Consider the following 288,358-nt stretch of genomic DNA (forward strand, 5'->3'; position numbering starts at 1 on the left):
GGGCATAAATATTCTGGCCGGGAGGTTTGCTAGTGTCACAAGGGAGGATTTAAACTAGTTTGGCAGGGGGCTAGGAACCAAAGCAAAGGTGAATTAGCTGAAGGGGAAACAGAGTATGGCCAGTAAGACTCAAACAACAGGCAGGGTGGGGTTGCTAAAGAAAGAGGGTCTGGTGGACTGAAGTGCATTTGTTTCAATACAAGTGTAACAGCTAAGGCAGATGAACTTAGAGCTTGGATTAGTACAAGGAATGATGTTCTTACCATTCAGAGACTTGGTTAAGGGAAGGACAGGATTGACAGCGTAACATTCCAGGATGCAGATGTTTCAGATGGGATAGATGGGGATGTAAAAGGGGCGGGGAAGTTGCATTGCTGATTAAGGAGAATATCACAGCTGTACTGTGGGAGGACACCTCAGAGGGCTCATACAGTGAGGCAATGTGGGCAGTGTTCAGGAAAAGGAAGGGTGTAGTCAAAATGTTGGGGATTTACTATAGGCCACCCAATTGCCAGCAGGAGATAGAGGAACAGATAAGTAGGCAGATTTTGGCAAGGTGTAAAAGTAACAGGGTTGTTGTGGTAGGAGATTTAACTTCCCCTATATTGACTGGGACTCACTTAGTACTAGGGGGCATGGATGGGGCAGAGTTTGTAAGAAGCATCTAGGAGGGCTTCTTGAAACAGTATGTAGATAGTCCAACTAGGGAAGGGAATCATACTGGGCCTGGTATTGGGGAATGAGCCCAGCCAGGTGGTTGACGTTTCAGTAGGGGAGAAGTTCGGGAACAGTGATCACAGTTCAGTAAGCTGTAAGGTACTGATGGATAAAGATGTGTAGTCCTCAAGTTAAGGTGCTAAACTGGGGAAAGGCTAATTATAATAATATTGAGCAGGAACTGAAGAATGTAGATTGGGGGCAGATGTTTGAGGGCAAATCAACATCTAGCATGTGGGAGGCTTTCAAGTACAAGTTGATAAGGATTCAGGACTAGCACATTCCTGTAAAGATGAAGGATAAGTATGGCAAGTTTTGGAAGCCTTGGATAACAAGAGGTATTGTGAACCTAGTCAAAGATAAAAAGGATGTATTTGCCAAGGCTAGGAGGCTGGGAACACACAAGGCAAGTGTGAAATACAAGGAAAGTAGAAAGCAACATAAGCAAGGAGTAAGGATGGTTAAAAGGAGTCATGAAAAAGCATTGGCCAGTAGGATAAAGGAAAATCCCAAGGCTTTATACATATATAAAGAGCAAGAGGGTAGCCAGGGAGAGGGTTGGCCCATTCAAGGACAAGGGAGGGAATCTATGCGTGGAGCCAGAGGAAATGCATGAGGTATTAAATGAGTACTTTGCGTCAGTATTCACCAAAGAGAAGGACTTGGTGGATGATGAGTCTGAAAAACGGTGTGTAGATAGAGGAAGTGAACTAGATGATTGATGAGGGTAGGGACTTCAGTAAGGCCTTTGACAAGGTCCATCATGGCAGACTGATGCAGAAGGTGAAGTTGCATGGGATCAGTACAAAACTGGCTTGGTCAAAAAAGTAAGAAGTCTCACAACATCAGGTTGAAGTCCAATAGGTAGCACAATCCACTAGCTTTTGGAGCACTGTGGCTACCAAATAAACCTGTTGGACTTTAACCTGGTGTTTCAAGACTTCTTACTGTATTTACCCCATTCCAACATCAGCATCTCCATATCTTGGTCAAAAAAGAGAGGGTAGCAGTGGAAGGGTGCGTTCCTGAATGGAGGGCTGTGACAAGTGGTGTTGATATGGAGATGCCGTCGTTGGACTGGGGTAAACACAATAAAAAGTCTCACAACACCAAGTTAAAGTCCAACCAGTTTATTTGATAGTAAACCCACAAGCTTTCGGAAACACTGTTCCTTAGGGATCAGTGCTGGGACCTTCGCTGTTTGTAATATACACAAATAATTTGGAGGAAAATATAATTGGTTTGATTAGTAAGTTTGCGGACAACACCAAGGTTGGTGGATTTGCGGATAGCAATGAGGACCATCAAAGGATACAGCGGGACATAGATCAGTTGGAGAGTTGGGCAGAGAGATGGCAGATAGAGTTTAATCCAGACAAATGTAAAGTCATGCATTTTGAATTTTAAGGGTCATCTTGACAAATACATGAATAGGCTGGAATAGAGGGGTATGGTCCCCGGAAGGGTAGAGGATTTTAGTTAAGTCGGGCAACATGGTCAGTGCAGGCTTGGAGCACCAAAGGGCCTTTCCTGTAATTTTCTTTGTTATTTGTTTAAATATAAGGTAATGCATTTTGGGAGGTCTAATTCAGATGGGAAATATACATTAAATGGCAGAACCCCCTAATAATGTTGACAGGCAGATGGATCTGGGTGTCAGGTAGACAGGTCACTGAAAGTGGCAAAGCAGGTGGAGAAGGTAGTGGAGAAAGTAGTCAAGAAGGCATACTGCATGTTTGCTTTCATTGCCCAGGGCACTGAGTTTAAAAATCGGCAAGTCTTGTTGCAGATTTATAGAACCTTAGTTAGGCGCATTTGGAATATAGTGTTCAATTCTGGTCACCACATTACCAGAAGGATGTGGAGGCTTTGGTGAGGGTACAGAAAAGATTTACCAAGATGTTACCTGATATGGAGGGCATCAGCTATGAGGAGAGATTGGAAAAACTTGGTTTGTTTTCACTGGAATGACGGTGGTTGAGGGGTGACCTAATAGAAGTCTACAAGATTATGAGGGGCATGGACAGAGTGGATAGTCAGAAGCTTTTTCCCATGGTAGAAGAGTCAATTACTAAGGGGCATAGGTTAAAAGGAGATGTATGAGACAAGTTTTTTTACACAGAGGGTGGTGAATGCCTAGAACTCGCTGTCGAGGGAGGTAATGGAAGCAGATATGGTAGTGACTTTTAAGGGGTGCCTTGACAAATACATGAATAGGATGAGAATAGAGGGATATGGTCCCTGGAAGGGTAGGAGGTTTTATTTCAGTCAGGCAGCATGGTTGGTGCAGGTCTGAAGGGCCAAAGGGGCCTGTTCCTATTGTAGAGTCGGAATTAATGGATGTTTTTCAACTTGGCAGGCAGTAACTAGTGGGGTGTCACAGGGATCAGTGCTGGGACCCAACTATTCACAATATATGAAGATAATTTGAATGAGCGAACAAAATGTAACTTCTTAAAGTTTGCAGTTGATACCAAGTTGAGTGGGAGGGTGAACTATGATGAGGATGCAGAGATCTTTCAGGATGATCTGGGCAGGTTGGGTGAGTGGACAAATCAATGGCAATGCAGTATAATTTGGATAAATGTGAGGTTATTCACTTCAGAAGCAAAAACAAGAAGGCAGATTACGACCTGAATGGCTGTAAGCTGGGAGATGAGAGTGTGCAGTGGCACCTGGGTGTCCTTGTGCACCAGTTACTGAAGATAAGCATGCAGATGCAGCAGGCAGTAAAGAAGGCAAATAGCATTTTTACCTTCATTACAAGAGGTTTCGAGTATAGGCGCAGGGATGTATTGTTGCAATTATACAGGGTCTTGGTGAGGCCACACCTAGAATATTGTGTGCAGTTTTGGTCTTCTTTTGAGGAAGGATGTTCTTCCTCTTGAGGGAGTGTAGCAAAGATTTACCAGGCTGATTCCAGGGATGGTGGGACTCACATACGAGGAGAGATTGACTAGGTTAGGCTTGTTTTCGCTGGAGTTCAGATGAATGAGGGGGCAATCTCATGTAGACTTATAAAATTCTAACAGATACAGAGTAGATGCAGGGAGAATATTCCTAATGGTGGGGAGTCCAGAACCAAGGGTCACGGTCTGAGGATTCAGGGTAGACAATTTAGGACAGAGGTGAGGAGACATTTATTCACCTAAAGGGTGGTGAGTGTATGATGGAATTCATTACCACAGGAAGTAGTTGATGCCAAAACATTGAATGTATTCGAGGGGTGGCTGGATATAGCACTTGGGGCAAATGGGATCAAAGGTTATGGGGAAAAATCAGGATTAGGTTATTGAGTTGGATGATCAGCCACGGTAGTAATGAATGGTGGAGCAGGCTTGAAGGGCCAAATGGCCACATCCTGCTCCTATCTTCTATGTTTCTATGTTTGTTGAACACGGTACCGTTGTTTAAAAAGGGTAGTAGGGATAACCCTGGTAACTATAGGCCGGTGAGTTTGACGTCAGTGGTAGGCAAGTTGATGGAGAGGATTCTTAGGGATAGGATATATGAGCATTTAGAGCATTGCAATCTGATTAGGGATACGCAGCATGGCTTTGTTAAGGGGAAGTCTTGCCTTACGAATCTGGTAGAATTTTTTGAGGAGGTGACAAAAACGGGCGACGAAGGACGAGCCGTTGATGTCGTCTATATGGATTTCAGAAAGGCGTTTGACAAAGTCCCTCATGGTCGGTTGGTTGCAAAGATTAAGGCTCATGGGATATAAGGCCAGGTATCTAGATGGATTGATAACTGGCTTGGTAAGAGGAGACAGAGAGTAGTAGTGGAGTCCTTTTCTAGCTGGAGGTCTGTCACTAGTGGTGTGCCGCAGGGCTCAGTAATATACATAAATGACTTGGAAGAGGGAGTAAGTGGTGTGATCAGCAAATTTGCAGATGACACTAAGATGGCTGGATTGGCGGGCAGTGAGGAGCAGTGTCAGGCAAAATAACGGGATATAGATAGGCTGGTATATTGGGCAGATAAATGGCAAATGGAGTTTAATCCTGATAAATGTGAAGTGATGCATTTTGGCAGAAATAATGTAGGGGGGAGTTATATGATAAAGGGTAGACCTATAAAGAGTATAAAAACGCAGAGGGACCTGAGGGTGCAAGTGCACAAGTCTTTGAAGGTGGCAGTACAAGTGGGGAAAGTTGTGAAGAAAGCTTATGGTATGTTAGCCTTTATAGGAAGGGGTATAGAGTATAAGAACTGGAGTCTAATGTTGCAGTTGTATAGGACGTTGGTTAGGCCGCATTTGGAGTACTGCGTCCAGTTCTGGTCACCTTACTACCGGAAAGACGTGGAGACCCCGGAGAGAGTGCAGAGGAGATTTACCAGGATGTTGCCTGGTATGGAAGGACTGGGTCATGAGGAAAGATTGAGCAAATTGGGGCTCTTTTCCCTTGAAAGAAGGCGACTGAGGGGAGATGTAACAGAGGTGTATAAGATTATGAAGGGTATAGATAAACAGTGGTAAGCTTTTTCCTAGGTTGGAAATGCACATTACGAGGGGCCACGGGCTTAGGGTGAGGGGGGCGAGGTATAATTCGGATGTTAGAGGGAGGTCTTTCACACAGAGGGTAGTGGGGGTATGGAATGCTCTGCCAAGCAAGGTGGTGGAGGCAGGCACACTGGAGTTGTTTAAGAGTTACTTAGACAGGCACATGAACGGGATGGAGATAGAGGGATACAGGAGACTGTTTTAAATAAGGTTCAGGAGCCTTGGGACATCCCTGGTAACGTATAAGGATGTGGATGATACTGATGTTTTTCTCTTTTAATCCACAGGTGCTTCGGTCCACTTTGTTGTCCAACAAGGGGCATACACACGATGGGTCGTACGAGGGCTGCTCTTGGTTGTTTCGAGAATAGCCTAGTACTTCACGTCTTTAGTGTACGCTTAAACTGGACCAGATGCTGGGCAACACGACAGCTCAGTGACTATCACTGTTTGCTGTGCAGACACATGGATTTGGGCCGGTGTCTGTGGGAGTTTGCGCATTCTCCCCGTGCTTACGTGGGTTTTCTCCGGGTGTTCCAGTTTCCTCCCACACCCCAAAGATGTGCTATTAGGCTGATTGGTGTAACAAATTGTCCCTAAGTTAGTCTTCCCTCAATGTGGAAGGCCATAAGCATAGACAAGGGTCATGGTGGAGGGGGGTCTCATAATGTTAAAATGGCGGCGAGAGCTTGTTGGGCCGAAGGGCCTGTTTCCCAGGCTGTTTTGTTCTTTGTTCTATGGAACCAACCGGAGCTGGCTGTTTTTGATTTGATATTGTGTAATGAGCAGGGATTAACTAATGATCTCATAATTCAGGACTCTCTAGGGAAATGTGATCGTAATATGTCAGAATTTCAAATTTAGTTTAAGGATGAGAAACTACAGTCTTACACTAGCATTCTGGAGTTAAACAAAGGAAGTCACGTAGGCATGAGGACAGGCTTGGCTCTAATGAACAGGGCAGAAAAACTAAAAGGTTGATCAGCAGTGATGGAGATATTCCATTTTTCCCAACTAAAATGTATTCTACAGATTAAGAAAGATTGTAAGAGGGACTAAGCATGGAAGATAAAGATAACATAAAGACAAAAATAAGGCACAACATATTGTAAAAATCAGTGGCGGGCTGCAAGATTGGGAAACTATTAAAGATCAACAAAGGGTTACCAAAAAAAGCAATAAAAAGAACAAAGGTAAATTACAAAAGTAAACTACGGCAAAATATAAAAAAGGATAGCAAAAGTTTTTATAAGTATATAAAGGGAAGAGCGTAGATAAAGTGAATGTTGGTCCCTTGGAGGATGAATCTGGGGATTTAATAGTGGGGAACACAGAAGTGGAGGGTGCGCTAAATCAATATTTTACCTGGGCTTTCATGGTGGAGGACACTAGTACTACCCCAATAGTAACAGGTAATGCAAAGGTAATAGAAAGGGGGAGATGTACAAAAAGTGTCAATAGGGAAAAAGTACTGAGTAAACTATCGGGATTGAAGGCAGACAAGTTCCAGGGCCTGATGGCCTATATCTTAGATTCTGCATTGGTGATAATGAATCCACAACATGTTGCTCCAAAAAAAAAGTCTGTAATACATTCAATGAACTCTTCCTCAAGGCTACCCTTGCCAATTTGATTAATCCAGCCTATATGCATATTAAAGTCACCCATGATTATTGTTGTGTCTTCCTTACAAGTCCACGCTATTTCCTGGTTTATACTGAGACCCAATGCAGAACTACTGTTTAGGAGCCTATAGATTAGGCTCAGCAGGCATTTCTTCTCCTAATATTTTTTATTTCTGATTCTACATCTTGATCTGCAGTGTATAATTTCTCACTACAGCACTGATCTCTTTCTTTGCTAACAAAGCTATATCACATAGTTTGGAGCTGTAGTGGCCTAGTGATATATTGTCAGACTATTAATCCAGAAATGTATCTAATGTTCTGGGGAACCTGGGTTTGAATCCCACCACAGCAGATGGTTGAGTTTGAATTTAGTTTTAAAAATCTGGAATCTGATGACTACAAAACCATTTCTTTCCTTTGGGGAAAGAAATCTGCTGTCCTTACCCTGGCCTACATGTGACTCCAGAGTCACAGCAATGTGGTTGACTCCAAAGGCAAATAGGAATGGGCAACGATTGCTGACCAGCCAGTGATGCCCATGTCCCATGAATGAATTTAAAAAATCCTCCTTTTCCTTTTTGTCTATCCTTCCCACACCTGGTTTCCTTGTAACCATATCTCAGTAATTACCATCAAATTATACCTAATTGTCTATATTTGCAGAGTTAACTCATTAATTTTGTTCTGAATGGTTTGTGCATTCAGATTTGAAGTTTGTTCTATTCTCACATTTTCTTAATATTGCCTGACTTGTTGGTGCAGTATGATGTTTGCGTGTTCTGTCCCTTCCTTTAATTTCATAACAATCAGCCTCATCACTAAACTTTAACTTCAATTTTCTAAATATCCATGAAACCACCACCACCCCCCCCGCCCCCTGTACCACCCCCGCCACTACTAAGTTTAAAGCACTGTCTATAGCCTTAGTTATATGACTTCCAGCATGATTCAGGTAAAGACCATGCCATCAGAACAGCTCTCTCTTTCCCCAACACTGATGCCAATGTCCGACGAACACAAACCCATTTTCCCCCACATCACCATTTCAGCCAGGCATTTAACTCATTAAACTTATTGACCCTGTGCCAATGAGCTCGTGGGTCAGGTAGTAATCTGGAGATTATCACTTTTTTTGGTTCTGTTTTTCAATTTAGCCCCTGGCTGCTCATATTTCTTTAGCAGAACCCCTCTCCTCATTCTACCTATGTCATTAGTATTTACGTGGATCAGTTGGCTCTTTCCCCTCCCACTCTAAATTCCTCTGTAACCCAGTTGGGATATCCCAAATGCTGGTACCAGGTAGGCAACACAACCTTCAGGACTCTCTATCCTGATCACAGAGAACAGTGTCTATGCCCCTAATTATACTCTTCTTGATTACAATTACATTTCTATTCTTTCCTTCCCCCCCCGACTTGAATGACACCTTGTTTCTTGGTGCTGGTCAGTTTTGCTCATCCTCCCTACAGCCCCCACTCTTATCCACACAAACAGCAAGAATCTTGAACCTGTTAGACATGGATGAGGGCTGAGTCTCCTGCAACTCTAAGTCCTGAATCCCTTTGTCTGCCTCACACATAGTCACACCTCCTGTCCCTGACCACTGGCTGAATTAAAGGTAGTTAATCTAAGGGGTGTGGCTGCCTCCTAAAACAGTGTCCAGGTATCTCTCCCCCTCCCTGGTGTGTTGCAACTCTGGACTTCAGACTCTCCTAATTCATCAACTTTGAACTGCAGTTCCACGAGCAACCAACGCTGGGTACTCATGTGGTCACTGGGAATCACAATGGGATACACCAGCTCCCACATCAGGCAGCTACAATAACCTCGTCCTGCATATCTATTTTATTTAATTAGTTTTTAATTTTTTTTTCATTTCTAACTGGTCTTAAGTTTTTAAAGCTACAACATAGTTGAAGGAGTTATAAGATTGCAATTCAATACAGGTAGGTTATTGGAGTGTTAAATCTGTCACTGCCAGTTATATACAGATGAGCGGTGCGTTCTTTTACTTCTGACTGTAAGAGTGTTTACTTTGATCATTATTGATGCAACTTCAATAAGTTACCAGTGAAACACAGTTCTGCTCATCTTCAGTATCCCCTTTCCCCCCTGTCTCCCCATTCCCCTCACCACCTTCTCTCCTCATCTCCTCCTCCCCATCTATCCCACCATCTCCAATTGACCATCTCCCTGTTTACCCTTCCCTCTCTCTCCATCCCCACCCCCATCTCCCCCTCCCTATCTATCTCTTCCCATCTCCCCATCCTTCCTCCCCATCACCCCTTCCCCATCCCCTTCACCAATGCCCCTCCCCATCTCCCCCAAAACCATCTTCCTCTCCATCTGTCTTCCCATTCCCCTTACCACCCTCTCCCCATCTCCCCCACCCTATCATCCCCACACCATTCTCCCTCCCCTCACCCTCAACTTCTCCCCCTGCTCCCACCAGCACCTCCCTCACACCCAATGCCTCCTCTCTTACCCCTCCCACCCTTAGTCCTTCCCACCTCCCTTTTCTCTCACTATTTTCCACTACCCCATCACAGGCTCTGACTATTGTCCCTCCCTTCAGCATCTCACTCTCTTCCCCTCACCACCCATTACTGTCCTGCCCCACACCCCCCCACCCCCGCCTCACCCATCCCATAATGGTTCTGTAATTTAAGCCCCAGTGTGGTGCTGCTAAATCTATATGACTACAAGATGACAATGAGCAGGAATCTTGGAAGATTCCTGTTGGGAATGACAGCTAATCTTTTCGTGGATGGTGAAATCTCTGTCATTTGCTCAGTGTATTGGACAAGTTTGTGAGAACGAGGAGTTGAACAGGATAGGTCTGTGCATATGGCTGAGAGAATCACTGGCGTTGGGGTATGCAGTGTGCCCAGGGAGCTGATTCAGTAAAGGTGGGGGAGGTGAATGAGGGGTCTTTGTTATGGAATATAGAATCAGTCATTCTGACAAGATCTGAATGAAGAAGTAAGGATGAGGATTGTATATGAGTCTTGACTGGACTTTGGGCTTCCCAGTTTTATTGGTTATTGAGAAAGATGTGTCTATTTAATGAGGAGTGGCGGTAAGGCTTCCTGGTCCACAGTGAGAGTTCATTGAATATTCCTTGTAAATGTATTTACGATGTGTCTCTGTATGGAACACTGCTGCTCCTCCAATCTATCAATGAACAATCCAAAGGGGCAAATCTTGATCCATTTTTATTGTCCAGACCCACAATTCAGAATAATTATCTATCAGCTGTTTTTGTTTTTATTTTTCACTGAACCATACATCACCCCCCCAGTGATTCTTCACATCCTTACAAACTCTATCCAGTGCTTTATCTCAACCATGCTTTGTAATTAAGGAGGGCTCAGCCATTCAAAATGATAGATTGTAACTGGATGCAGCAGTCTATTTAAGCTGTCTACAATATAGTTAGTGATCTGTACAGGCTTCAAATGAGAATCATGCAACATTACATCAGGAGGTCAGTAAAGACATATTTGGATTTTGGGGGAAACAAAAGATCTGGAAATAGAAAGCTTAGCGAACATCCCCAGTGAATGTGAAGACATTTCCTATTGTCTTTTTTTTACATGTGTACAAAGTCCTGGTCACGTGAAGAATGGCAGTTGGTTTAACATGACCATGCGATCTGTCCATCTGTCCCCCTCACTCTCTCTCTCTCTTTCTGTCAGTGCACATAGTACAGCCAGTAGATGACATTGAAAAAGCCAAAGGTTATGGGGAACACAACTCTTGACCATTTGTCAATTGCACTAACATCTGTCAACTTTGGGATCTTCAGCTTGAGTTTAGAGGATCGGCGACGCAAGCGGCTTTTGGCGAGGTCACGGTCTACATTGCGCTCTCTGGTGCTGAGTCCTAAACCATCCCTGGATCCGACCCGACGGAACTGGATTCCAGAGCTGTCAAAGGACATGACGGAATTGCGGGAATCACTCACACTGCTGGCAACCTCTGACGGCAGCACTTCATCATTCAGATCCAAGGTGCTCAGGAGGATGTTTCCATGCGCATCAACCTACATGAAGAATCATAACACGAGTGTTACTCATGTCACACTGCATACTCAAAGTCAAGATTAAAACTGATCCTCAGTTCCACAGGCAAAGTTCACAATAAAACAGTTTGCCATCATAGTGATATCATAGTGGGAATGCTATTTGACTAGTAATAATCTGGTGTTGTGATCCAAATATGAAAGCAATATCATACAAATTCAGTTCATTAAATCTAGAATAAAAGACTGGCTTCAGTAATAGAATCATTGAAATAGGAGCAGGAGTAGGCCGTTTGGTCCTTCAAGCCTGTTCCACCATTCATTATGGTCATTTCTATTCATTCGTCAGACGTGGGCATCGCTGGCTGTGCTAGCATTTATTGCCCATCCCTAGTTGCCCAAGGGCAGTTGACAGTCAACCACATTGCTGTGGCTCTGGAGTCACATGTAGGCCAGACCAGGTAAGGACAGCAGATTTCCTTCCCTAAAGTACATTAGTGAACCAGGTGGATTTTTTTTGACAATTGACAATGGTTTCATGGTCATAAATAGATTCTAAATTCCAGATGGTTTTTATTGAATTTAAATTCCACCATTTGCCATAGTGGGATTGAACCTGGGTCCCCAGAACATTAGCGGAGCTTCTGGCTTAATAGTCCAGTGATAATGCCACCAGGTCATTGCCTCCCCCATGGCTGATCATCTAACTCCATACCCTGATCGCCCTGTTCCCCCCAAATCCTTTTATCCACTTCACCTCAAAAGCTATACCTAACTCCATGAAAACATTCAATGTTTTGAATCATAAGATCATACAATGAAGAAGCGGTCCATTGAGTCTGCACTGACAGAGGGGAAATACCTGACTTTCCATCTAATCCCATTTACCAGCACTTGCCCATAGCCCTGAATGTTATGACATAACAACTGCTCATCCAGGTACTTTTTAAAGGATCTCAGGCAACCCAACTCCACCACCCTCCCAGGCAACGCACCCCAGACTGTCACCACCCTCTGGGTAAAAACATTTTTCCTCATATTCCCCCTCAACCTCCTGCCCCTCACCTTGAACTTATGTCCCCTCATGACTGACCCTTAAACTAAAGGGAACAGCTGCTCCTGATCCACTCTGTCCATGCCCCTCATATTCACACCCCAATCAGGTCGCCCCACAGTCTTCTCCGCTGGGAAATGTTCATTGACCTCAGGCAGTATCTTACGGTTGTGGAATGAACAAGGCCATAAAATCTCATCCCATGTCTTCTTGTAGCCCAAAGCACTCAGCCTCACTGTTAACCACCTGGTCAATCTTTGTGTTGTCCACAAACTTACAAATCCTGGCCCCCACATAATAATATGTTATTTATGCAAATAATAAATAATAGGACACTGGTTTCCAGTCACTAATCAGCCTTCTACCATCACCCCGTCTCCAACAACTGATCCAATTTTGAATCCACTTTATCAAATTAGCTTGTATCCCGTGTGCATTTGCCTTCTTTATAATGAACTGTTTTATGATCAGGTATTGAAAAAAATATATTTTAAGCTCACATGAACTGTGCCAATATATTACAATGAGAGATGGTAAAATTCTCTACGTTTACCGCAAGGCATTCTTAGACTGAGGTATAGTGAGTTAATCTCAGTCTTCAAGTGGCTGCGCATGGCACTGAGTGTGGGTTTCAGGATGTGGTGAGAACAGCAGTTCAAAGAATGTTGTATATCTAAGAGGTACCTGTAATCCTGGAGGTTACATGCAGAGTGGCATTTGAGTTAAAATCCACTTGGGATAAATCAGAGACGGAGACAGTCACAGAGGGAGGAAATTCCCTGGAGAGTTTTTTCCCCCCCGAGTCATTGTGTATGGGATATGTATCCGTGTGACAGTCAATGTGTGGGCACCTTTACCACATTGAGAGTCAGTATGTGGAACCCATACGCCAGTGAGAATCAGCATGTAGACACCCATACCCAGTGCGTATAGTGCATGTGGGCCTGGAATCCAGTCAGAGTCAGCATGTGTGGAATCCAGAGAGAATCATGTCTGTGAATCCCATACCCTAGTGAGAGTCAGTGTGTGTGGAACCCTCGCACCCCAGTGAGAGTCATTGTGTATGGGACATGTAGTCCAGTGACAGTCAGTGTGTGCGGCACCTTTACCTCATTGAGAGTCAGTGAGTGTCAGTGAGAATCAGCACATAGACTCCCATACCTCAGTGACAGTAAGTGTGTGGGGAACCCATTCAATCAGTCCCATTTCCTTGCTCAGTGCCAAAGGCTTATTCCCTTCAAGTGCCCATCCAATTTCCTTTTGAAATCATTGATTATCCCCAGTTCCATCACCCTTATCAGCAGAGTTTTGGGTCATTATCATTTGATATTTATACAAGTTCTTACTCACATTCCCCTAAATTTTTTGGCTTCTTTGACAGCATTTTCCAAACTCATGAATACTTTTATCTAGAAGGACAAGAGCACCAGATACCTGGGAACACCATCCTCCCCAAGTCACTCACCATCCTAATTGGAAATGTATTGCGGTTCCTACACAATCATTGGGTCATTATGATGGAACTCTCTCCCTAAAAGCATTCTGCATGGACCTACACACCAGAAGAATGGCGGGGGTTCAAGGAAACAGCTCATCAATTATGGATGGGCAATAAATGTTGGCCTTGCCAGTGATGCCCTCAGCCTCTGAACAAATTAATAAAAATTAGGCCAAGCAATCAGCTCAAAACTGCAATTTTATGCAATCTGAATGTATAATCAGATTTAATTCACAGGAAGGTGAAATTAGAAGCAGTCAACAATCCACTGATACCAATCAGAGTCCAGATTCCATACTGTGCAGTGCATCATCAGATGAAGTCCATAGACAGTAGCAAAGCACAATCCATAATGAAACACAGTCAATTTCTATGTACAGATGTGTGCCATTAAACCATATCAGCAATCAAGTGCTGTGACTTGACACAGCTCCAGTGTCAGAATTGTTTCTCAGCACAGTAAGAGACATGGCCACTGGTCATTTTGGATCCCTTATAAGAAAAGGGTTGAATTGAGTCCGTGAGCCCAGGATTGACTCTGTGGGATTACAAAGAACAAAGGACAACACGGCATGGGAAACAGGCCCTTTGGCCCAATGAGCCCACGCCGCCATCTTAACAATGTGTTTTTCATCCTCCACCCTTGACCCATGTCTATGCTTATGGTATCCCCATTGGAAACCAGATTAAGGGGAGAATAATTTAGGGACAATTTGTTACACCAATCAGCCTAAGAGCACATCTTTGGGGTGTGGGAGGAAACCGGAGCACCCGGAGGAAATCCATGCAACCACAGGGAGAATGCGCAAATTCCCACAGACGCTGGCCCAAATCCATGTATCTGCACAGCAAGCAGTGATAGTCACTGAGCTGTTGTGGTGCCCATCTGCTGGTCCAGTTTTAAGCATACACAAACGACGTGAAGTACTAGGCTACTCTCGAACTTTCAAGAGCAGCCCACGCACGACCCACCGTGTGCATGCCCCTCGTTAGACAACAAGGTGGACCGACGCACCTGCGGAGTAAAAGAGAAAAACATCAACACATGTAACAGTTGATTTCCAGGAACGTCCCGAGGCTCTGATCCTTATTTAAAACAGTCTCCTACAACCCTCCATCCCTATTTTGCTCATGTGTCTATCAAGTAAACCCTAAACAAGTCCAATGTGCCTGCCTCCACCACCTTACTTGGCAGTGCATTCCATACCCCCACGACCCTCTGTGTGAAAAACCTCCCTTTAGCATCCAAATTATACCTCTCCCCCCTCACCTTAAGCCCGTGGCCCTTGTGATATTTGTCTCCAATCTAGGAAAAAGCCTGCCACTGTTTACTCTATCTATACCCTTCATTATTTTATACACCTCTGTTAGATCCTCAATCTCCATCTTTCTAAGGATTATGTCAGGTTGTTATTACACCAGGTAATGCAAAGAACAACACAGTCATTGGTTTCATAGAATCATAGCTTCCTTACAGTGCAGAAGGAGGCCATTTGGCCCATTGGGTCTGTAGCGACTCTGACAGAATATCTTACCCAAGCCCTCTTCCCCCCATCTCTGTCACCCCACACATTTACCATGGTTAATCCACCTAACCTACACATCGTGAGACATAAAGGAGCAACTTAGCACAGCCAAATGACCTAACCTACACATCTTTGGAGTGTGGGAGGGAACTGGAGCACCCAGAAGAAATCTACACAGACACGAGGAGAATGTACAAACTCTACACAGGCAGTCACCCAAGGCTGGAATCAAACCTTCGTCCCTGGTGCTGAGGCCCAATTCTAACCACTGTACCGCCTGGTATGTAAATCAGTACAGGTCAGTTTAATAATTTAGACAATTTCTGTGTTTGAATTGTTTCATTTGAAGAGCTGCTGTTGTCTCCAGTGCCTTGTTGATGGGCTCTGCTTGAAGAATATGGATGTTACACAGATGCTGTCACCCAGAGTTCAATTGCAGCACTGATGCCATGATCTCACAAAACAATGCCTTACTCACCCGTGCAGTCCCGAGTCTGCTCCTCTCTGCATTGTTCTTATTGGCTTTCCCCGTTGGTTTCTTCTGCTGTGATGGTACTTTGCCAAAGAAGATGTAATTGACGAAAGCATACTCCAACAAAGCCAGGAACACAAAAACGAAACAGCCCATCAGGTAGATGTCAATGGCTTTAACATAAGGGATCTTCGGAAGGGTTTCCCGTAGGTGGGTATTGATTGTTGTCATAGTGAGTACAGTGGTCACGCCTGGAACAATGACAGCAAAAAGAATGGTGAGGGGTATGACATTCAGATTTACATTACAAAAGCATGAGGTTTTACAGCTAGATATTATGTGCTAAAGAGCTGGATATTTCAGGGTGATAGTTTTATAGAGTTTTGTATTACTGTGTAATACAGAGCTAGGTATCGCTGTGTGATACAGAGTTGCATATTGCTGTGTCACTGTGATACAAAGCTGGATGTTACTTGTGATACAGAGTTGAATGTGCCTGTTTGATACTGAGCTTCAGGGGAGATCCTGAATGAATACTTTGCGTCGGTATCCACGAAGGAGAGGGGCTTGATGTCTGGTACGGTCTTCGAGGGAGCTGTAGACCAATTGAAGGAACTATTCATTATGAGGGAAGAAGTGTTAGGGCTTTTAGGTAGCATTAAAACTGATAAATCTCCGGGGCCCGATGGCATTTATCCTAGGCTGCTTAGGGAGGCGAGAGATGAAATTGCTGGGCCTCTGACGCAAATCTTTGTCTCTTCTTTGGACACAGGTGAAGTCCCAGAGGATTGGAGGATAGCGAACGTGGTACCGTTGTTTAAAAAGGGTAGGAGGGATAACCAGGGTAACTATAGGCCGGTGAGTTTGACGTCAGTGGTAGGCAAGTTGATGGAGAGGATTCTTAGGGATAGGATGTATGAGCACTTAGAGCGTTGCGATCTAGGGATATGCAGCATGACTTTGTTAAGGGGAAGTCTTGTCTTACGAATCTGGTAGAATTTTTTGAGGATGTGACGAAAACGGTTGATGAAGGATGAGCCGTTGATGTCGTCTATATGGATTTCAGTAAGGCATTTGACAAAGTCCCTCATGGTAGGTTGATTGCAAAGATTAAGGCTCATGGGATACAAGGCCAGGTACCTAGGTGGGTGGAGAACTGGTTTGCTAAGAGGAGACAGAGAGTAGTAGTGGAAGGGTCCCTTTCTAGCTGGAGGTCTGTCACTAGTGGTGTTCCACAGGGCTCAGTACTGGGATCTCTTCTTTTTGTAGTGTATATAAATGACTTGGAAGAGGGAGTAAGTGGTGTGATCGGCAAATTTGCAGATGACACCAAGATGGCTGGATTGGCGGGCAGTAAGGAGCAGTGTCTGGCAATACAACGGAATAAAGATAGGCTGGTATATTGGGCAGATAAATGGCAAATGGAGTTTAATCCTGATTAATGTAAGGTGATGCATTTTGGCAGGAATAATGTAGGGGGGAGTTCTCTGATAAAGGGTAAGCCCATAAAGAGTATAGAAACGCAGCGGGACCTGGGGGTGCAAGTACACAAGCCTTTGAAGGTGGCAGTACAAGTGGAGAAGGTTGTGAAGAAAGCTTATGGTATGTTAGCCTTTATAGGAAGGGGTATAGAGTATAAGAGCTGGAGTCTAATGTTGCAGTTGTATAGAACGTTGGTTAGGCCGCATTTGGAGAACTGCGTCCAGTTCTGGTCACCTTACTACCGGAAGGACGTAGAGACTCTGGAGAGAGTGAAGAGGAGGTTCACCAGGATGTTGCCTGGTATGGAAGGACTGGGTTAAGAGGAAAGATTGAGCAAATTGGGGCTGTTTTCCCTTGAAAGACGGCGACTGAGGGGGGATCTAATAGAGGTATACAAGATTATGAAGGGCATAGATAAACAGTGGTAAGCTATTTCCTATGTTAGCGACACACAGTACGAGGGCCCATGGGCTTAGGGTGAGGGGGGAGAGGTATAACACGGATATTAGAGGGAGGTTTTTCACACAGAGGGTAGTGGGGGTATGGAATGCTCTGCCAAGCAAGATGGTGGAGACAGGCACGCTGGATTTGTTTAAGAGTTACTTAGTCAGGCACATGAGTGGGTTGGAGATGGGAGGATATAGGAGATTGTTTTAAATAAGGTTCATTAGCATTGGGACATCCCTGGTAATGTATAAGGATGAGGACTGATACTAATGTTTTTCTCTTTTAATTCACAGGTTTTAATTTGGTCCGCCTTGTTGTCCAACGAGGGGCATACACGTGATGGGTCATACTAGGGCTGCTTTTGGATGTTTGAACGTAGCCTAGTGCTTCATGTTGTTAGTGTGCACTTAAACTAGACCAAATGCTGGGCAATACAACTGCTCAGTGACTATCACTGTTTGCTGTGCAGACACATGGATTTGGACCAGTGTCTGTGGGAGTTTGCGCATTCTCCCAGTGCTTGCATGGGTTTTCTCCGGGTGCTCCGGTTTCCTCCCACACCCCCAAGATGTGCTATTAGGCTGATTGGAGGTAATAAATTGTCCCTAAATTAGTTTCCCTCAATATGGAATGCCATAATCATAGATACGGGTCATGGGTGGAGGGGGGACTGGTGGTGTTGAAATGGCGGCACGGGCTCGTTGGGTCGAAGGGCCTGTTTCCCGGGCTGTTTTTGTTCTTTGATATCACTGTGTAATACAGAGCTGGGTATCACTGTGTAATACAGAACTGGAGATATTCTGTTTACAAACAGAGCATATAAAGGCACAAACTCAATTTACAAAATAACGCATCTTTGTAGAAATTTGATATCTGTGTCAATATGAGCGATCTTCTTGGAGATCCTCTCCATTTGGAGCCGGCAGTTTGCGGTGTCGATCGTGGTCATGAAGTGGAAATGCCGGCATTGGACTGGAGTAAACACAGTAAGAAGTCTCACAGAAGTCTCCAGTGACGAAGGAGCAGTGCTCCAAAAGCCAGTGGGTTTGTCTACCAAATAAACCTGTTGGACTTTAACCTGATGTTGTGAGACTTCTTACAGCACTCTGTGACACAGAGGTATGATAAACTGTGTGATACAGAATTGAACACTCCTGTGTGATAAAAAGCTGGGTATCGCGGTGCGATACAGAGCAGGATATTGTTGTGTGACATAGAACTGGATGTTGCTGTGTGATAGAGAGTTGAATATTGCTGTGCAATAGAGAGTTGAGTTTGCTGTGTGATAAAATAACTGGATGTCACTTTGTGATGCAGAGCTGGATGTCACTGTGATACTGAGTTGAATGTCATAGTGTGATCATCTGTTCCTATGCTGTGATTTTCTTTGTTCTTTGGGGTTTTAGTTTGTCAGGCAACATGGTTGATGCAGGTTGGAGGGTGGAAGGGCCTGTTCCTGTGCTATAATTTTCTTGTTCTTTGATATAGAACTGGATATCGCCAGATAGATGTTTATAAAATTATGAGTAGTATAGAACAAAGAACAATACAGCGCAGGAACAGGCCCTTCAGCCCTTCAAGCCTGCACTGATCATACGTTGCAAACTAGACCATCCGTTTGTATCCCTCTATTCCCAGTCTGTTCATGTGGCTGTCTAAATAAGTTTTATAAGATAAAGGTATAGGTAGGGTGAACAATTGGAAACTATTTCAGGGCAGAAATGACAATTACAAGGGGGCACTAGTTCAATATAAGGGAGGAAGCGTTCAGTGGAGATGTGTGGGGGAAGTTTTTTTAACACAAAGGGTGCTGGGAGCCTGGAATGCACTGCCAATTGAGGTGGTTGAGGCAGTTACCTTAGCCACATTTGAGACTTATCTTGATAGACATAGGAACAACAGGGAATAGAGAGATACAAGTGGTTGGTATGTAGGTAAATCTGATCGGGACTGGCTTGGAGGGCTGAAAGGCCTGTTCCTGTGCTTTACTGTTCTTTGTTTGTTCTTTCATTGTGATGCAGCTGTGTGATACAGGGCTGTGTATGTTGCAGAGCTGGGGATATCACTGTGCAATACACAGCGGGGGCTATACCACTATGTGATACAGGGCTGAATATCACTGATTGGTACAGAGCTGTATATCATACAGTGATGTGGAGCTGGATGTCACTGTTATACAGAGTTAAATACTACTGTCTGATTAAAAAACTGGATATTGTTGTGTGACATAGGGCCTGATTTTACCAATGGAGGCTAAGGGCCAGATCCAGGCATAAAACGGATCCGTGCCTGGAATCCCCGTTCCAGTGCACCCATATGCTTTTTGCCACTCCAATCGGGTCTGTGCTGTGGGTGGGGATTAGCACTGCCGGAACTCTGAACTGTGCGCACGCAGTTCGAAAAAATCTGAAACAGCACGCCTGGGCGTGAAAGACAAAAACAGCAGAGAGAACAGGGGCGGGGTGGGGATGGGGAGAGGACGAGCCATGATCAGACCTCTCTGGGAGGCAGGCCCCCCCCGGCAGACCCTCCCCCCCCCCTCGACCCCGATCAGACGCCCCTTGCAATCGGACCCGCCCCCACCCCTCCAATCCCCCCGCGATCTTATCTGCCGGAGGAGGGGACAGGCTTAGATGGGTCTTGGTTGGCTGGGGGGGCAGGTGGTGGAGGATGGGGGGAGTATGGACTTGGGAGAATCTCCACCACCACTCCCCGCAACCAGAGGCTCATCTGAGCGCCCCCCCCTCCTCCGGCAGACGCCAGCAGAAGGCAAGGAAGGTGCTGCAGGCTCTCCAATGAGTGCAGTAAGAAGTCTCACAATACCAGGTTAAACTCCAACAGGACTTTCCAACAGGACTTTAACCTGCTGTGGTGAGACTTCTTACTGTGTTTACCCCAGTCCAACGCCGACATCTCCACATCAACGAGTGCAGGTCAGAAGGATGGTGGCGAGACAGCAGCAATCCAGGTAGGTTGGGGGTGTGCTCTGCTGGGGGGGCCTGCCTCCCGGGGTGGTCTGATCACGGGGGGAGGGGCAGCCTTGCGGGGGTGGGGGGTCTGACCACACTGGGGGGATGGTCTGCCGGGGTGGCTTTCCTCCCAGTGGGTTCGGATAATGGTGGAGTGGGTCTGCCGGGGGGTTAGCAGGGGGTCTGCGAAGGGTGTTCGAGGAGGATGGGCTTCAGAGGTTCCCCTACAGAATTGGAATCCGCTTCGGATTTTTATTCTGCAGGTTGGTAACAGGGCGGACCCGGAATGGACCCGAAGACGATAAAGTGGGATTTGGGGGTAGAGTTGGGTGCGCGGTTCATTAAATTGATTTAAGTACATTTAAATCGTCAGGCCACCTGATTGGGGTGCTGACCGGATCTGCACCCAAATCAGCTGTTGGTAAAGGCGCGATCTTCTCGGATTCAGGTGCAGATCGCGTTACAGGCCCGACGCCCGAATTTACCGTGATTTCGTGCCCGAAAACGGGCGTGAATTTTTGGTAAAATCAGGCCCTGAGCTGGATATCACTATATGATTCAGAGCTGGATGTCACAGCGTGATACAGAATTGGGTATCATTTGTGATACAAAGTTGGCTATCACTATGCTATTCAAAGCTGGGTATCACTGTAGGATATCACTGTGTGATAGAAAGGTTTGTATAACTGTAGCTGGATATTGCTGCCTGATACAGAGCTGCACATCACCGTGCGACGCAGAGCTGACCATCACCGTGCGAAAGGGGCTGTCTATCACTTTGTGAACAGGGCTGGCTATCACTCTGTTAGAAGTCTCACGACACCAGTTTAAAGTCCAACAGGTTTACTTGGTAGCAAACACCACTGGCTTTCAGGGCTCTGTCCTTCGTCAGGTGAGTGGTGAGTTCTGATCACAAACAGGGCATATAAAGGCACACACTCAGTTTATGGAATACTAATTAGAATGTGAGTCTTTACAGGTAATCAAGTCTTAAAGATGCAGACAGTGTGTGGAGATAGCATTAAGCATAGGTTAAAAAGATGTGTATTGTCTCCAGACAGGACAGTATGTGAGATGTTGCAAGCCCAGGCATGTCATGGGAGTTACAAATAGTGTGGCATGAACCCAAGACCCCAGTTGAGGCCGTCCTCATGTGTGCGGAACTTGGCTACTTGACGAAGGCGCAGCGCTCCAAAAGCTAGTGGCGTTTGCTACCAAATAAACCTGTTGGACTTTAACCTGATGCTGTGAGACTTCTTACTGTGTATCGCTCTGTGAACAGTGCTGGCTATCGTTCTGTGTACACAGTAAAAAGTCTCACAACACCAGGTTAAAGTCCAACCAGTTTATTTGACAGTGGGTTTACTATCAAATAAACTGGTTGGATTTTAATCTGGTGTTGTGAGACCTTTTACTGTGTTTACCCCAGTCCAACGCCGGCATCTCCACATCATATCATTCTGTGCACAGTGCTGGCTATTATTCTTTTGTGAACAGACAACTGATGAAGGAGCAGCGCTCTGAAAGGGAGTGGCTTGTGCTACCAAATAAACCTGTTGGATTTTAACCTGGTGTTGCGAGATTTTTTACTGTGTTTACCCCAGTCCAATGCCGGATCTCCACATTACCACTCTGTACACAGGGCTGGCCATCACTGCCTGGTGCAGGGCTGGCCATTACCGCATGATGCAGGGCTGCACATCACTGCGCAACGTAGGGCTGCAAACACTGTGCAACGCAGGGCCGGCAGTCACTGAGTGATGCAGGGCTGGCCATTACCACACGATGCAGGGCTGCACGTCACTGCGCGGCGCAGGGCTGCACGTCACAGGGCTGCACGTCACTGCGCGGTGCAGGGCTGCACGTCACTGGATGGCACAGGGCTGCATGTCACGCAGACAAGATAGATCTGTAACCCCCACAACTTGCCTGCACTTGTAAAATCTCACTAATTGTCCTGTCTGGAGATAATACACATCTCTTTAACCTGTGCTTAACGCTCTCTCCACTCACATTGTCAGTACCTTTAAGAACTGATTACCTGTAAAGACTCACAATCCAATCATTATTTTGCAAATTGAGTTTGTGTCTTTATATGCCCTGTTTGTGAATAAAACTTCCACAAGGAGTTCCACCTGACGCGAGGGCAGTACTCCAAAAGCTAGTGGCTTTTGTTACCAAATAAACCTTTTGGACTTTAACCGGGTGTTGTGAGACTTCTTACTGTGTTATCACTATTTAATACAAAGCTTCTGTTAAGCTACCAGTTTCTGTTTCAGGTTGGCACTGACCCCGTTCCTGCTCTTGCACCAGACAACAGACCACAAAAGACTGGGCCAAAAAAGTAATTTAAAAGGTCTGAGGGAACTTGTGATGGTAGCAAAGGCGAGCTTCAGAGCTCAGAAGGAGATATACTGGGGAAAGACTTTCAGGACACAAGCTGTGTATTCTGAAGTGTCCCTAAGCTTCAAGAGTGTGGTAGAGGTTGCTTCAATCAAAGCATTCAATAAACATTGGGATTATCATCTGAACTGGAACATTTATTGAGTTACGGGCTTTGGTGAAGGTGAGGTGGTGGCCCTTCAGAGGGCTAGCACAGACATAACATGCTAAACGGCCTCCTTCTGTCTTATAACCATTGTATTGTTATGGGATGTACCTAAACAATGGGGCATGGTTGTTTTGGGGTATTTGCAATCAGAATCTATCACTCTCGTCATTGTGGGTTTTATGGGATGTGAGGATTTGTGTTTGGTGGTAACTCACCAAGAGCCACACGTGCAGCTGAAGCATCATAATTAATCCAGAAGGATACCCAGGACAGGATAGTGATGAGGATTGACGGCATGTAGGTCTGCAGAATGAAATATCCAATATTCCTCTTGATTCGAAAACTGAGCGATAGACGAGGATATGAACCTGGAAGGAAATGAATATAAAGAAAGGAGTGAAGTTAAACGCATATGCAGTGCACAGGCAAGACATTCAATCAATTAATGTCATAAACTTCCAGTGAAATTACAATAATTTCTAGTATAGATTCGAGAGAGAGTAAAGCAGCCTGCACATTGTCCTCATCAAAGCCTCCTAGGACAGGTAGAACACAGGGTTAGATACAGAGTAAAGCTCCCTCTACACTGTCTCCATCAAACACTCCCAGGACAGATCCAGCACGGGGTTAGATACAGAGTAAAGCTCCTTCTACACTGTCTCCATCAAACACTCCCAAGATAGATTCAGCACGAGGTTAGATACAAAGTGAAACTCATTCTACTATGTCCAATCAAACACTCCCAGGATAGGGACAGCACGGGGTTAGATACAGAGTAAAGCTCCCGCTGCACTGAACCCATCAAAGAAATAATATAGTGAAATGCTGCTTTTCTTAAATGTCAATTTGTAAGAGTGGGTATAGGACCAAATTGTGGGGGAGGGGAAGTGAATTTTCCACATCAATGGGACACATGGAAGTGGAATTGGAACAAGTGGTATTACAGTGAAGAGTGGATATTGGAGCTGTCAGGGTGAAGAAAGCTGGATGATGAATTGAAAATTATACGCGGAGGTGAACAGGATGCCAATGGTGATTCAGGCCTGGACGGAAATGAAAGTGGATAGCAGTGAGTGACATGGATGTTGAGGGACAGGTCATGGTGTTGGCTATCAACTCTCATTGTGAATGGGGTAGGGACAAAGTTTAATGGTGGAGAGAGACATGAATTCTGGTATCTTCAGTACTCCAGCTGCCCTGGAGCCCTCTGTTTGTGTTTGATTTGTGATTCTGAGAGAATGCAGATCTATTAATTGGGATGTAACAGGAGTCCAACAGCAGTTGTGGACTTGCCAACTTTAAGGGCGTTCAAATGGTCAGTGGATAGGCATATGGATAACATTGGAATAGTTTAGGTTAGAGGGTCATTAAATTGGTTCCACTGGCCGGCGCAACATCGATGGCCGAAGGGCCTGTACTGCGCTGTAATGTTCTATGTTCTATGTGTGATGAAGACACATCACTGTCCAAAAATCTGCAAAAATCTCACCTGTTGCAAAAACTACTTCCTTTGACACCAAGCTAAGTTCAACGATTGTGAACTGAGGCAGTTCTAGATTGTCCACTCCAGTCACTGCTGCATCTCCACCTTCCCAGTGAAAGACAATGTCATCTGTTGTGTAGCCATCTGCATGGGTCATGTGAAGAGACAAAGTAATGTGTTAGTTAACACTAACAGGTTATGTACAATGAATATTAAACAATGAATTTAGGCTGGGGCACTCTTTTATTGTCATTATCAGGAACTCTCAATTTCTGGTCACCATTCCATCACACACTGACAAGGATAAGGGAGCTGGATCAGGTTTCTAAAAGAACATAGAATCTATGAGGGTGATCCTGAGGCCACTCTCCATCCACCATTTCTGATTTTCACCTCCCCTCACGGTGACGTCAGGTTCATGCCCACAATAGGTGTGAATCTGATTTGAATATATTTACATACATTTACACTCTATTAAAGAAACTCCTTGGCATATATTGAGCTCGAGACTTATTTTCAAACCATGCAGACGTGACAGCACATTGGTGTGCTTCACGAGGGGTTCATCCAGATGTGAACCTGTCATGGGGACATAAAGGCTACTATAGCCCTCTGAGGAGAGAGACATAGCCAGGTAATGTCCTAGTAATTCCACATGGCACTGTCCCTTGGCACTGTTAGGTTGGTACCATGCCATGCTAACCAGGCAATGCCAAACTGTGCCAGGGGGACATTGGCAGTGGCATTCCCTAGTGGGAACCACATGGGGGAAAGGGTGTTTATTTATATGTGGTGGTGGCAAGGAGTGGATATGGGAATTGGGGGTGCCAGCAATGGCTGTTTGGTGGGTGCAGGGGGTGGGGGCAATGGGTACCAGCGTTGACCGTGCAAGTTATTTATTTATTAGTGCCACAAGTAGGCTTACATCAACACTGCAATGAAGTGGCTGTGAAAATCCCCTAGTCGCCACACTGTTCAGGTACACTGAGGGACAATTTAGCACGGCCAATGCATGTAACCAGCACAGAAGCATAGAGTGCAGAAGGAGGCCATTTGGCCCATCAAGTCTGCACCAATCACAATCCCACCCAGCCCCTATCCCCATAACCGCACACATTTATCTTAGCCAGTCCCCCAAAAACTGAGGGACAATTCAGCATGGCCAATCAACCTAACCCATGTATCTTTGGAGTGTAGACGCAAACCTACGTAGATATAGGGAGAATGTGCAAACTCCACACACACAGTGACCCAAGCTGGGAATCGAACCTGGATCCCTGGCACTGTGAGGCAGCAGTGCTAACCACTGTGCCACTATGTGCATGTCTTTTGGACTGTGGGAGGAAACTGGAGCACCCGGAGGAAACCCATGCAGAGATGAGAAGAAAGTGTAGACTCTGTGCAAACAGTGACCCAAGCTGGGAAATGAACCCGAGTCCCTGGCGCTGTGAGGCAGCAGTGCCACTGTGCCACACCAGTTTGGGGTTTGGAAGGAAGGTGTTTGGGGGGAGGGGTACTGGCACTGACTGTTTGGGGGTTATAATGGGGTGAATGCCAGCTCTAATAGGAGGGTGGGAGTTGTGGGGGGAGAAACAAGGTGTTGTGGGAAGCCCTGGAGATCTCAGTTATGGTTTGGGTGGGAGGTTTGATCTGATTGGGGTGTCATATAAACATGGTGCCTTGATCTCAGTGCAGCCTGTCTTTGCTGGCATATTGAGATCCTGCTCCCGTTACAAAGAACAAAGAACAACACAGCACAGGAAATAGGCCCTTCGGCCCTACAAGCCCGCACCACCCATTTTAACACTCAGTGAGTGCCTCATTCCAATCCTTCTTCTACCTATGACTTTTGTCTACATCTCATGGACTCCACAATAAAGGGGTGCAATTCAGAGAATTATACATGCGCCAGATTAAGGGAGGTCCAATTTAGGGATAATTTATTAACACCAATCAGCCTAAAAGCACGTTTTTGGGGTGTGGGGGGAAACTGGAGCACCCGGAGAAAACCCACGCAAACACGGGGAGAAAATGCAAACTCCCACAGTCACCGACCCAAGCTGGAGATCCGGCCCGGGTCCCTGTAACTGCACAGCAAACAGTGATAGTCACTGAGCTGTCGTGTTGCCCATCAATTGGTCCAGTTTAAGTGTACACTAATGACATGAAGCACTAGGCAACTCTCGAAGCAACATCCAAGAGCAGCCCTTGCACGACCCACCGTGTGTATGCCCCTTGTTGGCCAACAAGGCAGACCGAATCGCCTTACACGTTGATTTGAAACGTGCCCAGATATTCCTTTGTGGCAGAGGAGGAATTTTATCAAAAATGTTGGTTCTGGCAAGAAAAAGGGATGCTTCTCTCCAGATCTTGCCACACTCAATGTATGCGGCCACTGTGCGTGTATGCAGGTATGTCATAGAGTCATAGAGGTTTACACTTGGAAACAGGCCCTTCGGCCCAACTTGTCCATGCTGCCCAGTTTTTACCATTAAGTTAGTTCCAATTGCCCATGTTTAGTCCATATCTTACCCATATAACTGTCAAATGCTTTTCAAAAGAGAAAATTGTACCCGCTATACTACTGCCTCTAGCAGTTCATTCCAGATACTCACCATCCTCTGTGTGAAAAAATTGCCACTCTGGGCCCTTTTGTATCTCTCCCTTCAAATCTATGTCGTCTACTTTTAGACTCCCCTACCTTTGGGAAAAATGATATTGACCCTCTTTCTTATCTATGCTCCTCATTATTTTATAGACCTTTATAAGATCATCCCTAAGCCTCCTACGCTCCACGGAGAAAAGTCTATCCAGCCTCTCCATATAACTCAAACCAGGAAGTCCCAGTAGCATCCTAGTAAACCTTTTCTGCACTTTTTCTAGTTTAATAATATCCTTTCTATAATAAGGTGACCAGAACTGTGTACATTATTCCAAGTGTGACCTTATCAATGTCTTGTACAACTTCAACAAGACATCCCAACTCCTGTATTCAAAGTTCTGACCAATGAAACAAAGCATGCCGAATGTCTTCTTCAACGCTCTATCCACATGTGACTCCACCTTCAAGGAGCTATGAACCTGTAGCCCAGATCTCTTTGTTCTATAACTCTGACCAAAACCCTATCATCAATTGAGGTCCTTCCCTGACCTACCAAAATCTACCAAAATGCATCATTTCACACTTATCTAAATTAAACTCCATCTGCTATTTGTCAGCCCAACTGATCAAGATCCCATTGCAAACCTCGATGACCAATCTTGGTGTCATCTGCCAACTTACTAACCCATAAATTCTCATCCAAATCATTAATATAAATGACAATTAACAGTGGACCCAGAACAGATCCCTGAAGCACACCACTGGTCACAGGCCTCCAGTTTGTAAAACAACTCTCTACAATCGCTCTCTGTCTTCAGTCATCATAGAACATAAAACATAACAGCGCAGAACAGGCCCTTCGGCCCACGATGTTGCGCCGACCAGTTAAAAAACAATGACCCACTAATCTAAACCAATCAAGCCAATTTTGTACCCAATCTACCTCATCCTGGATCATGTGAGATTTAACCTTATGGAGTAAGCTACCATGCAGTACCTTGTTAAAGACTTGCTAAAGTCCATGTAGACAACACCAACTGCACTACCCTCATCTACCTTCTTGGTTGCCCCTTCAGAAAATTCAATCAAATTTAGAAACATAGAAACATTGAACAGCACAGCATAGTACAGGCCCTTCGGCCCTCAATGTTGTGCCGAGCTACATCCAAACCCAAGATCAAGCTATCCCGCTCCCTACCATTCTGATGTGCTCCATGTGCCTATCCAATAAACGCTTAAAAGTTCCTAAAGTTTCCAACTCCACTATCACAGCAGGCAGTGCATTCCACACCCCAACCACTCTCTGAGTGAAAAATCTACCTCGGACATCCCTCCTATATCTCCCACTATGAACCTTATAATTATGCCCCCTAGTAACAGCTACATCTACCTGCGGAAACAGTCTCTGCATGTTCACTCTATCTATCCCCCTCATCATCTTATAAACCTCTATTAAGTCGCCTCTTATCCTCTTTCGCTCTAAAGAGGAAAGTCCCTTTAAAAGCAACTTCATCATTACCCCTCTTTTCTTTGTTTGCGACATCCTCAGTGACATTCAGAATTTCGGAGACAAAGGTAAATTTTTGAAAGGACTTTATCAGGCAGGACAACTTGGAACTTCCTTCATGTTTTGTTCAACAGAACAAATCTCCTCTGCACTCTCTCCAATGCTTTCACATCCTTCTTATGGTGAGGTGACCAGAACTGAACACAATATTCCAAATGTGGTTCACCAAGGTCCGGTATAGTTGCAGCATAACCCCACAGCTCTTAAACTCAAACCCTGTTAATAAACATAATATTATAAGCCTTCTTCACGGCTCTATCTACTTCAGTGGCAACCTTCAGAGATCTGTGGATATGAACCCCAAGATCTCTCTGTTCCTCCACATTCCTCAGAACCCTGCTGCTGACCCTGTAATCCGCAATCAAGTTTGTCCTACTAAAATTAATCATCTCGCACTTATCAGGGTTAAACACCATCTGCCACTTTTCGGCCCAGCTCTGCATCCTATCAGTGTCTGTTTGCAGCCTACAAGAGCCCCCCACCTCATCCACTACTCCACCAATCTTGGTTTCATCAGCAAATTTACTGACCCACCCTTCAGCCTCCTCTTCCAAGTCATTGATAAAAATCACAAATAGCAGACAACCCAACACTGATTCCTGTGGTACGCCGCTGGTAACTGGCCTCCAATCTGAAAATTTTCCTTCCACTACCACCCTCTGTCTTCAATGAGACAGCCAGTTACTTATCCAATCGGCCAAATTTCCTTCTATCCCACACCTCCTTACCTTCTTCATGAGCCTACCATGGGAAACTTTATCAAACGCCTTATTAAAATCCATGTATGCAACATCAGCTGCTCTACCGTCGTCTACACACTTAGTTACCTCCTCAAAGAATTCAATCAAATTTGTGAGGCAGGACTTACCCCTCACGAAACTGTGCTGACTTTCCCGATTAAACTGCATCTTTCCAAATGGTCAAAAATCCTATCTCTCAGAGCTCTTTCCGTTAGCTTACCAACCACTGAAGTCAATTAACTGGCCTATAATTACCAGGGTCATTCCTATTTCCTTTCTTGAAGAGAGGAACAACATTCGCCACTCTTCAGTCCTCTGATACAATCCCCATGGACAGTGAGGACCCAAAGATCAAAGCTAAAGCCTGCGCAATCTCATCCCTTGCCTCCCAAAGTATCCTAGGATGTATGCCATTTGGGCCAGAGGACTTATTGACCCTCAGGTTTTTCAAAATTGCTAATACATCTTCCCGCAAAACATCTACCTCCTCCATCCTATCAGCCTGTTCACGCACTCATCCTCAAAAACATGGCCCCTCTCCTTAGTGAACTTTGGAGAAAGTATTCATTCAACGCCTCACCTATCTCTTCTGACTCCAGGCACAAGTTTCCACTACTATCCTGGACTGGCCCTAACCACATCCTGGTCATTCTTTTATTTCTCACGTAAGAGTAAAAAGCCTTGAGGTTTTCCTTTATCCAACCTGCCAAGAACTTCTCATGCCCCCTCCTAGCTCTCCTAAGCCCTTTTTTCTAAACTCATTCCTAGCTACCTTGTAACCCTCAAGCGACCCAACTGAACCTTGTTTTTTCATTCTTACATACACTTCCTTTTTCCTCTTAACAAGACATTCAACCTCCTTTGTGAACCATGGTTCCCTCACTCGGCCATTTTCTCACTGCCTGGCAGGGACATTCCTATCAAGGACATGCAGTGTTTGTTCCTTGAAAAAGCTCCACTTTTTGTTTGTGCCCGTACCTGACAGTTTCTGTTCCCATGTTATGCTCCCTAATTCTTGCCTAATAGCATCATAATTACTCCTGCCCCAATTATAAACCTTGCCCTGCCGTGTGGCCACCGAATTGTGGTCGCTATCTCCAAAGTGGTCTCCAAACCCTCCTGCGCACACTGTACAAAAAGTGCCCTATCCAAACAATTCGACCTATAAAGGTTCCAACCCTGTGACCTCCACACCTATCCATAATCTGCTTTGCCATTTCCTCCTCCACATCTCTATTACTATTTGGAGGCCTAACAACGTGACCGTTGTGACACATGATTTTTCACTCAGAAAGCCATGCAGACTGTCCCCGATCAGTCCTTGCCTCTATAAATGCATGCTGATCCTGACTCTGAGAATACCTCTAATAACTTATTCACCACAGACATTAGGCTTGCTGGTCTGTAGTTCCCAGGCTTTTCCCCGCAGTCCTTCTTAAACAAAGGCACAACATTTGCTAACCTCCAATCTTCAGGCATCTCACTTGTGGCTGTCAATGATTCAAATATTGCTCCTAGGGGAGAGATTTCCTCCCACAGATTCCTGGGATATATTTCATCAGGCCTGGGGATTTATTTACTTTGATGCGCCTTAAGACTTCCAGAACGTACTTCTCTGTAATATGTACACTCCTCAAGACATCACTATTTATTTCCCAAGTTCTCGGACATCCATGCCTTTTCCAACAGTAAATAATGACGAGAAACATTCATTTCGGATCTCACCAATTTCTTGTGGATCCGCACACAGATGGCCTTGTTGATCCTTAACAGACCCAGTCATAGAATTATAGAATTCTTACAGTACAGCCTATCAAGTCTGCACCGATAACAAATACACCCAATCCCCGTAATCCCACATATTTACACAGCTAATCCTCCGAAACTAGGGTCAGTTTAGCATGGCCAATCAACCTAACCTGCACATCTTTAAACTGTGAAAGGGAACAGGTCACAGAAAGTGGCAAAGTGGATGGAGAATGTCAAGAAGGCATGCCCTTTTGGCCTGGGCATTGAGTTTAAAAATTGTCAAGTCATATTGCAGCTTCATAGAACCTTAGTTAGGCTGCACTTGGAATACAGTGTTCAATTCTAGTTGCCACACTACCAGAAGGATGTGAAGGCTTTGGAGAGGTTACAGAAAGATTTACCAAGAAGGCATTAGTTATGAGGAGGCTGGAGAAACTTGGTTTGTTCTTACTGGAATGATGGAGGTTGAGGGGGTGACCTGATAGAAGTTAACAAGATTATGAGAGATATGGACAGAGTGAACAGTCTGAAGCTTTTTCCCGGGGTGGAAGAGTCAATTACTAGGGAGCAAAGGTTTAAGGTGAAAGGGGCAAAGTTTAAAGGAGATGTATGAGGCAAGTTTTTTGACACGAGGGTGGTGGGTGCTTAGGGGGAGATAGTAGAAGCAGATACGACAGTGACTTTTAAGAGGCGTATTGACAAATACATGAATAGGATAGGAATAGAGGAATATGGTCCTGGGAAAGTTAGGAGGTTTAAGTTGAGTCAGGCAGCATGGTCAATGCAGACTTGAAGGGCCTGTAATTTCTTTGTTCTTTGTTACTGGAGCACTCAGAGGTAACCTACGCTGACATGGGGAGAATATGCAAACTCCACATAGACAGTGGCCCAAGCCGGGAATTAAACCTGGGTCGTTGGCAGTGTGAGACAGCAGCGCAAACCATTGTGCCACCATGCCGCCTCGACTGTCTCTCTAGTTACTCTCTTCCTAGTTACGCATGCCCTTTAAGTATTTGTAAAGCTCTTTGGATTCTCACTTACCTTATCTGCCAAAGCAATCTAATGTCCCCTTTTTGCTCTCCTGATTTCTCTCTTAACTCTACTCCTGCAATCTCTTTTCTCTTCAAGTGACCCAGTTGCCTATGCATATCATATGCCTCCTTCTTCTTTTTGGCCAGGGCCTCAATATCCTGAATCATCCAGGGTTCCCTACTTCTATCAGCCTTGCCCTTCACTCTAAAAGGAATGTGCTTATCTTGAACCCTTGTTAACACACTTTTGAAAGCCTCCCACTTACCAGACATCCCTTTGCCGGCCAACAGACTTTCCCCAATCAATTTTTGAAAGTTCCTGTCTAATACCATCAAAATTGTGCTTACCTCAGTTTAGAATTTTAACTTTTGAGCTAGATCTATCATACTCCATAGCTATCTTAAAACTAAAAGAATTATGGTCACTAGTCCCAAAGTGATCCCTCAGTAACACTTCTGTCATCTGCCCTTCCTTATTTCGCAAGAGGAGTTTTATTCCCTCTCTAGTTGGGCCAACCACGTACTAAATGAGAAGTTCTTTCTGAATACACTCAACAAGTTTCTCTCTTTCCAGGCCCTTAATACAATGGCTGTTCCAGTCAATGTTGGGAAAATTAAAGTTCCCTACTAATACCACCCTATTTTTCTTGGAATTATCTATAATCTCCTTACATATTTGTTCCTCAATTTCCCCTTGACTATTTGGGGCCTGGAATACAATTCTATAAAAGTGATCTCTCTCTTCTTATTTCTACCCATATGGACCCAGTGGGCAAACCCTTAGATATATCCTCTCTTAGTATGGCTGTGATGTTCTCCTTAATCAAAAACACAACTCCTCCTCCTCTTACCTCCTGTTCTATCTTTCCTATGGCATCTGTACTCTGGAATATTGAGCTGCAAGTCTGGGTCCTCCCTTAGCTATATTTCAGTAATAGCTATAATATCCCAGTTCCATATACAAAACCATGCACTGAGTCCATCTGCCTTGCCCGTTAGGCCTCTTTCATTGAAATAAATGCAGTTTAATCTAGACCCCTTGCTCTCTGCCCTGCTTTCTCAGACTGTCTATCCTGTCATGTCTTGTACACTCTTCCTGTGTTTTATTTCTCTTAGCCTTACGGGACCCATTCACTGAGTTCTCCACAGCCTTTCTACTCTGTACTGTGGCTCTTTTGATTTTTGTCATTGGTTTCTCTGCCTTTCATTTTTCCCTTGACTGCCTTTGTTTCTATCTCCACTTCCCTCTGATTTACTGCATTGGCTCCCATTCCCCTGCCCATCCCCTCCTCAAAAGCACTAGCAAACACTCCCTCTAGAACCACTGATTGGAGTCCTGTACATGTGAAGACTGTCCACTTTGTACTGGTCCCACCTTCCCAGAACCTGTTCCAATGTCCCAGGAATTTGAATTGCTCTCTCTTGCACCATCTCTTAATGTGTGTGTATGTGTGCTGGTTGTGCATATACAGGTGTGTGTATGTATGTGTGCCTGTCTGCCTGTGTGGGGGATGGGTCTTTGTATTGTGTGTGCATTTTTGTGCATAAATGTATGTATGTGTGCGTGCGCATGTGTGTACGTGTGTGTGTCTGTATCTATGTGCATGCACATGTGTGTCTATGTGGGTTTGTGCGTGTATATGCTTCTGTCTGTGTACATGGGTTTATTTGTTGGTATTGGTCTGTGAAGTGGGTGGGTATTTGTGCATCTCTGAATATATGGTTCTGCCTGTTTGGGTGTCTGTGTGAGAATATGTGTCTGTATGTGTGTGAAGGTCTGAGCATGCATGTGTGCTGGATGTCTTTCAATGTGTTTGAGTGTGCTTGTGTCTCTGTGTATTTGTGTATAGGTCTATGTGTGTCTAGGTATCCATCTATGTATTGATCTGTGTATCAGTCTATGTGTAGAACTGCATGTAGGCCTCTGTGTATGGGTCTGTGTATGAGAGTTTGTTTGTAGGTCAGTACATACATTTGTTTGGAGGACTATGTGTTTGTGTGGGGGGATCCGTTGGTATATTAGCGTTTGTGTGTTCGTGTGGGTGCATATGTGTGTCAATGTGCATGTCTGTGTCTGCAAGTAGGGCTCAGTATGTGGTTCTGTGTGTAAGTCTCTGTGTTGTTCTGTGTGTGACTCTGTATATGTGCGTGGGCCTGTGTGAGTATCTGTGTGTCTGCATCTATGTGTCAGTCTGTGTGTGTGAGCCTGTGTGTGGGTGTACGTCTGTGTATCTCTTTGCATGTGGGTCTGTGTGTAGGTTTGCATATGTGGGTCTGCATGTGTGTCTATGGGTCTGTGTGTGCAGGTCTTTGTGTGCATCTGTGTGTGTGTGCATATCTGTGTGTGCATCCATGTGTTTGTATGTCTGTGGGTTTGTGCAGGTAGGTCTGTGTGAGTGTAGTTGTGTAAAAGGTCCATGTGCCTGAGTCCGTGTGTCAATGTGTGGAACTCTGTGTGTGTGGATGGGCATGTGCATGTAGGTCTCTGTGGGATCTGTATATGTACATCTGTGTGTATAAGTCTGTGTGTGGTTTTGTGTGAATATAAGTTTGTCTGTGTGGGTCTGTCTGTGTGGGGTAATGTGTGTGGGCCTGTGTGTGGGTATGTGTGTGGGTCTGTATGTGGATTTGCATTTGTAGGCCTGTGTGTGTGTTTGTGTGTGTGGAGCAGCATGTGTGAGTTTGTGTGGGGTTGTGTGTCTCTAGATCTATGTATGTCTTGATCTGTGTGTGTAGATCTCTGTGTCTGGATCTGTGCAGAAATGTGTTTGTCTGGTTCTGTGTGTGGGTCTTTGTGACCGTGTGTGGGTGGGTCTCTGTATGGGTCCATGTATTATTGTCTGCCTGTGGGTCTGTGTGTATGACTGTGTGCATGAGTCTGTGTGACTGTGTGTGTGTGTTTGGGTCCCCTTGTGTAGGTCTGTGTATGTGGGGTTTTTTTGTATGTGTGGGTGTGTGTGGGCCTACATGTATGGACATGTGCATACTGGTCTCCGTGTGTGGAGATGTGTGTGGGAGTCTATTATGTGGGTCTATGTGTGGGGGATGTGGGGGATGGGAGATCTATGTTTGTGAGGGTCTGTGTGCATGTGTATCTGTCTGTGTTTATGTGTCATTCGTGTGAGTCTGTGTGTGTGGATCTGTGACTGTGTGGGTTTGTGTATTTTTGTCTTTAATGGGTGGCTGTACCTGGAGATTTGTGTGCGTGGATCTGTGCATGGGTGTTCGTGTTTGGGTCTTTGTATGGGGCCAGTGTTTGGGTTTTTCTGCAGGGGACAGTGTGTGGAGTCTATGTGTGGTTTTTTTGTGTGAGGGTCTGTGAGTCAGTTTCTGTGTGGGGGTCTGTGTGTGAGTATTTGTGTGGAAGTCTGTGTGTGGGTTTGTGTGTGGGAGTCTTTCTATGTAATTATCCTGCTGATATTTACCGTGCTCTTCTCCTGTCTGAGCTGTGCCTGATGATCAAGTGTCCTTGAGAAGAAAGGAATTAACAGGAGAAATGGTGCATTGTGTCTCAGAGCAGTTGCATTCTCCACTCTATAACTCTTAAAAGAGGTTTTATTTATTGGAATTTTACTTACAGCTCTCTATTTCCAATGTACAATTCTGCTCATCCAGGGGGTATCTTCGCAGGTCCATCATACATGCTGCTGTGGTGGTGATCCTGAAAACAAGACAGCCGTAAAGAACCATCATGGTGGGCTTTCCTTCATTCATAGAAACATACAATCATAGAATCCCTACAGTGCAGAAGGAGGCCATTCGGCTCATTAAGTTTGCACCGACCACAATCCCACCCAGGCCCTACCCCCATATCCCTACATGTTTACCCGCTAATCCCTCTAACCTGCGCATCTCAGGACTCTAAGGGACAATTTTTAGCATGGCCAATCAACATAACCCACAATCTTTGGACTGTGGGAGGAAACCGGAGCATCCGGAGGAAACCCACACAGACACGAGGCAACAGAACAGTACAGCACAGTACAGGGCCTTTGGCCCTCAATGTTATGCTGCGCCATGTCCAAGCCCAAGATCAAGCTATCCCATTCCCTATCATTCTGATGCGCTCCATGTGCTTATCCAATAACCACTTGAAAGTTCCTAAAGTGTCCGACTCCACTATCACAGCAGGCAGTGTATTCCACACCCCAACCACTCTCTGAGTAAAGAACCTACCTCAGACATCCCTCCTATATCTCCCACCATGAACCTTATAGTTATGCTCCCTCGTAACAGCTACATGCACCCGAGGAAATAGTCTCTGCACACCCACTCTATCTATCCCCCTCATCATCTTATAAACCTCTATTGAGTCGCCTCTCATCTTCCTCCACTCGAAAGAGAGAAGCCCCAGCTCCCTCAACCTTTCCTCATAAGACCTACCCTCCAAACCAGGCAGCATCTTGGTAAATCTCCTCTGCGCTCTCTCCAATGCTTCCACATCCTTCTTAAAATGAGGTGACCAGAACTACACACGATATTCCAAATGTGATCTCACCAAGGTCCTGTACTGTTGCAGCATAACCCCACGACTCTTAAATTCAAACCCCGTGTTAATAAACGCTAACACACTTTAGGCCTTTTTCACAGCTCCACTTGAGTGGCAACCTTCAGAGATCTAAGGATATGTTCCTCTCCCTGACACCCCATACGTGCCCAACAAGTCCAGAGCCACCAGTGCAACAACTACAGTGTCTACACAAGACTGTCCAATATGTGCCCGGACATTCCGTGCCTAAATTGGCCTGATCAGTCATCTTCGGGCACACCGCAACCAGCCTCAAAATGACTAATGGTGTCGAAGTCCTCATCGATGACGATGGACGAACAACAACTATATCTTGTGGCCCAAGGCACTCAACCTCACGATTAACCATCCAGCCAATCTTTCTGCGATCCGCAAACTTACTAATCCTATCCCCCATATCGTCATCTATGTTGTTTATATAAGTGACAAATAATAGGTATCCCAGCGGATCCCTATGGCACACCACTGGACACTGGCTTCCAGTAACTAAAATAGTCTTCTAACATCTTCCTCTGTCACCTACAACTGAACCAATTTTGAATCCACTTTATCAAATTACCCTGAAGCCCATGTGCATTGCCTTCTTTGTAAGTCTCCCAACTGGCGCCATGTCAAAAGCTTTGCTGAAATCCACATAAACTACATCAACTGCACGACCCTTATCTACTAACCTATCACCTGTTGAAAAAATTCAATCAAATTTATTAGACAGGACCTCCCTCTGATGAAGCCAGATCAAACCATACCTCTCCAAGTGGAGATGAATGCTCTCCTTCAGAATCTTTTCCAGTAGTTTCACTATCACTGATCTGTAGATCCCTGGCTTATCTCAACAACGTTTTTTAAAATGGTAAAACCACATGTTATCTAGTCCTCTGGCTTTTTCCCTGTGGCCAGAGAGGATTTAAAAATGTGTCAGAGCCCCTGCAATTTCCTGCCTTGACTTCCAAGCAGTCTTGGGTGCAGTTCATTTGGGTCTGGGTTTTGTTCATTTTTAAACTTGTCAGAACCCCAAGTAGCTTCCCATTTCTTGTGTCAAATAGTGCAAATTTCACATAGTCCCTTTAACTGAACCTATGTTTTCTTTTTCCTGAGTGAGGACTAAAATTTAGATTTTTGATTTGATTTGTTTTATTATTGTCACATATATTAACATAGTGAAAAGTATTGTTTCTTGTGCTATACAGACAAAACATACCATTCATAGAGAAAGAAATGACAGCATGCAGAATGTAGTGTTATAGTCATAGCTAAGGTGTAGAGAAAGATCAACTTAATGCAACGTAAGTCCACTCAAAATTCTGACAGCAGCAGGGAAGAAGCTGTTCTTGAGTCGGTTGGTATGTGACCTCAGACTTTTGTACCTTTATCCCAAAGGAAGAAGGTGGAAGAGAGAATGTCCGGGGTGCGTGGAGTCCTTAATTATGCTGGTTGCTTTGCCAAGATAGCGGGAAGTGTAGACAGAGTCAATGGACAGGAGACTGGTTTGTATAATGGATTGGGCTACATTCATGACCTTTTGCAATTCCTTGCGGTCTTGAGCAGGGAGGAGCAATACCAAGCTGTGATATAACCAGAAAAAATGCTTTCTATGGTACATCTGTAAAAGTTGGTGAGAGTCATAGCTGACATGTCGAATTTCCTTAGTCTTGTGAGAAAGTAGAGGCATGGGTGGGTTTTCTTAACTATAGTGTCAGTACGGGGGGGCCAAGGCAGATAGTTGGTGAGCGAGACACCTAAAAACTTGAAACTCTTGACCCTCACGACCAGTGTGGCATGGTTAGCAGGTTAGCACTGCTAATTCACAGTGCCTGGCACCTGCGTTTGATTCTGGCCTCGGGTAACTGTGTGGAGTTTGCACATTCTGTGTCTCCGTGGGTTTTCACTGGAAGCTCCGGTTTCCTCCCACAATCCAAAGGTGTGCAGCTTAAGTTGATTGGCTATGCTATTTGTCAGGGAACTAGCAGGATAAATATGTAGGGTTACATATTAGGGCCTCAATGGGATTGTTGTCAGTGCAGGCTTGCGGGACAGAATGGCCGACTCCTACTTCGAGTTTCTATGTCTTTTATGAACTGTAGTGGTTCAAGAAGGCTGCTCACTATAACCTTCTCAAAGGCAATAGGGATGGGCAATGAATGTTAGCCTAGCCATGAATAAACTTGTAAAAATGGGTTTTTTCAAGTTGTCAGGCAGTGGATAGTAAAGTGTGCAGGGATCTGTTCTAGCCCCTCAACTATTCAGATGAAGTGGCTGAAAGTGAAGTGTCAACGTCTGCTGATGATACCAAGCTAAAGATGAATGTAAGCTGTGGGTAGGACACAGAGAGACTGCAAAGAAATATGGACAATTTAGTGAGTGAGCAACAAGATGGCAGATGGAGAAAACTGTGGGGAAGTGTGAAGTTATTCACTTTGGCCATAAGAATAGAAAAGCTGAATATTTTAAAAAACTATTAGACTTGCAAATGTTGATGCTGAGAGAGGCTTGTGTATGCTGATACATCATACAGGTATAGCAAACAATTAGGAAGACAAATAATATGTTGGCTTTTATTGTGTAGGGATTGGACTGCAGGAGTAAATAAGTATTGTTACATTTGTACAGGGTTTTGGTGAGACCACATCTGGAATACATTTAAAGGAGGATATATTTGTATTGGAGGCGGGTTCACTAGATTAGTCCCTGTGATGGGGGGGAGGGGGTTGTTGTACTGAGTAAACTGGGTCTATATTCCCTGAATTTTAAAAGAATGAGAGATGATTACATCGAAACTTACAAAATTCTGAGAGGATTTGATAGGTTAGATGCTGAGATTGTTTCCACCGGTCAAGTAATCTAACACATGGGGGCACAGTCTCAGGATTAGGCATTGATCATTTAGGACTGAGATAATGAGAAATGTCCACACACTCACATTATGAATCATTGGAATTCTTGACCCCAGATGGCTGTGTCTATTGCATTGTAGACTAAGGCTCAGATAGACAGATTTTTGGTCTCTCAGGAAATAGGAATTTAGATGTGGTTGCAGTGACAGAGACGTGGTTAAAAGAAGGGCAGGACTGGCAGCTAAATATTCCTGGGTATAAGTGTTTCAGGCGTTGTTTGCTGGAGCTGAGAGAGAGCTAAGATTTTACCTGTTAAAAACCTGTTTAAAATAAGTTTAAAGCACTTTACTCTTTGTAGAACTGTTTAAAGCATTTATTTATTGTATTTACTGCTTTAAGAATTCTGAGGGTGTGGTGAAAAGGCATTTGTGGACCAGCCTGCTTTAATTATCAAGGGGCCACACGGTGAAGCCTTCCATTGTTTGCTGGAGCTGAGAGAGAGCTAAGATTTTACCTGTTAAAAACCTGTTTAAAATAAGTTTAAAGCACTTTACTCTTTGTAGAACTGTTTAAAGCATTTATTTATTGTATTTACTGCTTTAAGAATTCTGAGGGTGTGGTGAAAAGGCATTTGTGGACCAGCCTGCTTTAAATCAGCGCCAGGTTTAAAAGGAGGCCTGGTGTAGACAGCGGGCAGCGTCTGAGCGGGCAGCGGAGTGAGGGGGAAGCAGAGTGAGTTAATAGGGCTTAATATCAAAAAGGGCTGGAAGGAAAAAAGGCCAGGTGAGTTTGTTTGAAAAAAACACGGAAAAAAAAATTTTTTCAAAACTACTACAGCAAGAAACAAGGAAAAAAATTTTTTCCCCATAAAAAATTACAGTGAATAATGGAGGGGCATGTGATGTGTGGTTTCTGTATGATGTGGGAACTGGCGGACCCCAGGGTCCTTCCCAGTGACCATGTCTGCAGTAAGTGCAGGTTGCTGGAGGAGCTCCAGCTCAAGGTGGATGAGCTGGCCTCTGAGCTACAGACACTGAGGCTCATCAAGGGGAGAGAGGGTGCCCCTAGACTGGCTAAATCTAAGGGTCAGGGACAAAAGGGGGCTGCTGGGAGGAGGAGGAAGGGGGGTGAGGAGCGGAGGCCTCAGCCTCTTAATCTGCATAACAGGTTTGAGGTTCTTGCTTCCACTCTGGAAGAGGACGAGGCAGGTGAGGTTGGTGAGCAAACTGCACACGGTACAGTGATGCAGCAGGACATAGGCAAAGAGAAGGGGAAAAGGAACGTAGTAGTGATTGGAGATAGTGGGGTGAAGAGTATTGACACTGTCCTTTGTCACAATGACAAAGTGCACAGAAGGGTGTGTTGTCTGCCTGGTGCTCGGGTACAGGATGTCGCAGCTGGGCTGCAGAGGAACCTGGAGTGGGAGGGTGAGAACCCGGTCGTTGTAGTACATGTGGGTGCCGGCGACGTAGGCAAAGTGCGGACTGAGGATCTGGGGAGGGAGTATGAGAAGCTGGGAATGGAATTAAAAAGTAGAACCGACAAGGTGGTCGTCTCTGGGCTACTGCCTGAACTGAGTGCAGACGGGCGTAGGTTGACAGGATAAAGGAAGTGAATGGGTGGCTCAGGGATTGGTGTGGGAGGAATGGGTTCGAATTTATGGGGCATTGGCACCAGTATTGGGGTAGGTGGGACTTGTTCGGGCGGGATGGGGTTGGTCTGAATCGTGCTGGGACCAGAGTGTTGGCGAATCGAGTAAAGAGGACTGTAGACAGGGCTTTAAACTAATTAGGGGGGGGGAGGGTGCGAGGGTAGGTGACGCTACGAGGTCTAAAGTTAAGGATAGGGTACAGGTAAGGGAAGAGGCCGAGGATGTCCCAATTGGTGGCGTTACGGCAAATAGGGTCCAGGTGAAGGCTGGGATGAAAGCACTTTATCTGAATGCACGAAGCATTCGGAATAAAGTGGATGAGCTGATGGCGCAGATCAACACAAATGGATACGATCTGGTGGCCATTACAGAGACGTGGCTGCAAGGTGACAGGGACTGGGAGATGAATGTACAGGGCTATCAAGTGTTTAGGAAGGATAGGCAGGAGGAAAGAGGGGGTGGCGTAGCTCTGCTGATTAAGGATAGTATCAAGGTGGTAGCAAGGGATGATATCGGAGCCAAAGAGCAGAAAGTGGAATCGTTGTGGGTGGAGATTAGGAACAGCAAAGGGAGGAAGACGCTGGTGGGTGTCGTCTATAGGCCCCCGAATAATGATCTGGAGGTGGGGCGGGCTGTTAACACGCAAATAAGTGCGGCGTGCAGGAATGGGACGGCAGTAGTTATGGGAGATTTCAATCTGCATATTGATTGGTCGACCCATGTTGGACGAGGTGGGCTCGAGGAGGAGTTCCTGGAATGCTGCCGGGATAATTTCCTTGAACAGTGTGTGTTGGAGCCGACGAGGGAGCGAGCTATCTTGGATCTGGTGCTATGTAATGAGGCGGGTAGAATTAGGGACCTTGCGGTGAAGGATCCTCTTGGAGAGAGTGATCATTGTATGGTGGAGTTTCTGGTGCAGATGGAGGAGGAGAAAGTGGGTTCCCGGACACGCGTCCTTTGTTTGAATAGAGGGGAGTATGGTAGGATGAGAGAAGAATTGGCGAATGTGGACTGGGGGAGTGCGTTGGAAGGTAGGTCTGCTGAGGAGCAGTGGAGGATCTTTAAGGAGATCTTTCTTGGTGCTCAGCAGAAATTTATTCCGATGGTTAAAAAGGACAGTAGGAAGAGAGGTAATAAGCCGTGGATAACGAAGGAGGTGAAGGAAAGTGTTAAATTAAAAGCGGAGGAATTTAGAGTAGCTAAGAGTAGTGGGCGAGAAGAGGATTGGGAAAGGTTTAAATGTCAACAAAGATTGACAAAGAAGTTGATAAAGGAGGGTAGGAGAAGCTATGAGGCTGGGCTAGCACTTAATATAAAAAAGGATAGCAAGAGTTTTTATAAATATATAAAAAGGAAGAGGCTGGCTAGGGTGAACGTTGGTCCTTTAGAGGATGAGAAAGGGGAGCTAGTGGTAGGGGATGGGGATATGGCTAAGGTCTTGAATAACTTTTTTGTTTCTGTCTTCACGGAGGAGGACGTGAATAATTTGCCGGGTGTTAGCGATGGAAAGGTGGTAGGACTGGAGGGTCTTAATGACATTACTGTTACTAGAGAGGCGGTGCTCGACAGACTGGAGGGGCTGATTGTGGACAAGTCCCCAGGACCGGATGGAATGCATCCGAGGGTTCTGAAAGAAATGGCGGAGGTGATAGTGGATGCCTTGGTGGTTATTTTCCAGACGTCGCTGGATTCCGGGGAAGTGCCGGAAGATTGGAAAGCGGCTAATGTTACGCCGTTGTTTAAGAAGGGTGCCAGGCAAAAGGCGGGGAATTATAGGCCGGTTAGTTTAACGTCTGTGGTAGGTAAAATGTTAGAATCCGTCATTAAGCAGGAAATTGCGAGGCATCTTGAAGGGAATTGCTTGATAGGGCGGACGCAACACGGTTTCATTAAAGGGAAGTCGTGTCTGACAAATTTACTGGAGTTCTATGAGGATGTGTCTAGGGCAGTGGATAGAGGAGAGCCGGTGGATGTGGTCTTTCTGGATTTTCAGAAGGCGTTTGACAAGGTACCTCACAAGAGGTTATTGCAGAAGGTCAGGGGACATGGAGTTGGGGGTAGGGTGTTAGCGTGGATAGAGGATTGGTTGTCAAATAGGAGGCAGAGAGTGGGGGTCAATGGGTGCTATTCGGATTGGCGGTTGGTGACTAGTGGGGTGCCCCAGGGGTCGGTGCTGGGGCCTCAGCTATTTACCATTTATATAGATGATCTGGAGGAGGGAACCGAGTGCAGGGTGTCGAAATTTGCTGATGACACCAAGATTGGGGAAAAGGCAAATTGTGCGGAGGGTGTGGAGAGTCTGCAGAAGGATCTAGATAGGCTGGGCGAATGGGCCAGGAAATGGCAAATGGAATTTAATGTTGGCAAGTGTGAGGTGGTCCACTTTGGTAGGAAGAATGGTAGGAAGGACTATTACTTACGTGGCGAAAAACTGCAGCAGGCGACGGTGCAGAGGGATCTCGGGGTCCTTGTGCATGAGTCGCAAAAACCCAGCTTGCAGGTGCAGCAGGTGGTCAGGAAGGCGAATGGGATGCTGGCCTTCATAGCGAGGGGGATTGAATATAAAAGTAGGGAGGTCTTGCTGCAGCTGTATAGGGCATTGGTGAGGCCGCAGCTGGAGTACTGTGTGCAGTTTTGGGCGCCGCACCTGCGCAAGGATATTTTGGCCCTGGAAGGAGTGCAGAGGAGGTTTACTAGGCTGATACCGGAGTTGAGGGGATTGAACTATGAGGAGAGGCTGAATAAACTAGGCTTGTACTCGTTAGAGTTTAGAAGAATGAGGGGAGATCTCATTGAGACGTATAAGATGATGAATGGGATGGATAGGATAGAGGTGGAGAGACTCTTCCCGCTCAAAAAAGACAGTAGGACTAGGGGGCACAGCCTCAAGATAAAGGGGAGGCGGTTTAGAACGGAGTTGAGGAGGAACTTCTTCACTCAAAGGGTGGTGAATCTCTGGAATTCTCTGCCCGTTGAAGTGGTGGAGGCTGCCTCGCTAAATATTTTTAAGAAGCGGGTTGATGGGTTCTTGATAAGAAAGGGGATTAAGGGTTATGGGGAGAGGGCGGGAATGTGGAACTGAGCCACGACAGATCAGCCATGATCTTATTGAATGGCGGGGCAGGCTCGAAGGGCTAGATGGCCTACTCCTGCTCCTATTTCTTATGTTCTTATGTTCTTATGTAGGTGTGACAGAGGAGGGTCAAAAAGAGGACGGGGAGTGGCGTTGTTAGTTAGGGAGCACGTTACAGCGGTGCAGAGGGAGGACAATTTAGAGGAGTCGGGAATTGAGTCACTGTGGGTGGAGTTCAGGAATAGGAAGGGAGCAATCACTTTGCTAGGGGTGTACTATAGACCACCCAATAGCCTGCGGGAAGTGGAAGAAAGTATATGTAAAGAAATCCTAGATAGGTGTAGAAAAAATAGGGTTGTTGTAGTGGGAGACTTTAATCTTCCTGGGGTGGATTGGAAGGTGCCTAGGGCTGGGGGTCCGGATGGGGAGGAATTTGTAAAGTGTGTACTGGAAGGGTCCTTGGAGCAGTATTTAGCTAGCCCGACGAGAGAGGGGGCTATAATGGATTTAATTCTGGAAAATGAACCTGGTCAGGTGGTCGAGGTTGCAGTAGGGGAACATGTGGCAAACAGTGACCACAATTCTGTCTATTTCAGGATACTAATGGAAAAAGATGAGTGCTGTCCGAAGGGGAGGGTGCTAAACTGGGGGAAGGCTAGATACAGCCGGATTAGGCAGGAACTTATAGATACTGATTGGGAGAGGTTGTTTGAAGGTAAGTCCACGTTTGGCATGTGGGAGTCTTTTAAGAGACAACTGAAAAGGTTGCAGGAAAGACACGTGCCGGTTAAGAGAAAGGATGGGAAAGGTAGGATTAGAGAGCCGTGGATAACGAGGGAGATTGAGGACTTGGTCAGGAAGAAAAAAGATGCGTATGTTAGGTCTAAGCAACTGGGAGCAGAGGGAACATTGGAGGAATACAGAGATAGTAGGAGGGAGCTCAAACAGGGAGCTAGAAGGGCGAAAAGGGGGCATGAAATGGTCTTGGCAGACAGGATTAAGGAAAATCCTAAGGCATTTTACTCCTATGTTAGAAACAAAAGGATGGTTAGAGGGAAGATTGGTCCTCTCAGGGACAGAGGAGGGGAACTATGCTTGGAGCCTGGGGGAATGGGGGAGATCTTGAATGAATACTTTGCGTCGGTATTCACGCAGGAGAGGGACTTGTTGTCCAACACTGTCTTGGAGGGAGTTGTAGACCCGTTGGAGGAAACATCTATTACGAGGGAGGAAGTGTTAGGGTTTTTAGGTAGTATTAAAACTGATAAATCTCTGGGGCCTGATGGCATTTATCCCAGGCTGCTTAGGGAGACGAGGGAGGAAATTGCTGGGCCTCTGACGCAAACCTTTGTCTCTTCTTTGGACACAGGTGAGGTCCCAGAGGACTGGAGGATAGCGAACGTGGTACCGTTGTTTAAAAAGGGTAGTAGGGACAACCTGGGTAATTATAGGCCAGTGAGTTTGACATCAGTGGTAGGAAAGTTGTTGGAAAGGATTCTTAGGGATAGGATGCATACGCATTTAGAGTGTGGCAATTTGATTTGCGATAGGCAGCATGGCTTTGTTAAGGGGACGTTGTGCCTTACGAATCTGGTAGAATTTTTTGAGGAGGTGACAATAACGGTCGACGAAGGACGAGCTGTTGATGTCGACAATATGGATTTCAGTAAGGCGTTTGACAAAGTCCCTTGTGGTAGGTTGGTAGAAAAGATTAAGGCTCATGGAATACAAGGGCAGGTACCTAGGTGGATTGATAACTGGCTTGGTAATAGGAGACAGAGAGTAGTAGTGGAAGGGTCTTTTTCTAGCTGGAGGTCTGTCACTAGTGGTGTGCCGCAGGGCTCAGTAATATACATAAATGACTTGGAAGAGGGAGTAAGTGGTGTGATCAGCAAATTTGCAGATGACACTAAGAAAGCTAGATTGGCGGGCAGTGAGGAGCAGTGTCTGGCAATACAACGGGATATAGATAGGCTGGTATATTGGGCAGATAAATGGCAGGTGGAATTTAATCCTGATAAATGTGAGGTGACGCATTTTGGCAGAAATAATGTAGGGGGGAGTTATATGATAAAGGGTAGACCTATAAAGAGTATAGAAACGCAGCGGGACCTGGGGGTGCAACTGCACAGGTCTTTGAAGGTGGCAGTACAAGTGGAGAAGGTTGTGAAGAAAGCTTATGGTATGTTAGCCTTTATAGGAAGGGGTATAGAGTATAAGAGCTGGAGTCTAATGTTGAAGTTGTATAGATCGTTGGTTAGGCCACATTTAGAACATAGAACATAGAACATAGAACATAGAACATTACAGCGCAGAACAGGCCCTTCGGCCCACGATGTTGCGCCGACCAGTTACAAAAACAATGACCCACTAGCCTATACCAATCCCTTTTCGTCCATAAACCTATCCAGAGATCTCTTAAACGCCCCCAAACTAGACGCATTTACAACTGCAGCAGGCAGGGCATTCCAATCCCTCACCACCCGCTGGGTAAAGAACCTACCCCTGACATCCGTCCTGTAGCTACCCCCCCTTAATTTAAAGCCATGCCCCCTCGTGCTAGCTTTCTCCATCCGAGGAAAAAGGCTATCACTATCCACCCTATCTAAACCTCTAATCATCTTATATGTTTCAATAAGATCCCCTCTTAGCCGCCTTCTTTCCAACGAAAACAACCCTAGATCCCTCAGTCTCTCCTCATAGGACCTCCCCACCATACCAGGCAACATCCTAGTAAACCTCCTCTGCACCCTCTCCAACGCCTCCACATCCTTCTTGTAATGCGGGGACCAGAGCTGCACACAGTACTCCAAGTGCGGCCGCACCAGAGTAGTGTACAGTTGCAACATTACACTGCGACTCCTAAATTCAATCCCCCTACCAATAAACGCCAAGACACCGTACGCCTTCTTGACAACCTTATCTACTTGATTCCCAACTTTCAGGGATCTATGTACACACACACCTAGATCCCTCTGTTCATCCACACTATTCAAAGTCCTCCCGTTAGCCCTATACTCGACACATCTGTTGCTCCTACCAAAGTGTATTTGGAGAACTGCGTCCAGTTCTGGTCACCTTACTACCGGAAAGACGTGGAGACCCTGGAGAGAGTGCAGAGGAGGTTTACCAGGATGCTGCCTGGTATGGAAGGACTGGGCTATGACGAAAGATTGGGCAAATTGGGGCTGTTTTCCCTTGAAAGAAGGCGACTGAGGGGAGATCTAATAGAGGTGTATAAGATTATGAAGGGTATAGATAGAGTAAACAGTGGTAAGCTTTTTCCTTTGTTAGAAACGAACATTACAAGGGGCCACAGGCTTAGGGTGAGGGGGGGCAAGGTATAACACAGATGTTAGAGGGAGGTTTTTCACACAGAGGGTAGTGGGGGTATGGAATGCTCTGCCAAGCAAGGTGGTGGAGGCAGGCACGCTGGAGTTGTTTAAGAGTTACTTAGACAAGCACGAGTGGGTTGGAGATGGAGGGATATAGGAGATTGTTTTAAATAAGGTTCAGTGGCCTTGGGACGTCCCTGGTAACGTATAAGGATGCGGATGATACTAATGTTTTTCTCTTTTAATTCACAGGTGCTTCGGTCCGCCTTGTTGTCCAAAGAGGGGGATACACGCGATGGGTCATATGAGGGCTGCTCTTGGTTGTTTCGAGAATAGCCTAGTACTTCATGTCATTAGTGTACGCTTAAACTGGACCAGATGCTGGGCAACACGACAGCTCAGTGACTATCGCTGATTGCTGTGCAGACACATGGATTTGGGCCAGTGTCTGTAGGAGTTTGCGCATTCTCCCCGTGCTTGCATGGGTTTTCTCCGGGCGCTCCGGTTTCCTCCCACACCCCAAAGATGTGGTATTAGGCTGATTGGTGTAATAAATTACAAAGAACAAAGAACAACACAGCACGGGAAACAGGCCCTTCGGCCCAACGAGTCCGCGCCGCCGTCCCATTGTCTCAGTGACCTATTCATGATTTTAGTCTACGCCTAATGTGCGAGGATCAGGGAGGTCCAATATAGGGACAATTTGTTACCCAATCAATCAGCCTAAAAGCACATCTTTGGGATGTGGGAGGAAACCGGAGCACCCGGAGGAAACCCACGCAACCACGGGGAGAACGCGCAAACTCCCACAGACACAGGCCCAAATCCATGTGTCCGCACAGCAACAGAGATAGTCTCTGAGCTGTCATGTTGCCCTCGAGATGGTCCAGTTTAAGCACACTAACGACATGAAGCAATAGGCAACTCCCGAAGCAACATCCAAGAGCAGCCCACTGCAACCTGCCGCATGCATGCCCCTTGCTGGTCAACAAGGTGGACTTAAATGCCTGTGGAGACAAAAAATTCATTATTAAACAGGCAAAGACTGTAACATCCCTGAGGCAAAAACGGAATCCCAAGCCTACAATGTTTAGTAAGGCCTGCTATATCCCCCTATATGTAGCCCGCTCATGTGGCTGTCTAAGTGACTCTTAAACAACCCTAGCGTGCCCGCTTCCACCACCTTACTCGGCCTTATTCCGCAGTGCATTCCACACCCCCACTACCCTTTGCGTGAAAAACTGCCCTCTAATATTTGTCTTATACCTAGCCCCCCTCACCCTAAGCCTGTGACCCCTCGTTCTATCCATTTCTAATAGCGGAAAAAGCTTACCACCATTTACTCTATCTATCCCCTTCATAATCTTATAAACCTCTATTAGATGCCCCCTCAGCCGACGTCTCTCAAGGGAAAGCAGCCCAAGTTCGTTCAATCTTTCCTCGTAAGACAGCCCTTCCATACCAGGCAGCATCCTGGTAAATCTCCTCTGCACTCTCTCCAGGATCTCTACATCCTTCCGGTAGTACGGCGACCAGAACTGGACGCAGTACTCCAAGTGAGGCCTAACCAACGTTCTATACAACTGCAACATCAGACTCCTACTCTTATATTCTATACCCCTTCCTATGAAGGCTAACATACCATACGCTTTCCTCGTCACATTCTGCACCTGCACCGACACCTTCAGGGACTTGTGCACTTGCACCCCCAGGTCTCTCTGCGTATCTATACTCCGGATAGTTCTACCTTTTATCGTATAACTCCCCTCCACATTATTCCGGCCAAAGTGCATCACCTCGCATTTCTCCGGATTAAATTCCATTTGCCATCTATCTGCCCAATCTACCAGCCTGTCTATGTCCTGTTGCATTGCCAGGCACTGCTCCTCAGTACCCGCCAATCCAACCATCTTAGTGTCATCAGCAAATTTGCTGATCACACCACCTACCCCCTCTTCCAAGTCATTAATATATACTACAAATAGAAGAGGTCCTAGTACCGAGCCCTGCGGCACACCACTGGTGACAGACCTCCAACTGGAAAAGGAGCCTTCCACTACTACCCGCTGTCTCCTCCTCCCAAGCCAGTTCTCCACCCATCTACATACCTGGCCTTGTATCCCATGAGCCTTCACCTTTTCTATCAGCCTACCATGAGGGACCTTGTCAAACGCCTTACTGAAATCCATATAGACGACATCAACGGCTTGTCCTTCGTCAACCGTTTTTGTCACCTCTTCAAAAAATTCCACTAGATTCGTAAGGCACGACCTCCCTGTAATGAAGCCATGCTGCGTATCCCTAAACAGATTGCAGCGCTCCAGATGTTCATACATCCTATCCTTGAGGATCCTCTCCATTAGCTTGCCTATAACTGAAGTCAAGCTCACCGGCCTATAATTCCCTGGGCTATCCTTCTGACCCTTTTTAAACAACGGTACTACATTTGCAATCCGCCAATCCTCTGGGACCTCACCTGTGTCCAAAGAAGAGACAAAGATTTGCGTCAGAGGCCCAGCAATTTCATCCCTCGCCTCCCTTAGCAGCCTGGGATAGATGCCATCAGGCCCCGGAGATTTATCCGTCTTTATACTGTCTAAAAGTCCCAACACCTCTTCCCTCGTGATGACTATTTCCCTCAACGGATCCTCAAACTCCTCAAGCACAGCACCAGACATCAGGCCCCTCTCCTGCGTGAATACCGACGCAAAGTATTCATTCAAGATCTCCCCCATTCCCCCAGGCTCCAAGCATAGTTCCCCTCCTCTGTCCCTGAGAGGACCAATCTTCCCTCTAACCATCCTTTTGTTTCTAACATAGGAGTAAAATGCCTTAGGATTTTCCTTAATCCTACCCGCCAAAGCCATTTCGTGGCCCCTTTTTGCCTTTCTGATGCCCCTTTTAAGTTCTCTCCTACATTCTCTGTATTCTTCTAACGCTATCTCTGTCCTCAAATGCCTAGATCTAATGTACGCCTCCCTCTTCCTCCTGACCAGGTCCTCAATATCCCTAGTTACCCACGGCTCTCTAATCCTACCCTTCCCATCCTTCCTCTTGACCGGCACATGTCTTTCCTGCAAAGATTTTAGTTTTCCCTTGAGAGACTCCCACATACCCAGCGTCGACCTGCCATCAAACAGCTTACCCCAGTCCGTATCTTTAAGATCCTGCCTAATCCGGTTGTATCTAGCCCTCCCCCAGTTTAACACCCTCCCCTTAGGACAGGCTTCATCTTTATCCATTAATATCTTAAACCAGACAGAGTTGTGGTCACTGTTAGCCACATGCTCTCCTACTTCAACGTCAACCACCTGCCCAGGCTCATTCCCCAGAACCAAGTCCAGTATAGCCCCCTCTCTGGTTGGGCTATCCACATACTGCTCCAGGGATCCTTCCATTACACACTGTACAAATTCCTCCCCGTCAGCACCCTCTGATCTCGGCACCTTCCAATCTACCCCGGGGAGATTAAAATCTCCCACTACCACCACTCTATTCTTCCTGCACTTATCTAGAATGTCCCTGCTTATCCCTTCTTCCACAGCCCTCGGGCTGTTGGGCGGTCTGTAGTACACACCCAACATAGTAACATCTCCCTTCCTATTCCTCAACTCCACCCATAGCGACTCGATTCCTATATCCTCTATACCTCCCTCCCTCTGCACTGCTATGATGCAATCCTTAACTAACAACGCCACTCCCCCACCTCTCAGCGACCCACCCCTATCACGCCTGAAGCACTTATACCCAGGAACATTCAACTGCCAGTCCTGCCCTTCCTTTAACCAAGTCTCTGTCACCGCCACCACTTCCAACTTCCTTTCGAACATTAATGCCTTCAGTTCATCTGTTTTGCCAGTCACACTCCTAGCATTGAAACACATGCACCGAAGACCCTTAGAAACAATCCGATCCTTCTTCCTACCCTCCGGGCTTACCCTATCCCCAATCCCAGTTCCGTCCACCTCCCCACCCCCCCTCCATATTAGTTTAAACCCTGCCGAAACACTCCAGCTAACCTTCCAGCTAAGATATGCATGCCCTTCCCAGTTAACTGTACCCCATCCCTCTTGTATATTTGCCCCTCTTTCATGAAGACTTCCCAGTGGTCTACGAATCTAAAACCCTCTGCCCTACACCAATCCTTCAACCACGCATTTAGTTGGAGTATCTCATTATTTCTAGCCCTGCTAGCCCCAGGCACCGGCAGCAGCCCAGAGAACGCCACCCTGGAGGCCCTACATTTCAGCCTAGCCCCCAACTCCCTGAACTGCCTACGTATGTCCCCCCTGCACTTGGTTCCTACATCCTTCTCTCCTACGTGCACTATCACATCAGACTCAGTCCCTCCACCCTTCAAAATTCCCTCTACCCTTTCTGAAACATCCTGTACCCCTGCTCCAGGGAGGCAGACTACCTACTGGAGTCCCGCTTTTGCCCACAGAACCGCCTGTCAATCCCTTTGACTTTCCCATCCCCCACCACTATCTCACACCCTGCACTCTTCTCTTCCTCCGCGGTATTCTGATCTCCCTCCCTTGCCTTCTCTACCCCAGCTGTCACCCCACCCTTGATATTCCGGGGTAATTCCTCCGGGGTGGTCCTAGTGCCATGACTCCTTTTCTTTTCGCTCTTCCTAACTGTAACCCATCCATCTCTCCTCCTAGGTCCTGGTATCTGCTCAGTGTTACTGTCCCTATCCATTATTTCCTCATTTTCCCTAACTAAAAACATATCCTCCAGCCTCAGTTCCAGCTGCCTCACCCGGGCCCTTAATCGCTGCACCTCTAGACATTTCCCGCATATGTGGGCTTTCGGGAGATGTGCTGTCTCCAGAAATGTCCACATATGACAACGAACACAGTGAACACGTGTAACCCTAGACCCTGCCATTATGTTTGCCCCCTTTTAAGGTGTCCTATTAATTCCTGTTACCGAGCCTGCGCTCGCCCAAGCCCAGTGAGCTTAAGCCCTTTTACCTCTCACTCTGCTTCCCGCCTCACTCCGCTGCCCGCTATCTACCTTGGCCTTCTTTTTATACTCCCGCGCTCCCTTCCCAGCAGCCCCCGCGCCTATCTCCCGCTACGGAGCGCCAAAATAAACAAAAACCCTCCCGAACTAGAAGTAAGTCAAAATGCAGTAATTACAATGCAGCACACTCACCAAAAGGCAGCCACTCGTCGAAATCACAGCTCCAGAGAACAGTGAGCCTAATTGTCCCTAAATTAGTTTTCCCTCAATGTGGAATGCCATAAGCGTAGATAAGGGTCATGGGTGGAGGGGTACTCGTAATGTTAAAATGGAGGTGCGGGCTCGTTGGGCCGAAGGGCCTGTTTCCAGGGCTGTTTTGCTCTTTGTTCTAATTATCATTTGATTTGCAGCTCCTTCAGCCACTGGTCACTTGAAAATAACAAATTGTTTTTTAGAAACATTCTCAATTTACATAACAGCACCAGAGAATTAAATTGTGTCGTGGAATGATATTGCACAGCTTTTTGTTTCGGTGCAGATGCTTAGTTAGTCAGTCCCACTCTTCTGTTCCTTCCCATAGCCCTATAAGACTTTACTTTTCAAATGTTTATCAAATTGTCCAATAATAAATTGAGAGTTATTATTGGATCTGTTTCCACCACCTTTTCCAGATCACAATAACCTGCTGCAATAAAAATTCACCTCATCTCCCCCCTGATTTTTATTGTTTAACTTTGTGTTGTCTGGTTATTGAGCCTCCTGTCAATGTTAATTGTAAAGTTGAAAGATATTTAACCTCATTTGAAAAGATAACTGTGAATTTGAAGTAACTGAAAGATGTTTGGATCCTAATATTACAAAGTGTCCTGTCAGGTACAGCTATGAATGTATACACCAGTGTAGCAGAGGACCACAAAACAACATGCATACGTACTCTGCTGCTTGAGGAATACTTAAATTACGTCACACTTAATCACCACATACCTGAGTCCATACAACACGGTGCCATCTGGATGCAGACGAATCATGCGGTTTTTTACTGTCACCCCATGCAGGAAGGACTTCTTGTCATTCAAAAAGTAAGTGTCTGGGAGCCAGAGCTGGTCAGCGACTCGGTTGTCTAGAGTGAGGTTGAGTGGAAGTGCTGTATACGACAGACGCTTATCACGCCAACCTTGTTGGAAATACATAGTGATGGTATAATCCTGCAAACAAAATTGTGGAGTTGAATGTTACCTGTTTTGATGCTCAAATCCAACTTGTTTAAAAAAGTGTTATGTAACAGCTTTCCATTTTAAAGGACAGTGCTACAACAGTTTGCTGCTGTTCTGTGTTACATTACGGGTAGCTTCTGAATCAGAAATATTTTTGATTAATACGAGCAACAACCCAGTGGTAGTATTGGCATCTCTGAATCTGGCTTTGGGTACGAGTCTCATTTCAGAGGCCTGTGCAAACAGAGTCTCAGGTTAGACTCCCAGTCCAGGATTGAACATGCATTGTCAGAGCTGCATTGTTTCGGATAAGACATTAAATTGAGGCTCCAACTGTCCTCTCAAGCGGATGTAAAAAATCCCACAAGAGCTGTGGACCTACTCCCAGTGTCTTGGCCAATACTCATCCCTCAATCAACATTACAAAAACAGATTATCAAGTCATTATTACATTGTGGTTTGTAGGAGTTTGCTGTAAATAAACTACAGTGTTTTCTAAATTAAAAAAGCAATAGCAAAACTATTTCATTACTACACTCCTATTGTCCTTCATTGGCAGTAAAGCTCTATGTGAAATGATCACGAGAGGTGTGAAGGAAAACAAGTCATTTTATTGTCTGCAAAATGTTTAGGGCATGCTTAGCTGTACCATACTGTAAACAACAACAATAGTAACTGCTTTGAGAAATAACATACTCTCTGTTAGCAGGACTCCTGTGACTTTAATCACAACAAGTGGATGTTAAACCTGCAACCAGAACCTCCATGATTTAGGAATGAATGGTTTTAAATAACAGTCTTTCATTTACATTGACAAAAATCAAAATTATTCTTACACAGACTAACCATACTACAGCAAAAAAAGACAAGCAATTCTTATGGTCTGTTTCTCCACATAGTCTAAGTGGATGATATTTACACCTTTGTAGGTAATCTTGAGAGAAATCTTTGCATCCTCACTGGCTACAGGCGAGGTCCCAGAGGATTGGAGAATAGCCAATGTTATTCCTTTGTTTAAGAAGGGTAGCAAGAATAATCTAGGTAATCACAGGCCAATGAGCCTTATATCAGTCGCATGGAAATTATTGAAGAGAACTCTTTGAGACAGGATTTATTCCCACTTGGAAATAACTGGAAGTGTTAGTAAGAGGCAACACAGTTTTGTGAAGGGGAGGTCGTGTCTCATGAACTTGATCGAATTTTTCAAGGAAGTGACGAAGATGATTGATGAGGGTGGGGCAGTGGATGTTGTCTACACGGACTTCAGTAAGGCCTTTGACAAGGTCCCTCAGGGCAGACTGGTGCAGAAGGTGAAGTCGCACAGGATCAGAGGTGAGCTGGCAAGGTGGAAACAAAACTGGCTTGGTCAAAGAAGACAGAGGATAGCAGTGGAAAGGTGCGTTTCTGAATGGAGTGCTGTGACAAATGGTGTTCCTTAGGGATCAGTGCTGGGACCTTTGTTGTTTGTAATATTTATAAATGATTTGGAGGAAAATGTAACTGGCTTGATTAATGAGTTTGCAGGCGACACAAAGTTTGGTGGATTTGCGGATAGCGATGAGGACCGTCAGGGGATACAGCAGGATATAGATCAGTTGAAGACTTGGGCGGAGGCATGGCAGATGGAGTTTAATCCGGACAAATGTGAGGTAATGCATTTTGGAAGGTCTAATACAGATAGGAAATATTCAATAAATGGCAGAACCCTTAAGAGGCAAAGGGATCTGAATATACAGGTACACAGGTCACTGAAAGTGGCAACGCAGGTGGAGAAGGTAGTCAAGAAGGCATACGGCATGCTTGCCTTCATCAGCCGGGGTATTGAGTTTAAAAATTGGCGAGACATGTTGCAGCTTTATAGAATCTGTGTTAATAATACAACAGGTTGACTATCAACCTTCAAATTCAACAACAATAGCTGGTGGTAAGAGTGCTGAGAGATTCCTAGCCTGCCATGTGATGGAGAGAAATTGGAGTTTCTATCATGACTGTCCATAGTTCCAGACTACACCTGGGTGGAAATGTGCATTGAATTATAGAGGTTTACAGCATGGAAACAGGCCCTTTGGTCCAACTTGTCCATACCACCGTCTGTCCACCATGTGGACGAACATGGGACATGGTGGACAGAGTACCTTTCATCGTCCAGTACTTCCCCGGAGCGGAGAGGCTATGACATCTTCTCCAGAGTCTTCAACATCTCATTGATGAAGGCGGACACCTTGCCAAGGCCATCCCCACACCCCCACTTCTTGCCTTCAAACAACCGTGCAACCTCAAGCAGACCATTGTTCGCAGCAAACTATCCAGTCTCCAGGAGAACAATGACCACGACACCACACAACCCTGTCACAGCAACCTCTGTTGAACATGCCGGATCATCGGTAAGGATGCCATCATCTCACGTGAGAACACCATCCACCAGGTACACAGTACGTACTCTTGCAACTTGGCCAACGTTGGCTACCTGATATGCTGCAAGAAAGGATGTCCTGAGGTCTGGTACGCTGGGGAGACCATGCAGATGTTACGACAACGGATGAATGAACACCGCTCGATAATCACCAGGCAAGACTTTTCTGTTCCTGTTGGGGAACACTTCTGCAGTCATGGGCATTCGGCCTCTGATCTTCGGGTGGGCGTTCTCCAAGGCGGCCTTCAGGACACACGACAGCGCAGAATCGCTGAGCAGAAACTAATAGCCAAGTTCCACACACATGAGAACAGCCTCAACGGGGATCTTCGGTTCATGTCACACCATCTGTCACCCCCACAACTTGCCTGGACTTGCAAAATCTCACTAACTTTCCCGTCTGGAAACAATACACATCTCTTTAATCTCTGTTTAAAGCTCTTTCCACTCACACTGTCTGTACCTTTAAGAATTGATTAGCTGTAAAGACTCACATTCCAATCATTATGCATGATGTAAATTGAGTTTGTGTCTTTGTGTCCCTTTCATGATCAGAACTCCCAGCCACCTGACAAAGGGACAGGCTGTCCCGAAAGCTTGCGGCTTTTGCTACAAATAAACCTGTTTGGACTTTAAACTGGTGTTGTGGGATTTCTCTTAGTTATGTGAGCCACTGGCTAATATTCGAAGGTATATTCATAAGCCAACCAGAACAGTGCCCATCGCTTATTCTCACATACGCATTTGGTGGAATATCCTGTCCTCCTTGAAAAGCCCTAATTGTGGCTTGTGTTCTGTGATGGCAGTAAAACATCTATGAATATATTGATGAAAGTTCTTGATGCCGAAGATAATGGCTAGGCCTTCTTTTTCTATATGGGAAAATCCTATTTCCGCAGACAGGGTTCTTGATACATGTCTGATGGGTCTCTTGGAACTGTCATCCATGGGCTGGACAATACAGCCTCCTCTCCATGTGGTGATACACTGCAAGTAAAGACTATCTTCTTAGAGGGGTCAAAATTCATTCATGTTGACTGAAGATGCAGCAAGATATAGGCCAGTTGGAGACTTGGGTAGAGAAATGGCAGATATGTTTAATATGAACAAGTGTGAAATAATGCATTTTGGAAGGTCCAAAGCATGTAGAAATTATACAGTAAATGGTAGAACCCTTAAGAGCATTAACAGGTAGAGAGATCTAAGCGTACATATCCACCGATCACTGAAAGCAGCAACTCAGGTGGATAAGGTAGTCAAGAATGCATACGGCATGCTTGCCTTCATTGTTCGGGGTATTTAGTATAAAATTGACAGGTCATGCTGCAGCTGTACAGAACCTTAGTTCTAATTTTCCTACCCTAGAAACCCATCAGACACGTATCAAGAAGTGGTGGTAAGCATGGCTCATATCCAGTTTTGAATAGTCAGACTCCAAGCCAACTTTACATACAGATCCTATGTTTTGGAGATAGGGTACCTATCTGCCTATCTAACCGCAGCCTGGTTTACTGTCAGCCTGTAATCCCCACAGATGTAAACAGTTTTGTTTGGTTTAACTACTGGCAGAAGGGTGCTGCCCACTCTGTAAATTGTAAGGGCTTAATGATGCCCAAGTCTTCCAGTCTTTTTAGCTGTGTACCTTCTCTACTAATGCATGGAGCACAGGTCTTGCCCTAAAAAAGCTCAGGGTGGCTTTCAGATCAGCATGCCTTTTTACTTGCAATATTTTGATCTTTACCAGTTCCTCCTGGAACACATCCTGGTATTTTTTATGACTTCATGTAGGACCCCCTCTTTTATTTTACAAATCTCCAGCTGGTTTAACTTGATCTCTTGGAGCCAATCTCACCCTAATAAACTCGGTCCTTGATCCGACACCACTATCAACTGCAGCTACATTTGCTGTCTACAAATCACTGGAGTCATGTTATCTCTAATATTTTGATGACCTCTCTGGTGTATATAGCCAGTCTAGATGTAGTTCTCTTCAACCTTAGAGGTTGAACCCATTTTTGGAGATACTGGTAGGTCTGCTCGCCACAACACCACATGTTCACATGTCATTCAATGCTGACCCAAAATCGCAATGCTCCCAATGGGTCTTAATCTTGCTAACAAAACTGTGATAGTCTCCCCTGGAGCTCTCCCCATGGAGCTGAATTTGTTTCTTTGTAATATTACAGAGAGCTTAGGGTGGTAATGCTCCTTACTAGCTCAACGAGCTCTGCAAATGCTTTTGTGAAGGGAGCATCCGGGGACGTTAAACTTTGAAGTGAGTTATATGGCTGGGTCCCAGACGCAGTTAACAATATAACTTTCTTCTTATTCACCACCTGTCCCCCATTCCATTAGCAAAGAAAAATATTCCAAACACTCCACATACTGCACCCAGTCTTCTGTAGCAGCGTCAAAAGCTTCACTTTTACAAAAAGAGGCATGTCTACTATTTACTTTTGCAGGCTGGACCCAATTGGACCTGTTCTGATATAATAAAATGAAAGCAAAATACTGTGGATACTGGAATCTGAAACAAAAACAGAAAATGCTAGGAAACCTCAGCAGGTCTGACAGCATCTGTGGAGAGAGAATAGAGCCAACATTTCGAAGGGCCATCTAGACTGGAAATATTGGCTCTATTCTCTCTCCACAGATGCTGTCAGACTTGCTGAGATTTTCTAGCATTTTCTGTTTTGGTGTGGACCTGTTCTGCAACTCTTGCAAACAAAATGTTCTGCTAATGTTTCAGTGCAAATTGAATTGCTGTTGTTTTCCTTGTCACCAATGTAGTAAATGCAATAATTGGTAACCACCAATTAGCTAACAAGCAACAACAGGTTTATTACTATTTACAACCAAATACAGAGTGCTACAATCAACGTATTCATTCTCAGTTCAAGGATCAATCTGGCTAAAGTTGCCCATACTCTGCTTTAAGATCCTCACACTTATTCCCCATCGGGCGCTTGGGTCACATGACCTTTCCAGTGCATGTTCCCTTAAAGCTGCTAACTATTAGATCTTTGAGAACCTTTCACTCCCTCATTAATCAAGAATCCATCTCGCTCTGCCTTAAAGTGTATTCAAAGACTCTGTTTCCACTGACTTTTCAGTTCTAGAGACTCAAGTTCCTCTGTGAGAAAAAGATTTCTCCTTATCCCTATCTTAAATGAGTGACTCCTTATTTTTAAGCAGTGATCCCTCATTCTAGATTCGCCGACATGAGGAAACATCCTCTCAACATCCAGTCTCTACGTTGATACCCCTCAGGATCTTAAAGGTATTTATTAAGTCTCCCCTTAGTTTTTTAAACTACAGAGGATACAAACATAAGAACATAAGAAATAGGAGCAGGAGTAGGCCATCTAGCCCCTCGAGCCTGCCCCGCCATTCAATAAGATCATGGCTGATCTGTCGTGTCTCAGTTCCACAATCCCGCCCTCTCCCCATAACCCTTAATCCCCTTGCCTATCAAAAACCTATCAACCCGCGTCTTAAATATATTTAGCGAGGCAGCCTCCACCACTTCAACAGGCAGAGAATTCCAGAGATTCACCACCCTTTGAGTGAAGAAATTCCTCCTCAACTCTGTTCTAAACCGCCCCTTTATCTTGAGGCCGTGCCCTCTAGTCCTACTGTCCTTTCTGAGCGGGAAGAGTCTCTCTACCTCTATCCTATCCATCCCATTCAACATCTTATATGTCTCAATGAGATCTCCCCTCATTCTTCTAAACTCCAACGAGTACAAGCCTAATTTATTCAGCCTCTCCTCATAGTTCAACTCCCTCAACTCCGGTATCAGCCTAGTAAACCTCCTCTGCACTCCCTCCAAGGCCAAAATATCCTTGCGTAAGTGCGGCGACCAAAACTGCACACAGTACTCCAGCTGCGGCCTCACCAGTGCCCTGTACAGCTGCTGCAAGACCTCCCTACTTTTATATTCAATCCCCCTCGCTATGAAGGCCAGCATCCCATTCGCCTTCCTGACCACCTGCTGCACCTGCAGGCTGGGTTTTTGCGACTCATGCACAAGGACTCCGAGGTCCCTCTGCACCGTCGCATGCTGCAGTTTTTCGCCATGCAAGTAATAGTTCTTCCTACCATTATTCCTACCAAAGTGGACCTTGTGGTGAAGGATCCTCTTGGGGAGAGTGATCATTGTATGGTGGAGTTTCTGGTGCAGATGGAGGAGGAGAAAGTGGGTTCCCGGACACGCGTCCTTTGTTTGAATAGAGGGGAATACGGTAGGATGAGAGAAGAATTGGCGAATGTGGACTGGGAGAGCGCGTTGGAGGGAGGGTCTGTTGAGGAGCAGTGGAGGATCTTTAAGGAGATCTTTCTTGGTGCTCAACGGAAATTTATTCCGATGGTCAAAAAGGATAGTAGGAGGAGAGGTAATAAGCCGTGGATAACGAAGGAGGTGAAAGAAAGTGTTAAACTAAAAGCGGAGGAATTTAGAGTAGCTAAGAGTAGTGGGCGAGAAGAGGATTGGAAGAGGTTTAAATGTCAACAAAGATTGACAAAGAAGTTGATAAGGAAGGGTAGGAGAAACTATGAAGCTGGGCTAGCGCTTAATATAAAAAAGGATAGCAAGAGTTTTTATAAATATATAAAAAGGAAGAGGCTGGCTAGGGTGAATGTTGGTCCTTTAGAGGATGAGAAAGGGGATCTAGTGGTAGGGGATGGGGATATGGCTAAGGTATTGAATAACTTTTTTGTTTCTGTCTTCACGGAGGAGGACGTGAATAATTTGCCGGGTGTTAGCGATGGAAAGGTGGTAGGACTGGAGGGTCTTAATGACATTACTGTTACTAGAGAGGCGGTGCTCGACAGACTGGAGGGGCTGATTGTGGACAAGTCCCCAGGACCGGATGGAATGCATCCGAGGGTTCTGAAAGAAATGGCGGAGGTGATAGTGGATGCCTTGGTGGTTATTTTCCAAACGTCGCTGGATTCCGGGGAAGTGCCGGATGATTGGAAAACGGCTAATGTTACGCCGTTGTTTAAGAAGGGTGCCAGGCAAAAGGCGGGGAATTATAGGCCGGTTAGTTTAACGTCTGTGGTAGGTAAAATGTTAGAATCTGTCATTAAGGAGGAAATTGCGAGGCATCTTGAAGGGAATTGCTTGATAGAGCAGACGCAGCACGGTTTCATTAAAGGGAAGTCGTGTCTGACAAATTTACTGGAGTTCTATGAGGATGTGTCTAGGGCGGTAGATAGAGGAGAGCCGGTGGATGTGGTCTTTCTAGATTTTCAGAAGGCGTTTGACAAAGCGCCTCACAAGAGGTTATTGCAGAAGGTCGAGGGACATGGAGTTGGGGGTAGGGTGTTAGCGTGGATAGAGGATTGGTTGTCAAATAGGAGGCAGAGAGTGGGGGTCAACGGGTGCTATTCGGATTGGCGGATGGTGACTAGTGGAGTGCCCCAGGGGTCGGTGCTGGGGCCTCAGCTATTTACCATTTATATAGATGATCTGGAGGAGGGAACCGCGTGTAGAGTGTCGAAATTTGCTGATGACACCAAGATTGGGGGAACGGCAAATTGTGCGGAGGGTGTGGAGAGTCTGCAGAAGGATCTAGATAGGCTGAATGAATGGGCCAGGAAATGGCAAATGGAATTTAATGTTGGCAAGTGTGAGGTGGTCCACTTTGGTAGGAAGAATGGTAGGAAGGACTATTACTTACGGGGCGAAAAACTGCAGCAGGCGACGGTGCAGAGGGACCTCGGGGTCCTTGTGCATGAGTCGCAAAAACCCAGCTTGCAGGTGCAGCAGGTGGTCAGGAAGGTGAATGGGATGCTGGCCTTCATAGCGAAGGGGATTGAATATAAAAGTAGGGAGGTCTTGCTGCAGCTGTATAGGGCATTGGTGAGGCCGCAACTGGAGTACTGTGTGCATTTTTGGGCGCCGCACCTGCGCAAAGATATTTTGGCCTTGGAGGGAGTGCAGAGGAGGTTTACTAGGCTGATACCGGAGTTGAGGGGGTTGAGCTATGAGGAGAGGCTAAATAAACTGGGCTTGTACTTGTTAGAGTTTAGAAGAATGAGGGGAGATCTCATTGAGACGTATAAGATGATGAATGGGATGGATAGGATAGAGGTGGAGAGACTCTTCCCGCTCAGAAAGGACAGTAGGACTAGGGGGCACAGCCTCAAGATAAAGGGGGGGGCGGTTTAGAACGGAGTTGAGGAGGAACTTCTTCACTCAAAGGGTGGTGAATCTCTGGAATTCTCTGCCCGTTGAAGTGGTGGAGGCTGCCTCGCTAAATATTTTTAAGACGCGGGTTGATGGGTTTTTGATAGGAGAGGGGATTAAGGGTTATGGGGAGAGGGCGGGAAAGTGGAACTGAGCAGCGACAGATCAGCCATGATCTTATTGAATGGCGGGGCAGGCTCGAAGGGCTGGATGGCCTACTCCTGCTCCTATTTCTTATGTTCTTATGTTCACATTTGCCAACATTAAATTCCATTTGCCAGTTCCTGGCCCATTCGCCCAGCCTATCTAGATCCTTCTGCAGACTCTCCACACCCTCCGCACAATTTGCCATTCCGCCAATCTTGGTGTCATCAGCAAATTTCGACACCATACACTCGGTTCCCTCCTCCAGATCATCTATATAAATGGTAAATAGCTGAGGACCCAGCACCGACCCCTGGGGCACTCCACTAGTCACCAACCGCCAATCCGAATAGCACCCATTGACCCCCACTCTCTGCCTCCTATTTGAGAGCCAATCCCCTATCCACGCTAACACCCTACCCCAACTCCATGCCCCCTGACCTTCTGTAATAACCTCTTGTGAGGCACCTTATCAAACGCCTTCTGAAAATCAAGAAACACCACATCCACCGGCTCTCCTCTATCCACCGCCTTCGGCACATCCTCATAGAACTCCAATAAATTCGTCAGACACGACTTCCCCTTAACGAAACTGTGCTGTGTCTGCTCTATCAAGCAATTCTCCTCAAGATGCCTCGCTATTTTCTCCTTGATCACGGATTCTAACATTTTACCTACAACAGACATTAAACTAACCGGCCTATAATTCCCTGCCTTTTGCCTGCCACCCTTCTTAAACAACGGCGTAACATTAGCCGTTTTCCAATCTTCCGGCACTTCCCCGGAATCCAGCGAGGTTTGGAAAATAATCACCAAGGCACCCACTATCACCTCCGCCATTTCTTTCAGAACCCTTGGATGCATTCCATCCGGTCCTGGGGACTTGTCCACAATCAGTCCCTCCAGTCTGTCGAGCACTGTCTCTCTAGTAACAATAATGTCATTCAGGCCCTCCACTCCCACCATCTTTCCATCACGAACACCCGGCAAATTATTCACGTCCTCCTCCGTGAAGACCGAAACAAAAAAGTTATTCAAGGCCTCAGCCATTTCCCCATCCCCTACCACTAAGTCCCCCCTCTCATCTCTAAGGGTCCAACGTTCACCCTAGTCAGCCTCTTCCTTTTTATATATTTATAAAAACTCTTACTATCCTTTTTTATATTAAGCGGTAGCCCAGCTTCATAGTTTATCCTACCCTTCTTTATCAACTTCTTTGTCATTCTTTGTTGACACTTAAACCTCTCCCAATCCTCTTCTCACCCACTACTCTTAGCTACTCTAAACGCATCCGCTTTTAATTTAGCACTTTCCTTTACCTCCTTCGTTATCCACGGCTGATTATCTCTCCTCCTACGATCCTTTTTAACCATCGGAATAAATTTCTGCTGAGCACCAAGAAAGATCTCCTTAAAGATCCTCCACTGTTCCTCAGCAGACCTAACTTCCAACGCGCTCCCCCAATCAACATTCGCCAATTCCTCTCTCATCCTACCGTACTCCCCTCTGTTCAAACAAAGGACACATACCCGGGAACCCACTTTTTCCTCCTCCATCTGCATCAGAAACTCCACCATACAATGATCACACTTCCCAAGAGGATCCTTCACCCCAAGGTCTCTAATTCTACCTGCCTCATTACATAACACCAGATCTAAGATAGCTCGCTCCCTCGTCGGCTCCAACACACTCTGCTCAAGGAAACTATCCCGGCAGCATTCCAAGAACTCTTCCTCAAGCCCACTGCGTCCAACATGGGTCGACCAATCAATATGTAGATTGAAATCCCCCATAATTATCGCCGTTCCATTCCTGCACGCCGCATTTATTTGCGCGTTAACAGCCCACCGCACCTCCAGATCATTATTTGGGGGCCTGTAGACGACACCTATCAGTGTCTTCCTCCCTTTGCTGTTCCTAATCTCTACCCACAACGATTCCACTTTCAGCTCTTTGGCTCCTATATCATCCCTTGCTACCACCCTGATGCTATCCTTAATCAGCAGAGCTACGCCCCCCCCTTTTTCCTTCCGCCTATCCTTCCTAAACACTTGATACCCCTGTACATTCAGCTCCCAGTCCCTGTCACCTTGCAGCCACATCTCTGTAATGGCCACCAGATCATATCCATTTGTGCTGATCTGCGCCACCAGCTCATTCACTTTATTCTGAATGCTTCGTGCATTCAGATAAAGTGCCTTCATCCCAGCCTTCACCTGTACCCTATTTGCCAGAACGCCACCAACCATACTCACGCCCCCTACTCCTTTTATTATTGGGACATCCTTGGCCTCTTCCCTTACCTGTACCCTCTCCTTTACTTTAGACCCTGTAATTTCACCTACCCTCGCACCCTCCCCCCCCTCCCCCCCCAATTAGTTTAAAGCCCTATCTACAGTCCTATCTACACGATTCGCCAGGACTCTGGTCCCAGCACAGTTCAGACCAACCCTATCCCACCTGAACAGGTCCCACCTACCCCAATACTGGTGCCAATGCCCCTTAAATTCAAACCCATTCCTCCCACACCAATCCCTGAGCCACCCATTCACTTCCTTAATCTTATTAACCCTACGCCCGTCTGCACTCGGTTCAGGCAGTAGTCCAGAGATAACCACCTTGTCGGTTCTACTTTTTAATTCCATTCCCAGCTTTTCATACTCCCTCCCCAGATCCTCAGTTCGCATTTTGCCTACGTTGTTGGCACCCACATGTACCACAACGACTGGATTCTCATCCTCCCACTCCAGGTTCCGCTGCAGCCCAGATGCGACATCCTGGACCCGAGCACCAGGCAGACAACACACCCTTCTGTGCACTTTGTCATCGTGACAAAGGACAGTGTCCTTAACCACATTATCCCCAATTACTACTACGTTCCTTTTCACCTTCTCTTTGTCTATGTCCTGTGTCTGCATCACTGTACCGTGTGCAGTTTGCTCACCAACCTCACAGCCCTCGTTCTTGTCCACACTGGAAGCAAGAACCTCAAACCTGTTATGCAGATTGAGAGGCTGAGGCATTTGGTCCCCACCCTCCTTCCTCCGGTCCCCACCCTCCTTCCTCCTCTCAGCAGCCCCCTCCTGTTCCTGACCCTTAGAGTTAGCCAGTCTAGTGGGGGTGGAAGTCTCTTGCACCCCATTGTCAATGGCACCCTCCCTCCCCCTGATGAGCCTCAGTGTCTGTAGCTCAGAGGCCAGCTCATCTACCTTGAGCTGGAGCTCCTCCAGCAACCAGCACTTACTGCAGACATGGTCATTGGGAAGGACCCTGGGGTCCAAAATTATCCAACCCTTCCTCATCAGCCAACCCACCTTTCCTAGTACTAGTTTAGTAAATGATTTTATTTTCTGTCAATCACTCGTTGTTAGAAGGTGCTGATTGCTGGTCTGTATCTGGAGTTAAATGGAGTAGAACAGACCCTGTAAGGATACTTTAATAAAGAACATATAAGAAGCAACTGTATGTCAATTAAAATTCTTCATGGCCATCTTTAAAAATTCCATCTTTATATTTTCAATTCTTTTTCGAAGCAATTCCAATGACTTGGGATATTGAAGCCCTGGTCAAGAAGAGGGAGGCACATGACATGCACAGGCAGTTGGGATGAAGTGAATCCCTTGAAGAGTAGGAGTAGAGGTAAGAGAGAAATCAGGAGGGAAAAAAGGGGACACAGAATTGTTTTGGCTAATAAGGCAAAGGAGAATCTAAACGGCTTCTACAAATACATAAAGGCCAAAAGACTAACTATGGAGAGAGTAGGGTCTCTTAAGGATCAACAAGGTAATCTATGTGCAGATCCCTAAGAGATGGGTGACATTCTAAATGAATATTTCTCATCAGTATTTATTGTTAAGGAAAGCATGGATGTTAGGGAATTTGGGGAAATAAATAGTGATGTTTTGAAAAGTGTTGCATATTTCAGAGAGGGGGGTGCTGGAAGCCTTAAAGTGCATCTAGGTACAAAAATCCCCTGGACCTGATGAAGTGTATCTCAGGATATTGTGGGAGGCTAGGGAGGAAATTGGGTCTACTGGCTCTACTAGAGATATTTGAATCATCGATAGTCACGGGAAAGGTGCCTGAAGATTGGAGGGTGGCAAATATTGCGCCTTTGTTTAAAAAGAGGCTGCAGGGAAAAGCCTGGGAACTACAGGCTGATGAGCCTCACACCTGTGGCGGATAAGTTGTTGGAAGATATTTTGAGAGACAGGATCTACAGGCATTTAGAGATCCAAGGACTGATTAGGGACAGTCAGTCAGTGAGTTGAAAATCATTTCTCACAAATTTGATTGAGTTCTTTGAAGGGGTAACCAAGAAGGTAAATGCAGTGCAGTTCATCTTGTCTACATGGACTTTAGCAAGGCCTTTAGCAAGGTATCAATGGCAGGTTGTTGTGTAAGGTTAAATCTTATGGGATCCAGGATGAGGTAGCTGAATGGATAGAAAATTGGCTTGATGACAGATGGTTGTAGAGGGTTGTTTTTCAAACTGGAGACCTGTGAACAGCGGTGTACCTCAGGGATTGGTGCTGGGTCCATTGTTATTTGTCATTATATTAATGATTTGGATGAGAATAAAGGAGGCATGTTTAGTAAGTTTGCAGATGACACCAAGATTGCTGGCAAATAGGACAAAAGAAGTTTATCTTGGATTGCAATGGGATCTTGATCAATTGGGCCAGTGGGCTGACAAATAGCAGACGGAGTTTAATTTGGATAAATGGGAGGAAATACATTTTGGTAGACTGAACCAGGTCAGGACTTGCTCAGTTAATGGTAGGGTGTTGGGGAGTGTTACAGATCAAAGAGATCTAGGAGTACAAGATTCATAGCTCCTTGAAAGTAAAGTCACAGGGAGACAGAGTGATGAAGAAGGCATTCAGCATGCTTGGCTTCATTGGTCAGAACATTGAATACAGGAGTTGGGATGTCTTGAAGTTGTACAAGATATTGGTAAGGCCACACTTGGAATAATCTGTACACTCTATTATAGAAAGGGTACTATTAAACTAGAGCGTGCAGAAGAGCTTTACTAGGATGCTACTGGCACTTGATGGTTTGAGTTATAAGGAGAGGCTGGATAGACTGGGGCTTTTTTCTCCGGAGCACAGGAGGCTGAGGGGTGACTTTATAGAGGTCTATAAAATAATGAGGGACACAGATCAGCTAGTTAGTCAATATTTGTTCCCAAATGTAGGGGAGTTTAAAACCAGAGGGCACTGGTTTAAGGTGAGAGGGGAGAGATACAAAAGGGTCCAGAGGGACAATTTTTTTTGCACAGAGGGTGGTAAGTGTCTGGAATGAGCTGTCAGAGGTAGTAGTAGAGGTGGGTATAATTTAAGAAATGTTTAGACAGTTACATGGGTAAGATGGATAAATTGAGGAATACGGGCCAAATGCAGGCAATTGGGACTAGCTTAGGGATTTAAAAAAAAGGGCAGCATGGACAAGTTGGGCTGAAGGGCCTGTTTCCACACAATAAACCTCTATGACTCTCTGTGACACTATAATTTGTGAATCAGTCATTTTTAAAAAATTAATTAATGGGATGTAGGCATTGTTGGCTTTACCAAAATTTATTGCCCATCCCTAATTGCCCTTGAAAAGGTGGTGATGAGTTGCCTTCTTGAACCACTGCAGACCATGTGGTGTAAGTACACCCACAGTGCTGTTAGGGAAGTTCTAGGATTTTGACCCAGCGACAATGAAGGAATAGGGACATATTTCCAAGTCAGGATGGTGAGTGATGTGGAGGGGAAACTCCAGGTTGAAGTTATCTGGGATTCCTAATACCATTACTTGAGGAATCTGGAATATTATTCTAGAAACACAACTATAGTCAGCAGTTCATATTCATATTCATAGAATTGATTGGTGGGTCAATTCTCAGACTCAGACTGTTTCCAATCAGGCCTGCATGGAATTTCCAAGTATTCAGCAATTGCAGTTTTGTTTTCACTATTCAGCATTGACGTACCCAGCTCTGCCCCATGTCCATCCATACTTTTGGTTAAGTAACTTTCAACCTCAAATTGAAAATGCATTTCTCTCTCAGTTGGAGATTGAGCTATTGGAATTTCTGTCCATGTAATTGTTTATTGAGAATCTGGTTAGAGAAATGAGGTACTTCCTCTGGTAGACACCAATGAGCAGCCTGGTGTGATGTGTCCCATGGCCTGGAGCTGGTGGCTGCCTTGCCCTGGCTCTATGTAGATTACATTGAGTGCTGTTTAAACTTTGAGTGAGTTCAAAGCCTGCATCCACTGATGTTGGATCAGTGATTGGCGCTAATTCATTAAGTTGCATGTGTTCCATGATTGTTTGTTTGGACAATGCATTCATACCAACTGCATGAATTTTAGCAGCTATCTCCTTTCATGTGATTTTAAACATCTTAAACTCTTTCTTTGCTGGTTTCTTGAATCGCTCTGAGTGAGAGAGTCAATGTTATTCATGGATTGCTGTTGTGCTGATTTTGATGTATGGCTGGACAATCTCTGTGTGGTCACTGGAACTCCATGAACAGTATGAGTTAGACTGGCACCATGATGTGATGTAAAGTATTCAGATTGTATCCCTCAAAGACAATCCAGGAAGTCTCAGAGCAGGTTCATCCAGAGCTTTGACCTTCTGCCCAGTGTTGTTGGGATTTTTAAAAAAATTCCTTCATGGGATGTGGGCATCATGGCTGAGCCAGCATTTATTGCCAATCCCGGAGGCAATTTAAGAGTTAACCACATTGCTGTGGGTCTGGAGTCACATGTAGGCCAGGCTAGGTAAAGACAGGAGATGTGTGAAACTGTCCAGTGGATGAGAGTAGCACTGGATTTGGACATTCGGACTTTCAGAAGGCATTTAATATGGTGCCATGTTGCAGGTTGGTTAGCAAATCAGAAGTGTTTGAGATTGATGGGTCTTCAGCAGCATGGATTAAAAGTTGGCAAGAGATATGAGGCAGGTATAGATGGGCATTTCTCAGACAGGGGACAAGTTGAAAGTGATGTATCCCAGGGATAAAACTCTTGCATTTTCTGATTTATACAAAAAATTTAGAGGTGGTGTTGAACATAGAACATAGAACATAGAACATTACAGCGCAGAACAGGCCCTTCGGCCCACGATGTTGCGCCGACCAGTTACAAAAACAATGACCCACTAGCCTATACCAATCCCTTTTCGTCCATAAACCTATCCAGAGATCTCTTAAACGCCCCCAAACTAGACGCATCTACAACTGCAGCAGGCAGGGCATTCCAATCCCTCACCACCCGCTGGGTAAAGAACCTACCCCTGACATCCGTCCTGTAGCTACCCCCCCTTAATTTAAAGTCATGCCCCCTCGTGCTAGCTTTCTCCATCCGAGGAAAAAGGCTATCACTATCCACCCTATCTAAACCCCTAATCATCTTATATGTTTCAATAAGATCCCCTCTTAGCCGCCTTCTTCCCAACGAAAACAACCCTAGATCCCTCAGTCTCTCCTCATAGGACCTCCCCACCATACCAGGCAACATCCTAGTAAACCTCCTCTGCACCCTCTCCAACGCCTCCACATCCTTCTTGTAATGCGGGGACCAGAACTGCACACAGTACTCCAAGTGCGGCCGCACTAGAGTAGTGTACAGTTGCAACATTACACTGCGACTCCTAAATTCAATCCCCCTACCAATAAACGCCAAGACACCGTACGCCTTCTTGACAACCTTATCTACTTGATTCCCAACTTTCAGGGATCTATGTACACACACACCTAGATCCCTCTGTTCATCCACACTATTCAAAGTCCTCCCGTTAGCCCTATACTCGACACATCTGTTGCTCCTACCAAAGTGAATTACCTCACACTTCTCCGCATTAAATTCCATCCGCCACCTCTCGGCCCAGCTCTGCAACCTATCTAAGTCTCCCTGCAGACTATGACACCCTTCCTCACAATCTACCACACCTCCAACTTTGGTGTCATCAGCAAATTTACTAATCCACCCAACTATACCCTCATCCAGATCATTAATAAAAATTACAAACAACAGTGGCCCCAAAACAGATCCCTGAGGCACACCACTCGTAACTGCACTCCATGATGAATATTTACCATCCACCACCACCCTCTGTCTCCTATCTGATAGCCAATTCCTGATCCAACTTCCTAGATTACCCACAATCCCATACATCTGCATTTTCTGCAGAAGCCTACCATGGTGAACCTTATCGAACGCCTTACTAAAATCCATGTATACCACGTCAACTGCCTTACCCCCATCCACCTCTTTGGTCACCTTCTCAAAAAACTCAATAAGGTTAGTAAGGCACGACCTACTTGCTACAAAACCATGCTGACTATTTCTAATCAATTCATTACACTCCAAATAACTATAAATCCTATCCCTAATAATTTTTTCTAAAACCTTGCCCACAACAGAAGTAAGACTCACCGGTCTATAATTCCCGGCAAAGTCTCTGTTCCCCTTCTTAAACAATGGGACAACATTCGCTATCCTCCAATCCTCCGGGACTACACCAGAGACCAATGACGACCTGAAGATCTGAGCCAGAGGCTCTGCAATCACCTCTCTAGCCTCCCAGAGAATCCTAGGGTAGATCCCATCCGGACCAGGGGACTTATCTATTTTCAGCCCCTCAAGAATTTCCAGCACATCCTCTTTATCAACCGTAATACTTTCTATTTTACACCCCTGCAACCCAATGTCCTCCTCAGCTATATTCATGTCCCCCTGCGTGAACACCGAAGAGAAATATTGGTTCAATACTTCTCCAATCTCCTCCGGTTCCACACACAACTTCCCCCTGCTGTCTGTAACTGGCCCTAATCTTGCCCTGACCAACCTTCTGTTCTTGACATACTTATAGAACGCCTTCGGATTCTCCTTAATCCTATCAGCCAAAGTCTTCTCATGTCCTCTTTGAGGGCAATATCTCTAAATTTGCAGATGATACTAAGCTTGGGAGAATAATGAATTGTGAAGAAGACGCTGAGCGACTTCAGAGGGACATTAGCCAGTTGGCTAAATGGGCAGACAATTGGCAGATGAATTTCAATGCAGCGAAATGTGAGGTAGAAGAACCTGAAGAGACAATACAGGCTCAGTGGTACAACTTTGAGGAGCAGAAGGACCTTGGGGTTCAAGTGTATAATTCTTTGAAGGTAGCGAGGCAAGTTGAAACATTTGCTAAGAAGGCTTATAGAATCCCTGGGTTTATAAATAGAGGTACAAAGTACAAAAGCAAGGAAGTAATGCTACACCTCAATGCATCATTGGTCAGACCATGTTTGAAGTGATGTGTTCAGTTCTGAGCACCTTATTTAAGGAAAGATGTTAAAGCCCTAGAGTGAAAAGGAGATTTAAAAGAATGACACCAGGAATGAGAAATCTTAGATACGAGGAAAGATTAGTGAAATTGGGTTTATTCTCCTTGGAGCAGAGAAGATTAAGAGGTGATCTTTTTGAGGTGTTCAAAATTATGAACAATTTTAACAGGATAAAGAAGGATATTCTGTTTCCACTAGTTAGTGTGTCAATGACAAAGGGTCACAATTTCAAGATGATCAGTAAGTGTGGTGTGAGATGAGTAGAAACTTTTTAGAGAGTTGTTGAAATTTGGAATTCGCTACCTGGGAGAGTGGTGGAGGTGGATTCCAGAGGAGGCTTGAAAGTGATGAATTTAGAGGGCTATGGAGATAGGGCTCAAGCTCGGTAGCTCTTTTGGGAGCTGATGCAGGCATGATGGGCCAAATGGCCTACACTTATGCTGTATAATTCTATGAATCTATGTTCCTTTTGGTACAATTTTCCTGAAAAAAGGGCCAGTATAACTGCCTTCTCTGGATTGGAGTCAAGTTGCCAGCTCTGGAAGTAGGTCCAATGAGTGAGTGAATGAGTGAACATAAGAAATAGGAGGAGTGGACCGCTTGGCCCACCATTCAATGTAAGCCTGCTATTCAAAAAGGAGATAGAAAGAAAACAGGGAACTATAGGCCAGTGAGCATAATGTTGGTAAAAGGGAAGTTGCTGGGGTCCATTATCAAGGATTTCATAACTCAGCATTTGCAAGGCAGTGGTATAATCAGACAAAGTCAACATGGATTTTCAAAGGGAAATCACGCTTGATGAATCTATTGGAATTCTTTGGGGATATAACTAGTAGAGCTGACCGAGGAGAACCAGTGGATGTGGTTTATTTAGACTTTTAGAAGGTATTCAACAAGGTCTCATGTAACAGACTACTATATAAAGTTAAAGTACATGGGATTGCAGATAATGTGTTGAGATGGATAGAAAGCTGGTTAGTAAATAGGAAGCAAAGAGTTGGCATAAATAGGTCTTTTTCTGATCGGCAGTCAGCAACTAGTGGGGCTCCGCAGGGACCTGTGTGAGGACCCGAACTGTTCACATTATATTTAATGATCTGGAAGACAGAACTAAATGTATTATCTCCAAATTTGCAGATGATAAAAAGTCATGTGGAAGAGTGAGCTGTGAGATGATGCACAGATGCTTTAGCATGATTTGCTCTGGCTGAGTGTGTGGGTATATACGTGGCAGATGCAGTATAATGTGGATAAATGTGATGTCAGCCACTTTGGTAGCAATAATAAGAAGACAGATTATTACTTGAATGGGTGTAAATTGAGAGAGGTGGATACTCAATGAGACCTTGGTGTCTTCATGCATCAGTCGCTATAAGTAAGCATGCAGGTACAGCAGGCAGTGAAGAAGGTAAATGGTACGTTGGCCTTCATAGCAAGAAGATTTCAGTATGAGGATAGGGATGTTTTGCTGCAATTGTATAAGACATTGGTGAGGCCACACCTGGAGTATTGTGTTTTGGTGTCCTTATCTAAGGAAGGATATCCTTGCTATACAGGAGTACAGGCTGATTCCTGGGATGGCAGGTTTGTCATATGAGGATAGATTAAGTCGATTAGGATTATATTCACTGGAGTTTAGAAGAGTGGGAAGGGATCTCATAGAAACTTATAAAATTCTAACGGGGTTAGACAGGGTAGATTCAGGAAGAATGTTCTTCGATAATGTGACTGAACACATTGACGAAGGAAGTGCCGTGGACGTGGTGTACATGGACTTCAGCAAGGCGTTTGATAAGGTCCCCCATGCAAGACTTCTTGAGAAGGTGAGAGGGCATGGGATCCAAGGGCCTTTGGCCTTGTGGACCCAGAACTGGCTTGCCTGCAGAGGGCAGAGAGTGGTTGTGGATGGGTCTTTTTCTGAATGGAGGTCAGTCACCAGTGGAGTGCCCCAGGAATCTGTTCTAGGACCCTTGCTGTTTGTCATTTTCATAAATGACCTGGATGAGGAAGTGGAGGGATGGGTAAGTAAGTTCGCTGATGACACGAAGGTCGGTGGTGTTGTGGATGGTCTGGAAGGATGTCAAAAGTTGCAGCAGGACCTAAATAGGATGCAGGACTGGGCGGAGAAGTGGCAGATGGACTTCAACGCGGATAAATGTGTAGTCGTCCATTTTGGCAGAACCAACGGGATGAACGAGTACACTATCAAGGGCAGGAGTCTTAGTAGTGTTGAAGAGCAGAAGGATCTTGGGGTCCGGGTCCACAGGACTCTTAAATCGGCCTCGCAGGTGGAGGAGGTGGTCAAGAAGGCATATGGTGTACTGGCCTTCATTAATCGAGGGATTGAGTTTAGGAGTCGGGAGGTAATGCTGCAACTTTATAAGACCCTTGTCAGGCCTCATTTGGAGTACTGTGCGCAGTTCTGGTCGCCTCACTATAGGAAAGACGTAGAAGCTATTGAAAGGGTACAGAGGATATTTACAAGGATGTTGCCTGGACTGGGAGGCATGCCTTATGAAGTTAGGTTGAGGGAGCTGGGTCTCTTTTCCCTGGAGAGATGAAGGTTGAGAGGCGACCTGATAGAAGTTTATAAAATGTTGAGAGGAATAGATAGGGTGGATTCTCAGAGGCTATTTCCCCAGGTTGAAATGGTCGCTACGAGAGGACACAGATTTAAGGTGCGGGGAGGAAAGTACAGAAGTGATGTTAGGGGTAAGTTTTTCACTCAGAGGGTGGTGAGTGAATGGAATCGGCTGCCGTCAGTGGTGCTGGAGGCGAACTCGCTGGGGTCTTTTAAAAGACTTCTGGATGAGTATATGGGGTTTAATGGGATTGGGGGTTATAGATAGGTCTATAGATTGGTAGGTGTTGATGTGATCGGTGCAACTCGTGGGCCGAAGGGCCTGTTTGTGCTGTAGTGTTCTATGTTCTAATGTTCCCAATGGTGGGGAAGTCCAAAATTAGGAGTCACAGTTTGAGAATAAGGACCTTTTAGAACTGAGATGAAGAGCAATTTCTTCACCCAGAGGGTGATGAATGTATGGTAATCATTACCACAGAAAGTAGTTCAGGCCAAAATGTTGTCTGATGTCAAGTAGTAGAAATAGCACTTGGAGCTAAAGGGATATGGGGGGAGTGGGGGGATCAGGGTATTGAATTTGATGATCAGCCATGATCAAAGTGAATGGCAGAGCAGGTTTGAAGGGCCAAATTGTCTCCTCCTTTTTCTAGTTTCTATGTTTCAATATGATCATAATTGATCTTGGGCTTTAACTCTCTTACCTGCCCACTCCCCAGATCCGGATCCCTTAATTCCCTGAAAGAATAATCATCTGTCTATCCCTGCCTTAAATTTATTCAATAATGTAGCATCCTGAATACTCTGGGGTAGAGAATTCCAAAGATTAATATTGTGAGTGTGAGGGTTTCTCCTCACCTTAGTCCTAAACAATCAGCCCTTTATCCTGAGATTGTGTCATGTTTTAGATTCCCTGACCAGTGGGAACAATCTCTCAGCATCCAACCTGTCAAACCTGCTCAGAATTTTGTAAGTTTCAAAGCGATTGCCTCTTGTTCTTCTGAACTCCAGAGAATATGGATGCTGTTTTATAACTTTTCTTCTAAGTATAGGGTGGGCATGGAACTGGGAGAGTTCCAGATCCATTGTTTCGGAGTGTTCTCAGGCCCCACTATACGCACTCTGGCTGCAAAATTTTGAGTGAGTCAGTTGCTCGCTGCAGAAGTCTGTGGGCGGAACTTAACACATCCAAAAGCTCCAATTGGAGCCTCTAACTGTGCATGCGCAGCAAAAAAAAATTAATTAATGCAGCTCCCCTGCCAGATCCCTTCTCAACTGGATAATGCCTCTCCCTGGCCCAGATGGACATTGAGCACCTCCAAACATTACTGACCCCCTTATTCTCTCAACCTCTACCGCCCAGACCTATCGTGGACCTGCTGCCCAGACCGATCACAACACCCTCCCCTTTCCTGCCACACAGCGGCAGAGTGGTAGCAGCCTCTCTCCCTCCCCTGCCGATTGCAGGCAGAGTGGCAGCGCCCCCGCCCCCCACCAATTGCAGGCAGAGTAGCAGCTACTCCCTCCTCCCTTCCCTGCCGATCGCAGGCAGTGTGGCAGTGGCCCCTCTCCCTCCCACCCTCCCCGGAGCCACTTGCACATGCCCCCTATCTCCCTCTGGCTCCCACGGACATTGGACTCCACCTATGCCTCCACCCACTTCACTCTAGACCCACCTGCAAATGACTCTCATCTCCCCTGGCCCTTATGACTGTCTGACATGACCCTCTTTCCCTCTCTGTCTCGTGTCCCCAAATCATCATTGAGACATGGATTCCCCCACCATCAGCACACCTGCAAGAGCTCACTTGCTTTCCCCTCAATGGTAACAAGAAAACTGCATTTAACTTGCCGGCGTTCTCACCCAACTGTCTACAGCTGATCTGCCCTAGCAAGAGGCAGCTCCATAAAAGCCCCAAGGATGGACAGACAGATAGGCAATACAGGAAGAAGTAGCCTTGAGGAAGGCAGCCCCCAGACAGGGGATCTCTTACCTCCAATAGGATGTCGTCCCAAGCGAAGGGATAGAAGAGCGGCCTGGGAGGCAGTAGCTGCCTCTGAGTGCCATGGCACTAGCCAGGAGAACCAGCAAGAAGTGCCACAAGAAAGGTGAGTGTTTGAAGCTGTGCAGCAAGGGTGAATGTTTGAAGCCATCTCGCATCTTCCCCCAAATCACTCCTAGATCCCCCCACCACCAGCACCATGAATGCTTCCAGCCCCTGACCCCTAAGCGCCTTCTTCCTACCCCTTCCTCGCCCCCAAGACTATCACAGCGTTTGCCCTCTGAGGGCCATCCCATGATACTCTGTTGGAGTCACACCATCATTTTTTTCATGGCTCACTGTATCCTCACAGGAGAAGACTGACCATAACATTCCAGCAGAGGTGGCTGAGGGACGTCACTGGTGCATTTTGGAAGAAGTCGGACCAGTAACACCTACTAAGAAGGGGGAAGCAAAAGAACACCTCCAGTGATTAAACAGGAGTTACAGCATCTGGTAGAGGTGCCTGAGGACTTCACTAGCGCATTCTGGGAGAAGTCGGACCGGCAACACCTTCTAAGAAGTCAGAAGCAGAAGATCTAGTGCCAAAGAGTGGTAAATGTTTCCCTCCCTCCCTCCTTCTCTGACCAACAAAAAAAGGCCACTGTGAGAAGGTAAAAGTTAGAGTTTTATAAATTTTCTTAAATAATTTAGTTGGTGCTTGAAATGTCGGTCAGTGGGATTAAATGCTGCATTTGTGAGAAGTGGGAGATCTGCGACGCTTCAGACAACTACGTCTTCAGGAAGTGCACCCAATTGCAGCTCTTTACTGATCGCATGGATCAGTTGGAGCAGCTGTTGGATGCACTTAGGAGCATGAAGGTGGCAGAAAGCGTCATAAACGGGAGCTCTAGAGATGTGGTCACACCCAAAGTGCAGGCAGATAGACGGGTGACCGTTTGACGGGGCAGGCAGTCAGTGACTATCAGGGGATAACAGCAACAGCAGCCAAAGCAGTGGCACCACAGCTGGCTCTGTTGTTAAGCAGGAATGGACAACAGCAATAGAGCAACAGTTATAGGGGAACCTATAGTTCGGGGTACAGATAGGTGTTTCTGTGGACGTGAAAAAGACTCCAGGATGGTGTGTTGGCTCCCAGGTGCCAAGGTCCAGGATGTCTCTGAACGGGCAGAAAGCATTCTGAAGAGAGAGAGTGAACAGCCAGAGGCCGTGGAATATATTGGAACTAACGACATAGGTAGGAAAAGTGATGAGGTCCTGCAGCAGCAGTTTAGGGAGTTAGGTAAAAAGTTAAAAAGCAGGATCTCCAGGGTTGTAATCTCAGGATTGCTCCCTTTGCCACATGCCAGTGAGGCTAGGAATAGGAGATAATGCAGCTCAACATGTGGCTAAGTAGGAAAATGTGTTGTAGTAGGAAGGAGGGTTTTTGATATCTGGATCATTGGGGTCTTTTCTGGGGCAGGGGGCACCTGTACAAGGACGGATTGCATCGAAACTGGATTCCTGCACTGACTGCCTGCCTCTTCTAGCTGTCACCCGTCTAACTGCCTGCACCTTGGGTGTGACCACATCTCTAAAGCTCCCATTTATCACCCTTTCCACCACCTTCATGCTCCTAAGTGCATCCACCTGCTGCTCCAACCTATCCATGCAGTCTATAAGGAGCTGCAATTGGGTGCACTTCCTGCAGACGTAGTTGTCCGAGACACTAGAAGTGTCGCAGATCTCCCACATCTCACAAATACAGCATTTAACCCCACTGATCAACATTTCGAACACCAACTAAATTACTTGAGAAAATCTATAAAACTCTTACCTTAATTTTTACCTTCTCACAGTGGTCAGAGAAGGAGGGAGGGGGGGAAAACACTAATGCTTCTAACCGGGAGGTTTGCCAGTGTCACATAGGAGGATTTAAATTAGTTTGGCAGAGGGGTGGGAACCAAAGCAAAGGTGGATTGGCTGAAGGGGAAACCAGAGAGTACGGCCAGTAAGACGCAGAGAAACAGCAGGCAGGGTGAGGTTGCTCATCAAAGAGGTTCTGGTGGACTGAACTGCATTTGTTTCAATGCGATAAGTGTAACAGGTAAGGCAGATGAACTTAGATTAATACTAGGAACTATGATGTCGTTGCCATTACAGAGACTTGGTTAAGGGAAGGACAGGATTGGCGATTTAGAACATAGAACATTACAGTACAGTACAGGCCCTCGATGTTGCGCCGACCAGTGGAACGAATCTAATGACCCTCTAACCTAAATTATTCCAATGTTATCCATATGCCTATCCACTGACCATTTGAATGCCCTTAAAGTTGGCAAGTCCACAACTGCTAGTCCATTCTACGCCCTTACTACCCTCTGAGTAAAGAACCTACCTCTGACTTCTGTCCTATAATTACCACCCCTCAATTTAAAGCTATGTCCCTCACGTTAGCCATCACCATCTGAGGAAAAAGACTCTCACTGTCCAACCCATCTAACCCTCTGATCATCTTATATGCCTCAATTAGGTCACCTCTTAACCTTCTTCTCTCTAACGAAAAAAAACCTCAAGTCCCTCAGCCTTTCCTCATAAAACCTTCCCACCATACCCCAGGCAACATCCTGGTAACCCTCCTCTGCACCCTTTCCAATGCCTCCACATCTTTCTTATAATGTGGCGACCAGAACTGTACACAATACTCCAAGTGCGGCCGCACCAGAGTTTTATACAGTTGCATCATAATCTCACAGCTCTGAAATTCAATCCCTCTACCAATAAAAGCTAACACACCGTACGCCTTCTTAACAACTGTATCAACCTGGGTGTCAACTTTCAGGGATCTATGCACATGTACACCGAGATCTCTCTGCTCGTCGACACTACCAAGAGTCCTTCCATTAGCCCTATATTCTGTACTCCTGTTACTCTTACCAAAGTGAACCATCTCACACTTTTCTGCATTAAACTCCATTTGCCACCTCTCAGCCCAGCTCTGCAGCTTACCTATGTCCCTCTGCAAACTGTAACATCCATTCTCACTGTCTACAACTCCTCCGACTTTGGTGTCGTCAGCAAATTTACTAACCCATCCTTCTACACCCTCATCTAGGTCATTTATAAAAATGACAAACAGCAGTGGCCCCAAAACAGATCCCTGAGGCACACCACTAGTAACTGAAGTCCAGGTTGAATATTTCCCATCAACCATCACCCTCTGTCTTCTATCAGCTAGCCAATGCCTGATCCAAACTGCTAAATCACCCTCAATCCCGTGCACCTGCATTTTCTGCAGTAGTATTAACATTCCAGGTTACAGTTGTTTCAGGCAGGATAGAGGGGGATGTAAAAAAAGTGGGGGAGTTGCACTACTGGTTAAGGAAAATATCACAGCTGTACTGTGGGAGGACACCTCAGAGGGCTGATACAGTGAGGGAATATGGATAGAACTCAGGAATAGAAAAGGTGTAGTCACAATGTTGGAATTTACTGTAGGCCACCAACTATTAGCGGGCGATAAAGGAACAGATATGTAGGCAGATTTTGGCAAGGTGTAAAAGTAACAGGATTGTTGTGGTGGGAGATTTTAACTTCCCCTCTATTGACAGGGACTCACTTAGTGCTAGGTACGTGGATAGGGCAGAGTTTATAAGGAGCATCCAGGAGGGCTTCTTGAAACAGTATGTGAGTAGTCCAACCTGAGAAGGGGCCATACTAGACTTGGTATTGGGGAACGAACCAGTCAGGTGGTTGACGTTTCAGTAGGGGAACGGTTTGGGAACAGTGACCACAATTCAGTAAGCTTTAAGGCACTGATGGATAAAGAAAAGTAAAGTCCTCAAGTTAAGGTGCTGAATTGCGGGAAGGCTAATTACAATATTAACTGAAGAATGTAGATTGGGGGCAGATGTTTGAGGGCAAATCAACATCTGATATGTAGGATTCAGGACTGGCACATTTCTGTAAGGATGAAGGATAAGTATGGCAAGTTTTGGGAATCTTGGATAACGAGAGACATTATGAGCCTAATCAAAAAGAAAAAGGAAGCATTTGTCAAAGCTAGGAGACTGGGAACACATGAAGAAAGTGTGGAATACAAGAAAAGTAGAAAGAAACTTAAGCAAGGAGTAAGGAGAACTTAAAGGGGTCATGAAAAAGCATTGGTCAGCAGGACTAGGAAAATCCCAAGGCTTTTTATACATATATAAACAGCAAGAGAGTAGCCAGGGAGAGGGTTTGCCCACTCAATTACAAGAGAAGGAATCTATGTGTGGAGCCAGAGGAAATGGGTAAGGTATTAAATGAGTACTTTGTGTCAGTATTCACCAAAAAGGACTTGGTGGATGATGAGTCTAGGAAAGGATGTGCAGACAGTTTGAGCCATGTTGTGATCAAAAAGGAGACATTGGGGTTCTTGAGAAACATTAAGGTAGACAAGTCCCCAGGGCCTGATGGGATATACCCTAGAATACTGAGAGAGACAAAGGAGGAAATTGCTAGGGCCTTGGGAGAAGTCTTTGTATCCTCATTGGCTTCAGAGGAGGTCAACACAATAAGAAGTCTCACAACACCAGGTTAAAGTCCAACTGGTTTATTTGGTAGCAAACACCATTAGACTTCTTCCTGTGTTTACCCTAGTCCAATGCCAGCATCTCCATTTCAGGGGAGATCCCAGAGGATTGGAGATAAGTCAATGTTGTTCCTTTGTTTAAGAAGGATAGCAAGAATAATGCAGGTAATTACAGGCCAATGAGCCTTATATCGTTGTTAGGGAAATTATTAAAAAGAATTCTTCAAGACAGGATTTATTTCCACTTGGAAATAAGTGGACGTATTAGTGCGAGGCAACATGGTTTTGTGAAGGGGAGATCATGTCTTACTAACTTGATTGAGTTTTTCGAGGAAGTGATGAAGATGATTGATGAGGGTAGGGCAGTAGATGTTCTCTACATGGACTTCAGTAAGGTCTTTAAAAGATCCCTTATGGCAGACAGGTGCGAAAGGTAAAGTCGCATGGGATCAGAGGTGAGCTGGCAAGGTGGATACAAAACTGGCAAAGACAGAGGGTAGCAGTGGCAGGGTGTGTTTCTGAATGGAGGGCTGTGATAAGTGGCGTTCCTTAGAGATCAGTGCTGGGACTTTTGCTGTTTGTAATAAATGATTTGAAGGAAAATGTAACTGGTTTGATTAGTAAGTTTGGAGGCGACACAAAGCTTGGTGGATTTGAGGATAGCAATGAGGGCCATCAGAGGATATAACAGGATATAGATCAGTTGGAGACTTGGGCAGAAAGATGGCAGATGGAGTTTAATCCAGACAAATGTCAGGTTATACATCTTGGAAGGTCTAATACAGATAGGAAATATGCAGTAAATGGCAGAACCCTTAAGAGCGTTGATAGGCAAAGGGATCTGGATGTACACAGGTCATTGAAAGTGGCAATGCAGGTGGAGAAGGTAGTCAAGAGGGCATCTGGCATGCTTGCCTTCATCGGCCGGAGCACTGAGTTTAAAAATTGGCAAGTCATGTTGCAGCTTTATGAAACCTTAGTTAGGCTGCACTGGGAATATAGTATTTAATTCTGGTCGCCACATTACCAGAAGAATGCAGAGGCGTTGGAGAGGGTACAGCAAATATTTACCAGGATGTTGCATTAGCTATGAGGAGAGGTTGGAGAAACCTGGTTTGTTCTCACTGGAATGATGGAGGTTGAGGGTGACCTGATAAAATCTACAAGATTATGAGAGGCATGGACAGAGTGGATAGTCAGAAGCTTTTTCCCAGGGTGGAAGATTCAATTACTGAGGAGCACAGTATTAAGGTGCGAGGGGCAAGGTTTAAAGGAGCTGTCTGAGGAAGATTTTTTACACAGAGAGTGGTGGGTGCCCAGAACTCGCTGCTGTGGGAGATAGTAGAAACGGATACAGTAGTGACTTTTAAGGGCATCTTGACAAATACCTGAATAGGATGGAACAGAGGGATATAGTCCCCAGAAGGGTAGGGGGTTTTAGTTAATTCTGGCAGCATTGTCAGTGCAGGCTTGGAGGGCCGAAGGCCTGATCCTGTGCTGTAAATTTCTTTGTTCTTTGCATTTGTGAGAAGGCAGGGTATGGTGCGCCTGACGTCTGAGTCCTCATCCCCTTTGAGGAGTGGACACTGGAGTTTTGGGAGAGGAGCCAGGGAATGCAAGAGGGGTTGATGGCAAGTCTGTTGGGAGGAGTCCCAAAGCTTTCAGGTGGACCAGCTATTACCCGTCTTAGGTGGTTCCCAAGCCAAAACTGCAAGGATGGCATCCACAGTAGAAAGCCTGGGAGAGGGAATCCTCATCATGAGTAGCAGGGTCCAAATGATGGCTGAGTAACAGCGAGCGACAGCGGAGTCCCAGAGGGCAGCAGCTGAGTCACAGCAGACCACAGCTGAAGGACTCAACAGGTTTCTGTGGCCCATGCTGAGTTTCTTGCACGAGACCTAGGGGACAGCGCCGAGACACAGCAGGCTATGGAGCAGCCCTTGAGAACATGGCCCAGTCACAGGGGGTCACGGCTCAGAGGCTACAGGATATGGTGCAGTCTCAGAGGGCACTTGCTGCCATTGGTGGGTGGCCCCCGACTCAGGTGGCTGTCGCAGAAGGCTTGACTACCATGGCTAGAATGCAGATGGTCCTCCAGGAATGGCAGAGTAAGGTGACGCCGGGGCTCCTGGAGCACACTGCAGAAGCACCGCCGTCCCATCGTGTGACCCAGGGGCCCACAGGAACCCCAAAACAGGAAGGCCTCAAGGCCATACCAGGGCCTTCCAGCCAGGAGACTGCGGCTGTGGCTACACCTTCTGACTCCCCCCTTCCTGACACGCTGGTATTTCAGGGGCAGCGGAATGAAGGGGAAACGTCTCAGACACCTGGAAGGCCGCCAGAGTCCTCAAGGTCCAGGCTCTCCAGAGGACGCCCGCCAACAGTACCACAGGCCACGGGGCATGGTAACAGCTGGTCCCCTCCACCTCCGATGTACATCCTAGGGAGACACCGAGACATACTGGTAGGCCATGTAAGGTTAAGAAGTTGTAGCAGGTGGAGGGGTGAAGGGCAGCACCAGATATTTAAGCACTTTAATGTTTCCTGTTCACATGTTCTTATGTTAGCACTCATCACTAAGACACTTACTGTCACCAATAAATGTTTTTCCACCACACACCTGTGACTAATTTGTCTCAGATTTGCCTCTAACAGGAATCTTATTGCCCTGATGATCACCGGAGGGACCCTTCATGTTGATGTCAGTGGGGGAGGCTCCTCAACTCTGTGCCACTGAGAAAATGAAGGTGCTAAAATAAATCACTGGCTGCAGTGGTAGCATGCATTGGCAGCAACCTGGCATGGCATCCCCAGAACCCATGAGAGATTCCCTCACCTCCTCCCCTCCACCTGCCCCGGGGCCCTGTATAGGGGTTTATGGATCCCTTACCCATTACACAGATGTGGGCCCAAGTGCCAGCGTGCATGCAGAGCTGAAGTAGGAGTCAGACTAGTTTCAACCAGGGCATCATCATAATGGTGCTTAGCGAGTTGTCCTGCCTGTCAAAGAAATTTGCTAACACAGTGTATCCAGGCCCACCACCGTAGTGTTACCATATTGCAGGAGGTTGTCGGACTTTGGCGGTGGTGGAATGGAACCCACATGTGGCAACACAGGCCCTCAGTGACCTGGCCACCCTCGCATGCCTGATCCTTCCTGCCGGCCTGGATGGTGTTGCTTGGAGTTGTCCTCTTCCTCTTCCTTCTTTCCTTCTTCCTCCTCCTGCTATTGGGTGGCTTTCTCCCCAGCAATGCCCAGCTGGGTGGCCTCCATGTCCTCCTCTACCAGAAAGTCTCCTTGCTGCTGCGCCAGGTTGTGAAGAGCACAGCACACCACCACAATACGGGAAGAAATCAGGGGGCTATATTGTAAGGCACTGCCAGAGCATTCCAGACAACTGTTTTGAGGAACCCTTTGCATTTCTCCACTATTGAACGGATGGTAACATGGGCCTCATTATACTGGGTCTCCACATCACACTCAGGCCTCTGCACAGGTGCCATCAGCCAAGTCCGAAGCAGGTACCCATGTCTGTCTGGCTTGAGCCATCCCTGCACCCTAGACTGCTCCTCAAAGATCTTCAGGATATTTAAGCCCCGCAAGATGGAGCTGTCACGCATGCTGTCGGGGTGTCTGGTTTAGATGTGCATGATATGCATTTTAAGGTCACCACCAGTTGTACATTTAGGGAACGGAAGCCTTTTCTATTCATGAATCATCGTGATTCTGGACTGAGGCCTTGAGGGTGATGTGGATGCAATCTATAGCCCCCTGCACATTTGGCATCCCTGCAATGGCTGTGAATCCTGCAGCCTGGGCTTCTGCTGGTCCCAGTCCAGGTCAAATTAAACATACTGGCCAGCCTGGGCATACAGGGCAGCCATAACCTCTTTCACACTATTGTGGATAGATGCATGTGAGACGCCACAAAGTTCTCCACTGGTGGTCTGGAAGGATCAGTGGTGTAAAAGTTTAAAGTGACTGTCAATTTCACAGCCACCGAGATTGGGTACTGCCCTGTGCCCTGAGGTGTCAAGTCCTGCAGCAAATGGCACAGGTGTTTGCACTATCTTCTTTTGGAGCCAAAGCCGTTGGCAGCATGTGGTGTTCGACAACTGTTCGAAGGATACTCGGAACTGCCAGGGTCTCCGCTCCTTCCTTCTATTGTGCCCCCCCCTCACCCTCTAGGAGAATGGTGGCCACATTCTGCCTCCAGTGGCTGTGTTCCTCTACTCCTGTGAGTGGTAATGCCTGAGCCTCCTCTGCCCACAATTCACCCAACAGCAACCAAAAGAACAGCAAGGTCAATCAGTTGTATCACAAAAGCTATCTCGTCAATCTGAGTGGTGGGGCCGGGGGGGGGGGGGGGCTGTGGGGGGGGTAGTTTGGAGAAGGGGGGAGATCATAGAAACCCTACAGTACAGAAAGAGGCCATTTGGCCCATCGAGTCTGCACCAACCATAAACCCACCCAAGGCCCCACCCCGGCATCCCTACATATTTTGCCCACTAATCTCTCTAACCTATGCATCTCTGGACACTAAGGACAATTTTTTTAGCATGGCCAATCAACCTAACCCACACGTCTCTGGACTGTGGGAGGAAACCGGAGCATCTGGAGGAAACCCATGCAGACACGAGAGAACGTGCAAACTCCACACAGACAGTGACCCAAGCTGGGAATCAAGCCTGGGTGTTGGAACTGTGAAGCAGCTGTGCTAACTACTGTGCCAGATAGATTGATGGGGAGGTTAAGGAAATTAGCTTGCCCTTAGCCCAGAAGTCTGGGCACACACTGCCCATCCCCTCCACAGCCTCCAGCAACACAACCCCCTCATACATCCCCCAGCCGCCCTCAGCAATACAGCCCTCATACCCTCTCATGGCTCTCCAACAGCACAGCCTCCATAGCAACATGTCCTCCCATCCACCCAGCAACACAGGCCCTCCCATCCTCCCCCAGTAACACACATCCAGAACCCATGCAGTCGTGACCAAGGAGAGTGTTGCTTGAAAAGTCCTGACACTGCCACTCCAAATGGTTTCCATGGACACCATGATCAACAACAGCCCCCCACACACTCTTGCAGATTCCTCCTGGAATGCAACATGGCCGCCACAAAATGACCACCTGTGAGCACCATGGAGCTGTCCAACGGCAGGCACTTATCTCCTCACTAACTCTCACTGATGGAGCACCAGAAGTTGACTTTTAAAGAGGTGTTTTCCAGACTGATCTGGCTGGGGTGAATGAGGTAGTAAAGGCAGGCATGCTCGTAAAGTGGGGTGTGCAGCTTGCTAATTGCATTCAGATAAATGCAAAAATATTTAAATTGACATCTTGCTTGTTTTGGGCAGGCTCCCAATCGTACCACCTGTTTTCCCTTCATAATGTGAGAAGTGGCGCGAAAACAGGTGCAAACTGCACCAAATGCTTCACACTCCACTATTCAACATTTCCGCGCCCAAAAACAGGCACAGCATGGTTGTACAATTGCATGCCATAACTCCAATTTACTCAGCCTCTCAACACAGGGCAACGCCCTAAGCCCACAAACCAATCTAGTGAACCTTCATTATATCAACTCCAATACAAGTATGCCCTTTCTTGAATGTGGAGACCAAACTATACACAGTATTCCAGATATGGTCTCACCAAAACCTTGTACAAATGCAGCGAGACTTCTTTATTTCTATACTCCAATCTCCTCACAATAAAAGCCAACATATCATTTGTCTTCCTAATTGCTTGATGCATTGTATGCTCATTTTCTATGTTCCTTGTACAAACACACCCAAGGTGCTCTGAACATCTATCTTGAAACATATAAAATTCTAACAGGGATGGACAGACTAGATGCAGGGAGGATGTTTTTCCTGGTTGGGGAATCTCAAACAAGGGGTTACAGCCTTAAGATATGGGGTAGAGTGGACCACCTAGGACTGAGACCAGGAAAAAAGTCTCTTCATTCAGTTGGTAGTGAATCTATGGAATTCTCTACCACAGAAGGCTTTGGAGGCAAGTCCCAGAATATATTCAAAAAAGAGATAGAATTGTTTTGGATTTTAATCAAGAGATTTGGGGAGCAAGTCAGATTCTAGTATTGAGATCGAGAATCATCTTTGGTCATGTTGAATGGTGGAGCAGGCTTGAAGCGTCAAATAGCCTCTTCCTGCTCCTCTTTTCGATATTTCGAACATCAACACTTACAAGTTTCACATTTCCTAAAAAATACTCAGCTTTTCTATTCTTATTGCAGCACGGTAGCACAGTGGTTGGCACTGCCGCTTCACAGCTCCAGGGACCTGGGTTCGATTCCTAGCTCAGGTCACTGTCTGTGTGGAGTTTGCACATTCTCCTCGTGTCTGCATGGGTTTCCTCCAGGTACTCCAGTTTCCTCCCACAGTCCAAAGATGTGCAAGTTAGGTTGATTGGCCATGCTAAGAAATTGCCCCTTAAGTGTCCTGGGATGCGTAGGTTAAAGGGATTAGTGGGTAAAATATGTACAGATATGGGGGTAGGGCCTGGGTGGGATTGAGTTTGGTGCAGACTCGATGGGCCAAAGGGCCTCTTTCTGCACTGTAGGATACTATGATTATGACCAAAGTGAATAACTTTGCCCTTAGCAGGGTGGAAGTGTCAATTACAAAGGGGCACAGATTCAAAGTGAGAGGGGGATAGTTTAAGGGAGATGTGCGGGGGACATTTTTCATGCAGGCAGTGATGGGTGCCTGGAACAAGCTGCCAGAGGAGATAGTGGAAGCAGGCACATTAGCAACATTTAAGAGGCATCTGGATGGGTACATGAATAGGGAGGGAATAGAGGGATAAGAACTGAATAAGGATAGATTTTTTAAGTTTAGTTAGAGCATCATGTTCAGCACAGGTGCGGTGCTGTACTGTGCTGTACTTTTCTTTGTTCTTTGCTGATTGGAAACCTTAGTGTGAAAGGCAGAGTTCAGTCAGACCAGTTGCCTTACGGTGTGACAAGTGTCTAGGAGGAGTTGAAGGGAAATTTACTTGGGGTGGTTCATGCCTTGTCAGATGGGCCTCAGGACTCGCTCATGGTCTTTCTTCCTATTTAATCACACCTATCTACCACCCACGTTTGCTGATTTAGGCAGTGCCTGGATGAGTGAAGGTAAATGGGTGGGTGAGTGAGGATGATTGAATGGGCGCGTCGGTGGGTGAGGTCTCCTTACTCCCACTTGTCTAATCTCTTTGCACAATTTAACCCCAAGAGTGCTGGTAAGTACTCTCACCACGGCCAATATGTCCTTCTTCAGGAGTAGAGCCTAGAAATGTTGACAGTACCCCAGCTAAGCCGGGCTCTCCACAACTGTCTCTGGATCTCTAATGTTTCCTGCTTGTCACCATTTGGAAAGTACTTTCCTTTTATGGTCTAAAGCAGATGACTTCATGCATTGACACTGAAGTCCATTTGTCACATTTTTGTCCATTCATTTTATCTCTGGCTAATTTTAAGCTTCTATCTAAGCTGTTTACATGCTGTCCATCTTTGGGCCATTGGCAAATATAAATATGTGGCTTTTCTCCCAGCATCAGGAACAAATACAATAAAGTTACTGTCTCTGCTGATCAGTTACTTCCTTAATTAAGTCAGGAATTTGTCTTCACAAATAATTAGATGAATTATCAGGAAAATACGCTGTTAAATATCAGGAAAATAAGAACATAAGACATAGGAGCAGGAGTAGGCCATCTAGCCCTTCGAGCCTGCTCTGCCGTTCAATAAGATCATGGCTGATCTGAAGTGGATCAGTTCCACTTTCCTGCTTTCTCCCCATAACTGTCTGTCAAAAACCTATCTACCCGTGACTTAAATATATTTAGCGAGGTAGCCTCCGCCACTTCAACGGGCAGAGAATTCCAGAGATTCACCACCCTTTGAGTGAAGAAGTTCCCCCCCAACTCCAATTTAAACTGCCCCCCCTTATCTTGAGGCTGTGCCCTCTAGTCCTGCTATCCTTCCTAAGTGGGAAGAATCTCTCTACCTCTACCCTATCCATCCCTTTCATTATCTTATACGTCTCTATAAGATCCCCCCTCATCCTTCTAAACTCCAACGAGTACAGACCCAGTCTATTTAGTCTCTCTTCATCGTCCAACCCCCTCATCTCCGGTATCAGCCTAGTGAACCTCCTCTGCACTCCCTCCAAGGCCAAAATATCCTTGCGCAAGTGCAGCGACCAAAACTGCACACAGTACTCCAGCTGCGGCCTCACCAGGGCCTTGTACAGTTGCAGCAAGACCTCCCTACTTTTATATTCTAGCCCCCTCACTATAAAGGCTAGCATTCCATTCGCCTTCTTGATCACCTGCTGCACCTGCAGACTGGGTTTTTGCGACTCATGCACAAGGACCCCCAGGTCCCTCTGCACCGTAGCATGCTGCAGCTTTTTGCCCTTTAAATAGTAATCCCTCCTACTATTATTCCTGCCAAAGTGGATAACCTCACACTTGCTAACATTATACTCCATCTGCCAGGTCCTCGCCCACTCGCTTAGCCTATCCAGATCCCTCTGCAGACTTTCCACACCCTCCACGCAATTTGCTTTACCACTCATCTTTGTGTCATCAGCAAATTTTGTCACCCTACACTCAGCCCCCTCCTCCAGATCATCTATGTAAATGGTAAATAGCTGAGGCCCCAGCACCGATCCCTGCGGCACTCCACCAATCACCAACCGCCAATCGGAATAGCACCCATTGACACCAACTCTCTGCTTCCTATAAGACAACCAATCCTCTTTCCGCGCTAACACCTTACCCCTAACTCCATGCACCCTAACCTTCTGCAGCAACCTTTTATGAGGCCTTTTGAAAATCTAAAAACACCACATCCACCGGTTCCCCTCTGTCTACCGCACTAGTCACATCCTCATAGAAATCCAATAAATTCGTCAAACACAACTTCCCCTTAACGAATCCGTACTGCGTCTGCTCGATCAAACCATTCCTTTGTAGGTGCCTCGCTATTTCTTCTTTGATGACGGATTCAAGCATTTTTCCAACTACAGACGTTAAACTAACCGGCCTATAATTCCCTGCCTTTTGTCTGCTACCTTTTTTAAACAGCGGCATAACATTAGCCGTTTTCCAATCTTCCGGCACTTCCCCGGAATCCAGCGAATTTTGGTAAATAATTACTAAGGCATCCACTATCACCGCTGCCATTTCCTTCAGAACCCTGGGATGCATTCCATCCAGTCCTGGGGACTTGTCCACCTTCAGTCCCATTAGTCTATCAAGCACTACTTCTCTAGTGACAGTAATCGCATTCAGGCCCTCAACTCCTACCATCCTTCTATCTTTAATATCCAGCAAACTATTCGTGTCCTCCTCCTTGAAGACCGAGGCAAAAAACTTATTTAAGGCCTCAGCCATTTCCTCATCTCCCACTGCTAAATCCCCCCTCTCATCCTCCAAGGGTCCAACATTCACTCTAGCCAGCCTCCTCTTCTTTATATATTTGTAAAAACTCTTACTGTCCTTTTTTATATTTAGTGCTAGTTTAGCTTCATAGTCTATCCTTCCTTTCTTTATCAACTTCTTAGTCATTCTTTGTTGACTTTTAAATCTTTCCCAATCTTCTAATCGCCCACTACTTTTAGCCACTCTGAACACATCAGCTTTTAATTTAATACTCTCCTTTATTTCCTTCAATAACCACGGCTGGTTATCCCTTCTCCTACATCCCTTCTTTACCATCGGAATATATTTCTGCTGAGTACCAAAAAAGATCTCCTTAAAAATCCTCCACTGTTCCTCAGCCGTCCTACCAACCAATCTGCGCCCCCAATCTACATTCGCCAATTCCTCTCTCATCCTATCGTACTCCCCTCTGTTCAAACAGAGGACACAGGTTCGGGACCCTACTTTCTCATCCTCCATCTGCATCAAAAACTCAACCATACAATGATCACTCGTCCCAAGAGGATCCCTCACAATAAGATCCCTAATTCTACCTGCCTCGTTACACAACACCACATCTAAGATAGCTCGTTCCCTCGTAGGTTCCGTCACACACTGTTCAAAGAAACTATCCCGACAGCATTCCAAGAACTCTTCCTCAAGCCCACCGCGTCCGACTTGTGTCAACCAATCAATATGCAGATTAAAATCCCCCATAATTATCGCCGTTCCATTTCTGCACGCATCATTTATTTGCTTGTTTATAACCCGCCCCACCTCTAAGTTATTATTTGGGGGCCAATAGACCACACCCACCAGTGTCTTCCTCCCCTTACTATTCCTTAACTCCACCCACAATGATTCCACGTTCTGCTCTTTGGAGCCTATATCTTCCCTTACTACCGCCCTGATATTATCCTTAATTAACAGAGCTACCCCACCCCCTTTTTCCTCCCGTCTATCCTTCCTAAACACTTGATACCCCTGGACATTCAGCTCCCAGCCCCTGTCACCCTGAAACCACGTTTCCGTAATGGCCGAAAATGCACAGATCAATATCAGGAAAATATTTTTGGATTTCAAACTTCATTTGAATGCACAAAGCATTTTACAACAAGATGAACAAATTAATGACACAAATAAAGGTAAATAGCATTGATTTCACAGCTCTTATAGAGATGTGGTTGCATGGTGACCGATGTTAGGAACTAAATATTCAGCGTACTTGATTTTTCAAAGAGACAGATGAAGTGGAAAGAGGTGCGGCTGGAGGTGGTAATAATAAATGATAAAACAATAAGAAAGGAGCTGGGCAGATATCAGGAAGTAAATGTGTTCTGGGTCCATGTATAAAATAACAAGAAACATAAAGAATAGCTGAGAGAGGTTGTGTACCCCCTAACAGTAGTGTGACTGTAAGACAGAGTTTGGAATTTTCCCAGGAAAATTCAAATTGTTAAACAGGCGAGCACACAGATTTCTCGCCTGTTTTATCTGCGAGCTAAGTCTTGATAATTTATGGCACTCTGAGTAATGCAAAGGCCATCAGGAGATTCATGCCAGTGCCCCCTTCCCCCCCCTCCCAACACCACCACAGACTTCCCCTCCCCATGGAAATGGCTTCCCCCCGGACATCGCCAACCACTCACTCCCACCCTCCGCCCCCCCACCCCGAGACATCATCAGGCTCTCAATCTCTCACTCCCCCCTCCCCAGATATTGCTGGATTCTCACCCCACTCCCCCCTCCCTGGACATCGCTGGATTCTCATCCTCCTCTCCCTGGATATCACCAGACTCTCAGCCACCACCCCTTCCCAGACATTGCCGGACTCTCAACACTCCACCCACCTTTATGGACACCGCCAGCCGCTCACCCCACTAGAACATCGCTGGACTGTTACCCCGCCCCTCCCAGAACATCGCTGGACTCTCAACCATCCCCCTCCCAGAACATCGCCAGGCTTTCAAACCCCCTCCTCCCCGGACATTGAAGACACTTCACCATGGAAGTGAGCATCAGCTAAACCCTAGTCCCAATGACTAATTCTGAATAAGTATCATGCTACCTAGATCTTGTCCCTCCCATGCACTGAATCTTGTGTTTTTTTTTAGAAAATGACCCTGATGCTCCAGCCTCTTGGGAGTTGCTAACCCCGCCTCTCTCCCACTGAGATGCCCCACGACAGCAGCAATAACATCTTGAAGGGAGACCTGAAGGATACTCTGAGGGCAGCACCATTCACTCAACATTGGCATCCACCACATAATCCACTAGCATAGATACTATCACCACAGTGGTACATGTTAGCAGTGAGGCTTCTGGGTCACTTACTAGTGCGAACAACACATGCACATGTTTTAATGCACATTGGGTGGAAGTGGGAACATCTGAGGCCTCTGGAGACACAGAATAGCTGGCCCCAAGCCAGGAGCCAGTAGCTAGGCCTAGGGAATCAATCATTCTGAAGCTGCTGGAGGTGCATTAGCAGAGCCGGAGAAGGGTGGAGGGGCTGTCAGCAACCCTGCAGCAACTGTAAGCCTGTTTGGAGGAGTCCAAACTTCTGTTGCAGGAGGTGGTGCCAATACAGTGTGGTACCCAGGGCAACACTGCAAGGGTGGCTTTGACAAAGGGACATCTGTTTCCTTTTCTCTCCTTACAGATATTGTCAGACCTACTGAGATTTTCCAGCATTTTCTTTTTTGATTGCAAGGGTGGCATCTGTAGTGGAAAGTCTGGTCAGGAAATTGTCCCAATGAGCGACAGGGTGCAACCCATCCTGGAGACACAATGGGCCAGGTAGGGACGCAGCGGACCATGGCTGAGGATATTGCTGGCATCCTGGAGACACACTGGGCCATGGCCATTAGTGTTGGAAGCATTCTGGGGGCACAGCTGGCCATGTTTGAGGTTCTTGAGACACAGCAAAGCTTGGCTCATTCTCAGAGGGCCAGCGCTGAGGGATCACAAGCCATGGGGAAGGCACATCTGGGCCTCCAGAACTGGCATAGCCAAGTGATGTTGAGGCTTCTGGAGCTCAGTCCAGCTGCCCTATTGTCCCATAGAGTATCCCCAGCTCCTATGGGCACCTCAAGGGAGGGGGAAGGGCTGGAGCCCATGCTGGGACCTTTCACCCAGGGAACTTTGGACACCCCCAGACCTTCTGAATCTCTCCTTCCTCACACCAGGGCAGCTGGATGAACAGTGTGGCGCAGCTACATCAATTCTGTCTGTAAGTCAGCCAAAGCCCTCCATGTCTAAGCCCCTCCCGGGAAACGACTGCCAAGGGCATCACAGTCCACTGTGCATGGATCACAGCTGGGCGCTACCTCCTCTGATGTGCATCCTGGGGAGAAACCGAGACACAGCAATAGGCATCATAGAATTAAGAGATGATACGGTCAGTCAGAGGGCACAGGTGAAGGTCAGCACAAGTTAGGGTAAAATTATTTGGACACCTTAAAATCCCTGTTAAATGTTTATTCCAGCCCACGGCTATGGGCCTCCCTTGCCCCTCTGTGCTCCTCGATCCTCGCCATCCACCTGTCCTCCAAACTCCCGTTCCTCCTCTGCTTCTTCCTCCACATCCTCCTGATGCTAACCTTCATCCTCCTGCTTCTGCCCCTCCTCCTATTCGTGGGGTTGGTGGTGGACCTCACGTGGCACACCTCGGAGTCTCTCTGCAGCCAAGGACAATGCACCCACCATGAGCCTGGAGCCAATGGCAACCCCTGACCTCCAGACCCCTAGAATAGCATGGGGTCCCCCAGAGCCCAGCATGCACACAAGTCCCCCACTTCACCCAGCGCAAGGCCCGACGCTGGGCACATTTTCTTTCCTTGACTTCCACTCATATTTCCCGCCCTGCTATGCTACTCAACCATTGCAGCCGGCTGGAAAAAATCACACCCAGAGCATGAAACATGAAAAAATTTTAACAAAGCAAATGAAAAAAGGCCGGAATATTACCACCTCTACTCTAAATGATAGACAGACGTGGAACTGGGTGAGGTCCAGATCTGTTTTTCGGGCGTGTTTTTAGACCTCCCCGTATCTATTGGGGCTGTAAAGCTCTCTGTCATCCTGCCGCTCACTGGGAAGCTCAGACTTCACACTCCCGCTAGACTGCGGTAGTGCGCACGTGCAACCCTCTAATGCTGCACATGCGCATTAGCAGAAGCAGGGCTCTGACGGACAGAGCGCGCTGTCGGGTTCCAGAGACTGAAGGTTCTCCCGTGTCCTCGGCCCGAGCTGCACCCACCAATATCACCATCGCCCCTTCCCTGCCCCAGCAGTCAGGGACCCCTTCCCTCCCCTAGCAATCGCAGCCCTGCTGCCCTTCCCTCCAAAATCGCTGCAAATTGTCAGCTGGCCCCCCTCCCCATTAGCCCCGCCCCCACCACGTTCCCCACCCCCCACCCCCCCCAATGGCCCCTGCCACCTGGCACTGTCCCCACACTCTGGTACTGCCTAATGGACATTGCCAAAATGCCAGGGTGGCTGCCAGTCTGACACTGCCCAAGAAGCACCCTCACCTTGTCGTTGGCCTTGCTGGGGGTGGGGGTGGTGAGGGGAACCTTAATGACTCCGGGTTCCACTGGTGTGGCCAACACGAACTGCTCCCTGTTCATGGGGAGCATTTCTATTCCTCAGTGAGAGAACATCTCCCAAGAACCATCGCGGTGGGGTGTTATTATCATTGGGGTGATGAAGGGTCACCTAGACTCAAAATGGCTCTATTCTTTCCCACTGATATTGTCAGACCTGCTGAGATTTTCCAGCATTTTCTGTTTAGGACTGTAACTTCCTGCTTTCTCTTTTGAAAAGCATGATGACATTTACCAACTTGTAATCCAATGGAGGCAAAACAGAAAATACTGGAAAAACACAGCAGCAACTATGTAGAGAGAAACTGGATTAACATTTTGAGACTGTATGACTTCTTCAGAACTGAAGGCTAAGTTCCCGAATATAAGGAATTTTGGAAAAGTGTGTCTATGAGAACAAATCAGAGACTTGGAATCCTGACAGGAGTAATTCACCTTCTGACTCCCCAAAGTCTGCCTACCACCTGTAAGCACAAGTCAGGAGCGTGATGGAATACTCTCTACTTGCCTGGTTGAATGCAGCTCCAACAACACTCAAGAAGCTTAACACCATCCAAGCAAAGCAATCCTTGGAAGATTGAGAGAGAATCTCATAGAAACTTATAACATTCTAGTAGGGTTAGACATGGTAGTTTCAGAAAGAATGTTCCCAATGGTGGGGGAGTCCAGAACTAGGGGTCATAGTTTAAGGATAAGGGGTAAATTTTTTAGAGTTGAGGTAGGGAGAAATTTGTTCACACAGAGAATCATAGAATCCCTTACAACAGTGCACAAGGAGGCCATTCAGCACATCGAGTCTGCACTGACAACAACCCCACCTAGGCCCTATTCCCATAACCCCACATATTTAGCCCCCTAATCCCTCTAACCTATGTATCCTGGGACACTAAGGGGCAATTTTGCATGGCCAATTCACCTAACCACACATCTTTGGACTGGCAGGAAACCGGAGCACCCGGAGGAAACCTACACAGACGTGAGGAGAATATGCAAACTCTGCACAGTGAACCGAAAGCCTGGAATTGAACCAGGAACCTGGAGCTGTGAGGCAGCAGTGCTAATCACTGTGCATTATGCCGCCCCAAAGGATGGTGAATGATGAAATTCACTGTAACAGAATGTAGTTGTGGCCAAAATGTTGACTGATTTCAAGAAGAACGGGATCAAAGGATATGAGAGGAAGAGGGGGATTAGGATATTGAATTCAATAATCAGCCATGATCAAGATGAATAGGGGAGCAGGCTCAAAGGGCTGAATGACTTATTTCTAATTTCTATGTTTCTAACCCGCTTGATTAGCATCCCATCCATTATTGTAAAGAATCCCTCCACCACTGAAACACGGTGTCAGTAGTGTATATCATCAAAAAGATACACTGCAGAAACTCACCAATGTTGCATCGGCAGCACCTTCTAAGCCTGTAAAACTATAATACAAGGACTGCAGTAATACATCGATAATTATTCATGAGCAAATAGGAACATATGATAAATGCTGTCCTTGCCAGCTACATCCATACCTCTTGTATAAAAATGAGGTCACAGTTCATAGTTCATAGGAGTTCATAGAATCCCTACAGTGCAGAAGGAGGCCATTTGGCCTACTGAGCCCGCACCAACCATAATCCCACCCAGGCCCTATCCCCATAACCCCACCTATTTATTCTGTTAATCCTTCTGATGTGGAGATGCTGGCGTTGGATTGGGGTAAACACAGTAAGAAGTCTCGCAACACCAGGTTAAAGTCCAAAGGTTTATTTGGTAGCAAACGCCACTAGCTTTTGGGGCTTTGCCCTTTCGTCAGGTGAGTGGGGACTTCTGATCACAAACAGGGCATATAAAGGCACACACTCAGTTTACAGAATACTGATTAGAATGCGAGCCTTTACAGCTAATCAAGTCTTAAAGGCGCAGACAATGTGAGTGAAGATAGCATTAAGCATAGGTTAAATAGATGTGTATTGTTTCCAGAAGGATAGTAAGTGAGATGTTGCAAGCCCAGGCAAATCATAGGGGTTACAAATAGTGTGACATGAACCTAAGATCCCGGTTGAGGCCGTCCTCATGTGTGCAGAACTTGGCTATCAGTTTCTGCTCAGCGCTGTTGTATGTTGTGAAGGCCGCCTTGGAGAATGTTTACCCGAAGATCAGATGCTGAATGCCCGTGACTGCTGAAGTGTTTGCCAACAGGAAAAAAGACTGTTCTCTTCCTGATTAGCTTGATTAGCTGTAAAGACTCGCATTCTAATCAATATTCTGTAAACTGAGTGTGTGCGTTTATATGCCCTGTTTGTGATCAGAACTCCCCATTCATCTGACGAAGGGGCAAAGCCCCGAAGGCTAGTGGGTTTACTATCAAATAAACATGTTGGACTTTAACCTGATGTTGTGAGACTCCTTACTGTGTAATCCCTCTGATACCAGGGTCAATTTAGCATGGCCAATCAACCTAACCCATAAATCCTTGGACTGTGGGAGGAAACTGGGTCACCCAGACGACTGTGTGGAGTTTGCACCTGTGTGGAGTTTGCACATTCTCCTTGTGTCTGCGTGGGTTTCCTTCGGATGCTCCGGTTTCTTCCCACAGTCCAAAGATGTGCAGGTTAGGTTGATTGGCCATGCTTAAATTGCCCCTTAGTGTCCTAAGATGTGTAGGTTAGAGGGATTAGTGGGTAAAATATGTAGGGATATAAGGTAGGACTTGGGTGGGATTGTGGTCGGTGCAGACTCTTTTCGTACTGTATGATTTCTATGAACTTATCCTCTATGAACTTTCTATGAAACCCACACATACACGGGGAGAATGTACAAACTCCACACAGACAGTGACCGGAGACTGAATTGAACCTGGGTCCCTAAAGCTGTGAGGCTGCAGTGCTAACTACTGTGCCACTATGCCACCCTGAATATATAGTCCACAAAACACAATTGGAGCGCCAGACAACACAATAGAGGGTATTCTCTGTGTGAAAACAGACTTCATCTCCACAAGGACAATGCAGGTGGTCATTACTGCAGTGCATAGATTGCTGAGGGCAGATTCAAGTATCTGCCTTCAAAGCTTTTGTCAGAGCCTCTGGATTACTGGTTCCATAACATTAACACTATGGTCTTCTCCCCATATATCCAGATAGGTCACAAACTTGTGAGGCTGAGGAGAATTTCATGGATTGTGAGGGGGTGAGGTCATGCGATAATTTAAAAAGAAGAATTTTGGAATCTGAGGTATTGGTAAAACTGTGATGATGGATGAATTGGACTTGATGTAGTCAGGAAACATGGAGCAGAGACTGAATATGCTTAAGTTTACAAAAATGAGATATCAGCCAGGAAGGCATGAGAAAAAAAAGTCTCAAGGTCACAAAGGAGCAGATGAGGACTTCAGCAGCTAATGAACTGATACAGAGGTGGAGTTGGGCAATGTTACAGAGATGCTGATAGGAGTTTGGTGATGAAGTATGAGCAGTCAGAAGATCTTCTGAGGGTCCATTATGATGGCAAAGTCGTGAACACAGTTAGCATCAGACAGACGGAGAGGAACAGAGTCAGTGTCTGTGGTGAAGACAATACTTTCAGTTCTCTCAATGTTTTGTTGGAGAACATTTCTGCTCATCAAGTGGAGAGGTTGAGAATGGTGGGTGGTAGGATAGAGCTGAGAGCTGTCAGATAATCATGAGAGATTTTAGTCTACACATAGGTCGGGAAAATCAAATTGGAAAAAAGGAAGCTTAAATCTCTTTGAAGAGATAGTTTCTTTAAATAGCTAGTCTGGATCTAACCAGAGTGCAGGCTATACTGGATCCAGTATTGTGCATTGGCCTGATAGGGAAGGGTCCCCTCGAAAATAGCTATCATAATAATGATTGAATTTTATATTCAGTTGGAGGAAGAGGAGTGGGGCCAACATGAATATTTTAAAATTAAAGAAGGACATTTATGAAAGCATGAAAATGAGCTGGCTAAACTGAACAGGCAAATGTGGTTAAGGGATTGATTAATAGAGATGCAGTGGCAAACATTGGAAAGGATATTTCAGAATGCACAGAATAGATACATTCCAAAGAGGAAGAAAAATTCGAAGGAGAGGGCCCATCATTCATGGTGAACTAAAAAAGTTAAAGTTAGTTTCCAGCTTAAAGAAAAATCAGACTATTGTGCAAAAATGGGTGGCAGATCAGACTTATCAGGTTAGATTATTTAAAAAAGCAAAGGATACTAAAATATTAATAAAGAGGGAAAAGTTAGGGCCTGAGAGAAAATTAGCTAGAAATATAAAGGCAGATAATAAGAGTTTCTATAGATACTTTAAGAACAAAAGTTAACAGTGAGCATTAATCCTATAAACATAAGTTTGTGGAATTAGTAATGGAAAATAAGGCGATGGGAGATGAGTTAAATAGGTACTTTGCATCAGTCTTCACTACAAAAGGATACAAATCACATCCCAACAATAGCTATATATCAGGAAATGGAAGAGCTACATATCAGGAATTCAGAAAAATTAGTCACCAGGGAAGTGGTACTGATGAAATTATTGGAATTGTGGGCTGACAAGAATCCAGGTCCTGACAGACTTCATCCCAGTTTGAAAAAAGTGGCTAGTGAGATAGTTGATCAATTGGTTTTAATTTCCCACTTTTAATGTAAAGTCTAAAAGGAATGAAACAAAATGGAGTATCCAACATCAACAGAGGTATCAGAAACGACAACAGCAAACTCAGCTTTGTGAAACTTGCAGAGTCATCCTGACTAAGATTTAGAGGTTCATGGGAAAGTTGTCTCACAGGTTAGTCAAGCAACAACCTGACATAGTCACAGTCAGGAAATCATTCCCTATTATTAAGAAACAGAAGTACTTTTAAGTAATTAGAGACAAGGTGTAGCTTTAAGCACTTGACAGTGCTGTTCCCCACATCAAAAGCAAGCTTCCACCTCCAGTGCTGTATTACCCATCTCAGGCTCTGCTGCACCCTCACTTGGGCTGTTCCTCACAGCACCCAGTTCCTGTCATAAACAGTTTATCTCATTGCGCATGTTTTGTTATCTGCTTATGCCCTGCTCAGCATATTCAGTCACCTGGGTCTCTCCACAGCTTTTTCTAAAGAGATTTTGGTCTCAGCCAGTTACTTCTTCTGTATGATGAGATTGTTTACTCCACAGGCCAAATGGTCTGTAATCATTTCTCCTAAAGCTGCGCTGAATTTGCAGCACTTTGCAAATCTCCCCAATCTGGCCACAAAGCCAGAGGCTGTCTCCATTGGCTCCCAAACTGCTAAATAAAATTTGACATAATGAATGAGGGTTGGGGGTTAAAATGATCTTTGGCCAATTCATCTATTTGGTCAAAAGACTTTGGTTGCAATTTTCCCAAAAAAACATAAATCCTAATGGGGGAGGAACTGAATATTTCCTGCCTATTTTTTGGGGGAGCTTAGTTAAACAAATTTATGGCTGTTGTGCAACACAGAGGCCATCAGGCAATTCACAGAAGTGGGCAGGGGAGGGCAAATCCCACTTGAGAGGTTGGCATCAGACTGCTCAGGAAGCCATTGGATATGTGCCGATCTCCCACTATATTGGGAGATCAGTTGACATGCACCCCCCGACATTGCCAGCATCCTGATTGCTGGCCCTGAGACCCACTCCCTGCCACCAGATGGCCAGCCTCCCACTGGCCAGCTCCAGCCTCTGATGGCCAGCCCCAGCCTCCGATTGCCGGCTTCACATCAGCCCCCTTACCCCAATATTGAATAGCCCCTACCCTCCCCTCCTACCTCCACCCTCAGACCCTGCCTCCTTGGCACTGTCAGTCTGTCAGCTTGGCAGTGTCAGGGTGCTACTGCCCCCCCACCTCTGATATCCCAGGGGGCTTCAATGGCCTCCAGTCCTACCAGTGAGGCCATCACAGCAGGTTCTGATTGCTGGGAACCATCTGTGACCCCTGCTGGTGTGAACCTTCACTGCTGGAGTCAGAAACATAAGATACTGACCTGAGCTCACTAAATAAATTTAAATTACATTATAAATACTAAAATCAGCCTCACGCTGGGAATCATGTCTTAAAAAGTAGTCTGGGAATATTGCATCTGGCCATTTGTGAGGTATCCAACCAGCACAGCAGGATGGGAAAATTGTGTCTTTTGGTGTCTGGAACATGAGGCAATGTTAAAGTCCTCACTAGGCCGTAAGTATGTGGGACACATTATTCTGTGAGCAGGATAATCTTTCACATTTTCTCTGCTGAGATCTCATTGGCTACAAAGAAATAACACAACATTTCAAAATAGAACAGTACAGTACAGTACAGACACTTCGGTCCTCAATGTTGTGCCAAGCTTTGTCTGAAACCAAGATCAAGCTGTCCCACTCCTTATCATTCTGGTGTGCTCCATGTGCCTATCCAATAACCGCCTGAAAGTTCCTAAAGTGTCCGACTCCACTATCACAGCAGGCAGTCCATTCCACACCCCAACCACTCTCTGAGTTAAGAACCTACCTCGGACATCCCTCCTATATCTCCCATCATGAACCTTATAGTTATGCCCCCTAGTGACAGCTACATCCACCAGAGGAAATAGTCCCCAAACTCCACTCTATCTATCCCCCTCATCATCTTATAAACCTCTATTAAGTCACTTCTCATATTCCTCTGCTCTAAAGAGAAAAGCCCTAGCTCCCTCAACCTTTCTTCATAAGACCTACCCTCCAAACCAGGCAGCATCCTGGTTAATCTCCTCTGCACTTTTTCCAATGCTTCCACATCCTTTTTGTAGTGAGGTGACCAGAACTGCACACAATATTCCAATGTGGTCTCACCAAGGTCCAGTATAGTTGCAGTATAACCCCATGGCTCTTAAACTCAAATCCCCTGTTAATAAATGGTAACACACTATAAGCCTTCTTCACAGCTCTATCCACTTTCATGGCAACATTCAGCGATCTGAGGATATGAATCCCAAGATCTCTCTGCTCCTCCACATTCCTCAGAACCCTGCCGTTGACCCTGTAATCTGCCTTCAAATTTGTCCTACCAAAATGAATCACCTCGCACTAATCAGGGTTAAACTCCATCTGCCATTTTTCAGCCCAGCTTTGTATCTCATCAATGTCCCTTTGCAGCCTACAACAGCCCTCCACCTCATGCACTACTCCACCAATCTTGGTGTCATCAGCAAATTTACTGACCCACCCTTCAGCCCCCTCTTCCAAGTCATTGATAAAAGTCACAAAAAGCAGAAGACCCAGCACTGATCCCTGTGGTACACCGCTGGTAACTGGTCTCCAGTCTGAAAATTTTCCATCCATCACCACCCTTTGTCTTCTATGAGACAGCCAGTTACTTATCCAATTGGCCAAATTTCTCTCTATCCTTACCTTCTTCATGAGCCTACCATGGGGAACCTTATCATATGCCTTACTAAAATCCATGTAGTTGACATCAACTGCTCTACCTTCATCTACACACTTAGTTATCTCCTCAAAGAATTCAATCAAATTTGTGAGGCAAGACTTGCCCTTCACGAATCCATGCTAACTATCCCGGATTAAGCTGCAGCTTTCCAAGTGTTCATAAATTCTATATCTCAGAACCTTTTCCGTTAACTTACCAACCACCAAAATAAGATTAACCGGCCTATAGGGTCATTCCTATTACCAGGGTCATTCCTATTTCCTTTCTTGAACAGAGGAACAACATTTGCCACTCTCCAGTCCTCTGACACTATCCCTCTGGACAGTGAGGGCCCAAAGATCAAAGCCAAAGACTCTGCAATCTCATCCCTTGCCCCCCCAAAAGAATCCTAGGATATATCCCATCTGGCCCTGGGAACTTATTGACCCTCAGGTTTTTCAAAATTGCTAATACATCTTCCCTCAGAACATCTACCTCCTTTAGCCTCTCAGCCTGTATCACACTCTCATCCTCAAAAACATGGCCCCTCTCCTCGGTAAACACTGAAGAAAAGTATTCATTCATTGTCTCTCCTATCTCTTTTGACTCCATGCACAACTTCCCACTTCCAACCTTGACCGGCTTTAACCTCACTCTGGTCATTCTTTTGTTTCTCACAGAAGAGTAGAATGCCTTGGGGTTTTCCTTTATCTGACCTGCCAAGGGCTTTTCATGCCCTTTCCTAGCTCTCCTAATCCCATTTTTTAGCTCATTTCTTGCTACCTTGTAACCCTCAAGTGACCTGTTGTTGGACAACAAATTTTATGAAATTGGGCACACAAAATGGAAGCAAACTAAAGTTATCCTCAGAGCCTCTCCACTAAAAATCACAAAGTAACAGACACCAATCAGTAGGCAAGAGCATGCTTTTAGAATGCATATGAGGGCTAGCACATAAGGGAAGCTGGACAGGATGGCACCTACAGGAACTAAATCTCCACCCCATCAAAATCAGCACTTTTGAAACAGCCAAACAACCCATGGAGACACCTAAAATTAGCACAGGAAACATTCCTGGCCCCTCAAAACCTCTTTTGAGATCAATGACACACCTAGGAGGTTGAGCTATGAGGAGAGGCTGAATAAACTAGGCTTGTACTCATTAGAGTTTAGAAGAATGAGGGGAGATCTCATTGAGACGTATAAGATGATGAATGGGATGGATAGGATAGAGGTGGAGAGACTCTTCCCGCTCAGAAAGGGCAGTAGGACCAGGGGGCACAGCCTCAAGATAAAGGGGGGGCGGTTTAGAACAGAGTTGAGGAGGAACTTCTTCACTCAAAGGGTGGTGAATCTCTGGAATTCTCTGCCCGTTGACGTGGTGGAGGCTGCCTCGCTAAATATTTTTAAGATGCGGGTTGATGGGTTTTTGATAAGCGAGGGGATTAAGGGTTATGGGGAGAGGGCGGGAATGTGGAACTGAGCCACGACAGATCAGCCATGATCTTATTGAATGGTGGGGCAGGCTCGAAGGGCTAGATGGCCTACTCCTGCTCCTATTTCTTATGTTCTTATGTTCTTATGGTTCAAACCCCGGAGATTCTAGACTATTAAATAACCAATCAGACAAAACAATTAACACACACCTAAAACAATTTCCTTAACGCTTGGAAACATTGAGACAGGATGGCTAAGGTCGAATATTGTAAATAAAGTATTAGCATTTGAATCGCATACTGCACCAAAGTTCAGGTATAACTATAGCCTGCTGCGAGGGACGGTCAGTGCGCTTTCCGGACAGTCCGATTGTATGTCCTGACTGTACTTCTCCGTCAACGTAAAAGAAAATAAAGCTGTGCCGTTATTGAACTTCACCCTGAGTCCATGGTGGTCGTTTCGCCCACTCGCGCTAACAGACCCAACTGAACCTTGTTTTCTAATCCTTACATACGCTTCCTTTTACCTTTTTACAAGACATTCAACCTCTTTTGTGAACCATGGTTCTCTCACTTGGCCATTTCCTCCCTGCCTGACAGGGACATACCTATCAAGGACATGCAGTATTTGTTCCTTTATCAAGCTCCACTTTTTATTTGTACCTTTCCCTGGCAGTTTCTGCTCCCATTTTGTGCTCCCTAATTCTTGCCTAATCACATCACAATTACCCCTGCCCCAATTATAAACATTATAATTGATTATAAACATATCCCTCTCCATTGCAAATATGAAGGACACCGAATTGTGCTCACTATCTCCAAAGTGCTCTCCCATAAACAAATCCAACACCTGGCCTGGTTCATTACCTAGTAACAAGTCAAGTGTGGTCCCATCTCTTGTCGGCCTATCCACATATTGTGTCAGGAAGCCCTCCTGCACACACTGTACAAAAACTGCCCCATCTAAAATATTCGACTTATAAAGGTTCCAATCAATATTCGGAAAGTTATAGTCGCCCATGATAACTACTCTGTGACCTCCGCACCTATCCACACTATCTGCTTTGCCATTTCCTCCTCCACATCTCTATTACTATACAATATACTTATTACTATACAATATACTATATTGCCCCCAGTTTTCTATTGCTGCATGAAATGGATCAATATTTCCAATTAAATGCATTTTCTGTAGTTTGATGCTCAACTTTCCTCCCTCTCTAGCTGCACATCCTCATCCTCATCGCCAATGTAACCACTTTGAAGGTGACTTGTTGTGATGTACAGTTATAAAGAGTTTATTACCAATGATAAATAGATATATACAACAAAAGTCTGACAGAATTGAATGCATGTCTACTCTCCAATCCTCCCTGGCTCCAACTGAGGTTCCTCCCTGATCAAGATGTGCACTCTTGCACTTGATTGGCTTGGCTTCCTGTGCTGCCAATCCATAGGGTCCAGATGAATCATGTGGCCCTTATGGATTGCCCCCTTAAAGGGGCAATATTCCACACTCTTAGTGAAGTTTGCAACAAACACCACTAGCTTTCGAAACTGGCCATTCCTTCTTCAGGTGGGTGGGAGCTCTGATCCCACCCACCCACCTGACAAAGGAACAGGCAGTTCTAAAAGCTAGTGGCGTTTGCTACAAATAAACCTGTTGGACTTTAACCTGGTGTTGTGAGAATTCTTACAGAAGATTAAGATACATGGAATCCAATGTGACTTGCCTGCTTGAATTCAGAATTAGCTTGCCCATAGAAGTCAGAGAGTAGTGGTGGAAGGGTATTTGTCTGGCTCGAGATCTGTGACTAGTGGTATTCTACAGGGATCCATACTGGGACCTTTGCTGTTTGTGGCATATATAAATGACTTGGATGAAAAAATAGATGGCTGGGTTAGTATGTTTGCAGACAACACAAAGACAGGTGGAGCTGTGGATAGTGTAGAAGGTTGTCAAAGGAAACAGCAGGATGCAGGATATAGATCAGTTGCAGATATGGCGGAGAAATAGCAGATGGAGTTTAATCCGGGTAAGTGTGAGGTGCTGCACTTTGAGAGATCAAATGTTAAGGTAAGTGTACGGTTAATGACAGAGTCCGGAACAGTATTGATGTACAGAAGGATTTTGGGGTTCAAATCCATAACTCCTTGAAAGTGGCCACACAAGTAGATAGGGTGGTAAACAAGGCATATGACATGCTTGCCTTTATTGGTCGGGGCATCGGGTACCAGAATCAGGATGTCATGTGGCAGCTTTATAAAACTTTGGTTAGGCCAGACTGTATTGTATTCAGTTCTAATCACCACATTACAGGAAGAATGTGGAGGCTTTGGAGAGGATGCAGAAGAGGTTTACTAAGATGGATTAGAGGGTATGAGCTATAGGGAGAGGCTGGACAAACCAGGCTTGTTTTCTCTGGAATGGCAGAGGCTGAGGAGAGACCTGATATGAGTCTATAAAATTATGGGAGGTATAGATAGGGTTGACAATCAGAATCTTTTTCCTAGACTTTAAATATTTAATACTAGGGAGGAATGCACTTAAGCTGAGAGGAAGGAGATGTGAGGAGAAAGTTTTTTACACAGAGAATGGTAGGTGTCTGGAACACACTGCCAGGGGTGACAGTGCAGGCAGATACGATACGGGCACATAAGGGGATTTAGATAAGCAAGGAATAGAAAGATATGGACCAAGATCAGGCCAAAGGGATTAGTTTAATTTAGCGTCATGTTCGACACAACATCAAACCAACATGGGTGCCATGGTGGTTAGCACTGCTGCCTCACTAAGCCAGGGATCAATTCCTGGCTTGAGTCACATCTGTGGGGGGTCTGCATGTTCCCCCCATGTCTGTATGAGTTTTCTCCTGGTGCTCTGGTTTCCTCCCACAGTCCGAAAGTTGTGATGGTTAGGTGGATTGGCCATGCTAAATTCTCCCTCAGTGTACCCGAACAGGTGCCGGAGTGTGACGACTAGGAGATTTTCACACCAACTTCATTGCAGTGTTAATGTAAGCCTATTTGTAAGCCTAATAAATAAGTTGGTGTACGATGCATTCAGTCCTGCTGATCCTTCAAGGAGATGCTAGGAGGACATGTGAGTGGGCGAGTACTGAGTCAAGCTGGTTAGAAGGCTCCCTTTGGTTCTCCAGGACTTGATTCCATTATTATAAAAGTCATAAGGCCTGCTGTCACTGATCCCTCAACCCTGTCACCTCCAACCTGACCTCATGGCCCTTCATACCCTTGGTTTTAGTTCATTCCCTCACTCACCCACCCAACAGTCCATCATATTCTCCCATGCCAATTCACCCAATACCCTCCATGAGCAGAGGCCAGGTGACATGCAGGGTCATAGAATCATAGAGGTTTACAACATGGAAATGGGCCCTTCGGCCCAACTTGTCCATGCTGCCCTTTTTTTTAAATCCCAAAGCTAGTCCTAATTGCCTGCAATTGGCCCATATCTCTTTATACCCAACATACCCATGTAACTATCTAAATACTTTTTAAAAGATAAGATTGTACCTTTCTAATACTACCTCTGGCAGCTTGTTCCAGACACTCACCACCCGCTGCGTGAAAAAATTGCCTCCCTGGACAATTTTGTATCTTTCCCCTCTCACCTTAAACCTATGCCCTCTAGTTTTAGACTCCCCTACCTTTGGGAAAATATATTGCCTATCTACCTTGTCTATGCCACTCATTATTTTATGGACCACTATAAGGTCACCCCTCAGCTTCTTATGCACCAGAGAAAAATATCCCAGTCTATTCAACCTCTCCTTATGACTCAATCCATCAAGTCCCGGTAGCATCCTAGTAAATCTTTTCTGCGCTCTTTCTAGTTTAATAATATCCTTTCTATAATAGGGTGACCAGAATTGCAAACAGTATTCCAAGTGTGGCCTTACCAATGTCTTGTACAACTTCAACAAGACTTCCCAATGCCTGTATTCAATGTTCTGACCGATGAAACCAAGCATGCTGAATGCCTTCTTCACCACTCTGTCCACCTGTGACTCCACTTTCAAGGAGCTGTGAACATGTACCCCTAGATCTCTTTGTTCTGTCACTCTCCCCATTAACTGAATAAGTCCTGCCCTTGTTCAATCTAACAAAATGCATGACCTCGCATTTGTCTAAATTAAACTCCATCTCCATTTGTCAGCCTACTGGCCCAATTGATCAAGATCCTGTTGCAATTGGAGATAATTTTCCTCACTGTCCACTATGCCACCAATCTTGGTGTCATCTGCAAACTTATTAACCATGCCCCCTATATTCTCATCCAGATCATTAGTATAAATGACAAATAACAGTAGGCTCAGCATTGATCCCTGAGGCACACCACTGGTTACAGGCCTCCACTTTGAAAAACAACTTTCTACAACCACCTTCTCGTTTCTGTCAAGAAGGCAATTTTGTATAGAAAATCTGTATAGTGATAGAAATAACTTGTAGAAAATCTAATACCAACTTAGAAACCATAAACTTGAAACCCCTCTTTAGATGTTATAACAATAGCTTTTGAAACTCAGTCATGCATTCATAAGAACATAAGAACATAAGAAATAGGAGCAGGAGTAGGCCATCTAGCCCTTCGAGCCTGCCCCGCCATTCAATAAGATCATGGCTGATCTGTCGTGGCTCAGTTCCACTTTCCCGCCCTCTCCCCATAACCCTTAATCCCCTCTCTTATCAAAAACCCATCAACCCGCTTCTTAAAAATATTTAGCGAGGCAGCCTCCACCACTTCAACGGGCAGAGAATTCCAGAGATTCACCACCCTTTGAGTGAAGAAGTTCCTCCTCAACTCCGTTCTAAACCGCCTCCCCTTTATCTTGAGGCTGTGCCCCCTAGTCCTACTGTCTTTTTTGAGCGGGAAGAGTCTCTCCACCTCTATCCTATCCATCCCATTCATCATCTTATACGTCTCAATGAGATCTCCCCTCATTCTTCTAAACTCTAACGAGTACAAGCCTAGTTTATTCAGCCTCTCCTCATAGCTCAACCCCCTCAACTCCGGTATCAGCCTAGTAAACCTCCTCTGCACTCCCTCCAGGGCCAAAATATCCTTGCGCAGGTGCGGCGCCCAAAACTGCACACAGTACAGTCTTAATGAATAGCCCTTATGGAAGTATCCTGCATTAAAACTACTTGAGCAGATGCTAAACCAATCAAAGCAGATCAGCAGAGGATTAAAAAAAAATTACGAGGAACTGCAGCTTTTTTTTGGTTTAGATGGTTTTTTTTGCAGGAGACTTTTAAAAATTGATCATGACAGTTAAAATGACCTTATCTAGTCTTCAAGTATGTTGATGGCTACAATTTATTGACTCTCACATGGCAGGAAATTCAAAGGAAACTTTATTTGAGACATAATTAATTCCATATTTCCATTCAGGTATGCCCATAAGTGATTTGTGCCCTCCCAGTGTTATCAGTTAGTCTTAAACAGAGACCCTGATTGTGAAAGTGAGGAACTGAGAGACAAAAGAGCAATCACAATTATGTAAAACAAGCAGAACCTACATCACCAGCTCTACAGACTCTGCTAATATGAGGGAATCATTCAACAATCAATATCTTTTGTTGTAGTTGCAGGTCGTCTCTGTTCATTGCATGTTAAAACACTCTTAAAGAAGAGTAAGCAATATGTTATTAAAGACAGTAAATAAAGCATCTCTGCTCTCCTTTGATCTAAAAATGGCATTATTACTGCATAAAGACATTTGTTCCTCTCTTGACTCATGACTCTTGACTCAGCAGGCGACGGTGCAGAGGGACCTCGGGGTCCTTGTGCATGAGTCGCAAAAACCCAGCTTGCAGGTGCAGCAGGTGGTCAGGAAGGCGAATGGGATGCTGGCCTTCATAGCGAGGGGGATTGAATATAAAAGTAGGGAGGTCTTGCTGCAGCTGTATAGGGCATTGGTGAGGCCGCAGCTGGAGTACTGTGTGCAGTTTTGGGCGCCGCACCTGCGCAAGGATATTTTGGCCTTGGAGGGAGTGCAGAGGAGGTTTACTAGGCTGATACCGGAGTTGAGGGGGTTGAGCTATGAGGAGAGGCTGAATAAACTAGGCTTGTACTCGTTAGAGTTTAGAAGAATGAGGGGAGATCTCATTGAGACGTATAAGATGATGAATGGGATGGATAGGATAGAGGTGGAGAGACTCTTCCCGCTCAAAAAAGACAGTAGGACTAGGGGGCACAGCCTCAAGATAAAGGGGGGGCGGTTTAGAACGGAGTTGAGGAGGAACTTCTTCACTCAAAGGGTGGTGAATCTCTGGAATTCTCTGCCCGTTGAAGTGGTGGAGGCTGCCTCGCTAAATATTTTTAAGAAGCGGGTTGATGGGTTTTTGATAAGAGAGGGGATTAAGGGTTATGGGGAGAGGGCGGGAAAGTGGAACTGAGCCACGACAGATCAGCCATGATCTTATTGAATGGCGGGGCAGGCTCGAAGGGCCAGATGGCCTACTCCTGCTCCTATTTCTTATGTTCTTATGTTCTTATGTTCTTATGATTTGCGCTGAAATTTAAAATTGATAGGAAATAGAATATACTTCCAATGATGAGTTTTAATTCAAGTGTTTTAATATGGTAAGAATCCACACTCACATCAGGAAGTACAGTCTTCAAATAAAATTTTGCAATGGATTCAAGCAATTTGGAGGTCTGGTCATGTACAATATTTCAAGTCCAATGAAGTTGCCTGAAAAGTGAAGATATAAATCTGGATTTGGGTCCATCCATAGTACGAGCTTGACTTTTATCTAACATGAGTGAACATTAAGCTGAGCTGAACCACACATTGTCCCTTCTGCACACATGTTGAAATCAATTCTGTACAGTTCAATTCTAAGTTTACAGGATCTCATCACCTATTCCATCCTATGTTTCATTCTACAGGCTCTTACAATCCAAACTCAAATTCTTGGACTATCTCCCCAGTTATGTCTCAAATAAAGTTTCCTTTGAATTTCCTGCCATGTGCTTAAATCTGAATCAAAAACCTCTCCAACATGGTAGTGAAACTGCGTATTGAAGGTCTAAGCTGATAACCATTTCTTCAGATATCCTCACTCTATTATTTATTCTTTACTGTTAACTCAAAGCATTCTCTTTGCATAAGTTTTGTAGTTCATTGTTTGTCACTTTGGGATATCTAAACTTGTAAAAATTGCTGTGCAAATACAAATCTTTTCTTTACAGCTCACCAAAAGATTGATATAACCGGCTATTGTACAAATACATTTCCTGATCAGCTGCCATGTTATTAACATTTCATTTCAGATAATAATTACACTTCAGAAGGAATCCTCTGGTGTGAGCACTGTGCCCTATCCTAATAAAGCAATGGGTGCTCGGGATATGAACACTTGTTCTATCATAAAATCTGTGGATTTATACAGAATTTTCCTATTTTCATTCAAAGCATTTGGAAGTGCTTGATGTAATGTGTTACTCTGAAACAGTGGTATATAAATATAACAGACATGAAGACCTCACTAATATTGCTGTATGCAATATTGCTTTATCTCCTTTTGGTGGTGCTGACTGAACAGTAGAAGACTTGTTTTGTATGGCACCACTCACAAACTCAGCACGTTCCAGAGCACTTTACAGTCAATGACATAGTTTTGAAATGTAGTGGAGATGCCTGTGTTGGACTGGGGTGGACACAGTAAGAAGTCTCACAACACCAGGTTACTTTAACCTGGTGCTGTGAGACTGCTTATTTTGAAATGTAACAACTGATACAATGTAGAAAATGTGACAGCCAATTTTCTTAAATACTTAAAAAATAGCAATGTAGTAATGACCTGATAATATGATCAATAATTTTAGTGATGAAACTGAGGCTAACAGCTAGTAATCTAACACCCAGTAATCGCCGACGATACGAAGGTTGGTGGTGTTGTGGATAGTCTGAAGGGTTGTCAGAAGTTGCAGCGTGACATAGATAGGATGCAAGACTGTGCGGAGAAGTGGCAGATTGACTTCAATGTGGATAAATGTGTAGTGGTCCATTTTGGCAGGACCAATGGGATGAAGGAGTACAATATCAAGGGTAGGACTCTTAGCAGTGTTGAGGAGCAGAAGGACATTGGGGTCCAGGTCCACAGGACTCTTAAATCGGCCTCGCAGGTGGAGGATGTAGTTAAGAAGGCGTACAGTGTACTGGCCTTCATTAATCGAGGGATTGAGTTTAGGAGTCGGGAGGTAATGCTGCAACTTTATAAGACCCTTGTCAGACCCCACTTGGAGTACTGTGCGCAGTTCAGGCCGCCTCACTACAGGAAGGGTGTGGAAGCTATTGAGAGGGTGCAGAGGAGATTTACAAGGGTGTTGCCTGGATTGGGAGGCATGCCTTATGAAGATAGGTTGAGGGAGCTAAGTCTCTTCTCTCTGGAGAGACGAAGGTTGAGAGGCGATCTGATAGAGGTTTATAAAATGGTGAGAGGCAAAGAACATAGAACACAGAACACTACAGCACAAACAGGCCCTTCAGCCCACAAGTTGTGCCGATCACATCCATACCTACCAAGCCATAGAACTATCCGTAACTCCCAGTCTCATTAAATCCCATATACTCATCCAGAAGTCTTTTAAAAGACCCCAGCGAGTTCGCCTCTACCACCACCGACGGCAGCCGATTCCACTCACTCACCACCCTCTGAGTGAAAAACTTACCCCTAATATCTCCTCTGTACTTCCCAGCACCCTAAACCTGTATCCTCTCGTAGTGACCATTTCAGCCCTGGGAAATAGCCTCCAAGAGTCCACCCTATCTATTCCTCTCAACATTTTATAAACCTCTATCAGGTCGCCTCTCAACCTTCGTCTCTCCAGGGAGAAGAGACCTAGCTCCCTCAACCTATCTTCATAAGGCATGCCTCCCAATCCAGGCAACATCCTTGTAAATCTCCTCTGCACCCTCTCAATAGCTTCCATGTCCTTCCTGTAGTGAGACGACCAGAACTGCGCACAGTACTCCAAGTGGGGTCTGTAAAAGGGTCTTATAAAGTTGCAGCATTACCTCCCGACTCCTAAACTCAATCCCTCGATTAATGAAGGCCAGTACACCATATGCCTCCTTGACCACATCCTCCACCTGCGAGGCTGATTTAAGAGTCCTATGGACCCGGACCCCAAGATCCTTCTGCTCCTCAACACTGCTAAGACTCCTACCCTTGATATTGTATTCCTTCATCCCATTGGTCCTGCCAAAATGGACCACTACACATTTATCCATGTTGAAGTCTTCTGACATCCCTCCAGACTATCCACAACACCACCAACCTTAGTATCGTCAGCCAACTTACTAACCCATCACTCCACTTCCTCCTCCAGGTCATTTATGAAAATGACAAACAGCAAGGGTCCTAGAACAGATCCCTGGGGCACTCCACTGATGACCGACCTCCATGCAGTTAAAGACCCATCCACAACCACTCTCTGCCTTCTGCAGGCAAGATGTGGGTATGCCGGCGTTGGACTGGCGTAAACACAGTGAAAAGTCTGACAACACCAGGTTTTAGTCCAACCTATTTATTTGATAATATACTCACAAGCTTTCGGGGTTAGTCCCTTCGTCAGGTGAATGGAGAGTTCTGGCCTCAGACAGAGCATATAAAGCACAGACAGTTTAGAGATTACTGATTAGAATGCGAATCCTTACACCTAACCTGCTGTTCAAGACCTGAAGTGGCTGATAATGTGCGTGGAAGGAGCACTGATCACAGTTTAAAGAGATGTGTATTGTCTCCAGACAGTACAGTAAGTGAGGTTTTGCAAACCCAGGCAAGTCACGGGGGTTACAGATAGTGCGACATGAACCCAAGATCCCTGTTGAGACCGTCCTCATGTGTGCGGAACTTGGCTATCAGTCTCTGTTCAGCGACTCTGCGCTGTCGTGTGTTGTGAAGGCCGCCTTGGAGAATGCTTACCCGAAGGTCAGAGGCTGAGCATTCACTATCTGTAACCCCCGTGACTTGCCTGGGTTTGCAAAACCTCACTTACTGTACTGTCTGGAGACAATACACATCTCTTTAACCTGTGATCAGTGCTCCTTCCACTCACATTATCAGCCACTTCAGGTCTTGAACAGCAGGTTAGGTGTAAGGATTCGCATTCTAATCAGTAATCTCTAAACTGTCTGTGCTTTATATGCTCTGCCTGAGGCCAGAACTCTCCATTCACCTGACGAAGGGACTAACCCGAAAGCTTGTGAGTATGTTATCAAATAAATAGGTTGGACTAAAACCTGGTGTTGTCAGACTTTTCACTGTGTTCTGCAGGCAAGCCAATGCTAGATCCACAAGGCCAAAGCCCCTTGATAGGGTAGAGATAGGCATAGATAGGGTGGATTCTCAGAGGCTATTTCCCAGGGCTGAAATGGTCGCTACGAGAGAGCACAGGTTTAAGGTGCTGGGGAGCAAGTACAGAGGAGATGTTAGGGGTAAGTTTTTCACTCAGAGGGTGGTGAGAGAGAGGAATTGGCTGCCATTGGTGGTGGTAGAGGCGAACTTGCTGGGGTCTTTTAAAAGACTTCTGGATGAGTACATGGCATTTAATGGGATTGGGAGTTACAGATTGTTCTATGGCCTGGTAGGTATGGATATGATCGGCGCAACTTGTGGGCCGAAGGGCCTGTTTGTGCTGAAGTGTTTTATGTTCTATGTTCTATCTAGAATCCTAGAATTCATAGAATCCCTACAGTGTAGGAAGAAGCCATTTGGCCCATTGAACCTGCACCAACAACAATCCCACCCAGACCCTATCCCCGTAACCCCACATATTTACCTACTAATCTCCCTGACACTAAGGTGTGATTTAGCATGGCCAATCCACCTATCCCACACATTTTTGGACTGTGAGGCAGCAGTGGAGCAACAATAATAATAATATTGGAGCAGACATCTTAAAGCATTGAATAAAACTCCTGTTCAGACATATCATTTGGAGTGGCTACCACTCTGAGGCATAAAACATAACAAGGGATACTGATAAATATTGACCAGGAGACACTCTCCTGTCCTTCTTTGAAATAGTCCAAAGGAATCTTTTACATCCACTTGAAGCCAGGTGGAACCTCGATGTAATGGCACCTCCTGTAGTGCATTACTCCATCAATACTGCTTTGGAGTACAATCAAATGTCTGGAGTAATATTTCAACCCACAAGTGAGACCAGTCAGGTTAAAGACTCACTATACATTTGTACTGTTCAAAAATTCCAAATTATGTCTCACGTTTAGATTTTTACAGTTCAGCCATATGTTACCATGGTTACCAGAGAATTAACAAAGAACAAAGAAAATTACAACACAGAAACAGGTCCTTCGGCCCTCCAAGCCTGCACCGATCATGCTGCTGACTGAACTAAAACTCCCTAGCCTTACGGGGACCATATCCCTCTATTCCCATTCTATTCACGTATTTATCAAGACGCCCCTTAAAATGCACTATCATATCTGCTTCCACTATCTCCCCTGGCAGCTCCCCTTTACTGAAGTCCATATAGACAATATCCAGTGCCCTGCCCTCATCAATCATCTTCACCACTTTCTCAAAAAACTCAATCAAGTTCGTGAGACATGACTTCCCCTTCACAAAACCATGTTGCCTCTCACGAATACATCCACTTATTTCCAAGGGGGAATAAATCCTGTCTTGAAGAACCCTCTCCAATATTTTCCCTATCGCTGATGTAAGCCTCATACTAGGCAACATCCTAGTAAATCTTCTCTGTACCCTCTCCAAAGCCTCCACATCTTTCTGGTAGTGTGGCAACCAGGTTTGAACACCATGGGCCCAATTTTACCATTTGGAGTCCAAGGGCCAGATCCGGGTGTAATACAGATCCGAGCCCGGACTCCTCTTTGCACCGTGTCCATACACTTTTTGTCAGCTCTGGTCCGATCCATGCTGTGGCCAGGACTTAGTGCTGCTGGAATGATCGAAGCTCTGAACTGTGCATACGCAGTTAGAAAAGAACTTGAAGAAGCGCACCCACGTGGGAAAAAAGAAGCAGAGAGAGCAGCTCTCTGACACAGACCATCCTCTGGAGGGGGAGGGAGGTGGGGTCAGATCATCCTCTGGGGATGGGGATGAGAGGGCTGGCTGATCATTGTCTGCTGCTGGGAGGTAGGCCCAATCGCTCAGTGATGTGGGGGGCAGGGTGGCGGATGGATCTCTGGTGGAGGTGGCAGGGGTGTCCGCTGCCACTCTGCGGGTGATCCTTCTCCCCACAGGAGGAACAAATCCCTCCTCCCAGAGTGGCCACACGTCCACTCCCCACCGATTGCCCGCAGAGGGGCAGCGGACCGCCCTGCCCCTCGCCACCAGAGACCCATCGACCCCTGCCCCTATCAGTGAGTGATCAGGCCTCCCCCCCACCACCAGGCAACAATCAGCCCTCTTGCGCCCGCCCCCCCCACCCTCCCGAGATACATTTGACCTGCCTCCTCCTCCTCCTCTCCGCCCCCCCCAAGAGGAATGGTCTGACCTGCCTCCCTCCTTCCCCACCCCCCACCCCTCCCCCAGAGGATGATCTGGGTCAGAGAGCTGTTGCAGGCTCTGAAGCCGCTTCGGAGGTTCCCCTGCAAAAAAAAATCAGCTTTGGATTTTTATTTTGCAGGTTGTTTACAGCGCGGATCCAGAATGGACCAGAAGGTGGTAAATTGGGATTTGGTGGTAAAGTTGGGTGCGTGGTTCATTAAATCGATTTAAATACATGCTAATGCATTTAAACCATCGGGCTGCCCGATTCAGGTGCGGACCAGATCCTCACCTGAATCAAGTGTCGGTAAAGTCGCGATTTGCTCGGATTCAGGTGCAGATCGAAATTAAAGGCCCGATGCCCAAATTTACCGCAATTTTGAGACTGAAGGCAGGAGCACATTGTTGGTAAAATTGCGGCTTATATTTCAAGTGCAGCCTAACTAAGATTCTATAAAGCTGCAACATGACTTGCCAATTTTTAAACTCAAAGCCCTGGCTGTATGCCTTCTTGACTACCTTCTCCACCTGCATTGCCACTTTCAGTGACCTGTGTACCTGAACACCCAGATCCCTTTGCCTATCAATTAGAAGCAAAATGTTTTAAATGCTAGCATTGTGTGATGACTCCATGACAATTTAATCACTGATTATATGCAGGTCTTAGTAAAAACAGCTATGGACACATTTAGCAATGACAAGTCAAGTCTTTCAAATGGGTTATCCACTCAGCTAAAACCACGAGCAAAGGAACATCAACGCACCTACTTAAGAGCTCCAGTCACAATTCCTAAACTGTAATTTCTTCTTTCAACTCATTACAATGTCGTTATACTTCAATTAACTTAAATCATAAACCTCTCAAAGTAATAATGGCGACATTCTATTTGATGCACAGATGGCAACATCCTACCAACAGATTGTGTTCTCGAGTTAAGGCAGCTAACTTATTTTCCCATTGCCGACGACACGAAGGTTGGAGGTGTTGTGGATAGTCTGGAAGGATGTCAGAAGTTGCAGCGTGACATAGATAGGATGCAAGACTGGGCGGAGAAGTGGCAGATGGTCTTCAACCCAGATAAATGTGTAGTGGTCCATTTTGGCAGGACCAATGGGATGAAGGAGTATAATATCAAGAGTAAGACTCTTAGCAGTGTTGAGGGGCAGAAGGACCTTGGGGTCTGGGTCCATAGGACTCTTAAATCAGCCTCGCAGGTGGAGGATGTGATCAAGAAGGCGCATGATGTACTAGCCTTCATTAATCGAGGGATTGAGTTTAGGAGTCGGGAGATAATGCTCCAGCTTTATAAGACCCTAGTCAGACCCCACTTGGAGTACTGTGCTCAGTTCTGGTTGTCTCATTACAAGAAAGATGTGGAAGCTATTGAAAGGGTGCAGAGGAGATTTACAAGGATGTTGCCTGGATTGGGTGGCATGTCTTATGAGAATAGGTTGAGGGAACTCGGTCTTTTCTCCATGGAAAGACAAAGGATGAGAGGTGACCTGATAGAGGTTTATAAGATGTCGAGAGGTATAGATCGGGTGGATTCTCAGAGGCTATTTCCCAGGGCTGAAATGGTTGCTACAAGAGGACACAGGTTTAAGGTGCTGGGGAATAGGTACAGAGGTGATGTCAGGGGTAAGTTTTTCTCTCAGAGGGTGGTGGGTGAGTGGAATCGGCTGCGTTGGTGGTAGTAGAGGCGAACTCGTTGGGGTCTTCTAAGAGACTTCTGGATGAGTATATGGGATTTAATGGGATTGAGGGTTATAGATAGGCCTAGTAGGTAGGGATATGATCAGCACAACTTGTGGACTGAAGGGCCTGTTTGTGCTGTAGTTTTCTATGTTCTATAATGTGTTGGAACAGCTAGGATAAAAGGGCAGTTCACATGGTTAACATATAGCAACTTACAACTAATGAAATGTGTTCACTTATAATGTGGGAAAGACAGCAGTTATTTTGGTAGCATAGTTCCATGAATAAAAATCTGATAATGACTGGACAATTTGTTTGAAAAGTCATGCACTGGAAATATTAACTCTGGGTGCAGATCACTACACAATTAACATAGACTTTCTGAGTCTGTTTATGTACTTATTGCAACAAGGGTGGCATGATAACACAATGGTTAGCACTGCTGCCTCACAGCACCAGGGACCCAGGCTCAATTACAGCCTTGGGTGTTTGGAATTTGCATATTCTCCCCGTGTCTGCGTAGGTTCCTTCTGGGTGCTCCGGTTTCCTCCCACAGCCCAAAGATGTGTGGGTTAGGTTGATTGGTCATCCTAAATTGCCCCTTAGTGTCAGGGGAATGAGCAGAGTAAATACATGGGGTTATGGGGATAGGGCTGGGATGGGATTGAGGGCAAATGGCCTCCTTCTGCACTGTAGGGAATCTATGATTCTGATTAAAATGGTGAAAGGAAACAAATTAAATAAGCGTTTAGGGTGGAATTTCATGAAAAAAATTCTAAATGCTGAACGAGCTTGAAAACAGAGAGAACCACACCAATTTTTTGTGCAAACTCCCAGTTGCAATCCTGTGGCACTTAATAAAAGTAAAAGCCCAGATATCAATCTCGTCAATAGGGGGAGGGGCAGATCCTAACCACACACTGTGTGAATCTGCCTCCACCCACTCTCAGATGGTGATTTCCAATCCTAACCACTCACTAGCTGCGAGCTTACCTTCTCGCCCAGCCAGTCGATGAATGGGGCGAACTGATAGATCAGAACTGAGAGAGCCAAGAAATCAGATTTGCACTCAATTTCTCACCTCTCACAATTTTAATGGCACCAGATATCTGGCAAGATCAACCTCGTGCCCTGATTATAATATTTAAATTCTATATAGATTAGAATATAAATATTACAACTGAGCCTGGGATGCTATTATCTGGGTTCACTTGCCTCTGCAGCCCCACCATTGAAGATTCTCACTGGCAAGGATCACGTATGGTCCTCTTCAACAGAGACCTGTCATGATGGCCCTGCTGGTAGGACCGGTTGCCACTGAGTCCTGAGTAGTCAGGGACAGGCACCCTGGCACTGCCAGCCTGGCACCCTGGAAGTGCTCACCATGCACTGAGTAGTGCCAAGTGGGCAAGGTCTTGGGGGCAAGATCAACTGGAGGGGCAAACAGGGCATGCTGATTGGTACAGGGAATGCTGCATGCTCTGCAACAGTGATTGAGAGGTGGGCACACTGGGCATTCTGTAACTGGCAATTGGCTGGTCCACACCCAGAGGTGTGGGGGGATCAGCAGCAGATGTCTGCAGTAGCGGGGAGGGAATCAACCACAAACACCACCTATAGCTGGTGGAGGTGGTGAATGACATATGCAATGATGCCTCCGCTGCAATGCCAGCTTTAGGAAAACTTAGGCCCAACCCCTTCGCCTGCTGGAGGAAAACTGATTGGGCTTCACTTCTGTGACAGAATAACATAAGATCCCATTTTTAACTTGCCCAAGACAACAATGCAAATCTCTTCTATTTTCATACTGATTTGGCACTTAGACTTCTTTTGGTAAGGTCACACCACAGTGTGAATCTGTTTCCACCACACACTCATACTGCATTCCAGATCCTAACCGCTCGCTGTGTGACTCTACCTCCACATCATTCTCAGACGGTACATTCCAGATCCTAACCACTTGGTATATGAATCTGCCTCCATCATACTCTCAGACAGTGCATCCCAGAATCTAATCACTCACTAGTGGCAATTCTTCCAAAAGTGTTCTAAATGTTGAATTTGTGGGCAAACTGGAGTAAATCATGATTTTTTTTTCAGTGGGAGTTCATACTAGAACCTCCCACACTCAGTGCAATGCAGAGGCCACAATCATGATTGTCATTAAATTTCAGGGGATGGTGCCCATTCCCGCCCAGGAGGCTGACAGTTCAGGGACAATGTGCATGTTCCTGAGTCACACAGTAAGTGGTTAAGATCTGGAAGTGTTCTCTGAGTGTGTGTGGGAAACATATTCACACAGCAATTTGTAAAGATCTGGAATGTATGTGTGGTAGAGTCAGATTCACACAGTGAGTGGTTAGGTCTGGAATGCACTGTCTGAGAGTATGGTGGAAATAAATTCACACAGAGAGTGGTTAGGATATGGAAGTGCTATCTGATGTGTGGTGGAGACAAATTCGCACTGGTTCACACAGAAACACAAAGGGACTTGATTCAAGATTCTCTTAAGGTAAACGTGCAGGTTCAGTTGGCAGTTAAGAAGACGAATGCAATGTGAGCATTCATGTAGAGAGAGCTAGAATACAAGTGCAGGGATGTACTTCTGAGGCTGTATAAAGCTCTGGTCAGACCCCATTTAGCGTACTGCCCAGTTTTGGATCCCATATCTAAGGAAGGATGTGCTGGCTTTGGAAAGGGTCCAGAGGAGGTTCACAAGAATGATTCCTGGAATGAAGAACTTGTCGTATGAGGAATGGTTGAGGACTCTGGGTCTGTACTCATTGGAGTTTAGAAGGACGAGGGGAGATCTTATTGAAACTTACAGGATACTGTGAGGCCTGGATAAAGTGGATATGGAGAGGATGTTTCCCCTAGTAAGAAAAACTAGAACCAGAGGGCACAACATCAGGCTAAAGGGATGATCCTTTAAAACAGAGATGAGGAGAATTTTCTTCAGCCAGAGACTGGTGAATCTGTGGAACTCTTTGCACAGAAGGTGTGGAAGCCAGGTCATTGACTGTCTTTAAGACAGAGATAGATAGGTTCTTGATTAATAAGGAGATCAAGGGTTATGGGGAAAAGGCAGGAGAATGGGAATAAGAAAAGTATTAGCCATTATTTAAGGACACAGTTAAAATGTAACAAAAAAAGTAAAACGTTTACCAATTACAAGACTTAAACATGACCAAATAGAACTCTTAACAGCTAGCTATTTCTGTTGTTCCAATTCAGCAGTATCTCCTATAGACATAAATGCCTTCTGTAGAATCAGTTAGCACGAAATCAAAAATGCTTACATGATGCTAGATTTCCCAGCATTTTAACACTTCTGGACAGCGATCTAGAGTGCAATTGTCAGAGATGGATACATCCTTAAAGCAGCAAAACTTCAGAGAAGTCACCCTTGTATCTGGTGGTTCCCAGTCTCCGGACTTCAGAGAGGGGAAAGAGAGACTCTCTTTCAACTCAAATGCAGCATCTAAAAACCAACTAAGATGGAATTCTCTGGGTAAGCCTAGACATACTCTGTCACACGACCATACCTGTCAAACATCACAATCAAACCCCACTTTGCAAAATCCCAAGGGAACACCAAGAATAGCAGAACAGCATTAGTTCAGATTAAATCCAACATTCTAGCTATTTGATGCAATTTTGCTGTTGCAGTAACAATAGAGGATGCTGGTTGTAGATAGAATCATATTGATAAAATGAAAGGAACAGCTAGAAACATTCTGCATAGAAATATGACTAAAATAGATTTCTTAAAGGCACAATATCTTCATAGGCTTTATCACTGGAAAATGCAGAAAAAGACTACAAGGACATCTGAAAGTAATATTCTCCAGTTGGAGAGAGGGGCCTTGGGTAACAGTGATAGCTCCTCAACTGGGGGTACATGTGTTAGTAAGGCGTCAGAATTTCCATTATAATATTGGCGCCTAGCTCACATCACCAGGCAGTCAAGGAAACACAATAATATCTCCAAATATGGTAGGTAACATATTCTGGAAGGTTGCAAATACCAGATGATAGACTGTTATAGGCATAGCAAAATGGCTCAGCCAAGATCAAAAAGGAGGAGGTATTGGGGATCTTGAAAAACATTAAGGTAGACAAGTCTCCAGGGCCTGATGGGATATACCCCAGAATACTGAGAGAGGCAAAGGAAGAAATTGCCAGAGTCTTGGAAGAAATCTTTGCATCCTCACTGGCTACAGGGAGGTCCCAATGGATTTGAGAATTGCCAATGTTGTTCCTTTGTTTAAGAAGGGTAGCAAAAATAATCCAGATAATTATAGGCCAATGAACCTTACGTCAGTGGTAGGGAAATTATTGGAGAGGATTCTTCAGACAGGGTTTATTCCCACTTGAAAATAAGTAGATGTTTTAGTGAGAGGCAACATGGTTTTGTGAAGGGGAGGTTGTATCTCACTAAATTGATCAAGTTTTTGAGGAAGTGATGAAGATGACTGGTAAGATAGGGTAGTGGATATTGTCTACATTGACTTCAGTAAGGCTTTTGACAAGGTCCCTCATGACAGACTGGGCAGAAGTGAAGTCGCATGGGATCAGAGGTGAGCTGGCAAGGTGGCTGCAATACTGGCTCAGTCATAGATGACAGACGGTAACAGTGAAGGATGAATTTTTGAATAGAGGGCAGTGACAAGTATCGTTCCTCAGGGATCAGTGCTGGGACCTTTGCTGTTCATAATATATATAAATGATTTGGAGGAAAATGTAACTGGTTTGATTAGTAAGTTTGCGGATGACACAAAGGTTGGTAGATTTGTGGATAGTGATAAGGACAATCAGAGGGGATATAGATCGGTTGGAGGCTTAGGCAGAGAGATGGCAAATGGAGTTTGATCCGGACAAATGTGCGGTAATGCATTTCGGAAGGTCTAATAAAGATAGGAATTATACAGTAAATGGCAGAACCCTTAAGAGTATTGATAAACAGAGGGAGCTGGGTGTACAGGTACACAGGTCTCTGATGGTGGCAATGCAGGTGGAGAAGGTTGTCAAGAAGGTATATGACATACTTGCCTTCATCGGCCAGAGCACTGGAGTTTAAAAATTGGCAAGTCATGTTGAAGCTTTGTAGCATATTAGATGGGCTGCACTTGCAATATAGGGCCCTATTTTACCATTGTGTCACGCCTGAGAAAATGTGATAAAATTGGGTGTGAGGGTGTGAAGCCATTAATACGATCCGCGCCCACATTCACGCAGATGGCCACTTTACTGAGACCCGGGAATGGCTACCATCCGATTCGAGCCCGAAACGGGTGCAACGGTGATTTAATTGCATTTGCATGCATTTAAATTGAATTAATGAATGAGGGCCGATCGTTGTCTAGCTGGGGAGGGAGGAGGTACGTAAATTGAGGGGGTGGGGATGGAGGAGCAGATGGGTCAGATGTTCCTCGAGGGGAAAGGGGGGAGTGAGGTCAGATCATTCTCAGGATGGCGGGGAGTGAGGCTAGATCATTTTCATGGGGGGGAAGATGGGATTGAGGCCAGATCATTCTCTGGGAGGGTGGGGGAAGCAGTGAGGCCAAATTGTTCTCTTGGGGGGACGAGGAGGAGGGGGGCGGGTAAGATGTATCTCTGATGGGGAGAGACCCGATCGCTCACTGGTGACAGGACAGGGGGATCCGCTGCCACTCTGTGGGCGATCGATGGGGAAAGGGGGCAGGAGGTCGCTATCGGTAATGGGGGGGAGGGGTGGGTGGATAAGGGGGACAGTGATGTCCGTGGGGGCCATCACTCCTGCTTTTCGCTTCCGGGCCGCTTTCTCTATTTTCTCTGCCCTGGAGCGATCTGACATGGATGTGCTTTTTTAAAGTTTTTTCTAACTGTGCATGCATAGTTCAGAGCTCCGATCGTTTTGGGCTTGCTAAGCCCCGCCCATAGCATAAATGGGGCCTGCGATTGTTTTTTCAGGCTGAGTGCTAATAGGGGCGCCTGAAAGCAGATTTCCAAGTCAGATTTGAATTGTGCCCAGATTCAGCACTTAGAATGAAAATGGTAAAATCAGGCCCATAGTGTTCAATTCTGGTCACCACAGTACCAGAAGATTTTGGAGCGGGTACAGAAAAGATTTACCAAGATGTTGCCTGGTATGGAGGGCATTATCTATGAGGAAAGGTTTGAGAAACTTGGCTTAGAATCATAGAATCTAGAACCCTACAGTGCCGAAAGAGGCCCTTCGGCCCATCGAGTCTGTACCGAACACAATCCCACCCAGGCCCTACCACCATATCCCTACATATTACATCCACTAATCCCTCTAACCTATGCATCCTGGACACTAAGGGGCAATTTCTTAGTATAGCCAATCAACCTAACCCGTGCATCTTTGGACTGTGGGAGGAAACTGGAGTACCCGAAGGAAACCCACGCTTGTTCTTACTGGAACGGTGGAGGTTGAGGGGCGACCTGATAAAGGCTGACAAGATTACGAGGAGCATGGACAGAGTGGATAGAAGCTTTTTCCCAGGGTAGAAGAGTGAATTACTAGGGGGTGTGAAGGTGTGAAGTTCAGGTGTGAAAGGCAAGGTATAAAGGAGATGTAAGAAACAAGTTTTTAACACAGAGGATGGTGGGTGCCTGGAACTCACTGCCGGGCGAGGTAGTGGAAGCAGGTACAATACTGACTTTTAAGGGCATCTTGACAAATACATGAATAGAATGGAAATAGAGGGATATGGTCCCTGGAAGAGAAGGGGCTTTTGGTTCAGTCAGGCAACATGGTCGGTGAAGGCTTGGAGGGCTGAAAGGCCTGTTCCGTGCTGTAATTTTCTTTGTTCTTTAATGTGCAGCTCCTGAACTTACAAAATATGAAGGTCAGACTAGCCATTGATATGGAGGAATCATTAAGAATCAGGGCATCACAATGACCCCAGTGACATACAGACAGATATCAGCCTGACTTCCTAGTCACATTGGGAGGGATTGGCTCCAGTGAGTCAGGCTGTCCTTGTTGGAAATCTTTCAGCTGGATGTGGAAGAATTGTATGAAGTCATCAGCAGACACTTAAAGTTTTTCAGGAATGACTTGGAAAATAAAAGGGGCCTAAGCCAAAATTTACGTTGACCAGATGCTGAACATAAATATTTTAAACCGAGACCTGTTCCTTATTCTCCATTGGAGAAAGTGGAGACTGAACTCAGGTGCCTGGAAATCTAGGCATAATAAGACCTGACCAGTTTACAGAGTGGGCTGTGCCAATTGTCCCTCAAGTCAGACAAGTCAGTCCATATCTGTAGAGATTATAAGTTAATGATCAATCGGGTCTTTAAATTGGACAGGTCTCCCATGCCCTGAATCGAATACCTGTAGGCTAAGTTAGCAGGTGGGGGTCAAGTGTTCACTGAGCTGATATGAGTCATGCTTATGTTCAACTCAAGCTGGATGAGACATTCTAGAAGTACGTTCGATCATTACACACAAGACACAAGCGACTGTCAGAATCTTGAATGGGCTTACTTTGCATTAAGTTGATCTTTCTCTACACCCTAGATATGGCTGTAACACTACATTCTCTTGTTTCCTTTTCTATGAACGGTATGTTTTGCTTGTATGGCACGCAAGGAACAATACTTTTCACTGTATGTTAATACATGTGACAATAATAAATCAAGTCAAATCAAATCACAAGCGCTGATATAAATGTACTCGCTTGCCGGTCTGAGTCTCATCGTTGTGGGCCGTATTCCAATGGACCACGTAGAACATACTCCAAGGGTTACCAAAAGTGCCAGTGCAAAGAACAACAAAGAACAATACAGCACAGGAACAGGTCCTTCAGCCCTCCAAGCCTGCTCATGAACCCAACCAAACCATCCGTTTGTATCCCTCTATTTCCAGTCTGTTCATGTGGCTATCTAGATAAGCCTTAAATGATCCCAACATGTCCGCCTCAACCACCTTGCTAGGCAGTGCATTCCAAGCCCCCACCAACCTCTGTGTAAAATACGTTCCCCTGACGTCTGTGTTGAACCTTGCCCCCCTCATCTTGAACCTGTGACCCCTTGTGTTTGTCACCTCCAACCTGGGAAAAAGCTTCCCACTGTTCACCCTATCTATGCCCTTCATAATCTTACACACCTCTATTAGGTTGTTCCTCATCCTCCTTCTTTTTAGGGAGAACAACCCCAGTTTACCCAATCTCTCCTCATAGCTAATACCCTCCGTACCAGGCAACATCCTGGTAAACCTTTTCTGTACTCTCTCCAAAGCCTCCATGTCCTTCTGGTAGTGTGGCGACCAGAACTGGTGTGGTCTAACCAATGTTCTATATAGCTGCAATAACATATGTCAACTTTTATACTCTATGCCCCATCCAATAAAGGCAAGCATGCCATATGCCTTCTTTACCACCCTCTCCGCCTGTGCTGCCACCTTTAGGGATCTGTGGACTTGCACACCCAGGTCCCTCTGTGTGTCTATACTCCTGATGGTTCTGCCATTTATTATATAGCTCCCCCCTACATAAGATCTACCAAAATACATCACTTCACATTTATCTGGATTAAATTCCATCTGCCATTTCTCCGCCCAGTTTCCCAGCCTATCTATATCCTGCTGTATTCTCTAACAATGTTGATCACTATCTGCAACTCCAGCAATCTTTGTGTCGTCCGCAAACTTACTGATCACACCAGCTACATCTTCTTTCAAATCATTTATATATATATCACAAACAGTCAAATCATTTATATATATCACAAACAGTATACTTGGGTTCTGCCCTGGTCATGGAAACTTCAGCACTAGTGCCTTTGACGAACCTGGAAGAGGTCTTGAGGAGATTTTCAAGAGTAAGGATGCAACTAAAGAGGAAAAAATGTGTCTTCCAGGCAGTGAAGTGACCAAATTGGGTTATTGGGTGGATGCAAAAGATTTGCATTCAGTAGAAAACAAAGTAAAGGCACTTAAGGAGGCACCAACTGAAAAAAACCCATAAAGTTAAAATCCTTTCTCGGGTAGTAAACCATGTGAAATTTATCCTGAATCTGGTCAACTTACTGACTCTCAAGCACACGTTGCAGAAATATTAAAAATGGTTTTGGGAGTCTTCTCAGGTTAAGGCATTTAATAAGGTTAAATAGCACTTGTTTTCATCCAATTTGTTAATCTGTTGGCTCATTTTGACCCAAGGAAGGAACTCATTGTGACATGTGATGCTTCTCCTTGCGGGATTGGGACAACATTTTCACATCACTGTAATGAAAGATGGAAAAGATGGGGTGCTTTTGCATTCAGGACCCTCTCCGATGGCAAGTGAAGGTCGACAGAAATTGAGAAAGAAGGGTTGACGGTCACCTTAGGCATTAAAAAGTTCCATCGGTATGTTAATGGCAGATGTTGCAAAATAGTAAGAGTCCCTTTCATTCTTAAAAACAATTATAGATTCCACAGATATTTTAAAGACATTACAAATTTTCTTCACTTTATGCTTCTGAGTCAAAGGTTATTACATTTTTTAGTGTTAGCTATGGCACATTTGGTAGCACTCTCATTTCTAAGTCATGGTTGTAAAACAAAAGAAAATATATCTTTATATTCATCAGCCGGGACTACTTTATTAAGTCACATTTTTGTGCTTTTCAAAATGGATAATTGCAGAGCTGACAAGATGGATCTGACTGGTCACATGCTGGCTTCTGGAAGATTCTGGACTATTTCAAAGTGAACATAGTCCAACACCTCCAACATCTGGAATGTAACACTCCTTGCATTACATAAATATTCCAGCTAAACAATGGCCCTGCAGACAGTCTGCTCCAGCCAGCTTCAAACAAAGACAGCCATTCGCAGGTTCTAATCTTCAATAATGGTACTATTGGCCTAGCCATTAATTGTTTTAACTCAATAATTTCGGCAACATGGGCTTCATTTAGTCAGCCCAAGACCAATATCTCAAGACTGAGACTTGGGCTAGCAGAATTCCTTTAAATACACAGTCTTTGGATCTTAGAGTCAGCTACTGTGTGACCTCCGATGTGAACAGAACTCCAGGCAACAGCCTGTGCTGTCTATCATCAAGCAGCAGAAAGAACTCTTGGAATTCATGCCTCCAACACTAACACACCCTTCCACACTCTTCCACACACTAGCCACAAAAGGGTGGTTAGAGGAAAAATCGGTCCTCTCAGGGACAGAGGAGGGGAACTGTGCTTAGATTCCGAGGGAATGGGGGAGATTCTGAATGAATACTTTGTGTTGGTATTCACGAAGGAGAGGGGCTTGATGTCTGGTACTGTCTTGGAGGGAGCTGTAGACCAGTTGAAGGAACTATCCATTACGAGGGAGGAAGTGTTAGGGCTTTTAGGTAGCATTAAAATTGATAAATCTCCGGGGCCTGATGGCGTTTATCCTAGGCTGCTTGGGGAGGTGAGAGATGAAATTGCTGGGCCTCTGACACAAATCTTTGTCTCTTCTTTGGACACAGGTGAGGTCCCTGAGGACTGGAGGATAGTGAACGTGGTACCGTTGTTTAAAAAGGGTAGGAGGGATAACCAGGGTAACTATAGGCTGGTGAGTTTGACGTCAGTGGTAGGCAAGTTGATGGAGAGGATTCTTAGGGATAGGATGTATGCGCATTTAAAGCATTGCGATCTGATTAGTGATAGGCAGCATGGCTTTGTTAAGGGGAAGTCTTGCCTTACGAATCTGGTAGAGTTTTTTGAGGAGGTGACAAAAACGGTCGACGAAGGATGAGTTGTTGATGTCGTCTATATGGATTTCAGTAAGGCGTTTGACAAAGTCCCTCATGGTAGGTTGGTAGAAAAGATTAAGGCTCATGGGATACAAGGACAGGTGTCTAGATGGATTGAGAACTGGCTTGCTAAGAGGAGACAGAGAGTAGTAGTGGAAGGGTCTTTTTCTAGCTGGAGGCCTGTCACTAGTGGTGTGCCTCAGGGACCTCTTCTATTTGTCATATACATAAATGACTTGGAAGAGGGAGTAAGTGGTGTGATCAGCAAGTTTGCAGATGACACTAAGATGGCTAGACTGGCAGGCAGTGAGGAGCAGTGTCAGGCAATACAACAGGATATAGATAGGCTGGTATATTCTCTGCCCGTTGAAGTGGTGGAGGCTGCCTCGCTAAATATTTTTAAGAAGCGGGTTGATGGGTTCTTGATAAGAGAGGGGATTAAGGGTTATGGGGAGAGGGCGGGAAAGTGGAACTGAGCCACGACAGATCAGCCATGATCTTATTGAATGGCGGGGCAGGCTCGAAGGGCTAGATGGCCTACTCCTGCTCTTATTTCTTATGTTCTTATATTGGACAGGTAAATGGCAGATGGAATTTAATCCTGATAAATGTGAGGTGATGCATTTTGGGAGAAACAATGTAGGGGGGAGTTATATGATAAAGGGTAGACCTATAAAAAGTATAGTCTTTGAAGGTGGCAGTACAGGTGGAGAATGTTGTGAAGAAAGCTTATGGTATGTTAGCCTTTATAGGAAGGGGTGTAGAGTATAAGAGCTGGAGTCTAATGTTGCAGTTGTACAGAATGTTGGTTAGGCCGCATTTGGAGTACTGCGTCCAGTTCTGGTCACCAGAAAGACATGGAGACCCTGGAGAGAGTGCAGAGGAGGTTTACCAGGATGCTGCCTGGTATGGAAGGACTGGGTTATGAGGAAAGATTGGGCAAATTGGGGCTGTTTTCCCTTGAAAGACGGAGACTGGGGGGGATCTAATAGAGGTATATAAGATTATGAAGGGTATAGATAGAGTAAACAGTGGTAAGCTTTTTCCTCGGTTGGAAATGCACATTATGAGGGGCCACGGGCTTAAGGTGAGGGGGGGGGAGGTGTGAGATGGAGGGATATAGGAGACTGTTTTAAATAAGGTTCAGGAGCCCTGGGAATCAATTGATTCCTATGGACCTTCTGACATATTTTCTGGCTCACTTGTTTTACTTTTGAGCTTCTGGGGATTCCCTTGAATGTTTGTATAAGGATATGCATGGTATTGATGTTTTTCTCTTTTAATCCACAGTGCTTCGGTTCGCCGTGTTGTCCAACAAGGGGCATACATGCAATGGGTCGTACGAGGGCTGCTCCTGGATGTTTCGAGAGTAGCCTAGTGCTTCATGTCATTAGTGTACGCTTAAACTGGATCTGATGCTGGGCAACACAGCAGCTCAGTGACTATCACTGTTTGCTGTGCAGATACATGGATTTGGGCCAGTGTCTGCAGGAGTTTGCACATTCTCCCCATGCTTGCGTGGGTTTTCTCTGGGTGCTCTGGTTTCCTCCCACACCCCAAAGATGTGCTATTAGGCTGACTGGTGTAACAAATTGTCCCTAAATTAGTTTCCCTCAATGTGGAATGCCATAAGCATAGACAAGGGTCATGGGTGGAGAGGGGACTCATAATGTTAAAATGGCGGCACGGGCTCGTTGGGCTGAAGGGCCTGTTTCCCGAGCTGTGTTGTTCTTTGTTCTTTGCTCATGCCATCTCCCATCACGGATGCCTCACTCTGAAAAGACCAATCACCTACAATCAGTCAACGTCTCTTCAGAAGGAATCTTCCGTTAGGCATCTTATTCTGGACTCTGGACACATGTAAAAGCCTAACTTGTATTGTTCTTGAGGTTGTGCCCTGAACTTGATTTTTTTCCTATCCCCTATTTATTGTGTGAGTGTAAAAGGGGTGAACATTGTGAAATCCGTCTCAAACATATATATGTGTGCGAAAATAATGGATCCAACCCGAAGAGACGTCTAGACTGGAAACATTAGCTTTATTCTCTCTCCACAGATGCTGTCAGACCTGCTAAGATTTTCCAACATTTTCTGTTTCTGTTTTGGATCCCAGCATAGAATCATTAAATCATAAAAACCCTACAGTGCAGAAACAGGCCATCTGGCCCATCGACTGCACCGACCACAATCCCACCTAAGCCCTACCCCTCTATCCCGACACATTTACCCGCTAATTCCCCACAATTCAGGACACTGAAGGGCAATTTTAGCATGGCCAGTCAACCTAATCTGCACATCTTTGGACTGTTGGAGGAAACCGGAGCACCAGGAGGAAACCCACACAGACACGAGGAGAATGTGCAAACTCCACACAGCCCAGAATCGAACCCAGGTCACTGGAGCTGTGAAGCAGCAGTACTAACCACTGTGCTACCGTGCCACATCTACAGTAATTTGCTTTTACCTTTTTATTTCATCTTACCTTGGGTTTGCTGTGGAAGTCACCATTTCAAAAAAGGGGAAATCAGATTTTAAAAACACCTTTCCGTTTAGGGATGGACAATGAGCAGGGAAATCGGGACAGTTTAAATTGACCCCACTCCGATCTGTAACAGAAAGTTTGTGTTCTAAAGCCCAATCTAAAGACTTGAGTGCAAACTCAGGCTCGAATGCTGTACTACGTGGGAGTCTGCAATCTCACGAACAAGCAAATGATTCTGTTTTGAAGAAGACATTTTGAAGAAGACATGGGAACTCTCCCATGTACCCTGACAAATATTTCACTCTCGGCCAATATCATTAAAGCAGGTGAGATAGAGATCATCACACCATTGTTGTGGGAGCTTGCTTTGTGCAAAATTGGCTATATTACAACCATGATTGAATTTCAAAATGACTGGCGTGGCTTTGAAGCAACATCCTGAGGTTGTGATAAGATCTATAGAAATGCAAGTCTTTCTTTGCTTTCTTTTTTCCCACCACAAGATGATGAAGAGTCAGGTAATGATCCCATGGATCATTTGAGCTGCTTTCTATTAGATCCCATGGAATCCAGGAGTATTGATGCTTTCATGAATCAGTGCCCCAATAAAACCTCCCAAACTCCATTTAATAACTCCATAAACTCCAAACTCCAAAATACACCATGCTGGGTTTCAAGATTAGAGTGAACATATTATTCAGTTCCTCATCAAGATTCTGGAGACATTAACCACAAAAATTGGTTTCAGAATGCTGTCAGTGTTGGTGTTATAGAAATCCAAGATGCTGAAAATGGCAGCCTTAGCACTATGGTCCAATTCTGTTGCATTAGACACCAGCTGCCAGAAGTGGAGGAGGAAACTTTTCCATTGAGATCCCTCCTCCTCTGCTTATACATTCATCTCTCTACAGCCGCTGCCTCAGAAGAGACTGTAATATAGGCCCCAACAGTACAGACTACAGCTGACAAGCTTCCACACTCCACTCAACATCTTGCCAAAGTCCAAGATCATTTCTGCCTTTTTTCAGAACTCCTCCAACATAACTTCACAAACACTGCGGCAGCAAAAGAAGATCTGAAAGACTGGATTGGGAGATTGAATGCTGACCCTGTTGAATGGAGCTAGTGCGCAGGAGTAGCAGTTCAGCATCCACCAGAGAGCAGACACACTCTGTATCACACCCTGGGAAATCCAAGGAAGGAGTAATAATGAGGCAGCAATGCATTACATCAGAACATAAGAAATAGGAGCAGGAGTAGGCCATCTAGCCCTTCAAGCCTGCCCTGCCATTCAATAAGATCATGGCTGATCTGAAGTGGATCAATTCCACTTTCCCACTTTCTCTCCATAACCCTGAATTCCCTTGTCTATCAGAAATCTATCTACCCGTGTCTTAAATATATTTAGCGAGGTAGCCTCCACCACTTCAATGGGCAGAAAATTCCAGAAAGTTCCAAATTCCCTTTGAGTGAAGAAGTTCCTCCTCAACTCTGATCTAAACTGCCCCCTCCTTATTTTGAGGCTGTGCCTTCTAGTCCTGCTATCCTTTCTAAGCGGGAAGAATCTCTCTACCTCTACCCTATCTAGCCCCTTCATTATCTTGTACGTCTCTATAAGATCCCCCCTCATCCTTCTAAACTCTAACGAGTACAGACCCAGTCTATTCAATCTCTCTTCATAGGCTAATGCCCTCATCTCTGGTATCAGCCTGGTGAACCTTCTCTGTACTCCCTCCAAGGCCAATATGTCCTTTCAGAAATGCGGTGACCAAAACTACACACAGTACTCCAGTTGCGGCCTCACCAGTACCCTGTACAGTTGCAGCAAGACCTCCCTGCTTTTATATTCTATCCTCCTCGCTATATAGGCCAACATTCCATTTGCCTTCTTGATCACCTGCTGTACCTGCAGACTGGGTTTTTGCGATTCATGCACAAGGACCCCCTGTAGCATGCTGCAGCTTTTTGCCCTTTAAATAATAATCCCTCTTACTGTTATTTCTACCAAAGTGGATAACCTCACATCTGCTAACGTTATACTCCATCTGCCAGGTCCTTGCCCACTCACTCAGCATATTCAGATCGCTCTGCAAACTTTCGGCTCCCTCCACGCAGTTCGCTTTTCCACTCATCTTTGTGTCATCAGCAAATTTTGTTACCCCACACTCAGCCCCCTCCTCCAGATTGTCTATGTAAATGGTAAACAGTTGAGGCCCCAGCATCAATCCCTGCAGCACTCCACTAGTCACCAAATGCCAACCAGAAAAGCACCCATTGATTCCAACTCTCTGCTTCCTGTTAGACAACCAATCCTCAATCCACGCTAACACCTTACCCCTAACTCCGTGCACCCTAACCTTCTGTAGCAACCTTTTATGAGGCACCTTATCAAACGCCTTCTGGAAATCTAAAAACACCACATCCACCGGTTCCCCTCTGTCTACCGCACTAGTCACATCCTCATTGAAATCCAATAAATTTGTTAAACACGCCTTCCCCTTCACAAATCTGTGCTGCGTCTGCTTGATCGAATCGTTCTTTTCTAGGTGTCTTGCTATTTCTTCTTTGATGACGGGTTCTAGCATTTTTCCAACTACAGACGTTAAGCTAACCAGCCTAACCTTACCTTTTGACTGCTACCTTTTTTAAACAGCGGCGTAACATTAGCTGTTTTCCAATCTTCTGGCACTTCCCCAGAGTCCAGCGAATTTTGATAAATAATTACTAAGGCATCCACTATCACCTCTGCCATTTCTTTCAGAATCCTGGGATGCATTCCATCTGGTCCCGGGGACTTGTCCACCTTCAGTCCCGTTAGTCTATCAAGCACTACCTCTCTAGTGACGGTAATTGCATTAAGGACCTCATCTCCTACCATCCTTCTATCTTTAATATTCGGCAAACTATTCATGTTCTCCTCCGTGAAGACCGACACAAAAAACTTATTTAAAGCCTCAGCCATTTCCTCATCGCCCACTGCTAAATCCCCCCTCTCGTCCTCCAAGGGTCCAACATTCACTCTAGCCAGTGCCTTCTTCTTTATATATCTGTAAAAACTTTTACTGTCATTTTTTATATTTAGAGCTAGTTTAGCTTCATACTCTATCTTTCCTTTCTTTATCGCTTCCTTAGTCATTCTTTGTTGTTTTTTAAATCTTTCCCAATCTTCCAATTGCCCACTATTTTTAGCCGCTCTGAGTGCATTAGCTTTTAATTTAATACTCTCCTTTATTTCCTTCGATAACCACAGCTGGTTTTCTCTTCTCTTACAGTCCTTTGTTATCATCGGAATATATTTCTGCAACAGTATTGAGGGAGTCGTGCACTGTCAGAAGGTCAGTACTGAGGGAGTGATGCAATGTCAGAAGGTCAGTACTGAGGGAGTGCTGCAATGTCAGAGGGTCAGTACTGAGGGAGTGCTGCAATGTCAGAGGGTCAGTACTGAGGGAGTGCTGCAATGTCAGAGGGTCAGTACTGAGGGAGTGCTGCACTGTCAGAGGGTCAGTACTGAGGGAGTGCTGCACTGTCAGAAGGTCAGTACTGAGGGAGTGATGCAATGTCAGAGGGTCAGTACTGAGGGAGTGCTGCAATGTCAGAGGGTCAGTACTGAGGGAGTGCTGCACTGTCAGAGGGTCAGTACTGAGGGAGTGCTGCAATGTCAGAGGGTCAGTACTGAGGGAGTGCTGCACTGTCAGAAGGTCAGTACTGAGGGAGTGATGCAATGTCAGAAGGTCAGTACTGAGGGAGTGCTGCAATGTCAGAGGGTCAGTACTGAGGGAGTGCTGCAATGTCAGAGGGTCAGTACTGAGGGAGTGCTGCAATGTCAGAGGGCCAGTATGAGGGAGTGCTGCAATATCAGAGGGTCAGTACTGAGGGAGTGCTGCAATGTCAGAGGGTCAGTACTGAGGGAGTGCTGCATTATCAGAGGGTCAGTACTGAGGGAGTGCTGCAATGTCAGAGAGTCAGTACTGAGGGAGTGCTGCAATGTCAGAGGGTCAGTATGAGGGAGTGCTGCATTATCAGAGGGTCAGTACTGAGGGAGTGCTGCAATGTCAGAGGGTTAGTACGGAGGGAGTGCTGCACTGTCAGAGGGTCAGTACTGAGGGAGTGCTGCACTGTCAGAGGGTCAGTATGGAGGGAGTGCTGCAATGTCAGAGGGTCAGTACTGAGGGAGTGCTGCACTGTCAGAGAGTCAGTACTGAGGGAGTGCTGCAATGTCAGAGAGTCAGTACTGAGGGAGTGCTGCAATGTCAGAGGGTCAGTATGAGGGAGTGCTGCATTATCAGCGGGTCAGTACTGAGGGAGTGCTGCAATGTCAGAGGGTCAGTACGGAGGGAGTGCTGCACTGTCAGAGGGTCAGTACTGAGGGAGTGCTGCACTGTCAGAGGGTCAGTATGGAGGGAGTGCTGCAATGTCAGAGGGTCAGTACTGAGGGAGTGCTGCACTGTCAGAGAGTCAGTACTGAGGGAGTGCTGCAATGTCAGAGAGTCAGTACGGAGGGAGTGCTGCAATGTCAGAGGGTCAGTACTGAGGCAGTGCTGCAATGTCAGAGGGTCAGTACTGAGGCAGTGCTGCATTATCAGAGGGTCAGTACTGAGGCAGTGCTGCATTATCAGAGGGTCAGTACTGAGGCAGTGCTGCATTATCAGAGGGTCAGTACTGAGGCAGTGCTGCATTATCAGAGGGTCAGTACTGAGGCAGTGCTGCATTATCAGAGGGTCAGTACTGAGGCAGTGCTGCACTGTCACAGGGTCATAGATCAACTAGGTAGTCAACACCTTTTCCCAAAGGTAAGGGACTCTAAAACTAGAGGGCATAGGTTTAAGGTGAGAGGGAAGAGATACAAAAGAGTCCAAAGGAGCAACTGTTTCAAACAGAGGGTGATGAATGTCTGGAACAAGCTGCCAAAGATAGTAGTAAAGGTGAGTACAATTTTGTCTTTTAAAGAGCATTTAGAAAGTTACATGGGTCAGATGGGTATAGAAGGATATTAGCTAAACGTGGACAATTGGGACTAGTTTAATGGTTTAAAAAAAAGGAATGGCATGGACAAGTTGGGCCAAAAGGCCTGTTTCCATGCTGTAAACCTCAATGACTCAATGACTCAGTACTGAGGGACCATTGCACTTTCAGAGGGTCAGTACTAAGGAGTGCTGCAGTGTCATAGGGTCAGTATTGAGGAGTGCTGCACAGTTAGAACATCAGTACTGAGGGAGTTCTGTGCTATTGGAGGGTCAGTACAGAAGGAGCACTGCACTGTCAGAGGATCAGTACTGAGGGAGTCCTGCACAGTCACATGGTCAGTATTAAGGGAGTGCAGCATTGTTAAATGGACAGTACTGAGGGAGTGGAGCATCGTTGGAAGCTCAGTACTGAGACAGTGCAGCATTGTTGGAGGCTTGGTACTGACAGAATCCAGCATTATTGGACAGTCAGCACTGACAGAAGGCTACACTGTTGTAAGGTCAACACTGAGGGAGTGCAGCATTGTTGGAGGTTCAGTACTGATGGAGTTCAGCATTGTTGGAGGGTCACTACAGAGGGAGCACAGAATTGGTGCAGGCTCATACTGAGGGTATTCAGCATTGTTGGAGGTTGAGTACTGATGGAGTGCAACATTGTTGGAAGGTTGGTACTGAGGGAGCATTGTACTGTCAGAGGGTTAACACTGAGGGAGTGCTGCATAATCAAAGTGTCAGTACTGAGGGAATGCAGCATTGTTGGAGGTTTTAGTACTAAAGGAGTGCTGTGTTGTTGGAGACTCAGTACTGAGGGAATGCAGCATTGTTGGAGGTTTTAGTACTAAAGGAGTGCTGCGATGTTGGAGACTCAGTACTGAGGGACTGCAGCACTGTTGGAGGGAGAGTACTGAGTAAGTGCAGCACTGTTGGAGGCACAGTACATAAGGCATGCAGCATTGTTTCAGGCTCAGTACTGTGGGAATGCAGCATTTTTATAGGCTCAGTATTGAGGGAGTACAGCATTGTTGCTGGCTCAGTATTGAGGGAATGCCACATTTTTGGAGAGTCAGTATTGAGTGAGTGCAGCATTGTTGGAGGCTCAGTACAGAGGGCACGCAATATTGTTGCAAGCTCAGTACTGAGGGAGTGCAGTATTGTTGGCAGGACAGTACTGAGGGAGTGCAGCATTGTTGGCGGGACAGCACTGAGGGAGTGTACCATTGTTGTGGGACAGCACGGAGGGAGTGTACCATTGTTGTGGGACAACACTGAGGGAGTGTACCATTGTTGTGGGACAATACTGACAGAGGCAGGCTTATACTGTTGTTGCAGGCTCAGCACTAAGATGGTGATGTACTTTTGGATGAGATGCTAAAGCCCCATGTGCCCCTCAGGTGGTTATAGAACATAGAACAGTACAGCACAGTACAGGCCCTTTGGCCCTTGATGTTGTGCCGAGCTTTGTCTGAAACCAAGATCAAGCTATCACTCCCTATCATTCTGGTGTGCTCCACATGCCTATCCAATAACCGCTTGAAAGTTCCTAAAGTGTCCGACTCCACTATCGTAACAGGCAGTCCATTTCACACTCCAACCATTTTCTTAATAAAGAACCCACCTTGAACATCCCTCCGATATCTCCCACCATGAACCCCTAGTAACAGCTAAATCCACCCAAGGAAATAGTCTCTGACGATCTATCTATCCCCCTCATCATCTTATAAATCTTTATTAAATCGCCTCTCATCCTCTTCTGCTCTAAAGAGAAAAGCCCTAGCTTCCTCAACCTTTCCTCATAAGACCTACCCTCCAATCCAGGCAGCATCCTGGCAAATCTCCTCTGCACTTTCTCCAATGCTTCCACATCCTTGTTGAAGACAATAGATACAAGAGCAGAAGATCCCATGTCAATAGTTGCAAGAATGGTGGGGGTGGGGGGGTGTTCTCCCCAACGTCCTGGGCAATGTTTACACCACAAGCAACACCACATAAAGTGGATCATGACATTGCTTTTTATGGCAGCTTGCTGTGCACACACTATCTGCTGTCTTTCATAGTTTATAAGTACAGTGAGTGAACTTTAAAAAGTAACTAATTGGCTGTAGGCCACTTTTGGAATTTCTGGCCTTTTTAATAACTTCCAACCATTATACTGTTCCTGAAATGATTGAAAGCAGTTTTTGAATAAGCTGACTGGGTCATTAGCTCAGACGAATAAACTGCAATAATCTTAGCCTTTACCTGATAAATGAGGTTAAACCTCCTCCTGACTGCGCAATTCTTTCTTTCTTGAAACATATACACCTTGTGATTTGGCGTTTAGCATCATCATGTTTCCAGCCATATTTGGTATTGACAATACATAACATCTTGATTCATTAATGCTGCATAAGCAGAGACTTATTTCAAAGGCTTCTTTCACTACCATAATTGCACTAGTGTATCAGTTCGCTGACTTCCCTTGCAATGCCTTATTCTTAGCAAATCTAACTGGTCTATTCATGGGACCAACACAAGCAACAACGATGCTTTATCAATTCTCACATTTGCATCAACTAATTCAAATGCTCTCCAAAGGGTCTGTCAATATCCTTGGTCAACACCTTATGCATCCTAAGAGTTAAGATGGAGGCCACCCTCCTAAAGAGCTTACCTTGCTGCTGAACATTCCCCCAGTGGTCTAGGAAAGTAAGTCTCCTTACCTAAAGTTAAACAGCTCCTCGAACCACAGGTCGAGCCTGATAATTCTGCTCTTCCACTGTGCAGAACCACGTAGCACTGGAGATGACCATCATTGTCCATTGTCTCTTAGTGAGAGAATCAACATCCTGCAGTTGTCCTGCAAGAGAAATGACTTCAGATCCATCACAACGTTAGTTCCCACACTTAGTGCCATGACGCCTCTAACACTCATAACTATTGTTCACTCAGCAACTCAGATATATAGATATGCTAGCCAGCAGCTTGTGGCAATCAACACAATCAACAATCCTAACTGAACACAGTGAGGGTAACAATTCTAAGTCAACGCAGCGTGGGTAACAATCCTAACTCAACACAGTTTGGGTAACAATCCTAACTCTGCACAGTTGGGTAACAATCCAAACTCTGAACAGTGTGGGTAACAATCCTAACTCGACACAGTGTGTGTAACAATCCAAACTTGACCAAGTGTGGGTAACAATCCTAACTCTGCACAGTTGGGTAACAATCCAAACTCTGAGTGTGGGTAACAATCCTAACTCGACACAGTGTGTGTAACAATCCAAACTTGACCCAGTGTGGGTAACAATCCTAACTCTGCACAGCTGGGTAACAATCCAAACTCTGAACAGTGTGTGTAACAATCCTAACTTGACCCAGTGTGGGTAACAATCCTAACTCGATACAGTGTGGGTAACAATCCTAACTTGATGCAATGTGGATAACAATAGAAGCTCGACGCAGTGTGGGCAACAATCCTAACTCTGCACAGTGTAGGTAGCAATCCTAACTCAAAGAACAAAGAACAAAGAAAATTACAACTCAAGAACAGGCCCTTTGGCCCTCCAAGCCTGCACCAACCATGCTGCCTGACTTAATTAAAACCCTCTACTCTTCTGGGGACCATATCCCTCTATTCCCATCCTATTCATGTACTTGTCAAGACAACCCTTAAAAATCACTACCGTATCCGCTTCCATTACCTCCACCGGCAACGAGTTCCAGGCACCCACTGTGTAAGAAATCTGCCTTGTACATCTCTTTTAAATCTTGCCCCTCGCACATTAAATCTATGCCCCCTAGTAATTGACTCTTCCACTCTGGGAAAAAGCTTCTGACTATCCACTCTGTCCATGCCTCTCATAATCTTGTAGACTTCTATCAGCTCTCCCCTCAACCTCCGTCACTCCAGTGAGAGCGAACCAAGTTTCTCCAACCTCTCTTCATAGCTAATTCTCTCCATACCAGGCAACATCCTGGTAAATATTTTCTGTAACCTCTCCAAAGTCTCCACATCCTTCTGGTAGTGTGGCAACCAGAATTGAACACTATATTCCAAGTGTGGCCTAACTAAGTTTCTGTAAAGCTGCAACATGATTTGCCAATTTTTAAACTCAGTACCCCGGCCGATGAAGGCAAGCATGCCATATGTCTTCTTGATTATCTTTTCCATCTGCATTGTTACTTTCAGTGACCTGTGTACCTGTACACCCAGATCCCTTTGCCTATCAATATTCTTAAGGGTTCTGCCATTTACTGTATATTTCCTATCTGTATTAGACCTTCCAACATGCATTACCTCACATTTGTCCAGATTAAACTCCATCTGCCATCTCTCTGTCCACGTCTCCAACTGTTCTATATCCTGCTTTTTCCTCTGATGGTCCTCATTGCTATCCGCAAATCCACCAACCTTTGTGTCGTCTGCAAACTTACTAATCAATCCAGTTACATTTTTCTCCAAATCATTGATATTTATTATAAACCGCAAAGGTCTCAGCACTGATTCCTGAGGAACACCAGTTGTCACAGCCCTCCATTCAGAAATGCACCCTTCCATTGCTATCCTCTGTCTTCTTTGACCAAGCCAGTTTTGTATCCACCTTGCCAGCTCACCTCTGATCCCGTGCGACTTCACCTTCTGCACCAGTCTGCCATGAGGGACCTTGTCAAAGGCCTTACTGAAGTCCATGCAGACAACATCCATTGCCCTACCCTCATCAATCATCTTCACCACTTCCTCGAAAAACTTGATCAAGTTCGTGAGACATGACTTCCCTTCACAAAATCATGTTGCCTCGCACTAATATGTCCACTTATTTCCAAGTGGGAAGAATCCTCTCCAATAATTTCTCTACCATTGATGTAAGGCTCACCGGCCTGTAATTACCTGGATTATTCTTACTACCACTCTTAAACAAAGGAACAACATTGGCTATTCTCCAATCCTCTGGGACCTCCCCTGTAGCCAGTGAGGATGTAAAGATTTCTCTCAAGGCCCAGCAATTTCCTCCCTTGCCTCTCTCAGTATTCTGGAGTATATCCCATCAGGCCCTGTGGACTTGTCCACCTTAATGTTTCTCAAGAACCCCAATATCTCCTCCTCCTTGACACAGTTTATGTAACAATCCTAACTTGACACAGTGTGGATAACAATACTAATTTGACACAGTTTGGGTCACAATAATAATTCGACACAGTGTGGATAACAGTCCTAACTCGACAGTGTGGTAACAATCCTAATTTGACAGAGTCTGGTAACAATCCTAACTCGACCCAGAGTGGGTGACAATCCTAACTCAACACAGAGAGGGTAACAATCCTAACTCGACACAGCGTGGGTAACAATCCTAACTCAACACAGAGAGGGTAACAATCCTAACTCGACACAGTGTGGGTAACAATCCTAACTCGACACAGTGTGGGCAATAATACTGAGTTGATACAGTGTGGGTCACAATTCCAACTCAACACAGTGTGGATAACAATCCTAACTCGACACAGTGTGGGCAAGAAACCTAACATAACATGGTGTGGATAATGATCCTAATCCGACACAGCATGGGTAACAATCCTAACTTGACACAGTGTGGGTGGAATCCTACCACAATACAGTTTGGGTAATAACCCTAACTCGACATAGTGTGGGTAGCAATCCTTACTTGTCATATTGTGGGTAGAAAAAGTAACTCATCACAGTGTGAGTAACAATCCTTGCCTGACACATAGAACATAGAACATAGAACACTACAGCACAAACAGGCCCTTCGGCCCACAAGTTGCGCCGATCATATCCATACCTACCAGGCCATAGAACTATCTGTAACTCCCAATCCCATTAAATTCCATGTACTCATCCAGAAGTCTTTTAAAAGAGCCCAGCGAGTTCGCCTCTACCACCACCGACGGCAGCCGATTTCACTCACTCACCAACCTCTGAGTGAAAAACTTACCCCTAACAGTATGGGTAGCAATTCTAACTTGACATTGTCATGGGTAACAGTCCTAACTCAACAAAGTGTGGGTAAGAATCCGAAAACAGCACAATTTGATAACAAAAATAACTCAACACAATGAGAGTAACAATCCTAACTTGACACAGTGTGGGTAACTACGCTAACTTGGCACAGTGTTGGTAAATATTATAGCTGGACACAGTACGGGAAACAATCTTAAATGATCCAGTGTGGGCAAAAACCCTAACTCAACAATGTGGGTAACAATCCTGATTCAACACAGTGTGGGCAACAATACTAAGTTGACACAGCGTGGGTAACAATTCTAATTCGACACAGTGTGGGTAACAATTCAAGCTGACACAGTGTGGGTAAGAATCCGAACACAACACAGTGTGGTTAACAACTTGAACTTGACACGGTGTAGATAACAATCCTAACTCGACACAGTGTGGGTAAGAGTCATAACTTGACACAGTGTGGGTAGGAATCCTAACACAGTGTGGGTAACAATCCTGGTTCAGCACAGTGTGAATAACAATCCTAAGTCAACAGAGTATGGGTCACAATCCTAACTCGACACAGCTTGGGTAAGAATCCTAACACAATTCAGTAAAGGTAACAATCCAAACTTGACACAGTGTGGGTCACAGTTCTAACTTGAAACAGTGTGGGTAACCATTCTAACTTGACACAGTGAAACATAGGAACATAGAAAAACTACAGCACAAACAGGCCCTTTGGCCCACAAGTTGCGCCGAACATATCCTTACCTACTAGGCGTACCTATAACCCTGTATCTTACTAAGTTCCACGTACTTATCCAAAAGTCTCTTAAAGGAGCCTATCGAATCCACCTCCACCACCATTGCTGGTAGCCGATTCCATGCACCCACCACCCTCTGAGTGAAAAATTTACCCTTGACATCTCCTCTGTACCTACTCCCCAGCACCCTAAACCTGTGTCCTCTTGTGGCAACCATTTCAGCCCTGGGAAAAAGCCTCTGAGAATCCACTTGATCAATACCTCTCAACATCTTATACACCTCTATCAAGTAACCCCTCATCCTTCGTCTCTCGACATGGTATGTGTAACAATCCTAACTACACACCAAGTGGATAAGAACTGTAACACAACACAGGGTGGGTTGCAATCCTAATTCGATACAGTGTGGGTAAGGAATCTAACAGCGTGGATAAACATTCTAACTGGCATATGGATAATATTGGAATAGTTTAGGTTAGAGGGTCATTAGATTGGCTCCACTGGTCGGCGCAACATCGAGGGCCAAAGGGCCTGTACTGCGCTGTAATGTTCTATGTTCTATGTTCTAACTTGACGCAGTGGGGTAAGAAATCTAACATAACACAGTGCGGGTAATAATTCTAACTTGAAATAGTGTGGGTAACAATTTTAACTTGACACTGTAAGAGTAACAAACCTAACTCGACACAGTGTGGATGACTATACTAACTTGACACAGTTTGGGTAATAATCCTAACTTGACACAGTGTGGGTAACAATCCTAATAGGCACAGTGTGGGTAATAAATTGAACTTGACACAGTGTGGGTAACAATCCTAACTCAACACAGTGTGGCTAAGTATCATAACTTGTCACAGTGTGGGTAGGAATCCTAACACAATATAATGTGGGTAACATTCCCGATTCGATGCAGTGTGGGTATAAATTCTAAGTCGACATAGTGTGGGTACCAATCCTGACTTGAAACAGTGTGGGTAACAATACTAACTCAAAACAGTGTGGTAACAATCCTAACACGACATAGTGTGGGTAAGAATCCTAACACAACACAGAGTGGATAACAATCCAAATTCGACACAGTGTGGGTCACAATTCTAACTCAAAACAGTATGAGTTACCGTTCTAACTTGGCACAGTGAGGGTAACAATCTTTACTTGACAATGTGTGGGTGACAATCCTAACTTGACACAGCATTGGGAAAGAATGCTAACTCGACACAGTGTGATTAAGAAACCTAACACAACACAGTATGGGTAACCATTCTAACTTGAATAATGTGGGTAACAATCCCGATTTGATGCAGTGTGGGTATAAATTCTAACTCGACACAGTGTGGGTACCAATCCTGACTCGAAACAGTGTGGGTAACAATTATAACTCGACACAGTGTGGGTATCAATTCTAACTTGACATAGTGGGTTAACAATCCCACATCGATATAGAGAGTGTAACGCCACACAATGTGGGTAAAAATTCTAACTTGACACAGTGTGGGTAACAATAGAAGTTCCACACAGTGTGGATAACAATCATGACTTTACACAGTGTGGTAATAACCCAACATGACACAGTGTAGGTTACATTGCAAACTCCACACAGTGGGGGTGAGTATCCGAACAGAACACAGTATGAATAACAATTCTAAGTAGACACACTGTGGGTAACAATCCTAATTCGACACAGTGTGGGTAGTAACACAAACTCAACACAGTGTGGGTAACAAGACTAATTCAGCACTATGTGGTTAAGAATTCTAACTCGACACAGTGTGATTAACAATCCTGACTCAACAGAGTGTGGGAAATAATCCTGATTCGACACAGTGTGGGTTACCATGTTAACTCGACGTCGTGTTCGTAACAATTCTTACTCGAAACAGGGTGGTTACCAATCCTTAGATTACACAGTGTGGATAACAATCCTAACTCATCACAGTGTGGGTAACAACACTAACTCGACACAATGTGGGAAACAATCCTAACTCAATAAAGTGTGGGTAACAATTCTAACTCAATACAGTGTGTGTAACAATCTCAACTCCTTATGGTGTAGGTAACAGCACTAGCCTGACACTGTGTGAATACAGCCCTAACTCAACATACTATGGGTAACTTTACCTACTCGACAAATTGAGGGTAAATATAAGGACATAAGAACTAGGAGTAGGAGTAGGCCATCTGGCCCCTCAAGCCTGCTCTGCCATTCAATAAGATCGTGGCTGATCTTTTTGTGGACTCAGCTCCATTTACCCACCCACTCACCATAACCCTTAATACTGTTACTGTTCAAAAATTTATCTATCCTTGCCTTAAAAACATTCAGCGAGGTAGCCTCAACTGCTTTACTCGGCAGGGAATTCCACAGATTCACAACACTTTGTGTGAAGAAGTTCCTCCTCAACTCAGTTCTAAATCTGCTTCCCCTTATTTTGAGGCTATGCCCCTAGTTCTAATTTCACCCGCCAGTAGAAACAACTTCCCTGCTTCTATCTTACCTATTCCCTTCATAATCTTATATGTTTCTGTAAGATCTCCCCTCATTCTTCTGAATTCCAATCAGTATAGCCCCAGTTTACTCAGTCTCTCCTCATAAAACAACTCTTTCAACTGCGGAATCAACCTAATGAATCTCCTCTGCACCCCTTCCAGTGCCAGTAAATTCTTTCTCAAGTAAGGAGACCAAAACTGTACACAGTACTCCAGGCGTGGCCTCACCAGCACCTTATAGAGCTGCAACATAATCTCGCTGTTTTTAAACTCCATCCCTCTGGCAATGAAGGACAAAATTCCATTTGCCTTCTTAATTATCTGCTACACATGCAAACCAACTCCTTGAGATTCCTGCACAAGGACACCCAGATCCCTCTGCACAGCAGGACGCTGCAATTTTTTAACCATTTAAATAAAAATCCATTCTCTGTATGCATTTTCTTTCAATTTGATACCCTCCTTTATTTTCTTAGATATCTATGGCTGATTATCTCTAAGAATCCTAACATAACACAGTGTGATTAAAAATCATAACACAACAGTGTGATAAGAATTCTAACTCGACACATTTTGGGCAACAATCCTAACTCAACAGAGTGTGGCTAAGGATCCTACCTTAACACAGTGTGGGTAACAATCTGAACTTGACAAGTGTGTGGCTAAGAATCCGAACAGAACATAGTGTGGGTAACAATCCGAATTCGACACAGTGTGGGTATCAATCCTGATTCGAAACCATGGATAATAATTCTAACTCGATACAGTGTGGCTAACAATTCTAACTTGTCACAGTGAGGGTAACAATCCTAAACCGATAAAGTGTGGTAACAATTTGAACTCAACACAATTAGTGTAACAATTCTAACTCAACACACTGCAGGTAACCATTCTAACTTGACCCAGTGAGAGTAAAAATCTGAACTTTACACAGTGTGGGTAACAATGCTAACTCAACAAAATGTGGGTGACAATTCTAATTCAACACAGTGTGGTAGCAATCCTAACTTGACAGTGTGGAAAACAATTCTAGTTCAAAACACTGGGGGTAAACATTCTAACTCAACACAGTGAGGGTAGAAACCCAAACTCGACACAATGGGAGTAACAATCCTAACTCCACACAGTGTAGATAACAATTCTAACTCAAAACAGTGTGGATAACCATTCTAACTTGACACAGTGAGGGTAAAAATCCTAACTGAACATAATGAAGGGTACCATCCTAATTTGACCCAGAGTGGGTAACATTGCTAACACAAAACACTATGGGTAACAATCCTAGCTTGACAAAGTGTGGGTAACAATCATATCCCAACACAGTGTGGGTAACAATTCTAACTTATCACAGTGTGGGTAACAATCCTAAGTCTACACAGTAAGCTTAACAATTCTGATGCCACACAGTGTGAGTAAGAATTCTAACCCAAAACAGTGTGGGTAACAATCCAAACATGACACGTGTGGGTAAGAATTCGCACAAAACACAGTGTGGGTAACAATCCAAACTTGACACACTGTGGGTAACAATCCTGACTCGACACATCGTGGGCAATAATTCTAACTCGATACAGTGAGACTAACGATTCTAACTCAACACAGTGAGGATAACAATTCTAAATCGATAAAATGTGGGTAAAAATTCAAACTGAAAACAGTGTGGGTAACACTCCAATCTCAATACAGTGTGGATGACAATCCTAACTCAACACAGTGTGGTTAAAAATCCCAACTCAACACGATGTGGGTAACAATGCTAACTCGATACAACGTGGGAAACAATTCTAACTCAACAAGGTGGGGGTAACAATCCTAATTCGACACAGTGTGGGAATAATTTTTATCTCGAAACACTGTGGGTAAACATTCTAACTTGACACCGTGAGGGCAGAAATCCTAATTTGACACAGTGTGAGTAACAATTCTAACTCGAAACAGTATGGGTAAAAATTCTAATTCAACACTGTGAGGGTAACAATCCTAACTTGACACAGTATGGGAAATATTCCTAACTCAACACAATGAGGATAAAAATCCTATCCCAATACAGAGTGGCTAACAATTCTAACTTGTCATAGTGCAGGTAACAATCACAGGTTGACACAGACAGTTTAACGATTCTAACGCCAGACAGTGTGTAAAAATTCTAACTTGACACAGTGCAGGTAACAATACAGTATCAACACAGTGTGGTTAACAATCTGACTTGACACAGTGTGAGTAACAATCCTAACTCGACACAGCATGTGTAACAATTCCTACTCAACACATTATGGCAAAAAATTCTAACTCGACACATTGCGAGCAAGAACCCTAACACAAAACAGCGTGGGAAATAATGCTAACACAACACAGTGTGGATAACAATCCTAACTCAACACAGTTAGTGTAACAATTCTAACTCAACACACTGCAGGTAACCATTCTAACTTGACCCAGTGAGGGTAAAAATCTAAACTTTACACAGTGTGAGTAACATCACAAACTCAACAAAGCATGGGTAACAATTCTAACTCAATATTGTGTGGGTAACAATCCTAATTTGACACAGTATGGGAAACAATTCTAACTCACCACATTGTTATCCACACTCCTAACAATTCTAACTCAATATTGTGTGGGTAACAATCCTAATTTGACACAGTGTGGGAAACAATTCTAACTCACTACATTGTTATCCACACTCCTAACTCAACACAATGTGGGTAAGTATCCTAACCGAACACAGTGTGGATAAAAATCCAAACTCAACACAGTGTGGGTGACAATCCTGATGACAAAGTATGGGTGGCATGGTAGCACTGTGGTTAGCATTGCTGCTTCACAGCTCCAGGGACCTAGGTTTGATTCCTGGCTTGGGTCACTGTCTGTGTGGAGTTTGCACATTCTCTTCGAGTCTGCATAGGTTTCCTCCGGATGTTCCGGTTTCCTCCCACAATCCAAAGGTGTGCGGGTTAGGTTGATTGACTATGCTAAAATTACTCCTTAGTGTCCTGAGATGTGTAGGTTAGTCGGATTAGCGGGTAAATATGTAGGGATATGGGGGTAGGGGCTGGATGGGATTGTGGTCAGCGCAGACTTGATGGGCCAAATGGCTTTGTCTGCACTGTAGGGTTTCTATGATTCTATGACTTCTACAGCATGAGTAACAATTCTAACTCGCAACACCATGAGAAACCATTCTAAATCAACAGAGTGACAGTAAAAATCCTAACTCGACACAGTGTGGGTAATAATTCTATCTCTACATAGTGTGGGTAGCATTCCTAACTCGATACAATGTTGGTAACTATTCTAATTTGAAACACTGTGGGTAACCATTCTAACTCAACACAGCGAGGGTAAAGATCCTAACTCGACACAGTATGAGTTACAATCCTAACTCCACATAATGTGTAACATTATGGGTAACAATTACAACTCGTCACAGTCAGGATAACAATCCCAACTGAACACAGTGCAGGTGACAATCATAACTCAACACAGCGTGGGTAACAATTCTAACTCGACACAGTGTGGCTAACAATTGAAACTCGACACAACGTTGGTTATAATCCTAACTCGACACAGTATGGGTAATAATTCTAGCTCAAAGCTAGACAACTCTAACTCGAAACAATGTGGGTAACAATTCTAACTCAAAACTGTGTGGGTAACAATCCTATCTTGACACAGTGTAGATAACAATCCTAATTCGACACAGCGTGGGTAAATATCCTAACAAAACACAGTGTTGGTGATAATTCTAACTTAACACCGTGTGAGTAACAATCCTGACTTGATACAGCGTGAGCAACAATTCTAACTCAAAACGCTGAGTAACAATTCTAAATCGACACAGTGAGGGTAAAAATCCTAACTCGACACAGTGAGGGTAACAATTGTTACTCTACACAGTCTGGTAACAATCCTAACTCAACACAGTACAGATAACAGTTCAAACTCGACACAGTGTTAGAACAAAGAACAAAGAACAATACAGCACTGGAGCAGGCTCTTCAGCCCCCCAAGCCTGTACTGATCATATGTTCCGAACTAGACCATCCGCTTGTATCCCTCTATTCCCAGTCTCTTCATGTGGCTAAATAAGTCTTAAATGATCTAGTGTGTTTGCCTCAACAACTTTGCTTGGTAGTGCATTCCGGGCCCACACCACTCTTTGTGTAAAATACATCCCCCACATATCTGTATTGAACCTTGCTCCCTTACCTTGAATTTGTGACCCCTCGTGTTTGTCATTTCTGACCTGGGAAAAAGCTTTCAAGTGTTCACCCTATCTATGCCCTTCATAATTTTATAAACTTCTATTAGGTCGCCCCCTCAACCTCCTTCTTTCCAGGGAGAACAACGCTAGTTTACTTAAGCTCACCTCATAGCTAAGACTCTCCATACCAAGCAACATCCTGGTAAACCTTTTTTGCACTCTCTCCAAAGCTCCATGTCCTTCTGATAATGTGGTGATGAGAACTGGAGGCAGTATTCCAAATGTGGCCTAACTACATTAATTGGTAAAAATCCTAACTGAACACAGTGTGGGTAAGTATCCTAACAGAACACAGTGTGGATAACAATCCAAACTCAACACAGTGTGGGCATCAATCCTGACTTGACAATTCTAATTCAACACAGTGTGGCTAGCAATTGTAACTCGACACTGTGCGTTTAAGAATCCTACTGTGACAAAGTGTGGGTAACAATCTAACTCAAAACATTGTGGATAAACATTCTAATTCAACAGCGAGGTTAGAAATCCTAACTTGATACAGTGTGGGTAATAATCCTATCCTTACACAATTTGGGTAACATTTCTAAATCGACACAATGAGGGTAACAATTCTAGGTTGATAAAGTGAGTGTAGCAATACTAACATGACACAGTGTGGGTAACAATTCTAACTCAATACAGTGTGGGTAACAATCCTAACTCGACACCGTGTGGGTAAGAATCCTAACAGAACACAGTGTGGATAACAACACTAACTCGACACAGGGTGGGTAAAAATTGTAACTCGACACAGGGTGGGAACAATCCTAACCTGACACAATGTGGGTATCAATCCTGACATGACATAGTGTGGGTAACAATTCTAATTCACACAGTATGGCTAACAAATGTAACTCAATACAGTGAGGTAAAAATCCTAACTCGACACATTGAGGGAAACAAACCTAACTCAACACAGTGTGGGTAACAAACCTAACACAACACAGTATGGGTTACAATCCTAACTTGACCCAACATGGGTAACAATCCAAACTCGACACAATGTGGGTAACAATCCTATCCTGACACAATGTGGGTAACAATTCTAACACGACACAGTGAGATCAACAATGCTAGGTTGACAAAGCTATATGTTCTGTCTCTTTTTATGTAATATTTTGATTTTATATTATTGCTTATTGATGTCAAACCAGTAAGATTAAAATTGATGTCAAAAAATCTAAACCGTGCATACGCTGCTCTTTCTCAACCGGCACATGTGGGAGAGGCCCAAGATTCGCTGTGTCCTGGAGATGCAAACCGCAGGACTGAAGACAAAGATTATATAAGTTTCATTACATGAATTCTGAATAATACTGAATCTTTTTTAAAATTCTTAAGGGAATGCAGGAGCAGCGGGAGTGTATCATTGAAAGGGCTGGACAGCTGGAGAGAGCAACTAAAAAGCAGATTATATTCTGGGCTTTACCAATAGGGATATAGAGTACAAGAGCAAGGAGGCAATGCAAGACATTAGTTAGACCTCAGTTGGAACATTTTGTACAGTTCTGGCACCACACAATAGCAAGGATGTGAACACATTGGAAAGCATGCAGAAGAGCTTTCCAAGAATGGTTCCAGGGATGAGATATTTCAGTGATGAGGATAAACTGGGACTGTTCTCCTTGGAGAGCAGAAGGCTTAGAGGAAAATAGATAGCAGTGTTCAAAATCATGAGAATGCTGGACAGCATAGAGAGGGAGAAACTGTTCACTCTTGTTAAAGGATCAAGAATGAAAGAGCGCAGATTTAAATTGATTTACAAAAAAGGCAAATGTAACATGAGAAAAAAACCTTTTCACACAGAGAGTGGTTGGGGTCTGGGATGCACTGCCTGGAAGAGTGGTAGAGGCAGATTCAATTGAGGCATTCAAGAGGGCATTAGATGAATAATTTGAATAGAAACAAAATGCAAAGGTACATTAGCAGGCGAATGGCACTACACACCATCATATTCATTTTTAGGAGCCAAATGGCTTCCATCTGCATTGTAACAAATCTGTAATTCTGTGATTATCTTTATATTATTCATCTGGGTTATCTTTTCATCATATCATTATTAGGATCATTGGGAGCAGTTACATGAGCTAAATTAACAGCTGTAGAGTTATATAAAAAGGAAAACCTGAAGCAAAGAGCGATCTCCATTTTATATCAGTTGAGTTGGAGTTATGAATCTAATATCCATCTGTGTGTAATTGCATCATGTGCATGTGTTAATTCCGCTTATGGATACAATGATTCCTTCCTGTTAATTTCCTCAATGATATAGATCATAGAAACCCTTCAGTACAGAAAGACACCATTCGGCCCATTGAATCTGCACCGACCATAATCCCACCCAGGCCCTACCCCCATATCCCTATACATTTGCCCACTAATCTCTCTAACCTACACATCTCAGGACACTAAGGGGCAATTTTAGCATGGCCCATCAACCTAACCTGCACATCTTTGGGCTATGGGAGGAAACAGGAGCAACCAGAGGAAACCCACGCAGAGACGAGGAAAATGTGCACACTCCACACAGACAATGACCCAAGCGAGTAATCGAACCCAGGTCCCTGGAGCTATGAAGCAGCAGTACCAACCACTGTGCTACCATACCACCGGGAGGTTGGGGAGTGGCAGCATAGGAGGACTGGGGAGTTCATCACAGTTCAGAAAAAAACTCACAAATATTAACAAACATAAGCAGAAAAGAAGGTATTTAAATTAGCTGCAATGAATTATAACTTTTGACTATTAAGAGACCCCGTAATGATAAAATTTCTTTATCCTTCTCGGATTTTAATGGGTTGTGTGTGTGATTTTTGTAAGTGCAGAGGTTGTTGCCAATGGACACTGTCGTATTCGCATCACTCAGACAATAAAAGGTGAGCAAACAACCAGTGGCAGAGGACAATGAAGGTTGATTCATTGGTGAATTGAAAATGTGAGGAGAAAGACAGGGGCCAATCCATGTATAGAACCAGCAACCTCCCCCTAAACTGCCTGTAGCTGACTGCAATTACTACCATCAAGAAGTCAGACACAACTTCCACATGATATGCTCTCCTTATTCCTGAGCTGGATTAGCCAGTTTGATGGTATTTGTACACAAACAGTCACACTGACCTCGATATTAGTCTCCTCCACAATGGGGGCTGTGGTTAAAGGCATTAAAATGCGTCCCTAACTTGCTATGCATTCTCTGTTTCATCTTCTTCCGTCGGGAAAAAGACAAAACGTCTGAGATCACATACCAACAGACTCAAGGACAGCTTCTTCCCTGCTGCCATCAGACTTTTGAATGGACATTAAGTTGATCTTTCTCTACACCCTAGCTATGACTGTAACACTACATTCTGTACCCTCTCTTTTCCTTTATGCACTGTATGCTTTGTCTGTGTTGCCTGCAAGAAACATTACTTTTCACTGTAGGAAAAAAGGCACATGGAGTATACCAGAATGATAGGGAGTAGAATCGCTTGAGTAGAATCGACTTTGGACATAGCTCGGCACAACATTGAGGGTTGAAGGGCCTGTACTGTGCTGAACTGTTCTACGTTTCTACGTTTCTATGACAAAGTGAATGCAACAATTCTAACACAACACAATGTGCGTAACAACTCTAAGCGACACAGTGTAGGAAACAATCCTAACTCGACACAATGTGACAACAATCCTAACTCTATACAGTTTAGGTAACAATTCAAACTCAACACACTGTGAGTAAGAATTCTATCTTGACACAGTGTGCATAACAATCCAAACTCAACAGCGTAGGTAACACTTCAAACTCGAGACAGTGCGGGTAAGAATTCTGACAGAACGCAGATTGGATAACAATACTAAGTTGACACAGTGTGGATAACAATTCTAACTCAGAACACTGTGGTTAAACATTCTAATTTGACACAGTGAGGGTAGAAATCCTAACTTGACATAGCGTGGGTAACAATCCTAAGTCGACGCGGTGTGGATAACAATGCTAACTCGACAAACTGTGGGTAGGAATCCTATCCTGACACAGTGTGGGTAACAATTTTAACTCGTCACAGTGAGAGTAACAATCCTATGTCAACACAGTGTGGGTAACGATTTTAACTCGTTACAGTGAGAGTAACAATCCTATGTCGACACAGTGAATGTAACAATTCTAAGGTGACACAGTGTGGGTAACAGTTCTAACTCAACACATTGTGGGTAACAATCCTAACTTGATGCAGTATAGGTAACAATAGAAGATCGACACAGTGTGGGTAATGATCCTAACTCGACACAGTGTGGACAACAATCTTAACCTGACACATTGTAGGTAACAATCCTAACTCGACACAGTGTGGCTAAGTACCCTAACAGAACACAGTGGGCTAACAATCCTAATTCAACACAGTGTGTGCAACAATTCTTCCTAACTTGTCATAGTGTGGATAAGAATCCTAAATTGACACAGTGCGGACAACAATATTAAGTCGAAACATTGTGGTAAACATTCCAACTTGAGACAGTTAGGGTCGGAATCCAAACTTGACACAGTGTGGGTAACAATCCTAACTCAACACCGTGTGGGTAAAAACCCTAATCCGACAGTGTGGGTAACCATTCTAACTCAACACAGTGTGGGTAAGAATTCCAACAGAACAGAATGTGGGAAACAACACAAACTCAACACATTGTGGGTAAAAATCTTAACTTGACACAGTGAGTGTGACAATCCTATCTCAACACAGTGTGCATAACAATCCTAACTCGACACAGTGTGGGTAACAATCCAAACTCGACAAAGTGCGGATAACAATTCTATCCTGACACAGCATGGATAACAATTCTAACTTGTCGCAGTGATGGTAACAATCTCAACAATTTGAACTTGACCCAGTGTTGATAGGAATCCTAACAGAACTCGGTATGTGGTAACAACACTAACTCAACACATTATGGGTAAGTACCCTAGCTTGACACAGTGTGGGTAGCAGTCCAAACTCAACAAATTGCGGGTAACAATCCCATCCTGACACAGTGTGGTAATAACTTACTCATCACAATGATGGTAACAATCCTAACTGATCACAGTGTTGGCAACAAACCTAACTTGACACAATGTGGGTAAGTATTCTGACTTGATACGACCTGGGTTAGAATTCTAACTTGAAACACTGTGGGTAACCATTCTAAATTGACACAGTGAGGATAAAAAAAACCTAACTTGATGCAGTATGGGTAACAATCCTAACTCGTCAGGGTTGGTAACAATCCTAACTCGATACAGTGTAGGTAATAATTCAAACTTGACACAGTGTGTCACAGTGAGTGAGAATCCTAGCTGAACACAATGTGGGTAACAACACTAAATTGACACAGTGTGGCTAACAATTGTAATTTGACACAGTGTGGATAAGAAATCTAACTCAGCACAGTGTGGGTAACAACCTGAACTCGACACATTATGGGTATCAATCCTAACTTGACACAATGCGGGTAACAATCCTGACTCAACACAGTGTGATTAACAATTCTAACTTGACAAAGTATGGGTAATAATTCTAACTCAACGCAATGAGGGTAAGAATCCTAACTCGATACAGTGAAGGTGACAATCCTAACTCGAAACAGTGTGGTAACAATCCTAACTCGATACAGTGTCAGTAACAAACCTAACTCGACAAATTGCAGGTGACAATCCTATCCTGAAACAGTGCTGCTGAAAATTCTAACTCGTCATAGTGAGGGTAACAATCTTTGTCAACAGAGTGAGTGTAACCATTATAAACCAACACAGTGTGTGGGTACACAGTGAGTGGGTACCTAGGGAATGGGTAAGTATCCTAATAGAACTCAATAAGAGTAAAAATCCTAACTCAACACAATGAGGGTAACAATCCTAACTTGATACAATTTTGATAATAATCCTAACATAACACAGTATTTGTTACAATCATAACTCAACACAATGTGAGTAACAATCCTAACTTGATACAGTTTGGATAACAATCCTAACATAACACAGTGTGGGTTACAATCCTAACTTGACACAATGTGGGTAACAATGCTAACTGGACGAAGTGTGGGTAACAATCCTATGCCGAACACAGATGTGGTGTACAATTCTAAATCAATACAGTGTGGGTAATGATCCTGACTCGACACAATGTGAGTAACAATTCTAACTTGAAACACTGTGGGTCACCATTCTAACTCAACATAATGAGGGTAAAAATTCTAAATTGACACAGTGTTGATAACATTCCTAACATTGTGCAAAGTGTGTAACAACACTTCCTCAATACAGTGTGGATAACAATTCTAACTCAACACATTGTGGTTAACAATCCTAATTTAACTCAGTGCGGGTATCAATCGTAACTCGACACAATGTGGGTAATAATCCTAACAAGGCATAGTGTGGGTAACAATCCTAACCTGACACAGACTGGGTAACAATTCTAACTCGATACAGTGAGGGTAACAATCCTGGCTCGACATAATGAGGGTAACAATTTTAAGTCAATACAGTGTGGGTAAGAATTCTAGCACAACACAGTGTGGATAACAATCCAAACTGACAGAGGGTAAGAATCCGAACAGAAAACAGTGTGGATAACAATCCCAACACAGCACAGTGTGAGCAACAATTCTAACTCAAGACAATGTTGGTAACAATCTTAATTCAGCATAATATGGGTAACAACCCTAACCTGACATGGTTGGGTAACAATTCCAGCTCGACACAGTGAGGGTCACAACCTGCACGACACAGTGAGGGTATTATTCCAACTTGACACAATGTGGGTAACTATCTTAACACAACACAGTGTGGGTAATAATTCTAACTTGATACAATGTGGGTAACAATTCTAACTCAACAAATTGTGGGTAACCACCCAAACACAACACTGCATGTAACAATACTGACTCAATACAGTGTGGGTAAGATTCTGGGTAACAATCTAGCTCAACACAATGTGGGTAACAATTCTAATATAACACAGTGTGGTAAGAATCCAAACTTGACACAGTGTGGGAAACAATCCTAACTCGGAATAGTGTGGTAACAATTCTAACTCGTCACAGTGTAAGTACCAATCATAACTCAGTACAGTGTGGACAGGAATCCTAGCACAGCACAGTGTGGGTAACAGTCCTAACGTGACAAAGTGTGAGGGAGAATCCTAACTCAACACAGGGTAAGTATCAATTTTAACTCGGCACCGAGTGGGTAAGAATCCTAACTTGATTCAACGTAGGTAACAATCCAAACTTGACACGTTGTGGGAAATAATTCTAATGCAACACAGCATAGTTAACAATCCTAATGTGACATAGGGTGGGTAACTATTCCAGCTCGACACAGTGTGGGTAAGAATCCTAACTTGTCACAGTGTTGGTAACAATTCAAACTTGAAACAGTGTGGGTGACCAGTCTAACACAAAACTATTTGTGAACAATTCTAACTTGACAAAGTGTGGATAACAATCATAAATTGGCACAGATTGGGTAACAGTCTGAACACGACAAAGTGTGCGTAACAACACTACCTCGACACAGCGTGGATAACAATCCTACCTCGACACAGTGTGGGGAACAATCCTAACTCTACAAAGTGTGCATAACAATCCTAACTTGATACATTGTGGCTAACCATCCTAACTTGATACAGTATGGGTAGACACAGCACAGCATGGCTAACAATCCTAAAGTGACATAGTGAGGGTACCAATTCTAACTCGACACAAAGTGGGTAGCACTTCGAGCTTCTCATCATGTGGGTAAAAAATTTATCTCAACACAGTGATGGTTAACAATCCCAACTTGACACAGTGTGGGTAAAAACACTCACACGAAGAACCATGAATATCAATCATTACTCAACACAGTCTGGGTAACAGCACAAACTCGACACAGTGTGGGTAACAAGTGCGGGGTAACAAGCATAACTTGAAACAGTGGGGTAAAAATCCGATCACCAAACAGTGTGGGCAAGAATCCTAACATAACACCGTGCGGGTAACAATCGTGACTCGGCACAGTTGGATAACAATTCTAACTCGACACAGTGAGAGTAACAATCGTGGCTCAACACAGTATGGGGAACAATCCTAACTCGACACAGTGTGGGTAACAAGTTTAACTCGACACAGCATGGGTGACATTCCAAAAACAACATAGTGTGGATAACAATACTTACTCGATACAGTGTGATGATGTTAAGTTGCCAGTGTTGGACTGAGATAGGCACTGTAAGTAGCGACACAACATCAGGTTGAAGTCCAACAGGTTTATTTGGTTTATTTTTAAATAAACCAGGTGTTGTGAGACTACTTACTCGACACAATGTGGGTAACAATCCTAACTTGACAGAGTGTGGGTAACATTTTGAGCTTCTCACAGTGCGGAAAACAAATCTACGTTGACACAGTGATGGTTAACAGTCCTAACTCAACACTGTGGGTAAAAACACTCATACAAAAAACCGTGGGTAACAATTCTTACTGAATACAGCGTGGGTAATAGCACTAACTCGACACAGCACGGGTAACAATTTTAACTTGAATCAGTGTTGGTTACTATCCTAACTTGACACAGTGTAGGTAACAATCCCAAATTGACTCAATGTGGGTAAGAACACTAACACAATAAAGCGTTGGTAACAATCATTGATCGCACAGGGTGGGGAACAATCCTAACCTGACATAGTGTGGGTAACAATTCTAACACGACACAGTGTGGGGAACAATTCTAACTCAACATAGGGTGGTAACTAATGTAACTCGACACAGTGTGGGTAACAACCCTAAAATGACACAGTGTGGGTAACAATCCTAACACAGCACAGTATGGGTAACAATCCGAACTCGACACAGTGTGGGTAACATTCCTAGCTCAGCACAGTGTGGGTAACAATCCTAACTCAACACAGCGAGGGCAAAATTCTAACTCGACACACTGAGGGTAACAATTATAACTCGAGACAGTGTGGGTAACAATTCTAACTTGACACAGTGTGGATAACAATCCTAACACAACACAGCATGAGTAACAATCCTAAAGTGAAACAGTGTGGCTAACAATCCTAACTTGACACAGTCTGGATTACAATCCTAACTTGGCACAGCGTGGGTAAGAATCAGAACACAAAACAGTGTGGATAACAATCCTGACTGTAAACAGTGAAGGTAACAATTCTAACTCGATGCAGTATGGATAACAAACCTAACTTGACACAGTGAGGGTAACAATTGTAACTAGATACAGTGTGAGTAACAATACTGCCTCAACACAGTGTGGTAACAATCCTAACTCAAATCAGTATGGGTAACAGTCCTAACTCGACACAGTTTAGGTAACAAGAGTAACTGGACATAATGTGGGTAATAATTCTAACTCAACACAGTGTGAATAACAATCCTGACTAGGCACAGTGTGTATAATAACCCTAGCTCAATGGAGTATGGGCAAGGATCCTAACACAACACAGAGCAGGTAACAATCCTATTTCGACACAGTGAGGGTAACAATTATAACTCGACACAGTGTGAGTAATAAACCTAACTCAACACAGTGACGCTAACATCCAAACTCGACACAGTGTGGGCAACAATCCCAACTCGGCACAGTGTGTGTAACAATCCTAGCTTGACAGAGTGTGGGTACGAATCCTAACATAACAGAGAGCGGGTAACAATCCTAACTCGACACAATGAGGGTAACAATTCTAATTCAACACAGTGTGGGTAACAATTGTAACTTGGTACAGTGCGGGCAATAGTCCTAGTGGGACACAGTGTGGGTAACAATTCTAACTCGACACAGTTTCTGTAACAATCCTAACTTGACACAGTGTGGGTAACAACCCTAATTCAACATGGTGTGGGTAACAAACCAACTTGAAACAGTATGGGAAGCAACAGTAACTTGATACTGTGTGGTTAACAATTCTAACTTAACACAGTGTGGGGAACAATCGTAACAACACAATGTGGATATGAATGCTAACACGGCATAGTATAGGTAACAATCCTACTTGACACAGTGTGGATAGCAATCCTCACTTGACACAGTGTGGGTAGCAATCCTCACTTGACACAGTGTGGGGATAAATTCTAAATCAAGACTGTGTGGGTAACAACCATAACTCAACACAGTGTAGGCAACCAATTGTAATTCAATACAGTGTGGGTAACAATCCTTATTCAACACAGTGTGTGCAACAACCCTGACTCGACATAGTGTGGGCAACAACTTTAAATCAACATGAATATGGGTAACAATAGCAACTTGTCTCACTTGGCTAACTATCTGAACTCCACAAGTGTGGATAACAATCCAAACTTGACACAGTGTATCTAACAATCCTAACTTGAAAGCGTGGGTAACAATCATAACTCGAGTTAGTGTGGGTAACAGTCCTAACTCCAAATAGTGCAGGTAGCAATATTAACTCGACATGGTGTGGGCAACAATCCTATCTTGGCACATGTGTGTAACAATCTTAACTTGACACAGTGTGGATAAGAATCCTAACACATCACAGTGTGGATAAGAAACCTAATTCAACACAGTGAGGGTAGCGATTGTAACTAGATACAATCTGAGTAACTATCTTACCGCGACACAATGTGGGTAACAATCCTAACTTGATACAGTGTCGGTAACAATCCTAACTGGACACAATATGGGTAAAAACCCTAACTCAACTGTGTAGGTAACAATTCTTAATCAACACAAGGTGTGCAACAATCCTAACTTGACACAGTGTTGGCAATAAATCTAATGCACAGTGTGGGTAACAACATGAACTCTTCACAGTTTGAGTGATCATCCGAATTCCGCAAGTTTTGGAAACAATCCAAACTCGACACAGTGTGGGTAACAACCCTAACTCGACTCAGTGTGGGTTACAATCATAACACCGCACATTGTGGGTAACAATCCTAGCTTAAATCAGTGTGGGTAACAATCCTAACTCAACACAGAGTGGTTAAGAATTCTAACTTGACACAATGTGGGTAACAACCCAAACTCGACAAAGTGTGGGTAACAATATTAACGGGACACAATGTGGGAGACAAGCCTAACTCGATACAGTGTGGGTAACAACCCTAACTCAACACAGTATATGTCACAAACCTAGTTCGACAGAGCGTGGATAAGAATCCTAGCACAACGCAGTGCGGGTAACAAACCTAACTTGACACAGTGAGGGTATTAATTATAACTAGATACAGTGTGGGTAACAATCCTAGCTTGTCACAATGCGGATAATAATCCTAAGTCAAATCAGTGTGGGTCACAACCCTAACTCCACATAGGGTGGGTAACAATTCTAACTTGACATAGTGTGGGTAACAATCCTAACTCAACAAAGTGTGCTTAACAGTATTAACTTGACAAATTGTGGATAACAATCTTAACTCAATACAGTGTGCATAAGTATCCTAACACAACACAATATGGATAAGAATCCTAACTCAATGCAGAGTGGTTAAGAACATGACACCGACACAGTGTGGGTAACAATCCTAACTCGACACAGAGTGGGTAACAAACCTAACTCAACACACTGTGGTTAGCAACCCTAACTTGACACAGCGTAGCTAGTATCCTAACTAGTATCCCACAGTGAGGGTAACAATTATGACTAGACACAGTGTGGAAAACAATGCTACTTTGACACAGTGTAGGTAACAATCCTAACTTGACACAGTGAAGATAACAATTGTAACTCTATATGGTGTGGGTAACAAGTCTAAGGCGACATAGTGTGGGTAACAATCCAAACTTGACAAGTGTGGGGAAGAATCCTGACCCAAAGCAGTGTGGTTGAAAATCCAAATTCAGCACAGTTTGGGTAACATTTCTAACTCCAAACTGTGTGGGTAACAATCCTAACTCAACCCAGTCTAGGTAATAATCTTAATTCAACACACTGGGGGAAACTATCCTAACACAACACAATACGAGTAACAATTTAAACAATCCTAACTCGATACAGTCTGGGTTACAATCCTAACTCGACGCAGTGTGGATAACAAACCTAACTCGACACAGTGTGGGTGACATCACTAACTCGACACTGTGTGGATGACAATACTAACTTGATACTGTGTGGGTAGCAATCCTAACTTGGCGCAGTGCAGGTATCAATCCTAACTCGATACAGTGTGGGTAAGAATCGTATCTAGACACAATGCAGCTCACAATCCTAACTCGATAAATTCCGGGTGGCAATTTTCACTTGACACATTGTGGGTAAAAACCCCAACTCGACACAACGTGGGTAACAATGCTAACTTGAAATATTGTGGGTAAAATCCTATCTCAACACAGTGCGAGCAATAATACTAATTCCACAAGTATGGGTAACAATCTGAGCTCGACACTGTGTATGTAACAATCCTAGCTCGACATAGTGTGGGTAGCAATCTTAACTTGACTCAGAGTGGCTATCAATCAGCGCGGATCAGAATTTTAACTCAATGCATGGTGAGTAACAATCTTAATTCGACATTGTTTGGTTAACAGTTCAATTCCTAACTAGACAGTGTAGGTAAATATCCTAACTCAACTCAGTATGAGCACCAATTCTAACTCAATACAGTGCGGGGTAACAATCCTAACTCCATAAGTGTGGATAACAATCCGAACTTGACACAGTGTATGTAACAATCCTAATTCGATACAGCCTGAGTAACAACCCTAACTCTACGCAATGCATTGGTCATAATCCTAACTCGACAAAATCTGGGTAGCAATTCTCACTTGGCACATTGTGGGTAAAAACCCCAATTTGATATAGTGTGGGTAACAACTTGAAACATTGTGAGTAAAAGTCTTACCGTGACACAGTGCGGGTAACTATCCTAACTCCACAAGTTGGGTAACAATCCAAACTTGACACAGCATGAGTAAAAATCCTAATTCGACGCAATGTGCGTAACAATCCTAACTCGACACAGCGTGGGTAACAACCTGAACTCAACACGGTGTGGGTAACTATCCTAACTCGACACAGCGTGGGTAACAACCTGAACTCAACACGGTGTGGGTAACAATCCGAACTCGACACAGTGTGGGTAACAATCCTAGATCAAACTCATTGTGGGTTACAATCATAACTTGACACAGTGTGGGTAACAATCCTAATTCAAATGAGTGTGGGTAACAATCCTAATTCAAATGAGTGTGGGTAACAATCCTAACTGGACACACTGTGGGTTACAATCTGAACTCAAGTCATTGTAGGTAACAATCCTAATTCGACACACTGTCAGTAACAATATTAACTGGATACAGTGTGGATAACAATCCTAACTTGATACAGCGTGGATAAGAATTCAAACTCAACACAGTGTGAGTAAAAAACCTAACTTGACAGTGTGGGTAACAATCCTAACTCGACACGTGTGGGTAAGATTCCTAATTAGACACAGTGTGGGTAACAATGCAAACTCAACACAGTGTGGGTATGAATCTGAATTTGACACAGTGTGGGTAACAATATTAATTCAACAGTGTAAGTAATAAACCTGAGTCGATACAATGTGTGTAGCAATTTTACCTTGACAAAATTTGGATAACAATCCTAATTTGAGACAGTGTGCTTAACAATTCTAACTCAACACAGTATGGTTAACAATTCTAACTTGACACAGTAAGGGTAACAATCCTAACTTGAAATGGGCATGAACAGGGTGGAGAGGGAGCAGCTGTTTCACTTAGTTGAAGGGTCATGTCCGAGGGCACACAAATTAAAAGTAAGGAGTAGGAATTTTAGGGGGATTTTGAGGAAAAACATTTTTACTCAGAGGGTGGTGAAGATCTGGAATGTGCTGCCTGGGAGGGGATTGGAGGCAAGATGACTCACAAAAATCCAGATACTTTAAAAAGTATCTGGATGAGTACTTGGCACGTTATAACATTCAAGGCTATGGGCCAAATGCTGGCAAGTGGTTTTAGGTGGGCAAGTCAGGGCATTTCATGCATCGGTGCAGGTTTGATGGGCCAAAGGGCCTCTTCTGCACTGTAGGATTCTGTGATTCTGTGTGACACAGCATGGGTAACAATCCTAAATCAACACAGTGTGGGTAACAATCCAAACTTGACACGTGGGTCAGAATCCTAACTCGTCACAGTGTGAGTACAAATCCTAACTCGACTCATTGTGGGTAACAATCTTAACACAACACAGTCTGGGAAACAATTCCAACTTGACACAATGTGGGTAACAATTGCATTTCAATACAGTGTGGATAACAATCGTAACTCGACACAGTATGGGTCACAGTCATACCTCATGACAGTGTAGGTAACAACTCTAACTCAACACAGTGTGGTGACAACCTTGACTTGACAAAGTGGGGGCAAAAATTCAAACTCAATACAGTGTGGGTAATCATCCTATCTCGACACAGTTTGGGTAACAACCCTACCTTAAGACAGTGTGAGCAACAATCCTAACAAGACACAGCGTTGGTAACTGTATTTACTTGACACAGTGTGGGCAACAAGCCTAACTCGACAGAGTGTGGGTAACAATCCTAACTCAATACAGTGAAGGGACAATACTAAATCGACACAGTGTGGGTAACAATCCTAACTCGACACAGTCTGGGTAATAATTCTAACTTCACGCAGCGCGGTGACAACCCTAACTCGACACAATGGGCCCAATTTTACCAATCGGAGGCTAAGGGCTGGATCTGAGCGTAAAACGGATCCGAACCCGGAATCCTCGTTCCAGCGCGCCCATATGCTTTTTGCCGGCTCCAATCCAGTCTGTACTGTGGGCAGGGCTTAGTGCTGCTGGAACAATAGGAGCTCTGAATTGCACATGCGCAGTTAGAAAAAAATCTGAAACAGTGCGCCCAGGCGCGAAAAACAAAACCAGTAGAGAGAGCTGGTGGGGGGGGGGATGCGGGGAAGAGCCCCCACCAGCAGACCCCCTCCCCACCCCGGATCAGACCACCCCCCCCCCCCCCAACCCTGGGATACAGCCCTCCACCCCCCACCCTCTGTGATCAGACCACCCCCCGGGAGGCAGCCCCCACCCCCTCCCCCTCCCCCATGATCAGACAAACTACAGATCTGTGACCAGCGGTGTGCCTCAGGGATCAGCGTTGGGTCCACTGTTATTTGTCATTTATATTAATGATTTGGATGAGAACTTAATAGGCATGGTTAGTAAGTTTGCAGACAACACCAAGATTGGTGGCATAGTGGACACTGAAGAAGGTTATCTTAGATTGCAATGAGATCTTGATCAATTGGACCAGTGGGTGGACGAATGGCAGATGGAGTTTAATTTAGATAAATGCAAGGTGATGCATTTTGGTTGATTGAACCAGGGCAGGACTTACTCAGTTAATGGTAGGGCACTGGGGGGAGTTACAGAACAAAGAGATCTCTGAGTACAGGACCATAGTTCCTTGAAAGTAGAGTCACAGGTGGATAGAGTGGGTGAAGAAGGCATTTGGCATGCTTGGTTTCATTGGACAGAACATTGAATTCAGCTGTTGGGAGGTCTTGTTGAAGTTGTACAAGACATTGGTAAGGCCACCCTTGGAATACTGTGTACAGTTCTAGTCACTGTAGAAAGGATATTATTACACTAGAAAGAGTGCAGAAAACATTGACTAGGATGTTACCGGGACTTGATGGTTTGAGTTATAAGGAGAGGCTCCTCTGGAGCAGAAGAGGCTTAGGAGTGATCTTGTAGCAGCCTATAAACTAATGAGGGGCCTAGTTCAGCTAGATAGTCAATATCTTTTCCCAAATGTAGGGAAGTCTAAAACTAGAGGGCATAGGTTTAAGGTGAGAGGGGGGAGATACAAAAGGATCCAAAGGGTATTTTTCTCACAGTGGGTGGTGAGTGTCTGGAATAAGCTGCCAAGGAGGTAATAGAGGCGGTACCATTTTATCTTTTAAAAAGCTTACATTGGTAAGATGGGTACAGATGGATATGAGCCAAACGCAGACAATTGGAACTAGTTTAGGGATTAAAAAAAGAGGCGGCATGGACAGATTGGTTTGAAGGGCCTGTTTCCATGCAGTAAACCCCAATGACTCTATGACTCTAACATCACTTGTCACAACACTCCATTCAAAAATGTACCCTTCCACTGCTACCCTCTGTCTTCTATGACTGAGTAAGAAGTCTCACAACACCAGGTTAAGTCCAACACGTTTATTTGGTAGCAAATGCCACTAGCTAATGAAGCGCTGCTCCTTCATCAGGTGACTCACCTGATAGACTTTAAACCTGTTGTTGTAAACCTGTTGGACTTTAACTTGGTCTAGTGAGACTTCTTGCTATGTTTACCCCAGTCCAGCACTGACATCTCCACTTTTATGACTGAGCCAGTTCTGTATCCAGCTTGCCAGGTCACCTCTGATCCCATGTGATTTCACCTCCTGTACCAGTCTGCTTAAACCGGTTGGACTTTAATCTGGTGTTGTGAGACTTCTTATTGTGTTTATCCCAGTCCAACGCTGGCATCTCCACATCATGACCTCCCCTGTAGCCAGTGAGGATACAAAGATTTCTCTCAAGGCCCAGCAATTTCCTCCCTTGCTGCTCTCAGTATTCTGGGTTATATCCCATCAGGCCCTGGGGACTTGTCTACCTTAATGTTTCTCAAGACCCCCAATTACTCCTTCTTTTCAATCTTACCATGACTCAAACTATTTGCACACCCTTCCCCAGACTCACCATCCACCAAATCCTGCATTTTGGTGAATTTTGACACAAAGTACTCATTTAATACCTCGCCCATTTTCTCTGGTTCCATGCATAGATTCCCTCCCCTGTTCTTGAGTGGGCAAACTCTCTCCCTGGCTACCCTCTTGCTCTTTATATATGTATAAAAAGCCTTGGGATTTTCCTTAATCCTGCTGGCCAATAACTTTTCATGACCCCTTTTAGCCCTCCTTGCTGCTTGCTTAAGTTTCTTTCTACTTTCCTTGCATTCCACACTTGACTAGGCTCACAATGAACCCAATTTTACCATCAAGTTGCAGTCATTTATGGCGCAAAAACTTGATAAAGTCGGGCACGAGGCATGTAGCGTGATCAGTGCCTGACTCACTGTCCTCATCACTAAACTCAGCCTATACTTTTTCCTTTACCTCCACCAATTTTACCTGATATTCACTTTCCAGTTGCCAGTTTCTGAAGTTCAAGTTCTCTCTCTTTTTCATTTTTTCTTGCCTGCAATTCAAGCAGTCTAATTTCTTTTGCTTTTTGTTCCTCCCTTTCTCTGGCTTTCTCTGCTGCAATAGCCTTCCTTTCTTTTGCTTTTTCTGCTTCAATTACATCCCTTTCTTTTGTTTTCACTACTCTTTCTCATTCCTTTATTTCAAATTCAAGCTGCTTTAATTCTTTTTCATGTTCAAGCTGTTTCACTCATAATTGAATTCTAGCTATTTCCAATGACTAGTTTCTGGCAATTTTAAATGCTGTGCTATCACCAGAATTGTCTCCCCTTTCCTTATGGTGTCAGGCAATGTCAACTGCAACATTTTTGCCAATTCCAAAAGCTTTGTTTTAGTCACCTTTTGTAAACCACGTTGAGTGACTTCCTCCACCTCCAGGAACTTCTGAGCCTCTGAAAGAGCCATATGCCACAAAAGAACTCCCTATTTAAACCTGAATACAACACCTGATAAGAAAACACCAATATGCTCACCACTCATTGTCTTTGAGTTCAATAATACCAAATCAATCAAGATATATAGATTTTAATCCTACAAGAACCGCCAATTGTTATGGTTCTGATCAGAAACTCCAAAGTGTTTTAAGGAGCCTACCTGGATCATAGGTTTTACATCTTGAGTTTGTCAAGGATAAGCATGATTATGTTTCACTTCAGGTATGATTCAAATGACCCACTAGGGAGCTTTTATCGAACAAAGTTTATTTCAGAATGTAGTTAACCTGTATAATGAGAGAATTAGCAAGAACTCTTACCAATTACAAATAAGAAACAGAACAACAACTATAATATATAACCCTTAACAGATATATCTAATGTGTTCCAATAAAAGCCAAAACCTTCCATCGACAAAACCATATGTTCAACACAGCAAAGACTAATGGTGACATGATTCTGGAAATTGAGTCCTTCGATTGAAGTCTCTGGCCTCTGAATTCACTCAAAACAAGTTGAAGACAAAACAGCTTCTCAGAGCCCCAGGGAGCGATTCTTTGGTCAAGCTACCAATTGTAGAATCTTTGCTACAGGAAGATAAGACCTTTCTTTCAGATAACCAGCAGGATTTCCAAAACAACAGGGAGAGCAGGAAAACATTTCTTTTTAGATTGCTGTCTTTTCTAAAACCCAACTGTAACTGCAACCAAATACAAAAATGAAACATTAAACTCACGAAAAAAACTGTCCAAAATCACATGACCATTCTCCTAACAATGCCAGAGTAAACACAAACAACGTCATTTAAACCAATTAAATAGAAAAGAAAGGACATTTCCAGTTAAGATGGCAACAATTACATCACAGAAGCTGTGAGCTAAGAAGCCATTGAAGCAGGGAGCGGCAGAAATCATAATTTAAAAAAATATCTTAAAGGGACACTAGCATCACATTTGCATATTTCACGCATTGTCATTATATAGAGATGGTGGAAGGAATGAATGTTTGTGGAAGGGGGTGCCAATCAAGCAGGATAGTGTTGAGTTTCTTGAGTGTTGTTGGAGCTGCACTCATCCGGGCAAATGGTGAGGATTCCATCATACTCCTGACTTGTGCCTTGTAGATGCTTTGGAGAATTAGGAGGTGAGTTACTTGCCACAGGATTCCTAGACTTTGACCTGCTCTGGTAGCAACTGTATTTATATGGCTAGCCATGATGTAGAGATGCCGGAGTTGGACTGGGCTAAACACAGTCATAAGTCTCGCAACACCAGGATGAAGTCCAATCAGTTTATTTGATAGTAATCCCACAAGCTTTCAGAAATGGTGTTCTTTCGTCAGGTGTGTGGAAGGTTCTGCTCAGAGAGGGAAGTCACACACAGTTTACAGAATACTGATCAGAATGCAAGTCTTTACAGCTAACCTGCTATTCAAATCTTAAAGATGCAGACAATGTGAGTGGAGATAGCATTAGCATAGGTTAAAGAGAAGTGTATTGTCTCCAGACAGGACAGTAAGTGAGATTTTGCAAGCCAAGGCAAGTCATGAGAGTTACAGACAGTGCGACATGAACCCAAGATCCTGGTTGAGGCCGTCCTCATGTGTGCGGACCCAGACCCAGAGACTGATAGCCAAGACTTTTGAATGGACGTACCTCACATTAAGTTGATCTTTCTCTACACCCCAGCTATGATTGTAACACTACATTCTGCACTCTCTCATTTCCTTCTTTATGAATGGATTGCTTTGTCTGTATAGCATGCGAGAAACAATACTTTTCAATGTATACAAATACATGTGACAATAATAAATCAAATCAATTTGGGTATAGAGAGATATGGGCCAAATGCGGGCAATTGGGATTAGCTTAGAGGTTTAAAAATAAAATGGCAGCATGGACAAGTTGGGCCAAAAAGGCCTGTTTCCACGCTGTAAACCTCTATGATTCTATGACTCTATGAGTAAATCAAATGAAATCAGTTCAAAGCTAAATGCTCTCCAGGTCTTGCTGCTTGCAGACACAGGTTGTTGAATTATCTGAGGAGTTACGAATGGAACTGAACATCAGCAAAAATCCCTGTATATGAAAGAGTTAACACCAGGAGCACTGAGCACTGTGGTTACTAATATAACTACTGATGCAATTATGATGCAATGTCACATGATTAAGAGGCTGCGATCTGGAGGGAAACAGAAATACAGTTTGTGTAGTGTCCTGAGATGTATTTAAATCTATATATGAAGAAGAATGTTTTTCCGAATGACAGTCTATGGTAGCATTCTAAGGGTAACAGGCAAACCCAAGGCAAAAATTGGTGGCATTGTGTTGCAAAGTTGAGAAGAGTAATTGTAGATTTGTGTTTGTAAAATTGTAAAGTGCTAGGGAAAAGGCATTGCATAGTCCCTTTAAGAAGGTGTGCTTTTCCTGCGTTTAAAAAGTTAAAATGCAAGTACAGATAGAGTGCCCAAAGTGAAATTTCGGTTTCGTTAAATCACGGTTTCGTTAAAGGGAAGTCGTGTCTGACAAATTTACTGGAGTTCTATGAGGATGTGTCTAGGGCGGTGGATAGAGGAGAGCCGGTGGATGTAGTCTTTCTGGATTTTCAGAAGGCGTTTGACAAGGTACCTCACAAGAGGTTATTGCAGAAGGTCAGGGGACATGGAGTTGGGGGTAGGGTGTTAGCGTGGATAGAGGATTGGCTGTCAAATAGGAGGCAGAGAGTGGGGGTCAATGGGTGCTATTCGGATTGGCGGATGGTGACTAGTGGAGTGCCCCAGGGGTCGGTGCTGGGGCCTCAGCTATTTACCATTTATATAGATGATCTGGAGGAGGGAACCGAGTGTATGGTGTCAAAATTTGCTGATGACACCAAGATTGGTGGAACGGCAAATTGTGCAGAGGGTGTGGAGAGTCTACAGAAGGATCTAGATAGGCTGGGCGAATGGGCCAGGAACTGGCAAATGGAATTTAATGTTGGTAAGTGCGAGGTGGTCCACTTTGGTAGGAATAATGGTAGGAAGGATTATTACTTACGTGGAGAAAAACTGCAGCAGGCGATGGTGCAGAGGGACCTCGGGGTCCTTGTGCATGAGTCGCAAAAACCCAGCTTGCAGGTGCAGCAGGTGGTCAGGAAGGCGAATGGGATGCTGGCCTTCATAGCGAGGGGGATTGAACATAAAAGTAGGGAGGTCTTGCTGCAGCTGTATAGGGCATTGGTGAGGCCGCAGCTGGAGTACTGTGTGCAGTTTTGGGCGCCGTACTTGCGCAAGGATATTTTGGCCTTGGAGGGAGTGCAGAGGAGGTTTACTAGGCTGATGCTGGAGTTGAGGGGGTTGAGCTATGAGGAGAGGCTGAATAAACTAGGCTTGTACTCGTTAGAGTTTAGAAGAATGAGGGGAGATCTCATTGAGACATATAAGATGATGAATGGGATGGATAGGATAGAGGTGGAGAGACTCTTCCCGCTCAGAAAGGACAGTAGGACTAGGGGGCACAGCCTCAAGATAAAGGGGGGGTGGTTTAGAATGGGGTTGAGGAGGAACTTCTTCACTCAAAGGGTGGTGAATCTCTGGAATTCTCTGCCCGTTGAAGTGGTGGAGGCTGCCTCGCTAAATATTTTTAAGACGCGGGTTGATGGGTTTTTGATAAGAGAGGGGATTAAGGGTTATGGGGAGAGGGCAGGAATGTGGAACTGAGCCACGACAGATCAGCCATGATCTTATTGAATGGCGGGGCAGGCTCGAAGGGCTCGATGGCCTCCTCCTGCTCCTATTTCTTATGTTCTTATGAAATACTTGTGTCAGAAAGCCAAGCAGCAGTGTCACCAAGGCAACAGGCCTTCAGACATTTAGTTTATTTGAATTCAGCCTATCAATTTGAATTAGGCACTCAGAGACCAAGGACCTGTTAAATTTAAATCCAATACTTGAGGCAACCTTAAATAATATTGTGGGGGTTACTGATATGTCAAAATAGGTGTAAAAGGAAGGGGGCAGTGCGACAGAGGAGGAGAGCAACTGTCTTCTGTCACAGTTCAAAGCTTTTAGCTCAAAACCTCATCTAGATACCAAAGAAGACAGAAGTCCCAGACAGAAGAATCAACACAGAAAGTCCAGAATATTCCGGAAGACACAAAATCTCATTGTAATTTAGAGAGTGACTAAAATTCTTTTCTTTTGTTAATGAGTGGGAATTGTCTTGATCTGAACAACATTCTATTAAAATGTTGTTTTATTCACTTTGTTAATAGTTTAGTTAACTTGTTAACTGTTAGTTAGATAAATAAATTGTAACTTTAGAGAGTGTGTCAGGGAGTTATTATCATTTAACCACTGAATAGCAGATCGTACCACTTCACACTCACTTTTACAGATTATGAGGCAAGGTACCCTTCTGAGTGCTTTGGTGTTAGTTCTCAGAGGGGAGGAGCCACCTCCACTTTGTAAGTTTGAACAGAGTGTAAAAGACCAAGAAAAACTCCAAGTGAAGACTTCAGACCTAAAAAACCTACAAATCCTTGGAAAAGGGATTGAAAACTCTCCTGAGAACAGAGCATTGTGGCTGCTGCAGATACAAGTGGACACACAGACCCAGAGTTCTGACAGCAGTGAGTCCAAATCATAATCCACAAGACAAACTACTGAAGCAGAAATGTACCGAGAGCATAGGACAAGTGTTGCCTGCATTGCCACTCCCAGAAGCTTTCTGAATCCCTCCCAACAGGCTCAGCATTGAGGCAACAGGGGAAAAATTCTCCAGATACAGAACGTTTCAGGTTTAGATGAGAAGAAACAGCAGGATCAGGTGAGTACCTTATTCTGTGCAGCAGGGGTTATTGAAGATGGCATAAAAGCCACACAGGGAGTCGATGAGGCCTCAAGTTCATGGTCCTTCAGGCATTTTATTCTTACTCCATTGTTTAAATATGCTTGATAACTGAGCAAGCAAAATTTAATATGAGGAAACAAAAAACAGGCAAATCTATAGCTTCATTCATAAAGGACCTGTACATACCCATGGGGAATTGTAACTCTGGGATCCTCACATGCGAATTAAAACATAATCACATAGTGGTTGGGGTTTTACATGAAACCGATCAAATCTTTTGAAAATGGGGGAAGATTACACTTTCACAAAAAGAGACCAAACTTAGGAAGTTAAATAGAACAGTTAACCATGGAAAAAGAGATGTCCTTTGGAGTGAGGCCATTCAGTACATTGGACAAAAAATAGAAAGTTCAATGAAGTAAAAGCCTGTAAGATCAGAAAGAAGTTTGCCAATTGCTATCTTGGTATGATGGGAAAAGCCTGAGAATGTCCAGCAGGTGGAGCAGTTTGTCAGAACTGTGAGAATTAGGACAATTTAAAATTATTTGCCAATCCAAAATACAATTAGCTAACAGAAAAAGATAAAATACCAAGACCAAATTAAATTCAATAAGTGAAGAGCCAAAGAATAAACAAGTAACCATCCCAATAGAAGTGAAAAAAACCAGAAAATAATTGCTTCAGCAATGAATTGTAAGTTGGTGGTCACCCTACAGTATTCAAGTTAGATACTGGTGCAGGCTTTTCTGTATTACCTGGTGGAATAATGTGGTTTAAAAAAAATCACTTTACAGCCATCCACCATGCTGTATAAGGTCTCGGAGGGAATTCACTGAAAGCAATATGCCAACACTTGGCAAGATTGAGATATAAGAATAAAGGAATTAATGAACCCTTGAAAGTCATACAGAACAAGGAATCATCATTATTGAGCAGAAAAGCAACATGCGGTTCAGGCTGACTTACAAGGTTAATGAAACTGCTGAAGAAGAGTCCAGGACTCTTCAGAAATTAATTTCCATCCCTATTTTCAGGCTTAGGAAAACTGAAGACAGAATATAATGTAACCCTAAGGGCAGCTGCTGGGTCCAATTTTGCCATTGCGTCATGCCTGAAAATGGACGTGAAAACTTGGTAAAGTTGGGCGTGAAGTCATTAGTGTGATCCACGCCTGTGTCCGCGCAGATGCCCACTTTACCAAGGGCTGAAAATGGCCGCAATCCGAACCGCACCCAAAATCGGTGCAACGGCAATTTAATTACAGAGTATTGGGCTAATGGAAGGACTCTTGGTAGTGTCGATGAGCAGAGAGATCTTGGTGTCCATGTGCATAGATCCCTGAAAGTTGGCACCCAGGTTGATAAGGTTGTTAAGAAGGTGTACGGTGTGTTAGCTTTTATTGGTAGAAGGATTGAATTTCAGAGCCGTGAGATCATGTTGCAGCTGTACAAAACTCTGGTGTGGCTGCACTTGGAGTATTGCGTACAGTTCTGGTCGCCGCATTATAAGAAGGATGTGGAAGCATTGGAAAGGGTGCAGAGGAGGTTTACCAGGATGTTGCCTGGTATGGTGGGAAGGTCTTGTGAGGAAAGGCTGAGGGATTTGAGATTGTTTTCGTTAGAGAGAAGAAAGTTAAGAGATGACCTAATTGAGGCATGCAAGATGATCAGAGGATTAGATAGGGTGGACAGTGACAGCCTTTTTCCTCGGATGGTGATAGCTAACACGAGGGGACATAGCTTTAAATTAAGGGGTGGTAAATATAGGATGGAAGTCAGAGGTAGGTTCTTTACTCAGAGGGTAGTAATGGCGTGGAATGCCCTGCCTGCAGCAGTTGTGGACTTGCCAACTTTAAGGGTGTTCAAATGGTCATTGGATAGGCATATGGATAACATTGGAATAGTTTAGGTTAGAAGGTCATTAGATTGGTTCCACTGGTCGGCGCAACATCGAGGGCCGAAGAGCCTGTACTGTGCTGTAATGTTCTGTGTTCTATGTTCTAATTGCATTTGTGTGCATTTAAATTGAATTAATGGCTTCTTGTTCAACTTTACTTGCATTTCCTCCTTTACCATTGCGTTCGCCCATCCAGATTTGGCGCGAAACAGAATGTTCGGCGAAGGTCTGTTATGGGCGCTCCAGCTTCTGAAGAGGTAAGTTCAGAGCTTCCAGCAGCTCTCTGACTCAGATCGGTGGTGGCGAGTGAGGGGGGGTGGTGGTGGAGATGGGCCAAATCATTCTCTGGTGAGGGGTGGGAGAGGAGGGAGGCCAGATTGTTTCCTGGTTGGTGGGAGAGGGGTGGAGGCAGGCCAGATGGTTCTCTGGTGGCAGGGGGGAGGGGGTTGTGTGGGGGGGGGGGGGGGGGCAGGGGGTAGGGTTTTCAAGAGTTTCAAGTCGGATCTGAATTGCACCCAGATTCAGCACTTAGAATCGAAATGGTAAAATCAGACCCGCTAAATCTCTTCACAGCGAGGAAGGTCTCTTACCCACTCTTAGCCAGGGTCAAAAGTGAGATTGAACACATGTCACAATGGAGGTTATCTTTCGAGTAATATTACTGACAAAGTGCTGTTCTGGAATAGTCAAACTACAAATACATTTATTTAGAATCTGTGTGGACTTGACTCAATTACACAAGTCAGCAGAGTTGCATGATCCACCCAACGGCAGGGTGGAATAAAGTCTCACCAAATTAGCAATGTACAACATTAGATGCTAATAGCAGCTTTTGGCAGTTGCCACTGTACAAAGATTCCAGATTATTAATTACTTTTATCAGGCCATTTGGTTGTTACTATTTTCACAGGTTTTGGTTTGTTGCTCGCCTTTCATCCATTGTCGTTCTGAAGGTAGTGTGTGCTATGAACAATCTTTCTCCACTGATTTCAATTCTCTGCTGCCCTCACTGATCCACCCTAGAGAAAGGTTAGTCTATATTTTGATGTTAACCTTCCTCACCATCTTGGATCTTCCCTATGTATGTTTTACAGGAGTTTTGCCTTACATCACCATTTTGTCCAAACACTCTCCGCTCCTGTTCACATCACATTTCCAAAATATGTCAGTGTCCCTGATATCACTGCCTCAAACAAATTCTTCTTCATGCCAGCTTTTTCAAACACTCTCTTCTTTGTCCTTTGCTGCCCAGGCCATACAAAATATCCATCTGTTCTTTTCATTTCTGATGCTCGTTTTTGAGACTTGTCACTCTTCATGCTGGTCCAACTTTTACAGCCAGACTTTGTCACCAACCCCACAAGGGTTTTAGAAGACAAATTTCCATTGATATTGAAATATTGTTGCTACTCCATACTCTTTGAAGTGAGTTCCTAATGCCATCATACTTGTTAGGTCTAGCCTGAATTTCTTTAGTGGACTCTGCATCTTCCGTGAAGAGTGACCCATTGTTTCAGAAGCTGTTCAAGCTGAACACTATTCATCAGAATCCTCTAGGTCTTACTATCCATCCTCATCACCATTGTCTTTTTGAAAGTGACCAGGAGATTGTAGTTCTAGTTAACTTGATCAAGATGATTCACCAACTCCTGTAAATCCTCCACTAAGTTAGCGACCTTTTTTAGCAAGTTTCCATTCAGAATTGCTTCTGCATCTGAGATATTCCAAAGAACAACATATCAGACCCAGGGAGGCACTGAAGGAATCATTTTTCCCTATGGACGACATTCCATGGGTTAATTGAGGGAGGGACACAATTGCTGAGCAAGAGCAATCCTCAAAGTCCTGTATGAAAAAGATTTGATATTGAATAACCAGTGTGAATCTGCAAAGCTTATGAAAGCATTCTTGGACCACGTATTGCAAGTTTCAGGAATTACAGCTGACTCACAGAAAACCAAGGTAATTAGAGAGTTCCTGAAAACCATAGATTAATAAAGATTTTTTGAGATGGTCAATCAGCTTGGCAAGTTCCTACCAAACTTGTTCACATCAATAAGCCTTTACGACATTGTTGAGATGAGGTCAACTCAAATTCTAACACACAATTGTGCAGAATTAGCAAAATTCTAGCAATGCATGCATATCTACAGGCTCGGGCGCAGTGTTGTTTCAAGTTCAAAAGGATGGACAAAGCGGATGAGTTTATTATCTTTCATGGACACAGATTTGCAAACACTGAGAAAGAAGCATTAACAGCCATATGGACCCATGAAAAGTTTTTTCATCATATCACAGGATTAACATCTAAAATTGAAACTGACTAGAAAACTTTGTTTACTCTTCCTAACATAAAGAAAAATTGCAAAAGTGCAGCCTAGTATTCAATGTTTTAGACTGAGATGTGATTCAGTTACTGAATATGTTTAAGGGTAGTACCAGGCAACAGATGCATTGTCAAGAAAACCGGTTGAAAGATTCAAACTGGAAGGTTTAAATTTTATTAAGGAAGTGGAAGCGTAAACTTTACTCATTACCAAATACCTATCAGCCATTGAGTAAAGATGACAAGAGATTAAGCAAGCACAGTAGCAGGATGATTAATGCATCTCAATTAAAGAGTATTGCTAGAGTAGATGGCCAGATATTTCTTCTAACAACCCAGTACTATTGAATTCAAACTTCACCATCTGCTTGGTCAGATTTGAACCCAGGTCCTAAGAGCATTACTCTGGGTGTTTGGTCCAGTGACAACACCACTACTGTCTAATATGGTTTCATGCCAGTGATCACCAAGATATTCTCAGTTTAACGGAGAAACAGAAGGAAGAGTTCAAATAATTAATGAATTGATGAAAAATAACTAAAATATTAACTTAGCCCTTCTTAAATACAGAATCTCATCACTAAAAAAACATGTCTTGCCTGCAGAACTATTAATAGGAAGACAGCTACCAGCTTGATAACAAACACTACAACCTAACATTACTTCAGATGTTAGTGAGAAAGTTCAAAAATGTGACAAGCAACAAAGAGATAGTCAAGATCCTAAGTTCACTTACAGGCTTGGAAGACGAGACTTGAAAGTGCCACAGCCCATGAAGAGAGCATGGATATGAGATAAACAGAAAGAAGGCATTTCCATAGAAACAGTTCCACAATTGAGATCTTATAGAATTGAGACAGACCAGGGAAACATCAGAAGGTACCAAAGAGATTCAAAATTATTGGTGTGATAGCATGGCCCCTTTAAGGGGCAATTGTTTGTGGGTCACTTGACCCTCCTGAGGCCTATCGGAATGAAATGTGCGAACTTCAGTCTATTGGATGTTAGGGCATAGGTCCTGGTAGTTGGAACCTGCGGTGTGAGCCCAGGAGTCAGTGCGACTAGACATATATCAGCATTGAGCTTGTCTGTATATACTTATAATTATCATTCAATAAATCACCATTGTGATTTAAGGCTTCATCATTGTGATACTTTGTGCTACAACATTAACAATGAGAATAAATTAGCCTACACTAGCTAAAACATCAACATCTCAAAGGGAAAGTGTGAGTCCCCAAAAACCTGCAAGGGAGGTAAAAGACTGTCGTATCAACTACAGCTGAGTCGCTATGCCACTGTTCAGGAAAATCAATCCATTTAATCTGGAGGTTGAAAGTCAGAGCCAGTACTGTTGGGGCTTCGATACTGTGTCTCCGCCAATGAAATAACTTCCAAAGAAAAGCAGGAGATAATTTTATTCATTTTGCAGCCCACAAACATATAATCTCATAAGAAGCCTGACTTCTCTGGAGGTACCAAATATGAAAGCTGGTTGCACTTGTGAGGAACCATTATAATCCCTGACCCTTCATTTTCATGCAGCAGTATAAATTCTACTCAGCAGTTTGAGACACAGAGGGGACAGTTTCTGCTTTTGTCATCAGACTTTTCCAAGTCTTTAAGTGACATTTTATGTCTGTGGTATTAATAGTTTGAATATTTAGAAAAAATTGTGGGCAGAAGCGAAAACACATCTGGACAAGGCGGTTGAATTAGCTCAAGCGACTGAAAGCAATAAACAAAGTGCTTTGGAACTGTAAGGCATGAAAGTGAGATGAATAGAATAGGGCTATGGCAGTTGCTCGAAATACCAGTAGTGAGGCCCCTGCGAAACCTGGGAAAAGGAGGGGAAATTGTCAGCGATAAGAGGTTGACAAGCATTATCATTTTGGAGACCGTGCCCAAGGCAGATGCAAATGTACCAAGTTCATTTGTCTCAGGTACAATCAGGAGGGTCACGTACAAGTCAGATAGATGACTAGGTAGCTTCCAGAAAAGCTTGCAGGAGTGTATTGGCCATGCTAAACTCTCCCTCAGTGTACCTGAACAGGTGCTGGAGTGTGGCAACTAGGGATTTTCATAATAACTTCATTGCAATTTAAAGTAAGCCTACTTGTGACACCAATAATAAATAAACATTAAACTGAAGATCCGGAACAGAAGAATGAAATTTATAAGCTCAACATTGTAAAGTTAAATAAAACATTCCCCAATGAAATTGTCCTTATGGTTAATGGACATCTAAAATGACAATAATGGACATATGAAAATTGATATAGGTACTTTGGCCATGGTAATAGGAGAGCAAACCTACAAGTATTTACAGGAAGTTTGCAATCTATGATGCTCAGCAAAACCTTGACAAAATTGCAACCTATACAGGGGAGGCACTGAAGATAATGGTAGTGAAAGGACAGAGGCCTAGCTATATTGGACGAGTCTGGCTAATGCAAATTATGATGAATTGTCTGAAAATATTCAACATCACAGATGGGGTTTTCCAGAAACTCTTGTATAGGTAAGAAGAAGTCTTTCAAAAAGAGCTGGGGTGCATACCAGGAGTTAAGGCCAAAATTCATGTGGAGTCTGGGTCAACACTAAAATCTTTTAGAGCCCGGTCTGTCCCTTATACCCTACATTGAAGAGCTGAGGTGGAATTGTCTTGATTGGAAGACCTAAGGATAATCAAACAAGTACAATTCTCAGAGTGGGTTGTGTCAATAGTCCCAGTGGTAAAACCAGACTGGATGGTGGGGATGCGTGGTGATTACAAGCTGACTGTAAATAGAGCTATCCAAATGGATTGATATCCTATCCTGAGGATAGAAAGCCTTTATGCAAAACTGGCAAGAGGCCTCAAGTACACCAAATTGGACTTCAGTATGCATGCCAACAGCTTGAGCTGGAGGAAGATTCGAGGAAATTATCACCATTAATATGCATAAAGGTTTACCCCAAAATACAATGTTGCCCTTTGATATTTCATCTACATGCAGTGTCTTTCAGTGCACCACGGAAAGCCTTCTATACAAGGGATCTCAAGAGTAGTCTTGTACCTTTGGCGATGTCTTAATATATCAGGGGCATCGCCCAAAGAGCATAGAGGCAATTTGGAGGAAGTCATCAGGAGATTTAAAGAAGCTGGTGTCCATTTGAAAAGAGAAAATGCACGTTTCAGATCAATAGAGGTCACGTATTTAGGATTCAGAGTTGATGCAAAGGCTTGCACTCATTAAAAGAAAAGGTAAAGGTGACAAAAGTCACCCTGGGAGTGGCTCAGCCACCCTGTTTGTACCAAGGAATGTAACCACGTTGAGATCATTCTTAGGAATGGTAAACTATTTTGCCCCTGTTTTGCCAAACTTGTCTACCATTTTGGGAGTCTTACACCGACTTCTAAGTAAACATTAATGTTGGCAACTGGAAGATTCTCAGAGAAGAATCTTTGAACAAGTACAATCATCTACCTTACTTGTTTATTTCAAAATGTGATGTATCATCTTATGGCATAGGGGCTGTAATTGTCTCTAAGGTGGAAGATGGCATGGAGTGATGTGTCATTTTTACTTCCAGAAACTGATCTAATGTTGGGAGAAGGTATTCACAGACAGTTAGAGAGTCTGGCAGTCATAAAAGCCATAAAGAAATTCCACCAATATATTTATGGCTGCCACTTCACCATCATCTCTGATCTCATTACTAGAACTATTCTGTGAAAATAAACCTGTTTCACCAATCGCATTGGCTAGAGTACAAAGATGTGCTTTACTGTTAGCCGCTTATTGCTACAATTTTTAGCACAGTCTAGGGTCGCAGATCTCCAAAGTTGATGCTCTAAGTCAGCTTCCATTTCCACTGATGGTAAGTTCACCTACTGTCCCACAGGAGATAGTCCTTGTTTTGAATTTTCTGGACACTCTGTTCAATCTATCAGCTCACGTAAAGACATAGAGGGAGCCGCTGCTATTAACAGGCTTGAAGCTTTGACAAATCCAAACAGGTCTGGCTCTATTTGCAATGAAAGGATGTAATCAGGTTTTGAAGGAGAGTTGAGTAATCATACAACCCCCTGGGGCAACAGCCACTCTTGTTGGTGCAGCACATCCTGGGTAAACCAAGGTGAAGATGTTGGCCAGAAACTACATTTGGTGGCCTGGAATTGATAAGAAATAGAGAGTGTGGTCATCCATTGCCAAACACAGCAGACCCTTCTGTCCCTGTCATGCTGGGAGTGGTCCAGCTACACTTTGTGTGGTCCAATTCCCACTGGTGGGAACATCTCTTGTCAGGGTGGTACACATTAGCGAACTCAGAGGAAACTGTCCTGGGCTCGCTAATGATATTAAAATCTGAATTTCAATATGGTAATCAGCCTCATGCTGATTATGTAAAACAAAATGGTCTGGGAGAGTCATGATTGGCGAATCCCGATACAGGCCCCCTTGCTACACTATTTGAGCTGCGCAGCAGGCTAGGAGAATCCCACTCAAGGTTTTTGCAACTTTTTCAGCTGTAAGTGCTGAGTGGATGATCCATCTCAGCCTTCTCCAGAGGTTCCCAGCATCTCAGATGTCAGAATTCAGCCAATTTGATTCACTCCAAATGATATCAGGAAATGGCTGAAGGCAAAGACTATGGACTGTGACACTATTTGGCAATAGTCCTGAAGTCTTCTGCTCCAGAACCTACTGCCCTTAGCCATGTCCTTCCAGTACAGCTGCAACACTGGTATGTACCTGTTAACATGGAAAGTTGATCAGCTCTGTTCTGTATACAAGAAGTGGGAAAATTCCATCCTAGCTGTTGTCGGAGAGCCAATTACAGCAACAGCCACTATAACGATAATATTGCAATATTAGGTGTAAGCGCAATTGTGGCAATGAGAGTTAAGCATGCAGGGATTTTTGGTCAAGTTATAATTAGAAACAGATAATATTTATTAAAATGCTAATACTGATATGGCTCCAGATGCTGGTCCTGGCATTGTTAAGGATGGTATTGGGGTCAGTACAGATGCCTGCACAAATGCTGGCACCAGGATAGATACAGATGCAGGTACTGGTACAGGTAAAGTTTACGGTATCAGAATCAAAACAAAAGATAAGCTGACTGGCAGAATGTGGAGATGCCGGCGTTGGACTGGGGTAGTTAGAAGTCTCACAACACCAGGTTAAAGTCCAACAGGTTTATTTGGTAGGACAAGCTTTCGGAGTGTCATTCTTTTTTTCAGGTGAGTGAGAAGTTGTGTTCACAAACAGGGCACATATAGACACAATCTCAATTTACAAGATAATGGTTGGAATGTGAGTCGTTACAGGTAATCAAGCCTCAAAGGTACAGACAATGTGAGTGGAGAGAGGATTAAACACAAGTTAAAGAGGTGTATATTGTCTCCAGCCAGGAAAGTTAGTGAGATTTTGCAAGCCCAGGCAAGTTGTGGGGGTTGCAGATAGTGTGACATTAACCCAAGATCCCACTTGAGGCCATTCTCATGTGTGCGGAACTTGGCTATCAGTTTCTGCTCAGCGATTCTGCGTTGTCGTGTGTCACGAAAGCCACCTTGGAGAATGCTTACCTGAAGATCAGAATGAATGCCCATGGCTACTGAAGTGTTCCCCAACAGGAAGGGAACACTCCTGCCTGGTGATTGTTGAGTGGTGTCCATTCATCTGTTGCCATTGCATCTGCATGGTCACCCCAGTGTACCATGCTCGGGACATCCTCTCCTGCAGCATATCAGATTGCTGTGGACAATGGTCTGTTTGAGGTTGTGTGGTTGTTTGAAGGCAAGAATTGGGTGTGGGGATGGCTTTGGCGAGATGTCCGTCTTCACCAATGACATGTTGAAGGCTCCGGAGAACCTCAAATGGACCATTGTCCGCAGCAAACTACCCAGCCTACAGGAGAGCAGTGACGACGACACCAAACAACCCTGCCACAGCAACCTCTGCAAGATGTGCTGGATCATCGACACGGATGCCATCATCTCACGTGAGAACACCATCCACCAGGTGCGTGGTACATACTCTTGCGACTCGGCCAACATTGTCTGCCTGATACACTGCAGGAAAGGATGTCCTGAGGCATGGTACATTGGGGAGATCATGCAGACAGAATGACAACAGATGAGTGAACACCACTCAGCAATCATCAGGCAGGAGTGTTCTCTTCCTATTGGGGAACACTTCAGCAGTCAGGGCATTCAGCCTCTGATTTTCAGAGAAGCATTCTCCAAGGCGGCCTTCATGACACACGACAACGCAGAATTGCTGAGGAGAAACTGTTAGCCAAGTTTCGTACACACAAGGACATCCTCAACTGGGATCTTGGTTAATGTCGCACTACCTGTAACCCTCACGACGTGCCTGGGCTTGCAAAACCTCACTAACAGTCCTGGCTGGAGAAAACACACATCTCTTTAACCTGTGCTTAACCTTCTCTCCACTCACATTGTCTGAATCTTTAAGACTTGATTATCTGTAAAGACTCGCATTATAACCATTATCTTGTAAATTGAGTTTGTGACTTTATATGCCCTGTTTGTGAACACAACTCCTTATTCACCTGAAAAAGGAGCAACACTCCGAAAGCTTGTGCTACCAAAGAAACTTGTTGGACTTTAACCTGGTATTATGAGACATCTTACTGACTGGCAGAAGGCAGACGGTAGGGATTAAGTGGTCCTTTTAGGGGTTTATTGAGAAAGGGGGGAGTCTACAGAAGGACTTAGGTTATGAAAATGGGCAAAGAAGTTGCAGATGGAATACAACATGGGAAAGTGTAAGGTTATGCACTTTGGTGGGAAGAATAGAAGCACAGACTATTTTCTAAATGAGGAGAGAATTCAGAAATCGGAAGTGCAAAAGGACTTGGGAATCCTAGTTTAGGATTCTCTTGAGGTTAACTTGCAGGTTGAGCTGCTCGTTAGGAAGACAAACGCAATGTTAGCATTCATTTTGAGAGGGCTAGAATATAAAAATAGGGATGTACTGATGAGGCTTCATAAGGCTCTTGTCAGATCATATTTGGCATATTATGTGCAATTTTGGGCCAAATATCTAAGGAAGGATGTCTTGGCCTTGGAGACAGTCCAGAGGAGGATCACGAGAATGATTGTGGGAATGAAAGATTTGATGTATGAGAAGTATTTGGGGATTTTGGGTCTGTACTTGATGGAATTTAGAAGAATGAGGGGGGGGATTTCATTGAAACTTACAGAATTCTGAAAGTCTGGATAGAGTGGATGTAAAGAAAATGTTTCCATTTGTAGGTGAGACTAGGACCCGAGGGCACAACCTCAAAGTAAAGAGATGAATTTTTAGAACTGAGATGTGGAGGAATTTCTTTAGCCAGAGGGTAGTAAATCTGTGGAATTCATCAGGAAAATGGCAGGATGATGGGGTTGACAAACACATCAGCCTTGATTGAATGGCAGAGCAGACTCAATGGACTAATGGCCTAATTCTGCCCCGATATCTTAATGGTCTTATGAAGCAGGTTTTAAACCTTATAATTCTAAGGTTTAAAACATTTTTGGAACTGTATCTTTAATTTAAGGCACAATGGAAGGGGCCTAGTGATATGCTCTGAATTCTGATTGACAACAGGGCTGGGGCAATTAAAGTTCAAAGGCTGTGTTATTAGGGCAATGGTATCAGGTACTTATGGTTAGAGACAATGGTAGTAGCCTCTGAGTTCACTTTATGTAGACTGTTATAAAGTTGAGTTGGTGAAGTGTGGTACATTTAAAAGCTGGATTGTGTCAGTGTTTGGATGTTTAAAATGCAGGCACACAGAGTACACAGATTGTAACATTTGTAACAAGGACCAAGCATCTCCTTCACAATTGCATTGGAACGAGATAGGATCAGGCAGGCTAGGAAGGTGTTTGTCTGGAGTAAGGGGAAATACGAAGACATCAGGAAGTTAATTGGACAAATAAACTGGAAGGAGGCGTTCTTAGGGAAAAGTACCGAAGGAAGGTGGCGGATATTCAAGGAATGTTTGTCTGGAGCTCTGCATAACAACGTTCCGATGAGACAAGGAGGTTTTGGTAGGTTGTGGGGACCGTGGTGCACGAAGGCTGTGGTGAACCTAGTCAGGAGGAAAAGGAAGGTGTACAAAAGGTTCAGGGAGCTAGGAGATGTTAAGGATCTTGAGGAGGATAAGGATTGTAGAAAGGAGCTTAAAAGGGAAATTAGGAGAGCCAGAAGGGGTCATGAGAAGGCCTTGGCAGGTAAGATTAAGGGGAATCCCAAGGCCTTCTATAAATATGTGAAAAGTAAAAGGATGAGAAGAGAAGGGATAGGACCTATAAAAGGTGAAGGGGGAAAGGTCTGTGTGGAACCAGAGGAAATGGCAGAGGTGCTTAATGAGTACTTTGCCTCAGTATTCATGGTGGAAACTGATCTGGGAGATTTTGCTACAGATTTGCAGCAGATGGAAAAGATTGAGTATATGGATATTAAGGAAGAGGATGTGTTAGAACTTTTGAATTCTATCAAGATAGATAAGTTGCCGGGACCAGTTGGGATGTACCCCAGGATACTGTGGGAGGTGAGGGAGGTGATTGCAGAGCCCCTGGCGATGATCTTTGCGTCGTCAATGGAGACGGGAGAGGTTCCAGAAGATTGGAGGATTGCGGATGTAGTTCCTATTTTCAAGAAAGGGAACAGAGATAGCCCGGGAAATTACCGACTGGTGAGTCTGACCTCAGTGGTTGGTAAGCTGATGGAGAGGCTTCTGAGGGACAAGATTTACGAGCATTTGGAGAGGTTTGGCATGATCAGAAATAGTCTGCAGAATAGCATGGTTTTGTCAAGGGCAGGTCGTGCCTTACGAGTCTAGTTGAGTTCTTTGAAAATGTGACTGAACACATTGACGAAGCAAATGCAGTGGACGTGGTGTACATGGACTTCAGCAAGGCGTTTGATAAGGTCCCCCATGCAAGACTTCTTGAGAAGGTGAGAGGGCATGGGATCCAAGGGCCTTTGGCCTTGTGGATCCAGAACTGGCTTGCCTGCAGAAGGCAGAGAGTGGTTGTGGATGGGTCTTTTTCGGAATGGAGGTCAGTCACCAGTGGAGTGCCCCAGGGATCTGTTCTAGGACCCTTGCTGTTTGTCATTTTCATAAATGACATAGATGAGGAAGTGGAGGGATGGGTAAGTAAGTTCGCTGATGACACGGAGGTTGGTGGTGTTGTGGATGGTCTGGAAGGATGCCAAAAGTTGCAGCAGGACATAAATAGGATGCAGGACTGGGCGGAGAAGTGGCAGATGGACTTCAACGCGGATAAATGTGTAGTCGTCCATTTTGGCAGGACCAATGGGATGAACGACTACACTATCAAGGGCAGGAGTCTTAGTAGTGTTGAAGAGCAGAAGGATCTTGGGGTCCGGGTCCACGGGACTCTTAAATCGGCCTCGCAGGTGGAGGAAGTGGTCAAGAAGGCATATGGTGTACTGGCCTTCATTAATCGAGGGATTGAGTTTAGGAATCGGGAGGTAATGCTGCAACTTTATCAGGCCCTTGTCAGGCCTCATTTGGAGTACTGTGCGCAGTTCTGGTCGCCTCACTATAGGAAGGACGTAGAAGCTATTGAAAGGGTACAGAGGAGCTTTACAAGGATGTTGCCTGGACTGGGAGGCATGCCTTATGAAGTTAGGTTGAGGGAGCTGGGTCTCTTCTCCCTGAAGAGACGAAGGTTGAGAGGCGACCTGATAGAAGTTTATAAAATGTTGAGAGGAATAGATAGGGTGGATTCTCAGAGGCTATTTCCCCAGGTTGAAATGGTCGCTACGAGAGGACACAGATTTAAGGTGCAGGGAGGCAAGTACAGAAGTGATGTTAGGGGTAAGTTTTTCACTCAGAGGGTGGTGAGTGAATGGAATCGGCTGCCGTCAGTGGTGGTGGAGGCGAACTCGCTGGGGTCTTTTAAAAGGCTTCTGGATGAGTATATGGGGTTTTATGGGATTGGGGGTTATAGATACGTCTATGGATTGGTAGGTGTTGATGTGATCGGCGCAACTCGTGGGCCGAAGGGCCTGTTTGTGCTGTAGTGTTCTATGTTCTATGTTCTATCAGGGTTGCCTTGGTAACGGGCTTTGCAGGCTTTAGAATTTTGACAGCCTATTAGTTTATTAACTCAGCTCTCAGGAACCTATCAAATTTGAACTTACGGTTGTTGACAACATCAGACCAATCCTGGTGTCAGAAAATTGTTAGATCAACACAGTTAAAAAAAGGGAAACTTAACTGCTTGCCTATAGTTCAACGGAAGGGCTGCTACCTCTCAACACCTAGAGAGGGAAGAGCAGCTCCTTGCCAGCTAAATAATATCGCTTAAGAGAACTCACCATCTATCTAATAAAAGGGTACCAAATCAGAACGAGCTTACAGCAGAATCACCAGAAGAACTCCAAAGGTTTTTTTTCCAAAGCCACAAAACCTGTTTGTACATTTTTTGAAAGTGACTAAATTATTATTATTCTTATTTTGGGGTAATGAATGGGCCTTGTATTTATTTGAACAGCACTGAGCCGGGAAACGAACCCAAGTCCCTGGAGATGTAAAGCAGCTGTGCTAACTGCTACCGTGCCGCCCTTTAGAGGGTGAGAGGGGGATGTAATAACTGGAAATCAGAAAATGGCTGAGGCATTGAATAGATATTTTATGTCGGTCTTCACAGTGGAAGACACAAATAACGTGCCAAAACTTGATGACAGGAAGGCTATGGTCGGTGAGTACCTAGAAACTACCATTATCATGAAAGAGGTAGTGTTGGACAAGTTAATGAGGCTAAAGGTAGACAAGTCTCCTGGTCCTATGGAATGCATCCCAGGGTACTAAAAGAGATGATGGGGGAAATAGCAAATACACTAGTGGTAATTTACCAAAATTTGCTGGACTCTGGGCTGGTTCCTGCAGATTGGAAAACAGCAGATGTGACGCCACTGTTTAAAAAAGGAGGTAGACAAAAGGCAGGTAACTATAGGCCGGTTAGCTTAACTTCTGTAGTAGGGGAAACGCTTGAATCTATCATCAAGGAAGAAATAACAAGACACCTGGATATAAAATGTCCCATTGCTAAGATGCAGCATGGGCTCATTTGGTGGAATTCTTTGAGAACATTACATGTGCAGTGGACAATGGGGAACCTGTGGATGTGGATTTCAAGAAGGCATTTGACAAGATGCTGTACCAAAGATTGCTACATAAGATAAAGGTGCACAGTGTTACGGGTAATGTATTAGCATGGGAAGAAGATTGGTTAACTAACAGAAAGCAAAGAGTGGGGGTAAATGGGTGTTTTTCTGGTTGGCGATCAGTGACGAGTGGGATCAGTGTTGGGTCCGCAATTGTTTATGATTTAAATAGATGATTTGGAGTTGGGGACCAAATGTAGTGTGTCAAAATTCGCGGATGACACTAAGATAGATGGAAGAGCAAAGTGTACAGATGATGCTGAAAGTCTGCAAAAAGATATTGATGATCTAAGTGAATGGGTAAGGGTCCATTAGATGGGGTACAATGTTGGTAAATATAAGGTCATCTATTTTGGTAGGAATAACAGCAAAATGGACTATAATTTAAATGGTAAAAAATTGCAGCGTCCTGCTGTGCAGAGGACTGGGTGTCCTTGTGCAGGAATCTCAAAGAGTTGGTTTGCAGGTGCAGCAGGTAATTAAGAAGGCAAATGGAATTTTGGCCTTCATTGCTAGAGGGATGGAGTTTAAATACAGCGAGATTATGTTGCAGCTCTATAAGGTGCTGGTGAGCCACACCTGGAGTACTGTGTACAGTTTTGGTCTCCTTACTTGAGAAAGGATATACTGGCACTGGAGGGGGTGCAGAGGAGATTCACTCGATTGATTCCGGAGTTGAGAATGTTGGCTTATGAGGAGAGGCTGAGTAAACTGGGGCTATACTGATTGGAATTCAGAAGAATGAGGGGAGATCTTATAGAAACATGTAAGATATTGAAGGGAATACTTAAGATAGAAGCAGGGAAGTTGTTTCCACTGGGAGGTGAAACTAGAACTAGGGGGCATAGCCTCAAAATAAGGGGAAGCAGACTTAGGACTGAGCTGAGGAGGAACTTCTTCACACAAAGGGTTGTGAATCTGTGGAATCCCCTGCCGAGTGAAGCAGTTGAGGTTACCTCGCTGAATGTTTTTAAGGCCAGGATAGATAAATTTTTGAACAGTAAAGGAATTAAGGGTTATGGTGAGTGGGCGGGTAAGTGGAGCTGAGTGCACAAAAAGATCAGCCACGATCTTACTGAATGGCGGAGCAGGCTTGAGGAGCCAGATGGCCTGCTCCTGCTCATAGTTTTTATGTTCTTATGTTATTATGAATACACATTAGCACATAAGTTGAAATCTAGCTTTCAATAGCAATTTCAGTCTGTGAAGGATAGAAATTGGGTAAGAGGGAGATCTTGCAATCAAAAATAGAAAGTAAATCACACTGGGAACAGTTTACAACATGTGAAAAAAGACACCCAAGAGGATGGAAAAGAGACGAACGACCTCAAATGTTTTCAGTGTGATAAAGTGGAATACATAAAGTCACAGTGCTGGTGGCTTAAGAAGGCATTGGGAAAAAGGATGTGGTAACAGTGGCTTAACCAGTGGAATTAGTTAAGGCAATGAAAGAAAGCCTGAGAGGAGTCAAGGAGGAGAGTACCTCACCTTAGGCACAAGCTGGTTGATAACATAGCACCTCATCTTTTCAAAGACTTCACCTGTGTGGATGAGGTTTACTTAGGTAGAACAGGGGGAGTAAGTAAAGAAATTAAAACATTGAGAGATATTGGGAGCTAGTCTGTCTCTAATAGTAAGAGATGAGAATATTCACACTCCTTCTGAAATACTGCCTGGGAGAATGGTAATCTGTGGATAAATGGAGAAAGGAGTAGTGTCCCCCTGTGTAAAATAAGGCTAGAGAGCCCAATCCAGTCTGGGGGAGTGATAGTGGGAGTGATGGAAAACCTGACTATTCTAGGAATACAGTTATTCCTTGGAAATGATATATCTAGAGCACAGGTGGGAGTGATGCCCATAATAGTAGAAAAGCCAAAAGACAACCAGGGAACTGAGGAGTTAAAAGAAAAATACACTGGAATTTTTCCAGACTGTGTGGTGACAAGATCTCACAGTCATAAGTTAAAACAGGAAGGGAGAACAGAGGAGAAATGAAGGAGTTGAGGCCCAGTTAGCTGACACTGTTTGATGTGATGGTAAAGGATCAGGCAGAAGTATTTAGTTCTGAAAGATTAATGGAGTTACAACAGAAAGATGAAATGATAGAGAATTTTTCTCATAAAGCTGCTCAGGAAAGGAATCATGATGTATCCCAGAATGTAAAATCTTAAGGCAGTAAAGGGGGCCCTGTCAGGTTAGAGTAGATGAGCAATGGGCGGAAGTTCATTAGATTGCGTTGTTGGTAGAATGCGTAACACATGCGTTACCTGTAAGAGAGCATATAGGAGTGAGGAACATAGAACATAGAACATAGAACACTACAGCACAAACAGGCCCTTCGGCCCACGAGTTGCGCTGATCACATCAACACCTATCAACCTACAGACCTATCTATTACCCTCAATCTCATTAAACCCCATATACTCATCCAGAAGTCTTTTAAAAGACCCCAGCGAGTTCGCCTCCACCACCACTGACGGCAGCCGATTCCATTCACTCACCACCCTCTGAGTGAAAAACTTACCCCTAACATCACTTCTGAACTTCCCTCCCTGCACCTTAAATCTGTGTCCTCTCGTAGCAACCATTTCAACCCGGGGAAATAGCCTCTGAGAGTCCACCCTATCTATTCCTCTCAACATTTTGTAAACTTCTATCAGGTCGCCTCTCAACCTTTGTCTCTCCAGGGAAAAGAGTCCCAGCTCCCTCAACCTAACTTCATAAGGCATGCCTCCCAGTCCAGGCAACATCCTTGTAAATCTCCTCTGTACCCTCTCAATAGCTTCTACATCTTTCCTATAGTGAGGCGACCAGAACTGCGCACAATACTCTAAATGAGGCCTGACAAGGGTCTTATAAAGGAAGACTTAGGCTAAGATACAGAAACATTTTTATTGGCCTGGATTACATAAAGGTGTGGTGGAATTTTGTCGTACTGTCATATGTGTCAGATGATAGGAAAGCCACAGGTGGTGATAAAACCAATGCTTTTGATACCAATTCCTGCATTCAAATAACGTTTTGCACGGGTTGTGGTTGACTGTGTAGGTCCCCTCCCTAAAACCAAAAATGGGAATCGGTATTTGCTAACCATAATGGATGTGTCTACCAGGCTTCTTGAGACAATTCCTTTCCGAAATATCAAGGCAAAAAGGGTGGTGAGTTGTTTGCCTTCTTTACCCATTTTGGATTACCTAGGGTCATTCAACCAGATGATGGGTGCAATTTTACTACCAAATTATTTAAGGAGGTCATGGATAGTTTAGGCATCAAACACTTTACCTCACGTGCTGAATCCCTTTATCCTGCTTTATCCTGAGTCCCAGGGAGCACTGGAAAGGTGACACCAGACCCTAAAGACCATGTTGAGGGTATATTGCCAAGATTACCAAAAGGATTGGGATAAAAGTATCTTATTTGTATTATTTGCTCATCCCCATTCTCCCACGTTCTTCCCATGACCCTTGATTCCTTTATTGATCGAGAACCTATCTACCTCTGTCTTAAAGAGACTCAATGACCTGGCCTCAACAGTCCTTTGTGGCAATGAGTTCCACAGATTCACTATCTTCTGGCTGAAGAAATTTCTCCTCATCTCAGTTTTAAAGGACAGTCCCTCTGAAGTAATGTCTTTTGGTTCTAGTCTCTCCTACAAATGGAATCATCCATTTCTATATCCACTCTATCTAGGCCTTCAATTAGATCCTCCCTCATACTTCTAAACTTCATCGTGTGTAGAAACAGGCTTCTCAATGGCTCCTCATATGACAAACTCTTCATTTCTGGGGTCATTTTTGTTAACCTTCTCTGGAACCCCTCCAAGGCTAGCACATCTTCCTTAACTAAGGGGCCCAAAACAGCTCACAATATTACAAATGGGGGCTGACCAGAGCCTTATCCAGCCTCAGCAGTACATCTCTGCTTTTGTATTCTAGCTCTCTCAACATGAATGCTAACACTGAATTTGCTTTCCTAACTGCCAACTGAACCTGCATGTTAACCTTAGGAGAGTCCTGAACCAGGAGCCCCAAGTCCCTTTGTGCTTCAGATTTCCGAAGCCTTTCCTATTTTAGAAAATAGTCTACACCTTTATTCTACTTACCAAAGTGCATATCCTCACACTTTCCCACATTGTATTGCATTTGCCACTTCTTTGCCCACTGTTCTAGCCTGTTCATGTTATTCTGCAGCCTCCCCACTTCTGAGCCATGACAGATCAGCCATGATCTTATTGAATGGCGGGGCAGGCTCGAAGGGCTAGATGGCCTACTCTTGCTCCTATTTCTTATATCTTTGTATCATTCGTAAATTTCGCAACTGTGTCCTCAGTTCCATCTTCCAGATCATTAATGTATATCGTAAAAAATTGTGGTTCCAGCACTGATCCCTGTGGAACACACTAGTCTGGTTGCCATTCTGAAAAGGACTCCCTTATCTCATTCTCTGCCTTCTGTCTGTTAGCTAATTTCCTATTCATGCCGGTACCTTGCCTCCAACACCATTGGCTTTTAACTTATTTAGCAGCCTCCTTGTCAAAAGCTTCCTGGATAGAACTTAGAACATAGAACATTACAGCACAGTACAGGCCCTTCGGCCCTCGATGTTGCACCGCTCAGTGGAACCAATCTGACGACCCTCTAACCTAAACTATTCCAATATTATCCATATGCCTATCCAATGACCATTTGAACGCCCTTAAAGTTGGCGAGTCCACAACTGCTGCAGGCAGGGCATTCCACGCCCTTACTACCCTCTGAGTAAAGAACCTACCTCTGACATCCGTCCTATAATTATCCCCCCTCAATTTAAAGCTATGTCCCCTCGTGTTAGCTGTCACTATCTGAGGAAAAAGGCTCTCACTGTCCACCCTATCTAACCCTCTGATCATCTTGTATGCCTCAATTAGGTCACCTCTTATCCTTCTTCTCTCTAACGAAAATAACCTCAAGTCCCTCAGCCTTTCCTCATAAGGCCTTCAAATCAATTCAAATCAATTAAGTCCACTGATTCTCCTTTGTCTAGCTTCTTCATTACCTCCTCAAAGAATTGTAACAGATTTGACAAAGCTGTGCTGACTCAGACCTATTTTACTATCTATTTCCAAGCACTCCACAATTTCATCCTTAACAATGATTTTACCCACGACCGAGGTCAGACTAACTGGCCTATAATTTCCCATCTTCTGCCTCTCTGCTTCTTAAATGGGGTGTTACTTTAGCCTTTTTCCAGTCCTCTGGGACTTTCTCTGACTTCAATGATTCCTGAAAGATCACCACCAATGCCCCTACAATCTCCTTCAGAACCTTGGTGTGTCATCCATCTGGTCATAGAATCATAGAAACCCTACAGTACAGAAAGAGGCCATTCGGCCCATCCAGTCTGCACTGATCACAATCTCACCCAGACCCTACCCCCATATCCCTACATATTTTACCCACTAGTCCCTCTAACCTAAGCATCTCAAGACCTAAGGGGCAATTTTATCATGGCCAATCAACCTAACCCGCACATTTTTGGTTGGTGTGATTTATTCACCTTCAGACCTTTCAGCTTCCTTAGCACCTCTCCTCAGTGAAGGCCACTACATTTACCTCTGCCCTCTGGCTCTCTTGAAATTCTGGCATGTTATCGGTGTCTTCCATTGTAAAGACTGACACAAAGTACTCATTCAATTCCTCTGCCATTTTTTAACCCCATTTCTACTTCTCCAGACTCATTTTCCAGCAGTCCAATGTCCATTCTTGCCTCTCTGTTACCTTTCATACATCTAAAAAAACTTTTACCGTCATATTTCATCTATTCCACCCTTATTGATTTTTTTAGTTATCCTCTGCTTGCTTTGCTACTCTGAAGTTTGGCTGTTTTGAGAAAATATCCTTCACTGCAAACAACTGGCCTGGCTTTCTGTCCATTGGTGTTACAAAACTGAAAATCCAGCATCACGTGAGCTTATTTATGTTTGTGCTAAGTCTGAAGAAGGGTGTATGTCTGTGAGATAGTGTTTAACTTGAACAACAGAGATAGTTAGCTGTTAAGTATTATGCTGTGTCATGTTTAAGTCTTATAATTGGTAAACATTATGCTAATTCTTTTTGCTACATTTTAACTGTGTTCTTAAATTAACTTTCTTTGATAAAAGCTTCCTTTGTGGGTCACTCACTTGAATCATACCTGGAATGGAACACCTTATGCTCACTCAAGCCAAAGTCAAATGTAAAACTTAGGGTCTAGGCTAACTTCACAAAACAACTTGGAGTTTCTGGCATGGATTTTGATAATTGAGGGTTGTTTATGGGATTGAAATCTAAATTGTTGCTTAGTTTGGGATTCATAGAATCATACAGTGCAGAAGAGGGACCTTCAGTCCAGAAGGTCCATGCCGGCACATTAGAAACATCTGAACTCCCGCATAATCCCATCTGCCAGTACTTGGTCCATTGCCCTAAATGTTATGATGTGTCAAGTGCTCATCCAGATACTTTTTAAAGGATGTGAGGCAATCTGCCTTTTCTACCCTCCCAGGTAGTGTATTCCAGACCATCACCACTCTCTGGGTAAAACAGTTTTTGCTCATATTGCCCTTAAACCCCCTGCCCTCACCTTGAACCTATATCCCTTCGTGACTGACCCTTCAACTAAGAGCTGCTCCTAATCCACTCTGTTCATATCCCTCATAATCATGTACACTTCGATCAGTTCACTCCAGTCTTTTTGCTCCAATGAAAACAACCCAAACCTATCCAACCTCTCTTCACAACTTAAATGTTCCATTCCAGGCAGCACCCTGCTGAATTTCCTCTGTAATCTCATCCTTCCTGTAATGCAGTGACAGGACAACACACAGAGCTCTAGCTGTGGCCTCACCAAAGTTCTATACAACTCCATCATGACTTCCCTGCTTTTGTAATCTATGCCTCAATCACCACCTATCACCAGCCTACTAACATGCTTTTCCACCTTCAGATAACTGTGGACAAACACTCTAAGGACCCTTTGTTCCACAGAACCTCCTAGTGTCTACCATTCATTGAGTACATCCTTGTCAAATTACTTATTCCAAAGTTTTCAACATTAAATTTCATTTGCTACTTATCTGCCCATTTGACCATTCTGTCTATATCTCCTTGTAGCCCAAGACATTCTGCCTCACTATTAACGATCCAGCCAATCTTTGTGTCATTTGCAAATTTACCAGTCCTACCCCCCCACATTGTCATCGATGTCATTTATATAAATGATGAATAAAAGGGAGACCAACACACATCCTGTGGTTTGCCATCAGACACTAGCTTCCAGTCACTAAAGCAACCTTCTGTCATCACTCTCTGTCTCCTACAACTGAGCCTAAGGCACAATTCATCTGGACTAGGGCATTTATCCACTTTTAGCAACATAGAAACTAGAAGCAGGATTAGGTCTCTCAGCCCTTTGAGCCTGCTCTGCCATTCATTTTGATGATGGCTGATCGTCAAATTCAATATCCTGAATCCCCTTCCCCCACATCCCTTGACCCCTTTATTTATTTTTAAAATCAGACAACGTTTTGGCCTCAATACATTCTGTAGTAGTGAATTCCATCCATTTACCACCCTCTGGGTGAATACATTTCTCCTCACCTTAGTTCTAAAAGGTTTACCCCTTATCCCCAAATTATGACCCCTAGTTCTGAATTCCCCCACCCCTGGGAATATTCTTTCTGAATCTTCCGTCTTACCAGTTAGAATTTTATAAAATCCCCTCTCTTGTAAACTCCAGTGAATATAAACATAGAATCATAGAACAGTACAGCACAGTACAGGCCCTTTGGCTCTCAATGTTGTGCTGAGCTACGTCCAAACCCAAGATCAAGCTATCCCACTCCCTATCATTCTGGTGTGCTCCATGTGCCTATCCAATAATCGCTTGAAAGTTCCTAAAGTGTCCGATTCCACTATCACAGCAGGCAGCGTACTCCACACCCCAACCACTCTCTGAGTGAAGAATCTACCTCAGACATCCCTCCTATATCTCCCACCATGAACCTTATAGTTATGTCCCCTAGTAACAGCTACATCCATCCAAGGAAATAGTCTCTGCACGTCCACTCTATCTATCCCCCTCATCATTTTATAAGCCTCTATTAAGTTGCCTCTTATTCTTCTCCGCTCTAAAGAGAAAAGCCCCAGCTGCCTCAACCTTTCCTCATAAGACCTACCCTCCAAACCAGACAGCATCCTGGTAAATCTCCTCTGCACTCTCTCCAATGCTTCCACATCCTTCTTATAGTGAGATGACCAGAACAGCACACAATATTCCAAATGTGGTCTCACCAAGGTCCGGTATAGTTGCAGCACAACCCCATGGCTCTTAAACTCAAACCACTATTAATAAACGCTAATACACTATAAGCCTTCTTCACGGCTCTATCCATTTGAGTGGAAACCTTCAGAGACCTGCGGATATGAACCCCAAGATCTCTCTGTTCCTCCACATTCCTCAGAACCTGCCATTGACCCTGTAATCTGCATTCAAGTTTGTCCTACCAAAATGAATCAACTCGCACTTATCAGGGTTAAACTCCACCTACCACTTTTCGGCCCAGCGCTGTATCCTACAAATGTCTCTTTGCAGCATGCAAGAGCCTTCCACCCCATCCACTACTCCACCAATCTTGGTGTCATCAGCAAATTTACTAACCCACCTAAATCCTAACTGATTTACTTTCTCCTGATATAACAGACCTGTCATCCCTGGAATCAGCCTGGTAAACCTTTGCTCTACTCTCTCTATAGCAAGGACATCCTTCATCACATAAGGACATCAAAACTACACACAATATCCAAGTGTGGCCTCACCAACACTCTATACAATTGCAGAAAAACATCTCTATCCTTATACTCAAATCCTTTTGCTAAGAAGGCCAACATACCATTCACATTCTTTACTGCCTGCTGCACGTGCCAGCTTACTTTCAGTGACTAATGCATGAAGAGATAACCACCTGTCTTAATTTACATCCATTCAAGTAATAATCTGTCTTCCTATTTTTTGCTATCAAAGTGGATAACCTCACATTTCTCCACATTATACTGCGTCTGCCGTGCAAATGTCTACACACTCAGCCTGTCCAAATCATGCTGAATCATCCCTGCATCCTCCTCACAGCTCACCCTCCCACCCAATTTTGTATCATCTGCAAATTTGGAGAAAACACATTCTGTTCCCTCATCCAAATCATTAATATATAATGTGAACAGTTGGAGTCCTAGCACAGATTCCCACCAGTCACTGACTGCCAATCAGAAAAAGACCCATTTATGCCAACTCTTTGCTTTCTATCTGCTAACCAGCTTTCTATCCATCTCAATACATCACCTTCAATCCCATGTGCTTTAACTTTACATTGTAGTCTGTTATGTAAGACCTTATCAAAAGCCTTCTGAGAGTCTAAACAAACCACATGCCTGTCAACTCCAATAGTTACATCTTCAAAAAATTCCAATAAATTTGTCAAGCATGATTTCCCTTTTGTAAATCCATGCTTCCTTCGTCTGATTTTTCTACTACCTTCCAAATGCCGAGTTATGAAATCCTTGGTAATAGACTCTCGCAACTTCACCTGTACTGACGTTGGGCTCATTGGTCTATGGCTCCCTGTTTTCTCTCTACCTCCCTTTTAAGGCTTGTCAATTTGCTCAAGAACCTCACAGTCGCTCTCTCTCTGAACTCCGTACCATCATCCTCATTCTCTAGGGTGAAGTATTCATTCAACACTCTAACAATGATATTTGGGCTCAAAAAGAGTGAGTGTTGAGTATATTTGTGCTTTCTTTTCAAGAGTTGTATTCGGTTTAGATAGGGAGTATCTTGTGGAATAATGGCTCTTCCAGTGGCTAAGAGTTTCCTGGGTGTAGAAGTCAATCAGGGTGTTTTACAAAAGGTGATTAAAACAAAAATTTTGGAATTGGCAAAAATGCTGCAAATAACATTACCTGAAGCGGCAAGGAATTTGGAGTTAATTCTGGCAATAGCTCAGCATTTCAGGCTGCCAAAAACACAGTCAAAATAATTGGAAATGGCTGAAATTCAATTATAAGTCAGATAGTTTGCATTAGAGACAAAAGAAAGAAAGAGAGGTAAAAGCAAGAGAAAGGGAGGCAATTGCAGCAGAATGAAGAGCAAAATGATGAAAACAATTTGAACATGAAAAGGAAATGAAGAATTCGAATTGCGTTTGAAAGCAGAAGAAAAAGGGAAAAGAAAGAAAACCCTTGATGGAACAAAAAGAAAATGAGAGAAAGGAGACAAAGAGAGAAAATTTGAATGTCAGAAGTTAGAAATAAAAAGTGAACGTCAACTTAAAAATGTCAGAGGTGAAGGAAAAAGTTGAGAATGATGATGAGGACAGTGAGGAAAGCAAAAGGTTGTAGTCAAAGGCCTGGTAGGAATCTGTTTAAATATGTCTAAGCATTGCCAAGGTTTGATGAGAAGCATTTAGAAGTCTTTGTCGTTTAATTTGAAAAAGTAGCTAAACAAATGAAATGGCCAGAGGCTATGTGGGGATTATTGATGCAAACAAAGTTGGTAGGTAAAGCTAGTGAGGTGTTTGCATCACTATCTGAGGAGGAATCTGGGCATTATGATGAGGTGAAAAAGCCACCTGAAGTGCATACGAACTAATGCCAGAAGCTTACTGGTGGTGCTTAGAAGTCTAAGGAAAGAACCTTGTTAAGCATACACAGAATATGAAAGGATCAAACAAAGTAATTTTGATAGACAGATAAGAGCTTTTATAATAGACCAGCTGCATGATACTCTTAGAGAAATGGCTATTTTGGAGGAGTTTAAAAATTCACTTCCAGAAGTAGTGAGAACTTGTGGAAGGACAGAAGGTCCTTAGCAGCAAAAATGGCAGATGACTATGAATTAGTTCATAAATCTAATTTTGGTTTCTGACATCAATTTCAGCCTGTGAGGGATAGAAACTGGGGAAAAAAGAAATCCTTAGGTGCTAATGGTAAAGGACATTTCATGGGAGGTAATAAAGTCAGCATACTTCTGGTTAAAAAGGAAATACATGAGGGTGCAAAAGAAACAAAAAGTCTCAGATGTTTTCATTATAATAAATAAGGAGACAGAATGTTGATAGTTTAAGAAAGCACTGGGAAGACAGTTGTGGTAAACCAGAATAAGCCAGTGGGGTTTCTTAAAGTAGTAAAGAAAACCCCAGTTAAAGCTAAAGAGGCTTAAAAGAATGTATAGCCTGGTCAGGGGTTGGTTGAAAAGAAAGTGCCAGATTTCTTTAAAGAATATGCTTGTGTGAGTAAAGTTTACTCATGTGTACCAGGAGAAGTAGATAAACCATAGAACCATAGAAACCATAGAACCATTACAGCACAGAAACAAGCTTTTTGGCCCTTCTTGGTTGTGCCAAACCATTTTCTTGCCTAGTCCCATTGACCTACACCTGGACCATATCCCTCCACACCCCTCTCATCCATGTACCTGTCCAAGTTTTCCTTAAGTGTTAAAAGTGAGCCCACATTCACCACTTCATTTGGCAGCTCATTCCACACTCCCACAACTCTCTGTGTGAAGAAGCCCCCTAATATTTTCTTTAAACTTTTCCCCCTTCACCCTTAACCTGTGTCCTCTGGCTTTTTTCTCCCCTACCCTCAGTGGAAAAAGCCTGCTTGCATTCATTCTATCTATACCCATCATAATTTTACACACATAGAACATAGAACATAGAACATTACAGCGCAGAACAGGCCCTTCGGCCCACGATGTTGCGCCGACCAGTTACAAAAACAATGACCCACTAGCCTATACCAATCCCTTTTCGTCCATAAATCTCTATCAAATCTCCCTTCATTCTTCTACGCTCCAGGGAATAAAGTCCTAACCTATTCAACCTTTCTCTGTAACTCAGTTTCTCAAGTCCCTGCAACATCCAGGCAACATCCTTCTCTGCACTCTTTCAACCTTATTAATATCCTTCCTGTAATTAGGTAACCAAAACTGCACACAATACTCCACATTTGGCCTCACTAATGTCTTATACTCCCAGCCACCTGATGAAGGGACAGGCTGTCCCGAAAGCTTGCCGCTTTTGCCACAAATAAACCTACTTGGACTTTAAGCTGGTGTTGTGGGATTTCTTTCTGTTTTACCCCAGTCCAACGCCAGCATGTCCACATTATACAACCTCACCATAACATTCCGACTCTTATACTCAATACTTTGATTTATAAAGGCCAATGCACCAAAATCACTCTTTATAACCCTATCTACCAGTGATGCCACTTTTAGGGAATTATGTATCTGTATTCCCAGATCCCTCTGTTCTACTGCACTCTTCAGTGTCCTACCATTTACCTTGAATGTTCTACTTCAGTTTGTCCTTCCAAAGTGCAATATCTCACACTAGTCTGCATTAAACTCCATCTGCGTTTTTCAGCCCATTTTTCTAGCTGGTCCAAATCCCTCTGCAAGCTTTGAAAACCTTCCTCACTGTCCACTACACTTCCAATCTTTGTATCATCAGCAAATTTGCTGATCCAATTTACCACATTGTCATCCAGATCATTGATATAGATGACAAACAACAATGGACCCAGCACTGATCCCTGTGGCATACCACTAGTCACAGACCTCCACTCAGAGAAGCAATCCTCCACTACCACTCTCTGGCTTCTTCCGTTGAACCAATGTCTAATCCAATTTACTACCTCTCCATGTATATCTAGCGACTAAACCTTCCTAACTAACCTCCGATGCGGGACCTTGTCAAAGGCCTTACTGAAGTCCATGTAGGCAACATCCACTGCCTTCCCCTCATCCACTTTCCTGGTAACCTCCTCGAAAAACTCTAATAGATTGGTTAAACATGACCTACAACGCACAAAGCCATGTTGACTCTCCCTAATAAGTCCCTGTCTATCCAAATATTTGTAGATCCTATCTCTTAGTACTCCTACCAATAATTTACCTACTACTGACATCAAACTTACTGGCCTATAATTTCCCGGATTACTTTTAGAGCCTTTTTTAATTAACGGAACAACATTAGCATCCAATCACCCGGCACCTCATCCGTGGATACCGACATTTTAAGTATATCTGCCAGGGCCCCTGCAATTTCAACACTACTGTCCTTCAAAAGAGGGAATACCCTGTCTGGTCCTGGGGATTTATCTACTCTGATTTGTCTCAAGACAGCAACCACCTCCTCCCTACTTATTTGCCTTATTTCCATAGATTCCATGGCACTTTCCTTAGTAAATACGGATGCAAAAAACCCATTTAATATTTCCCCCATTTCTTTTGGTTCCATACATAGCCGACCACTCTGATCTTCAAGAGGGACTTGAAGACTTTATCCCTTACTATCCTTTTGCTCTTAATATACCTGTAGAAGCTCTTGGGATTATCCTTCACCTTGACTGCCAAAGCAACCTCATGTTTTCTTTTAGCCCTCCTGATTTCTTTCTCAAGTAGTTTCCTGCACTTTTTATATTCCTCAACCATCTTATTTGCTCTCTGTTGCCTATACATGTCATACATCTCTCTTTTCTTCTTTATCAGAGTTTCAATAGCCTCAAGAACCAAGGTTCCTTATTCTTACTCACTTTGCCTTTAGTCCTGACAGGAACATACAAACTCTGCACTCTCAAAATTTCTCCTTTGAAGGCCTCCCACTTACCAATCATTCCTTGCCAGAGAACAGCCTGTCCCAATCCACGCTTTTTAGATCCTTTCTCATTTCTTCAAATTTGGCCTTTTTCCAGTTTAGAACCTCAACCCGAGGACCAGATCTATCTTCATCCACGATCAAGTTGAAACTAATGGTGTTATGATCACTGGAACCAAAGTGTTACCCTACACACACATCCGTCACTTGTCCTCACTCATTTCCTAATAGGAGATCTAATATTGCATCCTCTCTAGTTGGTACCTCTATGTATTGATTTAAAAATTTTTCCTGAACACATTTTACAAACTCTAACCCATCTAGACCTTTAACAGTATAGCAGTCCCAATCTATATGTGGAAAATTAAAATCTACTATCACAACTTTATGTTTTCTGCAGTTGTCTGCTATCCCTGCAGATTTGCTCCTCCAATTCTCGTTGACTATTGGTGGTCTATAATACAACCCCATTAATGTGGTCATACCTTTCCTGTTTTTCAGCTCCACCCATAGGGCCTTGGTAGACAAGGCCTCTAATCTGTCCTGCACTGCTGTAACATTTTCCCTGACTAGCAATACCACTCCTCCACCCTTCATCCCTCTGCCTCTTTCAAGTCTGAAACATCGGAACCCTGGAACATTGAGCTGCCAGTCCTGCCCCTCCTGTAGCCAAGTTTCACTAATGGCTATTATGTCATAATTCCATGTGCCAATCCACGCCCTCAGCTCATCTGTCTTCCCCACAATACTCCTGGCATTGAAATAGACACACCTCAGAAGATTACTACCACCACACAGAACCCTTCTATTTATGATTTTGAATGACCTATTAACATAATTTATTTTCACCTCCGCTCCACTATCTGCTCTGGCACTCTGGTTCCCATCCCCGTACAAATCTAGTTTAAACCCTCCCCAGTAACACTAGCAAACCTCCCTGCAAGTATATTGGTCCCCTTGTAGTTCAGGTGTAACTCTCTTGTACAGGCCCCGCCTGCCCCAGAAGAGGTCCCAATGATCTAGAAATCTGAAACCCTGCTCCCTACATCATTTCCTCAGCCACACGTTCATCTGCCTGAGCATCCTACTCTTACCTTCACTGGCACGTGGCACAGGTAGCAATCCTGAGATTACTACCCTCAGGTCCTGATTTTTAACTTCCTACCAAGCTGTCTATACTCACTCTTCAAGACCTCCTCACTTTTCCTTCCGAGGTCATTGGTACAGATGTACAATGACATCTGGCTGATCACCCTTCCACTTCAGAATGCTGTGCATGCGATCAGAGACACCCTTGATCCTTGAACCGGGGAGGCAACAAACCACCTGGGAGTCTCTGTCATGACCACAGAACTCCTGTCTCTACCTCTGACTATTGAGTTCCCTATCGCTACCGCTGTCCTCTTCTTCCACCCTCCCTTCTGTGCTGCAGAACCAGACTCAGTGCCAGAATTTAAAATTTTAAGAGATATGTAGGCAAGTCACTCTTTGATGATGAGAGTTGAGGAGTTACATAGTTTGGAAGGAGTGTTGCCAGAAAAGGTGATAATATGTGGAATTCAGGATGAAAAGAGTAGTATTCCATTGTATAACGTGAAGTTGGAGAGTCCAATAAAAAGTGATGAAGTGGCAGTAGGAGTAATAGAGAAATTATCTTATCCAGGAATACAGGTTGTCTTGGGAACAATACGGCTGGATCACAGGTGGGAGTGATGCCTACTGTGGTTGAAATGCCAGTGGAAAATCACATAACTGAATTGTCAAAGACACATATCCTGGAATTTTTCCTGATTGTGTAGTAACAGGGCACAAAACCACAGGTTAAGACAAGAGGAGAAACAAAGAGTAAAGAAAAAGACGTTGAAGTTCAATTATCAGAGACTGTTGTTGATCAAATATTTGGAATAGAACAAGAACATGTGGAGGAAGATTTTTAATTCAAGAAAGTTGGCAGAATTGCAACAGAAAAAGACAAAACAGTTGTATCAGAAAACATACACAGAAGAAGAATCTGAGTGTATACTGGAATATTATTTCCTTAAAAATTATATCTTAAAGAGGAAACGGAGATCTTTACATGTTTAGGCAGATTAAAACTGGGCAGAAGTCCATCAGGTGTTTTTGCTGGTGGGTTACAGAAAGGAGGTGTTGCAGATAGCACATGAGGTACCAATAGGAAGTCATTTGGGAATAAGAAAAACCCAAGCTAAAATACATAAACATTTTTATTGGTCTGGACTGCACAAAAATGTGGTTGAATTTTGCCATACTTTTCACACATGTCAAGTAATGGAGAAACCTCAAGTGATGATAAAATCAATACCTTTGATACCCATTCCAGCATTGAGGAACCTTTTACAAGGGTCTTAATTGAATGCATAGGACTTCTCCCTGAAACAAAAATTAGGAATCAATATCTATTAACATAATGAACGTGTTTACTAGGTTTCCAGAGGCCAGGGGCGACACGGTGGTATAGTGGTTAGAACTGCTGCCTCATAGCGCCAGGGACCCAGGTTCAATTCTGGCCTTGGGTCACTGTCTGTATGGAGTTTGCACATTCTCCTTGTGTCTATGTGGGTTTCCTCCCACAGTCCAAAGATGTGCGTGTTAGGTTGATTGGCCATGCTAAGTTGACCCTGGTGTCAGGGGGACTAGCAAGATAGGGCCTGGGTGGGATTGTGGTTGGTACAGGCTTGATGGGCCAAACAGCCTTCTTTTGTACTCCTATTGTACAATATTCCAGCTAAAAGGACTTTGGAAGAGTTGCTTAATTTTTTTTACCAATGAACTACCCACAGAAATACAATCTCATCAAGGATCAAATTTAACGTTAAAGTTATTAAAGGAGGTTATGGATAGTTTAGGACGAAAACAATTTAAATCAACTGTGCATCATCCAAAGTCACAGGGAGCATTCGAGCAGTGGCATCAAACTTTAAAGACAATGTTGAAGGCTTCCTTTCAAGATTATCTGGAGGATTGGGTTAAAGGAATTCCATTTGTACTCTTTGAAATTAGGGTTGCACCTAATGAATGAACTAAGTTCATTTGAATTAATTATTGGTCATGAGGTAAGAAGACCACCTATATTGATGAAGCAGCAATTGGTGAGACAGCATTCTGAGATTACATTACTGGACTATGTGTCAAATTTTAGTTAAAGATTAAATGGAGCAGGTGAGTTGACCAGACAGCATTTAAAAGTGGCAGAAACTGGAAACTGAAAAGAAATTGAAAATGCGTAGTTTTGCTTGTGGGATTAAAGCATTACTGCCAAAGATAGGTGAACCTTTAAAAGCAAGGTTTAGTTTTTTCAAATTGAAAGGAAATTGAGTGAGGTGAATTATTTGATAATAACACCAGGTCTAAGGAAGACTCAGATTGCCTTATATGAATATGCTTAAATGGCATTGTTTTAAGGGAGGAAAGCAGGAGGAGGATATGTTAATTGTTACAACTCAGAGTAAAGAAACAAATCTAGATGATTGTGAATTTGACATTCCTCAAATCAAATAGGATCATGAGGAAGTTATCAGGAATTAGAATGAATTACTGAATTACCTTCTGGAGGAAAATCAAAATGATCTGAAAGAGTTATTAAAATCAAATGGAGAGCTATGTCGGAATAAGCTGGGAAGTAGAAAAATAATTGTGAATGAGGGAGTTGTAGAAAATGTTTCATTTAGGCAACATCCTTATAGGCTTAGCTCTCTAAAGTTGGCACAGGTTCAGAAGGAGAAGATGAGGTTTACTCATTCTGAGATGCAGCAGCTGTAAAACTGGGGGAGGTGGAGAAGGGAACCATTACTGGACAATAATGTGAATAAAGAAAGTGCGTAGGTGTGGAGAGGGATGCAAGACAAGTTGATTGCTTGGCAGTTCCTGAGCAGTTGAAATTACCTGAGGCTGAACTGTAAGATTGTCAAAAGTAATTCATCACCTATGCAAAGAATAATGTAAATGAATCCACATCTGTGATCCCAAAAAAGGAGATTGAGAAGCAGATTGGATTGGAAGGATCCTTGCAAAAGTATGTAGATAACCCGACTAGAGAGGGGGCGATACTGGATTTAGTTCTGGGAAATGAGCCGGGTCAGGTGGTTGAGGTTGCAGTAGGCAAACGTGTGGCTAATAGTGACCACAACTCCGTCTACTTTAGGATACAAATGGAAAAAGATGAGAGCTGTCCTAAGGGGAGGGTGCTAAATTGGGGGAAGGCTAGGTACAGCCGGATTAGGCAGGAGCTTAGGGATACAGACTGGGATAGGCTGTTGGAAGGCAAGACCACGTTAGGCATGTGGGAGTCTTTCAAGGGAAAACTGCAAAGGGTGCAGGAAAGGCATGTGCCGGTTAGGAGAAAGGATGGGAAAGGTAGGATTAGGGAACCGTGGATTACTAGAGATATAGAAGACCTGGTTAGGAAGAAACGAGAGGCATCTGTCAGGTCTAAGCAGCTGAGAACGGAGAGAGCGTTGGAGGAATACAGAGACAGTAGGAGGGATCTCAAACGGGGAGTTAGGAGAGCAAAGAGGGGGCATGAGATGGCTTTGGCAGGTAGGGTTAAGGAGAATCCAAAGGCGTTTTACTCCTATCTTAAGAACAAAAGGGTGGCTAGGGGTAAAATCAGTCCTCTCAGGGACAGACGTGGGGAATTGTGCTTAGAGGCAGAGGGAATGGGGGAGATCCTGAATGAATACTTTGCATCGGTATTCATGAAGGAGAGGGGCTTGATGTCGAGTACGGTCATTGAGGGAGCGGTAGATCGATTGAAAGATCTATCGATTACGAGGGAAGAAGTGTTAGGGCTTTTAGATGGCATTAAAACCGATAAATCTCCGGGGCCTGATTGAATTTATCCTAGGCTGCTTAGAGAGGCGAGGGATGAGATTGCTGGGCCTCTGACGCAAATCTTTGTCTCTTCTTTGGACACAGGTGAGGTCCCAGAGGACTGGAGGATAGTGAACGTGGTACCGTTGTTTAAAAAGGGTAGGAGGGATAGCCCAGGTAACTAACTATACACCGGTGAGCTTAACGTCAACGGTAGGTAAGTTGATGGAGAGGATTCTTAGGGATAGGATGTATGCGCACTTGGAGCGTTGCGATCTGATTAAGGATACGCAGCATGGCTTTGTCAAAGGGAAGCCTTGCCTCACGAATCTGGTAGAATTCTTTAGGGAGGTGACAAAAACGGTTGACGAAGGACGAGCCGTTGATGTCGTCTACATGGATTTCAGTAAGGCGTTTGACAAAGTCTCTCATGGTAGGTTGGTACAGAAGATTAAAGCTCATGGGATATGTGGTCAGGTATCTAGATGGGTAGAGAACTGGCTTGCAAAGAGGAGTCAGAGAGTAGTAGTGGAGGGGTCTTTTTCTAGCTGGAGGTCTGTCACTAGTGGTGTGCCGCAGGGCTCGGTACTGGGACCTCTTCTCTTTGTAGTGTATATAAATGATTTGGAAGAGGGAATAGGTGGTGCAATCAGCAAATTTGCTGATGACACCAAGATGGCTGGATTGGCGGGCAGTGAGGAGCAGTGTCTGGCAATACAACGGGATATTGATAGGCTGGTTGACTGGGCAGATACGTGGCAAATGGAGTTTAATCCAGATAAATGTAAGGTGATGCATTTTGGCCGGAATATTGTAGGGGGAAGTTATATGATAAAGGGTAAGCCTGTAAGGAATATAGAATTGCAGCAAGACCTGGGGGTGCAAGTGCACAAGTCTTTGAAGGTGGCAGTGCAAGTGGAGAGTGTGGTGAAGAAAGCCTATGGTATGTTGGCCTTCATAGGAAGGGGTATAGAATATAAGAGCTGGAGTCTAATGTTGCAGTTGTACAGAACGTTGGTTAGGCCGCATTTGGAGTACTGCGTCCAGTTCTGGTCGCCTTACTACCGGAAGGACGTGGAGACTCTGGAGAGAGTGCAGAGGAGGTTTACCAGGATGTTGCCTGGTATGGAAGGACTGGGGTATGAAGAAAGATTGAAGAAATTGGGGCTCTTTTCCCTTGAAAGACGCCGACTGAGGGGGGATCTAATAGAGGTATATAAGATTATGAAGGGTATAGATAGAGTAAACAGAGGTAAGCTATTTCCTATAATAGAGACACATACGACAAGGTGCCATGGACTTAAAGTGAGGGGGGAGAGGTACAACACAGATATTAGAGGGAGGTTTTTCACATAGAGGGTAGTGGGGGTATGGAATGCTCTGCCAAGTAAAGTGGTGGAGGCAAACATGCTAGAGTCCTTTAAGAGTAACTTAGACAGGCACATGACTGGGTTGGAGATGGGTGGATATAGGAGATCCTTCTAAATAAGGGTCATTAGCATTGGGGCGCCCCTGGTAATATAAATGGGTATAGTATGATAATAATGTTTTTTCTCTTTTCATTCACAGGTTTTAAGTCGGTCCACCTTGTGTCCAACGAGGGGCATACAGGCGATGGGTCGTACTGGGGCTGCTCTTGGTTGTTCGAGATTGGCCTAGTGCTTCATGTCATTAGTGTGTGCCTAAACTGGGCAAGATACTGGGCAAGACGACAGCTCAGTGACTATCGCTGATTGCTGTGCAGACACATGGATTTGGGCCGGTGTCTGTGGGAGTTTGCGCATTCTCCCCGTGCTTGCGTGGGTTTTCTCCGGGTGCTCCGGTTTCCTCCCACACCCCAAAGATGTGCTGTTAGGCTGATTGGCAGTAATAAATTGTCCCTAAATCAGTTTCCCTCAATCTGGATGGCCATAAAACATTAGACAGGGGTCGTGGGTAGAGAGGTGGACTGGTGGTGTTGAGATGGCGGCGCGGGCTCGTTGGGCCGAAGGGCCTGTTTCCCGGGCTGATTTTGTTCTTTGTTCTTTGTAGAAGTATCATACTACTGTAGACAGAAGAAAAGGACAATGATGTAAAGTGAGACTTTGCTGAAACTACACAATTATTTAAAATGAACTGCTGGAATAATGAATCTATAAAATCTGCAAGAGGTGGATACCCAATTAAACAGCTGATTTTGGAGTAAATTACGATGTTTTTCGCAGCAGCATAACTGCCAAACTAATCTCTGAAACCATGATTGCCATGGGTTCTAACACTAATGGAAATAATCTACTGTGTGTCTTTGCCAAAGGGTGTGCAAAGTGTGACAGTGAAACTCCAGAGAAAACAAATGAGTTGGATTGCCTGGCAGAGGAAATAAGCCATGATGTGGAGATGCTGGCATTGGACTGAGGTAAACACAGTAAGAAGTCTCACAACACCAGGTTAAAATCCAACAGGTTTATTTGGCAGCACAAGCCACAAGCTTTCAGAGCATTTTCCCTTCATCAGGTGAATGGGAGTTGTGTTCATAAACAGGGCATATATTGACACAAACTCAATTTATAAGATAATGATTGGAAGGTGAATCTTTACAGGTAATCAAATCTTAAAGGTACAGACAATGTGAGTGGAGCGAGGGTTAAGCAAGGTTAATGTCTCCAGCCAGGACAGTTAGTGAGATTTTGAAAGCCCAGGCAAGTCGTGGGGATTATAGATAGTGTGACATGAACTCAAGATCCAGTTGAGACCATCCTCATATGTGCAGAAGTTGGCAATCAGTTTCTATTTAGCGAATCTGCATGGTCGTGTGTCGTGAAGGCCGCCTTGGAGAACGCCCACCCGAAGATCAGAGGCCTAATGCCCATGACTGCAGAAGTGTTCCCCAACAGGAAGGGAACACTCCTGCCTGGTGATTGTCGAGTGGTGTTCATTCATTTGTTGTCGTAGAGTCTGCATGGTCTCCCCACTGTACCATGTCTTGGAACATCCTTTCCTGCAGCGTATCAGGCAGACAACGTTGGCCGAGTCACAAGAGTATGTACTGTGTACCTGGTGGATGATGTTCTCACATTAGATAATGGCATCAGTGTTGATGATCCGGCATGTCTTGCAGAAGTTGCTGTGACAGGATTATATGGTGTTGTGGTCACTGTTCTCCTGAAGGCTGGGTGGTTTGCTGCGGACAATGGTCTGCTTGAGGTTGTGCGATTGTTTGAAAGCAAGAAGTGAGGGTGTGGGGATGGCCCTGGTGAGATGTTCATCTTCATCGATGACATGTTGAAGGCTCCAGAGAAGATGTTGTAGCTTTTTTGCTCCAGGGAAGTACTGGATGACAAAGGGTACTCTGTCCGCCATGTCCTGTGTTTGTCTTCTGAGAAGGTCGGTGCGGTTTTTCGCTATAGCACATCGGAACTGTCAATCGATGAGTTGAGCGCCAAATCCTGTTCTTATGAGGGCATCTTTCAGCATCTGTAGGTGTCTGCCGTGATCCTCCTCATCTGAGCAGATCCTGTGTATATGGATGGCCTGTCTGTAGGGGATGGCTTCTTTAACATGTTTAGGGTGGAAGCTGGAGAAGTGGAGCATCGTGAGTTATCCGTGGGCTTGCGGTACAGTGAGGTGCTGAGGTGACCATCCTTGATGGAATTGTGTATGTCCAAGAATGCAACTGATTCCGGAGAATAGTCCATGGTGAGTCTGATGGTGGGATAGACCTTGTTGATGTCACCATATAGTTATTTCAATGATTGTTTGCCAGGAGTCTAAAGGAAGAAAATGTCATCCACGTACCTCGTGTATAGCATCAGTCGAAGGTCCTGTGCAGTGAAGAGGCCTTGTTTGAACCTGTGCATGAAGATGTTGGCACATTGAACTGCTTTGCCAACCTGCCAATCTCTAGAATCGATTTTACAACTCATCCGCTTCATCCTGGACTACAACGTCTTCACCTTCAACAACCAGTTTTTCATCCAGACACTGAACAGCCATGGCAGCCAAATTCACACCTCAATATGCCACCTTAATACAGTGAAAAGTATTGTTTTGTGCATGCTATAGAGACAAAACATACCACTCATAGAGTAGGGAGGAGAGAAGAAAATGATATGGTACTGCAATGAGAAAAAAAACCATAAGAGTGGATACCTGGCATAGAAATAGCTGCCTGGCACCTGAAAGGTTAAAAGGCATTAAGCAGGCATTGACTTTCAACGCAGACAACTACTTGAAATTTAAACCAGTGGACAGACAATTACTTGAATTAAACATACAGGGAACAAATGCTGCAGGAAGCCAGGCATCTTAAAAGATAAAGGTAGTCCTGGGACAATGGGGTCTGATAAAGAGATTAGCCACAAGGAGGAACAGGAATGCATAAATGCAGGAAAACCAATTACTGTATGAATAGACCGAAACTATTGATAAAGAGGAAATGTATCCATTCATGGAACAATGTGATATTGAAATGATCATATCTGTACTTGTCCATAATGCTGTGTTAATCGATGTTCACCCATGTGATTACAAAGATGTGTTAATAGTGTCCAGTCCACCTATTGTGTAAAGGGTATAAAGATGGACCACTCCTACCGTATCATTGAGAGAAGGTAGGTGCCCAGCACTGTGGAGTGCCAGTGCCTTTTCTCCATGAAACTTTGTTAAATAAAACTGTACTGTTGCACCCCCAGTCTGACTCCGAAGTGGTAATTCTCTAATTGGCGTAGTTGGCGAGGATTCTATTACTGGTGAGATCGATTGGCCACGATTGGCACTGGGGTAGAGATCACTGAAACTGTGAGGCTCGGACAAGGTCAAGAATACAGTTTGCAAGGGGTTAAACTTAAGGGATATTTGTAGTAATAAGTATTGTCGTATGTGGTATAGTGATAAGTACCAACTGCTTGCTGATAGTGAAAAGTAACTGTTACGTGTGCTGACCAACAAAAGGACAAGGTAGTGCCTGTCTCTGAACCTCTCCTTAGACTGGACGTTAAGAGGGGAAATCTCCCATGTTAAGGTCAGGTATTGGAGTATGGAAAGAGATACCAAGGAGGATTGTGAAGCACAAGTGGCAGAGGTCAGTTAACATCAAACTCTGTAGTGGCGAACAAACGCAGATTGCCATTTGATTGCATGAAAGTTTGTGAAGTTGGGAACTGTACTGTCAATGTTGTGAAACTGGGGCGGAAAAGGAGCTTGATCAACTCTGACCTAAACTGGACTCCGGTGGAGAAGCACAGTGCTGAGGTGGTAACACTGGACACCGTGAGTATAAATTGAAACCCTGTAATGACAGTGAGACGGTGCTAGAGTAGTAATAGTGGCCCGGGATAGTGAAGTCCCTACAGTAGAGAGCACACTTTACCAGGGAGTAATGGCCGGGGTAGTGAAGTCTGCGAAATGGCAGATAATGAAGTTAAAAAGGGAACCTGCAGCTCCCCTCATTACATGACAGTCAGGCAACAGTTAATAAAGAGAATGCAAAAGGATGGCTGGGATAGTTCTCAGACTTTAGAGCAGCAGAGAAAGTGGATAGATAAAGAAAAGAGAAACAAGACAAAGAAGATAGGAGTAATGTTAATATATCAGTTAGCTGGTCTAATTGAGCAAGTAGTCGCCTCTACTAAGAAGTGGAGTGAAGAGAAAACAAAGATTAAAGAATTAGAATCCCGAGTGAGGGAACTGGAGAAACAAAACCACGTATCAGAAGCGAAGCAATGGAGAGGGGAAACTGCTATTCTACTTCCTTATGAGTCCACACAACAGGGACCAACCACTCCTCCAGAGGAGTGGGAAGCGCTAGAGCACAGTTTAGCACCAGTGACTCAAGGGGGAGCAGACGCGCAACCAAAGGCAAATTATAAACCCTTCAACCCAGGCTTCCCTGGGTAAATTACAACCTAGAAGTGCAAACACTAAAGTCTGGGAAGAATTAGACACAATCTGGGTAGGGCACCAATTACACCTGAGAGACATGCATCAGCTGGTCAGGGCAGCCTGTCCAGCGGATAAGTGGAGGCAGGTAGCACGTGGACCCGCCACTCCTCCAGCACAGGATTATAGTGGGGGACGGTGACACATGTAGTCACCCTAACATCAGAGATAGATGCCCAACAGGCACCCTTCACCCAGTTTAAAGCAGAGATTCAGGGAGTATTAGAGAATGCTCCCATTAACTGGAGCAGAATAACAACAGATCAGTTAAAAGGGGAAGGAGCTTCTGAATACGGGGGACGATTGTTCCAGGTATATCAAGTGTGCTCAGGACAAGGAAACCCATGGGGATTGAGCATTCATCCAGGCTTTCAAGGATGGGCTCTCTAGTGCTCACCAAACTATCCTAAAAATAGAACATAGAACATAGAACATAGAACATTACAGCGCGGAACAGGCCCTTCGGCCCACAATGTTGCGCCGACCAGTCTTATTTTTTAAAAAAAAACATTGACCCACTAATCTAAACCAATCTCTTTTCGTCCATAAACCTATCCACCAATCTCTTAAACGCCTCCAAACTAGGCGCATTTACAACTGCAGCAGGCAGGGCATTCCAGTCCCTCACCACCCTCTGGGTAAAGAACCTGCCCCTGACATCCGTCCTATAACTACCCCCCCTTAATTTAAAGCCATGCCCCCTCGTGCTAGAATTCTCCATCCGAGGAAACAGGCTATCACCATCCATCCTATCTAAACCTCTAATCATCTTATATGTTTCTATAAGATCCCCTCTTAGCCGCCTTCTTTCCAGTGAAAACAACCCCAAATCCCTCAGTCTCTCCTCATAGGACCTCCCCTGCATACCAGGCAACATCCTGGTAAACCTCCTCTGCACCCTCTCCAAAGCCTCCACATCCTTCCTGTAATGTGGGGACCAGAACTGCACACAGTACTCCAAGTGCGGCCGCACCAGAGTTGTGTACAGTTGCAACATGACGCTGCGACTCCTAAATTCAATTCCCCTACCAATAAACGCCAAGACACCGCACGCCTTCTTAACAACCTTATCTACTTGATTCCCAACTTTCAGGGATCTATGTACACATACACCTAGATCCCTCTGCTCCTCCACTCTATTCAAAGTCCTCCCGTTAGCCCTATACTCAACACATCTGTTATTCCTACCGAAATGGATTACCTCACACTTCTCCGCATTAAACTCCATCCGCCACCTCGCGGCCCAGCTCTGCAACCTGTCCAAGTCACCCTGCAAACTTCGACACCCTTCCTCACAATCTACCACACCTCCGACTTTGGTGTCATCAGCAAACTTACTAATCCACCCAACTATACCCTCATCCAGATCATTAATAAAGATTACAAACAGCAGTGGCCCCAAAACAGATCCCTGAGGCACACCACTCGTAACCGAACTCCATGATGAATAATTACCATCAACCACCACCCTCTGTCTCCTATCTGCTAACCAATTCCTGATCCAAGTACCTAAATTACCACCAATCCCATACATCTGCATTTTCTGCAGAAGCATACCATGGTGAACCTTATCAAACGCCTTACTAAAATCCATATATACCACATCTACTGCCTTACCCCTATCCACCTCTTTGGTCACCTTCTCAAAGAACTCAATAAGGTTAGTAAGGCACGACCTTCCCGCTACAAAACCATGCTGACTATCTCTAATCAATTCATTACTCTCCAAATAACTATAAATCCTATCCCTAATAATTCTTTCTAAAACCTTGCCCACTACAGAAGTAAGACTCACTGGTCTATAATTCCCAGGGAAGTCTCTGCTCCCCTTCTTAAACAATGGGACAACATTCGCTGTCCTCCAATCTTCCGGTACTATACCAGAGACCAACGACGACCTGAAGATCAGAGCCAGTGGCTCTGCAATCACCTCTCTTGCCTCCCATAGAATCCTAGGGTAAATCCCGTCTGGACCAGGGGACTTATCTATTTTCAACCCATCTAGAATATCCAACACATCCTCTGTATCAACTACAATACTTTCTATTTTACACCCCTTCACCCCAGTGACCTCCTCAGCTACATTCATATCGTCCTGCGTGAACACCGAAGAGAAATAATGGTTCAATGCCTCTCCAATCTCTTCCGGTTCCACACACAACTTCCCCCTACTGTCTGTAACTGGCCCTAATCTTGCCCTAACCAACCTTCTGTTCTTGACATACCTATAGAACGCCTTAGGATTCTCCTTAATCCTATCAGCCAAAGTCATCTCATGCCCTCTTCTAGCCCTTCTTAACTCCCTCTTCAACTCCCTCCTAGCCAATCTAAAGCTTTCTACTGCACTACCCGAGCCCTCAAGCCTCATCCGAACATAAGCCTCCTTCTTCTTCCTAACCAACAAATCAACTTTTTTTGTGCACCACGGTTCCCTAGCCCTACCAATTCCTCCTTGCCTGACAGGGACATACCTATCACAGACCCACAGTAGCTGCTCCTTGAAAAAACTCCACATTTCAGACGTTCCTAGTCCCTGTAATCTCCTAGACCAACCAATGCTTCCTAATTCTCTCCTAATGGCCTCATAATTACCCTTCCCCCAGCTAAAACTACTGACCCGAGGTTCATGCCTATCCCTTTCCATCACTAAGGTGAACGTAACCGAATTGTGGTCACTATCACCAAAAAGCACACCAACTTCCAAGTCTAGCACCTGGTCTGGCTCATTTCCCAGCACCAAGTCCAATATAGCCTCACCTCTAGTTGGCCTATCTACATATTGAGTCAAAAAACCTTCCTGCACACTTTGAACAAAAACTGACCCCTCTAACGAGCTAGAGCTATAGCAATTCCAATCAATGTTAGTAAAGTTAAAATCCCCCATAACAATTACCCTATTACTTTCACTCCTAACCAGGATCGTCTCTGCAATCCTTTCCTCAACCTCTCTAGAACTTTTTGGAGGTCTATAAAAGACTCCCAACAGGGTGACCTCTCCTCTCCTATTTCTAATTTCTGCCCATACTACCTCAACAGACAAGTCCTCATTAAACTTCCTCTCTGACACTGTGATATAGTCCTTGACCAATAATGCTACTCCACCCCCCCTTCTACCTCCCTCTCTACTCCGACTAAAGCACTTGTACCCCGGCACCTGCAACATCCATTCCTGACCCTGCTCTATCCACGTCTCTGAAATGGCCACAACATCAAAGTCCCAGGTACTGGTCCACGCTGCGAGTTCATCCACTTTATTGCGAATACTCCTCGCGTTAAAGTATAAACATTTCAAACCTCGCTCCGCCCCACCCCCACAGTGCCGTGCAATGCCGTCCCCTTCTATGCCCCCCTCACTTTCACCCCCTCTACCCAGGGTCCTATATTTCACTGGAAAGAAGGCGGATATAGGAGTGATTATGTCCCAAGACATAATGAATTGGTAGAAAGGGTTAATGGCATACCTGGAGGTGGAGAGGAGAAATCTTAGTTTTTGTATTTTAGTGTGTTTGTGTGCTCTGGTTGCTTGTCGAATGTCGGTGGTTGTTGTTGCCAAATGTGAAGTTTGAACAAAAGAGGAAGTGCCGTGGAATGAATGTTCGAAGCTTCCATGTGTGTCTGCGTGTGTTTAATGTTTTGTTATTGTTTGCTTTAATGTTTTAATGTTCCTCCCCTAATTGTGATTTTACAACAGTGGGTTTGATACAAAGTTTAAATAAAAATTGGAGAGTAAATTGAAATTTTCAGAAAGGATTTAAACCTTGGAGAGAACCATGTGCTCTTTCCTTTGAAGTAGAAATTATGAGAAAGTTAGTTGAGAAGTTAGGAGAAGAAAATAAGTACTTTTGTGGAAGGGTAGGAAAGCAGGAACAAAAGAATATGGGAAATATATTGTCTGTCAGTCAGTTTAAGGTATATCAAGTCGGTGAAATACAGTATTAAGGTCCGCAGAATATAGTGATTTATGAGCGTCCGATAGTTTAGTATTCTGTAACTGGTTAAAATTATGTAGTGCTGTTGGAATTTAATGTGCCATCTATTGTTCAAGGTTTGCCAGATATAAAAACACTGCAAAGCTTAAAGTCTAGCCAATTAAAAAAAATCAAACAGAAACGTTTCTAATCAATTAACCAGTATGCATTGTACCTACTTTGATTTTGATTCGGCGCCTGTTATTTTTCTAAAATGCAGGGGTTTTAATCTGGAACTCAGTTTAAGAAGAGAAACAATTTAAATTAAAAGGGTTTGTATATCACAGTTATGATGTGTAAAGTGGTCTGTGATACAACTGGCGCTTGATTACAGTATAGCACTGCCATATAGACCCGAGAATAAAATCAAATCCTGAAAAGCTTTAACCAATTTTATATAATAGATTTATATACTATATATTGTGTAATGCTAAAAACATAATTCCTATTTTCCTCCATGAAAGGGCTATTTACAAAGAACAAAGAACAAAGAACAAAATCAGCCCGGGAAACAGGCCCTTCGGCCCAACGAGCCTGCGCCGCCATCTCAACACCACCAGTCCCCCTACTCCACCCATGACCCCTGTCTATTTATTCCAAGCATTTAACCATTCTTTGCCATAGTTTGTAATAGCTTGCACAACACTGCTAAATGTTGGTGCTAAGCTCTTGAATGCATATCTTTGTAGGCAGGGTATTTTGTGAAGTACTATAATGTGGCGTTTGCACACAAACAAATGATTATATATAATGTAAGAGTATATCATATAAAGATTAGAGCTGTATGGCATGTGATTTTAATGGGGAAAGCGATGTCTTTTGATAAAATTAATGAATGTCCAGCTACAGCCAAAAGACCAGTGCAAAGTGTTATTTGATTCACACTAAACTTCCAATGGAGGGGTGGGGGGGGGCTTCTGAGTACTGAATACAAGCTGTCCCTCTCCTTGACGCTGGTAAAAGTGATCCACTTCAAATTTAAATACTGGGGGTTTAATCAAAAATTGTACAGAGCTTGGGAATATTTCTTTAAATTATTATGCAAAGAGCAAGATCTTATAATTAAGTTTTACTTCAGTGTTCAGTATTGTAAGGGTTAATATGACCTGCCGTTTCTTATGTCCGAATCTGTAACCTTTTCAACTTTTACGGTCCTGGCTTTGTACTTTGATAGAGGAGGAATGGGCAGAGAGAAGAGGCTTCATATTCTGGTCTAATCAGACCTACTACAAATCGGACAATGGGGCTAACCCCTTATGAACTAATGGCAGGATGGGCGATGCAATTACCAAAAAACATCAGAACAGGTGGGACCGATGTAGGTCCACTAAAAGATAAAATCAGGAGATATGTTTTGGAACTTAGCACCCAACTCAAAGGGATGCACAAATTGGTAAGAAGTAATCAGGAACTAAGAGACACAGAGAGAGAGCTTGAGATGCTCCCTGATGTCCCAGCAGCGGGAAGTCACGTCCTAGTAAAAACATTACCTGACAAACCAGGGTCTGCACCAAAATGGAATGGGCCATATGAAGTTATAATTAGTGGAGATACCTGTGCCTGTGTAGATATAAGGGGGAAAGGTATATGGAAACATTAGACACAGCTGAAATTACGCAAAGAAATGCATGAATGAATGAATGAGCGAACTAACAGAACTGCTTTCCTCAACACAGGCAAAGACTGCAAGCAAGAACAACTGGTGCGTGCGGGTCAATAGACAGTACAACTTTTGGATGTTACATAAGTTGTAGTGTTAAGTTCGATATTTGATCGTTGCGAATATGTATGTAATCGCGTATGTTACTGTGCTACTTTGCGTTGTCGCAACTGTAAATTTGACTGGATTGGACGATAATCTATTTTATAAGACTCACATGCATTTACACAGGAAACAAACTGTATGTTACCCGTTAGCACAATTGATAGAAGCCCTACTTGTAGCCACCCCTGGGTGGACCCCTCATGACTTATATACCGTAGATACATCAGATGCACCCTGTAAGGGACATATTGGCAAATATAAAAGAGGTATGCAAGGGAGATGTGTGGGACTTGTAAACTCCACAGGTCCTGTGTGCAGGGGGGTCCAACCAGTGGGAGGAAAAACTTGTTCAGATACTGCAAGCTATCAGATTTGTTTTACGGGACAGGGATGGGGGTGTGCCTACGCCTTGGCCCCTAAGAATGATTCCTGCGTGCAGACGCAGTGTGTCCTATAACATTGTTGGGTTCATAAGGGACAAATTACTTGCACTTGTGAGGAACAGAAATGTCTGAATATAACCGCGGGAGGACAGCTCATTTGTGGACAGTGCAATGGAACTCACGTAAGCTCAGCCAAATGGACATACCCATTTGATACTCACCAAGTGGTGGGATCAAACGGGGAGTCAAGTAAACCAAACAATTGGCAATATGAGCAATTCATAATCAAGACACTAAATGTTACCGGGCTAAGAAGGGATATGTGTTCCTCTTCAATGGTACTTTACAACAGAAACACCAAACCTCCCAAACCGTTTTGCAGTAGGAACAACAGGACCTCTGATTGTTCCATGCCCTCAGAAGGGGCATATAGAGGAGAATAGTAACCCAGGCTATCAGCAAAGAATTCTGCGCCAACTGGGAAGCCTGGGCACAATGGGGTCCTCACTGGGATATGGGTCCCTTGGAGCCTTTTCTTTGGTGGGCTATGGGGGTTGGGGGGGTGCAGGAGTGATTAGTGCAAAGAATAGGAATCATATTGTTTGTGGACTAACAGTCCTGGGAAACAGCACTTCAAAAGTACTGGAGACTGTTAATCAAGAAATGGCTGAACTGAAATTATATGCACAACAAACATGATAAGCATAGACTACCAGTTAGCACAAGGGGGAGTGTGTACAATTAGAGGCAATAAATGCATAACCCATGTCACGGATGAATCTTATAACATTATACAAGTCATCAATGACATCAGAAAACAACTTGATAGCTTCAGACAGGGACCCAAGAAAGGAGGTAACTGGCTGGAATGGCTGATAGGGGGGTCCTGGGAATCTTATTTATTACATAGATTGGTCATACTCATTTCAATCGTAATTGTCTGTTGTCTGATTGTTGGATGCCTAAAAGTCTGCTGCCAAGCCGTGATAACCAGAATTGTGCCAGGAGCCAATGTATCCATTGAAGAAGAAACCACGATGAAGATCCCTGAAGAACTCCGAAGAAACGAAGGAAAAAAGGAAAACCACCTATATATGTGAAGATGCAGCTGTTGGTCGTGGGCTAATTAAGAATAATAATCTGACCAAAAGAGGGGACTGTAATGGGGACAAAAAAGCCATAAAGATGGATACCTGGCATAAAAATAGCTATCCGGCACATGAAGGGTTAAAAGGCATTAAGCAGACACTGACTTTCAACACAGACAACTACTTGAAATTTAAACCACAGGACAGGCAGTTACTTGAATTAAACATACAGGGAACAAATGTGCAGGAAGTCAAGCACCTTAAAAGATAGTCCTGGGGCAATGGGGTCTGATAGGGAGACTAGCCACAACTAGGAACAGGAATGCATAAATGCGGGAAAACCAATTACTGTAAGAATAGACCGAGACTAAGTCATTGATAAAGAGGAAATGTATCCATTCATGGAACAATGTGATATTGAAATGATCATATCTGTACCTGTCCATAATGATGTGTTAAACGATGTTCACCCACTTGATTACAACGATGTATTAATAGTGTCCTGTCTACCTATTGTGTAAAGGGTATAAAGATGGACCGCTCCTATTGTATCATTGAGAGAAGGTAGGTGCCCAGCACTGCGGAATGCCAGTGCCTTTTCTCCATGAAACTTTATTGTTGCACCCCCAGTCTGACTCTGAAGTGGTAATTTTCCCATATCAGTACAGAATATATACAGGTAGGTTGAAGAGAAAGGTCAGCTTAATATATGATAGGACCATTTAAAATTTTAAAAACAGCAACTGTTCTTGAGTGCGTGGGTAGGTGTTTTCAGACTTTTGTTTCTTTTTCCTGATGGAAGAAAGTGGAAGAGAGTGGCCGGAATTCTTCCATCCCGCCTGCCCACCAGTGGAATTTTAGCAGGCAGGTTGCAAAAAACGTGAAATGCCATTGACGGTCGGCTGGAAATTTTTGGCTTTTAGATCAGCTCAGCCAGAGAATTCTACCCAGCATGTCTGGGGTGTGTGAGGTCCTTGATGATGCTGGCTGTTTTTCTCAGGCAATGGGAAGTGTAGACAGTGTCAATGGATGGGAGACTGATTTGCATGATGGACTGGATTTCATTCAAAAACCTTTGTGGTTTCTTGTGGTCTTGGTCAGAGAAAGAGCCATACCAAACTATCCAGATGGGATGCTTTCTATGGTGCATCTGTAAAAATTGGTGAGTGTTGTAATGGACATGCTAAAATTTCATACGCTTCTGAGAAATTAATGGTGTTGTGGGATTTCTTAACTCTAGCATCAGCATGGAAGGATCAGGACAGATTGTTGGTGATCTGAACACTTAGAAACTTGAAGCTCTTGACCATCTCCACTTCATCACCACCGCTGTAGTCAGGAAATGTGGTCCATGATATTTCCTGAAATTGATGACTATCTCCTTTTTACTGACATTGAGGCACAGATTATTGTCCCTGCACCATTTCACCAGATTCACTATCTCTTTTCTGTACTTTGTCTCATTGTTGTTTGAGATCCAACCCAGTACAGTGGTGTAACATCTAGGGGCTTGTGCCAAAATTCAGAGAATTATCAACAGAGTAGTCAAGCAACAGCTTGAGATACTTATACTGTCATAACTTACTGATAATGGGGGTGATTCTCCCATTCAACTGCCCTAAAAAATTAACATAGTGGGCCAGGGGAGTTGCACCCCATTAGCATGTTCCAATGCCGGATTTCTAGCATGGTCTGTTCCATGCCGGCAATCAGTGGTGAGACTGGGCTAGCATTTAAATAACAGTTTAAATATCATTTAAATGCTATTAGTGAGCCTGTCCCATCCCACCAGATTGTTTCACTCCTGCTGGGTTTAGAGTAGCTCCCCACTTTCGGGGAACTAATGGCCTGACCCTGCTGGAGTGAAGGGGGGCGCAATCGGGGTCTGACAGGGGTTGGGTGACAGGGATTAATGCCTCCTGGGCATTGATACCCTGGCAATGCCAGTACCAGCACCGCCTAGGGTGAAGTGCCCGTACCCGGGGGCAACTTGGTACTGCCCACTAGGGCAGTGCCAAGGGGGCAAAGTCTAAGGGGCACTTGATGGGGGTGAAGAGTCCCGCTGCCACTCTGCATTGGGATCAATGGGGGCAGGGGAGGCCAGCAATCAGAGCGGGCTGGGCAGGGGTGGTGTCTGATGTGGATATGCCAGCGTTGGACTGGGGTAAACACAGTAAAAAGTCTGACAACACCAGGTTTTAGTCCAACCGATTTATTTGATAGTAAATGCACAAGCTTTTGAGGTTTCCCTCTTTGTCAGGTGAATGGTGAGTTCTGGCCTCGGACAGAGCATATAAAGCACAGACAGTTTAGAGATTACTGATTAGAATGCGAATCTTTACACCTAACCTGCTGTTCAAGTCCTAAAGTGGCTGACAATGTGTGTGGAAGGAGCACTGATCACAGGTTAAAGAGATGTGTATTGTCTCCAGACAGCACAGTGAGTGAGGTTTTGCAAACCCAGGCAAGTCACGGGGGTTACAGATAGTGCGACATGAACCCAAGATCCCTGTTGAGACCGTCCTCATGTGTGTGGAACTTGGCTATCAGTCTCTGCTCAGCGACTCTGCGCTGTCGTGTGTCGTGAAGGCCGCCTTGGAGAGTGCTTACCCGAAGGTCAGAGGCGGAATGCCCATGACCACTGAAGTGTTCGCCAACAGGAAGGGAACAGTCTTGCCTGGTGATTGTCGAGCGATGTTCATTCATCCGTTGTCGTAGGGTCTGCATGGTCTCCCCAATGTACCATGCTTCGGGACATCCTTTCTTGCAATGTATCAGGTAGACAACACACACATGAGGATGGTGTCAACAGGAATCTTGGGTTCATGTCACACTATCTGTAACCCCCGTGACTTGCCTGGGTTTGCAAAACCTCACTCACTGTGCTGTCTGGAGACAATACACATCTCCTTAACCTGCGATCAGTGCTCCTTCCACACACATTATCAGCCACTTTAGGACTTGAACAGCAGGTTAGGTGTAAAGATTCGCATTCTAATCAGTAATCTCTAAACTGTCTGTGCTTTATATGCTCTGTCCGAGGCCAGAACTCTCCATTCACCTGACGAAGAGGGAAACCTCGAAAGCTTGTGCGTTTACTATCAAATAAATCGGTTGGACTAAAACCTGGTGTTGTCAGACTTTTTACAGGGGTGGTGTCTGCCAGAGATTGGGTCTGCCGTGGGGTGTGGTGTGGAGTCTGCACTGAGGGTGGAGGCGGGGCTGGAGGTTGGGGCAGTCCGCGATGGGGACGACCTGGGAATGGTCGGGAGGGTTGCGATTGAGCTGTGGGGGGACAGCACTGCAGGGCTCCTAAGCTGGCCAGCTCAATCGCTGGCCTGCAAACAGGACGCTGATAGTTCGAGGCCACTGCACATACACAGAGGCCACTGATTTCAGCCTCCCTGGAAGGGATACACCCCTGAACTTTAATGGTGTTCACCAAAATGGTGGTCTTTGCATTGCACAGAGTGTGGGAGATTCTAGCCTCAGCTCCACTGAAAAAAAAATGTAAGTTCCTACGAATTCAACACTTAGAATTTTTTTGGAAGAATTCTGCCCAATATATCAGGCACCACCATCACCTCACCCCAGCAGAGGTGACAGCATAGTCACATACAGTGGGGAGGGAGTTGCCTTGGGAGTCCTTGACATCAGCTCCAGGCTCCACGGGGGTCTCATAGTATCAGGTTAGATATCAGGTTAGATAGTATCAGGGCAGCACGGTAGCACAGTGATTAGCACTGCTGCTTCACAACTCCAGGGTCCTGGGTTCGGTTCCCGGCTTGGGTCACTGTCTGTGTGGAGTTTGCACATTCTCCTTGTGTCTGCATGGGTTTCCTCCAGGTACTCCGGTTTCCTCCCACAGTCCAAAGATGTATGGGTTAGGTTGATTGGCCATGCTAAGAAATTGCCCCGTAGTGTCCAGGGATGCGTAGGTTAGACGGATTAGTGGGTATAATATGTAAGGATATGGGGATAGGGCCTGGGTGGGATTGAGTTCGGTGCAGACTCGATGGGCCTCTTTCTGTATTGTAGGGTTCCATGATTTCTATGATATAGGCAAGGAAACCTCCTGCTAATTACCATAAACCATAGCAGATGCATCTGTCGATGACAGTATTTGTAGGAGTGTCCACCACAGAGTCCTTGTGAAGCCAAATTCTTGTCTTCACAATCAGGATACCTGCCACTGTGTTGTGTGGTACTATCACCATGCTAAATGGGGCAGACTTCTGATGTAAAACTGGACAATCATGAGGCACTGTGGGCCATCAGCAGCAGCAGAATTGTATTCAACCACAATCTGTAACCTGATATCCCCCACTCTGTTATGAACATTAAGCCACTGTGGAAAATTGCCCAAATACATCAAGAAGCATGACTGAACCAACTTGGCCAATTACCACCTCATCAAATCTATTTGACGGTCTATTTCTCCATGCAGTGGAGAAGGTAGTCAAGAAGGCATATGGTGTGCTTGCCTTCATCGGCCGGGGCATTAAGTTTAAAAATTGGCAAGTCACGTGCCAATATAGCATTTTAGTTAGGCTGCACTTGGAATATGGTGTTCAGTTCTGGTTGCCACTCTACCAGAAGGATGTGGGGGCTTTGGAGAGGATACAGAAAAGGTTTACCAGGATGTTGCCAGGTGTGGAGGGTATTAGTTTAAGGAGAGGTTGGAGAAACTTGGTTTGTTCTCACTGGAACAACGGAGGTTGAGGATGACCTGATGGAAGTCTACAAGTTCATAAGAGGCACGAACAGAGTGGATAGTCAGAAGCTTTTTCCCAGGATAGAAGACTCACTTACTAGGGGCATTGGTTTAAGGTGCGAGGGGCAAGGTTTAAAGGAGATGTATGAGGCAAATTTTTTACACAGAGGGTGGTGGGTGCTTGAAACTCGCTGCCGGTGAGATAGTGGATGTAGATATGATAGTGACTTTTAAGGGCCATCTTGACAAAACACGTATAAGATGGGAATACAGTGATATAGTCCCCAGGAAAGTAGAGGGTTTTAGTTCAGGCGAGTAGCATGGTCAGTGCAGGCTTGGAGGGCTGTAAGGCCTATTCTTATGCTGTAATTTTCTTTGTTCTTTGACTGTTCTTTCATGATGATCAGTAAAGTGATGGAAGGCATCATCAACATCTCTATCAAGCAGCACTTACTCAACAATAACCTGTTCATTGTTGCTCGGTTTAGGTTCCGCTAGGGTCACTCAGCTCCTAGCCTCATTACAGCCTTGGTTCAAACATGGACAAAAGAACTAAAATCCAGAGGTGAGGTGACAGTTGCTGTCCTTAATGTCCAGGCAGCATTTGAGTATGTCACCAAGGAGCTCTAACACAACTGGAGTCAGTGGGAGTCAAGGGAAAACTCTCCACTGGTTGGAATCATACCTGGTACAAAGATGGTTGTGGTGGTTGGAGGTCAATCATTTCAGCTCCAGGCCATTACTGCAGGAGCTCCTCAGGGTAGTGTTCAAGGCCCAATCATCTTCCACTGCTTCATCAATGACCTTCCTTCTATCATATGTTCAGAAGTGGGGATGTTTGCTGGTGAATGCACAATATTCAATACCGTTTGCAACTCACCAGAAGTATCATGTCCAAATGCAGTCCATGTCCAAATGCAGAAAAACCTGGACAATATTCATGCAATAACACTGTGCCACGCAAATGCCAGGCAATGACTATGTCCAACATGAGGCAATCTAATCATTAACCCCTGACATCCAATGGCATTAACATCACTGAATCCCTCACTATCAACATTCTGCGGGGTGGGGTGGTTTACCATTGACCAGAAATTGAACTGGACCAGCCATATAAATGCTTTGGCTGCAAGAACAGGTCAGAGACTAGGAATCCTATGGCGAGTAACTTCTGACTCCCAAAGTCTGCCCACTATTTGCAAGACACATGTCAGGAATGTGATAGAATACTCTCTGCTTGCCTGGATGAGTGCAGTTCCAACAACACTTGAGAAGCTTGATGCCATTCAAGATAGATTGCGACCGCTTGCGACCACTTGATTGCGACCGCTTTCACAAACATTCACTCCCACCACCATCAACAATGGTGTTAGCAATGTGTACCATTTACAAGATGCAATGCAAGAATTTTCGAAGGTTCCTTAGGCGGCATCTTCCAATCTTATGACCACAACCATCTACAAGGACAAGAGCAGCAGATACCTGAGAACACCGCACCCAAATGTTGCCATCCACATCACTCACCATCCTGACTTGTAAACATATTGCCTTTCCCCTTGGTCAAAATCCTGGATCTCCTTGTTAACAGCACTGTGGGTGTACTCATGGACTCCAGTTGTTCAAGAAGGCAGCTCATTACCATCTCCTTAAAGGCAATAAATGCTACCCCATTGATACCAATATTTAAAGAATTATTATCTTTTAACTGGTCACCAATAATATTGAATCTTGAATTTGATCCTTAAAATGGACATGAATGCGATAAATACTCATTCTGTTGGCTCTCCAATTTATCCATCACTAAGATCACTTACTAATATTTCTGTAACATCACTTGCTCCATTCTCGCACCTCAATAGAAACATAGAAACCGTACAGCACAGAAAGAGGTCACTCGACCCATCGAGTCTGCACTGACCCCAATCCTATCCAGGCCCTATCCCCCATATCCCTACCTATTTACCCACTAATCCCTCTGACCTATGCATCTCAGGACACTAAGGGCAATTTTAGCATGGCCAATCAACCTAACCCGCTCATCTTTGGACTGTGGGAGGAAACTGGAGCACCCGGAGGAAGTCCACGCAAACACGAGGAGAATGTGCAAACTCCACACAGACATGACCCAAGCAGGGAATCGAACCCAGGTTCCTGGAGCTGTGAAGCAGCAGTGCTAACCACTATGGTGCTGTGCCACCCCAATAACATCACCACTGAATCCATTACACAAGTTCTGTGTACCCACTCAATCCTAGACAGTTCACGTGCCTTCCTTTTTAACACAAATCTTACATTTATAGAAATATAGAATTTTTTCAGTGTGGAATGAGGCCATTTGGCCCATCATGTCAGCACCAACTCTCCAAACAAGCATGACTTAGTGCCATTCTCCTGCATTTTCCCCATCCCCCTGCAGATTGTTTCTATTCAAATAGTCATCCATTGTTCTCTTGAATACTTTGATTGAACCTGCCTCCACCACGCTTCCAGGCAATGCATTCCAGACCCCAACCAATTGCTGTGTGAAAAAGTTTTTTCTCACAACGCATTTGCTTCTTTTGCAAATCAATTTAATCTGTGCACTCCCATTCTTAATCCGTTTACATGCTGAAATAGTTTGTCCATATCTACTCTGTCCAGCCATATCTTGATTTTGAACATTTCTATCAAACCTCCTCTTAGCCTTCTGGGGTGGCACGGTGACACAGTGGTTAGCCATGAACACAACAATAATCTTGCCGCTAGCCTGAAAAATATCCATTGACTATTACTCTCTCTTTCCTGTTATTCTGCCAATAACAGGAATATGCATGTTGCTACTGACCTTTTATTCCCTGAGCTATAACTTTTCTCACAAGTCTGTTGTGTGGCATGGTACCAAATTTCTTCTGGAAGTCAATGTATACCACATCAACAGCATTACCGTCATCTACCCTTTCTGTTACCTCCTCAACAAACTCCAACAAGTTAATTAAACATGATTTCCCCTTTAGAAATCCATGCTGACTCTTCCTAATTAACCCACATTTTTCCATTCTGTCGTCCTCAAACTAATTCTATCCTGAATAATTAATTCTCAAAGCTTTCTCACCAATGATGTTAAACTGTAATTGCTGGGGCTATCCTTACAAACTGTTATTGAACAATTTCAATTCTCCAGTCCTCTGGCATCTCCCCGGAGTCGAGCGAACACTGGAAGATTTTGGTCAGCAGTCCTGCAATTTCTGTTCTTACTTCCTTCAATATCTTTGGATGCATCTCATCTGGTCCCAGTGCCTATCAACTCTCAGTCTATTCAACAATTCCTCCTTGTCAATTTTGAATTCTTCTTCTAACAGACTTTCCTTGTCTGCCTCCATGCTCTGTGTTCTATCTACTTCCTTGGGTAAAGACAGATGTAAAGATATTATTTAATACCTCAACTATGACCCCAGCCTCCATGTGTAAATTTCCTTTTAGATCCGTAATCGGCCGTACTCATTTTACGATTTTTCCCTGCCTCTCGAAATATTGGGATTTCCCAGTCTTTTCTCATAATCCGTCTTCACTCTCTAAATTGCTTTTTCATCTCCCTTCTGAATATTCAGTATTCCTCTTGTTCTTCCTAATCAACCAGATACACCAGTTCACTCATTATCACTGCAGGTACATTGGACTGGGAGCGAACTCTCGAATACCCATTCAGAGTTGAACGAAATGTAACCTTTCTTGTACTAAAAGCTGAGCTACAGTTCTAACTGAGTTTTAATATGGCTTCATTCTTCCAAATCTTGTGTTAGATCTGCTGTTGGACATTTGGAATTGAATATAATCTAACAGTCATTAGCATAGGGGATTGAGGGAAAATCAACAACCACAGAATCCCTGGAATCCATAGAATCCTTACAGTGCAGAAAGCTAGCATTTGACCCATCAAGTCTGCACCAACTTAACCACCCCCCCACCCCCAGCCTTACTCCCATAATCCTATGCATTTACCATGGCCAATCCATCTAACCTGCACATCTTTTGAGGAAACCGCAACACTCAGAGGTAATCAACACAGACACAGGGGGAATATGCAAACTCCACACAGTCATCCAAAGCCGGAATCGAACCTTGGTCCCTGGCAGGGAAATGCCTTTGGTCCTCCAAAGCACTTGCCTCATGTCTAATGTCAACCTTATGTAGGAGATGGCCTAATAGTATTATCATCATTATTATCATGTTTACCATAGATGATTTGGAGGAGGGTTATCATCATTATTATCATGTTTATCATAAACATAGACAATCTGGAGGAGGGGACTGAGTGTAGGGAAACAAAGCTTGCTGATGACACGAAGATGAGTGGGAAAGCAAATTGCATGGAGGACACAGAAAGCCTGCAGAGAGATCTGGATAGGCTGAGTGAGCGGGCGAGGATCTGGCAGATGGAGTATAACGTTGGCAAGTGTGAGGTTATCCACTTTGGAAAGAATAATAGTAAAATGGACTATTATTTAAATGGTGATAAAATACAACATGCTACAGTGCAGAGGGACCTGGGGATCTTTGTGCATGAATCGCAAAAACTCAGTTTGCAGGTGTAGCAGGTGATCAAGAAGGCAAATGGAACGTTGGCCTTTATCGCGAAGGGGATGGAGTATAAAAGCAGGGCGGTCTTGAGTAGGGTCCCATTCGTAGACATGCAGGGTAGAATAGGTGTAGGGCGATGCGGCGGCGCGGGCTCATTGGGCCGAAGGGCCTGTTTCCCGTGCTGGGTTGTTCTTTGTTCTTTGTTCTTTTCTTTGTACAATTGTACAAGATACTGGTAAGGCCGCAACTAGAGTACTGTGTGCAATTTTGGTCCCCTTATTTGCGAAAGCATATATTGGCCTTGGAAGGAGTACAGAGAAGTTCACCAGGTTGATACCAGAGATGAGGGGGTTAGCTTATGAGGAGAGATTGAGTAGATTGGGCCTGTACTCGTTGAAGTTTAGAAGGCTGAAGGGTGGTCTTATAGAGACATATAAGATAATAATGGGGCTAGATAAGGTAGACACAGAGAGATTCTTTCCACTTAGAAAGGAAACTAGAACTAGAGGACACAGCCTCAAAACAAGGGGGAGTCAGTTTAGGACAGAGTTGAGGAGGTGCTTCTTCTCTCAGAGGGTAGTGAATCTCTGGAATTCTCTGCCCACTGAAGCGGTGAAGGCTACCTCATTGAATATGTTTAAGTCATGGGTAGATAGATTTCTGATCAATAAAGGAATTAAGGGTTATGGGGACCACTTTCAGATCAGTCATGATCTCATTGAATGGCGGGGCAGGCTAGAGGGGCTAGATAGCCTACTCCTCCTCCTACTTCTTATATTCTTATGTTCTTATTACACTATTAATCCAGAAGCTCAGCTAATGTTCTGGGGACCTGGATTGAATCCCGCCATGGCAGATGGTGGAATTCGAATTCAGTAAAAATATCTGAAATTGAGAATCTACAGATGATCATAAAACCATTGTCGATTGTCGGAAAAACCCATCTGGTTCACTAATGTCCTTCAGGGAAGAAAATCTGCTGTCCATAACCTGGTCTGACCTATGTGTGACTCTAGAGCCACAGCAATGTGATTGATTCTCAACTGGCCTTGGGTAACTAGAGATGGGCAGCCAGCAATGCCCATGTCCCACAAATGAACTCAAAAAAAATTGTCTTTCCATTTCCTCAGTCCTCCTGCCCTTACTCTTCCATTCAATTTAATGTATTAGTGTTTCTTGTCAAAGTGGATCTGATTCAATCTATAATAAATTCTCTCTGCAAATATTGTCAATATCACTTTTCTTTATCTGGTTACAATTATAATGTGTCAATTCCACACTAGTTTTGGTGCAGTATTTGATGCACTGCTTTTGATACAGGAATTACTCGACCAATATTCTGTTAGATTGATTTGAGGTCAGACCATGATAAATCCTGGTTTGATCTAGTTCAAGACTCACTCAACACATTTTCTGGAACTTGATTTTAATAGGCTGATACTTTACATTTACTGATTCTGCTTCACATCCAGTTCTACTTGTGGCATAAGTTCCGGGTTAAATTGCACAACCATTTCCCTCTTTCCCAACCCAGAGTTACAGACTGAATAAAAATGCAGAATGTGGCAAAAAAAAACAATTCTTGGATGCAAAACACAGAAAATTTCTGACCAATAAATTTCAAGTTCATTATTAAAAATAAAAAGAGCTTGCATTTATATAGCACCTTTTGCAACCTCATGATGTCCCAAAGTGCTTTACAGTCAATGAAATATGCTTCAAAGTGTAGCCACTTCTTTAATATTGAAAACATAGCTACCAACTTGCACATAGCAACCACCCAGTAACAATAATTTGATAAGAACCAGAATAGCTGTTTTGGTGATTTTGGATGAGGATAAATATTGGTTCTGATACAAGGAGATACAGAATTAGGATTCTTCATTCCTACTGTTCTTCATCCATCTTTAATCTCCATCTGAGAAGACAGATGGGACCTGATTTAAAATTCCAAACTGTGGCAGTGCAGCATTGTCTCAGTACTCCAGTGCTAAGGTTTCGTGATTGAAGCGAGAAGTAACAAGTGAAGTAGTTTACTCATTTCATTTGCAGATGGCTTACGCAGTATTCCATTCTCAAGTGTCAAAACTTCTACCAACCAAAGTCCAATCAATGCCATCTCACCTTCATATTCTTAATGACCATAACCTGGTCCACATTGGAGCTAATGTTAATCTTAATCACAAAAATGTAAGTCAAAATGTTGCTTGAACTCACCATGTTAACCTCAGAGATCATGTCAATGCTGGCTATATGAATACTCATCCCTACTGTAACAGGAGACCCTGAGGGAAAAGAGAATGGAAAGACTGTGTTTAATTGGGTTTTGATTTCTTCATTGCAATCCCTCCTTAAATATTTACAATAGAAGTGCTCTTTTTAAATAGCTTAAGCTTGGACACTTGCTTTAAACTGTCCCAAAGATGAGACATTCCGAAATCAGTTTTTAGTGAGGAGAACAATTGTAATGAAGTAAAACTTCCAGGAACCCAAACAAAATAAAGCATACTAGTGACAGATACAAGATTACAATTGGAGCCTTAAGAAAACAGTGAACAGGATACAAGAAAGAAGCAGCTTGATGACAAAAGAGAAAACAAAGTTTCTGGTGATGTAGATAGAACTATAATATCAGTTGGGAATATAAGAACAGGAGGGAGTACTGATTTCCTTGAAACCTGTTCCATTATTATGGCTGGACTATATTTTAATCCCATCTACCCACCATAGTTCCATAAACTTTAATAACCTTTACCTACCAAAAATCTATCAATCTCAGTTTTCAAATTTTCAACTGATGCCTCACCAGCTTCTCTGGGAGGAGATTTTCAGATTTCCACTCCCTGGTGAATTGACCCTATCAAATTATTTAACCATCTTAAACATGCCAATTGGATCACCCCTTAATCTTCCATATGCTCCCAAACACAAGACTATTTGATGTTCTCAGAATATTCAATGAAAGTATTAGATCCCTAATGATAGTAAGGATTACTACAATGAATTGGTAAAGTTCAGTGATGAGAAAGGTTTGAAAATACCTCCAAAGTCAGGCCTGAGACGGATGTCATACCCTCTGAGCAATCTGTCCACTGTTCTTTTCACTAGAGAAATGTTACCGATTCCGTTGACACTAAGGATAGAAGCAAAAGCAGGCATCAGTCTGTGGCCTAGAATTTTGGCAATGCCCATTTACTGGGTACCTCATCTGCAGAGTGCCAGCAATCCGTACCCAAATGGAGAGGTCCAAGGAGCCTGGAATTTTGGGTCTGGGACTTTCATGTGATGTAGGAGGTGTAGTAGAAGGATTCCATTTCGGGCTATGTCCCAATGTGCAGGTGAGTGATTGGAACAAAGTTGTGGTGTCTGGAGGGGGAATTAATGAGTCTCTAGTTTGACCCTTAGCAAAATGGCACCCATCATGACTTCCCCCAAATTTTGTTGCTTGGTGGGCTCCATTTTAGACATAAACAGGCACACAGAATCGAATTTCAAGCCCTATGCCTCAAAACATAATCAATTCCAATGCTAACTACATTTAATGGGGTCAAAGGAATACATCTGAAGTTAGCCACACAACAAAAACAGCCACAGCAGCATTGAGCAAAGCTCCACTCTGCCATATACCTGACAATGCACTGATAGATCTATGAGTGGTGTAAACAGAATATAATGATTCAGACCTACTTCAGTTGCAAAAGCAGTGCCGACACACACGGACAGTTAATATCTGTCTATGTCTTCCTTTCCCAATGTGTCTCCGCAGCCTCCGGAGTGAAGAATACAGAGTGAATATTTCAAATGCAAACTGATTTCTGCATCATAATGATCAGTTTCTGAGGGATATTTGCATTTTATACCCTGGACAGGGGTGCGATTCACTGGAAGGACCATTTATAGTATAGGTGTAAGGTCTGAGAGACAGAATTGAGACGTGTCACTATCAGTAACTGGCACACGGTGTATTCGAGAAATAGTCAATACATAGTCACACAAACATTTAGACAGAGAACCGACCTTTGATATTAAATGTAAGCAGAATGATCCGTACCTTTGAAGCCAGCACATGACAGATAGACCTGTGAGAAATGAACAGAAACCAGACATTCGCTCCTCTGGAAATCTCCACATTGTATAATCCTGCTTCAGTATTTACACGGGGACCTCCCGCTGGGGCCAGAGCGCGCACACACACACACACACACACACACACACAGCTCTTCAATCCAAAACCAAGGGGACTATCCGTGCCCCATCCATCAGTTCGCTAAGCACAGTCGATGCACACACTGGCTCTCTGGCCGAGATCAGAGCCGCAGCCGATGCGATGGGAGTTTGGTCGCTGCAGTGTTTTTTAAACTGAACTGCAGCAGCATTTTTCCAGACCAGCTCCTTTCTGGGCTTCCTTCCCTTGCCCCTACTTTACCCCCTCTCCGGCAAAGCTGTTAGCCCTTCCTCAGCTGGACTCTGGGGGCTGGGGGGGGGGGGTGCACTGACGTTGATGAAGGTTTCTAGCTGCTGGGTCCATAGATAGGGAGAATCCTTCTCCCCCCTCATCACAGAAAGGACATTTGTCAAATAATGCTCCTGACGTCAGAAATGCCTCTTAACCCTATCTTTCCTTAAATGCCAGACAAGAACCTGAGTGAGGGGAGCAGACGGATTCATGTCTGAAGGCAGCACAGTATTACAATCAGGCCGTTTCATGGCAGAACAAGGTGGACTCCCACCCCCGGGTACCAGACCTCCCAGTTTGAAAGACATAGCTTCGTGTGCCCAATATCTCCACACTGATATCACCCAGTATGATAAAGTTCACTCCTACACAGAGCAGGTACAGTTAAAGGGTAGAGGGCTTGTTTAAACCTATTTAAAAATATTTATGCTTGTGCGAGCCGCAGTAATGTTTGTTACCCCTTCCCTGAGGAAATGTGTATGTGAGAGTGCGTATGCACAGTTTGAAACACATTCATTTAGAGGGAATCTGTGACAGGGGGTGCAATGTACCCTCTCTCCCAGAGCCATATGCAATCATAGAATGATAGGCTATTTGGCTCATTGTCTGGCTGCCAGCTCTCCACAAGAGTAATTCACCTGGATCCAACCACAACCTCCTCCACCCCCCCAGCCCAGCCCCACACCATTTCCTTCCAGAGCATTTTTTTTCTGTTCAGATAATGATCCAATTTCCTTTTGAATTCCTCGATTGACTCTGTCTTAACCACACTCTAGCAGTGCATTCCAGACCTTAACCGCTCAATTTGTGATAACATTTTTCATCATGTTTCCATTATCTCTTTTGCCAGTTACCATAAATCAGTGTCCTCTCGTTCTTGATCCTTCCACCAATGGGAACAATTTCTCTCTATTTAATATGTCCAGACCCCCTCATGATTTGGAATACCTCCATCAAATCACCTCTCAACTTCTTCTCCAAGGGAAACAGTCCCAACTTCTCCATTCTACCCCCTGGCTGAAGCTCCTCATCCCTGGAACCATTCTCATGAATAGTTTTAGAAGTCTAGGCTAGCTTCGAGGGAAGAGCTGAGTGCTATTTACATAGAAATGCTTGGTGCATCGGCAGACAGTTTGCGTTCATTGTTAAGGAATATGGGAGAGTCTGGCTCTAAGTTGGTCCAGTACTTTGTGCAGAGTTTGGAGTTCATCCCGTACGGTGTGGTATTAGTGATCAGTCCATACAACAGCACTCATAAACCAACCATTGATGCAGCATCTGATGCTCAATTCCTCAAATTCCACTGAGGCACCAACAGAAGCTAATCAATGCTCAGCCTGTGGCTATGATATTTCCATTTGCTGTCATCCTGGCTGTGGATTCCAATACTGAAAGGGATATGCAGGCTTTCACAGCAAATCAGTAATCTGTCTTCCAGCAGTAGGAGCAGTATGAATGATTCCATAGAGGACATACCTGCTGCCCACATTCAGGATGACACATCTATTGCACCACATTGCCCCTTGGCCAGTACTCCTGAAGATGCTTGTCATCCTGTCCGCCTGTGCCAAGATTGTGAAGTCCGAAGGTGGGTCCTCAAGTCCCTCAAGATCATCTCCAATCTTCCTCACTGCAATACAGCAGCCTTCCACCAGCCATGTTGCACTCATTGGGTAGCATTGTATAAAAGCATGAGGTGAAGTCAAGCATTTTATGAATGCACAAGGGTGGTGAATTGAGAATTCTGGGTATTTTTGGATAAAGCTGTTATCATAGAAATCATAGAAACACTACAGTGCAGAAAGAGGCCATTTGGCCCATTGAATCTGCACCAATCACAAATGTTATGAGATGGTTGATTGTTGGTACCTTTTGTTTGAGGGACATAATGATCAGGAGTGGAGGAACGGTGATGTGAGGAAGTGTGGAGTAAAGGTGAGTTGTCAAGTTTTTCACAGCAACTTTCACAAAAGTCCACTGGGAGCAATGTTAGTCCAGCTGCCTTGAACCTTCCTCTTCCTTTTCCTCTGCCTTCTTTTCCTGAGATATTTTCTGAAGACCAGGTGGTAAGTTGTGCCCTCATGATTGACAGGTTTTGAAGGACTCAACAGACCACCATGCATTGGAAGACAAGCTCTGGGGAGTATTGAGGGTTCTCATGAATGATTCAGGCAGTGGAACCATTGTTTGAGTTTGCCAGTGGTCTGCTCCATTTCACTCCCACTCACAGTGTGATTCTCATCATTGGAACACTGTTTGGATGGATGGTGTGACGATACTGTGCCTTTAAGAAATGTATTTGAATAATGCTTCTGTGCAGGGTTTTTTCAACAGTCTGTTTTAAGTGGTGCCACTGGGTCTGCAGCAGGCATTCTCTATTGTTACTGTAACAGCATATTTGCTCCCAATTGCTAAAATGTTTGTTTTAATCTGAAGTGACGCTGTTCTGGTTTTTTAGTGTTTCCTGGGGTTTTGCGGAGTAGGACTTGATTAGGTTGATTGATAGAAAAATCAAGGTGGAGCTGGATTAACACAGTGAAATCAAACTCAGTGTGCTACTTAGGATGTTTAGAAAGAGGTCACTTTCTTTTTGTCTTTTTCTCTCTCTGGAGTAGAAGACTGAAATATGCCAGGAAATAAGTTTCTAACTGGAAGATTCTGCTGTTTGGGGGTGGATCTTTCTCTGGAAGCAATTGGATGAATGTCAGAAGACAGGTGTCTGTCTGGATCTCTGTCCAGAGGTTTCAAAGGCTGGAAATCTAGCATCCAAATGAGTATATCTGTTTATGGTGCTATCTGGCTTTGAAGAAGGAATTTATGTCTATAGGCTGCTGCTTATATTGGAATTGTAGAGATGGATAGCTGTTAAAAATTGTACTTTGTCATGTTTAAGCATTTTCAATTGCTAAAAGTTATACTAGTTCTTTTTGTCATATTTTAAATGTGTTCTTAAATAAAGTTTGTTTTGATAAAAGCTCCCGAGTGGAACAATTGATTCATACCTGGAACGAAATACCTTATGCTCACCCTAATGCCAAAATAAAAAAAAGTTGGGGTCCAGACTAACTTCACAATATAGCTGATCTGGTCCCTAACAGTGGTGACAGAGGAAAGAATCATTAACCATGTGTACAGTGGATAATCTTAGTCAATGTGAAACCATCTTCAGGTTCAAGATGCTAGCTCAAAGATGGTGGAGACCTAACAAGTGCAGGATAAAAGCATCATGACTGCTAGCAGGATAGCAGGAATTCACCAACATCATGGTCTGTGCATGGTCATACACTAACTGCATGCCCACAGAATGGAACGCTCTGTGATTCCAGCACAAGGTTGTTAGGATGCAGTGATCACAGAGCCATGTGCACCATGAGGATGCTTACTACTCTGACAAAACTATGTGTTTGCCTCCGCTTATAGCAGACAATGAAGTCCCCTCTCCTCTCCTTGATGTAATGATGAACTGAAAAGTATTAGCAATAGTACTGGTTCAGCTTGATAGGATCTCGAGGCATACAAATTGAAAGTGACTCAGACCTTGAGAGCCCTCAGGTACATGGGTGGCATGGTGGCACAATGGTTAGCACTGCTGCCTTACAGCTCCAAGGACCCAGGTACAATTCAGACATTGGTGACTGTCTGTGTGGAGTTTGCATGTTCTCCCCATGTCTGTGTGGGTTTCCTTCAAGTGCTCCAGTTTCCTCCCACAGTCCAAGATGTGCGGGTTAGGTGATTGATCATGATAAATTGTTCCTTAATGTCAGGGAGGTTAGCAGCATAAATACATGGGGTTATAGGGATAGAGCCCGGGTGGGATTGTGGGATTCTATGATTCTATTCCACATCCTTGGTGGAACATAACTTCTTTAGACATTCCTCCTATCTGATCTCCTTGAGGAGGAGTACTTTCTATAGTCTAATCTGGATATCTAAAGAGGATACACGTCCCTGGCATTTGAGCACAGTTATCCCTCTCTGCTTCCTCCATCTACATGTTGCTCTGCACCCTAAGTAAACTGCAACTTTATCCCTTAGGGCTATGAACTCGTTTTCAGGTGAGAGGCCAGTAAAAACAACCTCAGTCTTTGCAAAGCACTGATCACTTTTAATTTAAAGAAAATTTGAGATCTCCAAAATCGCAGAACCAGGCACACCCATGAAATCTGCAACAGCAAAATGAAGTCAACAGCATCTCAACTGAAAGTTCTGGGATGATTCATATAAATTGTATTTGGATGTGTCCTTTATGAAGCTGAATACATGTTTAGCTAGGATTGTTTCAAAGAAGATGATGATAAAATTTGCAAGGAACAAGCTGGTTGGGTGGATGATTAGCAACTAAATGGCATCATGATTTTACATTAATTCATTTGCAGGATGTGGGCATCATGGGCTAGGCTAGCATTTATTGTCCATCCCTAATCTAATTGAGAAAGTGGTGATGAGTTGCCTTCTTGAACTGCTAAAGTCCAGGTAATGTACGCCCACAGTGCTGTCAGGGGAGGAGTACCAGGATTTTAACCCAGCAACAGTGAATGAACGGTGGTACATTTCCAAGTCTGGGTGGTGTGTGATTTGGAGGAGAACCTCCAGGTGATGGTGCTTCCAGGTATTTGCTGTTCCTTATCTTTCTCTGTGATAGAAATAGTGGGCTTAGAAAGTATGTCGAAAGAGCCTTGGTGAGTTGTTGTAGTGCATCTTATTGTTGGTACCCATGATCACCATTGTGTGTCGGTGATGGAGAGTGAATGTTTTTGGAATGGATAGCAATCAAGAGGGCTGCTTTGTTCTGGATGGCATCAAGCTTCTTGTGTTTTTGGAACTGTGCTCATCCAGCAAGGGGAGAGTATTCCATTACATTCCTGACTTGAATCTTGTAGATGGTGGACAGGCAAGGGAAGTCAGGAGGTGAGTTATTCAGTGCAGGATTCCCAGCTTCTGACCTGCTCTGGTAGCTACAATATTTATATGACTAGTCCAGTTCGGTTTCTGGTCAATGGTAACGTCCAGGATGTTGATAGTGGGGAATTCAGTGATTGTAATGCCATTGTACGTCAAAGTGTGATGGTTAATGTTTCACTGTTAGAGATGGTCATTTCCTGGCACTAGTGAGGTGTGAATGTTACTTGTCACTTGTCAGCCCAAGCCTGCATTTGGACTTGAACTGCTTCAGTACCTGAGGAGTCATGAATAGTGCTGAACATTGTGCAAGCATCAGTGAACATCCCCACTTCTGAATTTATGATGGAGGGAATGTCATTGATGAAGATGTTTGAGCTTAGGACGTTATCCTGAGGAACTCCTACAGTGATTTCCTGAAACTGAGATGATTGATCTCCAACAGCAACAACCATCTTCTTTTGTGCCAGTTATAACTCCGACCAACAGAGTATCCCTCTGATTACCACTGACTCCAATTTTGTTAGGATTCCTTGATGGCACACTCAGTCAAATGCTGCCTTGCTGTTAAGGGCAGTTACTCTCACCTCATTTCTTTAATTCAGCTCATTTGTTCATGTTTGTTCAACCAAGGTTGCAATGAGGTCAGGTGCTGAGTGGCCTTAGCAGATTCCAAATTTAGAATCACTGAACAGGTTATTGCTCAGCAGGTATTGCTTGATAGAGTTGACAATGACGCTTTCCATCACTTTACTGATGATTGAGAATATACTGATGGGACGGTAATTGGTTGGGTTGGCTTTGTCTTGTTTTTTGTGGAAAGATCAAACCTGGGCAATTTTCCCCATTGCCAGATAAATGCCAATGTTGTAGCTGTACTGGAAGAACTTGGCTAGAGGTGCAGCAAGTTCTGGACCACAAGTCGCCGGTATTGTTGTCAGAGCCCACTATATTTGAGATGTCCAGTGTCTTTAGCCATTTCTTCATATCATGGGGAATGTGATGCTGAGGACCTCCAAAGGAGGCTGAGATCCACTTGGTACTTCTGGCTGAAGACTATTATAAATACTTCAACCTTGTCTTTTGCGCTGATGTGCTGGGCTCCTCCATTATTGAAGATGGGAATATTTGTGGGGTCTCCTCCTCCACTAAACTGTTAAATTGTCCACCACAATTCATGGCTAGATGTGGTATGAATGCAGAGCTTTGATCTAATCTATTAGTTGTGGAATTGCTTAGCTCTGTCTTATACTTGCTGTTTATGTTGTTTGGCACACAATTAGTCTGGTGTAGCTTCACCAGGTTGACACCTCGTTTTTAGGTATGCCTGGTGTTGCTCTTGGCATGCCCTCCTGCACTCTTCATTGAACCAATGTTAATCCCCTGGCTTGGTGGTAATGGTAGAGTGGGGGATATGCCAAGCCATGAGGTTACAGATTGTGGTTGATGATGGCCCAAAAACACCTCATGGGTCCCCAATCTTGAATTGTTTGATTGCTTTGAAAACTATCCCATTGAATATGGTGGTAGTGCCACACAACACAAAGACAAAATGTGATTTTACCTCCACCACACGGCACAGTGATCAGTGTCATCAATACTGTAATGGACAGCTGCAGTTTGGTGAGGATGGGGTGAAGCAGGATTTTCCGTCTTGTTGGTTTTCTCACCACTTGCTGCATCCCAGTCTTTAGGACTTAAGCAATTTGTTCAGTAGTATTGTGACTGAGCCATTCTTGGCGATGGACATTGGCTCTTTTCAGTGCTTCCTTCCAGTGGTGTTTGACATGGAAGAGTTGAGGGGGGTGGATCGTATGGTACATGGTAATCAGTAAGAGGTTTCTTTGCTCATATTTGACTTGATGTCATGAAACTTCACAGGTCTGGGAGTTACCAAGGCAGCTCCCCTCTGTCCATATACCACTATGATGCTACCTCTGCTGGGTCTGTCCTCCCTGTGGGACAAGACATAGAGACAGATGATGATGATGTCTGGGATAGGAAGATACAATTCTGTCAATCTCACTATATCAGGTTGTTCGTAACCAATCTGTGAGACAGTTCTCCTGATTTTGGTACAAGTCTTCAGATGTTCATAATGAGGATATTGCATTGTCACCAGGACTGCTTTGGCCATAGGTCAATGCCGGGTGGTCCGTTCAGTTTCATTTATTGTTGTAGACTTTGTAGCAGTTTGGATACAATGGAGTAACTTGCTAGGCTCACCTCGGGTCAACCACAGTGCTGTGGGGTCTGGAGTCACATGTAGGCCAGATGTGGTAAAAATAGTAGATTTCCTTCCCAAATGAGTGAAACAGATCAATTTTTACAATAATCAGCAATGATTTTATGCTCACTTTTACTAGATTAATTTGTAGAATTTACATTCTACTAGCTCCTGTGATAGGACTCAAATTCATTTTCTTGTGAGTTAGAAATGTTAGTGTGATTGGATTCATTGAGAAAAGGATTATTTGAAGGTTTTGGCTCCATCAAGTGAATTTCAGGTCATTTCCTGATCTTTGTTTGATGAGCTGTAGCATGAGGCTCAATTCACCTACAACCAGTGAACAAAATTAAATCTTTCTCTTCCACATGATTGGCCTGCTCAATAAGTTTACAAAATGGTCTGCTATGGTCCCATCATTTTGAATGAATTGGATAATCATTAAAATGGGCATACTGCAACTTCATCACCAAAGAGATGGGCTCAGCTTTGCGGTCAGTTGTGGTAAGACACAATTTATAAACCTTCCATCTGCTACATGCTTCAGGGAAAGACCTCACTGACTAATAATGATTCTGGAGAAACATTTCCTATCCTTGCTAGTTGCTTGAATAAGGAGTTTGGTTTGAGCAGCTTCAGGAAAGATCCTCTGCTGTTTATATAGAGCCTGAATAAAAAAAAATCTGGAATCATAGAAATTAGAGAGCAGGTTATCATAAGAAAATAGGAAGGGGAAGGATGCCCCTCAAACCTATTCTGCCATTTGGCAACTGCTTTATTTATCTGCCTTAGTTTTATGTATGATGCGGAGATGCCAGTGTTGGACTGGGATAAGCACAGTAAGAAGTCTCACAACACCAGGTTAAAGTCTAACAGGTTTATCTGGTGGCACAAACCACAAAGCTCGTGGCTTGTGCTACCAAATAAACCTGTTGGAATTTAACCTGGTGTTGTGAGACCTCTTACTTAGTTTTATGTAACCATTAATATCTTATTCTAGCAAAAACTCTCAATAAGTGAATCTTTAGTTGACGCACCCCCCCCACCCCCCCCAACCCCTGGCCTCCCTTTGGAGAGAGAAAGCATTCCAGATTTACACTAGCCTTCCTGACCATTATCCATGACCAACTGTCAGGAGATAAATACCAATGTTCTCTTTCAGTTTTACACTTTTTTCTGCACTGTCCACTAGTTTTATTTGAATCCCTAAATTTCTGCTCCTCCGTGGCTCCTGGTTTCTCACCATTTAGGGAATAATCTGATTTTTTTTCTAAATTGGATGAACTCACACTTCTCCACATTAAACTCCATTTGTCACAATTTTGCTCACGCATTTAATCTTTCACTGTCCCTTTGCAACTTGCTGCTCCTAGCTGTAGTATTTAATTTTTCTCAGGAACTCTCTTCCCTCGAGAACTCCTGCAGTAAGGTCAATGAATATTTTCAAGACAGTAGCAGATAAAAGGTTATCAGGGATAGATGGAAAGCAGATTTCTGGGCACAATCAGATTAGCCATGACCTTATTGAATGGTGGAGTCTACCCAAACTTCTCATTTTGATGTGCATGTTAGTGTCAGTAAACTTGAATGTATTGTTCTCTATGCTGTTGGGTAATCACTGTAAGACAATGAAAGGCTAATGCCCAAGTACAGATTCCTGGGATAATCACTAGACACATCCTGAAATTTGAGTATATGTCCAATATCCTTACTCTGCATTTTTTTTCTTTTATTCATCTGAAACAGTTAGGAATGATTGTTCCAAATCCAACCTGACTCTGATCAATTTGGCTTTACCTGAGTTCCTGCCCATAGTAACAGCTTCTAGTACCTTCCCCATAATGAAACTAATCAGTCTAACATTTCCTAGTGCACCTTTCTTTCTGTTCCTAATAATGGAATGACATTCATTTATTCTGATTCCTCAAAAGTCAAGAGAGTTTTAGAACGTTGTGACTTTCGTATCTTTCCATTAGTCCCCTCTGGCAGAAACCAGAACTTCCTGCAGACTTATCTATCTTTAGTCTCATTATTTTCTCCATTATCATATTTTTACTTGAATTAAATCTATTAAATTCTTCTGCTTGATTTAGTGTGATGGCTGAGTCAGGTTTGTGGAATTTGGAAATTCTCTTATTGCTTGATTTCTTATTTTCTTTGTTATTAATTAGCTCATGTTACTCACAATCATCCTCGTTTTATTATAAAAACGTTTTGTGTTGGCCTTGATATGCCTTACAAGTGTTTTCCTTCTTTCGTAGTTTATTGCCTTTGTAAAGCCATTTCTTTTAGTCTTATACTATCTCTCACTTTCTTGTTTGTGGTTTTTAATTAGACAGGCATGCACAGGCCATGCACTCTTTAACACCTCTCGCTGTTCATCTACAGTTTTATCCATTAACGGGTCCTGTTGGTATATTGTGGTCAATTCCACTTCTAACTTCTCAAGTTTTGCCAGAGGTCACTTAAATTTAAACCATAGTTCATGACTTGCTCCTCCTTCCTTCACGTCGAGAATCAAATTCAGTGATTATTATGGTCATTTTGAGCTAGGTGTTCCCTTATTGCTTGATCTTCAGCTAATGTGGTCTTAATGCTCATCACTATATCCAATGGGACTTATATTGTTGTTCAGGAACACATTGTTACGGTAAACTGTCTTCAATACTCTTCAGATTTACTGCATTTGGGACTTCAATTGTTTTGCTTCCCCAGTCTAGGTGAAAATTAACATCTCCATTACTAACAATCCATTTTTGCCACAGCTTCCTTCTGTAACCTCCATTTTGAAACATCTCATTACCTTATCAATGCTATCCAAAAGTCCATAGACAACTCCACCAAATTTCTTCCATCTTTTTCTGGACTGTGGGAGGAAACCGGAGCACCCAGAAGAAACCTATGCAAACACGGGGAGAATGTACAAACTCCACACAGACCCAAGGTCGGAATTGAACCCAGGTCCTTGGCGCTGTAAGGCAGCAGTGCTAACCACTCTATCACTGTGCCATATAAAATAACATAACAAGAGAATAATACAAAACAATATAACACTCCACAATCCAAACATGTGTAAGTTAGGTGGATTGGCCATGCTAAATGCCTGGAATGACAGGGGTAGGACAGGAAGTAGGCTTGGGTAAGATGTTCTTTCAAAGAGTCAGTGCAGGCTCGATGGGCCAAAATACCTCCTCCTGCACTGTAAGGATTCTGTGGAATGAAAACAGAAAATGCTGGAAAAATTCAGCAGATCTAGCTGCATCTATGGAGTTCATATGATCTTCCTACAGTTCATATGGTCACACAGACTCAAATTGTTTTTCTCTATCTGTAGATGCTGCCAGATCCACTAAGTTTCTCCAGCATTTTCAGTTTTTATTTCAGATTTCCAAAATCTGCAGTATTTTGCTTTTAATAAAATGCTGGTCCTTATACCTAGAGAACTAGAATAAAGGGTAGAAGTCATGCTTCAGTTGCACAAAGCTCTATTAGACCACATCTGGATTTCAATAAGATGGCTCCACATCTGGAGCAGTTCTGGGCACCACACATTAGGAAGGATATACTAAGTTTGGAGGGATAGCAGCAGAGATTTTACAGAATGATACCTGGATGCCAAGGAGGGATTGTAGAATCTAGGATTGCATTCTTTGGATGTTTTCAAAATGTAAAGGGGAACAGACAAGGTAGATAGAGAAAATTTTCTCTGTCTTTGTCTTTCTCTGTCTCTCTCCTCCCAGAAAAAAATGTTTTAGTTGGGCGGTACGGTAGCACATTTGTTAGCACTGCTGCTTCACAGCTCCAGGGGCCTGGGTTTGATTCCTGGCTTGGGTCACTGTCTGTGTGGAGGTGCACATCCTCCTCGTGCCTGCGTGGGTTTCCTCTGGGTGTTCCGGTTCTTCCCACAGTCCAAAGATGTGCGGGTTAAGTTGATTGGCCACGCTAAAAAAATTGCCCTTAGTGTCCTGGGATGTGTAGGTTAGAGGGATTAGTGGGTAAATATGTTGAGATATAGGGGTAGGGACTGGATGGGATTGTGGTCGGTGTAGACTTGATGGCTGAATGGCCTCTTTTTGTACTGTAGGGTTTCTATGATTTGTAAAAAGTTATTTATGTGAAGGGTGGTAGAAAATTGGAACTCACTTGTGCAAATGGTTGTTGGTGTTTGATCAATTGTTAATTTTAAACATAAGATTGATTTTTGTGTTCACCAAATGTCTTAAAGTAAATGAGAAAAGTGGTATGTGGAGTTTGGTCACCGGTTTGCCATGATCTCACTGAATAGCGGAATAAACTCAGGTAGTTTAAATAGCCTTCATCTGTTCTGATATTCCTCATCATATCTTTCAGTGAATCCTCCCTCTGTTATGGCCTGAATGTTCTTCCTATAAATGAGTATCCCAAACTGCTTATAAAAATCCATTGGTGACCCAACCAATTCAGGGGTAGGTGCCAACACTCTGGCCCTGTGAATTCTAAAAGATATGTATCCACACATATAGAAGGGCATGGTTCGCTAATTCCACATGCAGGATCCATTGTCCTACAACTACAATCAATCCTGGATGTCATCCATGTTCTCCATCATGGAAACTAAAGGCCAGCAATTGTAAATCTACAAGCATATCATGACGTCACATGAGTGATATCCCATGAAATTAATCACACATTATCAGACAGATCGACTATCACTTCAGATCATGACCCAACATCAAAATATCCTAAATGTTTTGACAAAATTAACAATTTCTGGAAAGCTGCAGCATCATGCTTGCAGAAGCATACAAATCTGACAGTAGTTATGAGAAGAAATGACAAAAGTTTGTACACGATAGCAACTGTGGAAAATCATTAAAGAAGGGTGGCTTGATTCAGTTCAACATTTACATGACCATATGAGACTATATTTTAGCTTTAGCATATGTCAAGTAAGAGCAAAGCACCATTGAATCCATATGAAGTTCCTTCCATCCTTGGTCCAAAATCAAATCTCTTTCATGTCCATGGCACTGACTTCATCGTCATCATCAACTACTTTACCAAGTGCCCCAATATTCAACAATTGTCAAGAACGACTAATATACTCACTTGGTACACCTAAAGAGCTCACTATGGATAACGGTCCATAATTTGTTGGTAAGCCATTTCAGTATATGTGTGAGAAATGGAATATCTTCTGTTCATTACCCTAGATTGAACTGCCTAGCGGTGAAGTCTCTAATTCTGAAATTTGTACACACAAAGCAAAATCTACACATTGCAATGTCATATCTGAGATTTAGGTATACCTATTCCATCTCTGGCAGAGGTGGTGTTAACAACTTACCACTCTCTGAAACTAGAATGCAACTTTTAAAACTAGAAGAGGTGACCAATGTGTATGATAAAAATGCAAGTACAAAATTGCCACATTTATATTTGGAGCAAGTTCACATCCAGGATTTCTCAGAAGGTATACAGCAACCAATGAGATGACAAGGATTTGTTCAGAACGAAGGCCATCCTACACAATTGGTAGTGGACCCCACACAATTGTGCAATGGTGGGGTACACTGCCAAGGACAAATCCAATCCATTCAAGCTCCTCACCATCTTATTGAATTGAGAACAATATCCAAATGCAACCAGCAACAACATGACAACTCTGCAGATTATGGAGAGCTATTAAAGACACTTCCAGATAATATTATCGTTGCACTTTAAAGATGTATCGATTCATCAGTCCTATACACTTATGTAATGGTGACTAAATATGAAATGTATTGTAAATAATTATGTTTCTTAGGAAGAGAAGGAATGTATCTTTATTAAAAAGGGGTATGTTGTGTAATATGCCTTTAAGTGATAACATGGAACTATGAGGAAAAGATGTGTTTCTTTTTCTTGTGAGGGAGTTGGAGTATAAGAGGAAGGGAATCTTGCTGCAGTTATATAGGCCTTTGGTGAGGCTACAACTTGAGTACTCGATGTTGACTTGGGACGGGATTTTCTAGCCCCTCACGCTGGTGGAATCGTCCGGTCCTGTTAGAGTCAAGAGAAATTTGACTTCACTGCACACGCTGTGGAGAAAATCAGCCACTGATACTTGTGTAATATGCCTTTAAATGATGAAATCACGAGAAGGGAAGTGTCATGAAACGCAGTGTTAGTGTCACTTTGGCCTGTGAACAAAGCAAACACACAACTCTGCTGCTAAAGTCTTCAAGGTTTATATTTTTGTATATCTGTTCCTATGTACCTAGTGTCAATAAATTAACTCACGTACTTGCACAATCCCTTATTGGTCATTGGTGCCTTTTATATCATTATAAAAATACAATAAACTGTCTTGAACATACTTAATTATGTAACATCTGGAACCCTCAGGGATAGAAAATAATGAAGATTCACAATCTTCTGAGAGGAGAAACCTTCCCTCTCCTGTGTTCAATGCTGACCCTGAGATCTAGCCTCTTTAGTCAAAAAATACAGTTTCTCGGTATCCAACCTGGTAAACTCTTGAAGATTTTTATGCGTTCCAATGAGATCACGTCTCATTCTTCTAAATTCCAGAGGGTGTAATCTGACTCTACTCAATCTATCCTTAGTTTTATCCAGGAATAAATCCAATGCACCTTTCATTGCACTCCCTTTAAAGGTAACATATCATTCCGAGGGCGGTGGGTCAGGATTTTTCAGAACCGCCACGGCTGGTTTTCCCCAGTATGTGCAGTGAAGTCAAATCCCTCTTGACTCAACGGGCTGAGGGGACCGACGGCAGGTTCTCCACTCAGCGGCCTTTTGACTTGCAGGCCTAGCTTCGGAAAAGTCCAAATAACTGGGGCTTGTTAATGTTCAAGATGGGTTTAAGCCATCATCCCATTCAATCAATGTTGGACGGCCGGATGTCTGTGGCCACTGGCCATACCCCAGAATAAAGTCAGTAGGTTAAAGGTGGCCCCGGCATGAAAGAGTGCCAAGAGAGCAAGCAAAGTCATGCCATAAACTAATCTGAGACTCAGGGAGTGCATTCTTACACTTCTCCTCAGGAGCAGCAAGGCCACAATGCTCATCTCACTCAGACACTTATTCCTGGCCATGTCCCAGTGTATTAAAGCACAACACTCAGCGGCTGAGAAAGGACCTTAACTTCTCTGAGTTAACTGGATAGTCTGCTCATTCAAGTAAACACTGCCATTATTAATAGATGGAATAATTTCTACAATGAGACTCGGCGCTCACTGTATCTTTTGAACCCATCTTAACATATTGCCCCTTAAAAAGACTGGAAAGAAACACAAGGCGTGAATCTGACTCTAAAAGCATATTATAGTATTCACGACATATTGGGCAATCACTTACAGAAAGTGGGCAATGTTCCAATCTTTAAGCCCGCCTGCCAACCATATTATCAGCATTAGTTTGGGCGTGATGACGTTGGGAATACCACCCGATGCCTTTGCACTCGACAATACATCTTTGGGTGTGGGGATAGAGCTTATATGAGAGGGAGAATGTCGAGGACTATCATGGTACGAAAGTGATGCTCCAGCACATCTCCTGATGAGTATTTAGCAGTGTCGGTGAAGGAACTAAGTTCTCATTGATTGCTGCATCAAAACTGTCTGAATCAAGTCTCTTCTAAATGCCAAGGCAATGCAAGCTGTAAACTTGGCAAGCTTCTAATTAATGAGCTTTTGTCAATAATCACCTCAGAGTCCTGTTAAGCCACTCTTATTGAAAACAATGACAAATTAATTCCCAGTTTTGGTTACCTAAGTTAAAATTTATTTATTAGTCGCAAATAAGGCTTACATTAACACTGCAATAAAGTTACGGTGAAATTCCCCTAGTCACCACACCACAGCACCTGCTCAGGTCGATGCATCTAACCAGCACATCTTTCAGACTGGGGAGAAACCGGAGAACCTGGAGGAAACCCACGCAGACAGGGGAGAGTGTGCAAATCCACACAGTGACCCAAGCTGGCAATTGAACCCAAGCCCCTGGTGCTGTAAGGCAGCAGTGTTAGCCACTGTGCCACCAGTTGCTGTTGTGTTACTCACTGTTGTGTTACTAATCACTATCCTGATGTCTGATGGCATCATGGGGCCATTGCATTATTCCTGAATGAGAGCTGAAATTTGGAGGGATGCTGGTGTCTAGGTACATCTTCCCCTTGAGATGGTCCTGAGCTAATGGTTAACAAATGTCTTTCATCTTCCAGTTGCCTTACCAAGCTGCTGTCATACTGGCATGAGTGCATTTGTGTGTCTAATTGTGTTTCAGCCTCTTGAAAACAGTCATGGCCACTGACTTGTTGGCACCATAGTTGAAGGAACAATGTTTAGTTGTTTGAGGATGTGTACTTGTGGTGTGCAAAGCTACAGTGGCTACGTGGCCCCTAGATTACTGTGCCTTCCTAGGAAGATCACATCATTAGAGTTGAAGGTGATTTATGTTTCCATCATTTTGTGATATGTTGAAGATGACAATAAAGGTCTTATTGTCTCTCCTATTTCAAAGCATGGAGAGGACTGTGCTCATAACAACTTCCCTTCACATTTTCCACATTGTGCACATGTGATGGTGTCCCTGGCATTGTGACTTCAGCCCCAGGACAGTCTGCTCAATATGTCCTCTGACTGACAACGTAACCTCAGCTCCAGGACGGTCTTCAATACTCCACCCCTCTCCCCTCCCCAAACAGTGTGACCTCAGCCCCAGGACAGTCTGTTCAATATGCCGCCGAGGAAATGTGGCTTATAGAAAATCTTTCTCTGATGATGCTCGAGGGGCCTGAGTCCTTTTGATCAAGGCTTAGCATGTGGAAGGTGTGAACAGACTGTGTTCAATATGTCCCTGACAATGTGGCCTTAGTCCCAGGACAATCTGTTCATTATTCCCCTTACAGTATGACCTCAGCCATCAGTGAATTTATTTATTGAGCTAAGGTGCAGAATTACCACAAAGTAAGCTCCTTGATTTGAACTCTGGAGAATATTATTGTGTAAACTATTCCACAGTCAGGACTTAGACTGCTTAACCAGGTTCCACACTGGGAGGAGCTAGCCCAACCTCAGGGATCATATGATCTGCACCCTTAAAGGACAGTACACACTCAGAACCCCAACACACATATATACCAGCCCCTCATCTCATTTTCTGCTTCCCACAACTGAAATATATTATTTATATACACATACACCATGGAGAATATTTACACAGAGCATTGCAGTCTACTACAGTCCCCAGTATAAAGTCCGTTCAGATAGTTCACATAGAACGATGAGTCTATTAGGGGTTGGCAGTTTCGTGTAGGCTGCTTCCTCATTTCAGGAACTTTTTCCTGGGTAGTCTCCCATGCCCCAGCAATCTCTCTCTTTGCAACAACTTCAGCAACTGTTTCAAAGTCTGAACAAATTATTCTGCCAGACCATTCATCATTGAGTGATATGGCCAACCTCACATGTCTGACTCCATGGTGCTCCATGAACTGTGTGAAGTCCTGTGGCAATAATTGGGGTCTATTATCACTATTGTTCCAGATTATCAACCCAGGCAAATATTTCATCGAATTTGTCTGGCCTGGACTCCGTCGATGTGTACTTCATAGCTACAACCTCTGGTCAATTGAGGTGGGCATTCCCTACCATTAAGAGCATCTGCCCTTCTACCAGCCTGGCAAAGTCATTATGAATTCACTGCCATGGCAACTGGGGCCATTTCTACAGATGAAGACCTGACAAGGGTGGAACCTTCCATTCCAAGGTGCAGGATATACACGATCCTGCTTTTTGTTCAATTTGCACATCAACATTCAGTCAACAAAAATAGCATCTTGCTATTTCTTTTGTTCACACCATCCCAGGGTCCCCTTGATGCACCTGATGCAGCATTTTTCCTCTTAATGATGGGGGAATGACAACTCTCATGCCCATACTAACCATCTATCCAATATGGACAACTCCCATCTTCAGGATATAAATGATCTCAACGCCAGTTAGTTTCTATTACTCATCTTCCTTCTCAGGGCAAGATCCACTACTTGGTGGATCATTCCAAGTGGCGTTCTACGTCTGACTGATGGTTGCCAGAACTTTATCTTCATGCGTAAATTATGTTAACTTCAGATTCCAGCCAGGAGCATCTTTATTTCCAGGTAAAGATAGCTTGACAGAGAATCTACATTGCTGTCTTCCTTGGACTGATGGCCCCAGATATTATACGAGTAGGCTGACAGCACCAATGCTCAGCTCTGCAATCGAGCTGCAGTCATGGGTGGTATCCCAGTGTACTTTCCAAAGATGGATGTTTAAGGCCTAACGTCTTTTAGAAGCATGAAATACCTATCATATTGGAAGTAGTAAAACCTGTTGACACCAAAGGCAACGTCCAGGCCTTCTTTATCCACATCAGCATACTTTTCCTCAGCTGTCATCAATGATGTAGAAGTGAATGCTATGGTTCTTCCCTCTCCATTTGACATAATGTGAGGCAGGACAGATGCAACCCCTTAGGGTGAGGTGTTGCATGCTGACTGCAGTGGTAACCTAAATTATTCTCCCCTGAATCTGGTTTCCAATGGGGGTGCCATAAGCATAGACACGGGAGAAGGGAGGTGTAGGAAAAATGCATTGTTAAGATGGCGGCGCGGGCTCGTGGGGCCGAAGGGCCTGTTTCCTGTGCTGTGTTGTTCTTTGTTCTTTGTTCAGGGTTGAAGTGAACTAGCATTTCCAATCTCTTCAAAACCTGCTTTACTGTCAGGTAGGCCTCCTCACATTCTTTTGTCCACTTTCATAGCTGTCCTTTCCCCAGCGACTGGTACATTGGTTTCAACATCATTCCCAGGTCCGGAACAAACTTGCCAATCATAATTGATAAGTCCCAATAATGACCTCAGCTGGGGCACATTGTCTGGTCTTGGGGCCTTCATGATGGCCTCCATCTTCTTGGATGCCTTGTGTAACCCATCATCATCAATTACATGACCCAGGCATTCAATTAAGTCCTTAAAGAACTCACATTTTTCTCTCTTGACTTGTAGGTTGTGCTCCAGGTTCTTCAAATGTGGCTCCTCTATCGAACCCATGACCAAAATATCATGCAGGCAACCTTGTCAATTCACTCAAGGTTTGGTCTAAGGCCTGCTGGGAAAGAGCCGGAGCTGACATAATGCCAAAAGGAAACCATTTATAGTGGAACAGGTATTACTATTGTATGAATCCATCACTACCCCCATCTGCAAGTAGGCCTGCGATAGGCCAATTTTGGAGAATTTCATTATGTCTGCCAGGCTACTGAGAGATCAAGTGGGTATTGGTCCACACACAGGGCTGGGTTTACTGTCAGTTTAAAATTCTCACCGATCTGTCTGATTTTATGATTGGAACAATTGGGGTGGCCCATTCACTGGTTCCAATACCCCAGATTCACCTGCTGTTCCAATTCTGTTCCACCTTAGGCCTAATGGCACACAATACCTGACATGCCTTTAAACTCCTTGGACAAGCCTCCGCCTTCAATTGTAATTTAACCTTGACACACCTTTTAACCTTTTAATGGCAGTGTTTTTCACTTATCCACTTATATTGAGTCAGGTATCAAGGACAGTACCGCTATCATATCAACTTCTGTTTTCATGATTTTTCCCTTCCAGTTCAGGGAGAACCCAGAAATGAGCAGCTTCACTCCATACTGACAGAACGTTCAGTCTGAACTCTTGGGGCAATTCTCCCAAAAGTGCTGAAATGGTGGGAAAACTGTTCTAGATCATGATTGTTTTTTCAATGCAGCTTCACACTTGAATCTCCGCACTCTGTACACTGCAGATGTCACAATCAGGAATCTCATTAAAAACCCGGGGGTGGGGCGGGGAGTGGGGGGGGGGGGGGGGGGGGGCGGTGGTGGTTATCGGGGGTGGGGGAGGCAGTGGGGGGTGCCTATTCATGCCAGACTCTGACAGCTCCAGAACTTTGCACATGCACGTGGTCCTGATCTGTCAGTTTCCCTGTTTGCTGGCCAGCTCAATCACTGAACAGCCCGGGACCATTGCAGTGCTGCCCCCCAAGCCCTCCCCCCTCCCCCCCAACAACATGGCCCGATTGCGGCCCCCACAACAATTCCAGGGCCAGTCCTGACCCCCCCGCCCTGGAGTGCCAGATGTCCAGCCACTCCCCCACCCCAGCAGAAGCGATTGCGTCACTGTGGCAGACTCCCCCACTACCACCACTGGTAGGCTACCCCCCAGTGCCCCAGCGCCCCCCTCCCCAGCCCTGCCAATCACTGTCTCCAGCCCAGACAGATCTCCATGCAGAGTGGCAGAGGCAGTCCCCCAACCCCACCAATTGCCCCTAGGATCTGACCACAAAAGGCTCCGCCCCTTTGGCACTGCCCCATGCCACCTGGGCATGGGCGCTTTACCCCACTGCCAGGGTGCCCATGCTCAGGGGCCACCACTCTCCCACTGCATGACCACCTGGGGGCAGGGTCCCAATTACCCCCCTTTATTCCAGCAGGGTCTCCCGCTAGTTCCCCGAATGTGGGGAGTTACTCTAAACCTTGCCTGGATGAAGTATTTATGGCGGGGTGGGAGATTTTATTGGGATCGGCACGTTCCCAATAATGACATGCAAAACATATTTAAACTACATTAAAAAAAAATTCAAATAACTTACTCTCTTCTCATCAGTCTCCAGCATGGTCTGGACTCTGATTGTTCTCCAGCTCTGGGAGATGCATATGTGTTCTCAGCACATGTGCAAATCCTGGAAAAAGGCCGTCAACGTGATTCTCCCAACACGACCCGCCAGAAAAGTTATGGGTCGTGATGGGAGAATCAGACCGCTTGTTTCTCTAGACATCAGCTTTCCCTGCAGACCTGGCTGACTCCCTATCTTCTCCATCGCTGGCAACATGGACCTTTTGTTTATCCTTTTAAATACTTCCTTTTATTTGCCTCTCTCTGGACTTAGTTGCACCCAGCAATTCTGGATCATGTGACCATCTCACTTTCACTTATGACCTTGCACTGGGCCTCTTGTGTCCAGCAATTTAACTCCCTGTGGCCTGTCCTGCCATGTCAGCATTCAACTTGCCATGCCAAACTTTGCGGGGCTTTCGCTACCTTGTATACCCTGATGCTGACACCCCGCTTCTCTGGCGGCTAATTCCATGGAAATTATGATCTCCCAAAGCAGACGTAAATACTAAATTATTTTCCGCTAATAACCTGTGCTGAATGGCTTCATGCCAGAGGCCACAAACATAAGAAATAGGAGCAGGAGTAGGCCATCTAGCCCCTCGAGCCTGCCCCGCCATTCAATAAGATCATGGCTGATCTGTCGTGGCTCAGTTCCACATTCCCGCCCTCTCCCCGTAACCCTTAATCCCCTCTCTTATCAAAAACCCATCGACCCGCGTCTTGAAAATATTTAGCGAGGCAGCCTCCACCACTTCAACGGGCAGAGAATTTCAGAGATTCACCACCCTTTGAGTGAAGAAGTTCCTCCTCAACTCCGTTCTAAACCAGCCAGTCCCTTAATGCATCCTGGAATATGTTTCTGACCTCTGTGCTGTGTCAGTCTGTTCAGAGTTACCACAAATTGAACAATGGACTCCCCTTCGAGTTGATCACGCTTATGAAATCTGAACTGCTCTGTAATCATCAATGGTTTGGAGCAAAGTGAGCTTTTAACGCATCGCAAAAGGTTGTACCGAACTCCTTAAAACAGCGAAAGTCTTAGTCTCCATGGTATTTAAGAAAACTGGTTCAACCAGGTCATCGCCTACGTTATTGGCTGTCAGATAAGCACTAAAATATTTGTCAAAGGTCCTACAGTACCAAACTGAGCCACCATTTTGTTTTGCTGCCAGTGGGAATTTTTCCCTCTAAACTAGTCTAGGCCTGAAGCCTCCTTCCACCGTTGCCGGCAACCGGCCACAGCCCGAGTCCCCATGGTGCCCGCTTCCTGCGACAGCTGCTCCTTTGACTATGGTGAGTGTTCATTCCCTGCCATTAACTGCAGCTTGAATCTCCTATGTAACCTATTCTTGTGATGTTTTTGGCAAGCTCCCAGACAAAGTACTAACTTCCCTCTTAACGGACAATTCAAACTAAGCAACAGCGGTCAGAACACTCCTATCCATTCTTTATGCCGTTGGCATGTTTTAGGTCCTTTTCAGCACAGACCAACATAGTCCGGAGTGATGCTTGATCCGCTTCCCCTTCACTACAACAGAATGCCAGCAGACTGCGCAGGCCGTCAGCAGCTCCATCGTCACTTATTATGGATGTACATATTGAGAGTACTTATTGAGAGGGGTAAGTCCTACTTCACAAATTTGATTGAATTCTTTGAAGAGGTAACTAAGTGTGTGGATGTAGGTAGAGCAGTTGATGTCATATACATGGATTTTAGTAAGGCATTTGATAAGGTTCCCCATGGTAGGCTCATGAAGATGAGGAGGTGTGGGATAGAAGGAAATTTAGCCAATTGGATAAGTAACTGGCTGTATCATAGAAGACAGAGGGTGGTGGTGGATGGAAAATTTTCAGACTGGAGGCCCGTTACCAGTGGTGTACCACAGGGGTCTGTGCTGGGTCCTCTGCTTTTTGTGATTTTTATCAATGACTTGGAAGAGGGGGCTGGAGGGTGGGTTAGTAAATTTGCTGATGACACCAAGATTGGTGGAGTAGTGGATGAGGTGGAGGGCTCTTGCAGGCTGCAAAGAGACAGTGTTAGGATGCAGAGCTGGGCCGAAAAGTGGCAGATGGTGTTTAATCCTGATAAGTGTGAGGTGATTCATTTTGGTAGGACAAACTTGAATGAGGATTACAGGATCAGCAGCAGGGTTCTAAGGAATGTGGAGGAACAGAGAGATCTTGGGGTTCATATCCACAGATCTCTGAAGGTTGCCACTCAAGTGGATAGAGCTGTGAAGAAGGGTTATAGTGTGTTAGCTTTTATTAACAGGGGGTTTGAGTTTAAGAGCCGTGGGGTTATGCTGCAACTGTACCGGACATTGGTGAGACCACATTTGGAATATCGTATTCAGTTCTGGTCACCTCACTATAAGAAGGATGTGGAAGCATTGGAGAGAGTGCAGAGGAGGTTTACCAGGATGCTGCCTGGTTTGGAGGGTAGGTCTTATGAGGAAAGGTTGAGAGAGCTGGGGCTTTTCTCTTTGGAGTGGAGGAGGATGAGAGGCGACTTAATAGAAGTTTATAAGATGATGAGACGGATTGATAGAGTCGACGTGCAGAGATTATTTCCTCAGGTGGACATAGCTGTTACTAGGGGGCATAACTATAAAGTTCATTATGGGAGATATAGGAGGGATGTCCAAGGTAGATTCTTCACTCAGAGAGTGGTTGGGGTGTGGAATAGACTGCTTGCTGTCATAGTGGAGTCAGTCACTTTAGGAAGTTTCAAGCAGTTATTGGATAGGCACATGGAGCACTCCAGAATTATAGGGAGGGGATAGCTTGATCTTGGGATTGGACATAGCTCGGCACAACATTGAGAGCTGAAGGGCCTGTACTGTGCTGTACTGTTCTATGTTTCTGTGTTTCTAGATAAGGTGGAGAACAACCACAAAGTAAGCTTTTTAACTTGAACACTAGGGAACACTATTATAGGTGTGCACAATCCCACAGACTGCTCAATCAGGTTCCACCCTGGGAGGAGCTAGCCCCACTTTGGGTCATATGATTCACACCCTTAAAGGGGCAATATGCATCCCAAATCTCCGACATACATATGTAACACCCAGGACTGCCTTTTTAATATGCTCCTGGCAGTGAGGCCTCAGCTCCTGGACAATCTGTTCAATATGCTCCCAGGCAGCATAACCTCAGCACCAGGAGAAAGAAACAAGGAAGGAATAGCATTAAATGCCTTGGAGAAAAGCTTACTTACAGATTAACTATCTCCCAGGGGGTCATGACTAAAATATGATAGAATTCCAGATAACAGTTTGAGGGTGAATGTCGTCAGCCCAAAACCAGTGTCTTCAACTTAAATAAGGATAATAGTAGTGGTATGAGGAAGGAGCTGTCTAAAGTGAACTGGATGAACAAGCCAAGGCACAGGTAAGTAGATGAACAGTAGCAGACAGCCAGTCCAAAATGCTCAACATGAAGTTATCCCAGTCAAAAAGTGGATTCCACATGAAGTAGGCAAAATCCATGGTTAGCAAAAGAGGTCAAGCATAATGTTTAATTAAACAAGTGGTAGACAGTGAGGAAGGGTGTCTTAGTTTACAGGGAGACTTGGACAAGTTGCAGAGCTGGGCCGAGAGGTGGCGGATGGAGTTTAATGCGGAAAAGTGTGAGGTAATTCACTTTGGCAGGAATAACGGATGTGTAGAGTATAGGGCTAATGGTAGGACTCTGAATAGTGTGGATGAACAGAGGGATCTAGGTGTATGTGTACATAGATCCCTGAAAGTTGGGAATCAAGTAGATAGGGTTGTTAGGAAGGCATATGGTGTCTTGGCGTTTATTGGTAGGGGGATTGAATTTAGGAGTCGCAGCGTCATGTTGCAACTGTACAAAACTCTGGTGCGGCCGCACTTGGAGTATTGTGTGCAGTTCTGGTCCCCACATTATAGGAAGGATGTGGAGGCTCTGGAGAGGGTGCAGAGGAGGTTTACCAGGATGTTGCCTGGTATGGAGGGGAGGTCCTATGAGGAGAGACTGAGGGATTTGAGGTTGTTTTCGTTAGAAAGAAGGCAGCTACGAGGGGATCTTATTGAAACATTTAAGATGATTAGAGGTTTAGATAGGGTGGACAGTGATAGCCTTTTTCCTCGGATGGAGAAAGCTAGCACGAGGGGGCATAGCTTTAAATTAAGGGGTGGTAGTTATAGGACGGATGTCAGGGGTAGGTTCTTTACCCAGAGGGTGGTGAGGGATTGGAATGCCCTGCCTGCTGCAGTAGTAAATGCGCCTAGTTTGGGGGCGTTTAAGAGATCCGTGGATAGGTTTATGGATGGAAAGGTTTTGGTTTAGGTTAGAGGGTCATTGCTTTTTAACTGGTCGGCGCAACATTGTGGGCCGAAGGGCCTGTTCTGCGCTGTAATGTTCTATGTTCTATATACAAAGTGGCAAGGGATAGTGATAGACCTGAAGACTGGGAAGCTTTTAGCTTACAGCAGAAAAAAATTAAAAAGCTCATAAGAAGGGAAAAAATGTATTTTGAGAGAAAACTTGCATGCAGATAAAAACAAACAGTCGGAGTTTCCGTAGATATATAAATAGGAAATGGGGGGCTTAGGTAGATGTGGACCTCTACTGAATGAGGCTGGGAAATTGATAACAGCAAACAAAGAAATGGGGATATGCTAAATACATTTTTTGCATCCCTCTTCACTGTGGAAGACATTGTAAATATCCTTAATTTATCAGAAGGGTTGATTTCAAATAACATGGCAGAACTTAAGAAAATCCCAATCACAAATGATAGTATATTCGAGAAGTTCAAGGGGATAAAGGTGGACAAGTCACCAAGATCCAATGAACTGCATGCTCAGGTTTTATGGAAACAGCTGAGGAGAAAGTAGAAACATTGGCTGAAATTTTTCGTAACTCGCTCGATCCGGTAGAGTATCAGAAGATTAGAAAATAGCCAATGTGACTCTTTTATTCAAAAAGGAAGAAAGGCAGAAGACAGGGAATTTTAGGTCCGTTATTTCAACATCTATTATTAGCAAGATACTTGAGTCACGGATCAAAGAGGAAGTAGCTGGATATAATCAAACCTAGTCAACATGGTCTTATGAAGGGTAAATCATGTTTGACAAATTTGTTTGAATTCTTTGAGGATGCAACAGGAAGAATGGATAGAAGAGAACCTGAAGATGTAGAGTTTTTAGATTTTCAAAGGGCATTTGACAAGGTACTGCATAAGAGGCTGGTGTATAGAGTAAAAGCTCTGGAATTGGAGGAAGTGTGTTGGCATGGATTGAAAACTAGCTGTCATGTAGAAAATAGAGAGGTGGAATAAATGGATCCTTTTCAGAGTGGAAAGATGTAATTAATGGAGTACCACAGGGATCAGTTTATGGCCTGTTCACTATTTAAATTAATGACCTGGAGGAAGGAATAGAATGTATGGTTTTCCAATTTGCTGAAAGGGCAGGTTGTGATGAAGATGTTGTGATTCTTCAATGGAATATAGGTAGATTGGGTGACTGGGTGAAAACCTGGCAAATGGAGTTTAATATAGGGAAGTGTGAGGTCATGTACTGGTAGGAGGAATCAAAAGACTATTATTACCTAATTGGAGAGAGACTGCAAATGAGTGAAATACAGAAGGATCTAGGTGTTCCAGTGCATGAATCATTAAAAAAAGTAGCGTGCAAGTCCAACAAGCAGATAAGAAGGCAGATGACATTTTGGCCTTTATTGCAAAGGGATTGGAGTTTAAAAATGAGTAGGTTTTGTTGCGATTGTACGATGTTGGTGTGGTCTCACCGAGAATACTGCATACAGTTTTGGTCCCCATACCTAAAAAAGGATATGGTAACATTAGAGGCAGCCCAAAGGAGATTCAGCAGGCTAATTCCTGGGCTGAGAGGGTTGTCCTATCAAGAGAGACTACATAGTCTTGGTTTATGTTCCTTGGAATTTAGAATAATGAGGGATGACCTTATTCAAACATATAAAATCCTGTGAGGTACAGAGGAATTTCTTCGCACAGAGTGGCAAATTTCTGGAATTTTCTGACCCAAAATGTGGTGGAGGCTGGATCATTATAAATATTTAAAGGGGAGGTGGATAGAAATTTGATGGATTGAGGAATAGAGTTTATTTATTTATTACTGTGACAAATAGGCTTACATTAACACTGCAATGAAGTTACTGTGAAAATCTCCCAATCACCACACTCAGGCAACTGTTCGGGTACACTGAGGGAGAACTTAGCATGGCCAATGCACCTAACCAGCATGCCTTTCGTACTGTGGGAGGAAACCGGAGCACCCAGAGGAACTCAACACAGACAGTGACCCAAGCCAGGAATTAAACCAGTCCCTGGTGCTGTGAGGCAGAAGTGTTAACCACTGTGCCAGTGTGCCACCCTGGGCTATGGGAAAATAGAACATAGAACATAGAACATTACAGCGCGGAACAGGCCCTTCGGCCCACAATGTTGCGCCGACCAATCTTATTTTAAAAAAAAACATTGACCCACTAATCTAAACCAATCCCTTTTCGTCCATAAACCTATCCACCAATCTCTTAAACGCCCCCAAACTAGGCGCATTTACAACTGCAGCAGGCAGGGCATTCCAGTCCCTCACCACCCTCTGGGTAAAGAACCTGCCCCTGACATCCGTCCTATAACTACCCCCCCTTAATTTAAAGCCATGCCCCCTCGTGCTAGCTTTCTCCATCCGAGGAAACAGGCTATCACCATCCACCCTATCTAAACCTCTAATCATCTTATATGTTTCTATAAGATCCCCTCTTAGCCGCCTTCTTTCCAGTGAAAACAACCCCAAATCCCTCAGTCTCTCCTCATAGGACCTCCCCTGCATACCAGGCAACATCCTGGTAAACCTCCTCTGCACCCTCTCCAAAGCCTCCACATCCTTCCTGTAATGTGGGGACCAGAACTGCACACAGTACTCCAAGTGCGGCCGCACCAGAGTTGTGTACAGTTGCAACATGACGCTGCGACTCCTAAATTCAATCCCCCTACCAATAAACGCCAAGACACCGTACGCCTTCTTAACAACCTTATCTACTTGATTCCCAACTTTCAGGGATCTATGTACACATACACCTAGATCCCTCTGCTCCTCCACTCTATTCAAAGTCCTCCCGTTAGCCCTATACTCAACACATCTGTTATTCCTACCGAAATGGATTACCTCACACTTCTCCGCATTAAACTCCATCCGCCACCTCGCGGCCCAGCTCTGCAACCTGTCCAAGTCACCCTGCAAACTTCGACACCCTTCCTCACAATCTACCACACCTCCGACTTTGGTGTCATCAGCAAACTTACTAATCCACCCAACTATACCCTCATCCAGATCATTAATAAAGATTACAAACAGCAGTGGCCCCAAAACAGATCCCTGAGGCACACCACTCGTAACCGAACTCCATGATGAATAATTACCATCAACCACCACCCTCTGTCTCCTATCTGCTAACCAATTCCTGATCCAAGTACCTAAATTACCACCAATCCCATACATCTGCATTTTCTGCAGAAGCATACCATGGTGAACCTTATCAAACGCCTTACTAAAATCCATATATACCACGTCTACTGCCTTACCCCTATCCACCTCTTTGGTCACCTTCTCAAAGAACTCAATAAGGTTAGTAAGGCACGACCTTCCCGCTACAAAACCATGCTGACTATCTCTAATCAATTCATTACTCTCCAAATAACTATAAATCCTATCCCTAATAATTCTTTCTAAAACCTTGCCCACTACAGAAGTAAGACTCACTGGTCTATAATTCCCAGGGAAGTCTCTGTTCCCCTTCTTAAACAATGGGACAACATTCGCTGTCCTCCAATCTTCCGGTACTATACCAGAGACCAACGACGACCTGAAGATCAGAGCCAGTGGCTCTGCAATCTCCTCTCTTGCCTCCCATAGAATCCTAGGGTAAATCCCGTCTGGACCAGGGGACTTATCTATTTTCAACCCTTCTAGAATATCCAACACATCCTCAGTATCAACTGCAATACTTTCTATTTTACACCCCTTCACCCCAGTGACCTTCTCAGCTACATTCATATCGTCCTGCGTGAACACCGAAGAGAAATAATGGTTCAATGCCTCTCCAATCTCTTCCGGTTCCACACACAACTTCCCCCTACTGTCTGTAACTGGCCCTAATCTTGCCCTAACCAACCTTCTGTTCTTGACATACCCATAGGATTCTCCTTAATCCTATCAGCCAAAGTCATCTCATGCCCTCTTCTAGCCCTTCTTAACTCCCTCTTCAACTCCCTCCTAGCCAATCTAAAGCTTTCTACTGCACTACCCGAGCCCTCAAGCCTCATCCGAACATAAGCCTCCTTCTTCTTCCTAACCAACAAATCAACTTTTTTTGTGCACCACGGTTCCCTAGCCCTACCAATTCCTCCTTGCCTGACAGGGACATACCTATCACAGACCCGCAGTAGCTGCTCCTTGAAAAAACTCCACATTTCAGACGTTCCTAGTCCCTGTAATCTCCTAGTCCAACCAATGCTTCCTAATTCTCTCCTAATGGCCTCATAATTACCCTTCCCCCAGCTAAAACTACTGACCCGAGGTTCATGCCTATCCCTTTCCATCACAGAAATGGCACAGAAAAGGAGTTGAAGCCAGGATAGATTAGCCATGGTTACACAAAATGGTGTTGCAGGCTTGAAAGGCCTATTGGCCTGCTTCTGCTTCTATTTCTTAAGTTAATTAGTGTTGTATTGAAAGAGAGTCTAATCATTTTGAGGAATGGGATCCCATTCTAAACTTTGATATAAGCTCTCTTGGATAAATTCCCTGAAGACCAAATTGAGAGATATTTTATTTTGTTTTTAAAGGGTGACTGCAAAGTTGAACGGGAAGAAAGACAGAGCCTAATTTAGCAAAGTTTTGTGATTGGGAAGTCCATGTATGTGTGGTCAAACCTCTTGGAAGAACAATCCTCAGAATATAAGGTGGCACTTAACTGTGGCACTTAATGCTTACAGTATTTATAACCATGACACTTAGTGTTTGCTGTACTTATAACTATGACATTTAATGCTTGCAGTACTTATAACTATGACACTTAATGCTTACTTTATTTATAAATATGGTGCTTAATTTTTACCGTATTTATAACAGGCACTTAATGCTTACTGTATTTATAACTGTAGGATTTAATGTTTACCGTATTTGTAACTGTGACACTTAGTGCTTATCATATTTATAACTGTGGGATTTAATGTTTACTGTATTTATACCTGTAGCACTTAATGCTTATTGTATTTATAACTGTGGCACATAATGTTTACAATATTTATGTCTATTGTACTTAATGATTACAGTATTTATGATTGTGGCACTTAACGCTGACAGTATTTTTAACTGTGACATTTAATGCTTATAGTATTCATAACTGAGACATTTAATGCTAATAGGATTTGTAACTGTGAAATCTAATGCTTACAGTATTTATTACTGTGGCACTTAATGCTTGCAGTATTTATAACCGTGGCACTTAATGCTTACAGCATTTACAACTGTGGCACTGAATGCTTACCATATTTATGACTGTGGCACTTAATGCTTACAGTATTTATAACTGTGACATTTAATGTTTACTTTATTTATAACTGTGGAACTTAATGCTTACCATATTTATGACTGTGGTGCTTAATGATTGCAATATTTATAACTGTGCCATTTAATGCTTACTGTATTTATTACTGTGGTGCTTAATTCTTACAGTATTTATAACTGTGACACAATGCTTACAGTTTGAACATATAGTTTAAAATGTTCAACTATGAAAATTTTGTTGAATTTGCCAGGGAGAAATAAATTTTGCTTATCATATAGTTTTGATGACTGGAAGTTAGAATAAACTTTTTAGCATGTGAGAGGTCTAATGATATTGGAAGAATTTAGAAACATATTTCCAATAACTATTCAGTCATACATGGAAGAGAGTTTCTAAGGTATGGAAAGCATTGATTCTGGCAGTTGGGTACAATACTTCATACGGGTGGCTAGGGGGCAGTGGACCCCCACTTGTAAACCCCTAGGAAAGCAAACAAAAAGGGTATTGATCCCCAAAACCCTGGACCATTGTTCCAGGATCATAATATGCATCAATCCCCGCTGTGCTCTGGGCTATCTTGGGAGATGTACAGGACATTTGTTCTCCAGGTTCCTCCTGAATAATTAGACAGAGATTCCTGTTTCTGGTGTACACAATGAAGATGATTAACATAGGTTCTCCTTTTATCTTTATTCTTTCTACCATCTTTAGAGGTCATGCTGCTGATGTCCTTTCTTAAAGGAATGAGATTTGGTCAACTTCCTTTAAGGTTTCTACAGCTGCAGTGGGTCTGCAATTTTATAATCCAGCAATTTCATTGTCTGCCAGAAGTATGCATTGGTTCAATACATGCAATGATCCCTGTGCTGGAATGAAGTGTTGAATCATCCAGGGTGAAATCCCACCAACTCACTGCGCTGGTTGATTGGCTGGTAAGATTGCAGGTGGAACAAAAATTTGGGTTTGCGCCCAGTTTTTCACTAACTCAGAGTTAGTGGTACTGTTCTGCTGGTGGGACTTAATGCATTCAGCATGGCATCCTCTGGGCTCACTTACGTTTCCCTCCTCACCAGTCTGTCCTCACACCGGTGAGAATCATAGCTCGTCTCCACCAGCGGAGACCAGGTATGATGTGATGCCGGGGGATCGGGGCAAGAGAGAAACAACTGGCCATTAACAGCGAGACACAGCATTTGAGCTATTGGCAGTGGTTAGTTTGGGTTTAATCTCTGTTTATTTGGGTTTAATCCCTCTGTTTGTTTGTTAGTTTGGGTTTAATCTCGGTTTGGGTTCAGGGAGCAGTCGAGGGCGGAGCAGCAGCACTGTATACATTAAAAAAAACCTGAAAAAGTGACATCACAGGAAATCTGTGACCTGATTAGCTGGTAGGAAGTCTGTGCTAAATTCCAAAAAAGCTGCAAAACTAATTAATAAATTAATTAATTAAATGGAGATGGCTGAGCAGATGAAGTGCTGTAGCTGTGAAATGTGGGAGCTAGCAGTGCGAGCTGCAGTGACCACATCTGCAACAAATGTTGATTGCTCGAGGAACTTTGACTCAGAGTTGATGAACTGGAGTCAGAGCTTCAGACACTGGGGCACCCAGGAGGGGGAGAGTTATCTGGACACTTTGTTTCAAGAGGTAGCCATACCCAGCAGATTAAGTACCTTTAATTCGGTCAGTGATCAGGGGCAGCAGGGTGTGACTGCAAGTGAGGCAGTTAGAGGGATCCTGAATTCAGGAACAGAGAAGTCTCAGCTCTTGATCTTGTCCACCAGGTATGAGATACTTGCTCCCTATGTGGATGAGGAAGAGAGGTAGGGAGGATGACCTAGCTGACCACTGCACTGTGGTACACGAGGCCATTCAAGAAAGGGGAGCAAAAAAAACAAGTGGTAGTTGTAGGGGATTGATAGCGTCCTTTGTAACCAGGATCCAGAGTCCCGCAGGGTATGTTGGTTGTCCTGTGCCAGGGTGAGGGACACCTCTGACCGGGTTGAAAGGGTATTGGAGTGTGAGGAGCCAAATAATTATGAAAGAGAACCTATCTGGGGATTATCAATTAAAGAACAGGTCCTCAAGGGTTAGAATGTCTGGATTATTACTTGAGCCACATAGGGATGAGAAAATTAGGGAATAAAAATGTGTGGCTAAAGGAGTGGTGCAGGAAAAAGGGGTTCCATTTCATGGGGCATTGGCATCATTGGAACAGTAGGGATCTTAGGATGGTCTAGCAGAAAGGATAAATAGGGTGGTCACAAGCACTTTAAACTAACAAGTGGCAGTTGGGAGGTGTTGCGGGGGTGGCGAAGGGAAGGATAAAATTAGGTGAAGTACAATGGTTAATGGGAAGTAAAGCAGCAGGTTAGCATGTGGGGAGAAGAGTTCAACTATATGGAAAATTATGAAAAAGATAAAAGGAAGGAGAATCAGACAATATTATTAATGGAGGTGTTAGGATTCAAAAGAAATTTCTGAAAACTAGTGTAACTTTATCTCAATGTTCATACCATTCAAAACAAAGTCAATGAGTTCATGACATAAGAACATAAGAAATAGGAGCAGGAGTAGGCCATCTAGCCCTTCGAGCCTGCCCTGCCATTCAATAAGATCATGGCTGTTCTGTCGTGGCTCAGTTCCACATTCCCGCCCTCTCCCCATAACCCTTAATCCCTTCTCTTATCAAAAACCCATCAACCCGCGTCTTAAAAATATTTAGTGAGGTAGCCTCCACCACTACATGATTTAGTGGCCATTACAGAGACATGGTATCACGGTGGTCATGACTGGAGTTAAATATCTCCAAGGTATCAGACTATTTGGAAGGACAGACAGGACGGTAAGGGAGGTGGTGTAGCTCTGATACTTAATGACGATATCAGGGCTGTGGTGAGGGATGACATAGATTTTATGGTGAAAAAGATTGAATCCATTTGGGTGGAAATTAAAAATAGGAGAAAAAAATCATGATGGCATAGTCTATGGGCATAATCACCAACTAATAACATCACCATGGGGTAAGCAATAAACGGAGAAATAACTAATGCATATAAAAGTGGCACGGCAATTTTCATGGGAGATTTTAATTTACATGTCGATTGGTCAAACCAGGTTGGTCAAGCAGCCTTGAGGAGGAGTTCATAAAATGTATTTGTGATTGTTTCCTCAAACAGTATGTAATAGAACTTATGAGAGAACAAGCAATCCTAGATCTAGTCCAGTTTAATATGACAGGAATAATTAATGATCTCACAGTTAGGGATCTTCTCAGAGGAACGAGCATGGTATGGTTGAGTTTACAGTCATAGAGATTTACCGTATGGAAACAGGCCCTTCAGCCCAACTTTCCATGCCACCTTTTCTTTTAACCACTAAGCTCGTCCCAACTGCCTGCATTTGTCTCATATCCCTCTATACCCATCTTACCCATGTAACTGTCCAAATGTTTTTAAAAGACAAAATTGTACCCGCCTCTACTACTACCTCTGGCAGCTTGTTCCAGACACTCACCACCCTCTGTGCGAAAAAATTGCTCCCCTGGATCCTTTTGTATCTCTCCCTCTCACCTTAAACCAATGCCCTCTTTTATTACTCCTGGGGGAAGATGTTGACTGTCTAACTGATCTATGCCCTTCGTTATTTTTTAGACCTGTGTAAGATCACCTCCATTTGGGTGGAAATTAGAAATTATAAGGAGAAAAAAATCACTGATAGGCATGGTCTATAGGCCACCAAATAATGACATCATGGTGGGGAGAGAAATAAACAAAGAAATAACTGGTGTATGTAAAAATGGTACTACAGTTATCATTGGGGATTTTAATCTACAAATCAATTGGTTAAACCAGGTCGGTCAAGGTAGCCTTGAGGAGGAGTTCATAGAATGTATCTGTGATAGCTTCCTTGATGATCTTGCAACTATGGATCCTCTTGGAAGAAACAATCACAGTATGATTGAATTTAAAATATAGATGGAGAGTGAGAAGATAAAATCCAATACCAATGTCTTGTGCTTAAACAAGGGGGACTACAATGGGATGAGGAAGGATTTGGCTAAGGTAGACTGGGAGCAAAAACTTTATGGTGGGACAATTGAGGAATAGTGGAAGAGTTTTAAAGCAATCTTTCAGTGCTCAGCAAAAGTATGTACCAGTGAAGAGAAGGCATTTTAGAGAAAAGGATAATGGGCCATAGATATCTAATGAAAGAAAGGAGGGTATCAAATTGAAAGAAAATTCATACAAAGTGGCAAATATTAATGGGAAACCAGAGGATTGGGAAATCTTTAAATGTCAACAGAAAACCACAGAAAAAGCAATGAAGAAAAATAAGAAAGATTATGAGTGTAAGTTAGCTCAGAATATAAAATTAGAAAGGAAAAGTTTCTACAAATGTATAAAACAGAAAAGAGTGACTAAAGTAAACATTGGCCTTTTAGATGATGAGAAGGGGATTTTATAAGAGGAAGTAAGGAAATGGCCGTGTCATTGAGCATGTATTTTGTGTCATTTTCACAGTGGAAAGTACAAATAACACGCCAAAAATTAATGAAAAGGAGGCTTATGGCAGGTGAGGACCCAGAAACAATCATTGTCACTAAAGAGGTAGTGTTAGGCAAGTTAATGGGGTAAAGATAGACCAGTTTTCTGGCCCTGATGGAATACATCCCAGGATACTAAAAGAGATGGTGGGGGAAATAGCAAATGCACTCATAGTAATTTACCAAAAATTGCTGAGCTCTGGATGGTTCCAGCAGATTGGAAAACAGCAAAAGTGATGCCACTGTTTAAAAAAGAAGATAGACAAAAGGCAGGTAACTACAGGCCAGTTAGCTTATTTTCTGTAATGGGAAAAATGCTTGAATCTATCATCAAGGAAGAAATAGGCATCTGGATAGAAGTTGTCCCATTAGGCAGAAGCAGCATGGGTTCATGAAACACAGGTTATCTTGAACTAATTTACTGGAATTTTTTGAGGACATTATAAGTGCAGTGGGCAAGGGGGACTGATGGATGCAGTTTTCCTGGACTTCTAGAAAGTATTCGACATGGTGCATCATGAAAGGCATGAGATAAAGGTGCTCGGGGTGTTGAGGGTAATGTATTAGTATGGATAGAGGATTAGAGGATTAGTTAACTACAGAAAACAAAGAGTGGGGATAAATAGGTATTCCTGGTTGGCGATCAGTGACTAGTGGTGTGCCTCAGGGATCAGTGTTGGGACCGCAATTGTGTGCAATTTACATAGATGATTTGGAGTTGGGGACCAAGTGTAGTGTGTCAAAGTTCACAGATGGCACCAAGATGAGTGGTAGAGCAAAGTGTGCAGAGGAAACGGAAAGTCTGCAAAGGGATATAGATAATTTAAATAAGTGGGCAAGAGTCTGGCAGATGGTGCACAATATTTGTAAATGTGAGGCCATTCATTTTGGCAGGATAACAGCAAAATGGTATATTATTTAAATGGTAAAAAATTGCAGCATGAGGGACCTGAGTGTCCTTGTGCATGAATTGCAAAAAGTTGGTTTACAGGTGCAGTAGGTAATTAAGAAGGCTATGCCCCTAATTCCAGTTCCACCCGCCAGTGCAAACAACCTCCCTGCTTCTACGGTATTATTCCCTTCATAATTTCATATGTTTCTATAAGATCCCTCCCCATTCTTCTAAATTCCAATGAGTGTAGTCCTAGTATTTATTCTCTCCTCATGAGCCAAACCTCTTAACTACGGAATCAATCTAGTGAATCTCCTCTGCACCCCCTCCAATGCCAGTACACCTTTTCTCAAGTGAGGAGACCAAAACTGTACACATACTCCAGGTGTAGCCTCACCAGCACATTATACAGCTGCAACATAACTTCCCTATTTTTAATCTCCATCCCTCTAACAATGATGGACAAAATTGCGCTGGGCAACAGGGCGGTCACGACATAGGACACATTGGAGGATTCTGCTGTCCCAATGTCGGCGACCTGTGTTTCCATCGGGGTAGGGTGTACCCTCCTGCTGATGATAGTGTGGGGAAGAGAGGGAGGGTGTCGCAGGATGTTCACTTACAGATCAAGGTGCCTGAATAATGGTGCCCCAAGCAGTCTTCAGCCAGCTTCATTGGCGAGTTTAGATTTCCCCCCACCTCCTCACGACTTGTGAGAATTGCACTTCTACCCAAAAAAACTGACAGACTGTCATAAGATTGTGTTTTCAAATTAACTCCAAAAACAGATTTGAAACTCTCCCATTTTCCAGCTTCCTTGACACTTAGAATATTTTTTGTAAATTTGCACCACCAATGTTTAATTGCTCTATTGAGAATGAAATGTTGAATCATCCCAGTGCTTCATTTAAGAATGAGTCTGATGGACACATGGAATAATGAGGATAATTCTCAAGCAGAATCCCTCTGCATGGATTGTGGCGTCTAGGGGATTTTCACAATAATTTCATTGCAGTATGAATGTAAGCCTACTTGTGTCTAATAAATAAACTTTACTTTTTATTAACATGATATCTACTAACACTTTCAGTATAGATCATGTGGTGGCAGATATCTTGCCCGCTCAGGCCCATCAACAAGGGGAGAATCCAGTCCAATATATTCTGTACTCTAACATTCACCAGAGGTTGAATTTTACCCCAAGTGGGTTTCTGGTAAGTGGATTTCCCACTGAGTCACTAATCTGGGATGAAGGACTTCAATGATGTGGAGGGACTGGTGGAACTTGTTTTTTGTTGTCCTTGAGAGACAGCAAAGTGAGGATTTATTGGAGGTGCTCTGATAGAGTAAATTAGGAGAAATTGTTTCCACTGATAAGAGAGATGGTAACCAGAGAACCCAGATTTAGGATAAATAGTAAATCAGCCAAAGGGGAGATGTGGAGATGTGAATTAAATGCAGCAAGTTGTTATGATCTGAATGCTGCTTGACAAAATGGTGGAAGCAGATTCACTCATAACTTTCCAAAGGGTCTTGGATAAATACATAAAATCAGAAAAATAGCAGGAGGGCTTGGGGAAAAGAGCAGGGGAAAATGGATTAATTGGAATCAGTTTCAAAACCTAGCACAGGCATGATGGGTTGGATGACCTCTTCCTGCACTGTACCTGTGAATTGGCTTCTGTGTCTCGAATAAGTTTTAAATGCGCTCATGTGCAATGTCTTTACAAGGTGTGGGCTTGTATTAAGCTGTGTGTTTGCAGACCGTGGAGTTTAATGTTACAAATTATTCTAAGAGTTTGATATGCAGAGAACCAGAATGTGATCGCATTACCTTCTGTACACTCTTGTGTTCAAAGCCTTGCTAACCCTGGAGTGTTTACTCTTGTCCTTGGGACTAAGAGAGCATTGCATTGTGCTGCAATGCAATTCATTCCTCTCATCTGCTCATTTTCAGACTGAGTTCTTTTCCCCTTACAGCTTGGGCTTTGTGTCGAAAAATGTGCTTTTAATCTAAAAAAAATTACACTGGCTTCAATCATAATACAGTGTTGCTTAGCAACAAGATCTGGTAAATTATGCTAGGCTAGCTTTAGCAGCTTTCTAATGTGCTGATCCCATCCTTGTCTAACCTTTCAACATCCTCTTGATAGTCCTGAATCTATCTGTGACGGTACAATCCCAGAACCGGGTTATTATCATATCCCTCAATCTCATGTATTCCCAAAGCCTTGATCCAATTCTCATGTGATCCAATGATTTTGGTTTGAAAGGTACTGGGGCTTATCTCAATGCATTAATACAAAACTGTTCAACTGTTTACTCCTAACCTACCACAACCAAACAGCTGACTGTGGGAAACTTCCGTTGGCTACAGTCAAAAGCAAAGGAAGTAAAGGTTCTAATGGGACAGTAGGTCCATCAATTCTTCTTGAGATGTCAAAGAACAGTTAAACACTGGGACAGGCTCTTTGGCCCACTAAACCTGTACCGGCCCATGACACCTTCCAAATCTAAAAACCTTTTACGTCTATGCAGTCTATATCCCTCCATTCCCTGTCTATTCATGTATCTGTCAAGTTGCCTCTTAAATGTTATATCTGCTTTTACCATCTCCTCTGGCAGTGCATTCCAGGCACTTGCCACCCTCTGTGTAAACAAAAAACTTGCCTCGCACAGCTCCTTTAAACTTTCCACGTTTTATCTTAAATCTGTCCCCTAGCAATTGCAGCTTCTACCCTGGGAAAAAGATTCTGACTATCCATTCTATCCATACTTCTCATGTATATACTATATGCAAATCATTTGGAGGAAAATGTAGCTGGTTTTATTTGTAAGTTCGTAAATGACACAAAAATTGGTGGAGTTGCAGATAGTGAAGAGGGTTGTCAGGGGATTCAGCAATAATGGACGCAGTGAGCTAACATGTCCTGGTAACCTTCTATCAGGTCGCCTTTCAGCCTCTGATGTTCAAGTGAAAACAAACCAACTTACTCCAATCTCTCCTCATACTAACCCCCCGCCAAATCAGGCAACTTCCTAGTAAACATTTTCTGTATCGCCTCAAGCCTCCACATCCTTCTGGTATTGTTGGGACCCGTACTGTATGCAGTAATCCAACTGTGGCCTAACTAAAGGTCTATACACCTGCGATATGACTTGCCATTTTTTATATTCTGTTCCTGACTGATGAAGGCAAGCATGCCAGGCACCTTCTTGACCACGTTATCCAATTGTTGTGCCACTTTCAGAGGACTATGGACGTAAACGCATAGATCCCTCTGGATCTTGCCATATCCTCTGATAATCCTCTTCACTATCTGCAACTCCACCAATTTTTGTGTTGTCTGCGAACCTACTAATCAGACCATCCACATTTCCCTCCAAATCATTTATATTTGCTACAAACAACAAAGCTCCCAGAACTGATCCCTGTGGGACACCGCTAGTCACAGCCTTCCATTCAGGAGATCACCCCTCTTCTGCTACCCTCTATCTTCTATGGCCAAGCCAGTTCTGTATCCATTTGTACCAGTCTATCATGAGGTACCTTGTCAAAGCTTGATTGCTGGTGAGCCCCACGACCCCTATAACACCGGTTGTGAAACTTCCCCCCTCCCACGGCCCAATCACTGGCCCCTATTATCCTCCCAGGCAGCACATTCCAGACTGACACGACCTTCTGGGTAAAAAATCTTTTCCTCACACCCCCCTTAAACCTCCTGCCCCTCACCTTGAACATATGTCCCCTTGTTACTGACCCTTTAATTAAGGGGAACAGATTCCCCTTATCCACTCTGTCCCTCATAATCTTGTACACCTTGATCAGGTCACCTCTCAATCTTCTCTGCTCCAGCGAATACAACCTAAGCCTATCCAACCTCTCTTCATAACTTAAGTGTTCCATCCCAGGCAGCTTCCAGGTGAATCTACTTTGCACCCCTCCAGTGCAATCACATCCTTCCGATAATTTTTTAAATTAATTTGTGTGGCATAGTTGTTGCTGGCTGGCAAGCATTGATTGCCCAACCCTCTTTGCCCTTGGGAAGGTGGTGGTGAGCTGCCTTCTTAAAATGCTGCTGTCCACACGATGCTGTTAGAAAGGGAATTCCAGGACTTTGACTCAGCAAGTGCAAAGGAATGGTAATCTTTTTCCAAGTCAGGATGGTAAATGGCTTGGAGGGGAAATTGCAGATGATGGTATTCCCAGGTATTTGTTCCCCATGTCCTTCTAGATGGAAGCGGTTGTGGGTTCAGAAAGTGCTGCTTAAGGACCTTTGGTGAATTTTTGCAATGCATCTTGTAGATGGCACACAATGCTACTGAGCATCGGTGGTGGAGAGAATGGATGTTTGTGGATGCAGCACCAATCAAGCGAGCTACTATGTCCTGGATTGCATCAAGTTTTTTGAGTCTTGTTGGAACTGCATCCATCTAGGCAAGTGCTTTATTCCAGCACACTCCTAACTTGTGCCTTGTAGGTGGTGGACAGGCTTTGTAGAGTCAGGAAGTGAGTTACTCACTGCAGTGTTCCTAGCCTCTGACATGCTCTTGCAGCCACTCTGGTCCATGGATATTGACAGTGGGGGATTCAGTCACCATTGAACACAATTGAATGTCACGGGATGATGGTTAGAGTGTCTCTTACTGGTGATGGTCATTGCCTTGCACTTGTGTGGCACAAATATTAATTACCACTTATCATCCCAGCCTGGATATTGTCCAGATCTTGTTGCATTTAACCATGGATTGCTTCAGTATCTGAGGAGTTGCAAATGGTCCTGAACATTGTGCAATCATTGGCGAATATCCCCACTTCTGATTTTCACTCAGCATCGATCTCGCTCAGCGTCTGTCTCGGTCTTGCTTTGCCTCCGTCCCACTTGCCATCTGCCCCAATCGATCTCCGTTTCGTTCACTATTTTTTCATCGTGAATTGATTCAGTAACTGTTGGTTCACGAGTTATTCATTCAGCTGAGATATGTTCACTAGTTATTGGTTTACCAGGTATCAGTTCACTACTTACTGGTGAGGTGAGAGTGATGATCTTGACATCAAGGCAACATTTGACTGAGTGTGGAATCAAGGAGGTCTAGCAAAACCAAAGTCAATGGGATTCAGGAGGAAAACTGTTCACTGGTTGGAGTCATACCGAGCATAAAATGGTTGTGGTGGTTGGAGGTTAACCATCTCAGCTTCAGGATATCATTGCATGGGTTCCTCAGGGTAGTGTCCTAGGCCCAACCATCTTCAACTGCTTCACAAATGATAAGGTCAGAAGCGGGGATGTTCACTGAATGTTCAACATGATTCACAACTCCTTAGATGCTGAAGCAGTTCATGTCCAAATGCAGCAAGATCTGGACAACATCTAGGCTTGGGCTAATAAGTGGCACATAACATTTCTGCTATAGAGCGAGTGCAGCAAAGGATTACCAGGCTGATTCCTGGGATGGAGGACTGTCATATGAGGAGAGACCAAATTGATTAGCATTATATTCAGTTTAGAAGAGTGAGAGGGGATCTGTGGAGAGAGAACCGAGCCAACATTTCAAGACTGTGCGACTCTTCATTGACAAAGAGTTAATCAGACTTGAAATGTTAGCACCATAGAACCCTTATAGTGCAGAAGGAGGCCATTCAGCCCACCATAACCGCACTGACTCTCCGAATGAGCATTTTATCCAAGGCTGGAATTGGACGCAGGTTCCTGGTGCTGTGAGGTAGCAATACTAATCACTGTGCTGCTCTTAGCTCTGTTCTCTCTGCAAATATGCAGAGATTTTCTAGCATCTTCTGTTTTTGTTTCAACCTGTTGCATTTCTGCTCAAGATGATGGGCTTAACATGTCAGACTCATTCTCTTTACATTCTACTTCTTTACTGAGGATTTTGAAAATAGTGTCAGATACTGAATTTTTACTTCATTGCTCTTTTTTGTAAATTCCTCCTCTTCCTGTCTAATTTTATAGGCCTGAGATCTAGGCGTGAAACAGTTAGAAATTGATCCAGGATGTTCCTCCTGTGGCATCTGTTTGTTTCACTTCCTCTAGCTGTTCAAATATCCTTGCTATGCCCAAATTGTTGGAGTAGTTAGGTCATTCCCCAAGATAAAGTCAATTCCTTTTCACAGACATTTGTTTAACTATTCCAACTACAACCTCTCCACTCACTAAGCCACTCTTTAATTCAGCCTCAAGATAAAGGGGGGGCGGTTTAGAACAGAGTTGAGGAAGAACTTCTTCACTCAAAGGGTGGTGAATCTCTGGAATTCTCTGCCAGTTGAAGTGGTGGAGGTTGCCTCGCTAAATATTTTTCAGACGCGGGTTGATGGGTTTTTGATAAGCGAGGGGATTAAGGGTTATGGGGAGAGGGCGGGAATGTGGAACTGAGCCACGACAGATCAGCCATGATCTTATTGAATGGCGGGGCAGGCTCGAAGGGCTAGATGGCCTACTCCTGCTCCTATTTCTTATGTTCTTATGTTGATAACACCATTCCTGGGTCTGTCCTGTCCCAGACAGCACCATCATGTATGTATGTGGTGAGGGACTCCAGTAGTGTTTCAGGGGATTTTACTTGTAGGAAGTGTCTTAGATTGAAGCTTCTGGAGGAGCGTGTTAAGGAGCTGGAGGTGGTATTAGATGAGCTCCGCATAATTCGTGAGGCAGAGAGAGACATTGATAGGAGTTTTAAGGAAATAGTCACTCCTAGTAATCAGTCTTGGGTCAATGTCAAGAGGAGGGGAAAGAAGCATGTGGGAGGAGAATCCCCTGGGGCTGTTCCCCTCCAAAATAGGTTTTCGGTCCTGGAGGCTACAGTTGAGGAAGCATCAACTGGGGATAGCCAAAGGGAGCAGGACTCTGGGGGTGAGCCTATTGTAAAAGCTCAGGTGTCTAGGGGATGCAAGAGATTGGGCCTCGTGATTGGGGACTCTACAGTTAAAGGGACGGATAGGAGAGTTGGTAGTAAGGGTAGGGATTCAGGGCTGGTGTGTTGCCTACCAGGGGCTGGGGTCCGGGATGTGTCAGAGAGGATATTCAAGACTCTTAGGGGAGAGGGTGATCAACCCCAAGTTATAATTCATGTGGGGACACATGACATAGGGAGGCTAAGGGAAGGGGATATTAAGCAGAGTTTCATGGAGTTGGGATGGAAACTAAAGGCCAAGTCAAACAGAGTGGTTATCTCTGGACTCTTGCCTGTGCCACGGGATAGTTTAGAGAGGAATAGGGAGAGGGAAAGTTTGAACTTGTGGCTGAGGGGATGGTGCAGGAGGGAGGGGTTTAATTACTTGAGCAATTGGGGCTCATTCTGGGGAAGATGGGATCTCTATAAGAGTGATGGTATACATCTGAACCAGAGGGGAACAAATATCCTGGGGGGTAAATTTGTGAAGGCTATGCGGAGTGGTTTAAACTGATTCAGAGGGGGGGTGGGATCCTGGGTAGAGGGGGTGAAAGTGAGGGGGGCATAGAAGGGGACGGCATTGCACGGCATTGTGGGGGTGGGGCGGAGCAAGGTTTGAAATGTATATACTTTAACGCGAGGAGTATTCGCAATAAAGTGGATGAACTTGCAGCGTGGACCAGTACCTGGGACTTTGATGTTGTGGCCATTTCAGAGACGTGGATAGAGCAGGGTCAGGAATGAATGTTGCAGGTGCCGGGGTACAAGTGCTTTAGTCGGAGTAGAGAAGGAGGTAGAAGGGGGGGTGGAGTAGCATTATTGGTCAAGGACTATATCACAGTGTCAGAGAGGAAGTTTAATGAGGACTTGTCTGTTGAGGTAGTATGGGCAGAAATTAGAAATAGGAGAGGAGAGGTCACCCTGTTGGGAGTCTTTTATAGACCTCCAAAAAGTTCTAGAGAGGTTGAGGAAAGGATTGCAGAGACGATCCTGGTTAGGAGTGAAAGTAATAGGGTAATTGTTATGGGGGATTTTAACTTTACTAACATTGATTGGAATTGCTATAGCTCTAGCTCGTTAGAGGGGTCAGTTTTTGTTCAAAGTGTGCAGGAAGGTTTTTTGACTCAATATGTAGATAGGCCAACTAGAAGTGAGGCTATATTGGACTTGGTGCTGGGAAATGAGCCAGACCAGGTGCTAGACTTGGAAGTTGGTGTGCTTTTTGGTGATAGTGACCACAATTCGGTTACGTTCACCTTAGTGATGGAAAGGGATAGGCATGAACCTCGGGTCAGTGGTTTTAGCTGGGGGAAGGGTAATTATGAGGCCATTAGGAGAGAATTAGGAAGCATTGGTTGGTCTAGGAGATTACAGGGACTAGGAACGTCTGAAATGTGGAGTTTTTTCAAGGAGCAGCTACTGTGGGTCTGTGATAGGTATGTCCCTGTCAGGCAAGGAGGAATTGGTAGGGCTAGGGAACCGTGGTGCACAAAAAAAGTTGATTTGTTGGTTAGGAAGAAGAAGGAGGCTTATGTTCGGATGAGGCTTGAGGGCTCGGGTAGTGCAGTAGAAAGCTTTAGATTGGCTAGGAGGGAGTTGAAGAGGGAGTTAAGAAGGGCTAGAAGAGGGCATGAGATGACTTTGGCTGATAGGATTAAGGAGAATCCTAAGGCGTTCTATAGGTATGTCAAGAACAGAAGGTTGGTTAGGGCAAGATTAGGGCCAGTTACAGACAGTAGGGGGAAGTTGTGTGTGGAACCGGAAGAGATTGGAGAGGCATTGAACCATTATTTCTCTTCGGTGTTCACGCAGGACGATATGAATGTAGCTGAGGAGGTCACTGGGGTGAAGGGGTGTAAAATAGAAAGTATTGTAGTTGATACAGAGGATGTGTTGGATATTCTAGATGGGTTGAAAATAGATAAGTCCCCTGGTCCAGACGGGATTTACCCTAGGATTCTATGGGAGGCAAGAGAGGTGATTGCAGAGCCACTGGCTCTGATCTTCAGGTCGTCGTTGGTCTCTGGTATAGTACCGGAAGATTGGAGGACAGCGAATGTTGTCCCATTGTTTAAGAAGGGGAGCAGAGACTTCCCTGGGAATTATAGACCAGTGAGTCTTACTTCTGTAGTGGGCAAGGTTTTAGAAAGAATTATTAGGGATAGGATTTATAGTTATTTGGAGAGTAATGAATTGATTAGAGATAGTCAGCATGGTTTTGTAGCGGGAAGGTCGTGCCTTACTAACCTTATTGAGTTCTTTGAGAAGGTGACCAAAGAGGTGGATAGGGGTAAGGCAGTAGATGTGGTATATATGGATTTTAGTAAGGCGTTTGATAAGGTTCACCATGGTATGCTTCTGCAGAAAATGCAGATGTATGGGATTGGTGGTAATTTAGGTACTTGGATCAGGAATTGGTTAGCAGATAGGAGACAGAGGGTGGTGGTTGATGGTAATTATTCATCATGGAGTTCGGTTACGAGTGGTGTGCCTCAGGGATCTGTTTTGGGGCCACTGCTGTTTGTAATCTTTATTAATGATCTGGATGAGGGTATAGTTGGGTGGATTAGTAAGTTTGCTGATGACACCAAAGTCGGAGGTGTGGTAGATTGTGAGGAAGGGTGTCGAAGTTTGCAGGGTGACTTGGACAGGTTGCAGAGCTGGGCCGCGAGGTGGCGGATGGAGTTTAATGCGGAGAAGTGTGAGGTAATCCATTTCGGTAGGAATAACAGATGTGTTGAGTATAGGGCTAACGGGAGGACTTTGAATAGAGTGGAGGAGCAGAGGGATCTAGGTGTATGTGTACATAGATCCCTGAAAGTTGGGAATCAAGTAGATAAGGTTGTTAAGAAGGCGTACGGTGTCTTGGCGTTTATTGGTAGGGGGATTGAATTTAGGAGTCGCAGCATCATGTTGCAACTGTACACAACTCTGGTGCGGCCGCACTTGGAGTACTGTGTGCAGTTCTGGTCCCCACATTACAGGAAGGATGTGGAGGCTTTGGAGAGGGTGCAGAGGAGGTTTACCAGGATGTTGCCTGGTATGCAGGGGAGGTCCTATGAGGAGAGACTGAGGGATTTGGGGTTATTTTCACTGGAAAGAAGGCGGCTAAGAGGGGATCTTATAGAAACATATAAGATGATTAGAGGTTTAGATAGGGTGGATGGTGATAGCCTGTTTCCTCGGATGGAGAAATCTAGCACGAGGGGGCATGGCTTTAAATTAAGGGGGGGTAGTTATAGAACGGATGTCAGGGGCAGGTTCTTTACCCAGAGGGTGGTGAGGGACTGGAATGCCCTGCCTGCTGCAGTTGTAAATGCGCCTAGTTTGGGGGCGTTTAAGAGATTGGTGGATAGGTTTATGGACGAAAAGGGATTGGTTTAGATTAGTGGGTCAATGTTTTTTTTTAAAAATAAGACTTGTCGGCGCAACATTGTGGGCCGAAGGGCCTGTTCCGCGCTGTAATGTTCTATGTTCTATGTTCTATCACCACTATCCAGCTGGCACAGTGGTATACAGTCAGGAGGGAGTTTCCCTGGGAGTTCTCAACATTGATTCCAGATGCCATGAAGTCTCATGGCACCAAGAAACTTGCTGATTACTACATGCTGTCCCTCCCCCCTCCCCCCCTCACCCCCCGGTGATGAATCAGCACTCCTCCATCTTGAACACCACTTGGAGGGAGCACTGAGGGTGGCAAGGGTGCAGATCTACTCTGGGTGGGGGATTTCAATGTGGCTCCATGGTACAATCACAGACTGAGCTGGCTGGGTCATAAAATGGCTGCTAGACTCAGATTGCAGCAGGTGGTGAGGGAACCGTCAAGAGAGAAATACATACTTGACCTCATCATCACCAGTCTGCCTGCCACAGATGCACCTGTCTATGACCATATCAGTAGGAATAACTACCGCACAGTCCTAGTGGAGAGAAAGTCCCATCTTCACATTGAGGACACTCTGCATCATGTTGCGTTGTGCTAAATGGGTTAGACATCAAACAGATAGAACAATTCAAGATTGGGCACATCCATGAAGTGGATGCAGCAACAGAATTGTCTTCAACCACAATCTGTAACCTCATGACCCGGCATATTCCCAACACTACCATTACCAAGTCAGACGATCAGTTCTGATTCAATGATGAGTTCAGTAGAGCATTGCCGGGGCAACACCAGACATGCCTAAAAATGATGTGTCAATCTAGTGAAGCTACAACTAAGGACTAGCTGCTGCTTATCCTGTTTGGTTCATAAGTAGTAGAAAGAGCTAGACAATCCCAAAGTCAACAATCAGATCTAAGCTCTACAGTCCTGTCACATCCAGTCATGAATGGTGGTGGACAATTAAATAACTCACTGGAGGAGGACGCTCCACAAATATCCCCATTCTTAATGATGGAGGGGCCCAACACAGCAGTTCAAAAGAATGAAGCATTTGCAATAATCTTCAGCCAGAAGAGCTGAGTGGATGATCCATCTCAGCCTCTTCCAGAAGACCCTAGCATCACAGATGTCAGTCTTCAGCCAATTCAATTCATTGCACATGATCAAGAAATGGCTGAAGGCACCAGATACTGCAAAGACGATGGGTCTTGACAAAATTCCGGCAATAGTACTGAAGACTTATACTCTAGAGCTTGTCATGTCCTTAGCCAATCTCTTCCAGTACAGCTACAACATTGACATCTACCCAGTAATGTGGGAAATTTCCCAGGTATGTCCTGTACACAACAAAATAACAAATCCAACTCATGAGTAACAGTAAAGTAATGGAAGGTACTTGATTATCACTATGCACTGGCGCTCAGCTTCTCATTTCAGTTTGGTTCAAAATGGATGGAAGAGCTGAATGCCAGAGGTGAGGTGAGAATGAATGCCCTTGGCATCAAGGTAGGATTTGATCGATTTTGGCATCAAGGAGCCTTAGCAAAACTGGAATCAGGAAAAACTCTCCACTGGTTGGAGTCATATTTGAAACAAAGAAAGATGGTTGAGGTGGTTGGAGGTCAATCAGCTCAGCTCTAGGACATCATTGCAGGAGTTCCTCAGGGTAGTGTCCTCAGCCCAGTCATCTTTAGTTGTTTCATCAATGACCTTCCTTCAGTCATAAAGTCAGAAATAAGGATTGTCAGAATAAGGGAATTGGTACTGGCTCTCTGTCAGGCAATCCAATCAGACTAATTTCCTTTCTCTATCCCTGTCATTCTGCAAGTTTCTTTCCCTCGAGTGCCCATTTTTTTGAAATGATTGATTGCCTCCACTTCATTACAATTCACTGCTGACTGCGTACTGTTCAGCTCAGAGAGGATTGGAAAGGTCTTGCTTGGGTTAACTATGATATCCCATGATTGAATATCGGACTAAAGTAATGACTACCAAGATCACCAGGCACCTGAACATTGTCAGGTACACTTTGAATGGGGAAGATGCAACAAATGTTTAGGTATTCACAGCTCATATGTTGCTGACCTCTGGTGGTTTCATTCAGTGTGTCCCTGCAGATTAGACCTGACTTCTGCAGGAGGATGTAAACATCCACAGGTTTGTTCCAACGTAAGAGTGGCTTCCTTTTAAAGCTTCTTAACTGTAAACTAAGTAGGATGAAGTGGAAATTCCCTGTCACTAACTGTTTGAAATAAAGAAAATGAGGGAGAAGCCAACAGCAAAATATGAAGCAATAAATAAAAGGGCAGAAAGTGAATGCTGAGAGCATCATCAATATAAACTGAGGGAGAGAAGGAGAGATGAGAGAGGGTTTGTTGGCAGGAGAAGGGGAGCAGGAGGGGGGGGAATTGAGGACAGGAGGGGGGGATTGAGGGGATGGGGGACTGAGAGCAGGGGAGAGAGGGAGCGGGAGTGAGGAGATTGAGAGCAAGAGAGAGAGGGAGCAGGAGTGGGGAGATTGAGGGCAGGAGAAAAGGGGGGATTGAGGGCAGGAGAGTGGGGAGTGGGAGGGGGGATTGAGGTCAGGGGGCATTGAGGGGAGGAGGAGGGGAGATTGGGGAGGGGGTTTGAGGGCAGGAGAGGGAATTTAGAGTCAGAGGGAGAGGGGGGATTGAGGGCAAGAGAGATGGGGAGAGGGAGCAGGAGGCGTCAGACTTGGGCAGGAGAGAGGGGGAGTGGGAGGGGTTGCAGGGATTGGAATGTGGAAGGGAGAATAGAATCTTGAATATTTGCAGCACACTTTGAGCTCATTCAGCCTCTCGTCCTCTCCTGAGAGCAATTTATATTGTAGTAGTGCACTGCTTTTCCCAAGAACCCTGCAGATATTTCTGTTATGCATGTTGGGGCATCAACCCTTTATGGGAATGGTGACCCTGGGTGTGGGGTGATCTAGCCGGTGACCACCCGTAGAGGGCAGTTGTAGTTTGGAGTGTGGAGCGAACAAGACCTGCAACAAATACCTGTGCTCCCGACGCCAGATTGTGGAGTCAGTTCTTTAGCAGTAAAGAATTTAAAAGTTTCCACTTCAGATCATTATCCAATTCTCTTTGGAAAGTCACCATTGGCCCTGGTTCCATTACACTCTCAGGCAGTACATTTCAGCATCTAACCGCTCACTGTGTTCTCCTCATGTCTGCATTGTTTCTATCTATGTCCACTTCGTCTCGCGATCCTTGATTAAAGCGGGAAGTGTTTTTTCCAAAGTCACCAAGAGCAGAAAAGCAGCAGAGTTTGAGAAGTATTCTCTTCACAGATGGACTTGCAGCCCAGCTCCACTCTGCAGGAGTGAGGCAGTTACTTCACCCAAATGAATTCTCCTCAGTGCACTCGATAATACTTATCCCTCAACCTAACTCTAAAAAAAATCTCAACCAGATTATTCAGTTATCACATTACTGTACATTGCATGCTGTGCATCCATTGGTTGCCTACATTACCATCGTGAAAATACTGCATATGTAATTAATCAGTTGTAATTTGCTTTGAGACATACTGAGGTGTTAAATACATTGAGCTGTTGCACAGTAGCTGCTAAAGATACTAGCGTCAGGAATTAAATGAGAATGGGAATTCTGCAGGAAGAGGAAAGTGCTAATTGTTTTATATTACATGACAACAGTAAATATATAAATGATCGGACTAAATCAGACGGGAACAATTACACAGAGCTAATGGCATTGGATTAATAATCACTCCTGAATGAGAGTTATGTATGATTGAAAACATTAACTGGGTTTCTCTCTCCACATGTGCTGCTAGACCTGCTTTTTCCAGCACTTTGATTTTATTTCTGATTTACAGCATCGCTTTTATATTAGCCCAGAGACTGATGAATTCACCAGGGGATTGAGCGGGAGGACTTTAACTCCAACTAATTCAGAACTCTGGAATAAATAATGGGTGGAAATTCTCACTCTACTCAGAGTGTTGGTCGAGGTGGGAAAACCAGCATACAGCTTTCCAGCTGCACAGCCAAATTTTCTCTCCATATTTTTCTGGTACTCAGTGCACAGAGAATCTGGGGACATGGTTTTCACCATGGGGCAGGATGGAGCCTGATAGAGCCGGCACTGCCAGCGCTACAGAGATTGGGAGCCATCTTTAAAGAGTGCCCCAATCTGCATTAAAACAAGATTTGTCCCCCAAGGACAAAGAGGTACTCCCCAGAAGCATTGTGGCAACATTCATCCCCTCACCCTCACTTAAGGGGAAACCCCCAACAGAATCTCCCCAGTGTCTACCCCTGACACAGCTAGGTTGGCACAGCCCAGACATGTCTCTCCCCTGGTGGCTATACTTATCTTTGTGTCCCTGGCAGGTTCCCCTCAACTGCTTCATATTTTTAAATACTTGTTGTAAACTTTGTTGAAGTGATGTGATGAGGGGAAAGGAGGAATTCTTTACCTGGGGGGGATCATATGGCAAGGAAGTCCTCTCAGCACATGTAAATTTAATAAAATGGATTTAAATGAGGTTTCCCCCCTTCCTGGATGGGAATCTCATTGCATCACTGGCGAGGGGTGGGAAAATCAGAAAACAAGATCTTGCCGACGAGATTTCCGTTTCAATGATCTCGTGAGATTTTCTGCTGCTATCAGCATTTTTGTTCACAATGAACACTGGCAAAAAATAGACCTCTCTCAGTTGGTCTCATTCCAGATGGACTGATGGATGGAATGATGGTAGGAAGGACTCCCAGAAAGGACTGTCACTCTAGGAGTACTCAATATGAAGAGAACCTCCTATTAATTTCCAATCACTGTCAGCGAATGAATTAATACTGCCATATGTTGGACACTATTTGGAGAAGGTGCCGAAGGTGGCAAGGGCACAATTGAGCAGGAGACGTTGTCTATCAGCGTGAGTGGCTCAGTAGTACCATTACTGACCAAGCTGACCAAGTCCTCAAGCACAGCTGCCACACTGGGTCTGCAGCGGGTGGTGAGAAAACCAACTAGAGGAAAAAACTTGCTTGACAGCAGCTTCATTAACCTGCCTGTTGCAGATTCTTGGAGTGACCACTACACAGTGCCTTCATTGACTATACTAAATAGCTTAGATTCACTGCAAAACTGACAGCTCAAGACTGAATATCCATGAGGTGCAAAGGGCCATGACAATCTGTAACCTGTGTCTGACCCACCATATACCTCTCTACCATTGCCATTTAGCTGGGTGAACAAGTAGAGTAAGAGAGCTTTTCGGTGCCATTCCCAGACATGAAAATGCCAATCTGGGACGACACGCTTGTATTTGAATGCCAAGCAGTAGAAGCAGCATGCAATGGATAGAGCTGAGCTCTAATACATATTCAGATCAAAGCTCTGAAATCCTACCACATCCAGTCAGGAATGGTGACGGATAGAGAAGGCTCCACAAATATTCTCATCCTTAATTATAGCAGAATCCAGTGCAAAAGACAAGTCTGAAATGTTTATAACAATCTTCAGCAGGAAATGAAAGTGGACCTCAGCCCCCTCCTGTCTTCAGCCAATTCCATTCACTCCATGTGATATCAAGAAACAGCTGAAAGCATTGGATACAGCAAAGGCTATGGGCTCTGACAACATCTTGGAAATAGTGCTGAAGATCTATTCTCCAGAATTAGCCACTCTCCTAGCCAAGCTGTTGCAGCACAGTTATAACACAGACATAATGTGTCTTACCCAGTAATGTGGAAATTGTCCAGATGAGTACTATATGCAAAAACTCAGAAGTCGCATCTTTGTGATTGTCCATTTAAATTTAGGACATCAGTTTCAGACCCAAATTTCTCACCCTCAAACTTAATGTGAAATTCCTTAAAGATCATTCTTCCCAAGAGAGTCATTTACTATATTGTTAACGTAATCAGTTGTTATCTGATCCTGTCTCATAACAATTTAAATGAACTTTCTCCCTAGTTCTGCAGCAGTGAGTGTAGTTAAATGCACAGAGCGTGCTATGTGAACTTGACGAGTTGCAGGATGTTACACGAATAGGGACTATGATGCGGTTACAGTAACAGGATGTTACACTAATAGGGACTATGATGTGGCTACAGTAATAGGGATATGGCACAAAGAATGGAGGGAATGTGAATTTTAGACACCTGTCTACAAGATATTTAGGAAGGCTGGGGAATGAAGGAAAGAAGTGATAAATGACAGAATTGATTCAAGAAGTTTTATAGTACGGGTGGGAGAATGTTATTGAGGGGTCAGAGATGGGAGGTGGGATTTTACTACCTCACTCATAACAAAACCATAAAATCCTGGCCAAGGTCAATAGACCTTTCCATTGTCCGCCCCTCACCCACTCTGATTCCTGTGTTGGGTGGGACAGTAAAATTCTGGTTAGGGTCTACTTAGTTAGGATTATGGAGAACATGGGAGCTATGACACTCCTGGATGTATATTGTTATCACCAACAAATGGGAAACATATAAAGCAACAAATTTGCAGATAAATTTCAGAAAGATGGAGGTCCACTATGTATTCCTATATTTGGGAGGTCATTGATGCTCCAGATGTTTGGAGAGGGGACTTACTTAATGCTCAATGCTCAGCTGGGGTGCGACCAGGCATTGTTATACTAGTCGAAGCCCACTATTCTGGCAGTCATCAAAGTGCTCTGTCACACTCTCAGCCAACGCATTAAACCAGAGATAGGCTGTTCAGACACCCATCCAACCCTTTGTGGCCACCATGCATACGGAGAGAGTCATGTTACCAGAAGGAACACCACCTCCAGCTCTGCACTGGCCAATTTAGCGGGAACAGTGTCTGTGTAGCCTGGCTGGCTGACAGGTAACATGGGGCATACCCACATCAGGTAACATGGGAACATATGTGGTGGGAGGATAAATGTTGTCATTCCTAAAATAGAAAGAAGTCTCACAACACCAGGTTAAAGTCTAACAGGTTTATTTGGTAGTACAAACCACAAGCTTTTGGAGCGCAATCAGGTGATTACCTTGATTACCTGTAAAGGCTCGCTTTCCAACCATTATTTTGTAAATTGAGTTTGCGTCTTTAAATGCCCTATTTGTGAACAGAGCCCCCAGTCACCTGATGAAGGCGCAGCACTCTAAAAACTTGTGGTTTATGCTACCAAATAAACCTATTGGACTTTAACCTGGTGTTGTGAGACTTCTTTCTGTGCTTATCCCAGTGAAACACCAGCATCTCCACATCATTCCTAAAATTGACCAGCAGATCCATGCTTCATGGAATCTCTGTCACTCCCCCCAGGGAAGTGCCTCAGCAATTCTTAATAGAACATAGAACATTACAGTGCAGTATAGGCCCTTCGGCCCTCGATGTTGCGCCAACCAGTGGAACCAATCTAATGACCCTCTAACCTAAACCATTCCCATGTTATCCATATGCCTATCCACTGACCATTAAAGTTGGCGAGTCCACAACTGCTGCAGGCAGGGCATTCCACGCCCTTACTACCCTCTGAGTAAAGAACCTACCTCTGACATCCGTCCTATAATTACCACCCCTTAATTTAAAGCTATGTCCCCTCGTGTTAGCCATCACCATCTGAGGAAAAAGGCTCTCACTGTCCACCCTATCTGATCATTTTGTATGCCTCAATTAGATCACCTCATAACCTTCTTCTCTCTAATGAAAATAACCTCAATTCCCTCAGCCTTTCATCATAAGACCTTTCCACCATACCAGGCAACATCCTGGCAAACCTCCTCTGCACCCTTTCCAATGTCTCCACATCTTTCTTATAATGCGTAAAATAAGTAATGAAGCACAGGTTACCATATTGTTTTGAAATTCTGGAAAACCCTTTGAACACTCATGGAATTATTGTTCTTATTCAGATAATGTTTCAGTGTTATGTCAGTGAGAGTGATGCCGGTGAGTGAGGTCAGTGAGAGTGATTGGCAAGGGTGACTACAATTATCGATTATGCTCATTTCAATGTAAGATTGTTCACCCACAATTGGGAAAAATTTGTGATTGATATTTGAAGTTAAGTAGGCTGGTGTGGATTTATTTAGATTGAAATTTACTTATGCAACTGCAAAAGAAAAGGAGGTGTTTGTAAAAGTCAGCTTTCAAATTATAGCTACTCTGGTGTGGTGATTAATTTGAGTTTTTCTAAGTACTTTGATTTGCTTTGTGAAGTTGAAGAAGGCATTCGGCATGCTTGGTTTCATCAGTCAGAACAGTGAATACAGGAGTTGGAATGTCTTGTTGAAGTTGTACAAGACATTGGTAAGGCCACACTTGGAATACTGTGTGCAATTCTGGTCACCCTATTATAGAAAGGATATTATTAAACTAGAAAGAGTGCAGAAAAGATTTACTAGGACACTACCGGGACTTGATGGATTGAGTTATAAGGAGAGGCTGGATAGACTGGGACTTTTTTCACTGGAACATAGGAGGCTGAGGGGTGATCTCATAGAGGTCTATAAAATAATGAGGGGAACAGATTAGCTAGATAGTCAATATCTTTTCCCAAAGGTAGGGGAGTCTAAAACTAGAAGGCATAGGTTTAAGGTGAGAGGGGAGAGATACAAAAGTGTTTAGAGGGGCAATTTTTTCACATAGAGGTGGTGAGTGTCTGGAACAAACTGCCAGAAGTAGTAGTAGAGGCAGGTACAATTTTGTCTTTTAAAAAGCATTTAGATAGTTACATGGGTTGTTAATGTTCATCCATCGTCGTTGACGAGGACCGCGACTCCATTAGTCATTTTGAGGCTGAATGCAGTGTGTCCAAAGATGACAGATCAGGCCAATTTGGGCACAGAGTGTCCTGGCACATACCGGACAGACTTGTGTAGACACTGTAGTTGTTGTGCTGGTGGCTCTGGATTCACGCAGCTCACGCTTACGTTGTGCTTCAGCAATACACCTTGCTTCGTAAGCTTGACAGCCCTTGTGGATGAGGCAGTGCCAGGTAGGGCGGTTTTGTGCCGGTGTTTCCCAGGTGGTCGTGTCTACGTCAAGTACTTCAGGGAGGCCTTGAGTGTGTCTTTGTAATGTTTTTTCTGCCCTCCACGCGAGCGTCTTCCAGCAAAGAGTTCCCCAAAAAGGAGCTCCTTGCACTCGTCTGGCCTATGGATGACATGACCTGCCCACTGGCTCTGCACTCTCATCAGCAGTGTGTGGACTGATGGTAGTCTTGCTCTAGAGAGAACTTCAGTGTCTAGTACTTTGTCTTGCCATCTGATGAGTGATATTCTATGAAAACAGGTCATGTGGAAATGATTGAGCTTTCTTTCTCGATACATAGTTCACGTTTCACAGGCATAAAGAAGGGTAGTGAGTACTGCAGTGCTGTAGACCGTTAGTTTTGTTGCTGGGCTGATTCCTTGATGTTCCCATACAGTGGAGAGCAATCTACCTGAAAGCAGAACTTGCGTTTGCTGTTCTGCAGTTAACTTCTGTATCAATAGTCACTGCTTGGGAGAAGTGCTGCCAAGATAAGTGAACTGGTCCACTGCCTGTAGTTTCTGCCCTTTGATTGTGATTATAGATTCTGTGTACGGTGCATGAGGAGCAGGCTGGTGCATGACTTCAGTCTTTTTAATGTTGATGGTGAGTCCAAAATTGTGACAAGCCATGGAAAATTTGTCCATACTGACTTGCATCTCTGGCTTGGAGCCAGTATACAGGGTGCAGTCATTGGCAAAGAGGAAGTCTCTCAGAATAGTCTCCTTCACTTTGGTAATAGCGTGAAGCCTCCTCAGGTTGAAGAGCTTCCCATCCATTCTGTACTTGAGGACTCTTGTGAGGGTTTTTCCTTTGATGGAGAGCAGCGAGATTCCTCGGTGGTTGTTGCATACTTGCCGATTGCCCTTCCTCTTGTAGAGGTGTACAATGGAAGTGTTTTTAAGTTCCTGAGGAATGGATCCTTGCTTCCAAAAGAACTGGAACAATTTGGTGAGCTTCTTGACAAGTACAGGACCAGTAGCTTTATAGATCTCTGCGGGTATAGCATCTGCCCCTGGGGCTTTGCCACTGGATAGCTGGCTGACAGCTTTCGTGACTTTGGCTACTACCGGTGGGTCATCCATGGTGCTGTTGATATCGACCTGGGGAATCCTGTCTATTACCTCATCATTAATAGATGACAGTCGGTTGAGGACGGCTCCAAAGTGGTCAGCCCATCTCTGCAGGATCTGAGCCCTCTCTGTAATGAGAGTTGTACCATCTGTACTCAGGAGGGGGGATCTCCTGAGAGATTGAGGTCCGTAAAGAGTGTTGAGGGCTTCATAGAACCATTTCAAGTCATTTCTGTCAGCGTATCCCTGCATTTCACCTGCCTTCGCGCTCAGCCAGACATCCTGCATTTTACGCAGTTTATTCTGGACTGTCCTGCAAGCACTGGTAAAAGCATTTTTCTTGGCAGCTGAAGGTGGGTTG

The 288,358-nt window shown here is 44.2% G+C and overlaps 1 protein-coding gene across 2 annotated transcripts; it reads right to left on the reverse strand.

Annotated features, from left to right (window-relative positions):
- Window positions 1-10,006: 10,006 nt before the first annotated feature.
- Window positions 10,007-232,629, reverse strand: LOC145342092 (gamma-aminobutyric acid receptor subunit beta-4-like). Of its 2 annotated transcripts, none has more exons than XM_080187305.1 (9): window positions 232,404-232,629; window positions 231,394-231,485; window positions 230,570-230,637; window positions 53,421-53,641; window positions 35,626-35,708; window positions 24,365-24,502; window positions 23,091-23,243; window positions 15,433-15,677; window positions 10,007-10,897 (listed from the first exon to the last, which is right to left on the reverse strand). In XM_080187305.1, the coding sequence occupies exons 1-9, from the start codon at window positions 232,481-232,483 to the stop codon at window positions 10,547-10,549; spliced, it is 1,431 nt and encodes a 476-aa protein (XP_080043431.1). In that variant the 5' UTR covers window positions 232,484-232,629; the 3' UTR covers window positions 10,007-10,546. The 2 variants fall into 2 exon arrangements, with proteins under 2 accessions (XP_080043431.1, XP_080043432.1); XM_080187306.1 differs by lacking the exon at window positions 232,404-232,629 and adding an exon at window positions 138,818-138,954 and having other exon boundaries at window positions 231,394-231,405.
- Window positions 232,630-288,358: the final 55,729 nt, after the last annotated feature.

Source organism: Carcharhinus amblyrhynchos, chromosome 4 (assembly GCF_965287045.1).
Source record: "Carcharhinus amblyrhynchos chromosome 4, sCarAmb.v2.hapA, whole genome shotgun sequence".
NCBI classification, from domain to species: Eukaryota; Metazoa; Chordata; class Chondrichthyes; order Carcharhiniformes; family Carcharhinidae; genus Carcharhinus; species Carcharhinus amblyrhynchos.

What these genes read in the sequence shown, in the direction of transcription:
- LOC145342092 (XM_080187305.1), bottom strand. Translation starts at nt 232,483, where the DNA reads ATGTGGAGATTTCCAGAGGAGCGAATGTCTGGTTTCTGTTCATTTCTC. An exon ending in ACCGTGTTGTATGGACTCAG is followed by an intron (nt 35,709 to 53,420) that starts GTATGTGGTGAT and finishes TCTTGTTTTCAG; the next exon opens with GATCACCACCACAGCAGCAT. An exon ending in AGCTGCACGTGTGGCTCTTG is followed by an intron (nt 15,678 to 23,090) that starts GTGAGTTACCAC and finishes TCATTGTTCCAG; the next exon opens with GCGTGACCACTGTACTCACT.